Here is a 288,358-nt window from a genome sequence, read left to right on the forward strand (position 1 = left end):
TGAAGCCAAACATAGAAGAAGGTTGTAAACACCAGACAAAACCTGAGTGATCCTCACAAGTGACGACAGATGGACAGTCATTGGAGAAGACCTAACATTTCCTCCCTGGCCCCAACCTCAGGGTCTCCACTTAGAGAAACTAGAGGGGGTACCAACATTCTAAGATCTTTTCCACTCCAGGAAGCCAGAACCACAATAGCTTGAGCCGGGAGAGGTGAGGATAGGTATGAATGCTAAAATTTTATTTTATTTTATTTTTATTTTTTTTATTTTTTAAAATAAATTTTATTTTTATATTCCCCATACAATAGCAACCTCCCCCATTCTGACCCCAGTCCCTCCCCTCCCGCTCCCACTCCCCAAAAAGTGTCTCTGGTTCATAGTTTTTTGTTGATTTTGATTTTCAATTTCTTATAGTTATTCATTTTCCTGGTCCCTTATTTAAGTTTTCTAGATTCCTGCTATGAGTGAGACCATCCGGTATTTTTCTTTTTCTTTTTGGCTTATTTCGCTGAGCATGATCCCTTCAAGCGCCATCCATGTTGCTGCAAATTGCATGTGTTTATCTTTTTTGAATGCTGAGTAATATTCCATGGTGTATATGTACCACATCTTCTTGATCCAGTCATCTATTTTTGGGCATCTGGGCTGTTTCCAAAGCTTAGCTATTGTAAACAGTGCTGCTATAAACATAGGGGTGCAGGTGCTCTTTGGAATTGATGTTTCTGTGTCCTTTGGGTAAATACCTAGGAGTGGAATTGCTGGATCCTATGGAAGCTCTATGTTTAGTAGGTCCAGAAATCTCCACACAGCTCTCCATAGTGGTTGGACCAGTTTGCACTCCCACCAGCAGTGCAGGAGAGTTCCTTTTTCTCCACACCCTTGCCAACATTTGTTGTTGCTAGTTTTTTTAATATGTGCCATTCTCACTGGTGTAAGATGGTATCTCATGGTAGTTTTGATTTGAGAATGCTAAAATTTTAAACCAGATTAGGCAATGTTCTAATAATTTAACATAACCAGAAAGTTATAGAATCTGCAAAATAAAAATTGCTAAGGGATAGAAAATGAATTTAACATGACAGAGTGGAAAATCAGAGACTGAAATCTATAAAACCATTTCTGCCTGCATCTCGTTGACTAGAAACTAGTTCCATGATCTCAGTCTAATTGTATGTGTAGCTTGGAAACCTGCTTCTGTGTGTCTAGGAAGAATGACATGAATGGAGAGCATTGTCTCCGTCGCAGACAGCCATTTTGAAATTTCATACATTGGCCAAGTTAGAAGAGAAGAACCTGGTGGTTTTGTGGTAAAGATCATATTAATAGCAAAAACCTGTGCTGTGGCAGATTCTGTCCAAGAGTTCTACTATGTTTCCTTAAACAACCAACAATGCTTTATAGGTTGGGTCTCTGAGAGGGTGTGCTCTGACCTGTCTGGGATTCCAATGTAAGGTTTAATCCTAGCAAATCTATGATGGAAGCTCTATGACTCTTATTTTCTAGAAGAAACAAAAGAGGCGACAATTTAATGTCACCACAAAATAGGTGGTAGATTTATTGTTAGTATCTGGCTGTGCCCCCTTTCTTATCCTGCTGTTTCTATTTTACCCATATCATTGCTTGTCTTGATGTCTTAAAATTCAAGACCACATTTTCTTTGTTTTGGGTGACTTTCCTGAGCCTCATTTTGATGATTCTGTGATGACCCCCTGTTGAATTTCCACATGACACCCATTTGCTGTGCCAAGGACCATGCTGCCCAGTAGCAGAGTTTATCGTTCCATCTGGCTATTATTATTACACTGGCACATGCCCCTGGTGTGTATGGTCCTTTTTTGGTATAGGGCTGCTATTTTAGTGGTTTGGCGATGCGCTGAACTTCATTTGGTGTATTGGGTATAATCTTTAATTTGACTCTGATGTTTGTGAAGACTGAATATTCACCAGTTCATGCAATTTCGATTTTTGACTCATAAAACCGGGGCAGATGGGCCTGGTGCTCAATAATTCAGCTACTGCTGATCAGTTTCATATCTTTGTTCATTATTAATGGGACTATTGCTAGCAGGTCTTTATACTATTCTTTTAGGCACCTCCAATCATGCTTTGATATTAATATACTGTCTCTTTAATCTCAGATTATGCTTTTTACATTTCATGGAAATGCAATAAAATAATTTAAATTATTTTGTTTAGTTCTATTAAATAAGATATCATAACCATATTATGTCCTATATCCTATATCATAACCATATTATGTCCTAATATCATAACCATATTATGATTAGGTGTTGGGAGGCTTGGGTCCCACAATATGAACAACACGTTAAATATCTTCTTAGCATGGTCTTACTTGCCAGCTGGGTGGTGCCATCAGAAGTAGCATCAGTAGTGGGGGGCACATAGGCATTTGGGTATGGTTCTAGTTACTGGGTTGAAATTGGGAAATTACTAGGAGCGATTTTGTCTTTTCCCTGCTTGTCCTTAAAGAGCGACCATTGGCAAGGCCCCATATAAAGTCATACACCCAACACATATGCATCAATAACATCCTGTGTGTATGCCAATCTCTGTGATAAAAAATTGATGAACTCCTGGACCTTTGGCAGTGCCTTATTGAGATAGGGCATATATATCAACACAGAGTGATAAATGCAGTAATATAATTTATTACATATACAGTGATGACAGGAGAGGGAGCAAAAGAGGGAGCATTAATTCAATCATAAATTGGGTTTCACCCCACTGACTGGGAGAAAATTTTTGCACCCAACACTAATGATAAAGGACTGATAACAAAAATCTACAAAGAGCTGATGAGACTCAACAAAAACAAAGAAAATAATCCAGTCAAAAAATGGGCAGAAGAGCTAAAAAGAAACTTCTCCAAAGAGGAAATACAAATGGCCAACAGGCATATGAAAAAAAGTTCAACATCACTTGCAATCAGGGAAATGCAAATCAAAACTACAATGAGATACCATTTCACACCAGTGCGAATGGCACATATTAAAAAAAACTAGCAACAACAAATGTTGGTGAGGATGTGGAGAAAAAGGATCTCTCCTGCACTGCTGGTGGGAGTGCAAACTGGTACAACCACTATGGAGAGCTGTGTGGAGATTTCTGGACCTACTAAACATAGAGCTTCCATAGGATCCAGCAATTCCACTCCTAGGTATTTACCCAAAGGACACAGAAACATCAATTCCAAAGAACACCTGCACCCCTATGTTTATAGCAGCACTGTTTACAATAACTAAGCTTTGGAAACAGCCCAAATGCCCCAAAATAGATGACTGGATCAAGAAGATGTGGTACATATACACAATGGAATATTACTCAGCAATCAAAAAAGATAAACACATGCAATTTGCAGCAACATGGATGGCGCTGGAGGGGATCATGCTTGGCAAAATAAGCCAGAAAGTAAAAGAAAAATACCTGATGGTCTCACTCATAGCAGGAATCTAGAAAACCTAAATAAGGGACCAGGAAAAAGAATAACTATAAGAAAGAAAAAATCAAAATCAGCAAACAACTATAAACCAGAGACACACTATGGGGGGTGAGGGGCAGAGAAAAGAGGGCTTGGGGTCAAAATAAGGGGATTGCAATTGTATAGGGAATATAAAAATAAAATTTAAAAAAATAAAGAAATTGGGTTTCACAAATGTCGAATTGATATTTAACCTCTCAGAGAACTATTTATATACCTACTCCCTTTGCGTAAATAATGCATCAGGACAATCAATCACTTTCTTTTTTTCATCCCTGAGCCTTTCTCTGTGAGGCTGGACAGCTATTTCTTAAGGCTGAGGTGTGAAACATCATCAGGATATGAGAAACTGGAGTTGGCTGTGCTTTTTCTACTGTGCTCGTTTCTCCCCCTCCCAATGGGTCCTAACCATATGGCTGGAATAACTTCTCTCCCATATAGAAGAGTTCTTTTACTCAGTGTTGCTGCATGTAGATCCCTGAAAATGGCCAGAAGTGGAAAACAGAGTTCCCTTCAGGGTAATTTGCTACTTCACAGGTTGTTTGTCAGTATTTGCAAGTAGATAAGTCCTTGCAAAGAGTGTTTTGATTTTTAATTCCTCTTTTTTTTTAGTAATTAGGATACATATTTTATTAAGAGCTGCTAGAAACCAACATTTTTCCACCCATAAATTTAGCATCTTGTGACACAGTGAGAATTACAATGGTAGGGAGAAAGAGGACTGTGCAAACAAAACAAAGACATAAAATGTAATGAGGAAGAAGCAGCCAGCTTGCTGCAACTGTAAAGAAGAAGAAAACTTCAGGGAGGTCTGATTTATAGGAAATAATTATTATTGGCTGATTTAGAAAACTGGGGCAGAGATAGGAAGCCGCTGAAGTGGCTGTTTTTTGTAAACTGATTTGAAGGATCTTTCTCTTCCATGCCATTGTAAAATCATAATTCTCGGTGAATGTGGCCCCTTTCATTTAAAGATTTGCAAGGACTTGAAAAATACTACTTGAATGAAATTATGATCCTTGAGAAACACGTTCAGATCACTTTTCTAAATGTAAAAGCAAAGACCGAGGGCAGCACAGGAATTTGTGATAAATTGTCTAAGGGATGCAGAGCAAGAGAATAGACTTAATTCCCAACTTCTGATTTCCTAAGTTCAGGAGCAGTTGATTCTCATAGCTAAACTTTAAATTCGAATTACGGAAACTTAGTCTTTACCTTGCTTTCCATCTAAGATTAATTCATTATTCATTTATTTATCAGATGTTATTTGAACATCTATTACATGCCAGGTACAGGTTTATAAGCTGAGAATAAAAGCACAAGTAAGACATGATATCTTGCCTAAAAGAGTTCATGTATTTAAAGGGGTGAGTTTAAGTGACCATCATGAACTGATGAGCAAATAGTAGTTAATGCTGGGTGCCCTCAGATGAATTATCTCCTTGACCTTGGCAGAATTTTAGGGGACTAAATACAGAATTGTATTTAAAAAAATGATGTTTGTAGGTGCAAAGTTTTCCATTCAGAATTTCCGGAGCTTTCCCTTCGTTGTTTTGATAATAGCTATGATCCTTACCATTCCCTTTGGTTTATGGGGCTATCTTGTATAACTTTCTTACTTCTTTCTAGAACACTGAACTTTCTATTTGAACATCCATTTGGATAGGGAAATGTTTCTGGATCATATCTCTGCAGTCTTTCCACTGGTTCCCAAATGCTGATTTGTGAGTCAGTGCCAAATAGACTACGGGAACATTCTTTGAGAGGACTTATTTAAAAAGTACATAATCCCCAGGATTCATCCCTAGATTGTTTGATATTCTATTTGGGGCAAGGGCTGTGCTTCACAGGAGCCTTAGGATATTCTTACATGTATGAGGTTGGGTTGTCACCCTTATATGGGAAAATGGAAACCTTTTGAAATCATGTAAGTTACTCATTGGGGTCCTCAGCTTACACATAAAGCCATTCAATGCTAAATCATGTGCTACCTGAACTATGGTGTGAACACTGGTTCCAAATCTATCTCTAGCAGGGTGACCTTGGATAAGGCACTCAAATATGCAGGAAATCAATTTTTTTTTTCATTTGTAAAATGAGAGTGTTAGATTAGGTAATTTTCTGGTTCTTTTTAAGCTAAAAAATTATGCTTTTTGCATGAAAATGCAATTATCTTTAAAGAAGCATAACAATGAACTAATCTCTAACATATGAAACATTTATACACAATTTGGAGTAATATTCATGGAAATATAAAAACTTACATACAATTTGCCACCTTTCACACTAATCTTCCATTTTATCAACACTTAAAATATACATTTTCTGCTCTAAATATTGAACTGTGATTCTTTCTTTTGCTGTATTGTAGGTATCTAGTCTAGCTGAGCTTATCTACAGCTTAGCTGCTCATGGAATTAAAGTACCTTTTGGCTTTTCTTTTGCCATTTCTAACTGTGCTAGTGAAGAGACCTTCTCAGAACTTTTGTTGTTTTTAAATTTGAATTGAAAGAGAAATCCTAACTGGTTTTGTCCTCTATTGGAGGGTCTATTAGAGGGTCCTGACCCTCTATTGTGGGTCAGAAACAGAATGTAATAATTGTGTTTTTATGCACTAAATTTCTTAGCACAGCTATTTTTTCATTAACCAGCAGAATATTTATTATTATTATTTTTTAAGACCTGACCTACTATTTCTGTGAGACTGTACCCGTGGAAGGTAGGCGCTGGCAAAGCATGGGGACTTATTAAAATTTCCTTATTAACCTCTGTGGACTTCATTGAACTTTAGTTCTAATTTTTTTAAATGTGGCTATCTATACCCTTTCCTAGGATTTAGATTTTCAATGTTATTAGAAAAACATAGTAGTTTATAGGCTTTGCTCACAAATTTCATGTTAAATTTTGTTACATGAGTTATGTAAAATAATAAATACATATTGCATCAAAGAGTTGTGTAGGTGAGCACACTGAAATCATACCTACATATACGCAGATTATATAGGTGTTTATTTACATGTATATATTTTATATAATTTCCTCTTAATATTGTCTAATGATTCTTATTTTCTCATAAGCTCATGGTACAAATTATTCAGGAAAATTCCACTAGAGCAAAAATGTATATTGCTATGCTTTTCTCTCTGTTCCAGGAGACATGCTCATTCTCTGATTCCAGATTTTATGACATGAAATGTTGCAAGACATACAACAGATCATTCTGAGCATTTCATTCCATTCAGTACTTATGAGAAGACAATACAGAGTGCAGACTCAAGGTAACATTTGAAATGTTATTTCTTAAAACAAGCCAAAAAAGCAACAAAACAAACCTCAGTGTGCCAGAGTTAAATGTTACATAGTCAAGTAAGAAAGTCTGGTTTTTGATGATAGAAGGCTTTGTCAATCATTCCTATAAGACACTACTGCATATTGTCATGGACTTTGGAGCTATATTTCAAATCATTGCTCGTTCAGTAGGTCATTGGGAACTATTCAAGTTTATATTTATGTATCACTAGAGAAACTTTGTGAAAATAAGTTTCTCCTCCAACACAGTCAAATAAATTTTCCATCTATCCCATCTGCAAACATTAATGTAACTTTATTTTTTGATCAATTAAATAGAGGACTTGAAGAGACACAATTAGCACTGGAAAGAAGAGCTGACTTAAGACCTGATGTTAGGGGATTGCTGTTTACTTTATTCTTTTACTGCAAATAGGGTTTCACCTACATCAATTTTATTAAGGTTTTGTGTTTAGTGGCATTAGATGAGTTTAAAAGGGAAGCCTTTCCTTACCCCCAAGGAGATTGGAGCTCATATATGTGTAGTGGTCTTGTGTAAACCAGAGACATTCTTCAGGGGTGGAAAAGGGGAGTAGGATCAAAATGGGTGGGAAGAGCACAAGGCACCATGGTGATGGTTCACAGGTTATTGGGTGGTGGGAATTTCACAGGGACTATAACTGAGATGAAAATGCATACATTGTACAAAAATGAAAAATGATGCAAAATATATACAATAAATAATTAAAAATAAAAAATACAGACAGATTTCAAATGGTCTATGCCATATTTCCCATAAAAGATCAAAATATTTTAGAGACATCTATTTTCCACATCCAAACTATTTCTCTGAGACTTTCTTATACAACTGACACAGACTCAGAAATCCTTTGGAAAACCCATTGCAGTCTTGGGTAAAAAAAAATCATGATCAAGGGAAATCTAACTATACAGCAAAGTGTAAAGTTATAAACACTTTAAAGGAAACACAAATGAAATGCTGTTGTTTTTGAGAAATAGCTAATATCTTGCAGGATCTGGGAGGACCTTGTGGAGGCAATGGCATTTGAAGAAGACCTTAAATAGCAGTGATAGTGACAGCTGATGTTTACCTAGCTCCTGCTTTCTGTTTCACTGTTACCAAAATTTGTTTTTCATATCCTCTCAAGTAGTTTCTATTATCACTCCATTTAATAAGTGGTGAAAAGGGACATTAAAAAGATTTGTCATGTATCTACTTGGAGATTGAAGTAAGATTGAACTCAGGTATGTTTGTCTTTAAAGTCAGTGTTTAAATTCACTTGTTTTGACAAATCATCTTGGTGGAACTTACTGTGCAGAGATAAGAGAGGAAGAAAGAATATTTAAGATAATGGGACCAACATAAAGACCCAGAGGCAGGGAAGCACAGGGTAAGTCAGTAGAGAGCAGTGAATTTTGTTGGAGTTTCTGATACACGGGGACTGAAAACAAATGTAGAAACACCATTTGGGGCCAGAAGGTGAAAAGCTCTGAAGGCCAGCTTCAAGATGCTGAATTTTAGGTGATAGAATTATTGGTAATTAGTGCTAAAGAAGACTAAGGATATACACATAAGATGCTGGAGACTGAGCGCTGGTGATTCAGAGGTTAGAGCCCTAATCCCAGAAAGTGCCAATGAGGATCTGAACTGCACGGATGGGGGCAGGAGCTCAGAACATGGACGGGGCCATCGAGGGACAAGGTTGGGGCCGTGGGCCTAGCGAGTAGATACAGACTTGTTAGGAAGAGAATCCAGTTCAAGATAGAACATCATGATTTTGGAAACAGGGGGAATTTTCCAGGAGGCATTTGGACCATTTTCTTGCAGTCTATCGATGACCTATCCTACTAGAAGGAGAAAGCAGTGTCCCAAGTATTATGAGTGAATGAAGATGAGTCAGAAGTAAAATAAACTTAAATTGTCTAGGACAGATGGAGTTTTAGGTCATATTCTTTTCTTGAAAAGCCTATAAGAAATGTGGCATTTAACTCCATTTTAAAGGTAAACAAATGCCTTAAAATATCTTATGATTTTCCCAGAGTCAAAGCATTAGTATCACAGTCAAGGTTCAAATTCATGTCTGCTTGACAGAAGGGCTTGAATTCATTAGTCTTTGAAATTATTATTCATTTATTATATTTTTGGCATTTATTTTGCACGTTTGTACTGCTCAATTTCCAGGAAAAATTATTGTGTGAAAAATTTACGCATATTTTTAAAAAAAAATGCACAAAATCCACAAAATCAAGCTGCATATTTTCTGTGAATACATATGAAAATTGTCTGGGAAAACACACTGTGAATTTGCAACAGTGGTTACATCTAAGGAAGGAATCGTATAGGCAGAGAGGTTAAAGAAAACTTGTGTCTGATGTTTTAATTATTTACATAGAGGATATATGCATGTGTTTTTTGTGTAATTAAAATTTAATTTTAAAATGAATATTTCTGCTTACAAAATGGCTTCCTATACAGACATGATTATGTATAAGGAGTGTGACTTAAGTAAATGAGGGAATACAATGCATTTATAGAAATTATTTAGAACAACTTGTGTTAAATGTGTTTCATAATTTCTTTCTCATGCATAATACTTATCTCCTCTGGAAAAGTCAGGCAATCTATTAACATCTCCATGAAACACAGCCAGCTGGACAAATCTCATTTTTCTGAGGAATGTGTGAAGACTGTGCCAGGTTATAGGTCTGAGAGGGAAGTTCTCCAGTGGTTTGTTAATGGTTCAGAGATGATTTTGGGGCTCTCTTCTATTGAGATTTCCCCCCACTTGAATGACCTTCAGCCCTACTCAGTCACCAGAAAGAATCAAAGCTCCAATCCTAATTAGCTTCTGCCAGATGTATTATTTAGGCCCTACAGATGATCAGATATGCTATTGTCTTTACTGTTCACTCTCAGCTACTTAACCCTCTCATTCTTCAAGTCTCAGCATAAATTCTAGTTTTACTAAAAGTCATCTGCATCCTGACCCCAAAACAAGTTTGGGTGTCCTTCATGTGCCCCCATAGCTTTTACCCCGCACCCCCCTCTCTAAGGCTGGTCCACCTTGGCTGGACATCAAGGCCTTTAAAAATTAGAAACATCTTGGCTCTATCTCAGGCCTGGTGCATCTGAATCTTCAGGATTGTATATAGGTACTTATTTTTGTATATCGTACCTACCCATCATTCAGTTGCAACTAATATTTCTTGATATTAATAAGTGAATTAAGAAGAGGAACTGATTACCTGCAGCTGTCTGTTTTACTAATACTGAAGATCTTTTTTTCTTTTAAGTCTCCCCAGTACTTCTGGCCCTCCTGGAGTCACCAGGGTAATGTCACAAAGACAAAGATCAATTTGGCTCACTTTATGTAATGAAATTTTTTTGATAAATGATTTTTGCTGGTCCCAGAAATAGTGGGACATCTAACATGAGGCTCTGAAAAGAAAATATTCATAGTGGCTTATGCCAAGCAGTCTTTCATTGCAACAGCTTTCACTGTCCATTCTCGTTCAGCCCTTTCTCATCAACACACCAACTTATATCTGATAAGAGCAGTAGGAGGATTGCCTGGACAGGAAAAGGAGTAAAATATTCAGTTTTGTCCTCTGGAGCCTTATTCTTGATTTCATTAGCTCTTAAAGTGAGCACAAGGAGATCAGCATTTGACTAGATGTTCTTGGCCTCATACACTCCTGACACCTCAGTGCTCAGAATACTGCTCAAAATCTTGTTATTCTCCCAGCACTCAGCATCCATAATTCAAAGACAAGCAGAAGAGAGCACAGTGTTTAAGAGCCTAGGTTTTGGAGGCTGATTCTGGGTCCCCAGGCATACTGTCATTTCAACAAGCCGTGTACTGTTTCATCGTTCCCATGTATTAACTGTGAGAAGCATAACATGGTATCTACTCTCTAAAGCATTAGGAAGAATAAAGGAGACCATGTACACAATGGACTTATTCTCCAGCACCTTGTAAATACTTTTAAAATATTGACTATTTTACTCTCAAAGATTAGGCATTCATCTACATTACAGAGGGGGAAGGTAGAAAATAAACTAATCACACATGATAGAAAATCACTAAAGATAAAATGGAGTACAACATGTCTTTGTATGCATTAAAGAAGATTTTAAACATGCAATTTGCTAAAAAGACTATCCACAAGAGCAGAGTCAACATTTTCACGAGATCCTGGGAAGGTCTTAATAATTTTATATTTTGTTTTCTTTTTCTTAAAGAGTCTACCTTAAATTATATAAACCTTAGGATTTGTAAAACCCAGATTATAAATTAAAATGGAAAACACTGTCCAGGAAGATGAAACAGAACAGGAATTCAGGCCAAATTGGCAAGGTGGATATATAAACTATTCATTGAGTGCTGGCTTTTGCCTTTTAAACTGGGGCTTAGAATAACTTACAATATTCCATTTTCATATGCCCTTTTTGGACGCTCTTCTAACAATTTCCTAAAGGAATTGGTTTGCCCCTTGTATGGACATGTTAACTCTTATTTCCCCCTTTAATTGCCTTTATCTTAAGAAATGAGGAAGAATTAATTAACTATCCTGATGGGGGATGAAAAGTTAATAGCAATTTTAATGAGTGTAACCTTAGCAGGATATGTAATAACCCTGGAAAGATGGTGAAGTCACTTCTTTCTCCACTTGACTATCTCACCTTCTGTGAATGGCCATAAGTGCTGATTACAAGTGATTAATTACCCACTGGAAGGCTTGTCTCCAGCTCATGTTCTTATCCCCATACCAACTGTGGTCTGAAGAAGCCTATAGTGAGAATTCTAAATGTATAAGAGATAAAATGGCCTTTTCTACAGTATAAAGAGCTTATACAACAAAATATTATGAAGGACAACTGGTTAGAGTTTTCACACCTGCACAGAGAAAGGCAAATCATTTGCATTAGGCTGGTCTTCAATATTTCATCTAAAACAACTGAGAATGTGGTAACTGTATCGTCAAGTCCTGAAACATTTGTACTACTATTGGGCAGTGAATTTTTGCCTCTCCAAATTGCAGTGCAGGAAGAAAGAGCCCCAATAGAGCTTACAGTGATATTGCTGAGCTAAGTATTCAGAGTTCAGAATTTGGCAAGAATGAGGAAATTGGAATTTGTGAGTTGAAAGGAAAACTGGAAAGAAAGAATTATATGAGAGAAAAAAGGCCAGAGATAGGCATAAGGAAATACTGGATTCTTGGATCAAATACTTGCCTGCATATCTATAGGACGGGATCCCATATATCCCAACGAAAACAGTCATTGGGGAAAGAACAGCTATTGAGAAACTGTGAACTGACCTGAGCTTGTTCAGTGCAGGGAAACATTCAGGTCCCATTCAGTCAGTGTAGAAAGACCTATTGAACTCTATAGGCATTTAGTTGAGGACCTAGACAGGATATGCTCAAAAAGTAGGACTAATTTAGCCATAGAGGAAATGATACTCTCAACCACTCTGACATGTCATAAAACAGGACTTAAAAGGATCAAGCAGGTTATAAGTAAATGTACTCTGTACTGGAACAAACCCCAGTGTCTTATCCAGGAATCCAAAATATCCAGACTAACAACAATGTAGCGTCCTGTCTATAATACAATCAAAATAGATGAGAGACATGAAGATGCAGAAAAAATGTCCCATAGTCCAAAGAATAATCATTTAATAAAAGCCTGTGCCTGTTCCCAAATTATAGATATGATAGAATTATCAGATAAGAATTTTAAAAATAGTAATTAAGCATATAAAGGAAAATGTATATTTCTATACTTAGGAATATGCTATAGTTGCTATAGAGACATGGAAAAATATAATGAAGATGTTAATAGGACATATATAATACATAATATTATATATGTAATATATAAAAAGTAATATATAAATTTTGTAATGTAATATATACAATTAAAAAGAAATGCTAGATAGGATTAACAGCAAATTATTCACTGCAGGATAAAATATATTAAAAATCAGTAGAAAAGGGCAAAATAAACCATACAAACTAAAACTAAGGAATGACTGAACATAAATGAACAGAGGTTCGATGATTTGTCAGATTATACCTACTCACACATAACTGTTCCTATGTGTGTGTAATTTGGAATCACAGTAGGAGTGGAAGGTATTGGGGAAGAAAAAAAAAACTTTGAAGATATCAGGGTTGAAAGATTCCAAACTGACAAAAAAAATACACAGCATTTACTTATGCCTCTCAAAAAAAAAAAAAAAAAAGGCAAGAAAGTTGAACTCAAATGAGACTGTATAAAAGCATTATGACAAAAGTGCTGTTAAAAATTGATAATGGGAAAAAATTAAAGGTAGCCAGGCAAAAATAGCACATTACATACAGGAGAACAGTAATAAGAATGATTCTTTCTACTCATCAGAAAAATGCATACTTGAAGACAATGAAATGACAACTTTAAAGCCCTGAAAAAAAAAATTGTTAGATTTTTTGCATAGAATAAGAATATTCTTTAAATATGAAGGCTAATGAAAGCTAATAAAAGACATTTTCCAAAACACAGCTTAATAATTTGCATCAGCAAATCAGTATTTCATGAAATGTTAAAGATGTTCTTCAGGTTGAAGGTAAATGGAAATTAGTATCTATATAAAGAAAATAAGAGTAATAGAAATGATAAGTAGGTGGATGAAAAATTTTCTCTTATGTAATTTATTTAAATGATACTTGACTATTAAAGAAAAATGATGAAAAGTACTTAGACATGCTTATAATAAGTGAAAGCAAGCCAGAACGAGGGTCCCACCCAAACTCACCAAAATAAGGCATTTCTGATCTTGGAATTCCAGTCTCCAAAACTGTGAGAAAAAAATTTCTGTTATTTAAGACACTCAAGTAAGATTTGTTATTTATTATGCAGTCCTAATTAACTGATGCAGTTGCTGTCACCATATTGTTTTCCTTTTTTTAAGGATCTGCAGTCACTTTACCTGTTGTCAAATATATGAAAACTGTTGTTTCCTGTGTTTTGTCTGTGTTTTTTAGTTGTTTAAGCCAGAAAGCCCTGTATGGACAAAGTAGAAATCTCTTCCAATCAGATTTTGTTGAATAAATGCAGATTCATGGTAATAAAAATTTGTATTGAACTCATACATAGAAAGTTAATTATAAAGAAGCCTAAGACATTAGAAAGCTTTATGTAAGGCACTTTTTTCTTAATTTCTTCCTCAAATATGATTGATTTCATGGCATAAAGTTTTTTCTTTTTTTTTTTTAATATCAGCATACTGAATTAAAATATTATTCTCAAACAAAATTTATTCTTCCTCCTTTTTGGTAAGCAAACTGAAGATTTTTGAAAATTCTTGAAGATCTATTGAGAAATTAGAGGTTAATAAAACAACTTTTGAAAATAAAGAGTAAAGGGCCTCTTCGGTGGCACAGTGGTTGAGCGCTGGGTTGCGAAGCTGCCTGCAGCCTCTGCAGGGCTGGTTCAATCCCTGGCCGCCGGGCGAGGTTCCCACATGGCGCTCAGACCTCTTCTGCCTCCCGCTGCTCCCCTCAGCAGTGTGCTTCATCAGTCTGCCTGTTCTGTTCCCCGCTCTGGCTCTGGTGAATTCTCTCACCCTTCCGCGCTTCTGACTGTACCCAGTGCTTGTATAAATAAATAAATCTTAAAAAAAAAATTGCTAAAAAAAAATAAAGAGTAAAGTTTACTATTTTAATAATTTTATTTTCAGACTGTGGTGTTTCCCCTTCTTCATTATGAATATAGATACAGCAGTGCTCTTGATTTGAATCTTATATGATTCTTGAATTTAGAATCTTCTAAAAGTTGGTGATGAGGAACTTTATAAGTTTTGTCACTCATGAAATCTTTTTGAAATCCTTTTTCTTTCAAACTCGCTTGGTCCAACATATTACTTATCTCCAATGGCACAGAGAGTACTAGGAAGTCCACAAATTGTCTTAACACTTTGACAAGGAGAGTCATTGTTATTTTGTTTCTCATTAAATTCTAGGAAACAGAATTATCATCAGAAAATAATTCCTGGGTAGTTGTAATCTTAATGATAAAATATTTCCAAGTCAAACAACAGTGACTACAGCATTTTCTACAGTTTAAAATTATCCCTACCTCTTTTCTTTTCCCTGATAGTGTAAAGACAAGTATTGTGTTTATCAAACCTTCTTTAAGCAAAGGTTCAACAGCCAAAAATAAAACCTTTAGTACCATCCTTCCACGACAGATTGGAGGAGACAGGAGAATAAAAATGAAGTTTTTCCTGAAATTGCATTTTCATTTTAGACATTGCTTTAGATCCCTGTGAATGATTGTGTATTGGGTCTTGAAATGTGTGTGCTTTTTTTTTTTTAGCTCCCCTAAAGGGATTTAGGTGAGAGTAAGCAATCTGATAGAATTCTCATGCATTTATGTCCCAGACTTTGCCTAACTTTAGAAGTCAGCTGTCTTTCTGACACCTTTCATAGCCCTTAAACAACGGATGATCTGAGAGATGATGAAAAAGCAAATGTGTAGACAAAGACTTTGGGCTCTAGGCATTGACTGGCTGCTTTCAGTGTCCCCTTTCAATTTTGCCATCTTTCAGGGTTTTGTTTGGTATTTGATACAGCTTTTCAGAGACTTAATAGCCTTTCAGTAACCAATGTAAGAAAAGGAACATGATCAGGATTGACTATGTGTGCCGTCTAGACTCAGTGTCACATGAGACCTCCGGCTTTACTTAGTACTTTAGCCCTTTGGAGTAAAGACACTGCAGTCTATTGTCACAAATTATGCTAACGCATATTGCTCGTTCCCCATCCTGTTATAAATAAAGGGGCACAGATGTTTTTGCAGCTGATGGTGACATTGTCATGTTTCTCTGTGAACCTTGATATTTGGTGAAAACTGAGCAAATTGAGAGGAATTAGAAATCACAATGTAGTAAAATCAGAAAAAGCTACCATTTCAGTGCTTTAATTTCGTCCTTTTCTGAGTTCCAGGGTTCTTGATTGAGATCTCATTTTGCCACGGTACTGTTTTATTTTTAAATAAAAATAAATGTCTGGCCCTCTTTCTAAGAGCTCTGCCAACAACCTGCCCCTCCCTCATCCCCATCTCTACCCCCTCCCCATACTAATCTCCCAGAATAAGACAGGATAGCTTATTTTCTCTTTCTTTTCTTCCTTGGGAAATGAAACAGTTGCCTAGGACAATTTTTGCTAGCAGTTCCTCATAAGCCTTTATTTATTCTAGATATTGAGGCTTGATGGTTTATTCTGATGCATCTGCTTGGACAAATCCATGCAGTTACAATATTTGTTGAGTACTATATAACTGTATCATTTATGTTGTGTAACATTCATTTTTTGGTTGATAATTCCATATGGTATCCTGATAATATCGAGCTCACAGACATGAAACGGTATGCAGTCTCTGATTTCTGCAGAAAACCACAAGCATATCTTAAAATGAAGGACAGCCTATACCGTGGTTTGGAAAGAAGGCAAACCATCAGTACAGGGAAGAAATATTATGTGGAAAAAAGGGAGACAAGTCTTTCAGTAATTGTGCTGCTGCAATTCACATTTCATATAAAATAGGTTCTTGGGTTCAATGAATACAGCAATGTAAGGGTAATCGACTTCTTCAAGAATGCAAATTAATAACAATACAGAGTATGGAGAAAACTTATTAAAACTCAAGAACATGAAGGAGATTAAAATACAGCATTAAAACAGGTTAATAATCCTGTTTGAGAAAGTAATCATTGTAGAGGACAGAAGTAAACAATGTGAACTTATGCAAGGACCTCTCAGTGTCCCCAGTAAAAGAGAGCTTGGAGCTTGACTCTTTGTATTCTAAGAAAATCTTGATGAACTGTTAACTGTTTGGCTTAACCAATGTGGGTATATGTCCGTGAATATGCTTTGGGATCAAAAAATCTAATACATTATTGCTTAGATATATGAGGACATTTAATTTTTCTTACTTGTGAACCTTCTCTCACTAGAGAGCAGGGTGCCTGTGTGTTTTTATACTCGTGTGCATGTGCTTAGAGTTTGGAGGGTTATATAATTATTGGGAAGCTGAGGGGAAAGCTGAATTTACCAATTAATGGTATTTCAGTCTCTCCAGTTTTAAGAGTTCCCTTTGGTTGTTGGCTAAAGTCACTCTGATTTCCTTTCATTTTCCCTGCTTCTTTCCAAGTTAATACCTGGAAATTGAAAGAAGTTTCCAAGTTGGTGCTGGAAATTGAAAGGAGATTTATGTGACTCTGTGGTATTAGAAGGAAAGATGGTCTGATATCGATCATTCATCTAGTGGATTCTTACTGACTTTGGCTGATTGGCTGGCATTTTGAGATAGTACAGTGGTACATGAGAATGGAGCCCATGGTTTTGACTGATGCCTCCATTTGCAATGACCCTGCTCAGTGTGGACTCAGTTTTAGTCCCAGGCCTTTAATATTTTGCCAGTCTGTTCAGCACCTTTGTGTTCCCTCAATAGGACACCTGCATAGTGTGCATAAGCTGCAAAATCCAAGGCTGCTTCCTTCTTCAAACTCATATACCCAGTATAATGTATCTCACTCTGGAGAACTACCTTTTGTAGCATGTTAGAGATGGTTGGGGCTTCTCTTGGAACTTATAATCTTTCCTACATGGACTGGTCAATCCTGCCATCATTGCTCCAGTGTTGAGGATATGCCAAAACTACCCTGATACTTCCGTTCCCCCACCCCCTCTCTGGTTTCATTCTCTCTATATAAATTCTATGTAAAGACCTGTGCATGTGATTTCTTTTACTTTCCCTCTGTATCTTTTCCCATATTCCATAGGACCATTGGAGATGGTTGTTGTTCATCTCTCTGTGTGGCAAGGATTTCTATGTATATATTCTACTTCTGCCTCATAACCTAGGCCTTTAATGACAGAGGGATTTTGTAGGGGATGCTGGCTTATTGATAAAGGAGACTCTAAATATAGTAACTGTGTTACTTATGGAGTAAATGGCATAGAGACAATAAAGATCAAAGTTGGGAGTCCTGCCCAAAAATAAGGGAGAAAATAAATAACCAGTCACTACAGGAATCTTTCCCACAGCTGACAGGTGCTCATTCAGGTTTTACCTGTATCTCTTTAGGGACCAAATCTTCCACGATCTGTGACTCAGTGCACTCCACAGTTGGACATTAATATTTTTTCTCGTGTATTCTGAGACCATAATGGACTATAAAGTAATTTAGAGCAGAGACTTTAATTAATTCTTCTTTGCATCATCCACAGGTCCAATATATGCTTTATACATAGAAGACTTCAGTAAGTGTTTACTGGAGGAATGATTGAATCTGTTGGGGTGCATGGTGCCACTATAATTCTTATATCATAGTCCTGGTTCTGTTATCCAATGCTACAGGTAGATAAAGCATTTTTTGGGGCAGGCCAAGTATTTCTATATCCTTTAAATCAGCTCAAGATCATTTCCACAACATTCTGATCACTTTTATTTGTATCCTTAAAAAAGAAAAGCAGAACACATCTCTGTGGTCATACCAACTGGCATGATCTTTTCCAACAAAAATCAGAGCAGGCAGATTAAAAGAGAAGAAAAAGAAAATTGCCATATATTAAAGGAAAAGGTTTTTAAAAATAAGTTTGCTATTAAATAATGAAGGACATGAAATTGTGTTTAGAATATATAGTTGGAGATTAAGAAAGTATTTGACATAACTTCATGAAATTTTACTTGCAAATTTAAATGAAATTGATTTGACTAAAAACAGAATCCCATTGTTTAAAAAAAATTATTTAGACTGTTAACAGAGGGTAATGAGAAATAGCAGGGATTCTGGATTAAGGCAGTATCCTGAAACAACTGGGTAGAGTTTGTGAGGGACTAGAGATAGTCCTTAGCACAGTTAGGTGGGTGGAAATGAGAAGTAAAGAGCATGAAAATGCATCGGATAAGTATTCTTTAAAGGTTCAGAGCTGTTGGCACAAAGACTGAGGGTAAACAGATGGGGTGCTAATAAGACATAATAAAAGTAGATAGCCACAAATTCAAATGCACAAAATGACAATTCAGACTTCTTCAAGATGATACCAAGTGCCAGGATTCAGCACTTCCCTCTCTGATTTGCATGTAGTTTAATGAATTATCTGTTCAATGAGGGGCATATGTATGAGTGTTAGAATTTGGATCAGGCAGATCAGAATGTATGAAATGATTAAAGCCAGACACTTGTATTTGTTTCAATTCACTTATACAATCTGATTTGGTGCATCTAGTAATTGCGTATATATATATATATATATATATATATATATATAATGAGAGCCTAATTGAATCTCAAGTTTGAAAGTCTCCTACCTCCATATATATACATATATATACATATACATACATACATATTAATTATCAGTGATTTTATTTAAATTAGGATATGTTTGAAAGTGGAAAAGGAGACTGTCTTCGATATACTGAAATACTTGGGAAACAGGCATAAATTGACATTGTTCTGAAAAATCGAGACTTAAGGTCAACTAAATTCAACTAATTGAATGGTTTCTTCCAAATGATTTAGAGGTTGTACCAGAAGCTATAGGCTCTTACATTCTGAGGGCAGTTAAATTTTTTTTCAGTCATTTTTTGTGCTTTTCAACCAAAATATATGACAATTATTTTTTTCTATCTTTTGGAGTATTCTTTCCCAGATTTGAGCTCTCAATTTTTTTTTTTTTGCTTGCAACTCAACTTAAATTGCATATTTAACCTGCGTTTCATGGCAGAGTGGAATTCTACCACACTTCCACAGGTAAGGAAACACAGTGTTATGATGATATCTGGCAGATGGATTACTGGGATGAAGAGTTATGGAACAGTGTATGTTTTGGCCAGCAGGACATAAGAAGCATAGTTTAATATCAGGCCAAAACTCAACTGCCTGTATTGTGACACATGGGAGGCTCTTGCCTTAAGAGTGTATATACAGAACTTGATTAGTGTCACAAACTGTTTAATTTGAGTCGTAACACAGAGCCTAAGGATAGCCAATTAAATAAAATAGTTACAATATATTTTCCTTTAATTTAAAATATATATGTATTTTTTAAAATTGGCCTTTACATTGTAGTCCCTTTGAGTGTACCACCAACAATTCCTAGATTTTTGGTCATGTGAATCTTGAAGACAATAAAGCTAAAAACCATGGATTTAATGATATAACTCTCCAGAGTTGAACCAGTCAACAAAGTGAGAGGTTGAAGGCCAAAAAGTATTTGGACTTAGGGCTTACTATGATATTTTGGGCAAAGTTAAGAATATGTGACTTGAGTTTTTGCCCATCAGAGAAATAAACAGGATCTTGAGGGAGACATAAGTCTACCAGATGCCTTAGAGTTCCATAGGGGATGCAGTGATATTTACTAATGTGTAAAGCGTATTGAACATTAATTAAGGGGCCTGCTGTATGTACTCAAGCTGATGCAAAGATCCTTACCCTGAAGAAGGGAACATATGCTGTGTGGGGACTGTGGGGCTGGAGACTGGGCAGATAGTCTCTAAAGAGGCCAAAGGACAGTCAGTCTCTCAGGCAGCTGCCTCCTTCTCAGGCAGTGTAGACATGACTTGGGCTATTATTTAAATTTTGGGGAGTCCAGGCATTGAAGAGAGAAGAACAGAATGTCAAGTTTTAAAGTCTCCTCCCTCCATGTGATGCCTGAAGTCTTCCCAGAACATTGACCTTTCTTCTTACCATAGAGATAAGCTTATTCAAAGAGTTTGTGTCTGCTATTTTTATTTTCTCTTACACTTTTAAATCTGCTTTTTGAGACCAGGTTTCTCAGACCCCACTGAGTCTTTAAAAGGTCTCTTATGGACCTGTTCAGTTTCTTGTTTATATTTGAATTATTTCGTAGTTGGTATGCTCCAGGAGGGCATGCCGTCTCCAGTCATAATGTCTGGCTTATAGTAAACAGTATAAATATTAGTTGAATAGGTGAATAAACAAATAAATGGTCAAAGCCATTGAGTACTGAGTACTCCTTAATCCTTTTCATTAAACATTTTTCTGTCTCTTTGCTTCTTTTCTTTTCTCTTTCACCTGGCTCTTTAAGTGTTGACATCTATGGAGTTTGCTCCTCTCTTTGTCTAGCTATGTACTTTTCTTGGGTGACTGATCCTTGCATAAATATTAGTAGTTGGCTCCAAAACTCTGTGTCCAGACCTTTCTCTACCATGTGTTTGATGATCTAATCAACTGTTCACTGAACATTTCTAACTGAGTAAGTTGTCCTTCAGCTTGTATTTGGAAATATTCTGGGCAGAAAACTCTATATTTTTATGGTTTCTACATATTACAGGGAATAAAATTATGTCTTCTCATACCATCTACTCTTCATGCCAGTTTTCCTTAGGGGTATTATGGATAAGTTTAACCCTTTGTCACTTTTTTCTAACACAGTATTCATCTGTTCTAGTTATTAAATAAACAGGTTTAGATTTATGAAAAATGCAAGAGAGAAAGCTGGAGTATCTTGGAAGACATGGATGCTATAGGCCTAGTGCTTTGGCTAATAATACCTCTAACTGAGCCCCTGATATGTGTGAACAACTATGCTAAACACTTCTACACAAGTAATCTTTAGTCCTCCCATAAGTTCTGTGAAATAATATCATCTATGTTTTACAAACTAAGCAACAGAGACTTAGAAAGATGAAATATATTGTTCCAGCTCATACAGCAAGAATGATGTTCCATTGCTTTATCAGGGCAGATTGGTTCAAGTTCAAGTTCTTACTCCATTCTTTAAACATTTCTTGGGCCTCTCTGTGTTTAGTGAAGTCAGTGGTCTTGGTCTGTTTGTAAGCAATGTTTTTCTCTTTGGTGAGGCCTTTCTGACTCTCACCATCCCTCTCTCCCTGACCATCCCTGCTTATACAGGGTCTCTGCTCTCTCTTGCTTTTTTCTGACTTTCCCTCTTGAAATCCTGGAATGACTGATATAACAATGCTGATTCAGAGCCAGAAAACGTTGTTGTCGTTCAAGGACTTTTCATTCATTATGCGGTGGTAAATGGGAAGACTTGAGCAAGGATGTGAGCTCCTGTGGGTGGGAAGTGGCTGAGCCAGATGTAATCAGGTTGTGCTTTTTCTGTCATGCTGGGCTGGCAGGAAATGGAGAGGATAAGTAGATAGAGAGCTAAGAGATGAAATGCAAGGAGGTGAATATAGGGATAAAAAATGTTCTTGAATTCATGGAAAGACATAGGACTGTCCAGATTTTAGTTCATAGCCTGAGCCACTCTCATGTTGAAAGAGAGTGACACAGGGAAGTCAGAAATGAACTTTAGCACTGAGCTGGAGGTGAAAGGTCATGGGAAGTGATTCAGATGCTTCCAGTTACTGTTCCTTAGAAGCTTCCTGTAGACAAGGAAACAGACTCTTGAGGAAATGGGGGTTAGAAAAAATACCACACCGAACAGCAGAACCTCTCTGCCAACCACCCTCCCTTTATTTTAAATTTACCAATGAAGAGTGAATCTCTGAAACCCTAGGCCCCTACCCATGGTCCTAATAAAAGTAGGACCCTAACCCCTTGCACATTCTTTTCCTCTCTTTCTACCTGTGACCTCACAGGTAGAACTCCTGGATGAAATATGTGACTTCCCCTATTTTAAAGTTGGAGAAACTGATACTTAAAGAGGTAAAATGCCTTGAGCACAGAAGAGCAAGCAAATGGCAGAGTTGTGGAGAGAGAAGGTCTGCTGCGCTGTGCTGTCTTGGGATTTCCCCTGGAATATTCACTGACGTGGTTCCTCACATGCTTCATGAGACCTGGATGGAAGGATCATTTCGATGTTCTGCCTTTCCTGGGTTTCTCAGGAAAAGCTGGGCTCTCAGCAGCACTGAAGGCCAGCGGCAGCCACGCAGGCGGACATTACCGAACTCTCCCCGGCCGATTAATAGTGAGGATACATTATCAGAGCTAATAGGACTCAAATGAAGAAAACCGGTCAAGTGAAACCCGGTAAATTGGTTTGTGTGCTTCCTCTGTCTCTTTTAATACCTGATGCTGGGGATTTTCATCCTTGTCCAGCCAGGCTACAAGGGAAAGGATTAGCATAAATAACTCCCGAGGCAGTGATAAGAGTGCAGCCAGCTGCTTCAATGGCCCATTTATTAGCATGACAGGAATTCAAACCTACAGCAGGGGCATCTTTTCTTTTCTCTGAAAACACTGCTTTGCTTCAGAAAAATGACCAAAAACAACCTCCCTTCCTCTTCGTTTTGTTTTTTTTCCTACTGTTTCTTCTGTCACAGTGAGTTTGCTACCCTCTTCCTAGTCTCACCCTGACAGCCCTTTTGCCTTATGATAAATGAAGTGTGAAGGAAAAGGGAGAAAACTTTCCTAGAATTGTTGTCTCCTCACGCAGCAGCAGCAGCGTGGAGTAATGGGAACCACAGTCTGGGTTCTCAGCCTGGGTCTCCACTTGTCACCTATGTGATCTTGACTCTGTTACTTCACCTCTCTGTGCTTAATTTCTCCCCACGCCTACCCCTCCTACACACACTCTGGTAAATGGGAAAAAGGAACGCGCACACCTCGTTGGTTAATAGAAAAGACTGAGAATGATGTCTGGTGCAGAGTTCAGTGGCTAATTTGTGTTAACTGTTATTATTAATGGAGAGAAGTCCTGTGCACATGGAAGGGGAGGGTGATATGGATGACTGCTGTCTTTCTCTATTCGTTTATCATATATTGTGTGTTTTAGTTTCCCACTGAATTCTGCAGCAGCTCCGCTCTGGCTGAAGGACCAGATTTTGTATTTGAACTGCCCCCAGGGTCCTGGAGGGAACCCCAGCCATCGTCTTCCCTTCAGGCCATCAGTATGTGGCCTGGAATATTTGTGTCTCTTACAGATGTAGTCCAACTGAAGAGGACGCCTCCAAGGGACAGCTGAAAGGGCACAATAGCTCAAGGGCAGTGCAGTGTAATCGCTGACAGTTGGCTGTTCTTTTCATAATGCCGGTGCCTGGTTTAAACTTCGGTGTGGAGGCAGCTACTTCAAATAGGGCTAACTCAAACCCATGGCATATCACACAGCTAGACAAAGAGCCAAGCCTTCTGCGCCATCCCAGTGCTTAAACCTCTGTTTTTTCCAGTTTCCTGATGATGAATGTTAATGGGCATTATGCAGTCATTATAAAACCTCAAGGACCTGTCCAGCTACAACACTGATTATTAATAGGCTGAAATTGGCACAGAACCAGCATTTTTATAAGAGCTATAGTTCCTCTACTTTGGGATTTCAAAATATCTATCCATCTGTCTATCTATCTATCTATCTATCTATCTATCTATCTATCTATCTATCTATCTATCTATGCTATTGCACATATATATGTATAATAGTTGACCAGAGGTCAAGATTTCTTGAATACCTGAATCCAATCCAGACTTAATCATACTCTGGGAAGCTCCCAACAAAAGACAAAGCTTGGTAAATGTATATTTTTCATGCTAGTTCTGAAGATTGTACCTCATCCTCTATGTGGTATCTCTTGATGTTAGATGATAAGCAGTTTTCCTTTGCCTCATCCAGAGGAAAGCTTTCCCTGGCCCCTCATTCACTTATTTCAATGTGAGGGACAGGAAGTCACTCTTGGGGAAAGGCCCTTGTAAAGGAAGATCATGTCAGTGAAAGAAGAATTTTGTCCCCCTGGGCAGAGCAGAACTGTGGTAGGGTATTCACCCCAGGTCTTCTTAAAGGGTGCTGAGTTATGAAAGAGTGGAGTGTAGTCTGTATCAACTAAAATGTTGCAAATGAAAATGAGAGAATTACTCACACACAAACCAAACAGAATCTTAAGAACTACTAGATGCAGTCTATTGAATGTCCTTAGCCTTGACATTATCATCTCCCCATCCCCATTTCATATGTCTAAGACCTAACCCGCAATATACCTGTTTTTAGAGACAGGCTTTTAGGAGATAATTAGGCTTGAATGAAACTTAAGGGTAGATTCCTAATCAGATAGGATTGGTGGTCTTATTAGAGTAGGGAGAAAGAGAGCTATCTCCCCCCACCCATACACACACACACACACACACACACACACACACACACACACACACACACGTGCGCAGTAAGACCATGGGCAGACGCAGGGAAAAGGTGGCCATTTGCAAGCTAGGAAGAGAGTTCTCATCAGAAATAGAGTTGCCTGACACTTTGATCTTAGACTTTCCAGCCTCTAGAACTGTGATAAAGAAATGCCTATTATTTAAGCTGTCCTGTCTATTGCATTTTTTTTTAATCTCGTGGTATTACGTAGATGTTTTAGAGAGGCTGTGGTGAGAAATGGAAGATGGGGAAATATTCACATAAATAATGATTTTCCTATTCGGTTCATGTTCTGATGGCATAGAAAGAATTGACTTGAAATCTGAAATCTGTAGACCAGCTTCTGAGAGTGAATAAATTGTCTCAAGCAAATTGTTAAAATCTCTGTTCAGCCATATTTTTCCCCTTGCTGTTTTTAGAGCCCGGTAAGAATACTCTCAGGTATTTTTCCTAAAATGCACTTATCCCAAGGATTCACTTGATTTATTTGCTTATCTCATCAGGTCTTTACAAGGACTTCATCTTCTCAGCAAGCTTTCCCTCATCTGAGCTACTTAAAATCAGACACTCCACCCCTATGACTATATATGCTCTTCCTTGACTTTCATTTTGAATAGCACCAATCTCTGATACACTGTGTATTTTTATCCCTTATATGATTTTTTTTTGCCTATTTTCCCTCAATAGAATGCATGATCCAAGAAGGTGGGGATTTTTGTCTCTCTAGTCCCAGTACCTAGAACACTGTCTGGTTCATGGTGCTATTTTTCAAATTTCTTGGATGAAGTAGTGTGTTGAATTTCGGCTCATTCCCCTTCTCCCTCCATGGATTATCTCATTAAATTCTCATAATGGCTCTTTGGAGTAGATTTATATTTATGATCCCAATTTTACCAATTAGGAAGCTGAGTCTTAGAGAAATTAACTTATCTAAAGTCCTACTGCTTGCAAAAGTCAGAGTCAGCTTTCAAACTCAGGCAGTCTGTTTCTAGAGAACTGCTTTTTATCCATTCTTCATATATCTGCCAAATTTCATTTTGATAATTTACTGATTTATTGTTTGCTTATTTATTAAATTTAATTAATGTAAATTAAATTTGTCTATAATTATTTTGTTATTTTCTAATAATTAGCTTTTTAAAAATTGGGATTGCTTTGACTATAGAATGAAACTCAATTACAGGGAGTTATCCAAATAGGGGTTTCTTTTCTCCATTCCTCAAGAAAGTTTAGAGAGCGATGTTTCAGGAAAAAATGCAGTTGATCAGGGAAGACATTAAGAATCCAGGTGCCTATCGTTTTAGCCTTTTAATTATACAATCTATGAATATGCACTACACATATCAGGCAGGAAGAAAGAGGAAAAGTGAAAGGCAAAAGACACTGATAGCTATTCTTTCCTTTTGAAATTTATTTGAATAAGACTAACGACAGCTTTCTTATAAACACTAAGTAGTCATATACATTTCATTGTCTAGAATGACTGTATCTGCAATTGGGGCTACCTACATAGAGTGGGAAGTAGTGTTAGTAAGCTAGGGAGGGAGAACAGACATCGGGTGCTTACAGTAATGTCCGTCATGTGTTTGTTGTTCTCTCTCTTTTTTTCAATTTTTAAATTTTTTAAACAATATTTTCTTCCCTCCACCCTCTCAGGTTGAGTCCCCATAGAATTTCCTTCCCCAAGGCACCTGTGCATCACCACCACAGTCTCCTGTTCTCCTCTGGTCCCTCTCCCTCCTTCTCCCCTGCAGGATGTCTCTGATTTGTAAATGTCTGTTTTTGCTTTGTTGTGTTTTGTACTGTTATTATTTTTTTACACTGATGTCTTATTTGGTTCCCCTATATTCCTGTTATAAGTGAAACCATCCGATATTTTTCTTTTTCCTTCTGGCTTATTTCATTGAGCATAATTCCTTCTAGCTCCATCCATGTTGCTGCGAATGGCATGAGTTTATCTTTTTTGATTGCTGAATAATATTCCATTGTGTATATATACACCACATCTTCTTGATCCAGCCATCTATTTTTGGGTTTGTTGTTCTCTTTAGAGTCTTTGTATCGGGGTACTTTGTCCTGAAACAGAAGTGCAACTCAAATACACGTAAAGAATTGGGAAATATATTTATCTCAGACTGAGTAGGTCGGATTTCACAGGTGGTTGATTCAGTGGCTCAAGGAAACCTTCTAGGAATTAAACTCTTCAGCCCCCTCCCTTGCCATCCTTAGCCATGTCTTCATTCTCCTCTTATAAATAAGGTGGCTGTAGCAGTTCCACACATGGCAGCATCTCCAGGGAAAAAAAGGGATTGACCCTCCCTTCCTTCTTTTCAAGAATGCGATTAGTTCTTGTAGAAACCCCTTTAATAGACTTCTATGTCTTGACTGAAGTGGGGTTTGACTTAGACCAAAGAGGGTCATCTTAGCACTTCCAGTGAAGAATAGAGTAGCTGCATTTGAAGCTCATGAGCACAAGGGGCTGCACAGAGGCTGGAATATAATTTTTTTCCTGTTCAAAGGAAAGATAGGAGGATTTAAGTTGGACAAACAACCAATAGTGTCTGCTAAAAATTAATTTGAAAAATTATATTTGGTTCATTGTTTTGTAACTGACTTGAGTTACAACACCATTAAAGATGAATTTATGACAGATAAATTTCTAAAAATGCTAACACTGTTAGATCAGTAAGAACTGAGCCTTGAATGAATTTCAGTTTGCATCTTTGATCACATTTTTTTGCAGCAATGCTGCACTTATGAGGCATATTAGCCCTGAGGGTGATGACTGTGAATGGAGGAAAGGAATTTGGGAAGCTTTCCCAAGAGGGGCAAGTCAGTTTCTTCATGTCATCCTGTCCTCCTTGTAATTCAGGTTTGCTTCTGTGTTAATCCTTTTATAATGCTCTCTTTATGTGAGTGATGTCATAAAACAATTAATCACTGCAGACATCAGATTCCCCAGGACAACGCCATATAACCTGAAATATTTTGCAGGGAAATTGATTTACCAATTTAAACTTCATGGCTGACTGGTTGTGCTGTTTATAAACAAATAGCATGAATAATTTACTTGAAGATTTATTGTGAGTTATAGATATCATTCTTTCTCGTTTTTTAAGAGTTGCCTCAGTATGCTGTTATTAAGGGAAAAGGATCTTCAGAATCAGAGAAGGCACTATTGGAGTCTTGTGCAGACTTTGTGTAGGAGTTTGCTACATTTGGTAGAAATTTATATCAGGCCTAGGTCAATTTGAAATGAAACTAGTACTAATAAGTGTGTTCTACAAGCAGGAAATTGTCTTAATTTCTTTGGCATACATTATCTTATAAACCATCACCCCTCATTTTATATAGATGAAAAAACCAAAGTTCAGAAAGGTTTAAGGTAATTTGGCCCAGGGTAAAGGTAACAAAACTGGAGATTCAAAAGCATTTTCCATACCTGTTTCATCACCTGAGAAATCCCTGCCTGAGCAATCCCTACCTTTTGTGTGGACTCCTTGCTGATGTTGCTTCTGCTTTTATAGTGTTCTCTGTATTTTGGGTTCATAGATATCCTGATGGTTCGACTGACTGAATGCAAAATCTTGGTCCTCCTGTTTTGTTGGCTATTTTAAAGCAATCATCAACCATTCATAATGGGTCTACTGTGTGGATGCTGCATGATAGCAACCAGCATGTTTGTGGTGGGCAGCAATGCTGCTCAGCAAGTAGCTCTGTTTCCTCTCTTTTAGGACACAGATGAGGAGTGCTCTTCTTACCCCTCCTTGTGTTTGAGTGATGAAGTCTTGTCATTAAATTGTGAGCTGGTGTGATGGGTCACTTCCCAGCCAGGTATTTATGGCTGGCATGAGATTCTTTGGAAAGCTGGCAGCATTTGAATTAGCATTTGCTCCACCAACCTGAAGCCCTGAGTGGCAGTGGTGAGCAAAGCACACTTGACCCCTTGGTACAGATATGCAGTGTGATAAAGAAATTATGTAATGATTTTAGGCACTGCGATTTTGGAGGTTGATTATTATAATACCTGAATATAGCTGTCCTTGACTTATATTGATGTTGACTGTTCACTATATACCATGCTCAGTAAGTTAATGTTTTATGTGTTTTATCTTCACAACAACCACTGGAAATGGTATAATTATCTCCATTTTACATATCGGGAAATGGCACTTAGAGGGCTTTAGTAATTTGCATAAGGTCATCCAGATCATGCAAACATAATTCTGAATCCAGCTACTGAACTTACAATGATCTACTGACCTCCGACATTCTTTCCTAATAGTTTATCCTATTTTAATTCACCAAAGTCATTTGGCTTTTTTGACCTTCTCCAACTTTCATCCGAATCTGTACTGTGGTGGATTCCTCTGGCATTAATATTAGGAAATAGCATCACAGTAGTTATGGCAGGATTACCACTGCTTGCAAAATGAGGTCATTTATATCAGGTCTAGGTCAATTCAAAATGAAATGAAACTAGCGTCAACCAGTGTGTTACATGAGCTGGGTATTATCCTAGGAATATTTGTTGACTATTTGTTGACATATTTTCATGTTTCAGGAAAGATCAACCCCTTTTCCTTCCTTATGTACAGCTCACTAATTATGTATAAGAGACTTGGAATTGCAAAAGAACTCTATTTTCAAGTAGCTAATATTCTAATGGGTTAACATTTAGAAACAAATATTAAAAATATTAAAAAAAATCTCTAGGTGATGTATGTTGTCTGGATGGACAAAGATCTTATGACCTTTTGCAGGTGTGAGATACAGATACCCAGATTAAAACAGCAGAAACCAACAAGCTAGATTTAGCTTGACAATATGTTTAAAAATGTGGAAAAATTCATTTAAAATTATGTATTTTAGTAAATATTTACCACATCCTTACCTTTCTAGTATGTCCTAAACACTAGACAGTCTGGAAACATGGACTTGGTGTCCCTGTGGGAACAGTGGGCAAGAACCTAGCAAGAGCTCACCTCCTTCTGTGATATAGAACTTACACTCAATTTGGCAGAGACTCCACCAGACCTTGTTGTCTTGCATCCATTTCTCATCATTCGTTTCTGTCACTGCCTGTCTCATAGAGCATTTGTCTTTGTGATCCTGGTGTCTACTGTCATCTCAGGGCTGGCAAGGAACAGCCCAGGTGCTCAGCAGTCCCATAATCCATCTGCTGATTAAGAAAGCTTCTGAAGTGTATTAAATATAGAAAAAGAAAATGGAAAAATGAATGATCTGGGATTATGGGTCTTCATCTGACAGCCCATTCAGAGGAAGTATATTCATCCTGAATTTTTTCATCAGTTTCATGGAAATGTGATGGTTAAATTCTGTGCCAACCCTTCATTCAGTAAGGCAGGAAATCTACTGTGGGTGGAAACGTGAGTCAAATGTCTGTTCTAATCAAACAGACTGCACAGGTTGATTAGCTATGTTTCCTTTAGGATAGACTTCATTAAATTGCCTGGTACCCAACATGTTTCTCTTATGGATTTAGTTTTTATATTTGCATAATGAAAGAGTCCTAACTGGGAGAACTCAGAGAACCCAGGTCTGAATCCTGGCTTTGCAGTTACATAGTTGGGTGATATTAAGCATGTCACTTTGCATGGCTTTGCTCTTTTAGATAACAAGAAATTTGCATTAGAAAATATCTAAGTTTCTGTCTGTGCCAAAAATATATATAGATATCCCATAACATCTTACAGCATCCGGAGGAAATGTGGTGTAGCAGCCTGACTCTGGTTTCAATCTCATTTCTAACAAGTATTCCCTATGTGTATTTGGGCATAGCCCCAGATACCCTGAACACTCAGTCTGTTGTCCCACCTTACTCAGGAATGGGGGTCATTAGAATGCCTGCTACATGGAGGGAAATGAAGGCCCAGGGCATGGTGTAGTGTTGGTGCCTGGTCTGCTTTTTGAAAACAATTATGTGTTTCCCTCCTCATTATTTGTGATTTTTCTCTGCTTCCCTAATTTTCACATACATGCTTGACTAGATCGCAAACTGGCATATGGAGTCTGGCACAGGAAACAAACATCCTTCCCTCTAAGTCTATTGATTTATGACCAATGAGGTTTAGAATTTAATAGAGTTAATGGTCAGTCTTAGCAGCAATAATTCAAACAACTGAGATTGTTGAAGGTAGGATTTCCCAGCTCAGTGTCTTGCCCAGCTCTGTCTCTGCAGTGTCTAGACTGTGCCTGGTGCGCACTGCCTGGTCAATAGATACTAATGGAACTACACGCTTCAGGGTCTACCAGCGTAACTAACCACTCACAACTAATAGCTACTAAATATGTATCTGTGTTCAACAATCCATGCTAAATGTTTATCTATACTACCTCATTTAATTCTGACAAGTACTGCTATTTCTCCATTTTACATGTGAGGAAATTAAGGCTTAGAGAAGACAAGTAACTTGCCCAAGATCATACAATTGCTCAAGTGGTAGAGATGGAATTCGGTCTCAGGATTGTGGACACATTGCTCTTTGCTTTGATCTCACGAATCGATGGAATGAGGAGAACCAGGAACTGAGCCTCATGGCTCAATTTCTGAACTAGTAGACACTGTCCCCTGAAATTCAGTGTCACTCTTGTAATTGTCAGTGCTATCATTTATTTGGAATTCTCAGTCAGGTAGTCCACAAGATATGGGTATAACTCTTGTGAGCTTGAGCAGGTCTCACAAAACTGTCATTGTCACATTGGTGTTTCTGGTGGTGAGGCTGTAAATGGTGACAGCAAAAGTAGTCTATCAAGCTACATTTGAAAATTAATTAATTCTTTCAAAACTTCAGCAACAGATGAGCGAGGAAGCATTCTCCCCCTCATTTTCTCTCTCTTTCTCTCTTGCTGTTACTCATGCCCTCCTCTCCTCCCTGCTTTAGTCAATAGTCTTTGGCTTTCAAGACAGCTAGTGACTCATCTTGAGATAATCAAACATGTGATGTTTGGAAAATTGAGAGGCAGCAAAGACTCTTCTCATACCATTGTCTAACTTTCTTTTTTTAAATATCCGCGTGGGAAATGACACAATTCCCCTTCACCCCCATTTGCATTAACCAGTGCCACAAAGATTCTCAATATGTCTGGTCTGATTAAGGGCATCCATTAGCTTCAGAGATCACTACCCTTCCCTCTCTTCAACTATATTTAATGAACAAGTATATCTTGTTTGTGTGACATTTAATTTTATACAATGTTAATTTAAGAAATGGATTAGTACAGTGGATATATTAATGACTATGTCTCTTCAATCTATTACTGAACTGTCGGTTTATCCCTGAAAAAATATTACTGGACTAGGACCATTGCTCAATAAGAGTAATTTTGCATTGCCAGTGGCTGTGCCCTGGTTTTGTCAAGGCTACGTTACAGGCATTCGTTATTTTCTTGAAGTCCAAATTGTGTTGTTAGGGGATGCAGCTGATTGAGATTAGATCAACTCTTGCCCTACCTACGATTATATTATGATCATTTTAATTTCTTGGCAATCCTTTGACTAGAAGGCATTTTTTTTTTTTTTCTGGTTGGCTTGTCTCCTATATTCTTCCTTCAGCATCAGTGGATTGAATAATGAATGGCATGTCTCAATTCATGGTACCTGATCTTTATTACTAAATTCCCCTATTATTTCTTCCCTCCCCCCCTTTTACCCTCCCTCACTTCTGTTTTTATACCTACTACCATTTCCTTCCTTTTACTATAGCAACCAGTCTAATTATTTAAATTATTTTTGTTCCTATGCCTTCTAAAATGTGCATTGTTGCTTCACATGCAACTACTATTATGTAAATAACATGTCAAATATTTCACCCTCACTTTTTTTTTTAATCAACATTGTTCCTTTAACATCTACCCATATTACTATGTGGGCATTGAGTCCTTTGCTGCTAGCTGCTCTTGTTCTTCTTCCTAAGGCTTGAGGTGTTTGGCATGCTGATCCAGGTCATTCAGTTGTTCATACTAAGTTGACATGATAGTCAGGTGATGATGTGAGGGTCTCTGAGTAGCTCCTGTGCAGTTAATAGGGCCCTGATATTAGGACAGGAGCTATAGACATTTAAAAACTCTCTGATCTGGGAGTCATTTCACAAGATTAAAAAGTAAAATGTGAAAATTCCAAGTTGGAATATTTTTCTACCAGTGAGTGTCAAATTTTTTTTTTTTTTTTTTTTTTTTTTTTGCAGGGAGGGGATACAAAACCCTAGACTATCAAGGAGGCAGTGGAAGACAAAAAAAACTTATTGAAAGGGCAAACTTAGATTCCTCATTAGTAATATGGAGATGATAATAGTACTTACATCATGAAGTTGCTGAGGTTAATAAGAAATAATTTATGCAATCTGTTTAGCACTGTGTCTGACACATTGATAAATGGCTTGCAATTAATATTCTAAGTCCAGCATTCCATTCACACTCCGATGTGCTGCTTTATAGCAAGAAGATCTTTTCTTTTATTGGTTCAGACATTGTATGGATTATCTGAAAAATGTGAGCAAAAATTCAGAATGGGGACTGATGCTCTTTTAATTGTGAGCAGACACACTTATGCTTCATGTGCAACAAACTGTGAAAGCCGAGAGCATGAACACAGCTCATTGTTGTGATCAAATACTACTTACAACAAAGTTCTTATCTCCTAATCAGTATTCATCATTGTTATGTTGCATCATCATTACCCATAAATGGTAAAGAGCATGTATCTACACACCTACTATTATTACTGCTATCAGCAGATCATGATTTAATTTCTCAGCTGTTCTTCTTATCTTGTTTTGTATTTCTGGTGTCATTAACCTTCATCCACGTGAGCAAAAGGGGTACAGGAAAAAGGGGAGCCAATTGAGTTATATGATAAAAGGTGCGGAGGATATTCTGAAAGAGGAGGCACGAGTAGCAGAGATAGATATGCAGGAACTTCACTGGGCTCTCCTCAATGTGCCTTGCTCTGAGAAGATGAAGAAAGAATACAGACTCATCACTTTCTCTAATTGCCAGGTCTCTGAGCTGTACACACAGCACCTCTAGTACCGCTGTTCTTGTCTGTCAGGGTCTAGTCAAGCAATAGAAAGCATCTAGGTGTTTTGAATAGGAAGCCATTTCATAAAGGAGAGGCGCCACAGAAAAGGCTAGGGGTTGGTCAGCACCCCCTTCCAGACTTTCAGGAATCCTAAAGTGTAAACATTGCTGATAAGCTGTTGTTGTTAGTTATCTGAGTTGACTGCAGGCCCATGCAGGAAGACTGCTGAAAGCCTCCAGCAAAACTCACATCTGACCACCCTCCCAAAACATGTCTGCCTTCATCTACTATCCTCATCTTCTCTCATCTGAATCTCACATGAGGGTCACATATTGACCAAAACATCCTGCAACTCTGGGGCAAGTGATTATGAATAGTGTAGCTTCCAAGCATTTAGCTTTGGTACAGGACAGGTAATGGTATGGAGAATCAGTAAGGAATATCTTATTTAAACTCTATTGAGTTCTAAATATCTTATTTAGAACTCTATTGAGGATTAGTTGAGATCTGAGTCTATGAAAAAATCTGCAGGTCGTCTGCTAAAGAGATAATTTGCAAAAAGAAATACTAGCAATAGGGCCTCCCTGGTGGTGCAGGCAGTTGAGCGCAGTACTGTGAGGCTGTCCACAGCCTCTGCAGTGCCAGTTTGATCCCTGCTGGCCTTGGAGCAACCCACATGGTGAGCAGACCTCTCCTGTCTCGCCCACTGCTCCCCTCAGCAGTGTACTTTGGTCAATTTTCCTGTTCTGTTCCCCGCTCTGTCGCTGGTGAATCCTCTCACCCTCCTGCAGATCTGGCCTGGACTCCAGCTCTTGTATAAAAAAAAAAAAGAATCACACACACGAAAAAGAAATACTAGCAATTTACCAAAAAACCCCACCCAAATAATAATAATATGAAGTAAAAGAGTCTGATTCTAGATTTAACTCTCTACCACCTGGGGCATAAGGGGTACCTCATTTGCTTCTGGTCCAGATCCATTTCTTTCCTCTTTGGGAAGACTGACTATGTCTCTGTCTTGTCTGCCTAAGTCTTTCTCTTTGATAGCTGCTGCTTCTAATCCCATTTCTTCAAGTTGATTGAGTTGGGATGGACATCTGACTGAAGCAGAGACAGGTGCACTTTCTCACCTGGGAATCTGAAAGCAAAATGTAGAGGTTGACATAAGCAGAGACAATTGGTGCCTACACTTAAACATTATTTAGAATTGTAGTTTGAAGGCCTGGCAACCCAAAGTCTCTGTAATCTGGAGTCAGAGGGAAGGAAGAATGGCATTTTATTAAAAAATAACGTCATTACTTGTAAGTCTATCATTCAGAAAGACAGAATTTGCCACCTATACTATGAAATCATAGTTTTTCATCATTTATAATTTTTATGTTTATTGAAAGAACTCTTGGATGTTTTAATCATAGTTTTATTCTCATATACTGTCCTTTTGAATTTTCATAAATAGCAAAATATAAATAAAACTGATTGCTAAGGTGTTTAAAAACTTCACATTCATAGTCCTGCTTTTTAGTATCACTTATTCTGTGTTGTACGGTATCATCTGATGTGCATTGAGAGCAATGGTGATGGAGCATTTCTTAAAAAAAAAAGTCCTACTGTGGTTTCCAAATGTTTCTAGTCCACTGTAGTGATATCTTACTCAAGTCTCAATACCATGGTTTTCTACCTGAGGAAACTAATCACCTCATTGCATCATATGTCATTGGAACTCAAGCAATTGACAAGATATAGAGATGTTAAAGCTGAAAAAATGTGAATTCTGGAATCCATGAAGTATGATTTGTCTTGGAGGTGAGCTTCAGAGGGGTGGGGGGACCAAAGGTATAGAACTTGGTGAAAATGAAAACACAAAGGGCTGAAGAGAGACTGAAGACCTCCCAGTCTCATTGAAGACATCACAGTTCAGTAATACTCGGATTTCCTAGCTCCAATGGAGATCCCTTTACTCTCTTCAGATTTGGGCTGTGGAAGCTACCACAAAGGTAAAATAAATTTACCATTACTTCAGCCAATTTAAGTGGGCTTTTTCCCCTTGACTAAGGAACTTGGAGTTCATGACTAATGGGGAATATGAACATGTGAACAGAGACAATTAAATGGTTATGTAAAAAGCCCTGTGGGAGACCACGGGGTAAGTGTATTTACCTTCCTGTCATTTCTGAGCAGGGAGACCAGCTCGTTCAACTATTTTACAAATGATGCTCATTAAGACGCAGGTTGTTGGGCCTCCCCTGGTGGTGCAGTGGTTGAGCCCTGGGCTGCGAGGCTGCCCACCAGCCTCTGCAGCGCTGATTTGTTCCCCAGCTGCTGGTGAGGGTCCCACAAAAAAAAAAAAAGACACAGGTTGTTGTGGAAGCAAAACAATAGTATTACACCATAGAATCCTAAGTAGGCTGTCAACTAAGGCATATACTGGCTGGTTGTTGCTATTCGAGAACTCAGCCCAGCTCCTTTTTAGTGACCATATTGTTCCTTTTCAAGATCCTACATTTTTCAGTCTCTGTGCTATTTCCTTCTGCTTGAACTCATCCTTGACCCTGCCAACATATTTCTTCAGTGTGTTGGAAATACCTGTGAGCTTTCCATCCTCCTGTCTATACTGCTGCTTTCTACCTGTTCTTGCTCTGTGTTAGAGTTCATCCCTTAAGGCCAATTTATTCCTATTCTTTCAGGAGGACTTCCCTGATTATACCAATTCAATTCTCACCTTCCTTCTCTTAACAATTCTTGTGTTAAGAGCATGCTAATGTAGTTGCTGCTTTGTCTCCCGACTAAGTTGTGTAATCATGGAGATTGGGTCCCTGCCTTAATACTTTTGCTCAGAAAATATTCTGAATTATGTGATCAAGTGCTAGACACAGAGCTCAGTGAAGTGATGAAATAGTCTATAGGTGAGAAAAGCTATTTTATAAAAATACATACATGCAAAATATGGTAGACAATGAAAAAGGTACTCAGAAAAACAGGGATCAAGAGCTGTGAGATTTTGAAGAGAAAGAGCTGATCTACAGTTGGGGTTGTTAGACAAAGCTTTTCTGATGTAGTGGTGATAGTACGGGGCCTCCAAAGATGGTTAGGATACAGGCATACAGAGAATGGGCTGACATAGGAATCCCACTGTACCTCACACGGAGGACATCCAGTGATCATTGTCCCGACCCGCGGGATTCGGAGGCACGGAAAGAGAAGGGCTGAGGATTGAAATAAGGGGCTTGACAAATTGACGCTAGCGTTTGCTTCTTTATTTTTCCTTTTTCCTTTTCCTACTTTTACATGTTTTTTCCTTTCCCTGTCCTACTACCTTCCCTGGCCTTCTCTATGCTCCTCTCTCAGTACGTTTCTCAGTATCCTCTCTCAAAGTCTCTACACAGTATCCTTTCCACAGTCTCGCTCTCGAGGTCTCCTCGCGTCATCCTTTACGCAGTCTCTCCCTTCTCCTCTACGCAGTCTCTCTCCCTATCCTCTACGCAGTCTCCCCAGTCTCTCCCGTGGTTCCCTTCTTATCCCCCCTCGCTCCTCCCCTCGTACCTCCCAGTCCCACGTGATTTTCCGGAAACGCAGTGGTTTCTCTGAAGGCGAAACAGGAATCGAAACCTAACTTGCGAGCATGCGCAACACGGCACATGCGCCATGCGGCTCCGGACATCTCCCCCTTTTTTCTTTTAAATGAGATACCTGGCCTGTCTTAGGTTGGCATATCCCATAACCAGCCTTACCCGTCTTTGCTAATCCGGCGCACTTGGTCTGGACCGCTGTCTTAGGTTGGTCTGGACGGGCTACGCTCTTACCCGTCTTTGGCTCACAGGTTCTCTAGGGCTAAGTTGACCCATCCGGATGCTACTGGGGAGTCCTGGTCAAGTACCATGGTGCCAAGTACTTGCCTGATCGCAATAGCACAATAGTTCTTTGTTTTACTTCCGTAGCCGATGGAGAAACCACAAGCTGAATGCACAAAAAGCCAAGAGCTAAGGCTACCACCCTGCCCCAAGCTTACAACTCTGAGAGGAGTCCTCTAAACCAGGCAATGAGACCCTCACCCGTAACAGGGGTAACACAAATAAAACTGTACAGAGGGTTACAAGGTATGTGAGCAGTTAACAAAATTGTGTCTATCCCTTTTTACATTAGAGCTATCTGCTGACCAAGCACAAAAAGTCCATTCCACAAATGTCCATTCATATCTTACTGTGTTGAGAACGCAGAAGCAACACCGGCAGCTAAATTGTCCATAGTGTCCGTATTTGCAGCAGCTTGAGTGACAGCAACGGCGGCAGCAGCCGCAGCCGCGGCCACCGCTATTGAAACGGCGGCAATAGCTGCAGTGATGCTAAAATCACGTCTCCTCCTAGGTAGAACAGGGGAAAGGTGTGCAGAAACATCCACGGGCATGACTAAAATAGAAGGTACACAATGATCATCGCTCTCTCCGCACTCCGGGCCCAGGAGGCAGAGAGGGGGCAAGTCTCCGCTGAACAGTTCAACCCAGTGGCATCTCCTGCATTATTGGGGAGGACAAAAAAGAAAGGAGGGGACAGACAGACAGCAGCAGACAAACTCTATAATCTATTATTCTGAATACTAACAAATTATTGAATGGTAGAACTAATGTTTACAGAATAAATGCCATTAAATAATTTCACCTCACCCTGGCCCAACGGGGCACTATCCAATGGCTTGGAAGCCAGACCAATAGTAAGATTAGTGGCAAATACTTGCGGAAAAGTGGAATCATGATGATCAATGAGGAGCAAAAATGGCAGCTGATGCACAATCGCCCATTGTACTAACATCTGGGACGCTTGTGTCATCAATGTTAGCAGGGTCAGGTATATTGACAAACTGAACCAATTGAGCAGGAACCCATCGGGGTGCTTCTGCATCCTGTGCGAAAAGACAAATGCTGCCTGGCAGCTGTATTAATACTGGCGCGGGTGGTTGCCACTCATTATTAACTGGGTCCTTCCATCTCGCTTGCAGCATCGTGACCTGCCGAGGGTCTGGCGACCAGTGCCAATCAGCAGCTGACCGCCCCTGGGTATCTAGGGTCAAAAAATTAAGGGTAAAGAGAGCTGTAGTCAAACGGTCCCTGGGGGAGTGTTCTCCCTCTATTTGTTTTAAAAGCATAGTTTTCAGAGAACCATGAGCACGTTCAACTATACCCTGCCCCTGCGGATTGTATGGAATTCCTGTTTTGTGCACAATGCGATGGACCGCACAAAAGGAGGCAAAAGCCTTACTGGTATAACCAGGACCGTTATCTGTCTTAATGACACGTGGGCGGCCCATTACCGCAAACGCATGTAGCAAATGTGAGCGGACATCAGAAGTCTTTTCACCGCAATGTGGGGAGGCGAAAAGAAAACCAGAGAATGTGTCGATGGAGACATGTACTCTAGTAAGCACCCCTTGAGGATCTGTCCCTTCCACGACTGGATAAGCATAATTAGGAGCCTGGGAAACCAGGACTCTTTCCATCATAGAGCACAGTCTTTCCATTAATGGAAGATCAACCCTGTCGAGTGTTCTAGGAGGTGGCTCGGGAGGTGGCTCCCCAGGTGTTTTCCATCTCCTTTTACGCTTCCTTGGCTTATAACAACCGAGGCCTTTCTCATCCTGTTCCTCCCCTCCTCCTGACTCATCGGTAGAATAATCTAGGGGAGGGGCTGTTGGTATTTTTTGAGTAGAGGAAGGGGGACTTACCGATGTAGAACTCACAATGGAACTTCTATCTTCTTCCTCCATTTGTCTCGCTGTCCTGACGGCCTCAGTGGCTAACTGAGTGGCAACAGTGCCACCGGCATTAAGAGCATCTCCCACCACTCTCCAGACCGTCAAAGTAGTGCCAGGAAGAGACTCAAGGCCATATAATTGCTGATGCAAGACAATATCTCCTTTTACCTTATTCCAATTGTCACTATCGACCTGATCCTGCTTCAGAAACCATTTACTAGTAATACTAAGGGTCTCTACAAATCCTTTAAGAATTTTTCTACTGAGAGGAACCCCAAACTCTTTTAGGAGAGCTTCCAGGGAAATAACTAACTGCCCCTTGGACATTGAATTGCCCATGATCCCAGCTACCTTACCTTACTTTACTTTACTTGCCGGCTCACCACAGCTGGTCCTTCAGCGGTTCCTTCGTTCTTTTTCGTGCCGCACGTTGGGCGCCACTTGTCCCGACCCGCGGGATTCGGAGGCACAGAAAGAGAAGGGCTGAGGATTGAAATGAGGGGCTTGACAAATTGACGCTAGCGTTTGCTTCTTTATTTTTCCTTTTTCCTTTTCCTACTTTTACATGTTTTTTCCTTTCCCTGTCCTACTACCTTCCCTGGCCTTCTCTATGCTCCTCTCTCAGTACGTTTCTCAGTATCCTCTCTCAAAGTCTCTACACAGTATCCTTTCCACAGTCTCGCTCTCGAGGTCTCCTCGCGTCATCCTTTACGCAGTCTCCCCAGTCTCTCCCGTGGTTCCCTTCTTATCCCCCCTCGCTCCTCCCCTCGTACCTCCCAGTCCCACGTGATTTTCCGGAAACGCAGTGGTTTCTCCGAAGGCGAAACAGGAATCGAAACCTAACTTGCGAGCATGCGCAACACGGCACATGCTCCATGCGGCTCCGGACAGATCATTGGTTCAGGGCTGGGGTTAAATCTATTTCTGCAAAGGTCTAGATCGAGGGCATTTTTGGTTTTCCAGATCATAGGGCATCTATCTCAACTGTCTAGCTCTGCCTTTGTAGTAACGGAGCAATCTTAGACAATATGTAAATGAATAGGCGTGGCTGTGTTCTAATAAAGCTTTATTTATCAGAACAGACAGTGGTCCAGATTGACCTGCAGGTCATAGTTTGCCAATTCCTTGTTTAAGGTGTTAATGAATATATAATGAAATGTACAGTCATAACTTCACCAATGCTCAAAATAAAAATTTCGAAGAATTTACTGAATTGTTGACAATAGTTGTCTTTGCTTACTCAGACTATGATGAACATTTTTTACTTAGTGTTTGATTTTTAAAATTTTGCAAGAACCACAAGTTCATTTTATAGTGATAAAAGCAAGCTTTCTCTGCAGAATTAAAGTATAGACCACAGGCAGTATCTGTATCACCCAGAACTGGGCCCACAGATGCCCAGGGCATACCTGAGCTTGGCTGATGGGTGCCATTTCTATATACATTGCTTCTTGTGTTGAGGATGAGTCTGTCCTTGGAATGCCAGCTCAGATGCAACAGACAAGCTTGCATCAAAACTGGGCTGTTCCTTCTGTTGCCCTCTGTCATCAGCTCCACAGTGCCATTATGTTGTTCAAGAAACATTATAACAAAAAGCCTGTCCAGATGGAAACTAAATTGATTTTCCGATTCCACCCTTAACCCTCTTTTTTTTTTTGTGGTCTCTAAAGGGAGCCCAGGGTTTTTAAAGCACTCTGTGTGACATGCTGCCAAGTCAGATAGAAGATGGAATAATTGTGGACTTAGCCTTCACCCCAGATCACAGCAATGTCAGTGAAATATGGTCAAACAACAAGAAGTTGTCTGATTATAAGTGAGCTTAGGAAACAGACATTAGACTTTAAGTTCTAAGGTGAAAGTGCTGCTATTGATAAGAGCTGTGGCTTTTTGGATACTTTCACTGTGCTTTTGCTTTTCGTGTTTCCTTGATTTTCAAAACAATGCTTCAAGATTGGGATGGCTACCCCAACTTCACAGGAAAGAAAAGTGAAATTCAGAGACTGACATCAGTTTGTACAAGGTTGTCAAGAGTTTCTGTGGTAAATTTAGGTTTGAACCCAGACCTGTCTGATTTCAAAGGCTAATTTTTCAGTTTGATACTTGGCTTCCTATTAGCACTACTCTTTTCACATAAGAAACATGTGCCAAGGATTGAATCTCCAAGAGGCTTTTAAATGCTAGAGCAGTCTTCCCCAATAGTCTCTAGGGAAGTGGGCAGGTGATAAGCTATACAATTTAACAATAAGCGATGACAGAGTATTAGGTTGGGAGGCAGGATCCAAAGACATTTGATTGGACTTGAGAGGTAAATTCCTTAGAAGAAAGTGATAAAATATCTCTCCCTTGTCCTCCTCCAACTCCCCAACCAATCAAAGGCCAGTTTTCAGAGGTGCTAGAGTCCAGACGCCATAGAGTGTCTAAAGAGAATTTGATGAATTGAACAAAACTTGGCTTTGTAATCAGATTGGCTCAATTTAAATAGAAATTTCCCAGGTAGTTTGCATATTAGTTTGGGCTTCCCAGAGAAGCAGAATTAATAGGATAAATGAATATGTATATATACCTGTACATGCATGAGAGAGAAAGGGTGGCGGGATGGAGAGAGGAAGGAAGGGAGTATCAGAGACATAGAAAGACAGAGAGAGACAGAGACATTGAGAGACAGACACAGAGAGACATGGGGTTAGAGGGGAGGAGGAATTGGCTTATGTGGTGTGGGGCTGGCTGGCAAGTCTAAATTCTGTAGATCAGATTAGCAGTTTGGAGACTCAAGGAATAATTGATATAGCATGAGTCTGAAAGCAGTCAGGAGGCAGAATTCCTTCTTCTTCAGGGGATTTCAATCTTTTTTCTCTTAAGATGAGGCCCAGTCTTATTATAAACCATAATGTGCTTTGCTCCAAGTCTTCTGATTTAAATATTAATGTCATTGAAAAATTACCCTTAGAGCAATGTCTAGTTGGTGCTTGACTAAATATCTGATCACCCATAGCTAAGTGGACACATAAAATGAACCATGACACTGTGTAAATACAAGCAAGCAATTTAACCACCCAAAGCTTGTTTCCTCACCTGTTGAATGGGAATAATGATGGTATCTGCAATATAAGGGGTTGTAAGGCTGAGATGTGAGCTCACGCACATACCTGCAGACTATACACACATGCTAAGCATTCAGTAGATTGCAGATAGCATCGCTATTATTGCAGTGTGATTACAAACTTGTCTAATTTGTCTAGTTGATGTCATAGAAAAAAACATGGAAAATTTTATGCATTGGCATCATTTGCCTTGAAAGTGCCCTCCTCCTATTGTGAAGGGACATTGAAAATTGCCATTTATTAAATCAGAAATCAACAGAGCCTGGAGAGGTCAAGGGTGGCATGATTGGCTCTGGGTCAAAGCACAGGTCCATCAGAAACAGTCCAGGGTCTGCAGCCTCTGGAAGCACTTCCCATTAGGCTGTCATTACTTATCATGTTCCATTCACTTAGAGAGGGAATTTTTTCCTCTGGGGTGCTCTCCAAGAAATTCACGAATAAATCTCAGAAGTGAGGTGGGGCACTTTTCACTAAGATCTGAAATGTGAAAGCTGTTGGAATGTCCAGAGGTCAGACATTCCCAAAGTTCAATGTAATTTTGTTCTCTGTGCTTTAAAGGATACACTGCCAACAGCCCCGTTAACCGACTTGCCATATGAGGAAGAACACTATGGTGGCTTAGAGTCCGGGCTCTGGAGTCGATTGCTTAGGTTCAAATTTAGTTGGTGTGACTTTTTAGCTATGCCCCTAAGGGCAAGTTTCCTCACCTCCCAGCACCTCTATTTCCTCAGCTACATAAAGTGGAGGTGATGTTGTAGTGTCTGCATCTGGGCTGTCCGCAGCAGTCTGAGTTCCACATGGCTCGTTGATCTTCCTCCTCATCTCTGCCATCCCTTCCACCACCATCAGGTCACATTACATTCCACATGTAACGTGTCTTGAACCTAGTTTTGACCTTCCAGAATTTACAATTTAAAACAACAGGAGTTAGCCAGGCTCTGTTGTTTAGAAGTATCAACTTTCCAACTCAATTCAGTTAAAAACTAGCTGAAGGCAAAAGGGGAATTTATAAACTTCTCTGTAATCAGAAACCAAACTCCCTGCAAAACTCTTTTCTTTCTTAATCTTCATTTTGCCTCGTGCACCAGCTTTACATTCTTCTGGATCCTCCCTGGAGTGGAGGGCATGCTCCGCTCTCAGGTGCTCACACTGTCATGTCCAAAGGAGAAAAGAGGCTTCATGTGGACTTCACTTTGAAACTCCTCGGGATGTGCTCTGATTGGCTGGGTCCCTGCCTGCCTCTGGACCTGAGGGGGAAGGGGTGCTGACCCAGGGCAGTTGCCAGTTCCGTGAGAGGGCCCAGGTATTATTTCTACTAAAGAATCATAAAATTTGTCAAAGGGACACGGGCCCTAGAAGTCACACTTTTCCAGCATTGTCCCAAACTAAACTGGATGGAATTGTCCCATTTGGTTAGTTGTTTAGATGTGTAGTGATGTAGTTCTGACCTTATTTTCTATGTCACCCCCATACATGTTCATTACATCCTTCTGGATGTGTGTTGATTTTCTGCTAGGAGTTAGTAGAAAGCTCAGCAGAATTTTTGGAACCCAGCTGTAGATGTATAATTTAAAGAAGAGCTCTCTGAGTTCCTGATTCAAACTTGGGTTGGGGGCTGGGGAGACAGTTGGTGTAGAGATGGGGTGCCCCTACCTTCACCACCCTCAGATTGAGACTCGCTAGCATCAACACTCCTAACAGTGACTTTAGTGCACTGTTTAGTGGAGAAGATAAATGAAATTTAGTGAAAACACTAAATTACAGACTGTATTCTGAGAAATGCCACTTGGACTCATGTATACAGGTATCCTCACTTTTTGAAAGTTTGGGTTAAATCAGTTTGCTTTTACAAAAATCTACATTGTCACTGTTTTCATGAAATGATATATTTGAAGGGGATTTCCAATTTTACCACAAAAGACAGAAAGTGAAAATAGCATTTAGTGTTTGTTTTTTTCAGCCACCAAACTCCTCCAGGAGCTACTTTATACAGGGTGCATATATTATATCATATAGTATGATATATATAATACATCACATACATCATATATCATGATATATATCATATATCCTATAGTAAAAAGGTAAGAACCTTTTACTATATGTTAGTGTTATTTTGGGGTTGCTTTGGTATGATTTTTTAGCTTATTTTTGGGGTCTAGAAATGCTCAAACTTTTTTCATATGAATTAACAATAATTGTTTCTTGGCTTTATGCCACTTTAACTTACAAAAGAATGCTCTGCTTTTGACTAGCAGAAGAAACCTTGTATAATTAAAAAATTAATATTAAGCATAGTGTTTCCAAGTAAACCTTCTGAAGAATCAGCACGATGACCAGCACTATAAACCTTCATAAAGATTCTAAAAGCTGTTTGTAAAGAGTGTTATCAAAGAGGCCCTCCCTGGTGACCCAGGTGGTTGAACGCAGCGCTGTGAAGTTGTCGGCAGCCTCTGCAGTGCCAGTTGGATCCCCACCGACCTCGGAGCAACCCACATGGCGAGCAGACCTCTCCTGTCCCATCCCCTGCTTCCCTCAGTTTGTCTTCCCTCAGTGTGTCCTGCTTCCCTCTCCTGTCTCACCCCCTGCTTCCCTCAGCAGTATATTTCGTCAGTCTGCCTTTTCTGTTCCCTGCTCTGTCTCTGGTGAATCCTCTCACCCTCCCGTGCATCTGGCCTATACCCCTGCTCTTGTATAAATAAAAAAATAAATAAAAAGGAGAGTGTTATCAAATGATTAAAATACATTTTCTGTAGCCAGTTAAATATCTCTCTGAGATTTTGTATAAGCTTGAAATTTGCTGAATAAAAGAATATTGAAGAAAAAGTGCTGAGTGAAGGCATGAGAACCGACAGAATAGAACTCAAGACTTTAGCATTTTTGAAAGTGAGTGAAAGAAGCAGGCCAATGTCCTCATGATTCCATATTCGGAATTTCACTCAAGCCATACATCTTTAGTACTTTTGCCTCCCTATGTGCCAAGTGATCCCAAGTCCAGAGTCTGTGTCAATCAACCTCTCCAGAATATAAAACCCGTTTTCTCCAGATATGGTAGTGTGTTCTAAATATTTTTGAAAGAATATTTATATAACATAACCTCCTGAACTATATGCTCACCTCTTTCAGAGAGAGGTGGTATTTTTTTTTTTAAAGATTTATTTATTTATTTATACAAGCACTGGGTACAGTCAGAAGCGCGGGAGGGTGAGAGAATTCACCAGAGCCAGAGCGGGGAGCAGAGCAGGCAGAAGGACCAAAGTACACTGCTGAGGGGAGCAGCGGGTGGCAGGAGAGGTCTGCGTGCCATGTGGGACCCTGGCCCGGTGGCCAGGGATCGAACCGGCGCTGCAGAGGCTGCGGGCAGCTTTGCAACCCAGCGCTCAACCGCTGTGCCACCGGGGAGGCCCCCGAGAGGTGGTATTTTTTATTTACCCGAGCATTTCTGGGGTTTTATAGCCTGTATCATTTACTTCTATAGCTTTCCAGGGCCATTTGAGTTACAAGAAAGTTAGCACTTGACCATTTACTGCCCGTCAACACAGTTTTGGATCCTTTCCCATTATCTTTGCTGCATGAATATTGGATTAAAAAAATCACCTCATTGTAACTTCAGTGACAATAAAGTAGAATTTATAAATGACTTTCACTTGATATGTTTTGAAAGTTTTCATCTATTTAGGTACTTTAGATAAGGTTTCTGATAGCAGCACAGAATTTCATCATTAGGATAAACTATAATTCATCTGGTTGCTTCATTTCTAGATACATTAAATTGTCCTCATTTTTCACAATTATGAAAGCAACGAGATGAATGTCCTTATGACCACATCTTTGTATATCTGATTATGTCCTTGGGATAAGATCCATCACTTAGAAACACTTAGAAACTTGGTCCTCGTGTGTGGGAGGTATTATATTCATCCATGATCTTGAATCATCCATGGACACTCAGTATTTTTCCCCCTGCTCTTTGAAGAGTTTGGAAGAGTGTGAGAAGCATGGCTCTATGAGACCACGGTGGATTCATTTTAGTATTATCTGTACTTATGTTTGAATAGTAAACCACTTTGGGAGATGTTGGAACTCCCAAGTTTTCATAAAATTAGTCATGCTTCTGAAGTTTAGAGAGGTGGATCCAAAGTCTTTTTTAATGATTTTATTGAGGTATTATTGACATAATAAAAACTACATGTTTAACATAGACAATTTGATGAGTTTGGACGTACACATATATCTGTAATACTATCAGTACCCCAATCAAGGTCATAAACGTATCTGTCACCTCTAAAAGTTTGTGTTCTCCCTCCCTTTCTATGGTAAGAAAGGTTAACATGAGATCTACCCTTTTAACAAGTTTTTAAGTGCATAAAACCATGTTGTTTTCCTGTAGGTACTATGTTGTTTCCTGTAGGTACTATGTGCCCCAAATCTTTTTATCCCAAATTCTCATTCTCATATTGGAGAGCCTTGATTCAGAGGCAAGTTGATGATGGTCATGATAATAAAGTAGGTAAAATCAACAAATAATTGCCCTCTATCTTATTTAAACTTTATTGGTATGATCTCAAAGATATGTGCATTCATCATGCATCCATCATTAATCATCAGTTTCTTACTAAACACTTACTGTGTGACAGGCACTGTCACTGTTCTGGGGGTATGATCTATAAAATTGAATAAAATAAACCTGGTACATTTTCTCTCTGAGAATATGGGAAGTGGAAGAAATTCAAATCACATGGTTCAGATTCCAGCAGGAATTACATTATCATGTTACAGCATTCATTTGTTGAATGCTACTATGAACTAAAGATGGTACAAAGTGTTCCAAATCTAGTATAACCCTAAAAAGAAATCCTTAAAAGAAAGTTTTGAATTAAGCTCTATTATTTACTTTTTGGAAGGGAAAGCAGACTTTGAGAGAGTAAGAAAATTCTCCAAATTCCATAATTGACAAATGTCTTAATCCGGTTCACCCAGTTGGCACCAAGGCTCGGTTTGTATCTGCACAGCTCCTTTTCAGAGCACAGGGTGCAAGACTTCAGAAAGTGTGCGAAAGTCTGAAACCCTCTGGAATAGCTAGTCATGCCGCATGCAAAATTATTATTGCTGGGGCCTGAAGTTACCTCTTGACTGCAATGAAATTTTACAATGTTGACAAAACTTTTCAGATGATACATGAGAAAGGGAAGGACAGTTTTTTTTTTTTTTATTAAGTTTATACTCTGGCAAAGACATCTTGCTTGTCTTTCAACTAATGTTAAAGTCTAGAAGGTTGTGCCTATTTTACAGATGAGGAGATAGATTTTTTTCTCTCCTTTTTTCCCCAAAGCCCCATAGAGTGGCAGAGGTAAGACTGAGCCCCAGGTATGGGTAGCTCCAGACTCAGACTTGCTTCAGCAAATTAGGATTGGCGACTCAGAAACAGCTAAAGATTCAAGGACCTTAGAAACAATAGAAAACAATTGGAAAGATTAGGTATACTCTGATAGAGTTGTTATTTTTTATTTTGTCAGTCAAGGTCAAATGGATGTGTTTCAACCCTTCATTATGCCCCCAGAAGCTTTTAAAATTCAGCCCCATGTGTCCTATTCATAAAGAAAGTGAGAAAATAGGTTTAGCTCATTTTACTGTTAAGTACACAGTTGGCTTAAATTGAAAGTATTTGTCAACGGGTCATTGTGACTTGAAAGTAGGGAGAAAAGCCACTTTGAGAGAAGTTCTGTGGTGCTACTTATAAATGTCATCACTGTCTTGGATAGTGGAATGAGTGTCCTTATTAAATATCCCACTGACAGCAAGTTGGATGTGTTGGCTAATGGCTCGCCAACAGAAATGAAACAGAAAATGACCTTAACAATTGGGAGAACTGGAAAGATAGAAAAAAAAGTGAAATTCAATAGTTAGAAAAATTGATGGTAGAAAGAAACATCAATATGCTCCACTGTATCATTAAACTTACCAAAGGAAGTATATCAAGACTCTTGGCCTATGATGGTATTGCTACTATTGGTGTCAAATATTAAAAGTTACATCCCAAGTTTTCTAGGTGATAACAGTGATAACAGTAAAAATCAATGGAGGAATAATGGATTTTCATGCTAGACTAAGTGATTTAATGTTGCTATATATTTGCTTGAATGGCATCTTGTGACTGTGTCATGTTTAACCAAGTCCTTCCAGCCATCCAGCCATGATACTTAAGGTAAGAAGAATATTCTATTCCCTCTTTCCAGGGAGAGTCATGTTTCTGAAAACCTAGTAGTGAGAGAGTGGATTTTAAGACAAGAATTTACAGAAACCCTAAGGTTGGGGATTCAAGGTCATAAGTAAGCCTCTTTTATCATGTTGGATGGTATATAATCTTAATGTCCAACAATCAAGCAAAAAAATGGTAGCTCACATGGCACAAACATAAGTGACAATGTGTGCCAGGGCATTTCTTACAAACTAAGTACTAATCTCTACTCATGGCATTCTTTTCCCTTTATATGTTTTCATCCTTGCAGAGGTATAAGAGGTTTTGTTTTATAACTGGCCATAATGGAGGAATTTTTGGTTTGGTTCAGGTTGACAAAAGAAGAAGACAGAGTGGTGAATCGTTGTCTTTTTTGGAGGACAACTGGATTGGGTGAATATTTATCATTGGAAAATCAGCATCAGAGTGTGGTCAGATTTTGGAAAACTCTAAACTTAAGTAGAGCTTTATGAAAGCCTAATGACTAAGTTGGGTGTAGACCTAAGAAGGAAACCCCTCTTCCTCAATTCCATGTGAAGTGCAGAAAGGTTTTATATTCCAAAGTTTAGGTAGTATCACTCAGAATGCTTTCAGCCTCAGGTAGCAATAAAAACCAACCCAAACTGATTAAAGCAAAAAGGGCATCTATTTGCTTTCTTTTATAAAAAATATTTTATATAATTTTTACATCATTTTTCATTTTGCACAATGTACACATTTACATTTTGGTTATATTCCCCATACTATTGCACCCCCCTTATTTTGACCTGAATCCTTCCTCTCCTTGCTGCCCCCCTCCATAGTATGTCTCTGGTTTATAGTTGCTTGTTGATTTTGTTTTTTACTTTGTATTAATTAGTCTTTTTCCTGGTCCCTTATTTAGGTTTTCTAAATTCCTGCTATCAGTGAGACCATCCGGTATTTTTCTTTTTCTTTCTGACTTATTTCGCTGAGCATGAGCCCTTCCAGCTCCATCCATGTTGCTGCATATTGCATGAGTTTATCTTTTTGATGGCAGAGTAATATTCCATCATGTATATGTACCACATCTTCTTGATCCAGTCATCTATTTTTGGGCATTTTTGTTGTTTCCATAGCTTAGAAGATGGCTAATTCTAAGCACCCAGGCTTTTCACCATATTGTCTCCAAGAGAGTTTGTGGCAATAAATCTCCTTAGGCTAGAAATGGGTGGGTTTTTCTATTTTGTCTGTTTTCGTGCCTCCCACATTTCCCTTCCCTCCCTCCTTCTAAATTTTCCTTCTCTGATATCATTCATTGGCTTAAAAATTCTGGACAAGTTCCTAAACTGCAGGCATAACTCAACCCTCCCCCACCTCCCCATTTATAAAATAGATTTACTTGCTTGGATACCTACATATTTCAGAATTCTGGATGGGAAATATGAAGGCTCATTCCTATATAAAATTAGAGTGACGTATTAATGTAGCATGAAATGGGATCATCTTGTTCAACTCCTGCCTTTTGAACTCTTGATGTATTTTGCTATTTTTCATTTGAGGTAGTACATGTTTTTCACTGTAACTCATTTTGGGGGGCAGTTCAGGTTTGAAGACTAATGGGCACTTATAGCAGCCTGTCTGTGTGTGTTCCAAACACATGCCTTTGGGAAATTGCTTGTGGGAAAGGGGTTGCTGTACTTAAAAGCTTTAAACTAGGACAGTATGACAAGCTGAAGGGAAACTTGAACCTCTTCAGAGTGTCAAAGTTTCTTGTAAGGCATGAACTGATATCCTTTTACAACTGCTTGGTTGTCTGATATCTGGAGGTATTTCCACTCATTTTCAGGAGTACACAAAACCCATGTTTGCCTTTAGTTGCAAAATGTATGGGGACTATAAGCAAGATGAAAATGCATACATTGTGCAAAAATGAAAAATGATGTAAAAATATATATAAAATAAGAAAAGGGAAAAAAGGGGGGACTTATGAGAGGAATATTGAGAGTGAATTGAGGCTTTCTATTTTTTGAAGGCATAAATGGTGTAGTGATAATAGCAAAGTTGTGGGCACAGAAAATCTGCAGAAGTAGTACTTTCATCTGTCTTTAACCTAGTCTCAGCAATTGTTATTTTCTGCTTTTTCTTCCTCCCTCCCTCTTTTCACCCCTGTCTCCTTCCCTTCTTCTCTCCACATACAGCACGTACATACACCAAACACAGTTATGTGTATGTGTGTGTGTGTGTGCATGTGTACTCTGAACCATTGAGAATAGGTATCAAGACATTTTACCCATAAATGCTTCAGCAGCTATATCCTAAGACAAAGACATTCTCCTATATAATCACAGTTCAGTGCTCACACTAAGGAAATTTACCAGTGATGTAATAGTATTTTTAACACATAATCCATATTAAAATTTCTCCAATTAACTCAATATTTGTTTTTATATTTCTCTTCTGATCCAGGATCTAATCTAGAGTCACATGACATTTACTCATCTTTAATTTGCTTCAATGGAGAGCAGTTCCCTAGTCTTTTATTATCTTTCTCGATTATAACTCTTTAAAAAGCCAGGGTTGGTTGCTGACAGAATGTCTTTCTATTTGAATGTGTCCAATAGTTTCCTTACCAGTTAATCATGGTTAAACGGTTTTGATTGGAATATTCCATGGGTGACATTATCCCCTCTGTGTCTGACATAGTTGACTTACAAGGTCTATTTACCCTGTTATTGGTGATATTAAGTTTGACAACTTGGTCTAGGTGGTATCTGTCAGACTTTTTTTTATAGATGTACCTTTTCTAGGAGCTCAGTTTTGAAGTGACTCACTCTATCATTCACTTACTATAATCATATAGGATTTATCAGCTTATAAATGAGCTCTCAGTTACCCATAAAATGGTCACACCCTCTGTGGGGCTATCATAAGGATTAGGCATTCTGAAGTACTCAATTAAATACAGTGACTGTGATTTTGCTGGGAGTCTTATAGGTACTGAAGTCATTCAGTTCTGACTTTACAGTCTGTGTCTAATTACTATTATGGCAATGGATTCATAATTAATGTCATGGAGATAATAACAGTATCTACTACTGAGGTCAGAAAGATCTCTACAAAGGTCCAGCTTAGTAAATGTTTTAGACTTACAGGCCAGGTGGTCTGTGTTGTGACTGCCCAATTCTGCTATTGTAATGTGAAAGCATATACAGGTCACATGTAAACAAATAAGCATGAACTACTTCAATTAAACTGATTGATGGATACAGGAATCTTAATTTCATATAATTTCCATGCATCATGAGGTGTTATTTTTACATTTTAAAAATGTAAAAGAATATGCTTAGCTCACAGGCTGTATCAAAACAGATACTGATGGCAGTCTGAATTTGGTCCTTAGAGCATAATGTACTAAGCCCTTATCTATTTCATTGGGTAAGAATGAAATGCTATATATTATATAAAGTGTTTAATGCCTGACACTATCATTTAAAAAGTTGTAAATCATTATTTGGTAATTTTTTTTCCTGTTTTTAATTGTGCTGAATGCTTGTGGGATTTTTCTTTTGAAGATTAAAATGTGTAATAAGTTGCAAAAAATACCACTAATTAATCATTTGTGTCTCCTCCCTGAAGGAGGTCAAGTCCATTCCCTCCGACCCCTTGAATCTGGGTTATGCTAGTGATTTCTTTTAACTAATAATAATGTGGCAGAGGGGATGGATGTTGGGTATCTTCCAAGCCTAGACTTTAAAGGCTTTTCCGCATACACTTTTGTTAGAATAGTGTGTGATCCTGTACACAAGCATGGACTGTTGGATAGGAAATATATGGAAAGAGGTTCCAGATTTTCAGCCATTCCAACTTTCCCTCTCTGTCCTTTTAGATGTTTGAATGAGCCCTACTGACATCAGATAGAACAGAGATGTGTTGTCCCAACTGTACCCAGCTTAAATTGCCAACTCAAATTGCCGAGTCTTTTCCTACTTGGTCTAGTTCAGAAAAAGCATCCTGAGAAGCAGAATGGAGATAAGAGGAATATGGAGCAAATGCCCAGTTCATGGCATACAAGTAGGTAGGAGTACATGTTGACTGAAGTAAGCCAGAGAAATAGACTTGTCACAAGTATTTGCAAACTATAGATGTAATTGCAAGGGCAACTCATAATAAAAATAGGGGCAACTAAGAAAGTAAGATAGTTTTATTTATTTTTTATTATTTTTTTTTAAGATTTATTTATTTATTTATTTATTTATACAAGCACTGGGTACAGTCAGAAGCGCAGGAGGGTGAGAGAATTCACCAGAGCCAGAGCGGGGAGCAGAAGAGGCAGAGTGACGAAATATACTGCTGAGGGGAGCAGTGGGCGGCAGGAGAGGTCTGCACGCCATGTGGGACCCTTGCCCAGTGGCCAGGGATCGAACCAGTGCTGCAGAGGCTGCGGGCAGCTTCGCAACCCAGCGCTCAAGCACTGAGCCACCAGGGGAGGCCCAAGTAAGATAGTTTTAAAGCTGAGTTAACATTGGTAATACATTTCAAGGTGTGAAAGACTTTTATAATCTAGATAGCTGTATCTGACTTACATGTGAGTATCCTGTGGATATAGATCTTTATTTGCCCATTGCATTATGATATGTTTTGTTTTAAAGATTTATTTATTGATGCACACAAGAACTGGGGTATAGGCCAGAGGTGTGGGAAGTGACAGGATTCACCAGAGACAGAGTGGGGAACAGAACAGGCAGACTGATGAAATACACTGCTGAGGGGAGCAGCAGTGAGGCAGGAGAGCATGATTTGTTTTTAAATCAACTTGGGTATGCATGGGGACTGTGGATGACAGACGGGGGTCAGGATATGGTGACAGCAAAAGCATGAGACTGAGACTTAGAGGTAATGCCTTGGGAAGTTAAGGAAGCATTTCAACTTTTTCAGAGAGCACAATTCAAAGAACTGAAGTTCCAGACAGTGATTAGGGAACAGTGTCATGGAACCACATCACTAGCCCATGTTTACATGATGTTGGTCAAGGCTGGAAGTTAGGATCCTTGGCTTTTTTTCTAAGCGCTAAAACCAATTACATATGATGATCTCACTTTTACTATTCCTGCTGCCATTTTGTTTATTTACAATGTTGGACCCCAAGGTTGTTTTTCTCTCTATTTTAATGATTTACTATTTGGAATCATCCAAGTTACTTCACTTATTTTTATCTTGAGTTCTTCACTTTGGAATGGTAATAACTATTTGTCAACTTTTAGGATCAGATTCAGGGCTGGAATTGAGTTCACATGGGTACCAGTGAATAGTAAGACAGATTGCTATTTCTATTATTCATTCATGAAATAAAAAACTAGCGCATGCTTACCAAATGTTAGGCTCCCTTCTGGATATGAGATAAAGCAGTGATAACAGGCTTGTTACTCATCATTTAACAAATATTTACTAAATAACTTAGTACTAGGTTTCAGGTTATTAACCAAAATTTCAAAGTAGGTCATGAAGACTTGACAAAAGAGCAGAGTATGTTAAGTTTACTAGAGATTTTTATCTTTCTTCATCAAGACAAGTTGGGATTTTTGCAACCAAAGCCTTATTGAGAATCAGCCACATTGGCAAAACTGCAGAAATTTTCTTCAAAATCTCACTCTTTTTGTTAATTTTGCCCTCTTGTCCTTTATAAGTGCCTCTGAGTAGCTCTCCTCCCGAGGTGGCTGAAATGTAAGAGGAATCACCAGCCTCATTCTATCTATGAAGCCATTTCCCTGCATTCCCCTCAGACATTATGCAGCTGTATAAATCTCAGATAATGTGTCCAGGTTAGCAAAGTTACTTAAAAGAGCGGACAGTCGGTGTGGCACATTTATTAGCATCATATATAACGGGGCTGTAACTGTACAGTAACTTCTATTTAGTCTAAAAGGTGGGAAAAAGTGCTGCTGGGGTTTATGGAGTTGGCTGTGGACTGGCGAGGTGACTTATATACCCAAATAGCTCCTGTGTATCATAAGCTGGAAGCTAATAAACCATCTTTAACTGTACACTGTCTCTCTTTTAGAAGGAATGAATCTATTATTTCCTGCCTTTGGAATGGTGTAATAATGACTCTGCTGGGGAAAAAACAACAACAAACCTCACACACAGTTCTGAGCGGCTTCTTGACTGTACTTAGCAAAAGCTTTTCTGCTTTCTGTGACCTGGGGTACATCCTTTTTTAAAAAAAATTCTTTATTTTATATAATTCTTACATCATTTTTCATTTATGCACAATGTATGCATTTTCATTTAGGTTATATTCCCCATACAATTGCACCCCCTCTTACTTGCTTTGACCCTAGTCCTTCTTCTCCCCGCCCCTCCCCCACATTGTGTGTCTCTGGTTTATAGTTTCTTGTTGATTTTGATTTTTACTTTGTATTAATTAGTCTTTTTCCTGGTCTCTTATATAGGTTTTCTAAATTCCTGCTATGAGTGAGACCATTTGGTATTTTTCTCTTTCTTTCTGACTTATTTTGCTGAGCATGATCCCTTCGAGCTCCATCCATGTTGCTGCAAATGGCATGTGTTTATCTTTTTTGATTGCTGAGAAATATTCCATTGTGTATATGTACCACATCACAAGGACAACACAAAAAAAGAAAACTACAGGCCAATCTCTCTAATGAACACTGATGCAAAAATCCTCAATAAAATTTTAACTATCAGAATCCAACAATGTATCCATAAGATAATTCACCACGACCAAGTAGGATTCATTCCAGGGACACAAGGATGGTTCAACATCCAAAAATCAGTCAATGTTATCCAACACATCAACAGAAAGAAATATAAAAACCATATGATAATATCCATACATGCTGAGAAAGCTTTCGACAAAGGACAACACCCATTTGTGATAAAGGCCCTTGAAATTCTTGGGATACAAGGAAAATACCTCAACATCATAAAGGCCATATATGACAAGCCCATAGCCAGTATCATTCTCAATGGTGAAAACCTGGGGCATGTCCTTTAAGGAAAATGAAGTGCTTTTTAGTCTGGCCAGCAGCTGGTGAGAGGTCAGCACCAAGAAAGTTGTAGACCATGAATTGTCATTCCCATTCTACAACAGGAAGAGGCCTGGGCTGGATAACTTAGGAAATTGAAGCTGTGGTGGAAATGAGTGTGTAACTGCCTATTACAGCACAGCACTGTACCGTAATCACCTCTTGGCATAGCTGCCTCCCTCCCTCTTCTGTGAGTCTTTTGAGGTCACACCTTGTGTCTTATTCATGTTTGTGTTACTCGTTTAAAAAAAAAAATCTTTGCAACTTATTCTAAATGGGCTTATTTTTTTTTTCCACCCTGCGGTGACAGAAACTGTGTCTGTAGTTGTCCTAACTCCAGTGTGCACTGTTTTGCCCAAGGGGGGAAGGGGCATAAATATGTATTGACTCAAATGAAATGTCTGTTTATCGGTAAAACCTTTGCAAAGAGAAGGGTCAGTGTCCTTGACTCTGAGGGCTCCAAGAAAGGAGGAAGCCGGTATTTCTGTAACAACAACAGCAACAGTAAGTACCAGTGGATAAAATTTATGGGCCCACTGAGTTCTAAGTTCTCAGACACATGTACTTGTTCCCAAGTCTTTTCCTTTCTCTCTGGCTACAGGTATTAGACAACCTGATTCCTTCACTGCATTCACTGCTGCCCACAAGCGGTGTGTCGTAAATTCTGATATAAGAAGCAGCAAAGCATATAATGGTAATAAAAAGGGAGGATTAGTCTTGTCAAAGTTGGATTCTTTGTCCCATAAAATATTTCTAAGAAATTCTCGCAATTCCCATAGCATATCACATTGCTTAATTTAACAAAGTTAATTTATGTAGAGTCACCCCCAACTTACTGAATAACTTAGAATATTTTGCACAGTGTAATTCTAAAATAAATTACAACCATTCTCTCAAACAATGACACAATGAAACCACAACCCAGAATCTACTCCAACCAGCCCACTGGTCCGGTCGCATGGCCGTGGCCTCTTGCTGAAGAACCTGCTTCACAGCGATGATTAGCATCACTCCCTGAATGCTTCTGTCTCCATTTTGCTGTGCTTATGCACACAAGTATGATGGTCTGTATGTGTGGTGTTGTGCATATTCTAACATGCCCCCTGACCAGTGCTTTACAGCACAGCAGAGAGAGAGCTTTGCAAACAATTCCCAAAGTACTAGAAGAAAAGTAGTGAGCCAGACAGTGTAAAAGGAGCAACCGCCAGGCAAAGCATCTGTTTTTATAGTCCTCCTGGGGAATGTTTGAGAATGCATTTTAAGGTTAGACTTAGCTAAAGAAAAACGCACTTTAGTAATTTTACTCAGAATATTTATGAGCTGAGATTGTGTTTTTTCACTTGACACTCCTTTGTCACACACCCTGTTTTTCTTTTTTAGATGGGTTAACCAGTGCTGAGAGCTGGCAGGTAGGCGAGTTGTTTTCTAGGAACATCGCAGTCACACATAGGGAGGTTCATGTACTTCAGAATCATTGCAGAGGCTTCTACCTTCCAAGTGCAGAAAGGAGCTCTCATAAACCCGACTGATTCGTAAAGCCATATTTAAAGATTTTCTTGTAAGGGAGGACTAAGGATTTTTTTATTTGGGTAGAGTATTATAAAATGATTCACATTTTGAGGAGAAGGTTTTGCTAAAGTCTCAATTCCTTTTCGTCTTGGATTCCAGCTTCACTCAGACATAGATCCCAGAGGGCAGCTCAACCCTCATATGGACATCTGGGTGGTTCTACCTTGTAAACAGCAAAGTGCACCCAAAACTTACTCTTCACTGGGTTAGGAGAACCTCTGTTTTCTCTAATTTGAGAAGTCATAAATCAACAATAACAGCAGATATGAAAGGGAGAAAGAAAGACTTGAGCTGGTTTAGGGAGGGTCTTCTGAGACCAAGCATAGGATACAAAGAGGCAGGTTTCTGAGAGGTACAGGGTTGGAAAATGACACTCTGCATTGGGAGGCCAGAGCTGCTTTCCTCTAGGGAGCTCTGTGGTAGACTAGGGAGGATGGCATTGGGGCTCTTAACTTCCTGCCTCTGACTATAACTTCTGGGTCCAAGTTTGAACTAATAGTATAGGCATCACTCACTTTCAAGGAATAGATTAGGTATAGACAACTAAGCACTCTGGCAGTGGCTATGGTGGGCTAAAGATCACAAGGTCTTTTCTGTAGAATCTGCATGGTATAAGAGCGTCAACATTCTTATATGTCACTAGTGGGGTAAAGGATTAGCCTAACCCTCCTTGTTCCCCAGGGGAAATAGAAATTGCCTCCAGTGAAGCAAATTTGACTAAGAAATGAATGGCACATTTCTCACCCTAGTATATTACCGAATATAACTCATGCCTACCACAAATATTTGTACAGTAGTCAATATAATGCCCAAAAGATCGGTAATCAATAGATGATCTTTGTTAACTCCTTCCAGAAAGCACCTGTAGCCTGGAATGCCACACCCCTGGACTATTGAGGCTGCTGATTGCTTATTCTTGTAATGTGGCCTGTGAACATCAAAGTTTAGAACTGTTAAGACTGTATGTGAGAAAGGATATAATTGTACCTGACATAGTATAGTAAAATACTTTTTTTTTTTGGGAGTAAAGAATCTAGAATTTTTATTTTATTTTATTTTATTTTTTATATTCCCCACACAATTGCAGCCCCCTTATTTTGACCCCAATTCCTCCTTTCCCCACCTCCCATCCCCCATAGTGTGTCTCTGGTTCATAGTTGTTTGTTGATTTTGATTTTTTCTTTCTTATAGTTATTCTTTTTCCTGGTCCATTATTTAGGTTTTCTAGATTCCTGCTATGAGTGAGACCATCTGGTATTTTTCTTTTTCTTTCTGGCTTATTTAGCTGAGCATGATCCCTTCCAGCTCCATCCATGTTGCTGCAAATTGCATGTGTTTATCTTTTTTGAATGCTGAGTAATATTCCATGGTATATATGTACCACATCTTCTTGATCCAGTCATCTATTTTTGGGCATTTGGGCTGTTTCCAAAGCTTAGCTATTGTAAATAGCGCTGCTATAAACATAGGGGTGCAGGTGCTCTTTGGAATTGATGTTTCTGTGTCCTTTGGGTAAATACCTAGGAGTGGAATTGCTGGATCATATGGAAGCTCTATGTTTAGTAGGTCCAGAAATCTCCACACAGCTCTCCATAGTGGTTGGACCAGTTTGCACTCCCACCAGCAGTGCAGGAGAGTTCCTTTTTGTCCACACCCTCGCCAACATTTGTTGTTGCTAGTTTTTTTAATATGTGCCATTCTCACTGGTGTAAGATGGTATCTCATGGTAGTTTTGATTTGTATTTCCCTGATTACAAGTGATGTTGAACATTTTTTCATATGTCTGTTGGCCATTTGCATGTCCTCTTCGGAGAAGTTTCTATTTAGCTCTTTTGCCCATTTTTTGACTGGATTATTTTCTATTTCTTTATTTTTTAAAGATTTATTTATTTATGCATACAAGAGCTGGGGTATAGGCCAGAGGTGTGGGGGGTAAACTGGTGATTTATGTATTCATTCTGATAAAAATAGTTTCAAGCAACCCAAATAAAAGGAAAGTTCTTTTGGAATATTATCAGAAGTCTCAATCTCCTCCCCTAGGGCAACTATCTTTTTATTTCATATTTTTAAGATATTCTATTCATTTGTGCATGTGTGTGCATGCACACCTGTGTATATAAGGAATATGCCATTTTATTTTCTGAAATTACTTCCTACAAACATGTCATACTTTATTACTTTATTTATAAATTGTAGCTTTACTTAGCTCATTTAAAATTCCTGTACTTTGCAGCACACATATTCGTAGTTCAACTACACCTGTGTTGGCGGTCACTTTGGTCTGTGTAATATTTTATTTTGCTGATATAGGCATCAAGAGGCAGCTCTGCATAGCTGTTGAGAAACACTAATTTGGTATTTGTACACTCCCATATTTGTTGCAGTGTTATTTATAAAAACCAAGTTATGGAGGCAGTAAAAGTGCCCAAGTCAGATGACTGGATTAGGAAAATATGTTATATACATATATACACATGTATAGACACAAATAAATGATGGAATACTATTCAGCTATAAAAAGATAAACCTTTGTCGTTGTGACAACATGGATAGGACTGACTTTTAGTTTTTATAAGCATTTTACTTTGCTGAATAGTCCACTATGTGAATGTCTGATGTTTGTCTTTATCATTCTGACTTTTTTTTATTACACATGATTCTCTTGAACTCCTTCCATTTTGCTGTAAATGGCAACGTTTGCTCTTTTCTTACAGCCAAGCACTGTTCCATAGTGTGGACAGACCACATCTTCATGATTCAGTTTTCTGTTGATGGGCATTTTGGTTGTTTTCTAAATAGTGCATCAATAAACATTGTATAGCTTATAGGGTTTTTTTTGTTGTTTTTTTTTTTTTTTTTTTTTTTTTTAGTTAATGGCTCAAGTTCTTTGGCTAGAAGCCAGCAGTAGGATTGCTGGGTCATAGGATAGGTTTTTTAATTTTTTAAGGTAATACAGATCCAAAATAACTGCACCTCTTTGCATTCCCACCAAGCCTGTGACATGTTTTCTCTTTCTCTACATCCTTTCCAGCATTTTTTTTTTCTTTTTAATATGGATATAAGGTGATCTCTCATTGTGGAAACCAATGTTTTTAAATAACCAGTAGGGAAATGATTCGATAGAACTGAAATGTCCTAACTTCAGCAAGTGACTTCAGGTTTCTCTTGTCAGTGTTATCTCCTCTTTTTTCCAGTTTAGGACAGACGAGGGGCCTGCATTGGGTGGTGGTGGTTTGCTGCGTGGAGGAGATGTGGCTGGGGTGGGTGTGGGTCCATTTATCATCCTGGCAGGTTTTTGGTTCATCTTTCTGTACACCACATTTCCTAAGTTTTCATCCTCGTCATTAATAACTGGTTCTGAAGAAAGACAATATGGGATTTCTTATGCTGTTGTAGAATGAGGGTGACAAATGCCGATAGTTGCCTGTGGATCTCTTTTACTGAGGACTCTGTCCCCTGAAAAAGGAACAGATGATCTAAACAGCTCAATTAGCAACTGTTTTGTGCCTTCATTTTCAGACTCAAGGATGTTTGGCTAATTTTACAGTTGGATTTAGCTGGAGTCATTACTGAATGTCTCCCGAATAAATAATGTCATATTCAAAATGTGAAAATTCTCATCTCAGCAGCAGCAACTCAAGTGGAAAACTGAAAATCCCCAAACAGAAAATTAGCAAACATTTGTTCTGTCATGGCTGAAGCACGTGGTGCTCTTTCCTCCCGCTCAACAGAATTATCCTGGCTTTTTAGCCAGTTCATGTAGCTATTTTACAACATCCCAGGGGATAGGGAGCCTGTGGCTACCAAGGAGCTGATTATTTAATCATGAAAGACAAGGGTTTAAATAGAGATAAAAATGTCTTCAGAAGAGCCATTGGGGACCTCAGACTTAGAGAGCTCAGCGCATAACTCAGCCCCACTCAATATTCTGAGTGTCTGAGGTTCTGAAGTGCTGGCGTGAGGGGTGCACAGTAAACGCAGCCAGTTGAGATGTCACATGAGGGGAGGGTCTTCCCATCTCAGCCTTGAGGCTTTTAGTGAGTTGATGTTATGCAATGCGAACCAGAGGCAACTTTTAAATATCAAAACATTAAAAAAAAAGAACATTTTTGCCCTTTTATACTGCTGATGTTCATTGTATAATTGATTATATTTCAGTGTAATGTTAGCCAGATTCACTCCCTTTTTAAACAACCTTTTTTTTTTTTTAAATAATAAATTTTATTTTTATATTCCCCCATACAATTGCAAACGCCCCATTCTGACCCCAATCCTTCCCCTCCCGTCCCCCACCCCCAAAAAGTGTCTCTGGTTCATAGTTTTTTGTTGATTTTGATTTTCACGTTCTTATAGTTATTCATTTTCCTGGTCCCTTATTTAAGTTTTCTAGATTCCTGCTATGAGTGAGACCATCCGGTATTTTTCTTTTTCTTTTTGGCTTATTTCGCTGAGCATGATCCCTTCCAGCGCCATCCATGTTGCTGCAAATTGCATGTGTTTATCTTTTTTGAATGCTGAGTAATATTCCATGGTATATATGTACCACATCTTCTTGATCCAGTCATCTATTTTTGGGCATTTGGGTTGTTTCCAAAGCTTAGCTATTGTAAACAGTGCTGCTATAAACATAGGGGTGCAGGTGTTCTTTGGAATTGATGTTTCTGTGTCCTTTGGGTAAATACCTAGGAGTGGAATTGCTGGATCATATGGAAGCTCTATGTTTAGTAGGTCCAGAAATCTCCACACAGCTTTCCACAGTGGTTGGACCAGTTTGCACTCCCACCAACAGTGCAGGAGAGTTCCTTTTTCTCCACACCCTCGCCAACATTTGTTGTTGCTAGTTTTTTTAATATGTGCCATTCTCACTGGTGTAAGATGGTATCTCATGGTAGTTTTGATTTGCATTTCCCTGATGACAAGTGATGTTGAACATTTTTTCATATGCCTGTTGGCCATTTGCAATTCCTCTTCAGAGAAGTTTCTTTTTAGCTCTTCTGCCCATTTTTTGACTGGATTATTTTCTTTGTTGTTGTTGAGTCTCATCAGCTCTTTGCAGATTTTTGTGATCAGACCTTTATCATTAGTGTTGGGTGCAAAAATGTTCTCCCAGTTGGTGGGGTTTCTCTTTTTTTTGTTATTGTCTCTTTTGCTGTGCAGAAGCTCTTTAATTTGATGTAGTCCCAGCTGTTTATCTTCGCCTTCACTATCACTGCTTTGGGTGATGTGTCTGTAAAGATGTCTTTGATGTGCAAATCACGTAGTGTTTCGCCTATATTTCCTTCTATATATTTTATGGTTTCAGGTCTTATGTCTAGTTCTTTAATCCATTTTGAGTTGATTTTTGTGTATGGTGTGAGGTAGTGGTCAAGCTTCATTCTTTTGCATGTAGCGACCCAGTTTTCCCAGCACCATTTATTGAACAAACTTTCTTTGCTCCAATGCATAGTCTTTGCTCCTTTGTCAAAGATTAGTTGACCATAAATCTGTGGGTTTATTTCTGGATTTTCTATTCGATTCCATTGGTCTGTATGTCTGTTCTTGTTCCAATACCATGCAGTTTTGATGATTATGGCTTTGTAGTATAGTTTGAAGTCTGGGAGTGTGATGCCTCCATTCCCTTCTTTTTTTTCAGGAGAGCTTTGGCTATTCGGGGTTTTTTGTGATTCCATATGAATTTCATCAATAATTGTTCTATTTCTTTGAAGAATGACATTGAAATTTTGATTGGAATAGCATTGAATCTGTATATTGCTTTTGGAAGGATGGCCATTTTAATAATGTTTATTCTTCCAATCCATGAGCAGGGGATATCTCTCCATTTCTTTGTGTCTTCTTCTATTTCTTTTAACAGTGTTTTATAGTTTTCTTTGTATAGGTCCTTTACCTCTTTTGTTAGATTTATTCTCAAGTATTTGATTTTTTTTGTTTCAATAACGAAAGGGATGGTTTTTTTTATTTCTTCTTCTTCAGATTTATTTTTGTGTATAGAAGGCTACTGACTTTTGCATGTTGATTTTGTATCCTGCCACTTTACTGAACTGATTGATGAGTTGAATTAGCTTTTCTGTGGAGTTTTTGGGGTTCTCTATGTATAATATCATATCGTCTGCAAATAGTGATAGTTTGACTTCTTCTTTTCCTATTTGGATTCCTTGGATGTCTTTCTCTTGTCTTATTGCCCTGGCTAGGACTTCCAGTATTATATTGAAAAGCAGTGGTGAGAGTGGACATCCTTGTCTTGTTCCAGATCTTAATGGAATTGCTTTCAGCTTTTCACCATTGACAATGATACTGGCTGTTGGCTTGTCATAGATGGCCTTTATGATGTTACGGTATGTTCCTTGTATCCCAAGAATTTCAAGGGCTTTTATCATGAATGGGTGTTGCACTTTGTCAAAAGCTTTCTCAGCATCTATTGATATTATCATATGGTTTTTATATTTCTTTTTGTTGATGTGTTGGATAACGTTGATTGATTTTCGGATGTTAAACCATCCTTGTGTCCCTGGAATGAATCCTACTTGGTCGTGGTGAATTATCTTATGGATACATTGTTGGATTCTGATAGCTAAAATTTTATTGAGGATTTTTGCATCAGTGTTCATTAGGGAGATTGGCCTGTAGTTTTCCTTTTTTGTGTTATCCTTGTTCGGTTTTGGTATTAGTATAATGTTGGCTTCATAGAACGTGTTTGGTATTGTCCCTTCCTTCTCAATTTTTTGGAAGAGTTTGTGAAGGATAGGCACTAATTCGTCTCTGAATGTTTGGTAGAATTCATTTGTAAATCCATCAGGTCCTGGGCTTTTGTTTTTGGGGAGGTTTTTGATTACCATTTCAATTTCGCTAATTGTAATTGGTCTGTTTAGGTGTTCTATTTCTTCTTTATCTAGCTTTGGGTGATTGTAGAGTTGTAGGAATTTGTCCATCTCCTCTAGATTGTTAAACTTGTTTTTAAACAACCTTTTAACACCTCTTCTCCCCGCTTTCTCTTGGCCCTGAGTGTGGTCAGTGTAGAGAAGAAACAAGTTCATGTCTGTCTTTGAATTTAAGAAGTGACTTTTGAAACCCAGGACAGAGACAATATAAATGTGTGTGTGTGTGTGTGTGTGTGTGTGTTGTCAAATTGTCTTTAACTGTCCTTTTGTTTATGTTGTATGTTTCATGGAAAACTCCAGCCTTACTCACAGCTGCAAGGGCTACCTCCCCGGTCCACCTGATCCAAAAAAAAAAAAAAAAAAAAAAAAAAAAGGCCTTCTCTTTGACCACAGTGAAAACACAATTTCTTCCTTACACTGAGGTTCTCTGAGATTCGCTTTATTCTTTTTATGGTGCTCATCCCTTTTCTCTCTTTCCTGTTGTTAATTATATATTCTGTAAGTACATTATTTATACATTCTACAATAGGATACTTATTCAGAGAGGATAAATTATTGAAGAATAGTGAACCCCAGTTCATGTCTTCAAGTTTTCATTTTTCTAATACTTTACTTTTGTTGTGTTCTCTCAGGGCTCTCAATTGGAGGCTACAATAGATTTTTACTAAGTAATTAACAAATGCACTGACACCATTGGAACCAAGGAAGATGAAGAAATTCCTCTCTTTATGTCTCTTTTTCTTTTCCCTCCCTTCAATGCTCAATACCCCCCTCCTACCCTAGCCTCTGCCCTCGATGCCTTAGCCAGATGAGAATGACCATCTCACCCCCCACTGCCTGCTATTTCAACTCTGTCCCTTCTTTGTTCCTATGAGAGTGTGTAGTCTAAAGCCTCTTCCATCAGCTTTTTGATAAACCAACAGCAAGATAGCCAGCTAACAATCCAGTTGAGTCATTAGCAATATTATAGGGTCGCATTTGATGGAGGGACTTGTGGGTAATTGATTTTCAAATCTTTGTTTCCTTATTATAGGAGGGAAGGAAAGGTGGAGTAAGAACAATGTTTCTGCATAATGAAGAAAAATATTGGATGGGGGAGTAATTAGGCTGCAAACTCATACTGATTGTTACCCTGGAGGCATCATGGAGGGGGGTTGCTGCTTGTCTATACTGACCCTAGTAGATGTACCAGAGGACTCTATTCCCTCCACATCCTGTCTGGCAGTGGATAATTAATAAAACTAATCATAACAGGATCACTATTTCAGGGATTGTTTTGTCTGTTGCTTGTGTTTCTGGTGAAAGTGTCAAGCACTATATGGCATTGCTGGATCATATGGCACTCCATCTTTAGCAGACTGAGGAAGGGATCATGCTTAGCGAAATAAGCCAGAAAGAAAAAGAAAAATACCGGATGGTCTCACTCATAGCAGGAATTTAGAAAACCTAAATAAGGGACCAGGGAAAAGACTAATTATAATAAAGTAAAAATTAAATTTAACAAGCAACTATAAACCAGAGACACACTACGGGAGGGGTTGGGAAGGAGGGATTAGGGTCAAAATAAGGGGTGGGAATTGTATAGGGACTATAACCAAATGAAAATGCATACATTGTGCAAAAATGAAAAATGATGTGAAAAATATATAAAATAAAGTAAAAATGCTCAAAATAAAGAACTGTATGGCTGGAAATTTGCTGAGTAGGCAGGAAAGTTGTACTGAAATAGCTGGCTCTCTCTGCTCGTCTTCTGTATCTTGGATAGTGCTGCTATCCAAGTGCGTGGGGGCAGTGCCCTGGGGTGTGGCGGGAGTGCTGAGCAGTGAGGGAAGGAGGCAGTAATAGCCTGTGGTCATCTCTGGGTGATGAACTGAAGGTATTTCTTTTGTTCATATGTTTTGATTCCAGCCATCCCCTTCCCCTAACTTCCTTGAGTTTTGCAAATTAGGAACACTAAGCTCATTTGTTACTACTTCATTGACAGTCTCTTTCCTAAACCCTGGGGCCAAGTTTTGCTTTTCTGGTTGTAGGTCAAGGTGTTTTGTTTTATGTCAGGTCTTATGTGCTTAAACATACTGACTGTGTGCTTTTGAACACATCACCTATCTGTGGGTCTCAGTTTCCTCTGTTATAAAGTTGAGATGATAGTCATGGCTCTCTGCTCCCATGACCAGGACCTCTGTCTGATTCACCATGTTCTCATTTCATTGGGCTGGGCGAGGTCCTGGCTGCCATCTGCTCCAGAGTGCCAGGTGTCAAAGCGTCCATGAAGCTTTTTCTTCTTAGAATCATTTAAACATAGTTCTCTGTTTATTTGTGAGCTTTTGTTTCATACTCTTCCACACAGTGTAGAGTGCTTATGTTAATAAAATGTTAATCAAAATAAGGAAGATGTAATCATTTCTGATTTTAAGGGATTTGCATTTAAAATATTTGAAACTATTTTTTTGCTAAGTCAGAATACACCAAAATTATTACTTTCTCTTCTGCTAAAGCCAAGCCATCTATGGATATTCCAAATAGGGTAATTTTATAAATAAACCAAGTTATGTGTTTAATGTGTCTATGCTAGCGAAGTGACCTTAAATTCATAAAGGATATGAACATAAATACTACATAAATTTATCCCAAATATCCATATAAAAGACTTCCTTCTTTTCTATGCCTTCAAAATCTTTGGAAATTATTTCTAAAGACTTGGCATGCTCAGCTATGGGTGCAATTCAAAACAATCCATGTTAACTGAAAACACCAGAATTTCAGGTATAGTGGGCAAGGTGTTTTTGAGTCCTCAAATGGGAGGATGATGGAAATAGAAGCCATTTAGGGGAAGCAACACAGATAGGAGCGCAAACTTTGGAATCACAGAGAATTATTAAATCCTACTCTATCACTAGATTATCGTGTGATCTCAGACAGTTGGCTTGACCTCCTTGAACTTCAAATTTATCAACTAGGGAATTTAATAACAAACTTAATTAAAATGTTGTCATAGTATTAAACACTCCTTTAAAAGCTTGTAAAATATATATTAATAGTATCATGCTCAGCATATGGGGACTGCCCAATTAATGTCAACTCTCCCATTTTATGGGTGAGGATACCAAGAATTAGAGAAGCTACTTACCTGCTGCTGGGATCACACTGCAAATCAATGACATGAAATCCAAACTGCTTCTATTCTACAGGATGCATGCTGAGGCAGTTTCACTATATTTCTTAAGTCAAGCACAGCTCCCAGGCTTTTAAGTCCACACAAGGGTCCCTGGTACTTTTAAGTTGACCTTGAGCCAGTTGGAGTTTCCTTGAAGTTGCCTATTTTCATGTTCATATATGTATGAGTATGTGTCTGTCTGCACTGATACCCGCGGCTCTTGCTCCACCCCTTCAATCTCCCTCAAGGAAGGCAAAATCCTTTGTTCTGTACTGGCCTTTGGATGTAATTTAAATCCCATGTAAGAAAAAAAATAGGTGAGCACATTTACACTTGGAACTTAATCATTTGAATTCAGAAGCTTGATAAATACTTTCTGTCTGGACCTTACTGAAGGATGTTTCAGGATCTTATGGAAAGACTCATATCTATCATTCTACAGATCAGTGATTCTCAAATTTGATCTTCGCACAGAATCATACAAATAACTTGTTAAATCATAGGTCCCTTGGTCCCTCCTCAGGGTTTCTGATTTGACGGATCTGCAGTGGGATCCTAAAATGTGCATTTGCTAGTAAGTTCCAAGGTGATGCCGATGCTGCTTGACTGCTGACCACATGTTTAGAACTGTTGATTAGATCCTCACCAGGGAACACTTCCAATCTGAAGAGTGATGATGATGGGCAAGGAGAGTCCTGCAAATTTAGTGTTTTCAGAATGAGTTCAACTGCCCAGAAAGTGCCAGTAGAAAGGAGAAATACTTCTGTATGTATGGATTCATGTACTAGGATAAATCATAGGGGTGATTTATTATCTGTGACTAGTGACACCTTCATTGAAAACAGAAGAGTTATTTACCAGATATAGGAAATTCAAATTCTATTTTCAAAGGATAGATTTTCTTTAGACAGATGGGAAGAATATGAACTTTAGTCTTCTGGGCTCAAATTGTGCTCTGCAATTTATGTGCTTCAAAACCTTGAGCAATGTAAGTTAATGTTCTAAGTTCAACCGTAAGAGGGAGATATTAATACCTAATCTTGAAAGATAGTTGTGTGGCTTAACATAGTGCTTGGCTAGAAGTAGCTGAATGGAAAATAGATATAGTTTATTATCTTAAAAAAGTCACTTTTTTGTCATTTAACTTTAGAGTGTTAAGTCAGAGAATATGAGTCCATAAATGTCTCTAGGCTAAACCTAGATCTTTACCAAATATAAACCAAATATCTTTTCCCTTCATTCTGTAATTACAACTAAAATTCATGATTCAGTTTAAAAAATCTTCATTGATTTCATGTCAAGTTAAATAGAATGGTGGTTCTATACTTAGTTGAATGTTCACATGTTGTCAGCAAATGGATCTAAAAGAGTAAATTCTATGGAGAAGTATTTTTAATCATTCAAAAATATGTGAAACACTTGTTGGCCAACTGTTAACATTTTTGAGGATTGCATAAAAAAACCCAAAGAACCCACCCAAATATTGACTGAGAAAAAAATGTGGTAAGAATCATTTCATACATGTTGTTATTGATAGTTTATGGAATTTCAGGAGCACCTTTTCTTAGATTTATCACCTACTATGGTGACTTCAGTATCGCCCACATAAGAGGCCACTCTGCCCACCTTCACTGGCCATTTCAGTCATCTGAGCATTTACTCAATCAAGAAAGTTATCTACATACGTTGTTATTTTTTTTAATTTTTTTTATTAGATAATAAATTTATTGTTATATTCCCCATACAATTGCAGCCCCCCCATTCTGACCCCAATCCCTCCCTCCCGCCCCTGCCCCTCTAAAAGTGTCTCTGGTTCATAGTTTTTGTTGATTTTGATTTTCACTTTCTATAGTTATTCATTTTCCTGGTCCCTTATTTAAGTTTCCTAGATTCCTACTATGACTGAGACCATCCGGTATTTTTCTTTTTCTTTTTGGCTTATTTCGCTGAGCATGAGATCCCTTCCAGCGCCATCCATGTTGCTGCAAATTGCATGTGTTTATCTTTTTGAATGCTGAGTAATATTCCATGGTATATATGTACCACATCTTCTTGATCCAGTCATCTATTTTTGGGCATTTGGGTTGTTTCCAAAGCTTAGCTATTGTAAACAGTGCTGCTATAAACATAGGGGTGCAGGTGTTCTTTGGAATTGATGTTTCTGTGTCCTTTGGGTAAATACCTAGGATTGGAATTGCTGGATCATATGGAAGCTCTATGTTTAGTAGGTCCAGAAATCTCCACACAGCTTTCCACAGTGGTTGGACCAGTTTGCACTCCCACCAGCAGTGCAGAAGAGTTCTTTTTCTCCACACCCTCGCCAACATTTGTTGTTGCTAGTTTTTTAATATGTGCCATTCTCACTGGTGTAAGATGGTATCTCATGGTAGTTTTGATTTGCATTTCCCTGATGACAAGTGATGTTGAACATTTTTTCATATGCCTGTTGGCCATTTGCATTTCCTCTTCAGAGAAGTTTCTTTTTAGCTCTTCTGCCCATTTTTTGACTGGATTATTTTTCTTTGTTGTTGTTGAGTCTCATCAGCTCTTTGCAGATTTTTGTGATCAGACCTTTATCATTAGTGTTGGGTGCAAAAATGTTCTCCCAGTTGGTGGGGTTTCTCTTTGTTTTTGTTATTGTCTCTTTTGCTGTGCAGAAGCTCTTTAATTTGATGTAGTCCCAGCTGTTTTATCTTTGCCTTCACTATCACTGCTTTGGGTGATGTGTCTGTAAAGATGTCTTTGATGTGCAAATCACGTAGTGTTTCGCCTATATTTCCTTCTATATATTTTATGGTTTCAGGTCTTATGTCTAATTCTTTAATCCATTTTGAGTTGATTTTTGTGTATGGGTGTGAGGTAGTGGTCAAGCTTCATTCTTTTGCATGTAGCGACCCAGTTTTCCCAGCACCATTTATTGAACAAACTTTCTTTGCTCCAATGCATAGTCTTTGCTCTTTGTCAAGATTAGTTGACCAACTCTGTGGGTTTATTTCTGGATTTTCTATTCGATTCCATTGGTGTATGTCTGTTCTTGTTCCAATACCATGCAGTTTTGATGATTATGGCTTTGTAGTATAGTTTGAAGTCTGGAGTGTGATGCCTCCATTCCCTTCTTTTTTTTTCAGGAGAGCTTTGGCTATTCGGGGTTTTTTGTGATTCCATATGAATTTCATCAATAATTGGTCTATTTCTTTGAAGAATGACATTGAAATTTTGATTGGAATAGCATTGAATCTGTATATTGCTTTCGGAAGGATGGCCATTTTAATAATGTTTATTCTTCCAATCCATGAGCAGGGGATATCTCTCCATTTCTTGTGTCTTCTTCTTTTCTTTTAACAGTGTTTTATAGTTTTCTTTGTATAGGTCCTTTACCTCTTTTGTTAGGTTTATTCCCAAATATTTGATTTTTTTTGTTTCAATAACGAAAGGGATGGTTTTTTTTATTTCTTCTTCAGATTTATTGTTTGTGTATAGGAAGGCTACTGACTTTGCGTGTTGATTTTGTATCCTGCCACTTTACTGAATTGATTGATGAGTTGAATTAGTTTTCTGTGGAGATTTGGGGTTCTCTATGTATATAATATCATATCATCTGCAAATAGTGATAGTTTGACTTCTTCTTTTCCTATTTGGATTCCTTGGATGTCTTTCTCTGTCTTATTGCTCTGGCTAGGACTTCCAGTATTATATTGAAAAGCAGTGGTGAGAGTGGACATCCTTGTCTTGTTCCAGATCTTAATGGAATTGCTTTCAGCTTTTCACCATTGACAATGATACTGGCTGTTGGCTTGTCATAGATGGCCTTTATGATGTTGAGGTATGTTCCTTGTATCCCAAGAATTTCAAGGGCTTTTATCATGAATGGGTGTTGCACTTTGTCGAAGCTTTCTCAGCATCTATTGATATTATCATATGGTTTTTATATTTCTTTTGTTGATGTGTTGGATAACGTTGATTGATTTTCGGATGTTAACATCCTTGTGTCCCTGGAATGAATTCTACTTGGTCGTGGTGAATTATTTTGGATACATTGTTGGATTCTGATGGCTAAAATTTTATTGAGGATTTTTGCATCAGTGTTCATTAGGGAGATTGGCCTGTAGTTTTCCTTTTTTGTGTTGTCCTTGTTCGGTTTTGGTATTAGTGTAATGTTGGCTTCATAGAACGTGTTTGGTATTGTCCCTTCCTTCTCAATTTTTTGGAAGAGTTTGTGAAGGATAGGCACTAATTCGTCTCTGAATGTTTGGTAGAATTCATTTGTAAATCCATCAGGTCCTGGCTTTTGTTTTTGGGGAGGTTTTTGATTACCATTTCAATTTCGCTAATTGTAATTGGTCTGTTTAGGTGTTCTATTTCTTCTTTATCTAGCTTTGGGTGATTGTAGAGTTGTAGGAATTTGTCCATCTCCTCTAGATTGTTAAACTTGTTTCCATATACTGTTCATAGTAGTTACTGATTACTCTTTTGATTTCTGCTGTGTCCGTTGTGATTTCTCCTCTTTCATTGATGATCCTATTTATTTGTGCTTTCTCCCTTTTTTCCTTTGTGAGCCTGGCTAGGGTTTGTCTATTTTATTGATTTTTTCAAAGAACCAGGTCTTGGTTTCATTGATCTTTTGGATTGTTTTTTAGTTTCAATTTCATTTATTTCTGCTTTTGTTTTATTATTTCTTTTTTCTACTGGTTTTGGGGTTTTTTTGTGTTCTTTTTCTAGATCTTTGAGCTTCGAGATTAGGTTGTTTCTTTGAGTTCTTTCTTGTTTCTTGATGTGAGCTTCTATTGCTATATATTTTCCTCTTATTACTGCTTTTGCTGCATCCCATACATTTAGGATATTGGTGTCCTACTTGTCGTTCAATTCAAAAAATTTTTTAATTTCTTCTTTCATCTCCTCATTAGTCCAGGAGTCTTCCAGTAGTGTGGTTTTTAATCTCCATGAGGTAGGAAAGTTCCTTGCCTTCTTTTTATGGTTTATTTCTAGTTTGACGCCTTCATGGTCAGAAAAGATGGTTGATATGATTTCAATCTTGGTGTATCTGTTGATGTTTGTCTTGTGCCCCAGTATGTGATCGATCCTGGAGAATGATCCGTGTGCGCTTGAGAAAAATGTGTACTCCGTTTTTTGGGGTTTAGTGTTCTATAGATGTCTGTTAAGCCCAATTGCTCTAGGTCCTTATTTAGAGCTTTAGTTTCTTTACTTATTTTTTGTCTTGTTGATCTATCCATTGTTGATAGTGGTGTGTTGAAGTCTCCCACTACGTATGTGTTTTCTCTGATGTCTGTTTTCAGAGAGGACAACAGTTGTCTGATATATTTTGGTGCTCCTTCGTTTGGTGAGTATATGTTAATGAGTGTTATTTCTTCTTGAAGTATTGTCCCCTTGATCATAATGTAGTGACCATTGGGGTCTCTTTTTATCTTTTTGAGTTTGAAATCTGTTTTATCTGATATAAGTATAGCTGTTCCTGCTTTCTTTTTTGGTCCATTTGCTTGTAGGATTGTTTTCCATCCTTTAACTTTGAGCCTATTTTTATCTTTTGTAGCTAAATGTGTTTCCTGGAGACAGCAAAAGGTTGGGTTTTGGTTCTTAATCCAGGCTGCAACTCTGTGTCTTTTTATTGAAGAGTTTAGTCCATTTACATTTGGAGTTAATATTGATATGTTAACATCTGTATTTGCCATTGTGTTTGTCTTTTCTTTGATTTTATTTATTTATTCTTTTAATAACTTTTTTTTTTTTGGCCTTCTTTCATTGTTATTCGTCCCTCTGAGGTTCTGGCTTTAGGACTCCTTGTAGTATTTTTTGGAGTGGGGGTTTATTTGCAATGAAATTCCGGAGTTTCTGTTTGTCTGGGAAAGTCCATATTCTTTCTTCAAAGAGGAAGGAGAGCTTTGCGGGATAGAGTATTCTTGGTTGGCATCTGTTTTCTTGGAGTCTGTTGACTATGTCCCTCCACTCTCTCCTTGCCCCTAGTGTTTCTTCGGAGAAGTCTGATGTCAGCCTGATTGGCTTTCCTTTGAATGTTATCTGTTTCTTCCCTCTTGCCAGCTTCATTATTTTTTCCTTGTCCTGGATTCTTGGGAGCTTTACTATTATGTGTCTTGCTGTATTTTCCTTTCATCGTGGAAGTTTGGTGTTCTTCTTGCTTCTTGTATATCAATTTTCAGCTCCTCCTTCACATTTGGGAAGTTCTCTTCTATTATCTCTTTGAATATTTTCTCTGTTCCTACTTCTCTCTCCTCTCCTTCTGGTATTCCTATAACTCTTATATTTCCTTTCCTCATGGAGTCAGATAGTTCCCGAAGTCTTTCTTCATTCTTTTTCCTTCGTACTTCTCTTTCCTTTTCTGTTTTGGTTCTTTTTATTTCTGTGTCTTCAAGAGTACTTATTCGTTCTTCCATTTCATCAATTCTGCTTTCATTGCTTTTCCCAGAATTCTTTAGTTCTTCCATTAATTCTTTGATCTCCTGCATTTCTTTTACTTCCCTCTTTAGGGACTCAATTTCATTCTTCTGATCGTTGATTATTTTTCCCTTATCAGTTTTTTAATCACGGCAATTTTAAATTCTCTTTCTGGAAGGCTCAGAAGTTCTTCCAAGTTACTGTCGTTGCAATCTGGGGGCTGGTTTTCTTTTTGTGGTGTGCTTTTTCTCTGGAGAGTTGCTAGGTTGCGTGTGGTTCTTCTCCTCCCTACTGTCTGTTTTCTAATTTGCCGTATGCGTTGGGACACTGTGTAGTTGGGACTGGCCGGCATCTTGGGTGGGCTTCTCTGCTCCCTCTGGTTCCTCCAGGAGTCATCTGTCAGTTTCAAGCAGTCTTTACTGGAGAAAGGTCCCTGTTCTAAAATGCCGATGTGGGGACACACTCCCCTGTGTGCCTGGTCTGCCCGGCGGTGGGTTCCTGCTCCCCCTCTGGGCTTGGACTGCAGGCCAGAGGGGTTCTGGCGTGGGCGAACTTCCCCCGCTCACCTCTGGCTCCTGAGGAAGCCTTCTGCAGGTAGTCTTTACTGAAAAATGTCCCTATTCTATAATGGTGATGTGGACACACTCCCTGTGCGTCTGGTCTCAGGCACACTCTTCTGCGCGCTTGGTCTGCCCCCGCTGTGGGTGCTCGCTCTCCCTGTGGGCCCAGACTACTTGTTCGGAAGGGGCCCGGCGTGGGCTAACTCCCCAGCTGGCCACTAGCTCCTTCAGGAGCCTGTGCTGGCTTCAAGTCGCTAGGTGGCGCCAGAGATCTCTCCTAGAGCCCTTGGGGAGCTGATTTTCCACCCCGTGGTATAGGGAGCAGAGCGGGGATGGTAGGGTACACCTCAACAACTTTGGGGTGCTGTGTCTGCCTTGTGCCCCACCGTCGTGGGGAACCCACGCCCCTAATTTCGTGCCCCGGGTCTCAGTTCCAAAGCCCTCAGTTCCAGGACGCAGGCTGTAGCCCAGATCAGTGGCGCGGGAATGGCGCCTTTTGAATCCCGCTCCCCTGCCTGGGCGCCTGGTTCCTGCTCACTCAGGGAGGGCCTCCGCGCGTCTCCCGCAAGCCTAGGTCGCAGGTGCGGGGACCTGGGCAGCTGCGATCCGATCTGGATCCGCGTTTGCTTTTCAACCGCACTGCTTTTCAGCGAGATCCGCGCCACTTTCCCGCGCAATCCCGCTCTGTGTCTGCTTTTCGAGCGCACCGCTTTCCGCGCAGGCTTACCGGGCGGCCGGGGCTGTGTGCTGGTGCTGGTCTCCTCCTGGGCGGGGTCTCTCTTCAATGGCGCCTGGAGCTCACCTCCGCGGCGGATCCTGCAGGGTTCGTCTCAGCTCCCGTTCACGGGGTGTGGTGGCTGCCATAGTTCCTTTCCACTCACAGTCCGCTTGCTGCGTCTTTGTTCTTGTTGGTCGTTCAGTGTGTTGTTTCACTCCTCTCTCCGGGTCGGAGAGTGCCGCCTCTGTGGGCGGGGGAGGGGAGCAGGGTTCTGCGCTTCCCTCCCTTCTGGTCCTCTTTTATGGCCACTTTCTTCTTCGGGCAGTTTGCTGGAGTCGTCCGTTTATCTTCCGTGTCCCAGTTCTCACTGGGACCTGCCGCTTTTCCTCCCTATTAACTTTTTTTAATGGGAGATCTTACTCGCAGCGTCTCCTCGCTGCCATGTTGCTCCGCCCCCTCCCATACGTTGTTATTTAAATGAATAGCAGTTTCATAGATTGAGTAAATGATCACATGACTTCACAAGCCAGTCCTGTCTTTGATTTTTAACACTTTATTATTCTTGAAGTAATGTTAGGGTCAATGCCAAGGAATAGCATCAAACTTCTTACTCTTAATTAAAACTAAAATTCATGATTCAGTTTAAAAAATCTTCATTGATTTCATGTCAGATTAAATAGGATGGTGGTTCTATACTTAGTTGAATGTTCACATGTTGTGAACTTGTGTGTGTAACTTCTTACTCCTAATAAGGTGGTCTCTGTGGATGGCTCTGTCTTCATTGGTTGATTTATTCTATTTGACAGCCAGACAGTGTGACCCTACTTTCAAGCAAGTTATCTGTGGACTGAATGGGTTGCAGCAACAGTCATGCCTTCAAATTTGGAAAAGATTGGAACACTAAGTTACCATGCTGCCTAATGTCTAGAGGGGGCTGAGGACACCAATTCCCTGGTTACCCCTTCCTTTCAAGGATGAACAAGCTGCCAGTAAAGGATTTAAATGGTGTTCTCAAGGACACGGGATTGAACGTGAGGTTCATGACAAGAGCTTTAAGTAGAGGAGCAAATGAATTTTATCTAAAACACTTTCATATGTTTGCTATGGTTGTATAGTTAACATTTACTTTTCTAGGACAATGTAGGGAATGGGTTTCTTAGGCCCATTTATTACAGGGTGTTACCTGATTTTCTTATTTAGTTTCATTTTGTGTGCTTTTGCTAGTGTCTAAGTGCTGAGATCCAGGAAGGCTGAACTAGTGTGTGACTCTAGAGGAGAAAGGCCAAGGAGAAGTTGGCTTGGTTTTCATAGAATATATAACATGGGACACAATTTGTGATAAGTTAAATAGACTAGCTGGTGACATGGGGCCAAGGCTGCTGTAATAATACTGGGCATTTATTTGGACATAAACCGCTTGAGAAGATTCTGTGATCACTGTTAGCACAGTAGGGATTCCATAGCCCAGTAGTATTCTCCAATCTTTGCCTTATCAGAAGTAGAGCTCATCAATAAATATATTGCTTCACTGCTGCATGGTGCATTTGCTGACATTAAAAATTTCCTTAAAATACATTTAAATGAGATAATATATATGAATTTATAGCTAATGCATATACTTGCATAGTAAATTTCTGGAAGACAAAACAAAATCTGTTGATATTTGTTGCTATTCAATCACTTAGGTTGTGGTTACCCCTGGATTCTGAGGAAAATAAAGGCTTATTGTTCATTGTGTGTGTGTGTGTGTGTGCACTGTGAGCTTCTCCTATTTCTCTTTAATAAATGTTTGTCACTGAAATGATTCTAGGTTGTGGGATTATAAATGATTTATTTCTCTATCTCTCTTTATATCTTTCTGTTTTCTGGGGTTTTTTGGGGGGTAGTAATCATGTATTACTTTAAAACCAAGGAAATATAATTGGAAGACATTCATCATTTAATAGCTAAAACAACCCTATACTATGAAAGATATTAATTGCTCTGTATTTCAGTTTCTAAAGGATTAAATAGTTTGTCTAAGATCTTATCTGGCAAAAATGGGATTCAAACCTGCTTTCTGACTTATTGCAAATTGCCAAACAGACCTAACTGTGATAAGGAGAGCAAATGCTAAGTCTTTCCCATGCACCCCATCCCCAGGAGCCCCAGCACTCAACGCATCATTCCATGATGTTTTCTTGTAGTGCTCATTGAGATGAATCCAACTGAACTTTGAGAATGCCTATGAGCCAAAGACTAAGGTGGAAAGTCTGGAAAGCAGGGGGAGCAGGAATATCAAAGGACCGATCTTCTCTCATCTGTCTTATTCAAGGGGTTGCATTCTTTATGCTTCAAAGCTATACTTCTCTGGGTGCATTCATAGGGATTGGAAAGACTTATTAGAATTCAGTCCCTACTGTCTGCAGAAAGACTATTTACATGTGGCACCAGCTCAGACTGGCTTCTTCTAATTCATTTGAAGGACAGTGAAGGAGAGGAACAGAGTTTAATATTCACCTGCTGCTTCAAGGTACTTGCTAGGTTGACTTTATCATCTCATTTTGACCTGGCTACTTTCCAGAAGGATTTACCAGAGTTCTTTGGAAGATGCCATTGTTTGGCTGAAGTAAGTCCAAAGTCTAGAGTTAATATTTTTTTTGCTGGTCAAAGGATGAAGCTGATCAGAGAGGAATGGCCAACCACTCTGGCTCCCAGGACTGTGGCAGTCACAGCTAATTGATTTCTTAGCTGAATTTACATAGAGTGTCAGCAGCCTGGTCACACCACTGTAGAAAGTTGCAACCAACTTGTCATGTAACAAATTGGAACTTTATTGCCTCCCCTTGATATAAAGTGGATCTACATAAGGAAAGTCCTTAGTGGAGACATTCTGCATGTACATGTTTAGAAAACCAGCACCTCCATATTGCCCTCTATCTTATAGTTTCAGGTTTATACAACCTTTCCTTTTTCTTTTGACTGTGCTCCAATTTCTCTTGATCTCTTCTGGTTGTCTTGTGAAGACTGAACACAACACACCACTCCATGAATGATCTGATCAGTGGAGGACAAGAAATGAGATGTTCATCTTCCTCATCTCAGAAGGGTCTCCATTGACGCAGCAACATTTGTCACCTTCTAGAACATATGTTAATGTTAATCATCTTCTAGAATTAGTCTACCCCATCCTGTGGAAAAGTGTTTAGATTTGTATTCAACTTTGAACCCATGTGTAGTTTTATGCATTTATCCCCATTAAATTTTATTATAAGGGGCCTCCCTGGTGGTGCAAGGGTTAAAGACAGAGTGCTATCAAGCTATCACCAGCCACTGCAGCACAAGTTCAATCCCCTCTGTCAGCCAGGGAGCTAACCCACATGGTGCAGCAGACATCTGTCTCACTCACTGTCCCCCTGAGCAGTGTATTTCAGTAGATCTGCCTATTGTGCTCCCCACTCTGTCTCTGATGAATCCTCTTACCCCCCTGCACCTCTGGCCTACACCCCAGTTCTTGTGCATATTAATAAGTAAATCTTAAAAAATATATTATTTTAAGATTTGATTCTTGCTCAACCTTTGGTGGAGCATTCTGGTGTAAAATGTTTCTGTTTGTCCAAAGCTTTTCTTGCCCATGAGTTTGATGTACAATGTCCTCGAACTTCACTTATGATCTGTTTGATATTTAGTCTCTACTAGAATACGGACAACAAGAAGAGCCCGATAAGACCTCTTCTCTGATTAATTTCCATCTATTCTTCAGTTCTCAGCTGTCATTTTTGCCCTGGGATGACTTTCTTCAGCCCCAACTCTGTTACTTTCCCTAGAAGTGTGACCACTGTAGGTCAGCTAACTCCTCTGTGAATTGAAGGATTAAGTATTAGATTCTATCTCAAGTCTCAGGATGTTACCATGGGGTTATTTGTAAACATCTTGGGCACAGTTATTACCCTGTATGTTTAATTTAATGTGTCATTTTGGATTTTCAAAAACTCTTCCTTTCAAATTACTAAAGAAAGCCTAGCCCTACTCTGAGCTTACAAAACAAAACAAAAATTTGAAAGTAAATAAGTACAAGATTCTTCATTGTTGAGGTCTACAGCAAATTAATAATAGCTAAGACGGAGTTATTTGTATAGGCAAATTATTTGCCACTTATGGTAAATTGAGTCCCAGTTGTTCCTTCCCATCCTCCTTCTTGCCTTCATTGATTTTAGTTACTGCTACATAATTATATATGTATATGAATTATAAATATATATGAATTGTGACTGTATATATATATCTATATATAGGAATAGATATAAATAATATAATCTCTGCTACTAAATCAAGATAGAGGAGATCAGTATTTTCCTTCCTATGCAATGTGTCAACTGTCATTAAAGATGCAGAAAGCAAAACAGCAATTTGAATCTCAGAGAGCAGGTTGGAAAAGAATAATTTACAGTTGTGTTTTTGTGGCTCACATTACACTAAATCACACTACATCCCTTTGTTAGGCATGTTTTCAGTCTGAGATCAGAATATGTCTGTAAAAGTACATTCCCCCTTTAGGGGACAAATAACATTTTATTTTTAAAAAATCCAGGGCTATGAAAAAAAAAAAAGAGCATTGCCTCCTCAGATACAAATGCCGTATCTGTACTTGGACCACAGACAGAGGAAACCTGCAAGGTCGCAGTGAAAGCAGGACTTATAGCTGTTAGGAGGGAGAAAAAAAGTTCTTTTCCCCACTTTCGTTTCCAGAAACCTCAATCAATACCCCACTTGTAATTGCACCAGGAGGCACAGGCACAGCGAATCCAATACAAATGCATTAAAACCTTTTAAACTTGACACCGTGCAAAGGAAAAATGTATTCTTGACACTGAACTTGCATCAGGACAATCGTTTCAAATCACCTAGACAGGAAAACTTCTAGAACAGAAGGTTTACAGCAATTTAGCATAATCCTTTGTCTTAGAATTTTAAGATTTTTTTTTTAAATTGATACCTTATGATTTGGCTGAATTATCAAGAGTGGTAATATTGCTGTGGAAGTTCTATGAGCCTTTGACCTAGAATTTGAAATTTAAGTAGGTTAAGTTTAGTTAATTAATATTACCAGATTTTCTGATGAGATTACTATTAACTATTTTAGAAATAAGAATTTTGAGACAGGAAAACACCTTGCCAGTTTTTGTCAGAGCTAGGACTAGCAAAGTTCTTCTGGGTTTCTATCCAGCCTGAGCCTCAGGGTAAGGCCTTTTTCCTGAGACCAGGTTCATAGGAGGTCATCAGCTGTCACAGGTACTTCACAGTTAGAGGGGAAGTAGCCCTGGAAGGTCAGGTAAACCACCCTCCACAGGAAGTGGCGGCTCTCAAGGGACTCACATCTGCTAGATTCCTAGGTCTTTCGTGAACTGAACAGTTTTTACACAAAAAGCCTCATGACTTCAGAAAGTCCAAAAGGAAAGATAAAAACAGCATTGGAAAGAATAACATCGAACAATGGCTGAGCATTTTGCTTTGATGATATCAAGGTCACTTTCGAGTGTTTAGATAAAGTTCATTTATTATGAACAATCATGTGCTTTTTTTTTCCTTTTGTCATTCATGCTAATCTTGTCTCTCCTTTTTTTTTTTTTTTTTTTTTTTTGGTAATTTGATGGTTAATATCTGAGCCAGTGCACTGTATGTCTATTTTCAAAAGAAGTGAAGTTTTTCAGTGATCAGATCCCTTCAATTCATTTTTCTCTCTCTCCTTCACACTGTGACTCTGTGCCAGACTCCAAGATGCACCATGTTGCGTTCCTTGTATAGTCCTGATTTGGATAATCATTTGGCCTGATTAGGAAATCACACCCACAACTTGAGTGTTAGCAGTACTCCCTCCAAACCAACAGTCATCCACTTGACTTCTTTTCTGTTTTTAGTTTTGAATGGCCAATCTCTTTATTTATTTATATTTTATTTATCTATTTTTTACATTATTGTTCAGTTTTAAACAGTGTTTGCCTCCCCACTCCCCTCGTGTCGACCCCATAGAATTCCCTTCACCAATTCCTCCTGCAGGATGTCTCTGGTTTATAATTATTTGTTTTTGTTTTGTTGTGTTGTGTTTTGTTGTCATTATTATTCCCGCCCCCCCACCATGTCTTATTTGGTTCCCCTATATTCCTCCTATAAGTGAAACCATTCGATATTTTTCTTTTTCCTTCTGACTTATTTCACTGGCCATCCTTGATTCTGGTTACCAATCGGGAAGAACAGCTGAAGTGCCAGGACAGACAGAACAAACCCAAAGAGATTCTCAGCTGCTGCCTGCTTGAGTCCCAACTTCTGAGATAAAAGCGAAGGCTGCCAGCTGTTGACTGCTCCCTGCATGGACCAGCGCTCTGCAGACCCGTGAACTATTCCTCTATTGCCGCAGCCTCACGTCCCCTGCTTTGCTCCCCCGCAGACTCCAGTGCTGTGAAACAAAGTTCTCCTAACACCAGGGAACTGACTCTCTCCCTCTGAAGCTGGAATCCAAAGGCAGCAAAGGCTCAAACTGAGTTCCACAGACACTTTCACAGTAGCACCAGCCCCTCTGTGCTGCCCTCTTTTGTTATTCAAAGTGTCAGTGTCACTGCTGAAATCCAGGCAGCTGCTAAGTCCCTTTCTGCCAAACTCCTTTTTTAGGGTTCTGTGGATTCCAGAGCAGAACTGAGCCGATCTCTCTCAAGGCACAGTCAGGTCCTCTTAGAGGCTTGGAAAATCATGCCACGGTCTTTCTAATTCTTCCATCAGTCCTCCTCATGCCTGTAATCCAAATTGTAGCTAATGAATATCTTGTTGATGTGAAAGGCACAATATGAAAGCTTAGTCCTTCTGGAGTTGTTTTAGGAGTTCTAGCTCTAAAAGATAGCAGCTTCCCATAGAAAACCAGATACTTTTTTTAAAAAAGATGTATTTATTTATGCATATAAGAGCTGGGGTGCAGGCTAGAGATGCAGGTGTGTGTGTGAGAGGATTCACCAGACAGAATGGGGAACAGAACAGGCAGATCTACTGAAGTACACTGCTGAGGGGAGCAGTGGATGAAGCAGGAGAGGTCTATTGCACCATGTGGGTCACCTCCCTGGCCAGGGATCAAACTCATGCCGCAGCGGCTTCGGATTGCTTCATAGTGCTGCAACTTAACCCGTTGTGCCACCAGGGAGACCCCCCCCCCCATTTTTTTTAACTGTATGTGAAATTACTTTGTAAATTCTTCCTGGCAATTTTTATGAGAAGAGATTCATTTTGTGGGAAAGTGAGTTAAAGTTCTTGTGCAAAGGTATCTTTGTTAAAGTTAAATGTCAAGGTTTTAAAAATATCAAAGATAAATATGTAGTTGGAGGGAAGGAAAACTTGTTATATACACAGGACATGCAGAATGTTGTGATGCAACATTGCAAGTTAGTATTTTGTTTCCCTAAATCTTGTGGTGAGTCAGCCTTTGAATGTAAGGATTGCTGTCATTGACAAACAAATTAGGATGTCTGATATTTACTGAAACTCATTTTATCTTTATCTGTACCCTTATGAACAAAAACTGCAATTGTTTTAGCTTATATTTGGAAATAGATCAACTTTTTAATCCCGACTTATTCTTCATCCACTCACACGTACTCTGCCCATTCCAAACAAGCATTTGAAGGAAAATGCTTCAAAATGACCTTGAAAATAAAAAGCAAAATATACAAATCACAAATGTAATATTGAATCTAGAAAAAAAAAAAACAAGACCAGGCAGTAGACAGTGTTCCTTAGAATATGTTATTATCAGTTAATTCTCTTCTGTGATTATTTCATTTTTCTACTGAAAAAAAAATCACCTGCAGTGTCATCTCAACATTGAACAAATCTAATGAAATCTTTTCATAGAGAAGCACAATGATCCACAGTAACTGCTGTTCCCATATTTAGCAACTATAACCTTATTTAGTATTTGTTAAACACCATAATAACAGAGTGCGATAAAAAGTACACTTTCATCTACGTCCTTTTTTTGAAGTTGCTGTTAAATGACAGAAGAAAATGAAAGTAGAAAGAAAGAAAAAAGGCAAATAAATACCTTTGGGAGACTGCTAAAACAGTTTTGCAAGATTCAATAATACATGATATAGTGCATTTGATTCTGGCCATGTTGGAAGTATCTTGAGGATAAAGTATCTTGATGGGAACAATACAATTCTAGGAAATGAGTCTTAAGTCTGTATAATGAAGCAAAAACAGACCGCAAAGTCAGTCACACACCAGGGATTTGAATGTATTGACTCATAACTTCGAGGGCTCCATAAGTGCAGAATAACCAGAATTATTGATATTGCAGAAGTTTTGAGCAAGTTTTATTCACCAGTTAGTTTGACACAGTCATCAAGAGGTTCTCAGCTCTTGCCTCAATGCACAGGCCAGTGCCATCTCAAATTTGCCCATGAATACTTCATGCCTGGGCCAGCACACTGTACTACCCAAGCTCCCTAAACACGTCTCAGATTCCTCTCCTGTTTTCAACTCAGAATCATAGTTCAGTCTTGGTCAGGATTTTTCTGTTTCAGGACCTTGTGGTAAATATATCTAGTCCTGACTTGCTATTTCCTCAAATGTTTTTTTTTTTTTTTTTTTAATTTGTTCCAGGTCCCAGAGTTTCCTTTTTCTAAGATAGAATTCTGGTTTCTTTCTTCCTAGACATGTAATCTCAATTTCTTTAAAATTCTAAAGTCTCATTTGAGAAATGCATCATCACAATTGTATGTATAAAATGACCATTGTACGTGGCAGAGAATATATACTGAATAAGTGCAAATCTTCACTTTATTTTTCCCACCCTCTGATCCTGAATTACATCATGGGAATACTGGAGGGTTTATAAGAGAAAAGATACAAGAGACCTTCTGTTAGTCAGTCCCAGGAATATTCCTTCTCAGAATGTTGCCATAATTTAGAATCACAGATCCTTTTAAATGGATACTGATAAATTTATTTAAATTATTTGTATCATTATATAAATAAAACAATAGGCTTAGGGCTATGAAGAATAGCATTTTGTGCCCTCATATTACACAGTCTGGTATAACACAAATAATTATAAATAGCTATAATATAAGAAAGAATAAATTAAAACTGCAACATTAGACTAAAAATTCCACACAAAACTGTTAGAACAAATACTAAAGGTTAAACGTAAACAGGGAGACAAAATTCTTGTGTAACAAAAACTACAAAATGTTGCAAAGGAAATTAGACTCATTATTTGAAAGATGACTGTATTCACAGAATAGAAAAGGTAATATTGTTTAGATGTCAGTTCAGCCAAAGCAACCAACAGATTTAATGCAAACCCTAACAAAATCTTTACCCCACCTTTTTACAGAGATAGACAAATCTGTTCTAAAATTCATATAGAATCTCAAGGAATGTTAAATAAAAATAATTTTGTCAAAACAATCTTGAAAAAGAACGAAGTTGGAAGACTCACAGTTCCTGATTCCAAAATGAACTACAACACTACTGCAATGAAAACAGTGTGATATGGGCATGAATACAGGCCTGTAAATCAATGGAATAGAATAATGAGTTCAAAAATAAGCCCTCAGAGATATGGTCCAGTGATTTTTGATAAAGGTGCCAACACCTTTCAATGGAGAAATAGGTCTTTTGAACAAATGGTGCTAGAAAAATGAATATCCACATAAAAAAGAATGAAGTTGAACCCCTTGTGCCATATACAAAAATAAACTGAAAATGAATCAGAGATCTAAATGTTAGAGACAAAACTATGAAACTCTTAGGAAAAAACACAGGTGAAACCTTCATGACATTGGATTTGGTAATGAGTTCTTGGATATGACACCAAAAACATAGGCAGCAGCAACAACAAACCAGACAAATTGAACTTCATCAAATTAAAATTTTTGTGTCTCAAGGGTACCATCAGTGGAGTGAACAGGCAACCCACAGAATGGGAAAAATATTTGCAAACAATATATCTAATAAGGGATTAATGTCTAAAATAGATGAAGAAGTCTTATAATTTAGCAGTAGGAAAACAACCCAATTAATAAATGGACAAAGGACTTCAATATTTATCCAAGTACTACATGCAAATGACCAATGAAGCATTAATGGAATAAAAAACAATGAAAAGAGTTTCAATACCATTAATTTTTAGAAAAATGCAAATCAAAACCATAATGGGCTACCACTTATACCCATTAAGATGGCTATTATCAAAACAAATGAATGACCAAACAAAAGCAGTAAATAACAAATGTAGATGAGGATGTAGAGAAATTGGAACCAATGTATATTGCTGGTAGGAATGTAATATGGTGCAGCTGGTATGGAAAACAGTATGGTGGTTCCTCAAAAACTGAGTATAGAATTGCCATATGATCTTGGAATTCTATTTGTGGATCAAAAGATTTGAAAGCAGAATTCAAACAAATAGCTGTACACCCATGTTCATAGCAGCACTGTTGGTGATGACAAAAAGGTGGAAATAATCTAAATGTTCATTGGCAAATAGGTGGGTAAAGAAAATGTGGGATACACATGCACACGCACCCATGTGCATGCATGTGCAAGTGTGTACGCACGCGTGCACACACACCCACACAGAGGAATATTATTCAGCTTTAAAAAGGAATGAAATTCTGATACCTGTTGCGACATGAATGAACTTGCAGGTATTGTGCTAGTAAAATAAGCCAGATAACGAGGCCAAATAATGTATTACTCACTGATGTGAACTAATTAGAGTAGTCAGTCATAGACACAGAAAGTGCAATGGTAGTTTCTAGGGGCTCAGGAGAGGGGGTAATGGGAAATTATTTAACCATCGTCTTAGTTTGGGACGATGAAAAGTTCTGAGATGATAATTATGATTGTTTCACAACAATGTGAAATGCCTAATTCCACTGAACTATATACTTAAAAAGGGAAATTTTGTGTTTCGTATATTTGATCACATTAAAACAAGTGCAATATTAAAGAAACAAGCCAAGATCCTATTGGAACAAATGAGACATTGTTTTTTTTTGCTGTCTTTTTATATTATTTTTTAATTTTTTACATCATTGTTCATTTTTAAACAATATTTGCTTCCCCCCAAGCCCTTAGGTGTGGTCCCCATAGAGTTTCCTTCCCCAATGCACCCGTGCACCATCACCTCAGTCCCCTGATCCCTCTGATCTCTCCCTCTGATCCCTCTCCCTCCTCTGATCCCTCTCCCTCCTCCTCCCCTGCAGTATGAGGAGACATTGATTTTGATGAGGGATCAACAATACTTTGCAGAGGAGGCATTGCTTGAAGAGAAGTGTGGTAGATTGCTGGGATTTTTAGATCAGTGTAATTGAAGTCCAGAGTTGTCAAAGCTGAGTGTAGCTGTGCCATAACTTGTTCAGTATAAGGTGAGACTAGACCAGATTCATTGTTATGGTCAATGAATATTTATTGAGCATCTATTAAGTACAAGATATTTCTAGACAAGAAAACTTAAATAAGGGACCAGGAAAATGAATAACTATAAGAAAGTGAAAATCAAAATCAACAAAAAACTATGAACCAGAGACACTCTATGGGGGGTAGGGGGCACGAGGGGAGGGATTGGGGTCAAAATAAGGGGGTTGCAATTGTATGGGGAATATAAAAATAAAATTTATTATAAAAAAGATATTTCTAGACATTGGAGATTCTGTAGAGAATAAAACAGCACTAATTCTCAACCATATAACATATGTCTATTCTGTTGGATTCAGTAGGGAGGACAGTTGTGGAAGGGGAAAAATAGGAGATGGCTTTGAATTCAAGCCTAAAGAATTTAAACTTCAGGGGCATTTATTATTCATAATTTATGAATTGAGAAGGTGATGTGAGAAAGAGGAAAACCAATTAGAAATAAATGAGTTACATGAAGTTGTAAGTGATGAAGCCTTAAACTAAGGAAATGGCAATTTCCTTAAGGGGATTGAAACTTGGAATCCATCAGGAAGGACAAATGGATAGAGTGGATTAGAAGAAAATTCACCTGGTTTTTTTTTTTTTTTCATGGATGCCTGGGAAGAATCAGGAGTCTACCCTTTAACTATAACATCCTCTTTGGATGACCAACAGGCCCTGAAAGAGAGCTCAGACATTTATAATAATTGGCTGAGAGAAAGAAACATGAAATCCTTTCTGGAAAGTTAGTCATAGTACAGTGAAAATGCCCTTTGGAATTTTGTTTATGGGGTTCTATCATTTAACTACCATTAATTGTGGTGAGACATTGTTTCCTTGACTTTCCACATTTCTTGTTACTTCTCTCATTACATTGTTAAAATCTCATAGCAGCACTATTTACAATAGCTAAGCTTTGAAAAAACCCAAATGCCCAAAAATAGATGACTGGATCAAGAAGATGTGGCACATATACACCATGGAATATTACTCAGCAATCAAAAAAGATAAACACATGCAATTTGCAGCAACATGGATGGCGCTGGAAGGGATCATGCTCAGCGAAATAAGCCAGAAAGAAAAAGAAAAATACCGGATGGTCTCACTCATAGCAGTAATCTAGAAAACTTAAATAAGGGACCAGGAAAAAAAATAACTATAAGAAAGAAAAAATCAAAATCAACAAGCAACTATGAACCAGAGACACTCTATTGGGTTTGGGGGTGGGAAAAGGAGGGCTTGGGGTCAAAATAAGGGGGTTTTAATTGGGGAATATAAAAAATACAATTTAAATAAAATGTGGAAAAAAAATAAAAATAAAATCTCCTGAGAGTTTAAAATAAATGTGTTTGATGAAAACAATTTTATTTTATTTGAGGTATTTGATGACTGATTCACCCAGTGTAGTGAGATCATATTCTCATCAAGATGACAGCTCAGTCAGGGAATAGTGTCTGAGTCTTATATGATAATTAGGTAATTTCTTTGGTCCAACTCTGAGAACATAGTTTAGATAAGAAAGTAGTACATTCACATCATCTCTGTTTATGATATCACATAGTAAGCTTGCTTAATGATTTAACAGCCATGCTAGACAACTGTGCCCTTAAAGAAGCCGTGTAAGATGAATGTTCATATAGTCTTATAATTGCCTTTCAAATGTTAGGGAAAATGCTGATTAAAGTTTACATTATGGTTCCTGGTAGAGATGGGTAGAAATTAAACATATATTTATAAATATTTTAATATAATAAACCACATTCCAGCAATCAATTTGAGCAGCAGAATAAACATGTTCTCCATTACTCTACAGCCTCATTGTTTATTTAAAAATGTCCTTGGAATGTCACCTGCTCAAATCCATTTCTCCTGCTTTTATACAGTAACTGTCCATGGTAAGTGGATAACAGGTGCCACCTGCTCTGTGGGTACAAGGTGTAAATGTTAATTGCTGGGAGTTGTTACTTATGTAAGTTCTGATTCAGTAAAAGTGAGCTGTGAAGTAGGAGCCAATGGAGAAGATTCTAGTCTTGGTGTTGGCTCTATTTCTGCTGTAAATTTCTGCTGGGACTCAGTTTTCCTATTGCAAATGGGAGAGTAGTGACCGCTATTCCACAGTAGCCTGCCTGTACTGTGGCTGGAACTAAAAAACAGACAGGGGTGACATGGGTGAGAATGAGATCATGATTACAATTAAAATTAACCCATTAGGATGAACTTCCATATAACACACTTGGCTTCAGGGTTATGCTTCCAGGCCACTGAGACTTGCAATTACTCTGATTTCAGAGATTGACTTTCTTTCTAATTTTAGTATTCCTAGTGCCTGCCTCTTAATATCTACCCATCGAATATTTGCTCAACAGTAATTTATTGAATATCCTCTTCATGCTCAATAGTTTAACCAATGATTAAAAGTCTTGGCTGTGGAATAAAAGTGTTTAAATTTAGTTGCCTGAAGTCAAATGCTCACTTATCTCTTACTAAGATGTGTGATACTGACAAGTTAACTTCTCAGTCTCCTCATCAGTGAAATGGAAATAATAAAATACTCATTAGATGTTTGTTAGGAGGTTTAAATGGCACTATTCATTGACATGTATGTGGCACCAGATAATTGCATGGAGATGACTGCATGGTGATGATGAGGAAAAGTAAGGGATGGGAGAAAGGGAGGAGAAAGACAGGAGGCGACCCTCAGGGGCACGTAATGTCCATGAAATCATTATTAGTTGTCGATATTTCTCTCCCACTAATACTCCAAATTTGCTTTCGTGTTATCTTGACTGTCACTTGAACCAACAAACACTCTTCTAGGTTCATGCTTTCTTGATTAGTACATGGACAGGCCTCTCCCATCCTGGTCTCTTTTATCTCCCTTGGTTGTTATTTCTATTTGATTAAAAATAAATCAAAATTATACTTGCACATGATTTTAAAAAGGAAATAATCTTACAATTCTTGTTATGAAAACCATTTTTGAAATCCTTCTTGCGTCTCCTATTCTACAGGGATAGACAATCTCAACTCTTTCAGCTGATGATTTTGAGATCTACCTCTATAGCTTTTAGTAACATGCTTTTATTGCAAGTTCTTGATATCCCACTCTTTTTAAAGTTTTTTATTTTATGTATCTTTTACATCATTTTTCATTTTTGCACAATGTATGCATTTTCATCTTGGTTATAGTCCCCATACAATCCCCATCCCCCTTGTTTTGATCCTACTCCCTTCTCCACCCTCTGTCTCTAGTTTATTGTTGCTTGTTGATTTTGATTTTTACTTTATTATAATTAGACTTTTTTCTGGTCCCTTATTTAGCTTTTCTAAATTCTTGGTATGAGTGAGACCATCAGGTATTTTTCTTTTTCTTTCTGGCTTATTTCACTGAGTATGATCCCTTCCAGCTCCATCCATGTTGCTGCAAATGGCATGAGTTTATCTTTTTTGATTGCTGAGTAATATTCCATGGTGTATATGTACCACATCTTCTTGATCCAGTCATCTATTTTTGGGCATTTGGGTTGCTTCCATAGCTTAGCTATTGTAAATAGTGCTGCTATAAACATAGGGGTGCAGATGCCCTTTTGAATTAATGTTTCTGTGTCCTTTGGGTAAATACCTAGGAGTGGAATTGCTGATCACATGGAAGCTCCATCTTTAGCAAAGAGGAAATGCAAATGGCCAACACACATATGAAAAAATGTTCAACATCACTTGTAATCAGGGAAATGCAAATCAAAACTATAATGAGATACCATCTCACACCAGTGAGAATGACACATATTAAAAAAAACTAGCAACAGCAAATGTTGGCGAGGATGTGGAGAAAAAGGAACTCTTCTGCACGGCTGGAGGGAATGCAAACTTGTCCAGCCACTATGGAGAGCTGTGTAGAGATTCCTCAATCTGATATCCCACTCTTAAGAATATCTGCTTACCACAATGGAAAACAAGGATCCAGCTCCTTTGGCCACTGCCCCCCCGAATGCTTGCACACACATCATAGCACTGCACCTTCCATGGCTATCCTAGAATTGTGCTTGTGTCACTATTCAGTGTTTACACTGCTGAGTGTGTAAATACTATTCATAGCTAACCTGTGTATTATACATGATTGCTTTGCTTTGATAACCAACTTCTTATTTTTTGTCTTGGTTGGACTTAGCAATTGACATATTTGGTTTATGTTGTTTTATGGTTTGCATATTTTTCTATGATTCTGGGCAACTCATCCTTCTATTAAAGAGCAATTGTACATTCACAACATTGAGAGATTTAGGGTAGTTCTGATGTCAGTCTTGATTTGGTTCAGGGGCTGAGATGATATCAGAATGTATTTCTCTTTAAATTTTCTTGAATGGGTTTTGAAGTAATTGATTCCTAAGATAGAAATTCATGAATAAATAATAAATACTATGTTAAAAGTAGTAAAAATATATATTATGTATTGATGTATTTTTAAAGTATAATGAGTAACACATGTACTCAAAAGTTATTGTTCTACTATTATTAATACTAGCTATTCTGTTACTGCATTTAATCTTGGAAATAACTCTGTCATATTGCTACTTTATATGCATTTTATATTGAAAAATAAAACAAGATACAAGGAAGTTACTAAACTTGTCCATGGCCACAGAGCAATAAAGTAACAAAACTGAGCTTGGAACTGAGGCAAATGATTGTCAGGGATGAATAGAGTTAGTGTCAGTGTACTTCTTACTTTAAGAATGGGAGATTTTTTCATTGATATTCATTCCACCTTAGAAACAGCTCACTTCGTTTCATTTGACTTTCTGTAGGCAGACTGGTAGTGTTGTCTTGCTATTGAGATAAAAAGAATGAGTTTTACAGTATTTAAATTATTTTCTCAAGTTATCCAGCTATATATGACAGACTTAGGAGTTGGGCCCAATTTGTAATTTTTCCTTTCCTACACTGTGCTGCCTTTATGCTGGGACATTTCTATCTTCCTGTGTCCCTCTAGTTGGCATAGTATTGGAATATTTAAAATCCTAATTGATAGATGAATTCTGGACGGATGTATTATATTTTTATCTGCTTGGCAAAACAAAGCAAATGAGAAACTAACAAGAGATCACAGAATGAGCAATGACTTTCCAGTGAGGTCTTATTTCACCTGGTTTCTGCAGAAGACCATAGTTAGGAAGAGACAGGACCAATGGCTTGGGGTCGGGATCAGGCACTGAGAATCTGCAGAGCATCATTGTTAATCAAATGAGATCCAAAGAAGCCCAGAGTGGAGGGGCGAAATGAATGAGATTATATATTAGATAATCTTGGGTTTGAATCCTAATTTTTCTATTAATAACTGTGTGCCCTTGAGCTTATTCCTTAATCAGTCTGAGCTTCATTTTTCTCATTATGAAATGGAGGTAAAAAGGTGTGCTGAGCTCAGAGGTATGGGGTGGATTAAATATGACGATGGAGTTGGGCACTCAAGATTGTGCCTGGCATTTCAAAGGGATCAATAAATATTGCCTATTATTAATAATATTCAGATACAAATGATAAGGAGCTTGCTGAGTCTTGGAATCTAATACAAAATAACTTTTCTGGGAAACAGATCCCAGTCTCCAAATTGAAGAAGGGCTAATTCCTTTCCCCTCCTGTTAATTCATTTCCTATTTCTCACCTCCCCACTTTCACCCCTATCCTCAGCCATATCTTAGCCCCAAGTTCTCTAGCTTTGACCTTTTCTTAATAAGATAATTTTATTCTTTGACATTAGCCTTGGGTATATGCTGAAACTTTGTCTGAAATGAACATTTGATTGCAACCATTATCAATATCTCAGGTCCGAAATCACCTTTGAGCAATTACCCAGAAACTGCATTGATTTCTTTTCAGCTTTTTTGAGGTTTATCAAAAGGCTAAGAGCTGGGCAGAAACTACTCTGGTTTTATGGGCCATGATGTCAAATGAGAAGGAGTGAGTGGAATCTCAGTTAAAGGATATTTTTATTCCCATGCTCCAGGCCACAGTCTATTTTTTTCTGCAAAAAGAAACGGTATATTTCTCTGCAGCATTAGGATTAGATTCCCTTGTGGTGAATGACAGACATGGGGCTAACTCCTGGAAATACAGGGACACATTCAAGGTGGCGTAGATTTTTGTAAAGCGTTGGCTCTTGCAGGTAGTGGTGACCTTGTCTGACCTCTCTGAATGGTAAGAGGTTGCCTGTCAACATAAGAGCATCTTTCTGGCCATCCTTCTTGCCACCTTTCTTAAGAATATTGATTAGATTTGATAAGATCAAAGACTAACCAGGTTTTCCGGTGTTTGTCTATTCTTGTCCTGTATCTCTACTCCAGCTTCTCAGGGAATGGGTTGGTGAGGAGCAGTGGAGCTAATAGTTGAAAGGGTTTTGGTGGGCGTCAGAAATTTGATTTAAAAATTTGATAGCATGAGGTGATTTAGCAGAATGGAAGCAACATTGTGGAAAAAAGATTAAGGTTAAGGTAACCTCAACCTAGGGAAGATTTTCATACCTGGCAAAATTATACTTAATGATATTACATCAAAGAACTATTTAAAGTTAACTTAAGTGGGCCTCCCTGGTGGTGCAAGGGGTTAAGCACCACACTATGAAGCAATCCACAGCCTCTGCAGCATGAGTTCAATCCCTGGCTGGCCAGGGAGCAACCCACATGGCACAGCAGACCTCTCCTGACTCACCCACTGCTCCCCTCAGCAGTGTATTTCAGTCAGTCTGCCTGTTCTGTTCCCCACTCTGTCTCTGGTGGAGCCTCTCACCCCCCGCATCTCTGGCCTGTACCCCCAGCTTTTGTATGCATAAATAAATAAATTAAAAAAAATAAAGTTAACTTAAGTACCAATAGGAACACCTCGGTAGTTACTCCATAATCATAAATATGATTTTGCATTCAACTAGATTTGTTAGAGTTTTGATGGAATCCTCAGCCAGATATAGATAAGGAGGAAATCCTTGTCCTACTTCTAATACAAATTCTTTCCTCTCATCATCCCAATCCTGGGAGTTCTCTTTCAGTCCCTGTTCTGTATCTCCTCATATTAGTGAAAACCTTCAATGGGTCCTATCATTTCGTTTTCAATAGTGTAGTTGATTCAGTACAGAGGTTATTCAGTCTCTCTTTGTAGGTATTCAAAGTTTGGACTTTAAAAATATGACACTTTGTGAACTGACCCTATCTGCCTTTTGCTCACATCCTAGGTGATGTCAGATCCCATAGGATGCAGCCCTACTCCAGTTCAGTGGGCATTCTTTGCTGGAGCTGCTTTGGAAGGTCTGCGGCTAGAAGAGCAACTGGTGAGTAGGGAGAGGAAGAGAAATTAAAATCTGGTCACTCCAGACCATCTTGACTTTAGGCCACCAAAAAAGAGGCCTGAGAATTTCCAAAGTGTCTTCTTTTTATTACTAATAACTCTACAACAATACTCTGCGTTGCATTCTTGGGATCCACTCTGAGATGTCATCCCTGTGTGAAGTGTCTGGGAATCTGTGGTTTGACCATTGCACATCCACTAATGTGTGTACCACAGAAAGAGAATTTAGATTTAAAAAAAAGATGAAGGTTTAACTAGGGCTTGCTTCATTCACAGTCAGAAAACTCTCCTTTCCCTACTATTAGATCCCAGACAAAAATCTAAGCAGCCAGAAGACTCGTCACTTAATATATACCATTTGAGGCTGCATGCTATCATAGTCTTGTCTTTTTCAGATGTATTTGACCTTCATTTATACAAAGGAAAAAGTCACAATGACAGCTGAACATTAAAACAATTTCAAGACGTTGTGATGTGGAGAGAGTCCAGAGGAGAGATATTGGAGTCAGAATTTGTGGGTGACTGATAATAACACCAGGTCCCTGGGACTGACTTTGCAAAGTAATTCTACAGTTGTAAGGATTCTTATATCTGTTCAGCAAAGTATTAACTGCTTTGACTCACATAAATCAGACAAAAGTCGACAACACTTTAATTGCTCAGGTTCAGAGGGACAGGAAATGGGTGCAGCTACTTCTTTTCTTTATTGAAAGGGCATGTTTTTGTCCTATTTTTCTTTCTTAATACTTGATAAGTTTATTTTATTTCTGCTTTATCCATTATACCAAAGTTGAATTAATAAATCGTGTTCAAAATGGAAGAATCTAAGAGAGCTGAAATTTATATTCATTTATATTTATAAAATTCTTTAGCTTCTGTATATATTATCAATGCGTGTACATATTTATATATATGTTTATGTAGAAAATAATATATATATATACATACACACAAATCTTTAGATCTTCTGTATGTCAGTTTCAGTATCTATACCTAGACCCAAAACACAAGACATTAACAAAGAAGAAATTAGATCATCCAGACTGATCAATTCAGCTGGGACTTTCAATCCTTGCCAGTTTAGAGGCTGAGCAGGAATTAAGTGATCTTTTGCTACAGAAAGTCTTGATCATTGAGTTGAAAGTCTTCCATTGCTTAAAGAAGTAATAGATTTTTCATCTTGTGTTGGGAGGCAGTGTGGTGCAGTCAAATAGGACCTCATCTTTAGGGTAACCTATGTTTCAGCTTGTACCTTACATATTTCCCTGACTGACTATACAACCTTGGGAGAACTACTTTTTTGAGTCTCAGATTTCTCATGTGTAAAGCACGGATGTCACCAGCATCGTAAGGTTGTTGTAAACCTTCCAAGGAAGTCAGAATGTTCCTAAGATAGTAAGATCCTTAGAGAGCTGGTGCCCCAAGGCTGGTGTTCACATAAAAGGCTCAGGTGTCACTTTCTGGTATTTTATCCAAATTGGTTTTCCTAATCTTTGCTATTGATGGCCTTCCAGCCACCTGCCAGCATCACCACTGCACTGCTGTTCACAGTGGCTTTGCATTTTAGAACATGCTGTCTTTTCTCAGATGGTTGGAGTTAATTTAGGACAAAATAGGTTCAACAGCTCAGCAAATAACAGGCTTTCAAAGCAGACAGGATATAGTTAGAAAAGCAAACATTAAAAGACAAGAAAACAGACCACTAGACGCCTTCAGTCTGAAACAAAGTTAGGGAGTGTAACAGTGAAGCTATGTCAGAAAATAGCAGAATGCAAAGATTGCTGGAGTTTCTGGTCAAAATATTTTATGTATCTCTCTAGAAGTTTAATGAAATGAGAGGCAAGACTGTCCTCCGTGTCAACATTGAAAATTTAAAATCTGCTTCCACCTTTATTTTGGAACAATGCCTACACATTCTATTTCTGTTAATTAAATCATTATTAAAATGCTGTCCCTTCTGGGACAAATCTATTGCTCTGATAGACCAAGAGTGAGACGTTATCAGGAAAATGGTCTTCATTTGAAAAAGGGCAGTGATATGCTTTTCTTTTCAGAGAGACAAGACCAAGCTGTTCTTAACCTGCGAAAGCAAATTAATATTCAGAACAATTCTTTTAAGAGGGGAGGTCAAGTAAGAATTTAACTTCTTTCATTCTATCCAGTGGAGATATACTGGCAGTTTGCCTGTAAAGGTAATGTCTTTCACATAGCTCTCCGTTGGTGATTTTACCTATTTTCCCATGTAGAAGGGAATTGTGTGTCTTTAAGAGTAGACCATTCCTTTCCAAAATACTTGTGCCTGCTGTAGTTTCTTCAAGGAGAACCAAATAACAAAAGAGACACTACTATGACACTGAGTCATTGTCTCTGTCAAATAACATTCTTTTCATACCCTAACTCCCTATTATCATCATTGTCCTGTGAGCAGATTCATTATAAACTATTTTTGATTCCTTTTTACTGTGTCAAAATCTGGAGATGACAGAGACACAGAGAACAGATTGGTGGTTGCCGGGGGTGGGGGTGGGGTGCATGAAATCAGTGAAGGGGGTCGAATGAATAAACTTCGAGTTATGAAATAAGTCATGAGGATGTCCTTTATAGCATGGTGACTGTAGTTAGCAATGCTTCACTGCATTTTTGAAAGTTACTATGAGGGTAGATTGTAAAGGTTTTATCATGAGGGATTTTTTTTTTTGAAAAGAGATTGTACAATGAGCATAAGAATTAAACTATCAATAGGAGCCAGTGAAAGCAAGGACTTCCATGACAACCGTGATGATAAGATAATTTAAGAAGAGGTTAGGGCTCAGCCCTGGTGCACAAGCTCATATGAGTGGCATTTGAGGGTGCCTGGGAGCATTATCATTGGGGAAGAAGGGTAATAATATAGAGTAGAGCGGGCACCTGTAAGTCTTCTCATGGATGGAACTCATCAATTATGTGCCAGTTTCTAGGACTAGCCTCTGCTCTTGGGCATGAAAATTAATAGTGATTGGTTTCCTTTCAGAGGTAATGTTGTATATGGAAATAATGTAAGCTGATCTGATTTGGACAACCAGTTCTGACTTAACCAGTTTGATCCTCAGTTTCCTTATCTGTAGAGTGAAGATAATAATAATAGCACTTCCTTGATAGACTTATTTTGAGAAGACCTAAATTATGAAGGTAAAGCATCTGGGAAAGTATGAGACTCACAATATGCATTTACACGGTACACTTTGCTTTGAATCTTTTATCCTGTTTTCCCCATTGTAAATTAGGTAATAATTGCTTTTCACGGTCATTGTAAAGATTAGTAATAATGACTGCAGAGGACTGAGTCCTGACTCCTAATGGATTAGTAAGTTTGGGTATTAGCTTCTCATTGGGTACAAAGTAGCCTTAGAAATCTTTAGAGGATGTTTATGTGTAGCTCCCATTATCAGCTAGTTGACCATCTTTACCATCTAGCAACACGGTTGGTCAAAGCCCCCCATTATGAATAGGCCCCCATAATGAAGCTCCCATGGGCAATTCTTGATTCTGGACTGGCTTCTGTGCTTTACTCTGTTTTATCTTTATTATAGGACGTCAACAATCATTGTAACTCCCATATTACTGACTGTCCGCCTTGGTCTTTTCTTCTGCAAGTTTGACTGCCCATAGATTCATTTCCACAGGTCCCCTGAGCATAAACACACAAGCCCTTCCTTTTAAATGCTGTACCTCTGAGCCTTGGGAGAAGGCAAGGATAACACATGTGGCAAAATAACACAGATTTAGGGATATTTCTCAGTAGTACAGAGTCCTGTTTTCTGGTTAGTAGTCATTAAATCCCTCCTTTATTGTCTGAAGACTTGTTGACCTCTGCTCTTTTGTTTTACTTTTGCTACTGGAATTTAGCTTCTAAATTTGCATCTTTTGATGGTAGGTCTGGAGTTGTACTCTAGGTCCCATAAATGATTTCATGTCCTCTTAGGGGACACTTGTGCCCTACAGATCATTTGAATTTCTGAGACCTGGTAATATTCAACAGTGATTTCCCCTTAAGTCTCTTATATTTTATATCAAACCAATTATACTGTCCTATATGCTTGCCTTTTTCCACTTGGGGAATTCCTTTTTCCTGTTCTTCTATTTGGAGGTAAAGCATCCTTCAAGGTTCAACTGGACACATATTATAAAATATGATATACTTCAGGCATTGTGCCTGTGTGTGTGTGTGTGTGTGTGTGTGTGTATGTAGAATGAATAAATAAATGACTTGGGTAATATTCCATAGCTAATCTGAGGTTAAGCTGGGACCGAACTATAAGGCTCCTCTTCTCCAAATCTATCCTTTACCCATGAGATCATCCTGCCTTCTCATACCCTCCTGGCCCTGTGTTTTCATCTGTGACTATGATTAGTTCCCAAACCCCTCGCCCCATGCTCCCACACACCTGGTGGCAAAAGGTCTTATCAGCGCTCTTTTAACTCATTGTAATTAATGTAAAAGCTGTTGTGCTTTATTAATGAAAAGCATGTTCAGTATTAAACTGTCATGTCAGTGGCAATTATGCATAATTATGTCCATAAACATGAGGTTTGTCGTTGCACTTACAAAATGTAAACTTTCCTGAAGGAGAGGGGGCTCGTCTGAGCTGCAGTAGGGCCTCTTGCTTCCTGACCAGGTGACTAGAGGCTGCAAATCAGGGCCCATAGGTTGAAGCCTCCTATGGCCAGAAGCTGCATCTTGCTCTGTTTTTTGGAGATAAAACGCAAAATTTTTGGTTGAAACATAGTCTTTCAATGTGAGAGCAAAGGAAATTTAGAGTCCTTGGTCAAAGACTGACACTAAGAACATCAGCCTGAAGGAAAAGGACCCCCCTTCTGTTGTGAGAGCTTCTCCAGGCTCCTCCCTTCTTTTGCTCAAAGAGCAGGAAGGGTTATTTATGTCATAATGGCAAATGCAAGTTAAAAATTCTCCCTCTTGGGGCCTCCCCTGGTGGCGCAGTGGTTGAGCACTGGGCTGTGAAGCTGCCCGCAGCCTCTGCAGTGCAGATTCGATCCCCGGCTGCCAGCGAGGGTCCCACATGGTGCGACAGACCTCTCCTGCCGCGCCCACTGCTCCCCTCAGCAGTGTATTTCGTCAGTCTGACTATTCTGTTCCCTGCTCTGGCTCTGGTGAATTCTCTCACCCTCCTGCACTTCTGATTGTACCCAGTGCTTGCATAAATAAATAAAAAAATAAATCTTAAAAAAAAATTCTCCCTCTTGAATGTGGTGGCTATTTTATAGTGTATGCATATATAAAATCATCAAATTGTACATTATAAATTATATAAGTTTAAATTGTCAGTTATAGCTCAAAAGGGGGCCTTAATAAGGGAGGTACTAGCTCCCTTCCCCAACATCCCTGCTCCTAGGATGATTACTGTAAGAACTTTGTAATTCTAAGTTTATTCTCTCCTTGAAAAATATATGTAAATCTTTTTAAAAGTTAAATAAACTTCTTGTCAGCATCACAACCCATTCTCAAGGACCTGGAATCTATCACTTTGAAACATATTCATCAAGAAAAATGATTTCTATGCTAGTGTGGAAACCTGACATGAGCATATGTTTCAACCCAAGTTGCAAAACTGTCCATGTCATAAACATATGGGAGGGCTGCACTTCCTTTCAATAATACCAGTTAACTAATAGAGATGGTCACTCAATTACCAAGGAAATTTAGGATAAACTATATGTGACAAAGGGCACCAACAAGTTCTCTTATCTAAGAATCTAATTTTTGTTTGTCTCGAGAGCATCTATGTAACGGGATGTATTGCTTCGCTATGTGCATGGGTAGGATTTTTTCCCGTCATTGCATTCTCAGCAAAATTCTGCTTTAAGGTTGTTCAAAAATAACATTGTTTTCTTTCCCCTAGTTTGTGGGAAGGCTTTCTGGCATGGCAAGATAGTTATATTTTTTTTTTTCCAAAAATGCTCATACCTTGCACCTTGCATTATCAAAATCTTGTTTGGAAAATATTTGTCTGGCACAGCTCCAACCAAAGTATTAGTTCTTGAAGAGCTATTTCATGCCTTCTTTTTCTCTGCCACAAAGAATTGAAAATAAGATGTGGAATCGTTAGTTAAATCTTGTGTGGTTTCCTCTGTGGTGTGATCTCCAGAAGGTGCTGGAAAAATATTTCACCTAATTTGTTATGTGATCAACTTAATATATAACAGAATTATGCAACAAGAATTCTGATTAATAGTGAGCATAACCTAACAGAATTGAACTTGTTGCTGGCATTTAGAGCTGATGCTGGACTGCTCTTTGTGGCTGCAAAATTGTGGCATTATGTCCAAAACTCACTACTTCAACCTGTGTTGACACAAATTGAAGAAGACTCACCAAGGTTCAATAATCAGTGTTTGGAGGCCTGTTCTGTTCACTGACATATCTTCAGTTATAAATTGATTTCTCTCAAGGGAAAAGACAAATCAACCAACCAATCAACATTAGTTTTCTTTCCCCCAGTGTTTCCATCTTGCCTCCTCGCCCCCCCACCCCATGCATCGGTGCTGCTTCTGAGAAATTTTCTTGGTAGAGTTACCTTTGATATTCCCTGAAATCTTTATCTCCTTACTGGACCTACTGATCCATCCTCCCTCTCTTAGTACCAAAATAGTAGCAGATAAAGGTTAGGCTGTGAATTTTTTAATTTTTTTCTAATGAGTAGCAGAAAAAAAAATGTCCAGATGAGGTTATAGCCATATCCTTTCCTGAGAGTCACCAATAATGTCCCCAGAGTCTACAAGGATATAGTGCTTGCATAGTCTGAATTGGGGAAATGAGTCCTTGGTAGGGTGGGAAGGAGTAAAAAAGGCGGTCTATAGTAGTTGCTCTAACTGACTTAGTGGAAATAGTAAGCAAGGACTTTGAAAATCCTCAAACTTCCACTCTCTACTTTATCCAGCCCATAAAATATGGGCATTTCACAACTAAGGAAATATGAAATCAAACATAATAGAACACAGGCAGGTCAACACACTGCCTTCAGGACAACTGGACTAACCCTGTGGAGGATTTACAAATGGATCACACTGGTGGCATTTAGACACAATAATACTTTGATTAGTGAGCACAACTACCCAGCAACCAGAATCCTTCTGTGTCAGTCTTCATTTCCCAAGCTTATTGTTGCCTTCCTAGAGTTTGGTTTCTCATTACTGGGCTCCTCAGTCCTGTTCAAAAGTAGCAAAGTGGCAAATCTACCAAACATACATCCTCAAATCATCAGCTCAAATTCGAGGAGTTTTCGTTGAAAGGCTTAAACAACAGCTCATCAGTTTTCTGATTGTATTGATTTTTCTTCTCTGCCTCTGTTGCTTTCTCGAAGATATTGTAAGCATTAAAATACATTCATAAGAGAGCATCTCTACCCATGTTTGTTTCTCAGAAATACAGAGACAGCAGAAATATACCAGACTGCATTCGAGTTAGACAGGTGTGACTCCAGTCCTTAACAGTGGAAACTTGGGCAAGTTACTGAAGCTTTCTCTGCCAGTTCCCTCAACTAGTGATGAAGGATTAATGGTGATTATGTTCTGGCCCACAGGAGTCACAATACAAGTCAGAGTTAGAAAAAGCAAGCAGAATAAGCTCAAGGAATGGAAATTTGTGTAATTAATACATTAACAGACATGAACAAGGAAATAAGGTAAATAAGGTATAATAGAATAAGTCATGGTAAAAAGTTGGTTACTTGAAAAGTATAATAAAATAGATATATATTTTGGCAAGGCTGGTGAAGAATAAAAGGGATGATAATCACAACAAAAATATTAGAAATGAAAATATTAGAAATGAAAACTACCACAAGTATAGCAGAAGTTTAGAAATTGTGTAATTATGAAGACTATAACAATAAAGTAAAGGGGAGGGAATGAGAAGATGGGCCCCTTGGTTGGTGGGGATGTGGCGATATATATATATATATATATATATATATATATATATATAGATGCTGAGGTAAGAAAATGTACTCTGGAACATACACAGAGTTGTAAAAAGATGTTGTCACAATAAAGAGAAAAAAATAAAAAATAAAAAGGCAAATTATTATTGCCTGGATAACTTTTTACAAGTGAGTGATATAAAACATTCAGAAACAACCAATTCCAAGTCTATGAAAACTACTCTAGAGAATAGAAAAAGACAGAATGCTTCCCAGCTCCTTTTAAGGGTCACATATAACTTTGACACTGGAATCAGATGCGAGAAAGAAAAATCAGAGAAATATCAATAATAAATCAAGTTTAAATAAATCTAAATTGAAAAAAGCACACCATGTCAAGATACATTTAAGTAAAGGATGCATTATGAGCCATTGGAGTTTGTCATAAGAATGTATAAAAAACTTTAGCAATGAGACTTACCACATTATTAGATAAAAGGAGACAAAGAATATTAGATGTAGAAGAACAAATCCAACAACAGTGCCCCAAATTGTTTTTTTTACCAAACTAGCAATGCTTGTTATAATTGTGTGAATGTATGTAACAAAAACAGAGAACACATGGTATTTGATGGGAAACTATTTGGTGTATATCTTATATTAGATGTATATCTTCTAAAGACTAGGGTAAACCAATGATAGATCTGTTGCAACTTCTATATATTAGAAGTTGTGTGGTAGGTTCTCACCTATGTAATAAGATGCAAAAGTGAAGTAAAAGACATAATGATTGAAAAAGAGGAAATGAAACCATCATTTTCAGATTCTATTATTGTCCAAGAGAAGCTACAGATGAGCTAGTAGAATTAATAAATTCAATGCAGAAACTCGGCATAAAACCAATATGGACATTTTTCATGATTCTTTACAGAAGCTACAAAGAGCAAATGTATTTTAAGGGAAGAAAATTACAACATCAAGATTAAAAATGTAAAATATTGTTATGGAGAAAACCTGAACTTTGTTGAGAGATGTGAAATAAGTGGAAAGATGTGATATAATTATAGATGGAAAATCTCAAATTATAGTGTCTCATTCTCTAAAAATTAATCTATAAACTTAATTTTCACTCAAAGTTCTGATGGGGTTTCTCATGGACTTAAAGTTCATTCTAATTTTTTTATATGAATGAAACAAAGGATCAAGAATGTTCAGGATGATTTTGAAGATCAGAAAAGGGATCTCAGCTACCAAAATCCTTATAATCTTTTATTAATTATAACAATGTGCTGTGTACACAGAGATAGAAATATGGAACACAGCACAAAACCTATACAGAGACAGAGACATATGGAAACTTGATATATTAGAGAAGTAATATTGGAGATCAGGGAGTAATGGGAGATTACTTAAGAAACAATTCTAGGACAATGAGCTATCCTTATAAAAAAGTGAAATTGGATCCATTCTTTACAACATATTTTAAAATCAATTACATTTGGATTAAAAATCTGTGTGAACAATTGAAGTCTTTAGAAGACAGGATTGCAAAATAGCATTAAGACTGTTAAATAGAAGGAATTCCTTAGAAAACAAAAAGCAAAACTATAAAGGCAAAGCCTGGTAAAATATTTAAACCTCTCTTTATCAAAAGACACTCAAAAATCGAGTGAAAAGTATATGTCACAAAATGGGAAATTTAAAAAAAAAACAACAGATATGGGATTATTGTACAGCATACTTAGAGGACTCCTAGGAAATTAGAAGATAGGAACAAAGTATACAATTTAATAATAGTAAAAAAATACCACCAGATAAATCAACAAATAGGAAACTCAAATGGCCAAAAGTATGAAAAATTCATAATATCAGCGGTATTCAGGAAAATGTAAATTAGAACTACAATAAGACATAATTTCATACCAATGAGAATGACAGGATTAAAACAATGAACAATTTCAGTTGTTGCAAGGAAGTGGAACCTGGGGCTCTTACACTGTTGGGTGAAGTGTAAATTGATCCAGTGACTTGGGAGAGCAATTGACAATAGCTGGTAAAGGAGTGTGTACCCTATGACCTATGTATTAGAATGTTCATTGAAGCATTGCTTGTAATGGTGAAAAAATTGGAGACAACATAAATGTCCATTAAAAGGAGAAAGGATAAATCAATTCTACTATATTCATACAACAGAATCCTTTACAGTGGTTAAAATTAATGAACTGGAGATAAATGTTTCCATATAAATAAATCACAAAAATGTAATGTTAGGTGAAGAAATCAAATTGGCAAAAAGATACTGAATTAGTGCAGGTCCTCTGAAGGGCAGGCACCAAGAGAAAACTAGATGTGCAAGTAATTTATTGGGGGAATCACCTCAAAAGGAGAAAGGAGGGGGCTGGAGAAGGTAAGGCGTGCTTTCAGACCATGATATAGGTCTAAGTCCTTTGGAAGAGTCGGATTGATAGTTTGGGAACCCAAATTGTGCATTGAAGTGACCCTGCCTCTTGCAGGAATGGACCTGCATTAGCAACTCACTTGTGCTCAGTTAAGAACTGAATACTTTAGGGGTAACCTGTGGGAAGCATAGCATGGGACTGGGTGGACTTAGCAGGCAGCAGCTGTAACAATCAGGTAGTGATGTCTATGAAAGCAGGAAATCTGGGAGGCACATTTTCAAGGTCACCACAAAGACATACACTATGATTCCAGTTATATTAAGTTAAAATATGCAACACAATTCTTTTTTTTTTTTTTTTTTTTCAAAGATTTATTCATTATTTATACAAGCACTGTGTACAGTCAGAAGTGCGGGAGGGTGAGAGAACTCACCAGAGCCAGAGCGGGGAGCAGAGCAGGCGGAAGGACCGAAGTACACTGCCGAGGGGAGCAGCGGGCGGCAGGAGAGGTCTGCGCGCCATGTGGGACCCTCCTCCGGTGGCCGGGGAGCAGCCAGGGATCGAACCGGCGCAGCAGAGGCTGCGGGCAGCCTCGCAACCCAGCGCTCAACCGCTGCGCCACCAGGGAGGCCCCACAATTCTTTATTGTTAGTGGACGCTTAACTAGACAGGAAAAATTTCAGAGTATGCCTTGGAATTCAGGATAATGGATGACTTTAGGGACCAAGCGAAGGGGAAATGGGACCCGGCAGGGCACACAGGGGATTTTATTTAAAAAAGATTTAATTAAAAAAATCTAGGTGATAATTACATTTATTTACCATATTAAGCTATATTGTTTTGATGATCCTTATATATTTTGTAATAATACAGTAAAATTAATTATTTAAAAAGCAGTGTAGTTGGTATAGGTTATAGAAATTGGTTGGGAAATCTTGTTTCATTGTAAAAGCAGAAATTAGGGAGATGTGGGCAAAATTCAAAGTTTTCATTTAAGATCACTTGTGGGAATCAAGTTACATGGGAGTCAAAGTAATCGCCAAATGAAGAGCAGTTTTATCACTGCTCCTTTCCTTTTTTATTTTGCGGCACTACAGAGGAGGGTCTTTTTTTTTTTTTTAAAGAAAATAGAGTCATGGATTAGTGTGACTGTGACAATTATTGCAAATGCCCCAAAGCAATTGCAAATGCCCTTGTTCTGAGAAGAGAAGAGGGTAAGACATTGCCATTGATGATATTTTCCTGTCATTGTTTCATTGTTAATATTTAGTCACTGGTTTTAGCATTTTACAGAGAAAAGCTGAGTTTAAATAAATCCCACTGAGAATTAAAGAACAGAGTTTAATTTGTAAATCCTATTGTTGAGGCAGCTACATTCCAGTCCATGATTTCATAGTGGCTACAGGGTACTATATATTGCCATAGAAATAATAGAGCAAATGCTTTATAGCCCTTCCTGTGTGTTAGAGACTGCTGTAAAAATTGCATATTTCTTAACTCATTACCTTATGTGTTAAATAATACCCTGATTTTACATTTTTGAAAAATACAGAATTTAGGAATGTTGCCCAAGTTTGTACAGTTAGCAAACTCCCTACAGTGGCTTCAAGGTTCTTTTTGATCCTGTTCCCTGTCTTTCTCAAACTCATGAGGTTACCTGCCTCCTATATAATGCTTTATTGACACACATCTTTTTTTCAGTTCCATAAAGTCCTTTTTTTGCCTAAGGGTGTTCATACATAATGATTCCTACCTAGAATGTTTTTCTAACTATTTCTTTGGTAAGTGTTTCAAGTTTTTGCCCTACTTTTATTTTTTGTTCTGTTACTACTGAGTTGTAAGAATTTTTTTATATATTTCATATACCAGTCCCTTTCATTTTTGAAACAGTGTCTTGAAGAGCTAAGTTTTTAATACCCATAAACATATATCTGATGAATAACTTGTATCTCAATTCACAAAAGAAGCTGCCAAATAAGAAAAGATGCTCAATACTACATCAAGCAAAGCTCCTGCACAGCAAAAGGAGCTTCCATCAGAGCAAACAGGCATCCTACTGAACAGGAGAAGAACTTTGCCCATCATATATCCAACAAGGTATTAATTTCCAAAATACACAAAGAGCTCATAAAACTTAACAATGAATAAACAACCTGATTTAAAACTGGGCAGAAGATCTGAGTAGACATGTCTCCAGAGAGGATGTACAGATGGCTAATAGGCCAATAAGAAAGATGTTCATCATCTTTCCTTATTAGTAAAATGCAAATCAAGACAATGAAATATCAACTCACATGCATGACAAGAAACAAGACAGACAAGAAACAACAAGTATTGGAGAGATGCGGAGAGGAGAGAATGCTCATACACTGTTGGTGGGAAAGTAAAATGGTGCAGCCATTTTGGAAAAGAATGTGAAGTTTCCTTGAAAAATTTAAAAATAGAAACTCCATATAATCTACTTTCTCACTTCTGGGTATTTATCTAAAAATATAAAAGTAGTAATTTAAAGAGATATAAACACCCGCATGTTTATTACAACATTACATACAATAGCCAAGGACTGGAAACAACCCATGTAATGTACCCATCAACTGACAAATAGATAAAGATGTGGTATATATAGACAATGGAATACTATTCAGTTATGAAAAAGATGAAACCTTGCCACTTGCAACCTAGAGGGAACTATGCTTAGTGAAATAAGCCAATCAGAAAAAGATAGATATCGGGCCTCCCCTGGTGGCGCAGTGGTTGAGCTCTGGGCTGCGAGGCTGCCCGCAGCCTCTGCAGTGCCGGTTCGTTCCCCTGCCACTGGCGAGGGTCCCACAAAAATAAAAAAAAAAAAAAGAAAAAAAGAAAAAGATAACTATCATGTGATTTCACACATGTAGTATACAGAGAAAACAAATATGGATATAGTAAAACAAAAATAAACTTTCGCACAATAAGACCAGTCAGTGGTTGCCAGAGGGAAGGAGAAGAAAGTGGGTTAGATTTGGTCACTAATTTTAGTGGTGGCCTTAATGTAGTACATATGCATGTTGATTCTCAGTGAAACCTATGTAATGTTATATTGCAATATTCAATAAAATAACAAGATGTTCTATATATTCAGTCATCAGAGAAATACAAAATAAGACCACTTTTAGTTACTACTATGATCCCACAAGAAGAGATAAGATAAAATTGATTAAACATGTCAACTCTAGAGATTTGTTAATTTTATTAGTCTTAAATACCTAACTTTCATATTCATTAACTTTCTCAATTTTTCTATTTACCATATATCATTGTTTTCAATTTCTTTATATCACTTCCATCCACATGCTTACTTTAAGTATAATTTGCTGTTCATTTTCTAGATTCTTAAGGTGGAAGCTGAGATGATTGTTTTGAAATCATTTTCTGATATGTATGTTTACCCTAAGGATTGGCTATGCTGTGTTTTCATTTTAATTTATTTTAAAATATTTTCTCATTTCCCTTTTCATTTCTTCTTTGACTCATGGATTATTTAGAAGTCTGCTTCTCTGTTTATAAAGATAGAGAGGTCTCCAAAAGTATTTTTGCTTTTGACATTTACTTTTTTTATATTTTAGTCCAAGAATATACTTGCATGATTTGAATCATTTCAAATTTACTTACATTTTTTTTTATGGTCAGAATGTAGTCTATCACAGTAAATGTTTTGTGTGCAGTTGACTATTGTATATTCTGTCATTACTGGATGGAATGTATTATAAATGTATGTTGGGTCCAGTTGTTTGACAGTGTAGTCATGTCTCTTATATCCTCCCTGATTTGACCCATTTGTTCTATCAATTACAGAGAGAAGGGTGTTGAAATTGCTCACAATTATTATAGATTTGTTTATTTTACTTTTAGTCCTGTCAGCTTTTGCTTCATATAATTTGAAGCTCTATTATTAGGGGCTTAAACATTAAAGATTGTGACTTCCTCTTGCTGAATGATCACTTTAACATTACAAAATGACTTTTTATCTTATCATCTTCTTTGCTCCAAAATATATTTTTCCTGAAAGAACTGTAGCCCCTCCAGCTCTCCTTTTATTAGTGTTAGCGTGGTGCATTTCCATCCTTCTTAGTTCTAATATATTTGTTTCTTGTCAGATATACATAATCTATTCTGTTTTTATTTAAATATTTAATTTTATATAATTCTTACATCTTTTTTCATCTTTGCACAATGTATGAATTTTCGTTTTGGTTATATTCCCCATAAAATTGCACCTCTCCCTTATTTTGGCTCTAGTCCTTCCTTTCCCTGCCCCCAACCCCCCTGTAGTGTGTCTCTGGTTTATAGTTGCTTGTTGATTTTGATTTTTACTTTGTATTGATTAGTCTTTTTCCTGGTCTCTTATTTAGGTTTTCTAAATTCCTGCTATGAGTGAGACCATCTGATATTTTTCTTTTTCTTTCTGGCTTATTTCACTGAGCATGATCCCTTCCAGCTCCATCCATGTTGCTGCAAATGGCATGAGTTTATCTTTTTTGATTGCTGAGTAATATTCCATTGTGTATGTGTACCACATCTTCTTGATCCAGTCATCTATTTTTGGGCATTTGGGTTGCTTCCATAGCTTAGCTATTGTAAATAGTGCTGCTATAAACATAGGGGTGCAGGTGCTCTTTGGAATTACTCTTTCTGTGTCATTTGGGTAAATACCTAGGAGTGGAATTGCTGGATCATATGGAAGTTCTATGTTTAATAGTTCAGGAAATCTCCACACAGCTCTCCATAGCGGTTGGACCAGTTTGCACTCCCACCAGCAGTGCAGTTAAAGCCATGCTGCAACTCTGGTTTTCATTTGGGCTGTTTTGGAGCACATGTGTCCAAGTGTGATTATCGTTATGGTTGAGTTTAAGTCAACATCTCACAGTGTGCTTCTGTTTTGTTTTTTTGGCTTGTTGTCGTTTTCCTTTTTTCTGCCTTCTTTTGGATTAATTAATTGTTTTTGTCTATTATCTGCTCTTATCCTTTGTTGGTTTCCTTAGGGAATGCTTTCAGGTATATGTTTTGAAATTATAGCACTGTTTTTGAGTGGTGATCCCACCTTATGTTGGTGTAAGAACTCAGAGCACTATCCTGCTCCATCTTTGTATCATTTGGTCACATTTTTTACAGCTACATATGTCATAACTCCCTGAATACACTGTTATTATTTTGCTCTAATGAGTTAAAGGGATTTTTAAAATAAAAGTCTTTTATTTTTAACAATTCCCGGTGTGCCCAATGCCTTTGTGTTGATACAGATGTCTATCTAATATATTTTCCTTCTGTTCCAAGGACTTTTACAAAAACATTTCTGGGTACAGGTGTACTGCTGATGAATCCTTCCTTTGATATATCTAAGCTTTGATTTATCTAAACATCTTTGTTTTTCTTTGTTTATGAAAGGATTTTTTTTTTTGGTGCGAACAGAATTCGCATTTGACAGTTTTTCTTTCTTCCAATCATTTAAAGGTGGTGTTTCACTGTCTGATTATAGGTTTTATTCTCCTGTTCCTTTGTTTATCTGCTAATTTTTTTGATTGGATGATTGGCATTGTCAATTTTACCTTGTCAAGTGTTGGATATTTTTGTTTTCCCATAAATATTCTTGCATTTCCTTTGGAGGTGAATTTAATTGACCTTAAAATAGTTTGGTCCCTTCAAGACGTTCTGTTAAACTTCATTAGGCATGACCAGAGCAGCCTTTATTCTAGAACTAATTTTGTTCCATTATGAGCCAATACCCTTCTGAATACACTGCCCCATGCCTGGTTAATGACAACGTTTCTTCTTTCTGGCTTGTGGAAATAGAAATATTTCCGACTCTGTTTTTTCTACGATTGGTTCCCTCTCTTCCCCTTGGGTGATTACTGTATCTGACCTCGAGTTGTTTACTCCCTGTTTATTCTAGTGAGGGCTCAGATGAAGGCTTGAGGGGGACCTCCTACAAAGCTCTGAGGTTCCCTATTTCCGCAGCGCTGCTCTGCTCAATGAACTCTAGCCTTGACTTCTTCAAAGTCTCAATTACCTCTTCTGATTTCAATAGGATTACTAGGCTCCACTTGTGTCCTCTTCCCTTGCTGAGGACTGAAAACCTCTCAAGACAGTAAGCTAGGGCAGTCATAGGGCACACCTCATTTTTCCCCTTTCTCAGGGATCAATTTCTCATGCTGCCTTATGTTCAGTGTCTAAAAATAATGTCTGGTTTCTTAATTATTTCAGGTCGGAGGTAGAATTGGTCCTTGTTACTTCATCTTTTTCAGAATAAGAAGTAATTACCTGGTTAATTCTTAGTCATAATTTTAGCTCCTGGTTTAATCTATCGCTTCTAGATATGCCTTCTCTGATTGCCCTAGGAAGGTAGTTACCCCTGTTCTCACACAGTTTGAAAGTTTACAGTCATTTGTGGGTTTGTTTACTTATAATCTATGTCCACTACTAAGTATTAGGCCTTGAGCCGAGGCTACAACTGTGATAATCTTGTATCCGTAATGCCCAACATAGTGCTGGGCATGTTATTATAATTCCAAATATTTGTTGAACAAATAAATGGTTGTAGGACAGGGATAGTGACCTTCTTTGTGTCACCTCTGTGCCAGTGTATTCTTATTTGCACTTTCTTTTTTTTAATTTAAGTTTTTTAAATATTTATGCAAGCACTGGGTACAGGCCAGAGGTGCAGGAGAGCGAGAGAATTCACCAGAGACAGAACAGGGAGCAGAACAGGCAGAATGACCAAAATACACTGCTGAGAGTAGCAGCGGGTGAGACAGGAGAGGTCTGCTGCACCATGTGGGACTCTCCCTGGCCAGCCTGGAAACAAACCGGTGCTGCAGAGGCTGCGGACAGTTCCACAGTGCTGCGCTCAACCCGCTGCGCCACCGTAGAGGCCCTCTTATTTGCACTTTCCTTGAAGTTATTTTCTTGGAATATTGCTGGACTGAAAGTAATAGTGGAAATATGGGTTGCTTATCTCAGGGTATTTTTAGCTACTTATAGAACTGTTGTCAGAATTAATGAAGTAAATAATTTATAACAGTGTAAATGTTTATAAGAGAAGTAAAATATTTATAACAGTGCCATGAACATTCTAGGTACTCCACGAATATTAACAATAATTCCTACCACTTAAGAATCTGATGTTGGGGACATGGAGAGTAAATGCTGAGTATGTGGAATATATTCTAATACCTGAGATGAGTTTGTACTAATTCATTTCTCAGGATGTCCTTATGAGTGGGGGTGCATGCTCCTTTGTGTCAGCATATACACCCATACTATAGCCATGGCTCATTGGAAGACATGGCCTAATATGTTGGAAGTATGAAGGAATGTGACTCCAGACATTTCAAGTTCTGCATGTAGGATTGGAAAAGTCAGCTTAGCATGTGGAGTCTCTGTTTCCTTTCTTCCTGCAAGAATGTTAATCTTTGTTCTTCCTCTCTTACAGAGTTGTCATAAGGTAGAATACTTTATAAATTATGAAGTGCTATAGCTGTCTCACATCCTTTTTTGGAACAGCTGTGTATAAATTATAAATAAAAAATACTATGCAAATGTATGGAATTATTATTGTGTATTCTGGCTGTGCCATTCTGATGTATGCATTCACTTAATATGGGGGGGGTGAGAGTCTGCATGCACATGTACATGTGTGTTTTCCAATGTAGGAAGGCACATGGTTCTAAATGACTGCATGTGTGAGAGTAAACAGAATTCATATATGTTGGAAAATATGATAGCTTATGACAAGCTGATTGTCTTCTAAAAGGAAAAGAAAAAGAAACTCTTAACTTGCCCCCCAAATCAAATCATCTGACAGTCACTTTCCACCAGAATGCCCAAAGACAGCTGGGTGAAAGCATAACAGTCATTCATAAGTCAGTCCTGGGAGATAGTGACCAATGTAAATGTGCGGGATGCTTGGAAGAGCAGTTCTTTATACACAAAATGATCTGGGAAAATCTTTTTGGTTTTATGTGTCGTTATCACTTAAACTGAAATGTTGTTTTCAGATAAACTAAGGGCAACCTTGTCATGGCGCACTGATTCTGACTGTTTTGGGAGTGTATTCTAGTTGTCTTCTGTTCTCACATTTGGTTTGATTTGATGAGAGATGGTCTTGTGAGGTCTCCATATTTTAATAATGAAGCCCATAATTGTAGATTTGAAGAAAAACAGCCTGTATTGTTCAGTCGTTCCTTATTTCTCCAAAATCATCTCTTCCTCTTCAGTGTTATCAATTTGCACTCCAACCATTCTGAACATTTTGCATCTCCCTGGAACAATTATATTCTTTCCATCTTTAATTATGCTCTTCCTCTACCTGCAACATTCATACATTATTTGTAGAGGTACCCATAATCTCCTGCTTTGGTTTGATTAATTTGCTAGAGCACCTCACAAAACTCAGGAAAACATTCATATTTAACAGTGCATTAGAGAATTTGATGAAGGCTACAGATGACCAGCCAGATGGAGTTGCATGGGGGTGAGGTCTGAGAGGGTCCTGAGTACAGGAATGTCTTCATGGAGTGGCTTATATCACTCTCCCAGTGTGGATGAGGTCACCCACCTGGAAGTTGTCTGAACCCCATATTACTGGGATTTTTGTGTAGGATTCATCATATAGGCATGATAGACCCATTTTTAGTCATCCACTCTTCTCAAGAGAATGAGTGGGGAATAGGGCTGAACATTCAAAGCTTCTAATCATGGCTTATTCTTTCTGGCAACCAGTCCCCATCCAAGAGTCCACTGACCAAAGTCCCCTCATTAGAACAAAAGATTCTCTTGTCACCCAGGAGATCACTAGGGTTTCAGGAGACCTGTGTAATGGAGAGGGGTCAAAGACCACATGCTGGAACAGAAGTTGCTCCTAGTACTCTTACCACTTAGGAAATAACAAGAGTTTCAGAGCTCTGGGCCAACAACCTGAGGCACAAACTAGAATGTATTTTCTCTATTATATCAGCTTAAAGGAAAACCTCCTGTGTCATTACTTAAATGTTTTATGCTTCAAAGTTTTTAGGTACTATGTTTGACTACCCCTTAGCAATAAAGGCATAAAGTGGCAAAATAGAAAAAAATAGGATTTGGAATCAAATCTGCATTTGAATCATGGTATTTTACTTACCAACTGACTTATCTTGAAAGGCTCAGTTTCCTAATTTGTGAAGTGAGAATTCTAACATGTATTCTTGGCTGTGTCTCTGGAGTACTAATGATTCATCTGGCAGCACAGAGTACTAACATTTATTGAGCCACCATCTTTGTGAGTACATTGAAGGATATAGCTTAATATTCATAACAAGGTGGCTAGAGTTTGACTACACATACTAAAATTTAAACTGTAGTGCATATTCAGGCCTTTTCTCCCTCATCTCTTTTTACCTGAAAAGGTGAGGGAGAGTTCCAATATGGATCAAAGGTGGAATAGATTTCAAGAAGAGTCAGAATTCATAAATTTTAATCTACTTTACCATCTATCACGATTGTTGCTATTGTCACTCACCTCCTTAAAGAAGATGAACTGGGAGGAAATTCCAGGGAAATAAATATTAATAATTCCTAGTTATAAATTTGACTTCAAATCTCTATGTAATCTTCTGCAGTGTTGAATATGAATACAAATATAAAAAGGTATAGACACTAAGACTCCGTTTGCTTTTGTGATGCAAAGTCCAGAATCAAAATAGCCTGGTGTACTTGAATCTCTCATGGGAAGAGAGCCTAGTCAGGGAGGAAGTCATCAGAGGAAAACACAGTTTGAGAAACATGACACAGAGGAGAGAGAGAAAGACTTAATCCTAATGAAATGATCCAACTCCCGAATCCAAGTATGGCTGAAAACATAATTTCTCCTGAGTTTTCAGTTAATGAGCCAGTAAGTTCTTTTTATTGCTTAAGCCAGATTGAACTAGTCTCTGCCACTTTCATCCAAAGATTTCTGCCCCCTGCAGTCATGAACAAAGACAGTGGACATGCTTATCAGGAGATAGACATGACAGAAATGGCAGACAGAAAGTTCACATAGTTCATAGCTGAGTTGAAATAGAGATTTGGAAAGGAAAAGTAGGATATAGCTTTGAGGCTATCCTGAGTGGCAGGATAAACCACAACAGAGTTTGTTCTCTAATGGTGCTAGATTTTTGTCTTGTCCCTCCATGTACATACACTCTGCTCCCTTTTCCACCTTGCTCTTTTCCCTACTATCCTGACCTCTTTGGTTTAATTATATAAAAGCTCCTAGGTTTCCTGGTGCTGGTAAAGTGTAGCCGATGGACAATCCAGACTACATCTCTCTGGTTCCTTTATTACGAGGTCACGTATGGCTGGCTCTGTCTGTGAAGCTGATCACTTCTCTTTTCGGCTTAATTTGATCTTCATGATTAGGTAATCCTTGGTTTCTCTAGGCAACCTCCATCTTCCTTCTATCCTTTCAGGTTTAGGCTAATCACACTCAAGATGTTGCTAGCCTCTCATCCCTGAACTATCTCTCCTTGTCCCTGTACTCTCTTCACCTTTGCAATTAGTCCCTTAGCTCCCTTGGAATGATCTTTATTTGTTTGTTCTATCCGTTTCTGCTTGGAATGTCAAACTTCTACACCTATCCTGATAATTCATGAAAGAACATGTTTATGCTGAGCGGCTACTTTATCTATATAATGCTTTACAGTTTTCAAATTTTCATAATTTTCTTGAGGTAGGTAAGCCAGGCTATATTATCTACATTTTGTAAAGGAAACCAAAATTGAATAAGAAATAGATTTCCAAGGTCTCTCAACCAATAGAGAGACCTGTGTCTTGAATCTGTGTCTCTGATTCTAATTGCTATGTATTTATTCTGTCACATCCACCTGATTTATCTGAAATGAATTAATTTTATTAAAGCGATTGCATTTTACTCTTTCTCTTTTATCTGTAAACCAATAGCTAGGCCTTATAGGAATAAACATAAACAATTGTAGTTCTCCATTAGGTAGCTGCAATAGACATGTGGTAATATCTACACACCCAGAGAAAAATTATAAGTGGGCAATTAATGAATCTAGATTTTGCATATGAAGAGTTACCTTAGATTACACAAATGGGGGCAAAAATGATTATGGATATGTTTTTTCATCTTAGAACAACAAATGTTTCAACATGATTTATGTAGTTGAGATAGGCTAAAACCTCACTCGTATAATAGCTGAGTCATTTGTCTTAGCAAGTATCTTGTTATTGGCAATCAATAATGCAGCGGAGATGACTGATGGCTTTGTTTTCTTCTGGTGCCTCAGCTCGTGTAAATTATTTATTTGACATATTGCCTCTTGGCAGATGTAAGGAAACCAATGATAATATGTTTGCATTGCTTGAATGTACATCTGAAATTGTATTTGCTTCCAGTCTGTGATCTTTGGTTATATTATATAGGTAAGGATATGCTTTGTAGAATTGTCATGTTGTCAGCTACATGTTTTGGGAAGAAAGAGGCTGTGAGGTTTTTAAACTGCTATTCCTGGAAGTTCTAAAATGGAATAAACTTCATTACTGTCAAGAGCATGATTCATTGGCAGACATCTGACTTCTTCCCAGTCACAGTGAATATATGTGGACCCAGGGCCCGTGGCTCTATGTACTACACTTTATTGTGATTTATATGCTAAAATGTCTTTCTTTCCCAATAGACAGGGAGGTCCTTGAGGACAGGAACTGTGTCTTATTTATCTTGGTAATACCAGTGCCTGACACAGAGTCTGATGCACAGTAGTCACTTAATAAATGTTGGTTGATGAATGAAATACAGGAATGGATGAATCAGTCAAGAATTTATAACCTTTGCCTTAGGTCTAGAAGTTATTAACCTTATTCAACAGAGTACTGCTTTGGAAAGGGGCATAAACTGTAAGTCAGGTTTTTTTCCTTTTAATCTCAGCAATAATAAACACGCTATTTAACCATTTTAAGGGTCAGTTTTCATTATGTGAGATGAAGAAAACAAAATTTTACAGTGTTATGGGAATTCAGATATTACACTGAGAGCTTCTTTGTAAGTTCTAAATGGCTATATTAATAAGAATTTTATATGAGGGTAGTGATTTACAGATAAACTGACTTTACTAAAAAAAAAAAAAGCTCTGTTTTTGTTAATCTGTGTTTGTTAATTTCTGTGGCATAAATATCCCTTGTGTGACTGATTTCAAACTAACAAAGGATTGAAAACAAAATCACAGAATTCTTGAATATTTACCAGCCAGCTTTTGTGAGCTTGCTCTAAGACACCAGTGGGTAAGTTTGGCTTAGACAATCAAGAAATGAGTTGTCTTCAGTATTTGGTTGGCATGTGGAGGAGAGTTCTATATTTTGAGAGGGTAAAGACAACAAAAAAATTTCTGGCAGAGATATAGTGAGACTTCAGAGCTATCCTAAGTTGAGCAGTATGACACTGTTATATCCATTATCTTAGTGACAGAGAGGTACCCAGAAATTCTCTTGAGGCAGACCAGGGAAGAATAATTTGAGAATATGAATTGCTCCAAATTCTGTTTAAATAGCTGGATTAAATCATGGATGCATAAGCCCTGACCCCAACACCCTGTCCAAACAGTTTGGCCCTCCCGACTGACCAAAGGTTCCATGATGCAAGTGTTAGATCCTGAATAATCATTGTCTTACAATCTCCTACTGAGGGAAGGCAGAGAATCCCACATGTACAGTTGAAATGTAGCCAGTTTGTACATGCCCTGGCACAAGCTATACCTTTGCTCCCCTCTGCTCTGCCATGTGGACCTCTGTCTTTGAGTATCTCCTCCTTACTCCTTCATGGGGTCAGGTAAATTCCCCTGGCTCTGGTTCCTCATGCACAAACCTCTAATAAAGCCTGGTCCGATTCAGTCACACCAAGTGTCCTCTGGTGAATTCCTTCTTTAGAGGGTCAAGGACCCACTATTTTGGGTCAAGATCTGTAACACTTTCAATCTTAATGGAAAATTTGGGGGTACCAAAATTGAGTGATTCATTCTACAAATATATACTTATCTTGGTTGCGCAGAGTCACTGTTGAAAACATACTAAAATTGGGGAATGTTCTAATGAGCTGATATAAGTTTCAAAGGATGGGTTTACACTGTCCATCTCTGGGAAAAAAGGGGAGTGGTTTTAATGGGAGAGTATCTTGGACTTGACCAGGAGCATCAGAATCTGGGATGACTGTAAGCTTTCTTTTCTTCTTCATGATCGCTCATGGTGTTTTTGTTTCTCTCTAGTAATATGCTTCAACTTTTCCATGCTTCTGGAAATACAGCAGATGTGGTTATGTGTTATAATTCACACTTCTCTCTGTGAGCTTATCTTGTCTTAATTCATATTCATAGGGACCTATCAAAAGTTCAGTGTGACTTACTTAATGTGAAATTCAAAGAAGTAGTTCTAAACTTTTAGCATGAATTAGAATTACCTTGGAGAGTTAGTGACAATCTGGAATGAGGCTAGAGTTGTTAGAGGGCAGAGTGAGGGGTACCTGGGACACCCCAAACCTTGCACACTTTAAATGGGTTCTTCTATCCACCACATAAAGACAAAATATACTCTAGTGCATAAGATTGTCAATGGGGAGCTTTAATGCAATTAGGTGTGATCGAGAGAAGGGAAAGAATATTGTTTAAAATAATTATTGAATTAAACACCTGAAGTTACCCATCTCCTCATGGCTAAATGCCCACCCAAATATGGCTGACCCAAAGTGGGGTCATTGAGGCCCAAAAACTTGCCAAAAGTCTAAGGCGCCTTAGGGTGGGGAATCATAGGAAAGGAACAGAAAGGGACAGGCAAGTTAGCAAGTGAAAGAGCAAAATAAAAGTACAAGTCAAGATAAAAACTGCCCTTGTCAGCCTCCCCTTAGATCTTCTCTCACTCACATCTCTTTCAAGGGCCTCCTCCCATGTCCCTGGTACAAATCCAAGAATGAGAAGAAAGCACGGCTCTTCCCTGCATGTCTTTGCTCCACATGCCTCTGCCAGGTCCTCTCGCTGTCTTTTGTCGCTTCCCCTGGGCCTCAGCTCTACCCTTCCTTGGGTGGGACAGGCAACATGGAACCTCCCCGTTTTAGATTACACTGTTATGGAATCACTATAATTCAATTCAATATTTTGTGTAAGGGGCAATATTTTGTGTAAGGAAAATAAGGGGCATTGGTGACTCAGAGGATGGTAGCTGGAATCAGACATTTGGAAAAAAACCTGCCAACTTTTGCAGTAACTTCCCTTTCTTGGTTGAACTTGATCCTCTAGGACAGTAGTTCTCAACCTTGGCTGCACATTGAGCAGCTTGGGGGCTTTAAACATATTCTGATGCCTGTCATCCCCCAAATTCATCTTTAATTGATTTGGGATATGTTCTGGCATTGGGATTTTTTAAAAGCTCCTCAAATGACTGTAATGTGCAGCCACTGTGGAAAACCATTGTGCTATGGGGAACCTGTGAAGGGTAAGCTATTTAAGAATGAGATAGTTAAATTTGCATTTGAATTACTCTAATAACTGAGTGGACAAGGGAACTGAGAGCTACTGCACTGGTAGTCTTAACAAGGAAGGAAAGGATCGGAGGTTGGGGCCAAATAGTAGGACATTCAAACTTAAGATTTCACAGACAGAACACAGCTTCCAGGTAAATACAAGAATTAGCATATGGATGTGGGATTGAATGGTTGACCTAGAACATAAGTGAAGGTCATTGGACCTTAAGATGGTCATAACACAGAGAAGTTGGGTATAGATGGTAGCGATGAGGAAGCATAGAAGGGTTATAGTCTTAAAGAAGAACTTCAGAGAAAGATGTGCCTTACGCAAGCATGGGAGAGTAGTGACCTGGAGGCAGGGTATTATGAAATGAGAATTATTCTGACCCTACATGTTGACTCTGAGAAGTAGGTGACTGTGTGTATTAGAAATGAAAGAAGAAAGAAGTTTTGGGAAGGGGTAAAGGGTATGGTTTTCTAAGGGAGAGACAGATAGCTGTTAAGGCAGGAGATGGAGAGAGTATTCTAGAATTAGATATACCTTTTAACAACTGAAAACACTTTGGATCATGCATTAGGAATATCAGGATGGAACTTGAGTTTGGGGTTGGGCTAGCGCAGAGTTGGGAGTCAATGGCACTGTCCACAAATATTATTGTTCCTTCTTTGTCTAGGCTCCATGGCATGATTGCACTTTCCTGCCTCCCTCCCACAGCTAGAGGTGGCCTTGTGGCTTGCATGGACCAATGTGACAAGTAGTAAAAATGATATGTGTTCCTCCTAGATGTTGGCTCTAAGAGCTAGTGTAGGATACACCCTATCCATTTTCCTTTGCCTTGGAAACCACTATATTTTAAGCAGTGAAGCCTGTTTCACTCTGAGGTCCTGGTGCAGTGCCCTCATGCTGACCACATGACACAGGGATAGGAATTGAAATTGTGTTATTTAAGCCACTGAAATTTGTTACCTGTTTGTAATCTGTTTGTTTGTAATCTGTTTGTTACCTCAGCATAACCTAGTTTGTCCTGACTAACATCGAAAATAGTGCCTTGACACGGTATGTGCCTTAAAGAAACTAAGTATTTGGCACTTGCTTAGAGATTGAGAGGTAAGACACAAGGAATTGCATCAAGGCTAGAGAAATGATGATCCATCTTGTTCTGTGCTCAAACATTGGGTACAACTGTCCATTAAGGTGACTTGGGAGGCAGATCAATGGTACTTGGGTACCATTGAGGGTAAAAAGTTCAGAGAATGAAGCGTTATTTGAGAAAAAAAAAAAACCACAACAGATTTACAATAAAAAAAGAAAGGAAATAAAATATATACTCAAAAAGTACCTCATGGTTAGAAAAATACACTATCACACCCCCCTCCCCCAATTCTAAGCAGAAAATGTTATAATTGAGAAGACTGGAATGGTGGGGCGGCCTGGGGTAGGGGTGTGGAGGGCGGGGGGCTGAGGCAATGAAAACACAGCATGGGGACAAGTATCAAATGAAGAGTTTGGCCATCACACTCATTGTAGATTGGGTTACCTCCCAAGCAAGTTCCAACTCAGCCTCTGCTGCCCTGTGATGTGGTACCACATGGACCAAGCTCCCATGGGACAGGGTGGCCAACTGTCCCAGTTTGCTGGCCACTCTAGCACGGAAACTGTGAAAGCCCAAGGTCACCTGTGAAGAGTAAGTCACCCTTGGCCTGAATGACTAATAAGCCGTGTTTTATTATATGCTATTGAACGTCTTGGCCTGGATTGTCACAGCAATGTAACCTGACCCATTTTGACTACTGTAGATGGATGGCGATCCTTTCGGTTACATAGGAGGAGGAGATAAATGTGGGCAGCTGGCCAGCGTGCTCTGTTTGACTCCTTATGCAGTAGGAGTTAGTGAGGTCAATGGAAGTCACTAAACTCAGAGTTCCAAAGGGGGAGTCTTGCTTAAAGTCCTGGCCATGGATGCTGGGGGTCTGCGAAGGCAGTGCGTGTATTTGATAGTTTCAGTTTGTTTCTCAGGTGAATTCTCTCAGGAACCTTAAAAGCATTTACTGTACCTCCTAAATTCGCACTCTAACTTTTGGAGGCACATTTACTGCATGATATGTGGTATTCTTTCCCTGTGAAACTTTTTTTTTTTTGTCTCTGGGCAGGTAGAGGTTTCTAGATCATTTTGGACTGATCTGGGAAAACATTAGCTGCTGCATTGCTCTCCTCCCTTAGGAGGATAACCTTAGGCTCAGAATTATAGTGATTGAATGTGAATGAGATCTGGGACTTTTTATTTTTATTTACTTTTCCTGTTCAAATGAAATGAATATGCATTGTACTGGGAAGGCAGTCAGTGCTATTACCAGTGCAGCTGAGAATAATTAGTTCTTATTTGCTTAACACCGTTCCTTAATGTGCAATTGTAAAACTTTTCACAGGATGTTTTAAATGTAATCAATTTTTCATTGCTGTTCCTAATAATTCAAAGAGCCTGACATTTGCAATCAAGCCAACTGTGATCGATACCCATTTTCTCTTAGCTAAATAGGAATTTAACTCAGTGACACGAATGGTGGCTTCTGGAACTGATTCTGTGTATTTATTCTTTTGTGAGGGCTACACCCAGATTCACGGCTTGAAAGGGAAGCCTGCCAAGTGTCACAGAACCAGTGGCATTTGTTGTAGAACGGGGATATCAGCCCTGTCTGAACTCAGGATGTGACACTACGATTTAGAAGTGTGCACTTTGACAACTTGCTTGTCTACATTTCAGCGTCCTCACTTATAAAATGGGAGTTTCTTTCATAGAGTTATGTTGGGATTAAATTAAATAATGCACTGCTCATTAGGATATATTACTCACTGTTAGCTACAAGTGGTAAAAATCTAACCCAAACTATTAAAGCCAGAAAGGGAATTTAGGAGCTTGACTGATTTCAGGAATCCCAAAAAGACTACTCCAAAGAATTTGGCAAGAAATACAGGCTGCAGAAGGACCCCACATAGAGCTGTGTGATCCCCCCCCCCCCACCACCAATGCCAGCTCTGGTTCTTACTGCCAACCATGCCCTCCTTTGTGGGTATTTTTCAGGGCAGGGAAGGGAATATTCAGATTGCTTTTATATTTCACCCTTTTGCTGATACTTGTGAAGATGTTTATGGCACAGAATTTGCTAAAATGTTATGTTCCTGAGGAGGACTTTGGTAATTGTTTTCACCCATTTAAGGTATTTTCTTACTTTGCCAAATTGTCAACTGGAGCCACTTTGGGGAATTTTAGTTTTCTTGGCTGTATGTTGCTCTTACCTCCTCGCCAGCTATTGAGACACTAGTCATAGGTCTCAGTATCTTCAGGAGAGGGAACGAATCTAGTAAAAGTGAAGTGAGGGACACCTCTAGAATGTTCAGAAATTTTAACATCGGGTAGGAAAAGCCTTCCAAGAGCTTCTACAGTATCTGCTGTTTGAGCAAATGTATATTAATGTTATATTTATTAAATACAGAGATGTGTTCATTAAGGATATACACTTATTTATAACACATAGTATTTCTATACTTAATATATTAAATATAGATAATACAAAGACATTAATGTAAACATATGAACATGTATATTTTATATATGTATCTTTCTATCTATAGCTATCTGTTTGTATGCATCTCTATCTATCTATGTATCTATCCATCTCCCTCCCTATACCTGTCATCTATCTATATAGAGAGAAGTTAAAATTTTCTCCTAAACGTTTTCTTTTTTTAAAGATTTAATTATTTATGCATACAAGAGCTGGGGTGCAGGCCAGAGATGTCGGGGGTGAGAGGATTCACCAGAGACAGAGTGGGGAACAGAACAGGCAGACTGACTTAAACACACTGCTGAGGGGAGCAGCGGGCAAGACAGGAGAGGTCTGCTGTGCCATGTGGGTCACCTCCCTGGCCGGGGATCGAACTCATACTGCAGCAGCTGTGGATAGCTGCATGGTGCGATGAATTAAACCATTGTGCCACCAGGGCGGCCCCTCTTAAGCATTTTCTATTAAACATTTCACTATCTTTATCTCCACTCTCCTCCCTCCCCAGTTGGCTATATGTTATCTGACCCTCATGTAGCCAATGTCTCTCACCCTTGCATGATGAGGATGGTGTGCTAAATTGATATGTTCATTTAGTGGTAGATTTAAACTAATAAAAACACAGCAGAAGGAAGAGGCAGACTGGGGCTACTGATTATTGGAGCACATTGTAGAAGCGCCAAAAGAGTAAGCAATCAGATCTGTCTTATTCTGAGTTTTTTTTTTTTTTTTTGAGAAGTTGGAATTCCTACTAATTTTTTATATAAATTTTATTTTTATATTCCCCATATAATTGCAACCCCCTTATTTTGACCCCAATCCCTCCCCTACCCGCCCCCCTACCCTCCATAGAGTGTCTCTGGTTCATAGTTGTTTGTTGATTTTGATTTTCACTTTCCTTATTCTGAGTTTTAAAAGAAGATGGTATTTCTCTTCATTTATGTCATCTGGGATTTGAACAAATACAGGATTTCTGGCAGCAATTATTGATTTTTCAGTATTTATAGAAAATGGCCCATCTTCTGTCCAATGTGATATTTAGGAAGTGAGGTGCATTCTATAAATCCAAAGGAATGGAGATTATGCTACTAACATACCGCTTAGGCTTTTGACTTTATAAGGTACAGGTTCTGAAAAAACAATTTTTTTTGCATATTTCTTCTTTTCCCTTCTGAACTTGAGGTCAGAATCAGTAAAAGATGGCAAATTTCCCCTTCGTACACCTTCCTCATTTAAACATTCCCACCTAGCATTAAGAACATAATAGATGATTAGCAGATACTGAATGATTACATGAACAACACATCTCAATTCAAATTTATGTCAGCTGCTCTGCTTCAAACCAGACTAGATACATACAATGAGGATATTTTTATACATATAATGAAGACATATTAGATCAAATATCCATGTACTCATTAAAAGTAACAATAAGTCTATAGGCAGAACCAAAACAATACCCCTTTATTGATAATGATTAATTACATTATGAATTGTCTCAGTATCAACATGAGGAGTTGGTGCTGGTGTGTATATACATATGTGTGTGTGTATGTGTGTATATATGTATATGTATGTGTTTTGGTGCAGAGCTGAAGAGAGGCTAGATGGTGGAGAATTGGGTGGATGGAAGAAGACAAATTTATGGTTATCAGCATTTCTCCTTGAGTAGCTATGATGCTGATGTAAAATTTAAATATAAAGTAAGGTTCTTTGAAAATATCTTGTATGAGAATAATTCAGAATTTCAATTACATACACAATGACATAATTCCTACTTCTGTGAGATCATACTGTCATGTTCTGGAGAACAAATATATGTCTGTTCCTATCCTCCCAAAATATATTTTTCTTGGACAAAATGTGCCGCTGTGGACAAAATCAAATTAAAATATCATCCAAAAATAAAGTAAATGTAATATTTAGGGGAGTTTTCTAAAAATAATAATTCTTTAGGCAATGTTTTTCTGCTTTATTTCCAAGTTTTCATCATTTTTAGTCTATGTGAGCAACATATCCCTGGCAGTTTGCTGTGTTTCTGGCTCTTATAGCCTTAAGACTAGACTTAACTTCATATCACCTCTTTCTCCCTTTAAGTCTCTTCTACCTTCACCTTCAGGATCTTACTCTCAGGAGACTTTCTTATTTCCTAATCTGGGCAGAGAGCTGAAACCCTGTGCCATTGTAGCTCAACTAACCACTTAAGTTTGCTGTTACCTAAGGTGGCTCTTGCCCATTTCTTACTATCTTAATCACTCTACCTACCTGTCAGTGTTCTTCCAGGCAATCTTCATTCATCCTGCACCATTAACATGGTCACTCTGGAATTTAAGATTTTTCCAGTGGGCTTACACTTTCTAGTCAAATATTCTATACTGTAATTACTTTCCTGAGAGACCACCAGGACAACACATCATGACTGTCTTCAGAAAATGAAGATTTTCAGATACTGTGTCACCTGTGTAACTGGAATTGAGGCTATGACTTGAGAGAGTTCTTAGAGAAATGGAAAAAAAATTGGATTTTAATATGGTGTTAAGAGTATGCATTTTCAACCCCATGATACAGATAGCCAGTTGTCAGTTGACTTTTCTTGGATATCTCACTTGAAATGTCCAGAGTCCATGGTCTCTTCTCAAAAACTGGTCCTATACTGCCATTTGGTAAATTCCATCTATCCAGCTACTCAATCCAGAATAATGAGTCATGACCTTTCCCCTTCTCCTCTAGAATAGCACCACGTCATGTTGACTTTAACTTGTAAATGTGTCTTGAATCATCATCATCTCTTCATCTTGTCCACTACCGCTCTTTTTAACCCATTATCTGGATCTTCCTATGTGTGAAAGGAATGATTATTTCCCTTTCCCACTGTTGCAATGTTTCTCTAAAATTTTACTCTTTATTTTGCCCCTCCTGTAATCCATTCATTAATATTTACTCAGAGTCTTTAAAATGTGTAAATCTGATCATGGAAGCATCCTTCCTAAGTATGTTCAGTGACTTTCCACTGTCTTTAAGTTTTGAAAAAAGGCTGACCTGCCTTACTCTGACCTGTGTGGTCTGGTCACTTCCTGTCTCATGTGGTCCGTATCCCTGCTCTCCTAAAAAGGAAAATTCAGCCCTGAGACCTAGCCTAGAATTTGATTTTTTTTTTGAGGTCTTGTGGTTGTAGGTGAAAATTGAAATAAATTTCAATGGACAAAAGATTAATCTTTAGGTGGAATTTATGTTTTTTCATGTATGGGGATGGTTTTCAAAAGAGCAAGTGATAAATGTTTCCTGTGGTTACAAAGGGTCTTTAGATACTATATAAGCCTCACTGGTTTTGAAATTTTAGGCAGCCATTTCTCTGCTTTTATCTGGTGCTTGCCTAACCTGAAATAAATGAAATCCCTTCCCTTGTGGTACTATAATAATAGTGTTTGTTTATGGAATGCTACTTATTTATCATGTTCAGTGATTTATGTGCATTAGCTGTGATCTATGCAATCACTCAGGGAGAATGAGGATACAGAAATAGTAACACATCTTTGGGTTGTTGTGAGGTTTAGATGAAATATCTATAATGCACCAAGTGTATTGCCTGAGATAGAATTGGTGCTCAAGTGACCTGTCCTACAGTGTAGTTAATGGAAGTGTAGATACTCAATACTCTGTTCAGCATACATATTTCTTTAAAAAGATACAGTATTATATAATCCTTATAAATAAGAGCAATTAATTGTAAACAAAGAACATTAAAAGTGCTTTACCTAGTCTTTTCATTCTGATCTGTACTCAATTTATCACCTATCACTGACATTTTTTAAAAAAAAATATTTATTTATTTATACAAGCATTTGGTATAGTCAGAAGTGCAGGAGGGTGAGAGAATTCACCAGAGCCAGAGTGGGGAACAGAACAGACAGACTGACGAAATACACTGCTGAGGGGAGCAGCGGGCGCGGCAGAAGTCTGCGCGCCATGTGGGACCCTCTCCAGTGGCCAGGGATTGAACTGGCGCTGCAGTGGTTACAGGCAGCTTCACAGCCCAGTGCTCAACCACTGTGCCACCCAGGAGGCCCTGTCACTGACTTTTCTATGCACAGGTCAGGGATGAATAATAATAGCATCCTCCCCTAATCTTTGAGGTTAATTTTCATTTTCAAATCACTTTCACGTGTATAATCTCATTATATTCCCTTAAGAGCCTTTTAAGATAGGTTAGCCAATAATTATTATCTTTATTTTATAGATGAAAACTAAAACTCTTGGCTGGTTAATGAAGAAAAATGAAATATTTACTGGGTTCTTGTAATCTGCTAGAATTATGTGTTTCCCCTTTACTAATACAAATGGAGGTGCATAATTTAAATAACTTAAATAAGGTTCTTACTTGGTGAAGACATTCCAGCCTGATAATTCAAACCCAGAGCTGTCAGAATTCAAAGCTGTTATTCTTTATGGTGACTGAAGTCTTATAATCATTCTTGGATGCAACCTAAACTAAGATCTTGGAATCCTAACCCTTTTCCAAACCAGTAATGTAATGAATAATACATTTTTAAACCAAATATTCTAGTAAATATTATGAAATTAACCATTAGTAAAAGAGTTGTGACTGTATTTTACTGGTATTTTATTCAATGCAGTATTATAGAAAGGATAGCATTCATATATTCAGTCATTTATCTTTTCCTTCAGTGACAATATTATATAATTATAGCAACTTTATGTTTTTCTAAATTTATTTACTTTTTGTTTTCTTCTTAACAGGGTTCTATTGAATTGTTTCAGTTTGTGTGCTTCACAAACACAGGTACTACACACACACACTCACACACACGCACACACGTAACTAATTGAGCTCTATCTAAACAAAACTTTATATTTTGTAGGTTGAGGGATTTTGCAACAGTAGATTACAGGGGATTAAGATGGTAATTACCTCTGCTATCTATGTGGGAAATGAGACCATTTAAAACAAATTCTTGGAATGGATCCTGTGCAATTTCTTCTTATCTGAAAGATTACTCATTCCTACCTTCGAACTTGCTGAGCAATTTACCTCAGTAACATCTCTTGATTGAGAGCTACATAGATTAATTTCACATTATGCAAAGATCACTTTCCTTTGATCTAAACACTGTCGTAGTCTTGTATTATGGGACAAGGTTAATCAGATCGCACCACTACTTTTTTTTAATGTCAGTCTCACTGTTTCCTACCACTTTATCTCATCTCTTTTTATTATTATGCTTTTCAGTCCCTTAAATCATATGCTGCAGGCAGAATGTATTTTAAAAGTTCCTTAAAAGCTAAATTGCTCTGAGTTTAGTAATTGCCATAAACTAAAACAACTACACCATACTATAAAGAAGTTTACCTTAAGTAGGGGCCACACAAAATGAATAGTGTTGAAAGTGATTCTTTTACCTTTGTATTAGTCCTTTTGGAAATACTTTGAGACTATGTGAAATATTTCACCTGCATCCAAATTTTAACTGTAAGTCATAGTTTCTATTGGTGTTTCAGCAAAATTATTACAAGATTCCAATGCTGATTTTTAAATTATCGTTCCTTCATGTTATTAGTTGGTATTCCACTGTAAAGGAATACACCTTTATTTTTTTTTTTTTTTTTAAATATTAAATTTTATTTTTATATTCCCCCATACAATTGCAAACGCCCCATTCTGACCCCAATCCTTCCCCTCCCGCCCCCCACCCCCCAAAAAGTGTCTCTGGTTCATAGTTTTTTTGTTGATTTTGATTTTCACTTTCTTATATTCATTTTCCTGGTCCCTTATTTAAGTTTTCTAGATTCCTGCTATGAGTGAGACCATCCGGTATTTTTCTTTTTCTTTTTGGCTTATTTCGCTGAGCATGATCCCTTCCAGTGCCATCCATGTTGCTGCAAATTGCATGTGTTTATCTTTTTTGAATGCTGAGTAATATTCCATGGTATATATGTACCACATCTTCTTGATCCAGTCATCTATTTTTGGGCATTTGGGTTGTTTCCAAAGCTTAGCTATTGTAAACAGTGCTGCTATAAACATAGGAGTGCAGGTGCTCTTTGGAATTGATGTTTCTGTGTCCTTTGGGTAAATACCTAGGAGTGGAATTGCTGGATCATATATGATCCATACACCTTTATTTTTAATTTGTTATGTTTACCTTTTTGTTCAATTTGTTTATTTATATCAGCTTTGACTCGTGGATTTGCACTTTATTTAAATGGTTATCATCTGCTACTGTTGTCATTTCTTTTGATGCTCAAATTGTCCCAAGTTTGAATGGCTGCTGCTTCTTGCTGACTTCTGTGTCCTTTTGACATATACCCATAACTCTTCGGTATATCCTTACTATCTGGTGTTTTCAAGTCTTACCACGTTATTTTCTGCTGCTGTCCTAAATCAGCTATATCTCTATGGAATTGTGTTTCTAGTAAGGAAAGTTATTTAGAAGCCGAGGATCTAAACACTATCTGTTGTTCTTGCTCTTGGATTAGCACTGTTTCCAGTGGACAAAACTATAAATATAAACACACATATATTTATATACAGCTACATATACAGATATGTACATGTACACAGATACATGTAATGTAGATATACATTTATAGTAGATATACGTGTTTGTATATGTGCTTTATTTATTTTTTTTCCAAAGATTGATTTATTTATTTATACAAGCACTGGGTATATTCAGAAACAGGGGAGGTGAGAGAATTCACCGGAGCCAGAGCGGGGAACAGAACAGACAGACTGACAAAATACACTGCTGAGGGGAGCAGCAGGCGTGGCAGGAGAGGTCTGCATGCCATGTGGGACTCTCGCCAGTGGCTGGGGATCAAACCGGTGCTTCAGAGGTTGCGGGCAGCTTCGCAGCCCAGCGCTCAACTGCTGCGCCACTGGGGAGGCCCATATGTGCTTTCTTTTTTTTAAAGATTTATTTATTTATTTATATAAGAACTGGGGTACAGGTCAGAGGCGCAGGAGGGTAAGACTTCCCCAGAGACAGAACGGGGAGCAGAACAGGCAGATGGGCCAAAGACACTGCTGAGGGGAGCAGCGAGCGAGGCAGGAGACATCTGCTGCGCCATGTGGGTTTCTCCCTGGCTGGCCAGGAATCGAACCTGCACTGCATAGGCTGCAGACAGCATCACTGTGTGGCGCTCAACCCACTGTGCCACCAGGGAGGCCCTGTGTATGTGTATGTGCTTTTACACATATGCATTTATATCTGTATTTATTTCTTTGTCTTTCTATATTGCAATCATGAGTTCATACCGTTACCTCCAGTTCTAAATCAGTAGCATAAGGTCCATTGTAGTTTTCTTCTTTCCTCACTCTGTAAGAAACTTGACTTACATTAACCTTGTTATATATACATATTGCATCAGTCCGCCGTATGCAATCAACGTCTCATCATTCTCTCCCCACCTTTTCAGATATCCTTCCCACATTACTCAGACTCTTATACCTGGGGTCATTGTTTACTCCCATGTAGAAGTCTTTTATCCTCTGCTTGTATCTTGCTCAGAATTCAATACCAGGCCTGGCTGCCATCCTCTGCTACTCTTACTCAACTGGATGGTCTCCCTATTTGGTCTCTGTCCAAGGCTATCTCTGCCAGCACCACCACTACTGTCTTCTGTCCCCCTGAATGGATACCTGCTTAACGAGGAAGAGAGGAAGGAAAGAGAGAGGGAATTCAACTTGAACATCAGTGGAGCCCTTATAGTTCCAGTTTTTCAAGTCAAAGTGTTGGTATTATTCTTCAACTTTTCTTTTTCATTTTAAAAAATGTATTGTTGGGCCTCCCTGTGGCGCAAAGGGTTAAATACTGCACTGTGAAGAAATCCACAGCCCCTGCAGCACTAGTTCGATCCCCAGCCAGCCAGGAAGCTACCCACATGGCACAGCAGACCTCTCCTGTCTCGCCTGCTGCTCCCCTCAGCAGTGTATTTCAGTCAGTCTGCCTGTTTTGTTCCCCACTCTGTCTCTGGTGAATCTTCTCATCCCCTGTACCTCTCGCCAGTATCCCAGTTCTTGTATGCATAAATAAATCTTAAAAAAAAAGTATTGTTTTCTATTGCTGTAACATTAATTTGTAATACTTTTTATAATTAGGAATATAAGTTCATAGCTTTTCAGATGTGTGTTGCCAGACACCATACCCACCAATGAAACAACCATAACTATGGAGTCCATAGTTCACTGGACTCCATCCCTACCTTGTTCCTTATCCACCCACCCTTCTCCTCTAATAATATCATTTTTCTAGGGCTTGTTTTATCTGTTCATTTGTTTTTCAAAGTTCCACACAAATTAAGTCATCCTATTTTTGTCTTTTTACTTCTGATTTATTTCACTGAGCGTAAGTCTACATGTTGTTGCAAATAGCTAGAGTTCATCTTTTTACTAACTGTTGAGATATCTTATTTCTATTCCCATCTTTTGGGGAGATTTTTAAAAATCACAAAGGGATCTTGAATATTGTAAAATGCATTCTGTCATTTATTGAGATGATCATATGATTTTTATGTTTCCTTTGGTTGATGTGGGTGAATGACATCAGCAATGACATTTGTGGATGTTAAACCATCCTTATATCCCTGGAATAAATCACACTTAGTCTTTATATGTATTATTGAATTTTGTTTGCTAAGATATGGTTGAGGATTTTTGCACCTATGTTCATCAGGGATATTTGCCTGTAGTTTTCTTTTTTTTGGTGATATCCTCATTGAAACAATAATGGCCACATAAAATATCTGGAAGCAGTCCCTCTTTATAGATTTTTTTTAAGAATTTGAGTAGAATAGGTATTAATTTGTCTTTTAAATTTTGGTAGTGCTCACTATTAAAACCATCGGGTCCTGAACTTTTTGATTCTTTTGATTACTGTTTTAATCTTCTCCCTTGTAATCGGTCTGACCAGGTTTTCTATATTTTGCTGACTCAATCTTGAAAGATTGTATGCTTCTAAAAATTTAGTCATACAATCTCTTAAAGATTCTCTGTATTGCTCAGTTGTCTTTTATAGCCTAGCTAAAGTTTTATCTATTTTGCTTATCTTTTCAAAGGACTAACTTTAGGTTTCATTGGTCTTTTGGCTGCCATTTTGATTTCTATTTCATCTACTCTTCTAACTTCTATTATTTCTTTCCTTCTGTTTACATCTTTCATTTTTGCTATTGTCAATATAGCTTAAAAAATCTTTTTTTTTCTGATTTATTTTGGTGGCCTCTTGTCTAGTCTTCTTGCCTCATTCTCCTTGCTCTGCTACAGTTTTTAACACAAAAGCTTAGGGAACTCTCCAAAAAGCAAAACACACCATCTCATTTGTGTCCCTGCTTAAAATCCCCTACTGAGTGTTGTCTTTGGAATAAAATCCAAATTTGCTGAGAACAATTCTATGGGAGCTGATCTTGCCTACCTCTCTGGCATCATTTCATTTTTTATCCTTTGCTTATCATGCTGTAGCTATTTATGGTATTGAACTTTCTGATATATGTCTGATATATGTCCAATTTATCACTTCCCTAGACTTTGGACTTGCTGATCTCATTTCTTTATATGATTTCCTTATTTTTCCTTTCAGGCAGCAGTTTAAACCCTATACATCAGAAAGGTCTGCCTGACAACCCAGATTAAAATAGCTCTTCTGCTAGATTGTGACATACTGTAGGTTTTTTTTTTTTTTTTTGTATCTCCTGTTGCTGTATCCCCTAGCAAAGTCCCTGGCACAAAACTGATGTATAAATAGATTTTTTTTAAATATTGGCTTTTACCACTACATTACCTTCCTCAGTTATTCTGCTTCTATAAATATAAAGCAAATATGAATATAAATTGAAACTAGTATCTGTTTTCTTCAGTATTTTTAAAAGGCTCAGGGTTTTGAAAGCTGTATACAAAGATAACAGGATGATCCTATTATCAATGATGTCAAAATAAGCCAATCAGAGAAAGGCTATTACCGTATAATTTCATCCATACGTTGAAAATAGAGAAAATTAAAAAAAAATGAACTAAATAAAACAAAAAATGAACATATGGACTTTAAGACCAATCAGTGGTTATCAGAAAGAAAAGGGGTAGTGTGGGAGGATGAAACAGAAAAAAGGGCAGTGGTATGGTGAAGAATGCAATTAAACTTTCAGCAATGAACCTAATTAGTTGTATGCATGTTGCTTTACAATGATGCATACATGGAGCAATATAATGTTATAATGAACATTTAAATTTAAGACAGATTGGCTGTTGAGTGAAGAATGGATTGTAGAGGGGCAAGAGAAGAGGCTCGCTGAGCATGATCCCTTCAACTCCATCCATGTTGCTGCAAATTGCATGAGTTTATCTTTTTTGATTGCTCAGTAATATTCCATTGTGTATATGTACCACATCTTCTTGATCCAGTCATCTATTTTTGGGCATTTGGGTTGTTTCCATAGCGTAGCTATTGTAAATAGTGCTGCTATAAATATAGAGGTCCTGGAAGGCATCATGCTCAGCAAAATAAGCCAGAAAGAAAAAGAAAAATACCAGATGGTCTCACTCATAGCGGGAATTTAGAAAACCTAAATAAGGGATCAGGAAAAAGACTAATTAAAATAAAGTAAAAATCAAAATCAACAAGCAACTATAGACCAGAGACACACTACAGGGGAGGAGGAGGGAGTATGATCAAAACAAGTGTGGGCTGTTGGTGGGAGTGCAAAGTGGTCCAACCACTATGGAGAGCTGTGTGGAGATTTCTGGACCTACTAAACATAGAGCTTCCATATGATCCAGCAATTCCACTCCTAGGTATTTACCCAAAGGACACAGAAACATCAATTCCAAAGAGCACCTGCACTCCTATGTTTATAGCAGCACTGTTTACAATAGCTAAGCTTTGGAAACAACCCAAATGCCCAAAAATAGATGACTGGATCAAGAAGATGTGGTACATATATACCATGGAATATTACTCAGCATTCAAAAAAGATAAACACATGCAATTTGCAGCAACATGGATGGCGCTGGAAGGGATCATGCTCAGCGAAATAAGCCAAAAAGAAAAAGAAAAATACCGGATGGTCTCACTCATAGCAGGAATCTAGAAAACTTAAATAAGGGACCAGGAAAATGAATATAAGAAAGTGAAAATCAAAATCAACAAAAAACTATGAACCAGAGACACTTTTTGGGGGGTGGGGGGCGGGAGGGGAAGGATTGGGGTCAGAATGGGGCATTTGCAATTGTATGGGGGAATATAAAAATAAAATTTAATATTTTTAAAAAAAAAAAAAGAAAAACAAACCATAAAAAACAAAACAAAAAAAAAAAAAATGTCTAAAAAAAAACAAGTGTGGGGGTGAGAACTGTATGGGGACTATAACCAAGATGAAAATGCATACATTGTGCAAAAATGAAAAATGATGTAAATATATATAAAATTTAAAAAAATAATGAAAATAAATTTAAAAAGTAAAATGCTAACCTTTATGAAAGTTAAAAAAAAAAAAAAAAAAAAAAAGAGAAGCAGCTCGGAGGCCAGTCAGGAGACCATTGCAGTTATCCTGGTAACAGATGATGGTGGCTTGAACTTGGAGGGTTGGTAGAGAGTTGTGAATAGTTTCTAAATATGTATTCTGGGTGCTACCAATAGCACTTGCTCCTCAGTTGATTGTGGGTGCTGAGGGAATGTAAAAATATGCTTAAAGAAAATTGTTGAAAATCATTTGCAAAATAAAACTGATCCACTTTTTTCTTCTCTGCATGTTACTTTACATTGAACTGCTAGTTTGTTCAGGCATTTTATTTAGACATATGATAAAGCAAATATTTTTTAAAAACAGATCTCTTTGGGTAATTTAGGTATCAATGAATTCTCAGAATCTGCTTGTAAATTTTCAAATTTACTCATATACTTTTACAAGAAAGATAGTCCGTGACTTTCATCATATGCAGGGAAATGTTTCCAAAGAAAATCAGGTTAAGAAGCTTCTATTGGTCCATTATTCTGCAAATGCTACCTAACAAATTACTCCAAAATGGATAGCTTGAACCACCATCATTTATTCTCACTTTCATGCTTGTGTGCCAACCAGGGTCACTCTGCTGATCTTGGCTGGGGCTGGCTGAACTCTGCTTCAGGTCATGCATCTGGGTCAGATCTGATCCTGCGTTACTCATCCTTCTGGGTCTAGTAAACCTGTTGGGATATGTTTTCATGATGGTGGTAGAAGTAGAAGAAGTAAAGCCCACAAGCTCTTTTCAAGACTCTGTGTAGCCCCTGCTAACATTCCACTGGTCAAAGCAAATGACTTGACAAATCCCAAAGACCAGGGATGAGGAAGTTCACCCTAAATGGGTGGGACTGTAAGTTATATGGATGCAAAAGTCACAAGCAGCCATTATCTTGCTTATCTCTGATTTTTTCATTACCTTTTCTAAATTCGTATGACCAAAAAAGTCAAACTGACATTTGATAGAGAATAAATATACCAGTTTTCCCCACTATTGCATCATCTACCTGGGCTTAGTACTTGAGATTGTCCTCAACTACCCTGATCTTTGGATGTGCTTTACTGGGGATTAATGTGAAATCCTGAAGGTTTATTGTTCTAAATATGCTTAACTCAATATCCAACCCTAGGACTTGCTAAGATGAAAGGTTTTTGTCCTTATTGGCTTTATGCTTCATTCTGACAGCTTGCAATTAGATCTCAAATAAGCAAAAATCCAATAAAACAACACACATACACTATCTGTTAAGAGGCATTCCTATTCCTTGTAATACCATTTCAGTTTTCCAGCAATTAAATATCCTTAGAGCTATTAACAAAACGAGGATATCGTCTCTTTGTCTCTAACTGCAACTCATTTCAAGAAGGAAATACCTTATCCAGCATCTTTTATATATAAGAAAATATAAGAAGTGAGATGATCTATGTACAAAAATCAGTTAATGAATGTATGTTTCTGTTCCCATCCGGCAACAGGATTAAAACTCATCTGTGGAACCAGGCACTCCCTGTAATCACATCCAACTAAACTTCAATCAGAGCTGCAGCATATGAATGTCTCTTAGTTTCAGATGTATTTATAAAACATGCCCTTTCATTCTCTAGACATTCCTTAAGAAATAAATTTTGCATTTTCTTGAAAGCATCTCATGTGGGTTTTAATCTTTTCCTCTCACCAGGACAAAAATTGAAGTGATCTGTAATTAATGTCTTGAAAAATATTTAGCTGAATTTAAAGAAAGACATCTAAAGAATAAAAAGCTCCACATAACTACATGTCTCCTTTATTGAAGAAATGCTAGAGAATTCTGCAAAAATTGCTAAGGTTCTCAGGCAGTTCCACATTGACCCACAAAAGGCATATGGAGACCTGTGTATGGTATTTTAGTGGCTCCCCTGACACTGATTACAGAGTCAAGATGATCAATAATAAATCTTGGGTGTTTAAAGTATATTTTTATTTGATGGCAGGGGACTCACCTAGATGACCTCTTTGCATCTCTTCCAATTTAGACCAAACCAAGTTGACTTCATTAAATAGATTTCTCTTTCTCCTTCAAAGTTATCTGTGTTTAGGGAAAAAAGATGTAAGTCTGTCTCAGTCTATTGATTTCTTTCCTTGTAGAATGTGTGAAGGAGAAACATCTTGCAAGCACTTTCTTTGGCACAAGAATAAGTAGGCAGTCTTGTTTAAAAGGCATCAAAACATGGGGATAAATATGAGGCCCTGTAGTTAGAACATCTACATTTGTACCTTGACTTCATGGCTGGTTTGTTCTGTTGCCTTGGTGTAGCAGGCAAATAGGTTTAACCTCAGTTTCCTTCAATGTTTTTTTTTTTTTGTGGAGATCATGGGAAATAGTGCATGCATGGTCCTCAATCCAATTCCTAATACAAAGGAAACATTTTAAAGCATCATTTAATAATAAACTGCTATATCTACTGGCTTTATTTAAATCTTCAGAAGTAAGTGGTGGTATAGGTTCTGAAAATAAGCTAAGTATTAATTTAATTTGTTGATCAAAAACAGCTTTTGCATGTACTATTCACAAAGATTCATTCCCTCTTCTAGATGATATGCAGCATTCTCAATTAATGACTTCATAGGGAAATGACATTTTAAAGCAACTTATCAATAAATGCTTGTCACCAAGGTCTAAACAATGTATGAGAAGAGGGTGATTTGTCCAGGCTAGTGTTAAAAGAGGAAGAAAAAACTTAAAGCCGGATTTTAATTGGCTGGAAAGGAACAAGGAGGTATTTCTTCTCCTTATTGTCTTTTATGTTCCAGGCCCTGTACTGGGCATGAAAGAGGAACTACAGGTGAGAAGACAAAGTTCCTGAACAATAGGGGGTCTGACCTAATGCATGCCTGTGCCAGAAATTTGTGCTTTGCAGAGAATGTCTGAAATGCATTATTTTCCTGATAGTGGGAGGTTTATGTGGGTGAATAAGAAATGATTTGTGTGATCTGGGTGGAAACATTTAGGGAAATATTGCAGAGGATATCATGAGAAATTTGAAAAAAAGATTAGTAGGGGGCCTCCCCCAGTGGCGCAGCAGTTGAGCACTGGGTTGTGAAGCTGCCCGCAGGCTCTGCAGCGCCGGTTTGATCCCAGGCTGGCTGGCAAGTGTCCCACATGGCATGCAGACCTCTCCTGCCACGCCCGCTGCTCCCCTCAGCAGTGTACTTCGTCAGTCTGCCTGCTCTGTTCCCCGCTCTGGCTCTGGTGAATTCTCTCACCCTCAGTGCTTCTGAGTGTACCCAGTGCTTGTATAAATAAATAAATAAATCTTTAAAAAAAAAAGATTAGTAGGGAAGATAAAAAGGAACCCTAATAAGGTCTTGTATTATTATTATTATAATTGTTATTATTATTTATAGGAATGGAATGATATATATGGTATTAGAGAATGTTACTTCAGCAGCTGTAAGAGAAGAGAATGGGTAGTGTCTCTATATGTATTGCTTTATCTAAGTGTAAAATATCACAGTTTTGTTATCAGTTATTCTTTCTTGCCTAAGTTCAAATAGCTGGGAAGTTGCAAAGTGGGGATATGATCCCAAGTCTCGGTTTACAAGTGTAATTATTTGTCCATCATTTTTTAAACTAAAGCAGACTCCATTAAATGGAATCTAAGACTCACTGCATTTTCATTTATCACATTATTATGTGGTTTCTGGAAATAGAATAATCACACTGTCCTTTTAATTTTCTTTCTTGAATTCAGACATTGAGCTACTACTACTCCATTGCCACATTGATCAACCAAAAACAGAGTATCTGGTTTTGCTGCGGGCAACAAGCACATCACTTTCCATGAACACACGTATTATGAACGCATGGTTAGGAAAACCTCGCATTGTGTTTCAATTTAATGGATATTACTTCTTGTTCAAAGGTCTTGCTGTGTGTTTCGTTTTCCTTCCAAATGTCAGAGGGGAATGGGAAATTGAAGTGTCATAAAACACTTGGAGCCTTCATTTATTGCAGATTAATTACAGCATCAAAGGAAAGGAAGGAGCACGTCTTCTGTTTTCAAACCCTGGGGAGCCAGAGTGTAGCAGAATGAACCAATAAACCATATATTGAGTGTGTGTGTGTGTGTGTGTGTGTGTGTGTGTGTGTGCGCACAGAAGATAAGGCCTATAGGAATAGGACTAGTGGGTGTGAAAGTGTTATGAATGATGTAGATTAGGATAATGTAAAGGCAGATTTTTTCATTAAATCCTGGGCCTCTAGAATGAGGATTTAAGAAACTCTACAGATGATATTCTATGGAGTTCGGGAGTAGAAAAATTAGTGAAATGGTCTCATTTTAATTACTCAATATTTTTGTCCTTCCAGGTGACTGACATCCCACTTGACCTGGTCCTTGATTACAAGGGTGTGGCAGTCCTTTTAATAATGTCCCAGCTCTACCCACCCTTGTCTTCCCTTTTCACTCCCTTCTTTTTTTGTTTGAAACAATAATGGTAGGTCTCTGTAAGGAGATGACTGAAAAGATTGCAAAACCACCAAAACATAGATTTAGGAAGCTCAGATAGCAATAATTAGAATAAATACCAGAACAAGACTACACCTAGCATATTGTGTTCAAATTTTAGGAAACAAAAGAAGAAGAAAAATTTAAAGAAGTTGGAGGGGGAGAAAACAAGGATAAGGATCATAGCATACTTTTCATGAGAAATTATATAAGCAAGAAGAGACTATACCAAGAATGAACTATTAAAGTATTGAACATAAAACCCACCAATCTAGAATTCTATATTTAGTGAATTAATTCTTTGGAAGTGAAGGAGAAGCAAACAAACAGTTGAATGCTGGGAGAATTCATCAGCATTAATTAATGCTTTTCAGGGAGAAGGAAATTTACATATGTAAGAAACATGGATCTACATGAGGAAAAGAGAAGCAGAAAAGTAATAAATAATGAGTTAAAATATTTATAGCTTCTTTATTTTTAATTGGTTTAAAAGATAACTGTTTAAAGTAATAATAGTAACAATGAATTGGGTGATGATAGCATATGAACTTGTGAAATAAATTACAGCATTGTCATAAAGAATAAGAGGGAAAATTAGTAATATTCTGAGATATCTGCACTACACACAAAGTGGCGTATTGTTATTTCAAAGTGGGAGAGATTAGTTTAACGTGTATTGGAAATGCTTTAGCAACTACTAAAAACTTTAAAAGTATAAATGCTGTGTGAAGAGAAGAGAGAAAAATGGAATCATATAAAGTGCCTTATTAAGATCAGAGAAGGCAAAAGAGAATGGCGACATAAAGACAAATACAGTCAATAGAAAACAGTCAACATGGTGGGTATTAAACCAACTATATCAGTAATCACTTTAAATATGGTCTAAATATTCCATTAAAAAATTAGAGGCTGTAGAGTGGATAAAATGAACTAATTCTAGGACTTGGAAAGAAAATTTGTGAGACTGGAGCAGTTTTAGCACCAGAAATTAAGGACCTGCTTCAAAAAACCAAAAAAAGTCCCATCCACAATGATGTTCTGCATCAAAGGGACATACAGGAGCCAACTGAGGAGGTTCCAGATGACCACAACTTGAACAATTTCAGCAACAGAATAAAGGAGTATTGGATTATACCCTAAAGTATGAAATAAATATCCATGAACCCCTAGTGTTACAAATAAATTGCTCAAATAAATAAATAAACTATGGATAATAGACACATCCCTCAAGCAGAATTTGAAACAGTTGGCATAGGTACTCTGTCCTGAAGAAGCCAGGGCCATGACAACCCATACTTCAAAGCGAAGGCTGCTGACAGTATGTCCTTGCAGAGAGCACTAAGTGGAAGGACGGGACAGAAAGGATATCTTCACTGTGGAGAAACCAGAATGGAGTCATAAGTTATGGTGATAAAATGTACCCGTGAGCTGACGTGATAAACATGGCACTTTACTCAAACAAGTATCTTTAGTGTAATCATGAGAAAAGACAAGAAAACCTGCCCCTGGAGGGCATTCTGTGAAGTTCTGGATGCTGCACACGACTTAAAGCTCATCAGTGACAAGGGAAGTCTACGCTGTCACACCTGAGAGTGTGACTAGTAAATGTGACTAGTAAGTGTCATGGGATATCCTAGGTGGAACAGAGAACAGAGAAAATACCTAGAACAGAGAAAATACCCCTATGTTAAGGGTCTCCCTGTTGGCACAGGGGTTAAAGTCAGTGCTGTCAAGCTATCGCCAGCCACTGCAGCAGGAGTTCGATTCCCAGCCAGGGAGCAACCTGCAGGGTGGAGCAGACCTCTCCTGTCTCACCTGCTGCACCCCTCAGCAGTGTCTCTCAGTAGATCTGTCTGTTCTGCTCCCCACTCTGTCTCTGGTGAATTCTCTCACACCCATACCTCTGGCCTATATCCCAGTTCTTTATGCATAAATAAATGAAAATAAATCTTAAAAAACAAAAGACCCTTAGGTTAAAACTGAAGACATCTGTTTCAGGTAGAACTGCAGTGACTGAAAAAGGTAATGCATAAAATTATTTAAAATGTATAGAAAACACCAAAAGTGTTTTCACTTTGGTGAAAACACCAATTTTTTTCCACAAAATGAACATGTTGGTGTATTTCATTTCCAATCTTTTATATGTATGCATATGTACACACTTAAATGCATACCATAAATTGTATCTTTTCCCTGAAATAATGTCAAATGAGTGTTGGACAAATTCAATGAATAAGTCAATAAATATATATGCAAACTCATACTTTTCAAAAGTTGCATATGCTGCCTTTTCACTTATTTGCTATCAGCCTTTCCCCAGGTCATTAGGTATTTCTAGAAGGGATGGTTTTACGTTCTCCACAGTACTTGACTGTCATCCTTTATTTGCTGAGATCTCTCTCTTTTACCTGCTCATCCTCTGTGTGTTTCAGGTGCCAGGTGGAGCACTGTGCCAGGTAGAGCCACTGTGCCAGGTGGAGCATCTTCTGACATTGGGAGGGCTGCATGGATTGTGCTAGATGACCCTGGAGTCTATGAGATCTGGGTTCTCATACGCATGACTTCTCTGTTGTGTGCTCTTAGGCAAGCCCTTTTCCCAGCAGCAATTATCTCTTCCACAGCGTTGTAAGAATGAGTTAAAGAGCATGGAGTCCTTATTATAGTGTCTGATGCATGGAAGTCACCAGTGAACACAAGTTCTTAAATAGAAAAGACCTCTGCTGTGTCTCCATGGGGCAACTTCAGCAGTCTCCTGCTCCCTGGCAACTTTGGTTTAGGCAGAAGATTGGGGTTTATGCATCCTCAACATAGTCCCTTTGCTTGGAAAGTCATTAACAAGGTGCTGAGAGATACCAACTCCTGAGTATATGCCAGTCACCATGCTAAGCCCTCAAATTCAATATATATATATTGAATCTGCCCCCAGACTGTCCACTGTATCCTGATGCATTGCCTGAGCTGACATTGCTCCTGGATTAGTGTGTTCAGGCTGCCATGACAAGAGTCTGCAGACTGGGTGGCTTAAAAACAGGACTTTTGTTTTCTTACAGTTCTGGAAGCTGAAAGTGTAAGATTAAGGTTCCAGCAGGGTTGATTTGTGTAGGCCTTGACTCCTGGCTTGCCGAGGGCCATCATCTCTCTGTGTCTTCACATGGCCCCTCCTTTCTGTGCATGCAGAGAGGGGACATGTTCAATGCATCTTCCTTTTCTTAGAATGACACCAGTGCTTCATATTAGGCCCCTACTCTCTTGACCTCATTTAACCTTAAATACCTTCTAGAAGACCCTGTCTCTTCAGTACAGTCACATTGGGGGTTAGGCCTGCAATATACAGATTTTGAGGGGAACGCAGTTCAGTGGATGATAGCTCCTAAGTGGCAGAGTCAGGATCAGAAATTTCAGGTGCAACTTGAAATCCACATGTGCTGAGTGCCACTGGTCAGCATCATGGGCTATTTTATCATCCTCTTCATCATTTCAAAAACCATGGATGCTCTGTATCTGCAACTGTCATGCTTTCCAAAGTATCTTTTCTTCGGGCTATGGTTAGATCCCTTTCCTGAAATGATGTCAAATGAATGTCAGAAGGAGCTAATGAATTGTGACAACAGCCGGAGAGGGGCTGCCTGTGGGTGGGGGGGATTTGCCGGCACCAGCTGTGCACATTTCTCCTAATGACAGCAAACCTTTGATCTCAGGAACTTCCATACTGTCCCTTAGGACCCACAATTCAATCTCGTGAATGGTGGGGTCATTTGGGGTTGTTCTGAAGGCTAAGGTTTCTTTCTCCTTCTCCATGGATGGCCTCTTGTCAGCCCACGCTTCTGTCTGCTCTTCCCTTGGTTTTACATCATAATCCTCTCCTTGTCTTTTTTGGTATCGGGTGCAATTTGTAGTCTTGTCTGAAGTCACCAACTCGCTTCACAGATGGCGAATTGCAGTTGAGAGTAATGGGCCTATTCGGTTCAGCCCAGAGAGTATATTAGTGTCTGATAGCCTATAACTGCCGAGCATTAGACATCGTTCACACTGCTCCAAGGTCATCTGTAGGGCCGCATCTCCCTCCCCTCTCTCATGCGCCTCCATTCCTCTCTCTACCCCCATCGGGTATGAATTACACAAAAGTCACGAGGCCATTAGGAGTCAGTTCTGGGACTGTGGAACAATCAGTCTTTGTTACTGGTCTGGTTTAGTTTTGTTTCAACTGAGAAGAATGGCTGAACTCTTAACAAAAAACTCAACAGAACAGTCAAGCCAAAGGTAAATGGGTTTTCTCTTAGAAGTACCAGCCGCGTGCTCTAGGAGCACCATTCCAAATAGGAAATCAGGAATGAAGAGGCTGATGGACTTGTTCACGGACATTTGACATACTAGTTACTGTATGTGCAGCATGGTCCTGGCAATTATAATGCTACATTCTGGGCTTAATCTTAATTAAAGAAGTAAAGGTATGTACCTATGCCTAGCTGGATGTTTGGCCCCTCAAGGCATAAATGTGTTGTCTTTCTTTCCTGCCTCTCTTTTTTCCCTCCTCATTTTTTTCCTCCCTTCCCCCTTCACTTTCTCTTTGAGGATTCTGCCATGTAATGTGTGTATGCTTCATCATCCCGGAGAGATTAACTTCACCCCACAGGACTTCAAAAATACCATTCAGCTTGTAAATACAAAATCTGGTGGCCTTTTGTTTTCTACTGCAGGGTTGTGGTCTATAGTGTGCTCTACTCTTCACTGTGAAGAGCTGTAACCATAAAATACATAGAAGAAAACATGGACTGTACATGCTTGGACATCAACTTCAGAGATGTGCTTGGTCATTCATTTCTGATGGCAAAGGAAACAAAAGCAAAACTAAACCAATAGGACTATGTGAAACTAAAAAGGTTTTTTACAGCAAAGAAAACCATGACAAAAGCCAAAAGGCAACCTACACACTAGGAGAAGATATTTGTACCTCACATATTTGACAAGGGGTTAATTTCCGAAATACATAAATAACTCCTAAAATTCAACAACAACAACAATCTAACAACCCAAAGAAGAAATACAGATGACTCACCAGCATGTGATAAAAAATTCTTTTTTGATAAGGGGAATGCACTTTTGATAAGGGGAATGCAGATCACAGCCCCAATAGATATCAGATATCATCTCACCCTGTGAGAATAGCCCATGTCAAGAAGATGGGTTTTTGCAAGGCTGTGGAGAGAAAGGAACTAGTGTTCCCTGTTGGTGAGAATGTAAATTGGTGCAGCTTCTATGGAAAAGGGTATGGAATGGAGGGCCTCCCCTGGTGGTGCAGCGGTTGAGTGCTGGGTTGCGAAGCCGCCCGCAGCCTCTGCAGCACTGGTTCGATCCCCGGCTACCGGCGAGGGTCCCACATGGCACGCAGACCTCTCCTGCCACCTGCTGCTCCCCTCAGCAGTGTACTTCGTCAGTCTGCCTGTTCTGCTCCCCGCTCTGGCTCTGGTGAATTCTCTCACCCTCCTGTGCTTCTGACTGCACCCAGTGCTTATATAAATAAATAAATAAATCTTTAAAAAAAAAAAAAAAGAAACCATTAAAAAAAAAAAGGGTATGGAGTGGAAATTCCATATGATCTAGCAACAGGACTCTGAGGTATTTAACTATAGAATATGAAAACACTAATACAAAAAGATTTATGCACCCCTGTGTTCATAGTAGCATTATTCACAACAGAGACCTCAGTTTGCTGGAGCTCCAAACTGCCTGAAATTGATAAAGACATTTAAACAATAGCAGGATCTGTAAAGAATTTGCCTCCTAACACTGCCAGTCAGCTGAGTAAGGTCTAGCAGGTAGCCATGTAAAACTCCTCTCTGCAAAAGAGAGTAGGGGAGTTTCATTATCTCCTCATTAAGGTTTTGCCTGATCAGCTTCCATTAAGTTGAAGCTGGAACAAGTTTATTTCATTTGTCTAACTTTTGCTGGAATAACAGAGTGGAAACAGGAGGCCAAGGCCCGTCACAGAGTTCAGGTCTCTGTGTAGAGTCGATGTTAAAGGGGTTGGCACAGGAAGGGCTGCTGTTTGTGTGTTGTGATCCTTAATGATATTTGAGCAAAAAGCCCTGCATTTTCAGTTCACATTAGGTTCTGCAACTGGTCCTGCTTCAGTGACCTGAATCATTCACTCAATCTTGGATTCAGAGCTTTTTTCTTATACTTTCAAATATTATGGACATCACTCTCTCCTTGAAAATAGGATAGTTTTTTTCCAGTTTTTTTGAGGTTCAACTGACATAAAATGTTGTGTATATTTATGATATAAATGTGATGATTTGATGCGTGTGTGTGTGTTTGTGTGTATCAGTGTGAAAGCTCTTCAATACAATTAGTGAGGAAGGAGAGAGAGAAAAGAAAGGGTATTGTAAATAAAATTCTGAAAATCATCCATCCCATTGTGGGTAAATGTTTAGTCAAAAAGGCTTGGCCTAAAGGGCATGATTGGGGTCTGAAAGCTTGTGCTAGGTCTAAGGCACCCTCTATTGAGAAATCTAAAGGGAAGCTTGATCAGCCACTTGCTTTTGGGTAGAGCAAAGGAGTATATCACAGGAAACATCCTATATTCCTAAGGCTTGGGGGAAAAATGAGTATTTTCCAGGGACCAGATGCAGGATAGAGAGCTGGAATTTGGTTAACATTGGGGCTGCACTGAGGGCTGTGTTAGCACAGAGTAAACTCCTGAGAGTGAGAACCTTCTTGAAATTTGCATCCTAGGTCCTTTGATTGCCTGACTTTAGTCCCGGTCCTTACTGAGCTCCTTCCCAGGGAATGTCTTGTGTCCATGAGCATATTGATACAACTGCCTGGCTCCCTTCCCTTGAAGTGAGAAAAATGTGGGGAACATTCATGCTTCAGGATCACTCTGAAGCCAGATATCATACAAAACCATTTCTTTCTGCTCTATTCTTGTCTACATCTACTTACATGTTTCTCCTGACATGACCCCTGTCAGTAAATCACCTGCCATTTAATACAAATTTCGTATTCTGCAGCTAATGAATGTGCCATATGACCTTCTAGATTGGGAAAGCATCAGCAGTTTTCTGGAACAAAATAAAGAAGGATTCCTTAGGAAGGTGATCGGCCTTGAGTGATATGTATATATATCTGTCAGTTTTTGTTTTGAAAAACAGATTTTGTAATATCTTCTTTATAAGAAGGATATATATGTATATTTCATCAGACCTAATGCTAGTGTAGATATATCTCTGTGTTCATATCTATTTCTATCCCTATCTCTGTGTTCATCTTTATCTCTATTTTTATCCCACCTATATATCTTAGCACTGATTCTGGCACATAATAAGAATTCAATAAATGATAGATAGTTTCATTAGTATAATTAGTCAATGCTCAGCATTTCCCTAAACTTCTCTGTGTTTGTTCAATTCCATTCATTTCATTATCTCCTTGATCTCATCGTGTCTGTCTAGAAGTCATCTGTAATATGTCTTCTATTTCTGCTTTTAAGATTTTCTTTTGTGATTTTAGTTTTCAGAAATTTGATGTATCCAGGGATGATTTTATTTATATTTATCCTGCTTGGATTTTTAGTATTTCTGTAGTGTTTCTCACATTCTGTGTGAGTTGGTTTTTCATGGATTTTACAAGATTCTTGGCCATCATCTCTCCAAAACTTATTTCTTGCCCTGACAACCCACTCATCAAACAGCAAATACACGTAAGTTAAAGGCTATTTTTTAAAAAAAATTATGAATCCCATATGTCTTTCTCCTTTCTTTGCTTGTTTCTCTAAGTTTTAATCTGGAAATTTTCTATGGAGTGCTAAAATTTTAATAAATCCACACTTCTACCAAGGTGTTCTTAGTGCCTAATCTAAATTATAGGGTTTTTTTTTCATCTCTATGAACTCTAAATTTTTTTAAAATTAATTTTCATTTCCCTGGCAAAATTCTCTATTCTTTCCTTAAATATATTTAAAAAATAAAATTAGTATCTTATTAGCTCCAATATTAGGTAAGTAAGAGTATGTTTACACTGTGTCCTTTTCTCTAGATCCTGTTTCTTGGCATGAATGAGGGGCTGTCACAAGATTTCATAAAAATTATCAAAATAATCATACTGAGTAAAAGAAATATGATTGCTAAAAGAGCATCTATTGTTCAAATTCATCTATGTTAAATTCTTCAATATGAACTTAAGCTATAGTAGCAGAAAGAAAACCTTTGGTTGCCTGGCAATGGTGCAGAAATAAGTCTGTAGATATTTGAAATATCATAGCAGTGAAACCTAACACATAATATTATACAGAAAGGAAAGTTAGGGTAAGATCAGCAAAGGATTATTTAGAGAAGTTACATTTAATCTAAAACTAAATAAAAGACGTTGTTAAACATGAAAAGAAGGATAGAATGAAGGAAACATAGTCAAAGACTATAACCCTGGATCAAATAATATGAAGTAGTAATAGTAAGAGATGAGGTGGTAGTCAATCACGGGCAAGATCAAAGAAATTGGAATGAGAACTAAGGCCCTTGGAAGTCCCCAAAGAATATTAAGTATTTGGGTGTGGGAGACATGATTAGTTTTCCTTCTCAGAAATTAGGGTGCTGTGTAGATATAGTTGAAAGACTTAAATCTCCTACTGTGGTATGAACTTTATCATCATCTTGGGTTCAGCCAGTGGAACAGATGTCAGGAAGAACTCTAACTTACTTGGTGATGGGTTGAATGTGATGCGTGAAGGAGAGAAAGCAGTCAAGAAGGATGCTGAGGTTTCCTTTTGGGTTCACTATAAGGGTGATGGTGCCATTTACTGAGGTAAATCAGGAAGGAGCAGGGTTTTTGAACAGAAAAGTTGAAGCTAGTTTTAAATCTTTGATGTTTAAGGTATTGCTGTTACATTCAAGTGAATATTTCCATTAGAGGGTTGTATTTATTAATTTGCAGCTCATGCCAGTCTACAGAGAAAGAACGGAGGGCTGAGGACAGAGTTCTTAGGAATACCAACAGCTAAGCAGAGAAAAAGAATATTAATGTGGTACAAAATATGGTGCTTTGAAAACCAAAAACACGGTGCCTGTCAATAAGGTAGGGTGTCATCCGAGGTCAAGAAAAGGGATAAGCTTTATGAAGTTTCTCAAGTACCCTTTCCCATTTATTTGATATTCCCTCTGCCTCCTGTGCTCTTCCCCATTTAATCCCTTGTAAATCTCCTTCAAATCAACTCAAGGACCACTTCTTTTGGGAATTTGCCCCTGAATCCCACAGGCATACTTTTTTATATTTCCTTGTTTTTTTTTTTTTTATTCTACTCATCACATTGCATTTAATTACCAGTCTATAAGATTCTTTGCCAAACTGTGATTTTTGATTTTATATTCCCATCATCACTGCATTTCAACCTTGACTGAATCACTAGTGCCTAGAGTAGAAATTTTGTAGAAGACACTAAAAAAATTTATTTGTTAAATAAGAAAGCTATTGGGGGAAAAAAGAGGGAGTCTGAATTGCTAATGATGAGAAAGTCAAATGCTGTTTCAGGACATACCTCCTTTAGGAATTATGCCACACTGGCTCAGATAAGTCACTGCATTCTCTAGTGGATCAACTTCCTTACGAAAAATCTAGATGTTGATTAACACTGATATTCTATGTTCTGTGATGAGTTCGATTTCAGCAATTATTTTTATTTCTATATCAAAATAAATATTTTGATTAGAAAGCATCTTTCTCTTTGATATGCAAATCATGTAGTGTTTCGCCTATATTTCCTTCTATGTAATTTATGGTTTCAGGTCTTATGTCTAGTTCTTTAATCCATTTTGAGTTGATTTTTGTATATGGTGTGAGGTAGTGGTCAAGCTTCATTCTTTTGCATGTAGCGACCCAGTTTTCCCAGCACCATTTATTGAACAAACTTTCTTTGCTCCAATGCATAGTCTTTGCTCCTTTGTCAAAGATTAGTTGACCATAAATCTGTGGGTTTATTTCTGGATTTTCTATTCGATTCCATTGGTCTGTATGTCTGTTCTTGTTCCAATACCATGCAGTTTTGATGATTATGGCATCTTTACAGACACATCACCCAAAGCAGTGATAGTGAAGGCAAAGATCAACAGCTGGGACTACATCAAATTAAAGAGCTTCTGCACAGCAAAAGAGACAATAACAAAAACAAAGAGAAACCCCACCAACTGGGAGAAAATTTTTGCACCCAACACTAATGATAAAGGACTGATCACAAAAATCTGCAAAGAGCTGATGAGACTCAACAACAACAAAGAAAATAATCCAGTCAAAAAATGGACAGAGGAACTAAAAAGAAACTTCTCTGAAGAGGAAATGCGAATGGCCAACAGGCATATGAAAAAATGTTCAACATCACTTGCAATCAGGGAAATGCAAATCAAAACTACCATGAGATACCATCTTACACCAGTGAGAATGGCACATATTAAAAAAACTAGCAACAACAAATGTTGGCGAGGTTGTGGAGAAAAAGGAACTCTTCTGCACTGTTGGTGGGAGTGCAAACTAGTCCAACCACTATGGAGAGCAGTGTGGAGATTTCTGGACCTACTAAACATAGAGCTTCCAAGGATCCAGCAATTCCACTCCTAGGTATTTACCCAAAGAACACAGAAACATCAATTCCAAAGAGCACCTGCACCCCTATGTTTATAGCAGCACTGTTTACAATAGCTAAGCTTTGGAAACAGCCCAAATGCCCAAAAATAGATGACTGGATCAAGAAGATGTGGTACATATATACCATGGAATATTACTCAGCATTCAAAAAAGATAAACACATGCAATTTGCAGCAACATGGATGGCGCTGGAAGGGATCATGCTCAGTGAAATAAGCCAAAAAGAAAAAGAAAAATACCGGATGGTCTCACTCATAGCAGGGATCTAGAAAACTTAAATAAGGGACCAGGAAAATGAATAACTATAAGAAAGTGAAAATCAAAATCAACAAAAACTATGAACCAGAGACACTTTTTGGGGGTGGGGGGCGGGAGGGGAGGGATTGGGGTCAGAATGGGGGGATTGCAATTGTATGGGGAATATAAAAATAAAATTTATTAATTAAAAAAAAATAAAATGGTAAACAGAGAGAAAAAAAATAATGTTCAAAAAAAAAAAAAAGAAAGCATCTTTCTCTTCCTGTCTCATTTCTGTCTCTGGTTTTTAAATGGCTGTTGTCTGACTTTAGATAGCATTTGATTTCAGTCTCCTCTATGGCTCTATACTTTTATTTTCCATGAGGATTTCTGAGCACAGTGTGTTTAAGACTCACAAACCCAGCAATATCCTAAATACATGTCAGCAGGTGTTGAAAGGATGGATGAGAAAGTGCCATCACTTCCTTGGTAATTGAAACAAGGAAGAAGACACAGCACACGGGGATTTGACAAAGGATTAACCTGTCTCCTCTACTGCAAAGCAGTAATGGGCTCATTTGTTACTCATGACGCTGCTTGTCACCACATGCTAGGGTGACACAGCATCTAGCTCACGTTCCCAGGATCTCTGAGCAAAAACTGAAAATGGAGAAGTGAGGACAGGACCTAGAAATTGGTGTACTCAAAGCACACACTTCAGAGTTCCTGGGGTGTTTAGCTAGAGTCATAGATATAACTCATGTGTCTAAAAATAGTTGTAAAATGAGATGCGTGACTTTCAGTTCCTGTCATTTAATCCCCTTTACCTACTCATAGTTTAATGAGTCACTAGTTCCATTTCATTTTTTTCTTTGAGCACTGCTTCTAGGGTACCATGGCTTCCTGATTTATTCTCAGTGTGGTCTTAGATTTACCGCTTAGTTCTTTTCCTAGGACTTCCCATCACTCCCAACCAAGGATAGTCCTGCTGTTTTGAGGCTCCACGTTCATGATTTACAACCTCATCTTGGTGGAGCAAGTACCTGGGGATCTTCCTGTGGAAAAGTACATGAGGGTAAATTTTGTGCTCTGTGGCTATCATTTAGGAATTGTGTTATGTGTACCAACAGATTCTGTACACTTCTTTCCAAGTACCATTTAGTGACATAACATTTGTAACTTGAAATTGACCACAGAAAGACACTACAAATCAGTGCTTTTATTTGTTTTTATAGAAGAACCAGTTGTTTAATATTTACTAGGTTGCTACTGTTGCCCCTGTTACCCAGGGGCCTTTCAGGGGATTTACAGTGCCAATTGCTGAATCCATTGGCTTCATAGAAAGAAGTATCAGTACATGTTATTGTACTGATGAACAATAAGCATTGTGCACTAGTAAGAGCAAAGGCAACACTAAATATGAGACCTGGATTTGGCAATCTTGAGAATATTGTTGAGGTCTAGATATTTGTAATTCTTTTACCGATCCATAGAACCTGTGACTATTTCTCTGATCACTTATGGTTGCAGCAAGCATCTTCTGAATTCATCCTAAGTACCTTGTGAATACTGAAATCTTGTTAAGAGATGCCAGGAGTCACTCTGCCACTGGTCTTCCTGACTCAATGGATAGAAGAAATGGGCTGTTTTCTAAGATCCCCTCAGTACACAGTTCACTATTCTGTTCTTCTATTTTGATTCCAGTGTCCTCTTAGAATTTTCCTGTTCCCCTGATGTGTATGAACAGAAATTCATTAAAAAAATTAATCTAGTGATTTTACATTTTTTCGTCATCGGAATCTTTATCTGTTACAAAATATGTACACACCAAACCTAAAACAGATAAGAGAAAACCAGCTGTGATTCAATGATGGGATGAGGTCTTGAAGCTCTGACAAATTGGCTTCCTTTCCATCATCTCCATGATATCTAAGGCTTCCAGGACACGATCTGTGAATCAGCACTTCAACTTTTGTTTTGGTTTTGGCATAGGCAATACATTTTCATTCTTGCATCAATTAAGAAATTTAAACCATGTAGCTTTAAGTCTATTTGTGAATGCACTCCCTACTTCACACACAGGAAGACTGAGGCTCAAAGAAGTGATGTGATTTGTCTTAGGTCATTTCGGTAATGTTATAGCTGAACCTGGAACTCTAGTTTCTTAATATCTAAATTGATACATTTTTCACTACAGTGACCTACAGAAGATGCTTGGGGAGGGGGTACTTGCTTAGAAGATCTGTTCTTTGAGATCACACAGAGGAAGCTATGTTTATACTCTGGGAAGCTATGTTTAAAGCTTAGAAGAGGCATAATTGTACCAGATTATCTCTTCACTAGCACTGACACATTGTTCCTTTAATTTGCTCAGTCTACTACTCCATTACCCTTATCCTATGTGGGGCTGGCCCGTTTATCCCTGCTTAAAATTTAATCAGACATTTCACTGCTCATCAACACTTTAACAGGACCATTTAAAGCTGTGAAACTACACACATCTCTGCTTAATTACTGCTGGCTGACAGATGTCACTTTCACTGTCCTCTCCTCCCCGTCTCTTCCAATCGCACAGACCTGGAACAGAAGCTTATTCTTTTAACCTTAAAGTGAAAACACAATCATTGATGAACTGAGAGATGCCAACCCCATGTTTCTGCCTGATTGGATTCTAGTTATTTGGGGAAGTTAGAGGCTGTATCTGGAATCTCATCAGGACTTGAAGCCCATTCTTAATTTTTGTTGTTGTACAAAGCGAAAGGGTCATAGAAAGGAGGAGGGATGCAGAATAAATGACTAGACTCCCATCTGCCATGCTTATCCTGCCTTTCTCAGGCCACTCTTTGCTCATGCTTGTTCTTTATTCAACTGTGAAATTGGAATTGCACGAGGAATGTTGCATTTCCTTTGCCAATACTCCTCTCATGATGGAGCACAAGCAAGGGGACTGCTTTTGTAACTGGAGAAAGGAATGTGGCAGGTGACAAGCACTCTTGGCAGGTCACAATAGGCCTAAATTATTTGGTATTATCAAATCCTGGTTCTTTCCAGGCATGCACCCTCCCACCCAACACACACATATAAATGCTGTTTTCAAGGACACTGTAAATATTATTATAGGAAGCCTCTGAATATGAAAAATTCATTTAAACTGAGATGTTAATAGCTCAGGCCCTTTTATGTGAAACAGTTGCAGAAAGAACATGGCCAGGTTTGATGGCTTTGAGAATATGGAAGCATTTCAGATGACTAATATTCTTGGATTAAATAAAATGAGATTTACATAGGTTGATTCTAATCTACTAAACCAGTTATCCAGTGCCACAATAATGCTGTGTAATAAACAATCATAAAATTTCAGTGGCATAGAGCAATAAATGTTTTTTCAAGCTTCAGTTTCTCTGACCTGATTCAGGTGATCGCAGATGGTCTTGCTCATTAACCTGCAGTCAGCTGTAGCTTACCTGGGTAGTAAGGCTGTTTTTGATGGTGCCGGCTTATATGTTTGGAAGTCACTGGGTGATGAGGTTGATCGCTAATGGACTAGGCTGAGATGACTGAGTCAACTTGACTCTGTTCCACATGTTTTTAGTTTTCCAGGAGACTAGCTCAGACAGGGTTTTATGGGAACAAGAGAGTGCAAGAAAACAAATAAAAATGTGTGCACACTTTTCCCAATCTTTTCTTGAATCTTTTCTATTCAAATCGTTGGCCAAGGTAAATCACAGGTAGGTCACGAGTCACAGAGGTAGGGTACCTTCAGATTATTCAGAGAGATTGTAGAGAGATGGAAGGGTGAAGAGTTGGACAAAGACTGTGATCAATTTACTATGTCTAAGGCTGAAAGACTGAATAAAAATATCAACAGAATGTGAAATAGAGTTGAGAATTCGAAAATAGACCTAGACTCATGAGATTAATTGATTTCTGGCAAAATGTTTTATAGTCACAGAACCAGAGGTGGATATGAACTACCTCCCAGTTAGTAGCTGGGATGACATTTCAAATGCCAAGAAGTTTTGGGAGAAATTGTTCTAGTTATACAAGGATCTCCAGGGGAAAGCAGGTTTCAGGCATAAGCAGATTCAAGCCAGCTTGAGGAAGGTAGAGAGAAAGGGCTGGGACATTATAGTGGCTGCCCGTGGCCCAAGGGAAAAGTTCTAGTTGCTGGTGGGGGCTTTGCAAAGTCTGAAGTTTTGCTGGAACCTGTCCAGATGAGGGACAAACTGAGAAGTGGGAGATGGGGCTTGAAAGCCGTCAGCAGCTAGACATCAAAGATGGAGTCAAGTTCTTAATTAGAGATACAAAACTAATTTAGTGTGAAAGGATCTTTGTAATAAATAGGTCTGGAATAGTTTGGTACCCACATGGAAAAAATGAACCTTAATCTTTTCATCTTATCTTCAAGAAAAATTAATTAAAATGGATCATAGATTTAACATGAGTTAAAACCATAAAAATTCTGGAAGTAAATAAAATAAACCCTTTGTTACCTAGAGTTAGCTAAAGTTTTCTTAGTTTGGACATAAGAAAGACAAACTGTAAAAGAAAATAAAAGATGAAACAGGCTTCATTATAACTAAAACTTATTGAATGCTATTGTTACTAAAATGAAAAAAAAATCAAAAAATATATCTCACCAAAAAATTCTATCATGTATATACAAAGAAATCCTATGGCTCAAAAATGTCATATAATACCATTTTTAAAACTCAAAAAAGATTTATATAGGCACTTTGAGTGTGTGTGCAGGCACACACACACAATAAAAATAGCAAGTAGCACATGAAAAGATGCTTAAATTTTGATTCTTTGGTCATTAGGGAAATTCACACTAAAACCACAATGAGATACTTTTACCCATACACTTGAAACACTGAAATTAAGAAGGTTGAAAATTGTAAGTATTGTCAAGAATTTGTAACAATTGAAATTTTCATATATTGCTGATGAGAATGAAAACATTATGACCACTCTGGAAGGCAATTTGGCAATTTCTTACAAAGGTAAATGTACATTTACCAAATAACCCGGCCACACTCTTTTGATCTCTACCCATGAAAAATGAAAACATATGTCCATATAAAGACTTTTGGAAGATTGCTTATAGCACCATTATTCATAAGAGCCCCAAATTAGAAATAAACCAAATATCCATCAATTTGCAAATGGATAAATAAATCTTGGCATAGCTATACTATGGAATTTTGTGTAGTAATAAAGCTAAAGATATTAATACTCATAATATAAATTAATCTCAAAAATATGTGACATGAAAGAAGATTGATATAAAATTAAATACTACATGATGACTCCATTTATAGGGATTTCTAGAAAGGGCAAAACCATAGTAACATAGGTCATTGGTTTTTCTGGGGGTGGAGTGTGAGAATTAGCTACAAAGGGAGATAAGGAAACTTTTGAGGTGATGGAAATGTTCCCAACTTGACTGTGGTGGTGAACTGTATTACAGTACATATTTGTTAATATTTATTTTATTTTTTTTTTATAGAGGCATGCTTTATTTATTTGTTTGTTTGTTTGTTTGTTTTATACATGCACTGGGTATAGTCAGAAGCATGGGAGGGTGAGAGAATTCACCAGAGCCAGAGCGGGGAGCAGAGCAGGCAGAAGGACCGAAGTACACTGCTGAGGGGAGCAGCGGGCGGCAGGAGAGGTCTGCGTGCCATGTGGGACCCTCCTCCAGTGGCCGGGGAGCAGCCGGGGATCGAACCGGCTCCTCGGGCGCGGGCAGCTTCGCAACCCAGCGCTCAACCGCTGCGCCACCGGGGAGGCCCTATTTGTTAATATTTATTAAGCTGTATACTTATAATCTACCTATTATATCACTTGTACGTTATGCTTCAATATAATATTTTTATTTTTTTGAAGCTTTATTTATTTATGCATAGGGGAACTGGGGTGTAAGCCAGAGGTACAGGGGGTGAGAGGATTCACCAGAGAGAGTAGGGAGCAGAACAGGAGGATCTACTGAAATATACTACAGAGGGAAGCAGTCGGCGAGACTGGAGAGGTCTGCTGAGCCATGTAGGTTGCTCCCTGGCCGGCTGGCAATCTAACTCTGTGCTGCAGTGCCTGGCAAGAGCTTGGTAGTACTGTCTTTAAGCCCTGCACCACCAGGGAGGCCCAAAATAATATTTTTAAATTGATAATTTCTTTCTGCCTTGGAATCAGAAAATCCAAAGTCTTCTTACAGATCCCAGTTTAACAAGAAATATTGCTTTTATAGTATTGTTGTTCTTAAACCTATGATGGGGCCTCACATGGATAAAGGATGTTCCACATGGTCACATAGACATACAAGCTGCCCCTTCTCCAGAGAGGTCTATAATTATCAGGCTATTCTCTTTCCTCAAATCTTGTGTTTGTACCATATCTGTGTTATTGCAGGAATAGCCCATCAAAGTGGACTACAATCCTCTTCTGCTTGGTGCTAAACAAAGTCATATTGTTCCAGGGCATGGAATTCTCAGACAACCAAAAGGACCAGCATTATGTAGGCAAGAACAGTAGAAAAAAAAAGTTGTATTCTCTTTCCTTGCTTTACCTTACCTTGCCACTCCTGGCCCTTCTCTCTCTCTCTCTCTCTCTCTCTCTCTTTCTTCTGAATCAAGGATAAGATTTTTTTGTCTATTGATGGGCTGTCTCTGTTGATTATTTTGGCACAAAATCAACTCGCTACTTGAGTCTGTTTACCTGGGATTTGGCAGTGCTGACTACATTCAAGTCTGTACTTTCAGATTCAGGATAGTGGCTGCATATTAGTATTTATACTGTGAATGCAAAGAAAGGAAACCTCTGTTGATTTTGGTCAAAGTTCTGCTAATTAATTTTAGCCAGCAATTGGAGAATAACCTATTACTTATTGCATGTTTGATTGAATTTAAAAGGCTATTTGTAAAGCCATATTTTGTCACAAGTAAAACTTTGTTTTCAAGTAAGTGTTGTTGGATCAATGTATCTTGTTTGAGGAATACTCAGGAAAGTACCTGAGCAGGCAATGCCCAATCATCTGCTCATTGTGGATGTGGTGTTGATAAGGCAAGCTGATACCTCCAGGCTGTAGTGGTTGGTAAGTACAGACTCAGTTACTGTACAGCCAAAGCAGAAGGATCTTGAAAGTCATTTATTCTAAACTCTAACTAGCTACATTATGAAAACGAGGCACAGAAAAGTTAAATGACTTGTCCAAGCTAACAGTCTGCTAGTAAGGGACTTGGGCCTGTACTGCAGGTTTCCTCACTTTCCCCCTAATATCCTCGCCAGTATACCATTTGCCTTATACTTTCAGGCTAATAAAAATTCAAATATCCCATTCAGTAGAGGGAACTGTCCCTAAACGAGTGGTGCTGTCAAGTGTTGATTTTCATGAATACCTCTGTAGAGTTCAAAGGAACTTGTATTTGCAGGCTTACAGCATTATTTCACTTGGTGAGAGGCAGAAACTAACTGGGAGGGTATTTTAATAGCTCCTGGTAGTAAAACAGAGTGACGGCCTCATAGAATTTGATTCTGTTTTCAATATTTTATAACAAGTTCACTTTACTTAAAATGAATGGTGGTTCATGTGTTTCCAGGATGAATTTCTTTTATAAAGGTTCTTACTCTTTAAGAAATATAGACATGGTCATAAAAACAATTCAGTCTTTTACCTCATTGCCTCCTTTTTCAACTGGTAATAAATTGCTGGCTAAGGTTAGATAGGTACATAATAGGCAGTGGGAAAACCTCCATCAGCCAAGAGATTTACCTCTGAATAGTCTGAGAAACATTCCTTTATGCGATAAATACTAGGGAAGGGAGATACAGACCAAGAAGGAATGCATAGACTATAAGAAGGCATTTATCAGGGTAATGGTAAATATCAACCTTCAAAAAAGGGGAATTCTATAACACACAGTCAACACCTAAATTCGTTTATGTGCTGCTTTTGACAGTATCTGCCTTAAGCATAGCTCCTTAAACAAATTTGTTCTAGATTTCCAACAGAGATTTTGCCTATGACACTTCTTTATGTCTTCTGTTGAAGTCTTATTGCTATGTAACATTAGCTATTTTTTTTTTGTAATTTAATTTGGTATAATTATTTAGCAGAGTTTAGTTTATTCTATTTCTTATCCCCCAAACTTGTTCAGATCATTCCCACATGATATTTCTATTTCCCATAAAGATTGTCCACAGTTATTCTGGGATAATCTTTTGGAATATGCTGAATGCACAAAAGATATTCAATAATTAGTAACTGATTGTTGGAGCTAGCTCTTCTCCTCCCTCAAGACTCGCCTTATTTTTTCAAATGATTGTTTTTAAAATGTCACTAGTTTCTAGTGAATTCTTCATTGTGGATATTTATTTTTCTCCTTTCTCCTGGAGTTATCATTATTTCAGAGTTCTCTGAATCATGAAGGAAACCTGGTGATCAAGCACTTTAATATTTTGTGTTAGACCTCCAATGGTTTGCTGATTTTACTTTAAGGGCAAGGACGAAAGTTGAATCTGGATATTGGAAGATACAATTGGATTCACCAAGAACTATGTTCAGATTCATTCTCTGTTGTATTTCTTTAATCAGTAATTAGAATTGCGGAGAATCAGTGGATTTGCAGACTGCTTATTGCTCATTATTTTGACTTTATTTTACTAGAAATAGTTTGATGTTGGTGTGAATGTGAGAAGTTTGGACTGTCATGTACCTGTTATGATTATACACTCATCTCCCCACCCAACTACCCTCAATGACTTTTAAACTCTCTGATGTAAGTTGGGCAATCCTCAATTTCATGTCTGATGGTGCATCAAATGATTGCATTGAGAGTAGAATATTTAAATTGCTAAGTCAACAAATATTTATTGAGAAGCTATCTTTTTAGTCTAGTAGGTTAATGTAAATAAGGCATAATCAATATATATCTAGAGCTAACATTTATCAAGCACTTATGTATCTTACACTGACTAGCACTTTACCTAAAATATTTCAATTAATATTCACAAAAATCTTGGGGCGTATACTGTTCATGCCCACATTTTGCAGATGAGAGAATTGAGACTCAGATGGTCCACATAATTTGCCTGAGGTCACTCACCTGATAACAAAATTGGTACTTGAATTCACATGTGTGTGAACCTAGAGCCCCTGGTTCCAACCTGATGGTTTGCATCTCACAATGAAAGACTTTGATGGGTGCTCCTTCTCTCTGCAATTTCATGGAGCTTTAGCATGAAAGAACTTGGATTTTGTTTTCTCTTTATTTCCAGTAATTGATAACCTACTTGGCCTTTTGTTTGTGTGCAATAAATGTTCACAGAATGAATATGTGCAGAAGAAGGGATGCTTCCCACAGTTTTTGCACTGACCTTGGATATCTTCTCATTTCATTTGTTAAAATGCAGATAATAATGCAGAAGCACTAAGAAGGACAAAGAGAATCAAAGAACCAAGTTAAGATGATTTATTCTAAACACTAATAACACAACATTGGAATAAAAGCGCTGAACATAACAGATTTTTTTTCTTCTCTCCAAAGAGCACAATTATTCATGAAGTAAAGGACAAAACATTTTCTTGTGTTTTTATGAAAGAGAAACATCTATCAGAGGGCATAATGAAATTTTTGATAATAGAATTTTGCCTTTCTTCACCAAGCCTATCTTGCCACGTACATTCTTAATGAAGGAAAAGATCAACAACCCACAAATCAGATCTTTTTTTTTTTTTTTGTGAGAGATAAAGCAATTAGGAAATATAAAAGAAAGGAAAGAGAAAAGCTCCAACAAACTGGAACAATTACAAGCATTATAACAAAATCAATAAAATCAAACCTACTCTTAAGGCAACAAATCTATTCAAGCATTGTTGCAGACTATCTGATCATTACAAAGAAATCTCAACTTGGAAGATTTCCATGGGATTAAAGAAAACCAAAAATATTGGGACTCAAAGGAAGCATGTAAGAGAGAACTTTTTTGCTTTGTAAGGCAGCCGCCTTTTGAAATATTCATCAGTAATATTGAGTAATAATTGAAAAAATAGGGCTGTGAAGATAATGTTGGAATAAGCTGATTTTTAAGAGATCTTGGTTTTAAAAACTCCTTAACTCATCCCTTAAAAGTCCTATCAATTGTTACGTCCTCTGGAATACTCACTGTCCCTGATTCTTGATTTCCCTATGGCTATGCCCTCAGATTCAGAACTTTCTTTTTGTCAAAATCAGTCAGCTTAGAAGCAGGTAGGCACAGAGTATTTCTTGAGGGATGAATCCAGAAAATAGACTAGTTGCTTTAATCTGTGGCATTTTTCAGCCTCTGTGTATGAAGTGAGTTTTATCTCATTCATTCATCCACAAATCTTTGCTATGAACTCATCATATTTCAGGTACCTTGTTAGGAGTGAAAGATACTTTAATAAGATATGACATTTCAAATGAAGAAGATTTCAGTTTAGGAAATAGATAAATATATTAAAAATATTTTTCCATAAGGTAAATTCAGTGTTACATGGTTTTTACCCAATGTAAATATTGATACATTGTTGACCTGTTATCTTCAAAAGTGTCAAAGACAAAGAAAGGCTGATGAACCATTTCAGATAGAAGGACACAAAAGTGCCTTCATGACAAAACACTGGAGTGCCAGATTCTGCAGCTGCATCCTTTGCTATAAAGGATTTGATTGGGGCTACTGGCTTGAACCAGGTCTGAGGATTAAGAGGGTAGTAGTGCATCAATGGTGATATTCTGATTCTGGTGATTGTTCTGAGGTTCTGTAAGAGAACACTCTTTCAGGAAGCCCTAGGACAGAAGGAAAATATTGCCATACAGAAATCTGGATCTATAGAAAGAAATAAAGAGCATTAGAAATGGTGTGTATTGAAGCACACACACACACAACCATGCACACCACTTTTCTGTGGACTCTCACGGAGACATTTTTAATTTCAGTTGTGAGAAGAGGGAAGATTTGTTTTTTCCTTTCTTAGAGAACTTTGTACTCCTTCAAAATCCAACTGAACAATTGTGTGTTCTGGAACAGACCCCTGCTTCTATCTTTGAAAACTCTTTAAGAGCCAGGATGGTTGTCTGAGTGCCACTCTTTCTAGTTCCTCAGGGGCCAGAACCAGACAGAGTTTGACTTTGTTCCAAAGGATAAATTATCTGCCAAGTCATGGCTAGGGATAAGGGCATTTTGTACTTTTATTTTTAAAAATAACTTTAAATATATGAAAATTATTAGAAAAATATTGAATATTACTTGTAACAACATGATACAGAGATACCAGCTTGAATGTTTTAATATAGTCCTCTTTTATCATGTGTATGTAATATGTATGGATTTTGCCCAACAACTACATTAGCAAGAAGTATGACACATTTTTATTTTTTATTATTTTTTTAAAGATTTGTTTATTTATTTATACAAGCACTGGGTACAGTCAGAAGCACAGGAGGGTGAGAGAATTCACCAGAGCCAGAGCAGAGAGCAGAGCAGGCAGACAGGCGAAGTACACTGCTGAGGGGAGCAGTGGGCACAGCAGAAGAGGTCTGTCGCATCATGTGTGACCCTCACCGGCAGATGGGGATCGAACTGATGCTGCAGAGGTTGTGGGCAGCTTCACAGCCCAGCGCTCAACTGCTGTGCCACCAGGGGTGGCATCAATGGTGTGCATTGATGGTGATATTCTGATATCACCCAACACATTTTTGGGAGGCCCAACACATTTTTGTTTTTATGATTCAAATTCAATGTTTTTTTTCTTCCTTTTTTCTATCCTTTCCTAGTAGGAACCCTCAAGAAATCTAGGGATTTACATAGCATCCCGAGATGAAGGGCCACTAGTCTTTAATCCATCACAGTTCCAAGTGAGATGTCACTGACCAGACTCTCTGATCTATCTTTTCTGTTCCACCGTACTGGGGAGCTTTAGCTACAGTCTTGGAAGCCACCACTAATAATACCTTGACTTTTAGTGTTGAGCATTTCCAAAATCTACAAGTCACCTCATCCAAAGTCTTCTCTCCTAGGCATTCATAAATCTCCACCAAATTCCCATGCCCTCCATTCACCTTATGGCCATTCTGTTTAACTGCTTCTTCCTTTTGTGTACACCTTTTAACTGTATCCTCCACTCTGTGCAGAGACTTTACTTCTTCACCTCTGTAAGCCTTGTTTTTTAACAGTTCTCTTCAATCTCTTGTAGAGATATCTGGATCCCATCATACAAAGACATCTTTTTTTCCCTGGGGGTGAATAGTATCTATCTACTTGTTTTGATTCTTCTGTAGTAGGGCAAGTATATCATACATTAATAAGATTTCCTGCTGCACACTTTGTAGTTTTATATTTTATGATATTCAATGCTTTTAGCTCAGCTGATATTTGATATTTGTTGAGCATCTATTATATGGGGCAGTTCTGATACTACATGTCAGAACTCCTAGTTTGGTAGGAGCATGGGTCCAGTGACTGGCTCTTCTACAAATTTGAGCGATGGTCTCAGTGACTGCTTCTAAGAATGGGTCTCTCTTTTTCCATTGATATTACTGCTTCTCTACCCTTTTTTTTCTCTCCTTGTTCACGTGTAAGCACAGGTGCAATTTACTTGCATTAGTAATGCACTCGGTAAGAATCCAGCTATTCTAGATGAAGCATGTAGCCAATCTAGGCTGAGTAACATGAAGAACCATGGAATGTTTCTTTCTTTTTTTTTTTTTTAAAGATTTATTTGCTTATACAAGCTCTGGGTACAGTCAGAAGCGCGGAAGGGTGAGAGAATTCACCAGAGCCAGAGTGGGGAACAGAACAGGCAGACTGATGAAGTACACTGCTGAGGGGAGCAGTGGGCGCGGCAGGAGAGGTCTGCGTGCCATGTGGGACCCTCCCCAGCAGCCGGGGATCGAACCGGCACTGCAGAGGCTGCGGGCAGCTTAGCAACTCAGCGCTCAACCGCTGCATTACCAGGGAGGCCCATGGGATGTTTCTTGTACCTGCCTTTTCAGTTGATGGGCCACATCCAGCCTACTGACTGTTTTATTTTATTTTTTTGTAGTTAATAATACTGTATTACACATGGGGAAGTTGCTAAGTAGATCTTTTTTTAGATATATTTTTTATATCCTTTTTCATTTTTGCACAATGTATGCACTTTTATCTTGGTTATATTCCCCATACAATTCCTACCCCTGATTTCAACTCCTCTTTTATCATTGTAGAAGGGAGAGTCACTGGTGTCCACAGACACCCCAGGCTGCACAGATTAGCTCCAGATGTTGTGATTACATGTCGTTTAACCAGGCAGAAATACCCCTCATTAAGACAAAATTCTGCCAACAGAGATGCAGAATTTTCTGCTTCTGCATCCTACTGTGTGCCACCTGACTATCAGCTGTGATCCTTCCCTTGGGCACACCCAGTTCTAACACTGTAATACGCTGGGGACAATTGTTTAATTGGGCCTTTATGAAAACAACAACACTTATTATATGCAGGTATTGTGCAAATTACGTAAAATTAAGCCATTTAATTTTCATCAGTCACAAGGTTGATGCTATTATCTTTCATTTTATTTATAAGCAAACACAAGCTTTGAGTGTTTATGCCCAAGGTCACCAGAACAAACAATCTACAGAGCTAAATATTCTGGTCTCAGCACCCACGCTCTTAAACATGAGATTTTATTGCTTCAGAATATGTGCAAAACCTGTAAATGGTATTCATTGTGGTTCTGATTTGAAACTATTGGTGCTTCTCCAGAGAAAGTGCCCATATTCTTGTTTCTACATGGTCTGCATTAGAATTACTGATATATTTCGTAGAGTACGTTCACAGACAATTTTACTTGTTGCTCATACTTTTGCTCCCAGCTACCTATGGGCACACGTAACACTTCCTCTGTTACCCTAATGCATTTTCCCCACTGCTAGAGCTACTAGGGGTTGTTCTTATTTCACTGTTACCCACCTGATATGACATGGGCAAAGGTATTCATGATTCTGAGAGGGTTTAACTAGACAGAGGTTAGGGGCTATCGGATTGAAAACTTCAATTTTCCATGGCTATAAACCCATTCTTGCAAAAGCTTTATTCATAATCATTGCTATTCTTCATTATGGAACTTCGGAGAATCTGGCCCAAAACCCCTCTCCTTGTATAGATAAAAAAACCAAATTCCAGAAAGATGAAATGACTTTTTCAAGGCTGTATGTCCAATCCATTACAGGGCTGGAGCTGGAATTCAAATCACTACTTTTCCATTTATCCATATTTCCATCCATTAAGTAGTGATCTTCTTCCACCAGCTTCTATGTATTTAGTGACTTGCTGAGGCCCACAAACCTCTAAACTGCAGAAGAATATAGTCTTCTTGTTTTCAGTATTCTAGAGTGTGGTTTTCTCAGAGATGTGTTCCAACTCTGGGTGAGCTGTTTTGTGCACATTTGGGGGATAATGAGGTGTGACAATTCTAAAGGCAAGGGGGCAAGAATGGTCAATGACTAGGGTCTTAAGTTAGAACAGCTGCTATTTTTGAGCACTTCCTTTACACCGAGCCTGGCATGCACTTCACTGACCATGTATTGGCATTTCGTCACATAATCCTCACAACAGGCCTGTGTGTCTTTGTGGTGAATGTCACTGAGATTTGTCAATATCTTATTACCTATTTTTTTTCCAGGCACAAAGAAAACTGTATTTTCAGCCCCACTTTGGGAAGAGGTCTCGAGGTCACGACCCCATTAGTTCACAGGAATATGACAAGAGTAGAAGGAACATACTTAATTTCCAGGATGAGGCGGGTGAAGCCCTGGATGGTCTTTCAGGCTCTCCCCCTGCCGCAGTGACAGAGCTGTCCTCCTGGAAACTGGAAAGGGTGTGATTGTGGAGGGTACTGCCTCCTGCTGACTAGTGTGGGACTTAAGCCTTAGGGATTGTTGGCTACCTCGCCCATGCTAATGTAAATTGGGATTATTATCTCCACTTTAGAGACAGGGGTAGACTAGTCGAGTGGATTGGTAATTGATAGTAGGAATGCAGCGCATCCCTGCTCACGTGACTTGAGAGGCTGCACCTTGAATTGACATCACCATCCCTACCTTCACCTTGTAGAAGATCCGCAAAGGGCAAGGTGTCAGCGAGAAGGATGAGCTGCTTCTGAGGAAAGTCTCCACATTTTACATCAAGTGTGCTATGTTCGGGTTTTGTTTTCACTCTGAGTCTTCAGAACTGCTTTTCCTTTACTTCCTTGGTCCTTGCTTTATTCAATATCTATGGCCTCAAATAACTTCAACCTTTATAAAAATGAAGCACAGTTCTAGTTTTCCCTTCCTACTTCAGGGCATGTTCCACGTTTTCTGGAATGATTTTCAACTTTTAATACACCCTCCATCTCTTGCCCTCTCTGCAGTCTCTGTGAGTGTGTCTGCGTCCATGTCCATCTTTCACATGGAAGACAGCACATTATTTTAAACAAGCAGCAAACCCAAAAGACTAGAATTCACTGTGGCCCATAGTTTGTGGCTCACTTTACGGAGTGAGCCAGTGTGAGGAAGCTGGGGAACAAAGAGAGGAGCTCTGGGAAGGAGGCAGGGAGCCAGGGCAATGCCTCAGCTAAGCTGGAGTGGAGACAAGAGGCAGGAAGGATGGGGCGCCTGAGAGCCCCCTCATTTCAGACTTGCTTTCCCAAAGGTGTCCACTTGAACTACTTTTTACCCCTCAGGCTGGCAAGCTGTGGGAGGAAGGAAGCCACTCTGCCTTTGACTTTGTCCCAGAGAATGAGGGAGGCTGAGAAAGCTAATTGTTGGAAAATAGGCTTGGCTGTGTTCCTGTGCAGCCGGGCCCTTCTGGTTTCAGAACCAGACCCAGCTGCTTTGCATAAGGCCATGGCCCGGAGCCACGAGACAGCAAGAAGCGCTTAGTCAATATTTTATTTATTTATTTTTTATTTTTAGTAGGAAAAAGGGCTTTGGCCACAGGTGAGAGAAGTCACAAAGGGAGAGAAATGAGTGAGAGATGAGCAACAGGAGTTTTCAATTTTCATTCTCCCTTGGAAAGAAGAGTCTTGGAAAAAGTCACAAAAGCTCAAAAGACATTGGGAGCAAATCTTCTGTATGACCCAGGAAAACAGAAGTCACTTCTGTGGGGGAGCTACAGGGGTCAGTTTGGGGGAAAATATAAAAGACTAATAGACTTTATATATAAATATAAAATATAAAATACTACTAGATTTGCAATAAAGGAAAAGTATTACAATGGTATTAAGCTTCTCCCAAGTAGATGAGTTTAAACAATAGAGAGGGAATGGCATCAGAGAAATGAATCAGCTGAGTGGCAGAACCTTATAATCGTGGGCCTCCCCTGGTGGTGCAGCGGTTGAGCGCTGGGTTGCGAAGCTGCCTGCAGCCTCTGCGGCACCAGTTCAATCCCTGGCCGCCGGCGAGGGTCCCACATGGCGCGCAGACCTCTCCTGCCTCCTGCTGCTCCCCTCAGCTGTGTATTTCAGTATATCTGCCTGTTCTGCTCCCCGCTCTGGCTCTGGTGAATTCTCTCACCCTCCCACGCTTCTGACTGTACCCAGTGCTTGTATAAATAAATAAATAAATCTTTAAAAAAAAGAACTTTATAATCGCAGTAAAAGGGTTGTTGAAAATGAGTATTTCTGGACCTCAACTCAGATACAGCACTTGAGAATATAGGTGGGGCTAGATTCTGAATTCCCTCAGAAAATCTTTTATATGCTAAGATCCGCTTTCAGATAGAGGGTTATGCTAGAATGAATTCCTAATATACTTTGAATTCTGAAAGTCTCTGAATTTGTGTCTTTGGTTCTAGAGCTGCTTTTGCTGTTGTCAGGTTGAGCATTTTTCAACAAATCATTTCATCCCTTCACTTACTCATCTGCCTGAATGATCTCAGATGTACTTGAGGACAAAAAATTAATATTCATTCCTGGCTCATGCCCCTGAAAATTCTGATTCAGTGAGTCTAGGGTAATTTGTATGGTCAGCCAGATTTGGGAACCAATGAACTAAATTATCTCAAGGATTTTCTGGCATCAAAATTTCATGAGTCCACATTATTTAAAGTTATCAAAAATGTGTTTAGCTTCATTTTATTTGTATTTTCTCCAGCAAGGATATTTTAGGAACTGGCTTCCTTTTCTGGACCACATTTTGAAAATTTGTTTATTGATTTTCTCAAAATCACAATGAGATAGACATTATCCAGGAATGCGCTTGCTCTCTCTCTCTCTTTCTCTCTCTCCAAATCTAACTGTACTTTCAAACTGTGTGAAAGTTGGGTTCCAGAACTCAGATGGCCCCATGGTCACAGGGGTGATGGTAGAATATTGCTTGCTTTTTGAGCCAAACTCTGTGATTGCACAAAAGGATTGTTGTAGAATGGTGGGGGGGGTGAGGGGTTCTTTTGACTCCTTTTTTTTGTCTCTGAGAGCAAAACTGTGGGCCACAGTGAATTCTAGTCATGACACAGCCTACCTTACTTGCAATACCATGAGGTGAAATTTCCCTCATCTTTGATAGAAACACACATATCAGGTATATGTGATTCTTCACACAGGGAAACTTTAAGTGAAGATATTTTTAGATCATGTGCATTTTTATAAGTGTTGCAGATATGTAGTCTATATCTTAAAAGGGGATCAGAGAATACAGTATGTGTTATTTAAAAATTTAACTGCAGTTATTCAACATATCATTTCCTGAAAGAAAGATCATTACCTGATATTTTCAGAGGTCTTGGTTCCTATAAACAAAAATTTCCCAAGGGCTTGAGGGGAAAAGTGTGAGGGTTTCTGACAAGTTTGTGCCACCAACAGTCACATAAATTATTAAATATAAGCCTGTATATTGGGGGCTCTGTCCTAAACAAAGAGGGGATATATGTCCAGATATAATCCCCGGGCCTATATTTGAAACTAAGGTTCCTTTATTCTGAAAATTATTTTGGAAGAGCTTTCAAATCAGGATTTTAGGAGACCAACCAGCTTAGGTTTCCAAGTTTATCAGCTCTAGTGTAGACTTTGTAATGTTTTTAATTGTCCCAAATAATCTTGCTTGTTTATTTTCTCCTCTAGGGGAAGAAGGTGCTTAATAACTATGAACTTTATCTCAGCCTCCACTACTGCCATAATGAGTCCTCTAAAATTGGAATGAAGCGTTTTCCTCTGTCCCTCAAGTCAAAGCAATTCACAGTGATCCATCTCCTTTTCAGAGAGGAAGAGAGTTGCTCTGGGATGTGGCTAAGGAGTCAGCATTATTTTAAGAGACCCTCTGCATGTTTGATTCAGTTGGAAGAGGTAATCCTCATTTTCTCATAGTTCTACCATCACTATAGCACCCTTAACCCTTCCCTATAGTCCCCTGTGCTATTCCCTCCCCTGTTTTGACCCCCCTCTTTTCCCGTCCCCTGCTGTTGGAGAGGCTTTTCCTCACATTACCAGAAAATATCATAGGGAGGGAGGTAGCAATCCAACCTCAGCCAACAACTGTGATATAAGTGATTGGTTTTGTTTTGCCTCCTAGAGCTGGTGGGTGATAGAAATACAAAGACCTGCTGGGCAGGCTAAAAATCATTACATGGTCCCTATACCTTGCCCTTTAGATTAAAATAGAAGGTATAATTTCATAAAAACACTAATAGCTTTTATTGCTCTATATCTTCAGTCTACTTTAAAAACTGTACATTAAAAAGCATTTTATAAATATATGTCTGGCTGCATACAATTTTCCCCAAATAAAACACTACAGTGCTCTAAAATGCCACCATAAAGATAGAGAATGATTACTGATTTTGTCAAATTAATAGAAGAGATCTTTACTTAAACACACAAATTCCCATGATTATTAGGGCAAATGTTTGCCTCCTTATTTCTTTACATTAAAACAAACCACCTTAGCTCTATTACCCAATGTAAAACTGGCACATGTTGCCTTTTTACCATGATTTATCACTAACAATGATTATTTACTACATGGAAAAGTGAAATGCTATCAAGAGGATCCTGTAATAATTAGTTTCAGAGGTGTATGTGCACACATGAATGGGGAAGGAAATCAAAAGTATATTCACAGGTTGTCATCCAAGAAATTTGCTTCAGGGTAAATGTATTTATTTTTCAATTGCCATTGGAAACACAACAAGGCTATGTTTTCTTCTGTGATGGAATTAACCAAACATGACCAAGGGAGTATTTATAGGATCTGCTCATAATACAGTGACTTTCAGGGTAATATATTATTTGGAAATTAGGCCAAAGTCCAAAATTGAGATAGTCAATTTAGAAAAAAGAGAGGGCATTGAAAGAGAATCAATAATCTGGTAGATTAAGAATAACTGAAGATACTCAATATTCATTTCTTTGGTTCCTAATGGGATCACCTTCAGCTTTCTTTTGTGAATGATACAGAAAATATGAGAAAGAATTGTAGTTTTTGGTTTAGGCTGGTGTGGACTCAAATCTTACTTCTACCACTAACTAGCCAGATGTCTATAAGAGACTCTTAGTTTTCATCCATATATTTAAAAATGCTGAATTACTCTTTCATCATCTCAAGTTTTCTTTCCATGGAGGCAGCTGCTTTTTCTTATTGTAGTTACTCCTTTTAATATTTACTTCTGTACTTCTGATTAATTTGCTTATATTGGCATTTGTTAATTTTTAAATTTTGTGCATAGCTTGTTGAACTTCCACCAGGAAATATGAGATTGAAATATCTTTTACACTCCTCCTGCCCCTGCACTAAACATGCATCTCTGCATCATCCTAATAGAGTCTTGCAAGTCTATAATCCATTAAATATAACTTTGTCTTTCTTTGAAAAGGTGGTTGTGGCTATAAGTAGTATTTAAACATTTCTTGTTCCTCTGATGAAATATTATCATCATAGAATCTTAATGACACATCAGTTTCATTATCTTCTGATATGTATGGACATATTTAAAGCTATTACATATTGGGAGATAAATCAGCTTTTTATGGTCTTGTATAACCTCAGGCTTTTTAATTGGCTTTCTGGAGAAAAGATATAGTAGATTCAGATAAGGGTTGTCATTTCTATGCCTCATTATTGAAAAAATGTGTTTCAGTCAGCAAAACAGAACCATCAACAGATTTATATGTGTGTATGTTATGTATTTATACAAGCACACATAGATAAAACATATGTATATGTATGTATGTATGATGGTTAATTTTATTAGTCCTCTTGACCATAGGGTGTCCAGATATTTGGTTAAACATTACTGTGTGTGTGCCCATGGAAGTGTTTCTGCATGTGATTAACAATTGAATCATGGGTAGACAGAGTAAAGTAGATGGACCTACCTAATGTGGGTGGGTATCATCCTATCAGTAAAAAGACCTGAATAGAACAGAAAGCTCCTCCTTTGAATAGAGGAAGGTGCTCTCTCTGTACTGTCTGATCTGTGACATTGGTCTTTTGCCTTTGGACTCAGAGTTGAGACGCCATTGGCTTCATAGTTCTTAGGGTTTTGGACTTAAATTTTACTACCTGTCCCTGTATACTGTGGGACTATTCAGTCTTTATGTTTACCAGTTCCTCACAATAAACAACATATACAGTTGACCCATGAACAGGAGGGGTTTATCGCTGAACCCCATGCAATGGAAAATCTCATTAGCCATCCCATGTATTCAACCAACTGGCATCAGAAGTTGGTTGAGTCCATGAATGCAGAATCCCTAGATGGAAAAAAAATCCATATGCAAATAGACCCTTGTAGTCCAAGGGTCAGCTCTGTCTTTCTGTCTGTCTCTCTCAATGTATTAGGGATTTGATCTTACGCATTTGTGAAGTTAGTAGAGCTGTTGTTTTGTGTCTGATCCTATGATTTCAAATTTATAGGATAAGCAGTTGGAAAGGGAAAATGTATGTAAAGTGGGGGGAGCAAGAACAAGCTGGAATATACAGGCATGAGCTAGAACCAATAAAGGCAGATTGAAACCCATATAGTTCTAGTACCTTCTCTTGAAAGTATGGTATTCTGTAGAACCTGGAGACTTTTCCAGGGACATACACACCTGACTCAGGAGACACAAGCTGAAGGAAGATCCTGGTGAAAGCGGGACAATTGTAGGCTTAGTGGTGAGTCTGCCTAACACTATACATAGCCTTCTTGTCTGTAGAGGGAGAGGCATTGATTTGGATGGTTTTGACTGCCATTCATGCTATAGTTGTTTGATACTCAGTCATTATATAAACATTTCATGCTTTTGAATATGAAGGGGCTATGTGTAGAAGACCCTTACCCATTCATTCAAAAAATATTTATTGAATGCCTATTCCCTATCTGACACACATTGTTTTAGGAACTGGAGCACTGGAATCTTGAATTTTAAAAGTCTTTGTTTTTTTTTTTTAATTTATTTATTTATTTATACAAGCACTGGGTACAGTAGGAAGTGTGGGAGGGTGAGAGAATTCACCAGGGCCAGAGCGGGGAGCAGAGCAGGCAGAGGACCGAAGTACACTGCTGAGGGGAGCAACGGGCGGCAGGGGAGGTCTGCGCGCCATGTGGCCAAGGAGCAGCTGGGGATCGAACCGGCACTGCAGAGGCTGCGGGGAAGCTTTGCAACCCAGCGCTTAACCTCTGCACCACTGGGGAGGCCCTAAAAAGTCTTGATAAAAACTTTTGTTTGACTTTACAGTATTTGCATACTTGGGAGGAAATAGGTATTTCAACAAGGATAAAATATATGGTATGCCAGATAATGATAAATGTTAGGAAAAAAAGCGAAAACCACAGCTTAGAAGGGTTATTGGAAATTCTGGGAGAGTGTTGCCATTTAAAATAGGTTGGTCACATGGCTCAGCAGACCTCTCCTATTTTGCCCACTGCTCCCCTCAGCAGTATGTTTTGGGCAGTCTACTTGTTCTGCTCCCTACTCTGTGTCTGGTGAATCCTCTCATCCCCCCATACCTCAAGGCTGCATCCCAGTTCTTGTATGCATCAGTAAATAAATCTAAAAAAAAAAAGAAACAGCTTTGTAACAATAAAAAAAATAAAATAGGTTGGTCAGAGAAGATCTCACAGAGCTGACATTTTAACCAAAGAATGAAAGAAGTAAGGAATTCAGAAAGAACATCTGGACAGAGGAATGAGCAAGTGCTAGAATGGAATGAGACAGAGAGAGAATCACAGAGGATGAGCTCAAACATGTGGATTGGGAGGAAGTACATTATTTAAAGACTTCTAAGCCATTGTGAGAACTTTGACTTCTAATATGAGTGGGATAGAAGACCACTATCAGGTTTTGAATAATTCAGTTTACTTTGGAAGGTATCACTCTAGGAATTGTACTAAGAATAGAATATAGGGGAACAAAGCTAAATATAGGGAGATGTAATAAGTTAATACAGGTAAGCCAGTTAGTTGCTTATTTCTCATCGTTGTGGCAGATGTTGTAAAAAGTGATAGGTTTATGGATGTAATTTAGGGAACTGTCCATCAAGATATTTTGCTTGTTTGGATTTGGTGTGTAAGAGAAAGAGAAAGTGATAAAAGTTTTTTTGCAGTGAGCTACTGAATATGGGCTGCCTTTTACTGTTTTGGGACTATAAGGAGGAAAATTTTATGAGTGGAAGATCATACACTTAAAAGTAGATATACAGATACATAGATAGATTGATAATTTCTCTATATATATAAATGTGTCATCTTCCACTTTTAATATATACGCCCTACTCAACATCTTCATTTGGATGGCATCTGAAATTTAATCTATCTATAATTTACATCTATCTATTTATCTATCTATCTATCTATCTACCTATCTATCTATCTATCTATCTATCTATCTATCTATCTATCTATCTATCTATGTGTCTTCAGAGAATTTTTTTCCTACCCCCTGCTCTTGGTGCATACTGCAGTTGTCTGCTTTCTCTCAAGGGTTATTGACTTTGTTGGCATTTATATATAAATGCCATCCAAGGGAAGATGTAGTTGGTAAATGTTGAATAGGTAGTAGTATAATGGAATCTGGAGTTCAGGAAATAGATCAGCACTGGAGAAATACAATTGTGAATATATTTAAATGACACTTAAACAGCATGAAATTAGATGAAATAGGAAGGGAGTAATGTAGTTAGGAGTCTGAACAGGGAATACCTAAAATACTCCAATTTTCAGATGTCAGGTTGATGAAGAAGAATCAGTAAAGAATTCTGAAAACCAGAGACATAGAAGGAAAATCAAGGAATTTGGAATCTGGGACCTCAAGTGGAAAATATTTTAAGGACCAGGAGCTGCCCATTGGATTTCCAAACATGAAGGTCATTGGTGGTCATGTCATTAAAGGAATAGAAAGCTGGTTTGATTCGAAAATTAATCTGAGTTTGTCCCTGTTCAATAATAGATGTCCAGGTGGATACACTGAATTAAGTGCTTAGACATAGACCGAAATAGGACATGGCAGAAGAAGTACCCAGCCATACTGGTAAAAGTAATGAGAAATTTGCCCAGAGGAGCTCACTGATGAATAGGAGCTAAGAGAACTACAGCACTCATGTTGCATTCCATATCACATTCCGAAGAGGCAATGACAGCTAAAAGTAAACTCACTTCTCACTTGGCTAAGGCATTTTTAAAAATTAACTATACACATTATTTTATTTAAAGGTATAAGCTATATGTGTAATTCTATACAGGTTGCTTTTGAATCTCATTTAAGGTCTCAAGATAGTGCCCTTATATCTTCACAAAGCAGTTCCTTTTAACTCATAGCATCAAACCACTAACTTTGTCATTAGGTTTATCGAATGAATTAGTGAGTATAAAAAAATGTAGACATTTATTTTTCCCCTGGGGCATTCTTTAATGTTAGTTTATTGAGCATTTTCAACTTTTTTCAACCTTACAACTTTGGATTTTTCCACTAAGCTGATTTGGTCATTTAATGCTTCCTGTAATGCTGCCCAAATTGCTGAGGGGTGCCATTAAAAATGAAGGGTCAGTCTTCTTACCGTCTGGATTATATCTGAGGTCCAGCCTCTTCCATTTCCTATCATGGCAAAATGTCTGTGCTCAATAATTACCTAAGACCATTAAAATATCTCTTCTTAGCCTACCCTAGGGTCCCTGGCAATTTGCCACTGTGATATATGACTTTATTATTAGTGAAACTATGTAGAATTTCACCTTGGGTATTCTCTAGAATTGGGCTATCCATGGAGGTGTTGCTGAGATCAAACACCAAACGGAAGGGTATAATCATGTGAGTAGCTAAGGGGTGGGGATTCCAGGTTATTAGAATCAAAAGACTTCTGATTGCAATATTCTGGTTGATCAGAAGTTTCCCAAACAGCTTTGTGTCTCTTCCTTCAGTTGATATAATTATATATCAATAAAAAATAAAATGATTTTACTAAAAATATGCTTTGCACCTACTGTGAGCAATAGTGCCCTGCTATCTACAAAGACACCGCCTTGATCTTTTTCCTAACGATGCTTCTGCTCATTTACTCTTCAGAAGAAATGCACCAACTAAGTAAAAATAAGATCCCACTGTGGACAGTAGCTGCAGTCCCATCTGGTTGACTGTCAAGGACACTAAGTAGTACTGGGCGCTACAATGGGACCTGTCTTGAGCACCCACTGACATATAATTTCTTCTTGGATTACGTTTTCACCTCTGATCTCCTGGGATTTTTTCCTCTACTGCCTGTCTCCTTAAGCTCTCTCAGCTTCCCACCTTTACTTTCCTTATCCCTCCACACCAAAACACCTCTTCCTCTACCTTCCCCAATCTCTTTTATATAAACAGACTCTCTCTTTCCTTTCTCAGTAGCTCTCAGTGACCAACCAGGAAGTCTATGAGCACTTGAAATCATGACCAAGTTGCAAATGTCAACCCCCAAATAAATGGTTCTCTTTTCTGCAGGGTCAGTTTTGAAATAAGTACAATGACTACCTGACTACCTTCCTATTTTCTTAGAGCAGAGAGTATTTTCATTTTATCCCAGATAAGGTGGCCTTCTTCAACAAATTGTATCTAATAATTTCTCGTAATGTATCATAGACAAGCATCACCTTGAAGTTTTCATGTCAGGAAATAGGTTGAATTTCATACCCTGCTGCATTTACTGTGATTTAGTGCCTGCAACAGGGAAAAAAAATCTTCTGCAGAATAAAATAACTCTTGTGTATTATTGCTGCCTCCTCCATCTTCTGTAGCAAACTGCTTGATTCAGCATATTCTTTAGCCTCAGTCTTATCTGAAGAAAAAGACAATTATGAATATTGTTTCTATATTGGGTGAATTATTTCTGGAAGGGATAGATTTCCTCACAATGAAATATCATTTGTGTCTTCAGATGTCTAAAACAAATGTTAGAATATAATGTGGGTAAAATTGGCCCATTGTCTTGTCCTGAATGTTCGTAAGTCAACGAATTATTTTTTCTCCATAACTTTATTCAGATATAATTCACGTACCGTATAGTTCAGTGGTTTCATCATTCATGGGGTTGTGCAATCATTGCTACATTTAATTTTAGAATATTTTCTCTACCCTCCCCCCAACGAAACCCCTTATCCATTATCATCACTTCTAATTTCTACCCTTTCCTAAACCCTTGGCAACCATGAATCTCCTCTCTGTCTCTATAGATTTACCTATTTTGACATTTCATGTGAATGAAACATACATTATTTATGTGATCATTCACTTTGAATACAGTAAGTCCTCATAATGTCATAGATTCTGAAATCTGCAACTTTCAGTGAAACAGCTAATGATGACAGCAGGTCCTTGAGTAATATTTAGTTCAATATTGAGTGGTATTTTTTTCTCATCAATGTTGCAATGAAAACAACATTAAATGGAACAGTATTACTTGAGGAGTTGCAGTGCTGATTTCAGTGTTTATCTGTTTTCTAGAATGTACTAGTAAATTGTTTCTTTTTACTATTGATTAGCATATTATATGGATATGCCTGTTTTATTTATGCTTTTATCAGTTTACAAATATTAGATTGTTTCTAACTTGGTTATTGTGCCTAATACTGCTACGGACATTTTTGTGCAAGTTTTTGTGTGGGCATATGTTTTCATTTATGTTAGATATATATCTAAGAGTGGAGTTGACAGATTACATTGTAACTCTGTATTTAATCTTTTGAGGAGCTGCTAGTCTATTTTTCAAAGTGGCTATGCCATTGCATAGTATCACCACCACCATCACCCTTACTGCCGACACCAGCACCACCAACACCATGGTATAATCATTCAGATTTCACTTAACCAACATTCTTGTTACTGCTTTTTATTTTCTTGTAGGAATGGTTGTGAACAGTATCTCGTTGTGAGTTTTATTTATATTTCCTTGACAAATAATGATAAATCATAATGTGAGCATGTTTTTATATGCTTACTTGCAACTTATATATGTATATATATACATATACATGCACACACATACACATATACCTATGCATATATATATCATTGCATATATATCATTGCATATATATAAATGTATATATATTTATTGGATAGATGTCTGTTCAGATATTTTTCCATTTTTAGGTTATTTGTCTTTTACTGTTGCATTGTGGAGAGGTCCATATGTAATCTAGCTACCAGGTCCTTAGCAGATATGATTTACAAATATTTTCTCCTATTCTGTGTTTTTTTTTTGACTTCTAAAAAATAACTTTTATGCATTTATTGGAGGACAAAATTATTTTCATTTTGTTAGAGTCCAATTTATTTTTTCCTTTTGTCACTTCTTGGCATAATGGCCGTGGGCTCAGACACTATTATTGTCATAGAGTCAAACATTAACCATATTGAAAATTTTGCTAAAACTCTGGCATAATAAATCATTCCTAATCTATGATAGAGTTATGTGATTACACTGTTTCCTACCCATAAAATCAAATGCTGAAATAACCTTCTAAACCAAGCCTGAAGTCTTCCATAGCTTTGATTCCTCTCTTTAGTAACTACAGGTCAGGCTTATACTTTTTGATCAACACTATCTTTTCAAATCCTCCACAACATGATTTTATATCTTATGAAATGAAATGTTTTATCCCCATTTTATAGATGATGAAATAGAAATGTAGTGTGCATTTGCCCAGAACCATTTAGCCAATACTTCAAGCATGAGCCAATCTGACTCTGGTAGTAGAGCTCTTATCACTCTCCTGTCAGAGATTTGATTCCTTTGTGCCAGGAAGCATCATATGAAAAATAGCTGATGTTTGGATAAGTCAAAGAAGCTAATTTAGCTGTGGAGAGATGAGAGGACAGTGATGATCTGTCTTCTCAAAGCAGGCCAAGTTTCATCTTGAACCCACGAATCAGGGAGGAGAAAATGATGTTTCAATCTCTGCTTTATAATATCCACCATGGAAATAAGCCTCTTATATCTTGGATGGCACTCTTCCATCCTCCAGTGGAATTTAGTTATATTTCCCCTTTGATTTATCATGTATCATGGTGAAGGGTGCTGTGTGGGGAGCAGAAATACTCTCATTTCAGCCTGCACAAAATCCAGCATCAAAGACTTAGACTTCAAGTTGGTGTTATGTTATAGAGATGGTGGAGGAGTAGAGAATACAATTCACCTTTTAGAATAATTTGTTCTGTTGTTGAGACAGCTGGAGAACTTGGTTTAGAGGCCCGCACATTCAAGTTTAATATCTGTCACATCACCTTGCAATCACTGTTTGTTCATCGTTTATTACCGGAGAACCTAGAACCAAATCACACAGTCATATCTTTTTGGAAAATGGTCTGAGTCCCACACTGGCTAATGTTTGTATTTGCAGTGGCTCAGGTTTGATCCCCTCTCCCACCTCACTTTATCCAACATAACAAGTGAGCCAAAATGAAGTAGCAAAGTGTTTTTCTACGACCAGTTGGGAGTGTGTATTTAAAAATCTCTGGTGTGGTAGTGCTTTGTTGTTTAAATATTAAGTGGGGTTAGTCATGATTGTAAGCAAGGCCACACAGCATGGTGGAAATGACTCTGGAACTGAAGCCAGGGGGTTAAGAGGCACAGTGTCATATCCAGACTAGGTTTTGAGAGATGATAGAACATGACTGTGGGTCAAGGAGGGAGGGACATGATTCCTTGGAATAGAAGGCCTACACTGATCATAGGACTTGCCTCCAAAGGGGGACCCAAAAGTTCAAATAATAATTAATTAATTTATTTTTTAATTAATATTTTGTTTTATATAAGTCTTACATCATTTTTCATTTTTGCACAATGTATGCATTTTTGTTTTGGTTATATTCCCCATACAATTGTACCCCCCCTTATTTTGACCCTAGTCCTTCCTCTCCCCACCCCTCACCCCCCCGTAGTGTGTCTCTGGTTTATAGGTGCTTGTTGATTTTGATTTTTACTCAAATAATTTAAAAGCATGGAAAATTCACAGCAAAACTAAAATTAATACTATTTTGTACCAATAAGTGTTTATGGCAATGGACACTCATGTAGCACTGATGTAAACAATTAATATTTTCCTGGAGCATAATTTTTAAATGTTTATCAAGAATTGTTCACTTCACTAAATTTTCATTAGTATATTCATAGATCACCTTATTTGGTAAAATATTATTTCTAGTAACTGCATTATAATTTCTTATATACCATATTTTTTAAATCAGATATCCTATTATTATACCATTAGGTTGTTCCAGCTTTCAATTACCATAAATAAACCATTAGTAAGTGATGATAAAACATAATTTTTAATGTGTGTAAAATATGTCCACACATATAAAAAGAATAAAATGAAATGAAGCAACTATTACAGTTAATCTCTGAAAGGTGGAGTAAGGATCATTTAAATACCTTTTCCTCATTATTTTTAGTTTCCCAGTTTTCAAAAAATGAGCATTATTGTAAATAATTTTTTAAATTGTTAAAATGCATTTTCTATTTTAGCAATTTCAAGCATATAGTACAATAACATTGTTGACTATATCACAAAGTCATGCATTAGAATCCCAGAACCTGCTCAACTTCAGGTGCACCAAACTTTTTACCAACCTTTCCCTAATTCCCCATATTCGAGCCTCTGTATTTATATAGCAATATAGCGTTGTGTCAAATCAACATATTATATGCCTCAGATTTATACAATATTTTGTCATTTATATTTCCATAAAAATTTAAATTAAATTAAAATGCATCTTGTCATACAGAAAAAAGAAAACTATTGAAGACCTCTAGGGTACATGAAAAGGAATCAGGAAGCAACTTGTAGAGGTTCCATTTGCAAAGTTTAAGATAACTTGAATATTACTAAGAGTCGTAGAAATAGACAGTACAAGTACATTTAAATCTGTGACTTTATAATGATACTATAAATGAAAATCTTATTGATCATCATTGGAGACTAACCACATAATTATTTTGAAAACAGATAGACTGGAGGAAAGAATCAAGAATTTATTTTCATTTTCCTTTTGTAACCATGCATGAAAGTAGTCAAATAGTTACTGATTAGTGATTTATATAAAAGCATTCTAGCTAATAAATGAAAAGGAGATTGTAAATTAGAATATTACCATTTTGCAACCCCAGATAAATAATAGATATATGTAATGATCATCAATGGCTACTAGAAGTAGAAAAAGGAAGGCAATCTTCATGTCTTCTGGTAGAAGTATACATACATGACATGTGAAATATTCCTTTTTTTAATTATTTTTCATTATTTTTTGTGGGACCCTCGCTGGCATCTGGGGAACGAACCAGCGCTGCAGAGGCTGCAGGCAGCCTCGCAGCCCAGCGCTCAACCATGGCGCCACCAGGGGAGGCCCACCTATGAAATATTCTTGACAGAATATCGGCTCTGATTCTGCTTGAATCTCTAATTCTAATGATCAATTTAGAAAGAAGGCAGGGGGAAAGAAAAGCATTGATAATACATTGATTTATTCAGAAATGGAAAGCAATGATCTCTCTACCCTAGCTTCTTCACAAATGAAAGCAAATGATAAGCTAAAAATGACTGAGAGAACATATCAACAATTCAGATTTTATTTGAATCCTGGTTTGAAAAAAACAACTACAGATTTACTCTATGGGTCAAGTAAATCTGAGCATAGACTGGATATTTGATAATATTAAGAAATTATTTTTCAATTTTATTAGGCAGTAGGAACGAAAGAAATGAAAATTCTACTTCTTACTCTGCTGGAAAATACCTACTTCTGCCCTGTCAGGGCCACCTCCAAGGATGGAGTCAGCAGAACAATGCCATGGTCCTTATTTGCTGTAAAGAGTCCTGTGGCAAGAAACAAAGTAAACACGAAAAGTTTGGGCCCCTGTTATGATTGTGAGTTCCAAAAAGAAGGGACATGAGGTAACCGGCCCTGACTATACCTCACATCTGTAGGGGTGCTTTTAGAATAATGGATTTAAATAACCCTTGATACTTACATCTTCCCAGATTGATAGTTCTGCTTAAATTGATTCTGTGAGATCAAGGGATTACTTTAAAGTTATGGACAGTGTCTGCCCTTTATTAATTAACTAGTCTATTAGAAAACAACCTCCTTTAATTAATTAAATGTTAGAAATTTGTGCCTCCCTCGTGGCGCAGGGGTTAAGATGCAACCTATGAAACTCACCACAGCCACTGCAGCATGAGTTTGATCTCTCTCCAGGGAGCTACCCAGATGATGCAGCAGACCTCTCCTGACTCACCCAGTGCTCCCCTCAGCAGTGTATTTCAGTCGATCTGCCTGTTCTGTTCCCCGCTCTGTCTCTGGTAAATCCTCTCACCCCCCACACCTCTGGCCTGTACCCCAGTTCTTATATGTATAAATAAATAATCTTTAAAAAAAGTTAGAAATCAACTAAATGTCTTTTTTCCTTTGTTAAGAAAAAAATAATTGCATATTTCCCTGTGCAGGTAACTTACTTATATAAACCCAGCCCCAAAGCTGAGGACAGGGACCAGTTGCTCAGAGAAATCTGATGTTGGCCTCTCAGATTCAGGTCCTCAGTTTGGCTCTCAGTAACCTGTTCAATAAATTTCTTTTTTTTATTACTTTGAATTTACTCCATAGTGTCAACAGTATGATAACACTATTATAATTAATTTCTGAGAGAGGGTAAGATTGGTCAGGAGATAATAGTAAACACAGAAGTTATATACATTGAGATTTATCGTATGATTTCTACCTTTTTGTATGTTTGAAATTTTGTTGCAGTAAGTTTTAAATAATCTGCCTTGGTTGTGGCTTACTGAGGGAGGGGTAAACTCTGGTTGTGGGACTCAGAATTAAAAGCTCAGTGGGCTATAGAAATACTCAAAGTTAGCTGATGCTGGTACCATGTGATGGGAGAACAACTGGTCTTCATCGCTTATATTAGCTTTGAGAATTAGCCTCTTAGCACCCAGAACTTAGCAGAAATTGACGTGTAGGTCTTAGACTCATATTCCTTGAATCAAATATCATTCACTTCATGCAGTCAGTGGGTGTGTGGCTTACAGTTAATTTCTCTGTGTCTAGGTTTGGGAATAATTATAACACCTTTCATTGTTTTGAGAATTAAAGGAATTAACACATTAAGGACACCATAAAATACTGCTGGTAATGGGAGATGCTCCATCAATGGACGCTGGCAATAGGTAATAGCAGATAAAGAAGCTAAAAATCAGAGCATGGCAGAACTATTTGAATCGGGTCATCTGGCCTCCATCCCTCTCTTTCTTGTGACTATAGCAAACTGATTTTCCAGCTGCCTAGCCCAACTTTACGAGCAGATCTATCTGTGAGGGATGAGATCATTTCATTTAGGAATGTCCTAATACAGTTTGAAAACCCTTGCTGTTAGTTCCATTTCAAATGCTTTTTCCAAATAAGCAGCCCTCTGAAAAGACAACCTCTTTCCTCACCTACTCTTCCCCAGCAGAGAAAGTCCCCTGTTATATTTTTGTTTTTTTCCTTAAAACTGGACTTCAATTTTTATTTTTTTTTTAGTGGGACCCTCTCTGGCGGCTGGGGAACGAACTGGCGCTGCAGAGCCTCACAGCCCAGTGCTCAACCGCTGCGCCACCAGGAGAGGCCCATGAACTTTAATTTTTTTTAAACAACTTTATGTAAATAGCAAATTTAGGTACTGCAAATCCATTCTTCACCTGGTTTAACTACACAATTCAATGGATGTTAGTATATTTACAGAGATGTACAGCCTTTACCACACTCTAATTTTAGAACATTTCCATCAACCTGAAATGAAATGTTTTGCAAGAGAGTGTTGAACAATTTGTAGACTTTCTTCTTCCATTAATTTAAAGTCACTTAAGGAGTGAGTGTCTTAGTCAGGTATTAAGAACAATGAAAATAAGCTTATAGTCACTGCTCATTTCCACCTCCAGCCCTAGACAATGCCTATTTCTGTCTTTATAGATTTTTCATTTCTGGGCATTTTATGTAAAAACATCATAAGATATGTGTTCTTTTATGTCTTGCTTTTTCCACTGAGCAAAATGTACTTGAAAGCCATGATGTTTTAGTGTGTATCTATATTTCCATTCCTTTTTACTGTTGAATGGTATTCCATTGAGTGGAGATATATGCATTTTGTTTATTTATTTGCCAACTGATGGACATTCAGGTTGTTTGCACTTTTTAGCTACTGTGAGTAATGCTGCTATGAACAGGTCTTTATATGGACATATGCTTTTATTACTCCTGGGTAGATATTTAGGAATTGAATTTTTGCATCATTGGGTAACTCAGTATTTGATTTTTAAGGAACTGCCAAGCAGTTTTGGAAAATGGCAGCACCATTTTACATTCCCACTAACAGTATATGAGACTTCAGTTTTTCTTTGTCATCACCAGCCGTGGTATTGGCTGATCATAGCTATTTCAGTAGCTGAGAAATGGTGGTAGATGGACAGTTTTACAGAGATTTTGATCTAAATCAGTATATACATGGGTCCAGGCATCCTTCCATCTTCATTTTAATCTTTTTCCTGTTTTAAGGCACTTAATAGGATTCAAGACCAATCTGGAGGAATTAATCCTGCTTTTAAGCAGGATTCCAATAATGAGCTTGTAAGTGTGCCCACACATGCATCTATAGTAACTGCTTTTCCAATTGAGAAAGTGTTTTTCCTTTATGTTATTTTTGTAGAATATTTAATAAAAGACTTGAATAAATTCAAGTAAAGTTTTAATTTTAGTTTATGGAACTTATTTTCATAATTCTTAATACCTCACCTAGATGCTCAGTAATAAAGAGCCTTGGGATTAATGGAAGAATTAAAGTTCATGACATATTGCGCAATACTCACTTTTAAGAATTGAGAGCAGGAATAGCATTTTCAGACTCTGAAAATCATTTCATCTTTCTCTAACATGTATTTATCAAATGACATTAGAATTACCCACATAAGCTTTTCCCTCAGCAAGAATTACAAATTTAAGGCCTCCCTGGTGGTGCAAGGGGTTAAGACACAACCTATGAGGCTATCCGCAGCCACTGCAGCATGAGTTCGATCCCTGGCCAGGGAGCAACCCCATGGTGCAGGAGACCTCTCCTGACTTGCCTGCTGCTCCCCTCAACTGTGTATTTCCATCGATCTGCCTGTTTTGTTCCCTACTCGGTCTCTGGTGAATCCTCTCACCCTCCTGCATCTCTGGCCTATACCCCAGTTCTTGTATGCATAAATAAATAAATCTTTAAAAATAAAGATTTACAAATTTATGGCCTGACCATTATAAATCTGTCCTCTACACCATTGAGGAAGCTCCTAACTCCACTGTCAAGTGGTTAAAGCTTGCTCGATGCTGGGTATGAGGACACAGAACCGAAGTAAAATTTGTAGCTCTAACCTTAATGCATGAACATGTAGTCTGGGATACATGGGTTAAAGCAGTAAATCACAGTGATTTAAGATCAATTACCAAACTAAGTACATTCTAGGAATACACGGGTAAGCTGTAGGAAGTGATGATTAAAATTTTAAGTGCCAGCTTCATAGTCTAAATAAGAAATAATGCAGACTTTAAATATTTCTTGAATTCCTATTAATGTAGAATTGAGAGGTGTCTAAGATAGCTCAATATTTGACTGGGCAGCCATTGTATATTCTGCCATGGGTTTAAAAAGAACAAACCTTATCAGCAGGTGGAAAGGACCTTTTTCCCCTTAAATTAAGGTAACATTGATATAAAGCACTATTTGCTTCAGAAATACAGTGTCCCACCTACCACCCCAAACCTACCACCAAGTTACTCATAGTCCACCATAGTCTATGGTACCTACTCCCCCTTTTTTCTTTACCTTCCCCATCCCCCTCTAGCAGCCTGGGGTTTGTTTTTGGTTTAGTTTTGACTGACCCTTTCTTTTGGTTCTTTTTTATTCCACACATAGTGTAAAACCATGTGGGAGATTTTCTTTCTCCTTCTGACTTGTTTTGCTTAGTATTATCCCCTCCGGTTCCATCCATGATGTCACATGTGGCAAGAGTTCATCTTTCTTTATTGCTGAAGAAGGAATTTTGGATGGAGGGAGAGAGGTGGGCATTATTATCACTGTCTTTCTTATTTATATCCTATTACCTCTGTGCCTGACTTAGAGAGGAGAAAGAGAAGGGAAGAAGGCACTTCATTCTAGAACCACTTTAGTGATGAGCTTCTCTCTATGGCTGAACATTGTCCCTTATATGGGTTGTTTAACATACTTCCCTAATTACCCTCATCCCAACCTCTAAGTCATTTAAGCCAGAGGAATATTTTTGGGGGGGTCTATGACATGGGTTAGAAAAATCCTGACAATGATATCAGTCTCATTTCTGCTGCTTCTCTTTGCCAGCCAGAGAAAGTTAAGTTTCTAAGTCTTCAAGTGATAAAATTGGATTTATCCAGATAATCCAAGATAATCTGTATTTAAGGTCCGTGTCCTTAGTTACATCTGTAAAGGTCCTGTTGCCATATTTGTAACATATTCACATGTTCTGGGTATTAGGATGTGGGCCTGATTGAGGGGCTATTATTCTGCCTACTACTGGATATAATGAATTCATGTAAAGTGCTTAAAACAAACAAAGATAAGATTTAAGAAAAGCAACCAAGAAGTAAACATGAAAATTCAACTTCTCACTCCTGTTAGTTGAATCCGTTGCATGATGAAAAACTCACACAAATATTCTTAATGCTTTGTTAAAACTTTTGGTTACTGGAAAGTGTGTTTTAGATGATGACAAGTTCTTCATTAGTGAAATTAACACGCTCTATACGGTCACCCTGTCTCTCGTATACAGTTGTATAAAATACACTTATTTTTCTTATTAACTCCTTAGGTCAAACCAGATGCTAGAAAATTCTATCTACAGAATTGTCATAAAGTCACTTTAAAATTTGAGTTAGGTTTTTAATTATTTCATAAAATAGAAAAAAACTCCATGTTGTTTCAGACACTGATAATAACTAAGTCATCTATAACACCTTAACTAAATTCGAAGCTGATAAACTGAACTGTAGAGGGAAATAACTTCTCCCAAGATCACACAGCCCATTAGAAGCTGCTGAGATCCGTCTTCTCCAAATCATAACATTGTGTCTCATTTACTTCTTTCCTTCACTCCTTGAATTTTTATTTTATTTTTATTTTTTTAAAGATTTATTTTTATTTATTTGTACAAGAATGGGGGTACAGACCAGATTCAGGGGAAGGTGAGAGGATTCACCAGAGACAGAATGGGGAGCAGAACAGGCAGAAGGACCGAAGTACACTGCTGAGGGGAGCAGCGGGCACAACAGGAGAGGTCTACTGTGCCATATGGGACCCTCGCTGGTGGCCGTGATTGAACCAGCGCAGAGGCTATGGACAGCTTCACAGCATGGCGCTCAACCGCCCGCACCACCAGGGGAGGCCCAACTCCTTGAATTTTTACCCATTACCTTCTCTTATCCCCTGTCCCTTTCTCCTTCCTTTCTCCTCTTCAGGAAGGTGAGTAATATTGTTTGGAAACACTCTGATGAGTAGTTTGGATTTACTCCAATGGGTGCCCAGAACCAGGTCTCTCCCCTATCCTATTTTGGCATGCAGAATGTTCTAGAAACTTCTGTGATGTGGAAATGTGTACCTAGATGAGTCCTGACTTCTGTGCCTGCTTTCTTAACTACCAATTGTTTTGGAAAATGAGAAAAAAAAGATGAAGAAAATAAGTGGTTAGTTTTCCTGTCTTCAAGCCAGCATTTTTCTTTCACAGTGAGTGAATGGCTGCCTGAGCCGGCAGGCCTCCAACCCCTGCCTTCCTAATTGTGTTCTTTGAGAGCTCTCACTGTCTTTTCACTAGAGGCATAAGAGCAAGCCCCAGATGGTTCCTTTAAAACTAACCTTTGTGCTGCAGGCCTTGGACAGTCCATCTGGCCTTTCATGCCTATTAATAGATTGCTCACCTGAGCCCTAGTAATCAGGAGAGAAAATTGTTTCATTGGTTCTTGTGTTGCTGAGATAAATCATTGAAGACTATTGGAAAGATTTAAACCAGTGTCTTTCCCCAAAGGTAGCAGTTCCTGGTTGCTGAGGAATGTGCTGACTCCTTTGTCTTCAGTGTTGAGCAGGACTCTGAAAGAGTGTCATCAGATCATATTTTAAATTCCTTTATAATTGTTTTCTATTGAACTTATTGTAATTTTCCTTTACTACCTTCTCCTTTCCTAACCTTTAAAAATATTAATTAATCAATTTACATGTATATTTAAATGTAAATGTAAATATACATGTAAATATTAATTAATCAATTTACATGTATATTTTACATCATCGTTCATTTTCATACAATGTATTCAGGTATATTCCCTATAAAATTCCCATAGTCTCTTGAGCTCTTCTCTCCCCTGTTTTGATCCCTCTCCCTTCCCTTCCCTTGCTCAATGTTTCTGATTTAGAATTGCCTGCTAATTTTGATTATTTATAGACTATTAACTTTATTTTTTTCCTGATCCCTTAATTGGTTCTCCTACATTTCTCCTATAAGTGAAACCATCTGATATTTCACCATGAGAATGCTAAATCTTTTGAGTATTGCTCTTAAGTGGACAAATGTTACAGAAAATAAATATGCATAAATATAGTTTCCATTTAAGGAGAACCACCATCCTGTAAAAATAATGGTAAAGTGTGTCCATTTTAGAGATGATTATACTGTGTCTAAGGGAGTGGAACGGACTTGTTCATTTTACATACAGCTATATAGATGGCATATCCAGAATATGAACTCAGTTCCATTATTAAACCCATGTTTTAAAAAATATATATGCAAAATTAACAGCAGAGAATTTGCATATTCATAGCCATAGCTATTGCTCTAGCCATACATATGACTCTTAGTATTTTTTTATTTTATTTGAACCTGACTGTTTTACAGCAAGGAGAATCACCCAGCATACAGGAAAGAGCGAGATAAGGGAACATTTTGGACATATACTTTAGAGATAACTATTAAGATGCCAGTGGAATAAAAACTATAAGAAAAAAATGTATCAATGTGGCAATCACAGAAGGATTACATTCAAAGCACAACCAAATAAGCAAAAGTTAACTAACTAAACACAGAACACATGTTCTAACCAAATAAAATTATTTGGAAATTCGCCATATTTCCCATAGTCTTAAACATGTTAATTAAGAATTATACATTTCCTGAAAAAATAGGCTTTTTCTTGTAGCATTATATAAAGAGTTTTTTACTATTAACTCAGCAATCTCTAAACGTTTTGATTGCATTCTTATAGCAAAGAAGCTTGGAACATTTATCCTAAATGGCCTGAATAATAATTTGCGATTGGGTAGCAATAAATTAGGCAAATATTGGAAAGCAGTGAATTATAGAGATCATAATTAACAAAGGAGACAGTTGGAGGATTTACAGAGAAAACTGATCCACTATAGGTTCCCTGGGAGAGAACATTGTTAAAATATGTAGATTTTGGATTGAGTCTTTTCCTCCATTGACCTATTAATGATAGATGCATTCTCCTCAAGCATATATATTAAATATTCATCAACTGTATTTTCTTCCTTGATATTTTACATACAAATAAACATGAGTTATAATATTTTCTTTCATCAGCCTATTGATTTTCCATGTACACCTTTATGTTGTTTGCATATTAACACAATACTTAGGGATAGGTTGTTTGAGTCTTTTTTCCACTACAGTTTATCATATACCTTACCTGATCACCACTTTGTTGTAGCAAAACCCATGCCAGATCAAGGAAGTTGAATAATCCCATCCACAGAGGATGTGATGTAGGAAAATAGTTTGTGTAGAGTAACATTAACCTCTTCCCAATACGTAGGGATTCCCAACTAACTTCCAAAGAGCAGTCATTAGAAAGCAAAGGTTTTTCTCTCTGAGTTTCATAAGAATCTCCTTTCTCTCTGCTTTTCAGAGACCACTGATTTGAAGACTAATCATATAGTTTCCTAGTTTGTCTCAGGAATTTGTTATAAACGATGCAATGAATAAACACACTAAAGAAAGCATGTTTTTTTTTTTTTGTAGGTTCATATAGCAGACCATAAAAAATATATATACTTGGCTAGCAGTAAAATCTATCAAAGTTTTTCAACAACCCCATATTTTTTACATTCCTTCACTGCCACCAGCAGCTGCCTCTACATATGTTCCTTGATTTTATGGGTGCATTACAGCAGCAGCAAAGCTGTTGTAACATTGCAGGCACGTTTTTATGGGGAGCAATTTCAGCACCATGCCATCCGGCTGGCCCACCCTAGCCTTCTGTTGCTGGAATGAATGGCAAAGGCATTTAATGAAGGAGATAAAGAGCAAGATAGAGCATGGGTGGCCCAGGGTGAATATTGCTTTTCCTCTATGCCAGGGGAAAAACCTCTGACGATGCTTCCTTTAGCAGCTCATCAGTTTCCCTAGAGATGGCCAGAGGACAAAATACTGGAGCATCCTCATTTCTGGGAGGAAATTGCCCATGAAGAGGCAATTTATAACTTCCTAATGACAGCATGATGTGTGTATGTGGCTAACTGGGGGTGCTTATGTTTCAGTAGAATGATCAGAATGATTATGTCATTATTATCCTTGCATGTAATAATGGAATAATTATGTCATTAATATTGAACATTTAAGTTGTATCTGTAAGTGGGAGGTATGTCTAAAAAGAATGCATCTGGGGCCCCCATTTTTCTTTCTTCCTTAAATCTGGATAACACAGGAGCAGATGACATGTGGGTGGCTTTGTATTCATGTCCTTAAGGCCCCCAGGCATCATCTCCTTCCTCCAGACTTGTCTCTGCACAAGATTTTGAATGTCTAGCCTGTGCCTCATGATAAAGAAGTGCCCGGCACTGAGACTAAGGAGGAAGGATGCAGGGATGTGTGTGAAACAGGAGATGGAGACTTCCTTCTTGGCTTACCACCTTTAAGACTCTGACCAAGAATTCTTGTAAAAAAGAAAGTGAGGAGGAATCTCATGTTCTTGGAGAAGTTACACTGTAACCCAAGAGTTTCTGGATCTGGGATTCACTCTGAAATGATTTCAGCATAGTGAAAGAGAGAGGTCTCCGAGTGATCTTAATTTTCAATTAACCAGATGTTCACTAACCACTTTGAGCATTAAGTACACATTTTGATTCCGTTTATTTGCTTTATCATAGTTGCTTTAGCTGTGCAGAAGATTTTTAGGTTGTTTTAGTCCCACTTGTCTATTTTTTATTTTATCGTGCTTGAGGGGTCTCATCCAAAAATATTATTGCCAAGACCCACATCCAGGGATATTTTTGCTATGTTTTCCTAGAAATTTTATGGTTTCTGGTCTTATATTTGTTTTTAATCCATTTCAAATCAATTTTTTGGATGGTATAAGGTAGAAATCTAGTTTCATTCTTTTACTTGTAAATGCCCATTTTTTTCCAGCATCATTTATTGAAAAGACTGTCTTTTCCTCATTGAGTATTCTTGGCTTTCATGTCAAATATTAGTTCACTGTATAAACATTGGTTTATTTCTGGCTCTCAGTTCTGTTCCTTTATTTTGTGTGTCTGTTATGCCTTTACCATACTGTTTTTATTACTATTGCTCTGTAATATACCCTGAAATTAGGAAGCATAATGCCTCTTACTTTGTTCTTCTTTCTTAAAATTGCTTTGGCTTTTACATTAGGAGTAATCTTGGACTCAGTGAAAGAATGTGATGGTTACCAGAGTGAATAGGGTTTAGGGGAGGGAGTAAAGAATGGAGGAGGGAGACAGATGGGGCATAGACATGGGTGATTTGTGGAAGGTGAGTGGAACATGTGCACATGAGAAGATCAAAAATTTAATCCCCAAAATTAAAATAAAAATGAAAAACTTTGAATAAAATTAAATATGAATTTTAAGATTTTTTTTTCTATTTTACTAAAAAATGCCATTGGAATCTTGTTAGGAGTGCATTAAGTCTAAAGATGACTTTGGGTAATATGAACATTTCTTTTAATTAATTAATTAATTAATACAAGCACTGGGTACAGTCAGAAGTGCGGGAGGGTGAGAGAATTCACCAGAGCCAGAGCGGGGAACAGAGCAGGCAGAAGGACCGAAGTACACTGCTGAGGGGAGCAGCGGGCAGCAGGAGAGGTCTGCGCACCATGTGGGACCCTCCTCCAGTGGCCGGGGAGCAGCCGGGGATTGAACCGGCACTGTAGAGGCTGCGGGCAGCTTCGCAATCCAGCGCTCAACTGTTGTGCCACCGGGTAGGCCCAATATGAACATTTTAACGGTATTAATTCTTCCATTCTAAGAACATGAGATACCTTTCTGTTTATTTGTGTTTTTAATTTCTTTTATCAATGTCTTGTAGTTTTCAACGTACAGATCTTATATGTTCTTGGTTAAAATTATTCTGAATTTTTTTTATTATTTCAATGCTTTTGTGAATAGGATCATTTTAGATTCCTTCCTGTTAATTTTGAAACTGTGCACTTGCAGGCGTATTTTCTTATTTAATGTTTTAGTGTTCCAGACTCTATGCTAGGAACTTCCTGGCAATTACAGACTTTGGTACTAACCAATCTTAAATACCTATGACAAAAAATAAGTACAACATTGGTTACTGTTGAAAGGGACATCGAACATTAGTTAGTGCACTCCAATCAATTTTGCAGATGTGAAAAATAACATGTAACAGAGAAGTGACTTGTTCAGGGTACAAAGCAAAGTGGGAAACAGGTCAGAAATGAAATGTCTTGGTAACTTTTCCATGGAATGGTTGCTGAGTTGCTTTTATCTTCAGCCTTGGAAACCATCGTGTCTTCTTTATATAGGTTCTCACTTCTTATAGCCTTTCTTATAGCCAGACAATCCTTCTTATAAGGATGTGTGTTCTGGGCATAATATCCAGGACCAATGATGAATTGGCACTGAGTCAACTGGTCATATTCCCATTACATCTGTTGAACAGGCCTGCACCTCTTGAAAGGTGTGCCCTGGATGAGTCTCCATGTGCTGTTTCTATCTTTTCTTTCAACCATTCAAAATATCGGACATTCTTCCCAATGCCAAACACTATCTGGCTCCATCCCTGTGAATTTCTTTGTTGATATTTTAAACTAATAAAAAAAAAATCACAGAAATCTCTGATATTCTATTTGATCACCAGTATGTAAAGAAATCAGAATGTGTCTAGTTTTGGCATTTTTGTTTTAATATTTTTTTTGTAAATGTTTTGCTTTACAGGGAATTACCTGAATTTTCCCCTATATTCCATAAAGTCATGCTAATATTGAGTCCTCTCTCAACCATTTCAGACTACAGACTATACAGGTTTGTATTTTTAAATGAGGTTGCATGGAAGCTGAAAAGAGATTTTTTGTTTGTTTGTTTGTAAAAATAAGCCTAACTCCAGAAACAGGCTCCATGCTAGCCACTTGATAAATAATTCTAATCTTCGCAATCAAGTTTTTGAATCCAGTCATATTTGGCATTTGGCAAATGAGGCCTCAGGGCCCCTGAGTTATTTGCACAAACCTTCATAGTTAAGCAGTAGTGCCGCTGGGATTCAAACCCCTCCATCTAGCATTACAACTCATGTCCTCTCTGCTGCACCACGTGGCTGGGATGTATGCTGAGAACATTCATGTCATCTTTCTCATTTTATCTTCACCAAAGCCCTCTGGGACAGGTGTTTTAAGTACATTGTATGGAGGAAGAAACGGACTGAGAGCGGTTACTCTGTCACAGGCCACTCAACAAGTTAGTGGTAGAGCTGAGGTTCAACTTCAAGCTGGTCTGACTCCAGTGTCCCTGTTCATCCTGCCTGAACACCTGTCTTTTAAGCGATATGTATTTATAGTCTGCCTCGATTGTATCGTACTGCTGACTCTTAATTATTTGTTTAGGAATTAAACTGTACTTTTTTTTTCAAGGGAAGGTACCTATTCATATTCTTTCAAAAGTTATTTCTTAAATCTTGTGATGGTGGGAAATGAGTGAGGAACCAAGGAAGGCTTTGAAGTAGTCTAGCCAAAGAAGTAACAACCCAAAGAAGATGGGGCTGTGGTGTATGCAGTTTTTCAAGGATTGCCATATGGAGAAGGGATTAACTTTGGTTCTAAGTAATTTAGTAGATTAAAATGATGACAAATGATGAATGGAAGCAGGGGAAATATTTTGGAGGAGAATTAAAAAAAATCTTTCTGAAAATCAGATTTGTCTAAATATGAAATAAGCTGCCTGAGAAAGTGGTGCTGCTCGGGAGAAGCGACCACTTGGCAAAGTTGCTGGAGTAGTGATCTGATGACATTTAAGGTCCTTGCGATTGGATGGTTTCTGCCATAGCTTTGCATCCCTGTGTACTCATCACTGGATGCTTGCCTGGTAAATTCTGCAGAATCTGGGATATGTTCCCGAGCATTTGGCATGGGTAGCTTAGAAAAACACACTGTCAGGGAGGGTGGATCTCGGCTACAGTCTTCATCAACCCTGGGAATGTGTGCCCACATCCCAAAGGAATGAAATCAGTGTCTCTTCTCATCAATGTGTTTCTGTTAAAGTTACAGGCAGAGAAAGAAAGGGGCTACAGTTTGTAACATTGTGTCTTTCCTTGAGTCTTAGTGTCATGATAATCAGAAAATAAGAAAAATAAATTCCCTGGGTATTTTTTTGGAAGGGCATAGAGTTGCAAAAAGTTTTTGAGTAGGGCTACCATTTATACATTGATAGTTTTCTTTTTTGTTTGAATGACAATCACATTATCATATCTAACAATGATTACAGTGACATGATTATAATGATAATTTACTGGGGGTTACTGTATTTTAAGTATCATTTTTCCTTATATCTTATAGATAAGCAAAGTAAGGTATAGATACAAGGTCCTATGCAACAAGATTGCATGGCAGAAATAAGGTTCATCTCCAGTCCCTTTTTTAAAAAAAGATTTATTTTTATTTATTTATGCATACAAGAACTAGGGTCTAGGCCAGAGGTGCGGGGGTAACGGGAGTCACCAGAGACAAAATGGGGAGCAGAACAGGCAGATCTACTGAAATACACTGTTCAGGGGAGCAGTGGATGGGACAGGAGAGGTCTGCTGTGCCATGTGGGTCAGCTCCCTGGCTGGGTATCTAACTCATGCTGCAGTGGCTGGAGACAACTTGATAGCCCTGAGACTTTAACCTCTGCACCCCTAGGGGTGTTCTTATTTTTGCCTTCATTGCTGACAATTACTATCACCTATGACTTTTCCTGCCCTGTACATTATGGGGCTTGTTAAAAATGTTGCTATTGCTGGATTATATCTTTTTGTATGAGACCCTAAGAAGGAACCACAAATAGTAGGTCTCTTCTTGGTATACTTTGCATCCATGTAGCCTGTCCATCTATAAACAGGGCTGTGGGAAGAGTACTTCTCTTGGTCTAGTTACATTGTTTTCCACTCACCTTAATTTCTTCCTCTCTAAACCAAATGGGTGTCTTAGTTTGTATTCTCTGAAAGCCAAGCCTGGGACAAGTACTTGGGTGGAAGGAATTTTTTTTTTAATGTGATGAGATTCAGAGAATGATTTGATGAAGGAGCAAGGAAGGGGAGATGAAAAGTTAATGGAACATTATTGAGGCGACAGCTATAGGCAACAGTGTTCACCTGTTGAGGCACCCCTGAGCACTGTACCAAATGGAGTCTAGAATCATCCCCAGTAAGGTGGAGATGGGAGACTGCAGCACTTACTCACCCACTCTGTCTCCTATTTGTTGAGCGTTGCACCATGGGATCTGCTTGCATGATGCTTGGTGAACTGGCTCTGGAGCAGCATATGGGAAGGCAGTCACATATTTATGGTGGCAAATTGGCAGTGCAAAGGAAGCATATACTTGCACAGAAATTTGCAGCTGAAATCAGAGAATGTGATGTCTGCCACAAAGAACTGGAATAGATATCTTTAAAATGACCATCAGTATAAAATTTATCAATCCATACAATTTTTTTTAAAGATTTATTTATTGATTGATTGATTGATTTATTGATTTATACATACATACATACAAGCACTGGGTACAGTCAGAAGCGTGGGAGGGTGAGAGAATTCACCAGAGCCAGAGCGGGGAGCAGAGCAGGCAGAAGGACCGAAGTACACTGCTGAGGGGAGCAGCGGGCGGCAGGAGAGGTCTGCGCGCCATGTGGGACCCTCCTCCAGTGGCCGGGGAGCAGCCGGGGATCGAACCGGCCCTGCAGAGGCTGCGGGCAGCTTCGCAACCCAGCGCTCAACCGCTGTGCCACCAGGGAGGCCCCAATCCATACAATTTTTGAGCTGGAGTTATATGCAAGCTCTTCACCAAACTCTTTTTCAGCAATGGAAGTCAAGGTCAAAAACCAGGAACTATTTAACCAAATCTCACAATGAGTGAGTGAATGAATGGAACCTCGAGTTCACATCCCCTGAACTCTGGCCACTTTACTTCTTGACACACTTTCTAGCTGATGCTAATTAATGATTAATTGATGGCTGCTTCCTCTTGTAGTCTTGAGTGTAGCCTTTTTGGAAGCTATCCCAACAGTATGGACTTATCCATGTTGGCTAATTCCCCCTGAGACTCCAAGGTAAGAGGGATCAGGATGATAATTAGGGAGAAGCAGGCAGCTCCTTCTCCAGAACTATGCACTTCAAGTATATCTCATCTCTACCCCTTGTAATCCTCTCAGACTGCCACCTCCAGTTGCATTTCCATCCATCTATTGTGCACTGCAAAGGCTTGAGAGTGATGAGAAGGGATTGCCAGAACATGAAATCCAATAAGGATACTGAGTTCCATCTTCTGAACTAAAGAGCATGATAATTAAAGGAGTATTTACAATGCAATAAAGGCAAGCTAATTACTGGCAAATGAGACTGAGACAATGCTCTCTCCCATTGAAACTAGACTGGGATCAGCCTTCTCTATAAATCCTCCAACTGTCTGTTTTGTTAATTATGATCTTTGCAATTCACTTGTTGGCAATATTTGCTTAATTTATTGCTACTCAATAGCAAAAAGTTAGTAGAACCTGAGCTAGGAGTGATAGAGAGAGCTCAGGACTCAGGACAAAAGCTTGTGTCCATGGATCACTAAGAAAGAAATGAAGACCTAGAGGGGAAGGGACCATTGGAAATAGTCTTATGGCAAAACACACTCATTCTACCATAGAAGCAGCAAGATTTTGTCCTTTTCTAAAGTGCATGGGGCTTTATAGCTGATAATTGCTTCCAGACCACATGTAAGTAGGGCACATCAGGAGCTGTCTATTTTGTGCTGGTCCCATGAGCCCCCAGTTATCCTTCGCGAATGACTCCAGGGTAAGTGCTGTGAATTAAGGATGGTCTTCCTGATTCAACACTAGTCAGAGTTCCAGACTTGAAAGTGCTGCAGCATGATGTATTGATAAAATGTGTGTTGCTGAGTTAGATAGTTGTGTATTTCAGTCCCTTAACTACAACTACTTGCTAGCACAAGAACCCTAGTTACTCAACTCTGAATCTTGGGCTTGATAATGCCTGCCTTGCAGGACATAGAATAAAATGATTCATTCTAAATGAAGTGTCCAGCACAAGGTCTGGGCTATAGTAGTTGTTCAATGTTCCATTGCCATAATACAATAACAATAAATAAAATCAACTTATGTACAACAGTATAGCTTTTTGACTAGTCACAGTGGCCTGTTGCTAACCTGTGAGTTAGGTGAGTGTTCAGTAGGTAACTAGGTGAGTAAAGTGATGGTTATTCTTTTTTTCCAGACCTGTAGCCTTTTGCATGTGTCTGTAAGCACAGAGCTGTGTGAACTGGTATGGCATTGCATGTGGAAGAAACCTCACTCAGTCTAATCTTAGGCCTGCTTCTCCTATTTCAATGTCTTCGAAGAAGCAGATTTCTAGTCCATAGTATGCCTTTCTTTCTTCTCTGTACAACAGAGGTTTCTAAACAGATCTCTTTGAGTAATTGTGAGGATTAAATGTGACAACAAATCATCCACCACAGGAGCCAATACGTACTATTTGCTCAGTACAAGCAGATTTTCTTTATCTTTCCTTTCACTGTTTGTCCTTGGCAAGATTTGCAACAGACAGCATTTGTTTTTGCCTTGATTTCCTTTGCTTCCCTGCACTTTTTGCTTTTGGTGTATTGAGTTTTCCCGTCCCGGAGGCATCCAACAATAGTTCATTCACATTAAGGCAAAGGTAATTTCTTACTTTGCTGTCTCTTTCCATTTTCCACACAGACAGTGAATCTTGCCCTCCATTACTATTAGAGAGGTATTACACAGTTTGTGATCACAAAAATGATGACAGTTTATCAGGGTCAAGTATGAGAGGTATATTTGACCATTAGGAGCCAATAGGGATGCTCTGGATAGGTTAGCCCCAGGAGGGGTTTGGATTGGAGTTGAGCCCATTTATGGAGTGGCAATAATCCAGGACAGAGAAAGACAGCACACCAACCTGTGCTGAGTTTGGCATAAGACAAACCCTGAGCAATAAGCAAGAAGTTAAAGAAGCCAACGTTGCTACGATTTGTTAATTACATCAAACTTATTGTAATGTTTTACTGGCAGGCAATATTTTATCTAAAATTCTTAGGGGAACATGTGGTTTGGAATTCAAAAATTTTCAGGTCTGAATTAAAATTAAAATACATTTTAAAATACTCATTAAAATGAAAATACATCTTACTGAATGAGAGCAAATATTTGTACTTCATATATCCACAAAGGGCTTATATCCAAGATATTCAAAGAACTCATACAACACAAAAGCAAATAACTAAGTCAAAAGATAGCCAAAAGGTCTAAATAAACACTTCTCCAGAGAAGATATGCAAATAGCCAACAGCCATGTGAAAAAGTGCTCATCATCACTTATTAGTGGGGAGTACAAATCAAAACCACAGGGAGATACCATCACAGTGAGATAATGATTGTGAGAAAGGCCGATATCAAGAAGATCAGAAAACAAGTGTTGATGAGGACACATTGTAGAGAATAAATTGGTGCAACCTCTGTAGAAAAGCGTATTGAAGCTTCTCAGAAAATTAAAAATAGATCTACCATATGATCGAGCAGTTCCATTTCTAGGTATTAGTCTGAAGAATGCAAAAACACTAGGGTGTGTTGAAAGGATGTGCTATACTATTTACAGTAGTCAAGAATGGAAATAGCCTAAGTGCCCATCCGGATATGATTGGGTAAAGATGTGGTCTACACATATGCATATATACGCATATATACACAATGGAATATAACTCAGCTATTTTAAAAAGATTTATTTTATTCATTTATGCATGTAAGAACTGGGGTGCAGGACAGAGGTGTGGGGGTGAGAAGATTCATCAGAGACAGAGTGGGAAGAACAGGCAAATCTACTGAAATACACTGCCGAGGGGAGCAGCAGGAGTGACAGAAGAGGTCTGCTGCACCATGTGGATCAGCTTCCTGGCCTGGGGTATGAACTCATGTGGCAGTGGCTGGTGATAGTTTGATAGCGCTGATACTTGACCTCTGTACCATCAGGGAGGCCCCAAAAAGATGAATTCTTGCCATTTGCAACAATATGAATGGGGCTAGAGGGAATTATGCTCAATAAAATAAGTCAAAAAAACAAAGATGAGTACTGAAGGATCTCATTCATGTGTAGAAGAAAAAAGCAAAGCAAGGAACAGACAAAACCAAACCAAAATAAACCCTTGGATTCTGACTGCAGAGCTGAAGTTACTGGAGGAGCAAAAGGTGAACAGATTTCGGTAGTGGTGTGGAACATACCCTTAACAAGATGTGAACATTTTCTCCTAAAACATATACCGTATCATAATCAATGGTACTTCACAAAAATTTTTAAAGTGGTTTTTGGCAAGGAGATGTGGGGTTTATAAGAGTCACCTTCCTATATGTTCTTAGTTCAGGTATAAATATCAACTAGTATGATGTTCTGAAAAAATTTAGCAATTGACCTATGTAGCATTTCCTTTTTAGAAATTTGTTATAAAGGAAATTATGTTAATGTGAACAAAGGCATCTATAAAAGACTAACTTTAGTATAGAAAAGATAAGAAATAGGCAGCAAAGAGTTGTTTCTTGCTAGACTAAGAGAAAGGAAATGGGTCTCCTGCCTCTCGAGTTCTTGCCAATTAGCATACTTTTGCCTTATTGAAATACTCTTGGAAGGTCTATATAGGCACAGCAAAAGGTTGAATAAGATGAGTAGAGACTGATAGAGTGTCTGTTACAGATGTTCTGCGTGTTCATTCTTCTCCAACACACTCTATGCCCAGGAAGATTTCCTGTGTTTATCAGCGGGATCGTCTAACTTGTAGGTTCAACTGAGGTCATGTAACAGAGTCCAAAGGTTGATAAGAGACTGGGTTAAGAATTTATTTCATGGCCTCCCTGGTGGTGCAGAGGTTAAGACTCAGCACTATCAAACTATTGCCAGCCACTGAGGCATGAGTTGATCTTCAGCTAGGGAGCTGAGCCATGTGGCTCAGAAGACCTCTCCTATCTCAACCTCTGCTTCCCTCAGCACTGTATTTCAGTAGAATCGCCTGTTGTGCTCCCCACTCTATCTCTGGTGAATCCTCTCAACCTTCACCCCTCTAGCCTATACCCCAGTTCTTGTATGCATAAATAAATAAAATAAATCTTTAAAACAAAGAATTTATTGCACTGATTCCCTCTTATAAGATCAGCCTGTGCAAGCAGAGGACCTCACCCAAGGTACAGGTGAACTCTCTTATATAGCTCATTTCTTCTAGGTTGTTGGTAGACAGTTCTTGGGTCATGCCTTGCAAGCAAGGTAGTGATCCTCCTGCATTGTTGTTTCAAAAATATTTGTACAGTTCACAACTTTGGAAGGTAGAGAAATTTCCCTCTGGAGGAGAGGATAGATCTTTTTTGTTTGATAGATTTTTGCTGTCTAGTATAGGAAGAGTATCTCCCTCCAGAGGGATACTCCAGAGAGAGATTGGGAAATGTTACTAGTATTGTTTTATAAGAACAAGCATTTCTGATGCTTATTTTGTAACCTGTAACACAAACTCACTGTGTTGTGTCTACCTGGACCTGGTCCTTCCTGAGTCCTGTGGAGGCAGGATTGCGTGAGGTAGAGAGTAACCAGCTACTGCAAGCAAATGTTTTTTGTCTCAGAAGAAAATATTTTTTCCCAGATTTTAGAAAGGTGTACAGTACATATGGTACATATTATGCAATACCTCCAATGAGGTCCAGGGCAGCACCCCATTATCAAACACACTATTACTTTCTCAGCGGATTGGATACAAATTTGCACTAATTAGAGTAAATAAAGATTAAAAATAGCTTTATGTCAGGACAGGTCAGCTCTTTCCATTGAATGAGATCAAGTCAGGTTATGTTTTGACACCAAATGAATTAGGAAAAGTACTTTGGTTTTCAGAAGTTTTTGCATTTTGGCATTGTTAATAATAAACTGTGAACCTGGATCAGAAAGCAGGCAGATGAAAATTATGGAAGCAAGGTAACCCGAGTCAAGATTACAAAACTACAGCATTCTGGTATATTTGCATCATCTAGCTGTCCAGTAAGTATTGAGAACATGCTAGACAGGGTTATCACAGTGACAAGACAGACAAAATCCCAGGATTTGTGCATTTTCTACCACAGGCCCACGCACATTCACATTTACTGCCCCTTTTTCTCGTTCCTTTCTTTTTCAGGTCGAGGAACTCATATTCTTGAACAGCTTTCACATTTTCTGTGTGATTTCCTGGGTTTGTCCAGGGCGAAAAATGTAGTTCCCCCTTGTTTGAGCCAAGGATGCTTAGAACACATGTCTATTTCAGCATATAACAGAGTGAGCCATTATTTTCCCATATGACTTCCCAGTTAAATTTTGTGAAATTTAAATTAAATTGTGGAAAGGAAGGTTTAGGGCTAACGTGCCTAATCCAGGAAACTGCTCTTAGTAGGAGATCAGCAAATGTTTTGTGAACACGTATCTTTTCCTTTGGATGATTGAAGCACATTCAGATCTCAACTTTATTGAACTATAAAGGAAAAAACAGGAGAGATTTTAGCCACTCCCCATTTTTGGGGTCCTCAGATTGATTGGCTACTCTCCTTAGAATTTTTGTTAGAATCACTAATAAAGCATAATTTTAGCATCACCCACTAACAGTAAATCACCAATAGTGATGACAATTTTACCTTTTCCTCTTGTCTTAGCTCTACCCTTTTTATTATTACCCTCTTGCACTATTGGATATTAAAATCATATTAATAATAAGGAACCGTATTAAGCTGTCTAAAAGCTAAATAATTTAGTAGTACACTGGAAGGTTAGTGTCACCCATTGTGTGTAATTCACCAAGAAGAAACTTAGCCCCTTGCTTCTCCAGAGATACAACAGACTGTATTGTTTTCTACGTGATTAATTGTCATTATGACATCTTGGAATATGCACTAAAATCAATGTCACTTGGCTGACTTAGCTTCACAAATTGGAAGCTAAGATGATGGAATCACTCATCAGAGGCAGTGCTGCACCTCCCCCTGCAGTGACCTTTAGGGCTAACCGGCCCTAGGTCCGGCTGGGCAACCAGCGCGCAGGGGAAGAACAGCAAAACCCTACCTGCTGCACCTCCCCCCGCAGTGATCTTTAGGGCTAACCGGCCCTAGATCCGGCTGGGCAACCAGAGCGTGGCGTGGCGGGAGAACAGCCTGAAGCAGAGGAAGTTCAGTGGAAGTTCCCTGAAAAGGCAGAAGCTTATCAAAAGATAACGACCACCAAGAACCACTACAAGAATGCTAAAAATCTTTTCCTGTCTTTCTAGAACTACAAACTTTAATCCCTTATCTGTCTTTCTAAACTTCCTCCTTTCTTCTATAATGGTCATTGTTTGTTATGTAGATCACCTCCCTGATGGTGATAGACTGAGCCCATGAGCAAGCTAATTTCTTTGATATTCATTCCTGTGCTTTTGGAAAACATATATACTGGTCACAAACTCAAAGAAAATTACACTCAGATTTTCACTCTTGAAGTGTGTCTGTTTGTCATTTCTTTCGCCGAAGCCCTGACCACCCTGCACGCTTCTCTCAACCCTGAGGTGGCCTCATCGTCTACTGCTGTGCTGGTCCGCGGCAAGGCAGGGTTTGAAGGACTGCTAACTTTGGAGGAAAATGTCTTATTGCTTTCCACACTTCCCTCTTATTTTCTTGGTAAGATTAAGAATAAGGGAGAGTCTGAGAAGTACCTCAGATGTAAAGTTCTGGGGTGCTCTTTTCAGTATCTGACTGGTACTTAACTTCGTAAAACTTGTTTTTTCTATTTTTATGGAAGAGAAGAGAAATATCTCCCCCTGTTCACTCTACCAATAATATTGTGAATTTGAATGTGCTATTTCCCAGGAATTTCTCTTCAACTCTTGAATGGCTCAGTATGTGCACTCAGGTATGGAGTGAAGAGCATCTAGGACTCTGCTCTGATACTCATTGGCTGTGCAGTCATAGGAAGAGACTTGACTTCTCTTTCCCCATTCAACTTATATTAATAAAAGAATCATATATTTTACCTTCTTTACCTTGAAGGATTGTCATAAAGCAGTGCTGTTTATAGAAACACTTTGTCAAATAGTTGCTCAGCAAATGTCATGTTATGTTTCTAACTGATGAGCCCTATGTGGGAGGCTAAAAAATGGCTCCCCAAAGATGTACCACCTTCTATTCCCTGGAACCTATGGAGGCTACTATACTGGTGAGGGGTTCTTTCAAATGTGATTAACTGGAGGATCTTGAAATAATATTATGCGTTAATAATAATAATAACGCATATTATTATTGCAATTCTTATTGAATTGAATAATGCAACCATTGAACTGAATAATTCAACCTGCATTGTGCCTTTACATATCATTTCTCTATCCTTATAAAAGAGAGGCTGAATGAGGTCAGACCCTCTCATTGAAGAAAAGGAAGCAATGTGAACAGAGAAACAGACAATGGAGAGACACAGAGATAAGCCAAAGAATGCCCATGACCATGAGAATATGGAAGAGGCAAGGGACAGAGTTTAGTCTAGAAATGCAAAGGGAGCATGGCCTGCTGATACCTTGATTTTAGTTTAGATTTCCAACTTCTAGCTCCAGAGTTGTGATCCGTGAGAAAATAAATTTATGCTGTTGTAAGGTACCAATTTGCAATAATATGTTTCAACAGCCATAAGAAATGCTACTACTTGAGTGTTGTTTTCTGTGAGGAGCTCATTCTGCTCCCCCTGGCTCCTCACATATACAGTTCTTCTTCCGGGAGGACTATTTCCTCCAAACATGTCCATTTATATAAGTTCTTTTTTTTTTCCCCTTAAAAAATCAGCTGAGACTTTACTATCTCAGCAAACTCTTCACTGAATCTTGATTTGGCTTAGTATGTCTCCTTTGCCTTGCAAGGCCAACCATATTTCTCCATTAGAGCCCTTGTCATGCATACTGAAATAAGGTTGACTGTTCTGTCACCCCCACAGAAAACCCTTGAAGGTAAAAACCATGTTATCTGTAGTGCTTGCATCTAGCATTGAGCCTGGAGAATATTTAAAAAAACAAAATGAATTTTCATCGAATAAAAGAATAAATGAAACTGAGTAGAGTGAAGAAAATAACTCATATTGGATTTTTTTGGTACTTATAAATTGCTTCAGTAAGAAGATTTGCTAGAGAGGTGTATACCGCAAAGCAGAGGGATTGTCTCAAGATTACAATTATCTCTGCTAACCATATCTTTCATTCACATGGATTATGAAAGGTGAGGAATGAGTTTGCAGCGAGTATTGATTCACTCTTCGCGGTATTATTCCTCTCACCAAATATACAACATTCATTGGCATGAAAGACACTGCTGGAGAAAGGTGAATGAAAAATGATTTTTGTGATCAAGGAGTTTATACAGTAAAGGAATACAGTTTATTCTTAGACAACTATAATAAAATGCTAATGTTACTAGTGATATAGTGTTTTTTTGAAAAGATGGCGAATTCCCGGTAATAAGAGAGCCGAGGAGATTTTTGTAAAGGAGATACTTTTATAGCTGGGGTTTGAATAATGGACTAACAGAGAGGTAGAAACCAACTAGTAGGGCAAGCATATGTGGAAGGGCATGCAATAAATAAAGCAAGGCATTTTCTGGGAATGAAAATTAGCACAAGCTTCTCAATTATAAAATTCAGAGTAGGTGATTATGGGGGGTAATGTTGGGAAGATGAACTGTGTCCAGATTATGGAAGACATCAAAAGCAAATTCAGGTATTTGGCTCTTGTTCTATAGGATTATGGGAATTATCAAAAGCATTTGATGAAATTTCCAGCATCATTTTTAAGGGTCTTGCATGTCACTGAAGGAGAATACACACATCAACATGGCAGAGAAGGAAGACAAGGACGTCTCAAGGAGATCTTAACATAAGATGAGGCAAAGGAGGATAAATCAACAAAGTGGACGAAGTAAAAGAATGGAGAGAAGGAATAAGACTTGGTGCTAGGACATTGCAAAAGGAGGAGACATTGAAGCAGAGATGATCCTGGTATTTTGATTGTATGAGACTGATGAATGTTTCAATCAGAAGAAATAAGGAAGCAAGATAAACATAAGCATAACGGATAGGATTGCATACATGATTCATGAAAGATCAGTGAAACCCCAGAAGCTTAGTATAGTCAGTTAGAAGTGACAGGACACATGTTTGGAAACATACATTGCTCACCCTTCTTTGCTACTTTCCAGAGGATCCTGGTTGAACTCTGAACTGGCAGCAGAAGAGTAGCGCTCTGCCAAAGCACTTTCTTACCTTGACTGGGAAGCCTAAAACCCATGCTCTGCATCTTTCCAGGCTGTTCTGTAAAGACTGAAGTAGCCAACCAAGGATTATGAAACATTTGTTGTAGCCATTCTGCTAAGTTTTACAGTGGTCCTCCACTGGGCAGGACACAATTTTAAAAATCAGGATGGATCTAATTATGGAGGGCATCCTCATGCCCACTCACCTTGGTTTTGCCTTGGAAATCTTTGTCTCATCCTGGTAAGCCTTAGTCTGTGCAGTTTTATCTCTTTATTCTTATCATGAACTGGAGCAACACCCCATCTCTTTCTCTGACTCACAGGTACACTTTAATTATATCCATGATTTGATTTATTATACACTATCATTTGGAGTCCTTAGTCCTTAGTGGTGTCACTGTTGGATTTTCATAATTCCATTATTTCTTTTCTTGCATTCATCTCTGACCAAAGTCTCATTTTCAATGATTCTTGCATATTTAATATATGGCTCCCATTTGTGACAATCAGCAGGAAAATATAACCTAAAAGTACAGGTGACGAAATTGTTCAGGAAGGGAGAGTCAATACGTTTTATTTCGTATGTTAGCTGTAATAAAATGGAAGTGGCATTTTGGAGCCTGGGATTGAGAAATATTTCTGTACTCAGTAGAAAAGAGTGTTATAACTGATTTATATGTGTTCCTTCTGTCTGTGAAGAAAGAGAGATGACATTCATGCAGAAATATGCCACTTTGTCCTACAGAACCTAGGCTGGGAGTTTGAAATCAGAACCTTGGAAGGTTCTTTTGTGTGATGGTTAAATTTTATATCAATTTGATTAGGCTATCAATCATCTCTAGTTGTTTGATCAAACACTAGTTTGGATGTTGCCGTGAAGGTATTTAATAAGTCTAAGTCCCACTATCCTTATAATGCTAGAAGTTGTTATATCTGCTACTGTTTGAACAACACAAAAAGATTAGAATTTACTAGCTAAGAAGTAGCTTTATTCTGGGGTCAAAGTTCTCCCTCATAACCCTTGAATCAAGGTGATGCCATGTAGTTGGGGAAATAGAATTTATAGAGCCAGAGTGGATTCCTCATTCTGCAGGTCCTTCTTGATATTGCCCATAACGTAGGTGATCAAGTTCAGAGATATTGAGTAGGTGAAATATGACAGAAGGATAGTTTCCTTTCCCACCACATAATGCATTCCTAAAGACTAAAATGCTACTTAGGTTTCCTAGAAAATTTGCCACTTTCTGTCACTCAGTCATAATTTTTCCATGTGACCTGCAACAGCTGTTCTTTCACCAATTACACCATTTCTCCCTGATAACTTAAAAACAGTTCTAATTAAATGGTATAATGAAAACATCAATCTATGTTACTGAGGCATAACTATCACGTAATTAGTTATTGATATCACAGAGTGGGCTTTGGTAGGATAAGAGGAGGGTGAGTGGCTGGCTCCAGAATTCTCACAGGCTCTTGCTCATTGTTGGAGACATATAAATGATCCATCTAGCTGTTTTCCCAAAGGACATTTGTTATGTTAATATGGCCCATGGGAGGAATATAATAATACTGTTTTTAAATATAACAGTCTTTCTCAATACTAGCAGTAAGGCCTGATACCTGTGGTTCCTGGCCTACCAGTGAGGAACAGAACATGTTACCTTCCTGGATGGCCTTAGTAATAATTTCCAGGGAAAGAACAATGCACTTGAGGAATGAAAAGAAATTGGGGAAGTCTATTGAGAATTTTTTAGCTTGGACACTGTTTTTCCAAGGAAACTACACTAGTGAGAGCTACTTAAAAACAGACTATCTTCTATTATTAATTTTGTACATTCCACCTTTTCTGCGTGCTGCACACAGGGCTCAGTGTAGAATGAGTGCTTGGTGTTTAGAGTAATTGTATCAGGCAGTCAGTCCAGTTTCATCTTCCAGGGAACTTATTAAAATGAATCACTAGTAATAAAAATTATAACTGTAAACATTTACTCATTTTAATGGCTCAAAAATACATACACTTAAATACAAATATGAGAAAAAAACATTTAGTGTATGAAGATTTTGTCGGCATATCCCTGGACTATATAACTATATCCCTGGACTATATAACAAATACCTAGTGTTTTAAATATTTGGCTTCACTCTCCTTAGAATCCCTTATCAGTGTTACCATGCCAACATGATTGAGATTGGCATTTTTTACATACAGTGGTAATACTGTACAATTAATTCTTTCCCAGTAACTGTAAAAGTTTGGGTTCCATTGAAAACAGCATGTAGTTTAATCAGAAAAGGAATTTATAAAATATTACTTGTATTTAGCACTCTCTTAGAAGACATGAGAATGAGATTCTTTTTTGTTTTTTTCTACAGCTTTATTGAGGTTTGCATGTCATATAATTCACCCATTTGAAGTGTACAATTCAATGTTTTTTAGTACATATATATATATATATTATTGAGGTAAAGTTCTTGAGCCACAAATTCAGAAACAATTCATAGTCCCAGTAAGGGGCCCTCTGCAGGGAAAATGGCTGCCCCCCCCCCGCCCCCACCATTCACTGCGTGGCCAGTGACATCCCAAACTTAAGTCTGGGTGTCAGAAGCTCTGCCACAGCTACTTGCAAGAAACTGGGTGCCTCTTTTACCCCAGTGTCAGACCTTCAATTCCCACATGCTCAGCTGTGTCTGTCACCGCCTTCAGAATCCCTGTATGCCCAGGCACATGTGAGTGACAGAGTCCATGTCACCACCCTTACCCCAAAACAGAGGTGCTGGTGATGCAAATTCCCTGACCCTACCTTGGCTTGGCAAGATCCCTAAATGTAGAAAATGACAAAAGCAGAAGGAGGGTGCTCGAGGGATGATGTGGAACCTCAAATGATGCATTTTTACTACCCAGAGGCAGCCCAGGTGGACCATTTGTGCTCAGGTTTAGAGACTAATAGGCTCTTAAAATGTTTGAGCAATGTTCAAATAAAAGAGAACTTTGCTAAGCTATAAAGTCTAGCTTTGTCAAGCTATGTATAGTCTTTCCGATTAGTTCAAGTTTGGATCTCTTACTGTATTGATCTGATCAGTAAGAAATTTCAGGATTGTGCAACACAAGAGATAAACCGACTTTTAGTGATTTGTTCTTTGTGAAGGAATTTATAAACTCTAAAGGAAAATAGTTGGATAGATTGCATTGGTTTTGAAAGGATTAATTTATTAAGAAGTTTGAAAAGAACTTTATCTGCATGAATTAGAAAGGCATCCAAGGGCAAGGGCAGGATGACCAGTTATTGGTGTTGGATATAATTCATAGAGGGGAAAGTTCAACTTCTAATATTGAGGTTTATTAAGGAAAACAGTGATTTACACCTCAGAGATGTTTCAGGGTTACCACAAAGTCTGTTAAGAAAAGAATGCCTTTGTGGCAAGAAAGAGACTCAAAGTTCAGTTCTGTGGGGTTATTTGGAGGCAAAGAGATCAGCAAAATTAGAGCATTCTATGCTCATTTATGCTTGTTTCTTCTACCTCACCTCAAGTTATGCTCATTTTCCTCCTGATAACGTCACAGATAATTTTCCTATTTCCTGGAAAGTTTTGAAACATTAATCAATGTACATGAGGCTTAAAAAATATTTCACCCCCTTCTGTTGCCCCTCCCCCCAGTAATTCCATCCTTCTGAACTTTCTTATTCGAGCAGCTAGGACATCCTAACCACTGTTTTAGAGAAAATTGTGACAAGCAAGCAAGAAAAAAATAGCCTGCCAATCTCTTCCTGGTTTTGGTTTACAGCCTGAAGCACTTAAGAGAATTGAGAGAGTTCCAAGCTCAGACAAAATGTTTGGAGAAACATAATAGACAGAGGAAAAGTGTTCATCTCCCCTGCTGAGGCTGCACATTCCACAGTACCACCCCCTCTGTTACTGTGCCCATCTTTTCTAGAATAGATTCACCTAAGCTGAACTTTAGGAAGCAGCAGTATCCCCAGAAATGACTGCTTACCAGGTCCAACCCAAAGCCTCAGTGTGTCCCAGAATGACCTAGAAGCTGAAAGGCTCTAACATCAGGCATGTCACAAAAGCAGCAGAGACTTTGTACCTGCAGGGCTCGAGTGAAATGGGAATGAGTCATATCTCTGGACCAAGGACTAAAGACAAAACAGCATGGTGGACCTATAATCAAGGCCAACATGAAGAAATGACCTCAAGAAGAAGAATCCCCACTTGGCTCATGCAGCCTACACAAAACCTATCAGGAATTTGGAAGTTTCCCCAGGAGCAGTGAGAGGAAACATCAAATTGAGGTTTCAAGATATCATCCAGATCTGTTTGGAAAAAAAAAAGATTCTTTGTATGCCTGTGGGATTGGTATACCACCTACGCAGAGACTTGGAAGAAAAACTTTTGTTGTTTGTTATCTACTAATCTACCAGGATTCATTCAATGCTGTTATTTTGTTGAACACAAATGTATTTATATGACATTTATGGAATTAAGGATTCTACTCAGATACTGTTTTTTAATTTAGCCTTTATACTTTACCAGAGGGTATGTGATTTTTAATATTTTTATGAATCAGAACAAACTCAAAAGAAAGCATCTTCTTTTGTATTTGCATGGTAATTAGTCATGTGCTACATACTGTTTTACTACATTAATTTATTTACTTATATTTGATTTCTTCCCTCAGATGTACTCCTCATAGTTCTCCCACCTCCCACCTGTGATCCAGCTCTGATTTTCCCTCCCCTGTTTTGACCCCTCACCTCTCCCTCTACTGATATGTGCCTCCAATCTATAGTCAGTTTGCTAGTTTTATATCCCCCTTAATACTTTGTTTGGTTTCTTTATATTCTGCATGTAAGTGAAACAATCCAATATTTGTCTTTTTTCTTCTGACTTATTTCACTTAGCATAATCCCTTTCAGCTCCATACATGTTGCCCCATATGGTATAAGTTTATCTTTTTTAAGCACTGAATAGTATTCCATTGTGTATGTGTACTTGTGAGAATGGCCCATATTCAAAAAACAGAAATAAGTTCCGGTGAGGGTATAGTGAAAAGGAACTTTATTGCTGGTAGGAATGCAAACTGATCCATCCACTATGGAAAGCTGTGTGAAGGTTCCTCAAAACACTAAAAATGGATGTATCACATGAGCCAGCAATTCCAATCCTAGGAATCTACCCAAAGAACACAAAAGCATGAATTCAAAAGGAAACCTGCACTCCTAGGCTTACTGTAACTCTATTTATGATAACCAAGATGGGGCAACAATCTAAATGCTCCCGAACATGTAACATTATGGTCTACAATGGGATTGCTGTGCAATAGAGGTCTCTATACATGTGTGGTCAGCTATGCTATCTAGTTTGTGTGAGTGCACTCTCTAGCATTTACACAGAGCACCTCACAAGGCATTTCTCAGAACACATCCCCTATCCTTAAGGGATTCATGACCCTATATTGGTAAAACCCTTAATAGCTTTACATATTTTTTTCAGCTTTATTAGGCATAATTGACAGGAAAATGTTCTTTATGACAATAGTAATTGCTAGTCGACTGATATTTTATTATATCTTATTTGTCTATCACCATTATTAGTCTCTTATTTTATACTCTTATAATAATTCCATTATACCTGTGCCTAATAATTTCTTTTTGGATGTGAACAAAAAGTAAATACTACCACAGTTGCCTTTAAAGGATGTAAACTTTGAAGATACCAATCTATTAAACTGTTGATGTATTTTAGAGCTAGATTTGAAATCAGTGAGCAAGGTATAAATTGCTACTCACATCTCACTAATTTTTGTTCTTAATCCAAATTTTCTTGTGTTTAAACTGTAAGACTTAAAAGGAATGCTTCTTTTGCCAATATGGTATCTTTTCAACCCAGCTCAGAATCTTTCCAGGACTCATGCATAATTCTCATAATTCTGTCTGTTGTTCTTTGGAAATTTAGAGAAATTTTACATAATGTTTCTCTCCTCTACATTTGCATTTCCTCACCACAAAAACAACAACTAAGAAACCCTTTAATTTTCCTTTTACAATTTACTAGCATAGCAAGGGAATACTGTTTTTCATGTCAAAATCCTCTGCTCTTCTTCTACCTTTCTCTCATATCTTAATTAACCAAGAAAAGTGATAACAAAATTAATTCCAGATCATTGAATACATAAATTACCGAAATCTGAAAACATGTAATACTTTCCATCTTTCCATAGAACTAACTTACTCCGATTCTATTTCTGTTCTTAAGTCTGTTAATGGATTTTGTGGATATTAGTTCAGCTGGTGAGTTTTGAGGAAGAACCAATTTATTGACTGAAATTTGAGCTACAAGTCTTCATCAACTTTTACACATTTCTTCTATCTCAATATCCTTTAATAAGCAAAAACAAAACAAAACAAAAAAACTGAAAACCACAATTCTGTTTCCATCCAGGTTTATTCTGTTTTTTAAAAAATTACACTTAAGCATTTTTTCATTTTTCTAATATTAATGGAAGGCCCAATACCTATCAGCTACTCTGTTATGTCATGGCTGAGATACAAAGGTAGACAAGATCCCTCCCCTCAAGGAGACCACATTCGCACAGAAAAGATAAGACTTACATACAGATAATGATTATAAAAGTACCAAATGATAAATTCCACAGGAGAGGTGCAGATAAACTGCTATGGGTATGACAGGTTAGGGAGATTACAAAAGAAAACAAGGTTTTAAAATATATATAAAATGTCCCCTTCAAAATGTAAATACTATAAAACCGTGTGTGTTTGTTAGTATGCCTCTTGAATATATCTGATACATTATTATTCTCTTTGCTCTATTTTTCAAAGATGGTCGACTGATGCCTTTCTTTGATTAAATGTTTGTCTTTTCCCTTGGGAAAGGCCCTGCCATATTGGCCTATGGCAATGATGCCTGCAGATATTATTTCTCTCTGCCTGTGGGGCACCATTTTGAAGTGCTAGGGGAATCTGATCCCTTATCAGCACATGGAGTGCAGTAACAAAAGTAGTTTTATGTGTAAGATCTTCATGCAGCTTGATGAGGACAGGTGGGGAAATGACTTTTTGTTACACTGAATCACAAATGGCTATTTTAAGTGCAACTACCTCATAAGGGAACTTTTATAATCTGGTTGTAAGATTTTCTTTCCTGATTGATGTGCATCAAAATTTTACGGCTTCTCTTTGCCTGTTGCTCTTGAGGAATTAGAATAACTTTTGGCATTTAGAGACCCGTGACACAGAAAGAGATTTGAAACACACAGAAAGAAAGGCCTTTCTAGCAGCAGACAGATGGGATGATTTGTTCTAATGGGCCATGTGTTCTTGGCTGGCCTAGGCCTGGGTATGCTGGTTCCCATAGCCCATTTGGCTTTTAAGGAGTTTCTGTTCAAGTAGAAGGGACATAGGGCAGACATTGGGACTAAAACTCAAGTTTGGCTTCTATGATTTGTGCTTGTAACAGTTAAGTTTATTTCTATTGCCCATAAACAAAACTTTGCTCAAATCAGCTAAATTAAGAAGAGGAATTTGTTTATATAATTGAGGAAACCAGATTTCACACTTACTCAGATACTGATTTAGGGGCTGAAAAATTGCCATCAGTTCTTGGGATTTTCAGTATCTCTCATCAAAATTGGCCCTGTGTAATTTTATGTGTAGGCTCCATCGGGTGACCTCAAGTCTCTGGGAAAGAGGGAACTGCTGCAGTGGGCCTGGGATGCACTCTTATTGGGCTGATGTGGGTCATATGGCCAGTGTTGCTGAAGGTAATTCCTTTACAGATTGGCTGTGAGTGGTGCTTGTTTGCCTCTGGAAACAGGAGAGATTCCCCACCTGAGGTTTTTGAGTAAGAATGGGGAAAGGCTAGGGGATGGTCAAAAAATAAATGTCCACTGCAGTCTTCTAGCAATGACCTAGCACGTTTGACAATAGGTAGGAAATACAATGATAAATCTACATACACAAATAGAGTTACAAAAACTATAAAAACATGTAACTCTAAAAATAGGATATATGGATACCCTGCTTTGCCTGATCTGTCCTGTTTTTCTCCATGAGTTGCCTTAAACTGTCCTCTTTTTTTCTCCTTCTATTCAGACCATTTCAGCCTTTCTTCTCACCCTGGAACAAGTTAATTGCTTGTATTCTTGGGGCCTCTTCCCTGCATTCAGTCAGGACTTGGGATACCATTTTCTGCAATATTTGTTCTTGACATTCAGATCTCAAAGAAGCTATCCTACCTCCCACCCTCCACCAACGTAAAGTGGCTACACAGTTGTTTCCTCACAGATCACTGATATTTGCCTACTTTGAAGAACTCCATTTCATCATGTGATGCCTTTTGTGAGTCACTGAATAATTTCTTCATTTATTTTCAATTTGATTCAAACTGGAACAGTGGTTCTGGAGATGGTTCTCGCCTTTGCCCAGGATTTAGCAATATCTGGAGATATTTTTGGCTACTATAATAAGAGGCTAAACATCCTGCAGTAGATTAGGCAAGCTTCCCACAACAAATAATTAACTACTCTAAAATGTCTGTAATGGCTGTGGTTGTGAAAGTTTGCACCAGAAAAAAGCACTAAAGGAGCAGAGACTATACAAATATTAATTTCTGCTGCCTAGAAAAGGACCAGAAATATATTGAATATTCAGTAAATATATTGAATAAATAAGTGTATGAAGATAAGGATTTCTAAGACCTTACTAGTACCAATACTCCTTCTGACATATATTTAAGCAATTTTTTATCTCAGAAGCTTGATAATTGTAATGACCTCAGAAAAATCCAAATGGATGGTACATGTCATTAATGGGATAAAAATTGCATGACTGAGGAAATGATGTTTGTCGGATCCTTTACCTCTACAGCACTTTGTCTGTAAAGATCTATGTGAACAATATCACTCTAGGTCAAAATGTTCTCCTTTGAAAGAACTTTCCTCTGAAAGCAGTTTTATGGTGGTTATGAGTAAGCACTTCAAAACCACACTCGCTTGCTCAAATTCCCCTCCGCTATTTCATAAGTATGTCATCTTGTACTATCTGAACCTCTTCATGCCTCAGTTTCTTATTTATAAAATGGAGGCAATATATAATCTAAAAAAAATTTTGGTGAAGTTGTTCTGAGAATTATGTAAGTTAACATTTATGTAAAACACCTAGAATAGGGCTTGGCACTTAATAAATAATACTTCATGGGCCTCCCTGGTGACACAGCAGGTTGAGTGCAGCGCCATGAAGCTGTCCGTAGCCTCTGCAGCATGGGTTTGATTCCTGGCCAGCCAGGAAGATTCCCACATGGCATGGCAGACCTCTTCTGTCACGCTCCCTTCTCCCCTCAGCAGTATATTTCGATCCATCTGCCTGTTCTGTTCCCCACTCTATCTCTGGAGAATCCTCTCACCCTCCTGCGCCTCTGACCTGTACCCTAGATCTTGTATAAAAATAACTAAATCTTTAAAAAAAAAAGTTGACCTATTATCTTTAAAAAATAATAATAATACTTCATGTGTTAAATCTCTTCATACATGAAAAGAACCTGCTTCTGTCTCTTTTTGATATGCAGAGGATTCACTGGGAATCTTGGCTAGTCAGGGGAAAGCTCGCTGCAGATGGAGGTAAATGTTAGCCATGAAAATTCTTCACTGGAAAGCATAGCGAGCTGGGAATGTGATGATATTTATATCTGTGCTAATCATAATCAGTAAGATGTGTATGATGAGGGTGATGATGCTGATGCTGATGGAATTCTCAATCTATTAATAACTCAGGTGAGCAAATGGAATTTTAGTTCTCACTGGGTCAGGTGGAGTCAGAGAAGTGAATGCACAGAAATGTGAGCCAGAAGTTGAAAGCTCTGCATGTGGATCCTAACACATCCACAGAGCTGTGCAGTGGGCCTCACGCCTTTGCCCGCTCTGGTCTTACCATCTCTAGTTATAAATCCTCTTCCTGCTCAGCCTGATGGCAAATGGTGAAAATCAATAGGATATAATAGGTGGAAAATGACTGTGTTCCTTGAAGGAATTTCTGAGATAAGCAGGAGGCCATGTAGCTATTATATAACTAATGAATGGCGCTTTCCCTCACTGCACTAGAATGTGGGCAGTATTATTGAGCCTGGCCTTGGTCAACTGTGGTATTGATTTCCTTTTATGATTTCAGATTCTCTCCTCCAGTTACCTTAACTAAAGACTTGAAATAGGAAAAAACAATTCAAATTAGACAAAGTGTGTTCTGAACTTCAGATCTGGGCTTTCATTGGTGGTTTTTGATGACGTCTTAGGTTGATTGCTCTTATCTGCTTATTTATTTACTAATTTTTTATTGTTTCTACTAAAAAAGGGTTCTTTATTGCTACCTTATTAACATGTGGCAAATCCTCTTTAAATAACTTTATCCAGATATAATTTACACATCATACCATTCACCGATCGTACAGTTTGATATTTGGGGTATATTTAAAGAGTGATGCAGCCATCACCACAATCGATTTGCAATATTTTGGCATTCTGAAATAGAAAACTTGTGCCCGTAAGAACTGACTCCTTATCCCCCAACCACGTCCTTAGTAACCTCTAGTTTATTTTCTGTCTCTGTAGATTTGCTTCTCTTGGATATTTCCTATAAGTGGAATCAAACAATATATGATCTCTTGTGTCTGGATTCTTCTACATAGCATGTCATTAACTAGCTTTGTTAAGGTCTCAGCTTTTTGTGGGGCTGTGACAAAACCCTGACATTATGACTAACTTTCCATTCAGTTTGGCTTACCAGCACCTTGAATTGCTGTTTTGAAGTCACTTCTGAGGCCTCCTGGCGAATGTTGGAAAGAGCTACTATCTGTTGATATTATTTCCCCTACATTTTGCCTCAGAGGTTAATGGAGGTTTGCAAGTATTCAGAATCATTATGAGGAGTTATTTGCATCCCAAGGACTCTTGGTAACAGATGTAGTAGTTATCACAAACAGTCTTCAGCTTGCTCTCTCCAGTCCTTCATCTGCTCCAGAATGTTCATAGGTGCTTGTGAGCCTCTCAATGCCTCTGTGCAGGGAGGATCATCTTCCTTGAGCATTCTGGAATCTGTCTAAAGATACAGGGTCTCTATTTCTGAGGACTTCCAAGTCTGATAGTGTGGAGAAGAGGATTCACATCACAACGATATGGTTTACTGCTAAAAGAGGCAACCCACTGGTTTGGCATTATTTTGCCTCCATAGAGGATGTGTGGACAATAGCTGACAACTTTCTGTACCTTATACAGGTGGACGAACATTCTCATGATCTCTGAGCAATCCATATCCTGAAAAAGGAGCTAGACCATACAGCAGAACGGAAGGGATACAGACTCAGGGAAGAGTCAGCCCAGGACTGAATCCTGGCTCGGCCACTTTTCAGCTCATTGATTCTTGGCAAGCTTTCTTAGCCTCATTTTGCACATGAAAAAAGCAGGCAATAATAAATGCCATGGGATTTCTGCAAACATCTGTTAGGTAATATATGTAAAGAACTTTGCACTTAGTAGGGGTTGTTTTAAAAAGCAGTATGGTGGAGGAGAAAGAGCAGAAGTGGGGAGCCAAATGACTGTTTATACATCTGTAGGTGGAAGACAGTATCTTTCTTGAAGAGTTGATAAAATAATTAAAAGCAATATTGACAAGCTATTGATTCCTGGGCCTGCCATTTTGGCAAGGGGTCAATCACTAATATCCATGACTGTTTTTTTTTTTTTATTATCAAATTTGCCATAGCCAGTGAGGATCTTTCTAAGCCAGAGATATAAAATATCTACAATAGTAAGGTGGCACAGGTCACAATGATGCTTAGGAAGGGTTCCCAGGCACATTCATACTTTAGCATTGGGGTGCTACTCGGTCTCCACTCCTCTGGCATCCTGACGGAACATACACACGAGATGTCACTGAGTTAGCAAAGTAGCAAAAAATATACAAATCTAACTGCAGTGTGGGACTTTCTGGCACAGGATGCTGAAATCTCCCATTTGTATGGACACCCAGCCCAGGAAAAGAGGAAGAGCATGGCCAAGAAAGGACTGGAGACTAAGATGGGACCGAGTTAGAGAAGGGTGACTGGATGAAAGCTTCAAGTGCCCCCGGTGAGCGCTGTCTCATCAGTTTAGGAAGAGCCATAACAAGTTAAAAGTGGCAGGGGGTTATCTTTTTTGAATGCTGAGTAATATTCCATGGTGTATATGTACCACATGTTCTTGATCCAGTCATCTATTTTTGGGCATTTGGGTTGTTTCCAAAGCTCAGGTATTGTAAATAGTGCTGCTATAAATATAGGGGTGCAGATGCCCTTTGGAATTAATGTTTCTCTGTCCTTTGGGTAAATACCTAGGAGTGGAATTGCTGGATCATATGGGAGCCCCATCTTTTTTTTTTTTAAAGATTTATTTATTTATATAAGCACTGGGTACAGTCAGAAGCGCAGGAGGGTGAGAGAATTCACCAGAGCCAGAGCAGGGAGCAGAACAGACAGACTGATGAAGTACACTGCTGAGGGGAGCAGTGGGCGGCAGGAGAGGTCTGCGCGCCATGTGGGACCCACTCCCTGCGGCTGGGGATGGAACTGGTGCTGCAGAGGCTACAGGCAGCTTCGCAACCCAGCGCTGAACCACTGCACCACTAGGGAGGCCCTGGAAGCCCCATGTTTAGCAGGTTGAGGAATCTCCACACAGCTTTCCATAGTGGTTGGACCAGTTTACACTCCCACCAGCAGTGCAGGAGAGTTCCTTTTTCTCCACATCCTTGACAACATTTGTTGTTGCTAGTTTTTTTAATATGTGCCATTCTCACTGGTGTTAAGATGGTATCTCATTATAGTTTTGACTCTTGCAATTTGCAGCAACGTGGATGGAGCTGGAAGGGATCATGCTCAGTGAAATAGGTCAGAAAGAAAAAGAAAAATACCGGATGGTCTCGCTCATAGCAGGAATTTAGAAAACCCAAATAAGGGACCAGGAAAAGACTAATTATAATAAAGAAAAAGTCAAAATCAACAAGCAACTATAAACCAGAGACACACGACAGGGCAAGGCGGCGGAGAGGAGGGATTAGGGTCAAAATAAGGAGGAGGTACAATTGTATGGGGAATATAACCAAAATGAAAATGCACACATTGTGCAAAAAATGAAAAATGATGTAAGAATTATATAAAATAAAATATATTAAACATTAAAAAAATGGCAGGGGGAGTCCCAGCCTTGTGTGTTCACTGCACATGAGCAACATATACAGGAGGATTGGCCATGCTAAAGTCTAGAAAGCGAAAGGAGGGAGGGGTCCGTGGGACCCAGCATCTTTGCCCTTTGGTCATCATGTACATTGACAGGCAGATGTGGACAGTAACATTAGAACGTCCCATTGGTGTGCATCCCATCAAGGCCTGGCACACTTGTCATTTGGAACAACTCTGAAAGGCCACGCCAGGGCTGAGCTCCCCAGGTGTCTACTGAAACCTTTTGTCCTGACTGCACATTGGCTCAACATCCCCTCCTCCCAGTATTGCTTCTTTCACTCCCCCATGGGTGGTAGCCTGCGAGCATCCATAATTAACCAGCTGCCTGCAAACCTCCATCTCAGCATTCAGAGAATGGGACCTAAGAAACCTTCCCAAAGTCCTTCCTGACTCATTGCCACTGGTCACAGGTTTTCCTTTCTCTGAAATCCTCTGGTTCTTTTAGATACACCTCTTATGGTGTCAATGCTTTTCTACCTTGAGATTTTCTGTTCAGGTTTGGTCTTTGTTACTAGACAAGCATCTTTCCAATGATAGGATCTGTATCTGAGCCATTTTCTTAAATTCTTTTGCCTTGCATGTGTAATAAATATTTGTTGTGTAGTTAAGTCCAGATTGTAATATGAATTAGCCCTGGGTTGTCCCAAACACCAGGTTTCAAAGTGCAGTTATGAAGCATCTGGAGAAAAGCAACTGATTAGAGGATGGTAGTATATCTGCACAGATCAAAACTAAGGTTTCAACTTGATTACCTACAGGGGTGAACAGCTAAAGTAAATGGGAGGTGTAGAAAATTAGGAAGAGGTCCCTGGTGAATTGCATCATGAGCCTTGTCAAGAGGAGAGAGCTGCTATCCAGAAATAGCCAGTTACTACTTTGCAGGTGTGGGTTCATTGCTGCCTGATCCTTTAATGTTTTCAAGAGAAGATGAAAAGCCAGATCTCATGTGAAATTTTCTAATCTTACAAACTTGTGCAGATCCAGAAAACAATGTCTATTAATTGGACTCAGCTCTGGGGGATCTGAGAGCTTGAAACTCCTAGGAAGCACCTCCTAGGTGTATGCACCTTTGATGTTCTGAATTGTATTTATCTTTCTGAAGTAGTTGTAGTTCAGGATAGAATGATGGACTACATTTATTTGGAGGGTCTTTTTTGTCCACTGTTATGTACTTGTAACTTTCTCTGAAAGGACCAGAGGATGATGATGATAGGCTAAGCACAGTATTTAGACCACAATTTCCAGAATGTTTTAAGTCTCAAAGGAAAGGAGTAGTACAACTGTAAAATAATTACTGTTGTGTGTTTTTAATGCCTCTTTTTTTCCCCTTTAAGATAAGCTTTGTGAAATGGACTGAATAACAACAGTCTTACCTCTCACTGAAAAAGGCAGCCAGGTTATTTTGTGGCAGCATTATTGCATTTGTATTTCAAGGATATATAAATAGAAAATGCACATCCAAACCCATATCCTCTCATCTACGATTCAGAGAAATATAGCTCCTTTTTCTTCCATCTGATCACTCCTGACATCTGTGCAGTAAATATGGATTAGATAAAGGCACAAGCACTAAATTTCTTTTGTTGCTTCTAACTATAAAATAAGATTATTAGTGTGGGTAAGAAAAGAACCTTGTCTGTGAACACAGGGCTACAAAGGGTGATACTGCAAATAATGGAGGGGGGTGTGTGTGTGTGTGTGCGTGTGTGTGTGTGTGAGAGTGTGAGTGACTTATACAAATCCAGAATATGGGGGTAGGAGGTGCAGCACTTTTTGGTACAAATAATGGGAAATTCAATGAGTTATTGTGAAAAATAATAGAAACTCTTAGTATCTTGCTGGTGGGGAATTAGCTAAAAATTTATTAGATTAGAATCTAATTTACTAAATTTGGAACACTGAAGTAGGGCTAAGCAAAGAACTAAGAACAAAATCAAGATTTATGATTTACTGTGCTAAAATTGTCCATGGAAAAAGCAAAGTCCTAATTTAAGATGTGCTCTTGTTTTGTGCAAAAGGAAAGAAATCACACATATAATGAGCTGCTACTATATATATGTAGAGTCTGGCTTATGACATTAGGCTTCAATAAAGACAGAGGATCAGAGGTAGAGGACAATATGTCTTTTAAAATTAGACTAATCAAATGTCTAATTGGATTAAAATATCTTCCTTTCAATAGAGCAAAAGTCAATAAATACAGCAAACTTCATATATTATTACCCAATGGTGTTCTTAAGCCTTGTATCTAGATTTTAACATGGATACTATATTTGGTTTCAGTCAATACTCTTTAAAAGCTATTCTTTATAGATAGTTTAAAGGCAGTAAATCTCTTAACAGATTTTTAACTTCTATGATAAAGCTGTTGACTAGTTTCCATGCTGAGTATTTTCACTTGTTTCATAAACAATTTAATTGATGTTGAAAAGATAGATAAGTATCTATGCATAAATCTATAAATACTATTTTTAAATCATCTGAGATAAAATAATTTTATCTCAGTAGGTTTCTTGTGAGTCATGTCCTCCATTTTAGTAAGTAGAGTAGTGGGTGTGTAAAAAGAATGAAAGTATTTAGAGTTGGGGAGAAATAGAGCCCTTTTCTTCACACTGATCACATCCCTTTTCCTCAATGGTGTTTTCAAACAGCATTTTTACCAGAATAGTTTCTCATGAAAGTTGATGCTCATTTATCCCTTGAGTAGTTTTCAATGAATAGGAGACGGAGAATAGACTGGAACTCTATCAGATCATCTCTTATCTGAGTCCTTGTCATGTTCCCAGAGCTCATAGCTGCTACAATGGGGAAATTGAGGCACTTGGTCTCAGCTTTCCATGTCCCTTGCATATTCCTGACTAGCCTACTGTCTCAAATAGGTGGCTTAGTATGAAGACAGTATGTGCGCTAGCTGGAACCCAACAGAAGCTTCCTAACTTCTGAAGGGCGAGTCCATTTATGCCTGAGCATCCTGTGGTAAATGTCAACAGGAGCACTCACGTAGCAATTACAGCCTGAATTCAAATATCTTTGAAGCACAACTACGTCTTCCTATCCTCATGGCATCCTTAAACAGCATGGACGTCTTTTCAGGTCTTCACTTGAGGAGCTAGAGCTCTTCACTGTAACCTAGAAGACCTTGTTTGGCTCCCCCTAAGAAATCAAAATCACAGTGCTGAAGTATTTTAAAGGCCAGTGCCTGTAACCTAACACTTCTTGAAAGTTGCCCACCACAGTATCCTTGAATAAAGAGAATAGTGAACATATATCTTTAAATAAGATGGGGGAAGAAAAGCAAGAAACTAGGCACCAACATAAAAGGTGATGCTAAATGATACCTATAGGAATATCTCAAAGCCCAGGGATTTTTTTTGTTTTTTGTATGTTATGATTTATCCTATAAAATCCTGCCAAAATTTAATATTTTATCTTTTAATACATAACACCAAACTATGTGTTACAGTATATAATTTTAACAGTTGGCAATGTTTACTAATTTACCACTATTGAATACATTCCTATTAAGAATACTGATTCTTTCTGATTCCAGAGGAAATAATGCCCCAAAATATTTGAATAAAAATGACTGTTTGGCCGGAGGTATTAGCATCATTTATTGTCTTCTCCTATATTTACTGTAGATTTCTGACCTCTTACACCCACGGCTGCCCAGATGTGAAAGGGATCCAGTGTCACCAGAAGAATGATCATAACAGGTATGCTCAGTCTTGTCTTAAGTATTAACACAGAGGCCTGGAACTTTACATAATTCATGAAAATTTTACTGTTAATGTAGCACATATATTTTATTCCTTCCTTCTTTAAAAAATGTGTATAGAGAACAGCAAAGTCAAGTCACAAGAAGTTTCTCAAACATAATTTGCGCAGAATTGGCAGCCAGGAAAAGCACATGGAAGGAGGACCTTAGGAAGGATTTTTGGAATGAGCTACTTTATCTTTTTATAAACTATATGGAGGTTAGAATTTCATGCAAAATAGGAAAATAAATCTAAGAAATAATAGGATATAGTTAAATCAATATTGATTATTTAGAGTGAAAATGCTTTATGGAAGGCAGTAAAATCTTTTAGGATCCTGAGGGAAAAATATGGTATAAACGTGGAATAAATTACTACAGTTTAATCACTTGGTAAATAACTAAAATACTATTGCAGGATTTATGGTGTCAGAGAGCAACCGCCTATTAAATACAGAACAGGTTAGTGATTCAGTTGTGATAGATTTTAGAGAAATTGTGCAAGAGCCATTGCTGTCTTTCCAGCTTACCTTTAGTATTTCTCTTCATTATTCTCCCGTACATGTGGGTCCATTTTAAAATGTCCTGTGTTTGTAAAGCCATAAATTCTCATTTAAAGGGGAGCTGGCAGATTCTGAAACATCCATTGAGACCTTTACTTACCTGTGCTGCTCACTCACTGATCATTTCCACTGGAATCACTTATGACTCTAGTTTACTTTTCTCCATTACAGCCAGGTTGGCCTTTGGCTTCAATCCCATGGCTGGATTAAACTCCAGAGTGTTTTGTGGTGGTGGTTATCATTGTAATTTTGTGCAAGGTAGCAAAAATATGGATATTCTGGGCTTCAATGTTGTCTGGCTTCCATTGGCATTATGATGGTAAAGCATTGATCTGAAGAAATAGAATGTCTAGGCTAGTAATGGGACTCTTGCCAAAAAATACACATTTGGTAAAATTAGACACTACCTCCAACAACACGGAAAGCAACACATTTCCAGGATAACTCCCAGCAAACTGTTTTGCTGAGATCTCTCTTTCCCAGCAATTCTGAAATTTGGAAAGTTTTTTCTTAACCTTCTTATCAAAATTTATATTCCTTTGTTCTGTGTTTTATTAATCGACAAAAAAAATAGTGACATAGACTAAGCTTTACTTGACAGTAAATAATAATAAAACAATGTTTTGGTTACATTTTTTATTTACTGGTTGTATCCCTCTATATTAAAATAACAAATGTATACTAAAATAACACATACAGGGAAATACCAAATGTTAAGGAAATAATGTACACAAAAGGTAATATTCAAGAACAGCAGAGGTGTGTTCTCATACTCATTTTAAGATCATTCTCTCATTTCCAGTAAACTTTACATTTTTCTCATGCATGATATTTTCTTTGCCAAATGACCTTATACTGCATTGAATCACATGAGACTGCCAGAGTGTTCCAGCCAGGTTCAACCTAGAGAAAGAATCTGTAGGAGATGTAAATTAAGAGATCTACTGCATACAAATCAGCTTAGCTGTTTGCTGGAGGCTGGTCAGGAAGTTCCCAAATCAGAGAGCAAATAGTTAAAAGACAGACTGGAACTCTCAGCCTGGGCCTCTCAGCCTGTGCTGGAGCTGCATAGACAGGAGGAATTTCCTCCTCAGGGAAGACTCAACTCCTTATTTTCCTCCCTCCAACCCTAGTCCCTCTATATTTTTTGTTTATTGCTTTTATTTTGTTTTTTCAGTATATAAAAAACAGGTGTTTTTAAATCAAGGTAACATTGGCTTACAGCACTGCATGTTATTCAAAGGAATCATATCCCAGATACATGTCTCCAGGACACACCCTCCACTAAGGCACCCAGAGTCCTCCCCTATGGTCCACTAGGCCCCCTCCCTGCTTTGCTTTTCCTTTCCCTCTGGTAGCCTCAATTCTACAGTGAGATTTCTAGCACTTTTTATTGGTTCTGATGTGTCTGACCTTTGTTTTGTTTCTTTATATCCCACAGATAAGTGAAACCACCCTGTATTTATCTTTCTCCTTCTGACTTATTTCACTTTATCCCTCCTAGTTCCATCCATGTCGCTACAAATGGCAAAAGTTCATCATTTTTTCTTATTCCATTGTGTAAATATAACCGCATCGTCCTAATGCACTCATCTGTTCTTGGGCACTCAAGTTGCTTCTATAAATTGGTTATTTTAAATAGCGCTGCAATGAACACAGAGTGCACATGTACTTTTGAATTAGTGGTTTTACATTCTTCAGGTAGATACCTAAGAATGAAATTGCTGGATTACACGTCAGGCCCATTTTTTCATATTTTGAGAAGCCTCCATACTGTTTTCCATAGGAACTCGACTAGTCTACATTCCCACCAACAGTATAAGAGGATCCCTTTTTCTCTACATCCTCGCCAACACTTGTTGTTTCTAGTCTTTTTGATATTGACCACCCTCATAGGTGTGAGATGGTATCTCATTGTGGTTTGATTTGCATTTTCATGATGATACATGACAATGAGCATTTTCTCATGTGCCTGTTGGCCATCTGTATGTAACTCTTTTGCCCATTTCAAATGGTTGAATGAGGTCCACCCTGATTATCTGGGATAATCTCACTTACTTAAAGACAATTGATTTTAGACTTTATTCACATATACCCAATATCTTCACAGCAACACCTACACTAATGTTTGGTTGAATGATGGGGGGTTGTAGTCTTGCCAAGTTGACATAGCAAAGCAGCACCACGTGGGACTTTTGGCTACTAAAAAAGGCAACTAAATGTGGTTTGACCTAATAAGGAAGCACAGCTTCCCAGATCCTTCCTCTACTTATATCACATACCCTATATTAGGACTTCATAATTTGGTCTGAGTTTATGTTGCACTCACTAGTTGGAATACATTTGATACTTTCTTAGATTCCTGTAAGACCTCTGAATCATATGAGAATGTTATTACTGTTATTCTACATAAAACACTACTTGAAGGCCTGTCTTTAAATTTCTTTTCATCCAGAAATAGCCGACTTTATTAGTTGGGCTCTCATTTTTTTCTATTTCATTCACAATGAAACAACAATGTGGTATCCGCTAAATGCATTATAGAAAGTCCATATAGTACTATGAAATGCTACAGAAATTCTTTGCCCTTCAGCCTAGGAGCACAACAAACAAAGCAATAGTTTCAATTATTTTCTAATCTTGTACCAACCAGATCTCAATCTCTGCTAGCACGCCATATGCTGAGTTGGCAGTACTCACAAAAAGAAATTGCAAAGCAAATTCTCAACCCAGGTTCTAAGAGTCAGTCTTCCACAATGAGGGCTGCTACCCACACCGCTTCTTAAGCAGGGTGGCAGATGGAGTGTTGTACCTTGTTCTCTGCACCATCCGCAGAGACTTTGAAGAGTTTGCTGTGCCTTTTAGATTAAAGAGGCCACATACCAGTCTAGCTAAGGAGAGCTTGGTAATAATATCAGTATGGTCAATGAAAAATAGCAGTTTTAAACTTCAAAATCTTAAAACAAATGTTAGAAAGTGTCAATCCTGTAAACAATTGATTGCCAGGATGCCTTACACACTTGAGTCAGTATGTTTTCAATATCACTGAAGTTATGAAATTTCTAGAAAGTAAATCTGCATTATTTATGGCAGAGGGTATGCCTCTATTATTTTTTTTTTCTTGAAATACTTTGGAATAAATCATGTCTCCTTGTAGTCTGAGTCAATAGAAGCCTTATTGGCTCTCAATCATCAATTCTTACTGCAGCAACTGGGGGTGGGGGGAAAGAAGTGGCATCTGTGGCTAGAAAAACAAAGACGAGTCATGTTTTCTTTGCTTTCTTTCCTTTGTAGTTTGGGGCACATAAGACCACTCTGATATGAGGAACCAGTGTAGACCCCACTGTAGATCATTGAGGTTGAGGTGCAAGTTCTAGCAGTGGGGTGAAGGAGAAAGGTTTACTGACTCCCGTGCATATGGAGATTCCCAATAACTTTTTCAGACCCAGGGGTGATTCAAGGGGGTGTTATACATATTAATGACTGGACCATCCTTTGGCTCAAGATAATGTGATCAATTTGCTACCCTACTGTCTCTGTGATAGTCAATAGTGTACTTTACCTTCCTTAAGTTATAGTCAATTTCTCTCTAGAAGTGAGACAGTAGGAAAACTATTTTTCTTGAAGAGTCAAACCAAAAACCATGGGCCAACATATTCCAATAATAGTAATACTGTCAAATAATATTTAATGCTGAATTTATTGATTTTTGAATCTATTGTGTGCCAGCAACCTAAAAGGGAGATGCTATCATTATCTGTTTTCTCCACATAAAGGACACTAAGGCCCACAGAAATTCAGTAATTTGGCCAAAGTTATTAGCTTTTAGGAGAGGTACTCAGAATTTGGACCCAAATGTAACTCTGTTGCATAAAGTAAAGTGACAGTGATTTCTCTAAAACACCCCATCAACACCTTTACTCCAGCTATGACAATTATTATAGTCTTCTCAATGAACCTCATTCTGTTTTATATATTTCACCATCTCTATCTGTCTCCTGTTTTGTTGAAATGACTAAATTCCAATGATTCCTTGGAAACCTTCTCTTTGCCCACACTCTTGGTCAGTTTTCCTTTCTGTGGGCACTTACAGAATCCCAATAATTTCTAGTATAACATCGACTTCTCATTGATATTCTCCACAAGATTTAGTACTTCTTATTGGCATAGAATTCCGTCTTTTATATCAAGTATCCAGGGCCTAACAATAAACCAGAAATAGTCAATATAACTACTGGTGTTAGTCAAGTGACAGGAATCAGCAAAAGCAGGACCAAATCCTTCATCTGATATGGGCTTCCTTTACAACCTTAGAAACATTACATACATATCTCCTCAGTGTTTCATTCTCTATTTGTTTTTGTCTTTTAGTTATTTTTGCTGACTGTGTAAGAGGGAGTTAGATAAACATACAAATTATGTTTTTAATGATGCTGAGCCACAAGTCAAAGAATTTACCAAAAAATTCTCTTTCCTTTTCCATTTCAACTCCTGTAAAAGTCTTTCATGTTCGCTTCTTGGCTGCTGTATATTCTTATGTCTGACATTTCCCCTCTCCAGAATCTGCCATTGCTAATCCAGCATGGAGGCACAACCCTGACAAAGTGGTGTATCAAATCAGTCATTACACTGTATAAATTTGGTTACCATTTATTAATCAACTCATCATCCCAATTAAAGACACTGATGCTGCTATCCTTGTTGCCACTCCTGGTGAATGGGTGGAGTCCTGGCCAGGCCTCTGTAGAACCTTGGGATATTTGCTAATGAGGTTCTTTCTCCAGAAACCCTCAGTGGGTTCATGCTACACCTGGAAATATCAGAGAGCAATAAATTCTATCTTATCCCCTTCCTCTTAACATAATAGCTGTTTTACATTTGTATTTCCATTGACCCACTAGGCAGTTGTTCTTGGAGCAGAAGATGCTCGTCATGGAATATAAGGTAAATATGAAAATACGTATTTTATAAATACAAAAAATATATGAATAATCAAATATATAACATAGATGTGTCAAATTAACTTCATACCTTCATTGATTCAACGAAGTTTAGGAATTGCCTCTAAGGTATTTTTCTTATTGATTGACAAAACATTTTCATGCGATCTGATATTCTTTTGCAATGTTCAAGAAAGGTTCAGGTTTTAGATGTGCAATCACTGTACTGAAAAGTAAGACACAGCATCTGGTGTAAGGAAAGGGAAGGGCAATGTTCACAAAGAGAAGCAAATTATTTCCAAGCTGGATGGTGGAAAAAGGCAAGGACAGCATTGGTAACTGAATGTGTCAATCAGGGTCTATTCCATTCCATTCAAAATGCTGGCAGTCCTATTATTAAGCTCTTGTGAATGTATAAGACACCAACTCTGCTAGAGGCTTTTGGTGTTACTGTGGCAGTTGTATGATAGAAGAACCAGTATCTAGGACAGGTAAAACTTGAGTACAAAGAGGTGCTTTTATTTATTTATTTATTTATTTTTATTTTATTTAAGATTTATTTATTTATGCATACAAGAGCTGGGTACAGGCCAGAGATGCAGGGGCGGGGGTGAGAGGATTCACCAGAGACAAAGCAAGGAGCAGAAGAGACAGATGGACTGAAATACACTGCTGAGGGGAGCAGCGGGTGCAACAGGAGAAATTTGCTGCACCATATGGGTTTCTCTCTGGCCGGCCGGGGATCGAACTCATGCTGCAGAGGCTGTGGATTGCTTCATAGTGCAATGCTTAACCCCTTGCGCCACCAGGAAGGCCCCAATGAGGTGCTTTTAATAGGATTTTACTATTTATGTTTTGAGTTAGCTAATAAAATACAATTTCTTATCATCCAATCATTGTTTTCGCTGCTGACAGTAACTTCTTTCTTGGGAAACACGTTGCTAGAATCCACTACCAACCTTGTGTTAAGGGACTGGTGATTGAATTGGGCTTGTAATACAGGTAACTGTAATTTACAAGAAACTAGATGAAAGTGTAAGTAATGCTATCCATTTGGGACATGCATTGATAAAAGTTGGAGACCTCTTCCAGGAAAAGAAACTGCCAAGTTGTTTGGTTTTATTAAAAAGGAGCTGTCAAATCCTGAAGGACATCTTTCCTTCCTTTTGTCAAAATAAGGGTGGATTTTTTTCCTGATCAATGCTCTACTTATGTCTCAAGAGCTGACTGTTGTTTAATTATGTATTGCCTAAATATTATCTTGACAGCATAAATAATATATAGACAATTGGTCTGGGATATTTGTAAAGTCTGGAAAGGTAATATTGATCAGCACTTTCTAGACATGATGGAGTCATTATGGATGGTCCAGAGCAGGGACACATAGCATCAATTTCAATACTTGATGAATTCCAGAATAGAAATTGGCTTTCTTCTCCCTGCTTTCTTGATAGACTCTGGACTAAAACAAACATGAAAATATAGAAAGCCACACAAAGAAATTAAAATCACCCATAGACACTCTGCCCAAATACAAACATTTTATGTCTGTCTCTCAACATCCATTCATCCATTCATTAAATATTTACTAAACCTCTACTGTACACTGGCAGTCTTCCAGGTACTGGGTATACATCAGTGGCCAAAATAGACAAAAACTCCTGTTCTCTTAGAAATTACATTTTTTAACAGGATGAGTCAATATACAAATAATTAAGTAAACTTTGCTGTGTTGGATACGTTCCATTTGGATATTTCCACATTCCTCTGTAGGAGAATGAACCGTAAGGATCACATCGGGCAGTTTCTTAGTCCTCTGCATTCTGGTTGGGTTTCGAAAGTAGGAGGCACTGGCAGGAGATCAGAAGGTAGAAGGCAAGGGAGGCCAGAATATTTATTCCTGCTGGGCTGTGGGTTCTCAGTAGGTTGACTCCTTCACACAGGCCACAACTCTGTCCTGCTGGCTCTCTTTCCATTACTTTTTTCTCTCTAGATTCTCATACCTGTCCTCTGCTCTTACCCCTTCATTCCCGGGGATGGTATCAGTTCCCGCATTGTTGCCCATTCTGTGATGCATTGCAGTGTCTTACTGCTTTCCCTCAACTCTGCCCATACCCTTGTAAATAGGTCCTGCATTAAATTCTTTTTAATTACTATATGCTGAGCACCATCTGTTTCTTTACAGAGCCTTGACTGATACATTTAGTATACTATGGTGTTATGAAAACTAAAGTGGAAAAATAAACAAGGGTATGGGATTTAATGTATTTGGGGCAAACTTGGGATTTTAGATGGAGTGTCCAGGGAGACTTCAATGAGAAAATGAGTTTTGAATGAGATTTGTGTAGTGGGGAGGAGCAGGAGAAGGAAAGGAAGAAGAAGAGGGCAGTAAGAAGAGAGAGAGAGAGAGAGAGACAGAGAAAGAGAGAGAGAGAGAGAGAGAGAGAGGAATTATTCCAGGCATATGCATATTATACACTGCAGGAAGGGAGTCTGAGCTTGTACCCAAGCTCTGTAATGAGCTCTGTAACATAACACTCAGGAGCATTTCCCCACGACATCCATCAAATCTGCCTTTATTATTCGATTGTAACGACTGTATGGAACTTCATTTTAAGGTTAAAGCATATTTTACTGAATTGATCCCCTGCTTTTAGACAATAAGGCTGATTTTACAACTCCATTATTATAAATGAACCCTGTTGACAGCCCTTAGTTTCTGAAAGCATTCTACCAGCTTCCGGGGACTCCTGGGACTTCTTCAGGAATCATTGTTTTTTTCCTTTCATAAAGTGACAGAATCGACTCAGTCGGGGGCTGTTAGTGTCAATCTTTGGGACAGATTCATCATTGGTGTGCAACAAGGTAATTTTGCACGTAGATGTAAGATGTGTAATTACCTTATTGAACATGAAGTAACATCTGGAATAAGGGAAAAGATAACAAAGGAGTGCATCTTTTTTTTTTTCCCCCAAACTGAAAACTCATGCAAGCAAATGGAAGTGCCGTTTCATAACTGCTGCCCTTTTTAATCTGATGGTTTTTCTCACACAGAAGATTCCTTTTTCTCTCACTGAACAAGAAATGAAGAACTCCTGGAAGAGCTAAAAAGGTCTTTTTGTTGGCTCAGTTTCTCTCTTTGGACAAGTTCAGGGCACATAGAGATTGTATTGGCAATGATTTGACTGAATTTGAAGACAGAGGGGTTTTACTGCTGGTGTTTGGAGTCTTTAGTGGTAGATAAAATGTCGCTGAAGTGTGCCAGGTTACACTCTCCTGGCTTGCTCCCCTTTTCCTAGCCAAATTCATCCACAGACTCAGGTTCTCAAAGAAACATTGTCTGTCAAGACCCTAAGTTTCCTATTTCTAGTTTTATCATTGGACAAATTGTACTCTATTTTGATCTACTTCTGAAAAGTAAGAAGCTAATATTTTAAGAAAATAACCCTTTGCACATAGATCTTCCATAAATATCAGTTAAAATTATACCTGGTACACTTTGCATCATTTACATGTTTTTTTCTCTCTCTCTCCAGGATTCCTCTCTTTAGCGAATTTATGCAGAAAGACACCTCAAAAAGTTATTTAGAAGTCAACCCAAAGTGAGAAGACAAACTGGCACTTGTTCTGGCTTTTAAAAACTTCTGTTTTCTCTTGTCTTTTTTTATATCTCAGTCACACCTCCTGAGACTCCAAATGCCAGCATAAATATAAACACAAGTCACCAAGTTTCTCAGACACTGACACAAAATGAATCAACAATGGCAGCCCTCACTACTCAGGCGGAAGGTGCCTTCATTGTGAAGCCAAGTTTGGATCAGAGGTTCTAATCTCTGAGGAGTTTGCTCTCACTTCTAAACTTTGGAGTTAGTTATGACAGCAACTCTGGGGCATGAAACACAGGCAGAGTTCATGTAATCAAAGAAACCCCCTATTCTCATAAGTGATATCTGCAAATATTATCATTGCCCTTCACAAATGAAGAAGCGGGCTCAACGAAATTCCAAATTAATGAGCATTTACATGTTGGAGTGAAAACATAAACCTGAATGTGCAGAGCCTTCACGCTGTCAACTGCATATGCAGATGCTCCATGTTATGCTGTGGTGACTCCAAAGAGCAAATCGAGACCTATTTTGATGTCAATCATTTTACAAGTCACAAAGGAGATCCAGTAGGGATGCATGAGGACTCCTGATTAATAGCGAGGAGTTTCCAGCTTCTTTTTTTTAAAGGTTTATTTATTTATACAAGAGCTGAGGTATAGGCCAGAGGCGTGGGAGGGTGAGAGAACTCACCAGAGACAGAGTGAGGAGCAGAACAGGCAGACGGACCTAAAGCATTGCTGAGGGGAGCAGCGGGTGAGGCAGGGGAGTTATGCCACACCATGAGGGTATCTCCCTGGCTGCCTGGGAATCAAACTCGCACTGCAGAGGCTGTGGACAGCTTCACAGCACTGCGCTCAACCCGCCGCGCCACCTGGGAGGCCCCAGTTTTCAGCTTCTAATTCAGTGTCTTCAGGTCTGCCTTTTGTATTCTAGAAAACTGAAAAAACTCACCTTTGTCAATGTGAAGTTTACTGACTCTGGTCATTGCACTGGGGACTGTCAGTTTTCCATGTGTTTTTTTTTGGAGCAGCTCTTCAGAGTCTGAAATAACAGACACGTTCTGTCATCACGCTAAATTATTGAAATGCTTTGAGTTTCCTGAATATTCTAAATCTCTCTCTGCTGCTGGACATTTTCGCATGCTTTTTCTCCTTGGACCATTCCTCATGCTTCCATGTATGAACATAGGGTGTTGGATTTCATGAATACTACTCTATCCCTGGAATCTCACGTAAGCCTGGTATACAACAGGTGCTCAATAAATCCTTGCAAAATGATTAGGTGGAGGAAATCATGAATGAGTGGACAGAATAAGTAGATTAATGCTTCCAGTCATGAACAAGTTCAATTTAAACCCTTTGTACTTAGAACTGCTAAGTTTGGGTCACCAACTGCTTGGAATATTTGCTTGATACAGTTAAAGTGTAATCTCTTAGAAAGTTTCAGTTCTGTGTCCATATTACTAATAACCATGCATTGGTATTCTAACTTGTGGGTATCTGCCAATTTCTGTCCTTGAGATGTCACACAGTTGCAGCCACCACACAGAGTAGGTTGGACCTCCATTCAAGATTTGGTTCAGATGTCAAAACTGATGATGCCACACTCATCCTAAGAGAGTATGAAGATGTTGCTCACATAATGAGGTTTTCTGGGAGGCTAAAGTGGTTTCCAAGAATATCTGAAATGGCTTGAGTTTTTTAGGGTGTTTAGAGGGTGAAGGTGGCATGAGGGGTCCTGTGTATGACCATAGGTTTGCATGGTTTGAACTTCCTGCTGGTACCAAACAAGATAGCATCAGGCTTTATTATCACTTTTTCTTAGATATTAGGAAGAAGAGGAAGAAAGAGGGGTGAGACTTAAAACTGTCATCAGTTAAATATTCAGTAATAGAGTCAGACTCCTAACTTCACACACCCTGTATAATACCATCCCCTAGAGGGCAGGTGGGGTTTATGTCTTGTTTCCAATCAGTGGAATATCACAAAGATTATGGGTGGTCTTTAAAATCACTCCTGTGAAAATGTTGCATCTTATTGCATTTCATCAGGGGACTTGATGAAATAAGTGATAGGTTGAGGAAGCCCACATGGCAAAATAACTGTGGGGCCCTTAGGAACTTCTGGTGATCCCCCAAATCAGATGGGGGACTCTAGTCAATAGCCAACAAAAAACCTGAATCCTCTGGCCGCAGGGAGTGAATTTGACCAACAATATGACTTAATGTAAAGGCTCTTCAGCCGAGCCTTCTGATGTGAGCACAACCCAAAGGACCCCTTGATTGCAACCTTGAAACACCTAGCAGAGGACTCAACTAAGCCATGCCCAGGCTCGTGACCCACAAAGGCTGTGGGAGAATGAATCTGTGTTGTTCTAAGCTGCCGCATGTGTGGTACTTTGTTTCACAGCAATAGAAAAACAATAATCCATTCATCCATCCATTGATTCATCCATTCATCACATACTTCCTCCAGATTTGCCTTTCCAACTGATGTCTTACCACCACCATGAATCCTTTCTAGCTAGTTTACTTTTAAGATCACTCAATGACTCCACTGCTAAGAGGATCTGATCCACCAAGTGAATTGTTAGGCTTTTCTGCATTTTCCAGGCTGACCCAGCCTCATAAAAGAAGGGAAATGACCCCTTCATAATGCCTCACAGTTATTAAAAGCCTTTTGTGGCCATTGCTTTCCAGAATCGTTCATGAATTACCCCATTAATCTTCACAATAACACTTGAAAATGCATAACATCATTTCTCCAACTGCTCAAATAAGGAAATAGAGATTCACACACTTTGAGAAACTTGTGAGAAATAGCCCAGCTAGTTAACTTCAGATTTGGGATTCAAAGCTACATTTATACTTACTACAAACACTATCTCTCTCCTGTGGGAGGGTTTTGGCAGCTGATATCTCATGAATTTGCAACTTTAAAATATGAATTTCCTTTTTATTTTTTCCCTCAGTTATATTTGTAATCAATCTAGTCTTCCCACATTCAAAAGAATCCGCTGCTATGATGACAGAACCAAAAATTAAGGACATGGATTTTTGTTTCCTTAAGCCAGGGTTAGATTTGTTTTTGTCAGATATACAAGAACTTCTGAGCTTTTCCCTTGGAAAAATCTGCCTGTGTCCACTTGTTTTCCTTTTACCCAATAACCTGTCCTCATGGCTTTAGGATATAGCATGTCCCACTCAAAAATGTGAAGCAGGACCCTCCGTGTTGATCTAGGGGTTAAACCTCAGAGCTGTCACCATGCTAGCTTGAGTTTGTTCCCTGGCCAGGGATTCCTGGCCTCTCATGTCTCACCTGCTGCTCCCCTCAGGAGTGTATTTCAGTAGATGTGCCTGTTCTGCTTCCCACTCTGTCTGTTGAATCCTCTCATCCCCTGCACCTCTGGCCTATACTCCAGTTCTTCTATGCAAAACTAAAAAAATAAAAATAATAAATAAATAAATGATGTGAAGTAGAAGTGAGCAGGACAAAAATGTAAGAATTAGTAAGAGTTATTAAAGGAAACCAGCTGGAACCAGAAAATTTGGAGACAGATTATTATTATTATTATTATTTTGTCACTGATGCCTAATGTTAACTTATGCCTGGCCTGGAGGTCTATCAGTTGAGCAGCATTGATGCAGGAAGATAATCTAGATCTCTTTTTATTTCAATCTCTAGGAAATAATACACTTTGTTGTTTATCCCTTGTATGATTAATCTAGGCCTTAATTGTATTAGGTAAGGGGTGGTAAGTTAAAATTAAGAAAGATTTCAATGATTCTGGGAACATGCATTTATTACCATGATTAAAAAAAAAAAATACCATCTCTTCCAATCTCTGTTTTCTACATTGTTTCAGTGATTCTCATTTCCAGTAGGTCACAACAACTAGGATCTAATCCCTTGACTAAGAACAGTGCCTGTAATAAATTCTGTATGTTGACTAATAAAACTTTCAACTTACTGCTTCCATTTTTGACCACCATCTGGAATGCATGTCTTCCTGTGAACTAATATTCTTTATCTCACCAAGGAGAATACATGATTTTTCCCAGTATTCCTTGATATGAGGCAAATAGTAGAAGTATATCATTCTGCTCCTTTCAAAAAAGTAATGGTAATAAGAATGATGCTGTTGTTGATGGTGACGATACTGATGAAGAAGAAGAAGATGGCGATGTAGACACTGGCCATTCCTCCCAGGTCTCCTATGTATTCATATAATTCATCCCTTCCAGATCATACCCCTCACCTCCTGCTCCTGTTATTCTTCAGTGCACCCCGCCTGTTTTGCCTGCAGATGGATAGAGCCAGAAAATCCTGTGATTTTACATCCTCTCTTTCCTCACCATCTCTAGAAAAGGCTTTTATTCAATGTCTTAGTGGTGCAGGAGTACAAAAGCCCTTTCTCCTTGCAAATGAAGGTGAGGAGCATGGCAAACTCCGAGGTGCAATTTTATATTTTTATTTTCACCTGCAGGATCAGGCTGTAACTGCGTCTTTCCTGAAAGTGCCTCTTCGCTTGGCTACTTTCCTTTCCCCATCCTGCTTCTCCAGCTCTTGGTCTTTTCTTGGAAGCTCACAACCTATTCTCATGTTCTACTTCTGCTGAGCCCCCCGCTAAATTAACCACCAAGTTTTCACTAAGCATTTACCACTGATCAGTCACACAGAATTATTTAATTCTTATAAAACCCTTTTGCAGCGTCATCACTTATTTCCTGCGCTATAGAAAAACACAACCAATTTTCCCAGATACCTATTAAATGCTGCAACCAGATTTGAACACAGATGCAAGAAATTCTAGGACCTGTTCTCTGAAGCTGTGATAGATGCTTCTCAGAAAAAGGCAAGAGATTTGTGACAAATTGTAGCTGGGGAATTGATTTACAAATCAGAACGTTTGGATCCATACCATCCTTTTACTTGGTATGCAAATTTAGGAGCTTTCTCCATTTTCCTAAACATCAGTTTCTTCCTGTGTAAAAAGAGAGACTAGTACTGACCCAAGACGACATTGCTAGTTAGTTGTTAATTTAAGCATCAAATCCAGATCCGAAGATGATAGTCTTCCTTCTAATACTTTACAATTCCAAAATGATCTTCACTTTCATGTTTTTCTATTCTAGTTTCTAAAATGTCAGAATATGCAGGGTCAATAGAAGTCTCTGTTTTTGTAGAAGAGAGAAACTGTTGCTTAAAAAAATGAAGAAACGTCTAAATATCCACCCCCCAGGAGCAATGTCAGCTTCTATAAAATGGAGGTGATTGTGCTTTCTTCAAAAAGGTGCTAAGATTAGATGGGGTGAGAGAGAGAGAGAACACAAACACGTGTTTTGATAAAACTATTTCTTTGCTTTTATTAGCTGACACACTTTCATTTTTACTGTCTTTTTTTTAAAGATTTATTTATTTATTTATACAAGCAGTGGGTACAGTCAGAAGCATGGAAGGGTAAGAGAATTCACCAGAGCCAGAGCAGGGAGCAGAACAGGCAGAAGGACTGAAGTACACTGCTGAGGGGAGCAGCGGGCGGCAGGAGAGGTCTGCGCACCATGCGGGACCATCATCGGCGGCCAGGGATCGAACCAGTGCTGCAGAGGCTTCAGGCAGCTTCGCAGCCCAGAGCTCAACCGCTGTGCCACCGGGGAGGCCCATTTTTACTGTCTTTTCATCTATATTTTATTACCAGTCAATGTCAGAAACCTCATGCAAATGCCTTATTTCTATATATTTTTTAATCTACCCAATTCCTGGTTCTGCACTTTTGTGAAGCTTACTTTTCTCTCATTGATTTCTTTTTATCTTCATGTGTTTTAAATGGAGCACTAAGAAGATAAAATAGGTTTTCAGTGTGTGTGTGTGTGTGTTTGTGTGCTGTATGTGTGGTTCTGAGGAACAGGGTTCCTAGCCTTGCTCAGGGTAGAGTACTGCACATCTGGGCTACAGGCACCAGGCCCTTGTGATGGGCTCCTGGGAAACACAAACATCCAGATAGTGACCCAAAGGGTCACATTCTGTTTTCTTAGTTACAAATAGAAAATTTGACAGAAGGCTTCTTCAATACTTGAACACAAAAATCTTTATTTCTGATCCAAAGCTTTTTCACCAGCTTTCCACTGAGACATGTGAGAGATAAAATACCAATAGGAAGAACTTCACAAAATAATAAATGGTGGTTGTTATGCAGAATCTGTTTAGGTTGATGCCTAGAATTCCAGTGGGTTCTCTCAGAATCATTCTATGTTCACTGCCCATCAGGTAAGGAGCCTGACATCCAAAAGTGAAGAAAGAACCAAAAGCAAAACTCAGAGCAAGAAGAATCTGGATGTGGTCAACACCTCTCAGGAAAGCCACACTCCATTGGCTTTAAAAATATAGCTAAATAATCCTCAATTTCGGCATACGGGAAAATGATGCAGCAATATGAACTCATAGGATAAATTGCACACATGTAAACACTCCCTCTGCAAATTGTTATTGTTCTAAGTTGCTCTCATCTGACAGGAACGAGTAGTCCATTCTGTCTGTCACCCAGGGGACACATGAAGCAGTCACAGAGTAAGCTCATCTCTGCTGTCTCTGCCATCAAGGAAGAAAAAGGTTTTTTTCTGTAGTCGAGTGCACACGCCAGCTCTCAGCACACCTGTAATAAAGCACAGCATCGTGATGGGAAGAGCCCAGCCATTTATACCTCATCAACATGATTTTGTCAGCCAAGAAGGGTAGGAGAAAAGATCTTGGAATTAAAAACTAGAGCACCTAGTTCTGTGTTCATGTTGGGTGTTGGGCAATTGTAGAGGGAACAACGTTGGACCTGGAGTCAGACAACCAGCATTAAAATTCTAGCTCTTGCAGTGATCAGCTGGGCAGACCTGGGAAAGTCATCCATGTTCCTGCTTTTTTTTCTTAAGCATATTACTAGACTGCCTTTCTCAGGAACTTGCAGTTAGTTTGACCATGTGACTGAGTTCTGGTTAATGGAATGGAGGGTGAATGGAAGACCTGGACTTCATTCTCTCTACTTTTCCTCACCTGTTGGCCAAATGGTGGATATTTCCAGGGGCCCATAACTCTTGGGTTTAATGAAGGAAACTGGATTCCTGACTGGATTGAAGCCCAGTCCTATTTCTGTGTGTTTCTTACCACCCTTAACCAGGTGGTAGTCCTTAAACAGGACTTCAGATAAAGTGGGTTAAATCACTAAGGTTACCAGATTTATCTATCAGTGTTAACATCATTTTTTTTTTTTTTGTGGGATCCTCGCCAGTGGCCAGGATCGAACTGGCGCTGCAGAGGCTGCAGGCAGCCTCACAACCCAGCGCTCAACCGCTGCACCACCAGGGGAAGCCCTCAGTGTTAACATCTTAATATCAGCCTTGATAAAAACAGCTGATATATTTGAGACCTTTCGTAAAGAGAGACATTAGACCCCATGAATTATCTCATATGCTCTTTAATGCAGTAGCTTCATAAGTTTATTGATGCTCTTATTTCAATATTGAATGGAGACACACAGAGGTAAGATATTTTGTCTAATATCACACAGTTTATATGTGTTGGAGCTGTGTCTTGCTTGAAACCTCAGTTTCTTATTTGCATAATAATGATGGTAATATATATGCCGTGTAAATGCTTGGTATTACTATTATTATTATCGACCTTACTGAGCCTCAGTTTTTATAGCTATAACATTTATTCTAATTAATAGCTAATTTTAACTCACAAGCATGAAACTTTTATGTGTTCCAGGGAGGCAGGTGATACTGACAATCTAACATTCCTTAGATGTGAAAGACATTTAGTAGTAATAAGTGCAAGACAGAATGGGGAGAAAGAGGGAGGCTGAAAGAGACCCACAAATTTTCTTGTCTCGGGCCTGCCTGGTGGCGCAGGCGGTTGAATGCTGCACTATGAAGCTGTCCGCAGCCTCTGCAGTGTGGGTTTGATCCCAGCCGGCCAGCGAGAATCCCACATGGCACAGCAGACCTCTCCTGTCTTGCCCGCTTCTCCCCTCAGCAGTGTATTTCATCAGTCTGCCTGTTCTGTTCCCCGCTCTGTCTCTGGTGAATCCTTTCACCTTCCTGCATATCTGGCCTATACCCCAGTTCTTGTATAAATAAATAAATCCTTAAAAATTTCTTTTGTCTCATCCTCTTTGCTATTCCTTCCAACTAAATATTTTTTCTGGCCTCTAAGTGGGCTTGTCACTAAACAACAATGCTAAGCAACATTCCAAATGATCCTAAGTGACCTCAACAGTTCTCCAGTAACTGATAGGATTTTCATGGTAGACCAGGCCTTAGTATCTAAGGAAATGAGAAAAATCAGCTTTTAGGGATTTATCTTTAAAGAAATAATAGAAAATCTTTGAATTGTTATAGCATATGCTAGGTAATACTAATATTCAATTCTGATGTCATTCTCTGTCCAGGTCAGATATTAGGATGTAAAGATATGAGCAAATCAGGCTTTATGGCTTTTCCTTTAGAAAAAAGGATGTTACTATACCATATACCAATTGATTCTGAAGGTTTTTTTTTTAAAGATTTATTTATTTATGTATATAAGAACTGGGGTATAGGGCAGAGGTGTGAGAGGTGAGAGGATCTACCAGAGACAGAGTAGGGAACAAAACAGGCAGACTGACTGAAATACACTGCTGAGAGGAGCAGTGGTTGAGACAGGAGAGGTCTGCTGCACCATGTGTGTAGCTCCCTGGCTGGGGATCGAACTCATGCTGCAGAGGCTGCAGACAGCTTCACAGCTCTGAGCTTAACCCTTGTGCCACCAGGGAGGCCCTGATTCTGAAATTTAATTCAAACTTGAACAGAAAAAATGCATGGCAGATTATTGAACTACATTTTTTAGCATGTCTGACATCTAAGTTTTAATTCAAATATCACAAAATATAGGTTTCTGACTTGCAGAAAAGTTTTGTTTTAACTCAAAGAGTGACACCCTATAGAATGTAAATTGGTATCAGGAAATTTCTTACATATATACACACACAGTGTGACTCTGTTTGTCAGTAAGAAAGCTTTGGAAACTTTAAGGTCATAATCGTACATGACAACAATTATTTGGAACTGAAGAATGCTGCACATCTAGATCGTTCCCATAATCTCTGCTTTGCTACAGTATTCACCACTCCCTATTATTGTCAACATGGTTAGCCAAGTGTCAATTCCCATTTAATTATTTCCATTTTGACTGTTCATCTCATTTAGAATACATTGATTTTCTGTTCCCTGTACTGAATCTGCTACCTCTGCTTTAGAATATAGCTGCCCTTGGATGACACCATTTCTTTCTTTTTATTAGGCTAACATTGGTTCATAATGCTGTGTATGATTCAGAAATATAGTATGCTATCATACTAACCCACCAATAAGATACCCATAGTCCTCTACCATGGTCCACTGTGACCACTCTCCCTCAACCTCTGGTGAACTCAGTTTTACAGTCAGATTTCTAGGGTTTACTTTTGGCTCAGTGTTGTCTGACTATTTTTTTGTTTCTCTATATTCTGTATATGAGGAAGACAAAAATTAATGTTGTGAATACAGTTAGAACCCTTTCCTTTCTTGCTTCTGAGTAGAGAGAATATGCCACTCACTCTGTTAATTAAGTCAAGCTGTCAACATTTGTTCAGTCTTGTGCATTTTTGCATAAAAATCCTCCCTTACCATCCCCTTCTCTGTTTTTATATCTTCTATTTATTTTTCAAATATACCTATAGTATCACCTCCTCCATGGAGTCTTCTATTATCTCAACTACCTCAAAATGCCGGGTTGGTTTTCCTTTATCTGTTTTTACACAGCACTATATATGTACTTATCTTTGCTATTATTGATTTGCTTGTTTATCTAACCCACTAAAACATAAACTTGAAAGAGACATCATCCTTTCTGGATATGTCATGCTCTATCCATGTTAACATGTATGCTGTTTCCTACTCCTGGAATGCCCTCCCTTACCTTCAACACTCTCTTCAATACAAAATAAATGCTCTTCATTTTTAATTATGCAATGCCCTTTCTTTTCTTTTCTTTTTAATTTTTTCAAATTTATTTTTGCATAGAAGAACTGGGGTATAGACCAGAGGTGTCGGGGTGAGAGTATTCACCAGAGACCGGGTGGGGAGCAGAACAGGTGGATTTACTGAAATACACTGCTCAGGGAAGCAGCGGGCAAGACAGGAGAGGTCTGCTGCACTATGTGGGTTAGCTACCTGGCTGGGATCAAACTCAGGCTGTGGTGGTGATAGCACTGAGACTTAATGCCTAGGCCACCAGGGAGGCCCCTTTCATTGCCTTTTCATTGAAGCTCCATGAATTCTGCACACTGGCTTGGTTCCCCTAACAACATTCTCACTGTGCAACTATAAACCATAGTACTCTATTGCTTACACCAGACTGTCATTTCCTTTATGTAAGAAACATCCTTGAGAGAAAGAGAGTCTTTATTCTCCTTAACTTTAGCATTAAGTAGTATGTCTGGGACATAATAGACTGAACATACACGCAGAAAAAAGAAAGAAGGAAGGTCAAATTTTCTTTGTGACACAGTGGGGTCTTACCCTACCTTAATGTTGTCCTCTAGTCCTCTTCTCTTCTATTCTAAATCCAGCTGGGCTGCTGCTCATTGCTCACTGGATACTGTTGAAAACTTGACGTGATTTCCTTTCTCTATTGTCTAGTAATTTCTTATGAAATTATTATGCAATATCTTATTTGGTGAGACAGCCTCAATGGTTTTCCTCATTGTTTGAGTATTTCTGTCTTGTCTTTGCAAAAGGCCTAGGTAAATATTGTGTGCCATAGTTCTATTTAGTTTTATTTATTTTTTATTGTGCATGCTTATCACTCATCTATGTCATTTATCAGAATGATCTCTGTAATCATTAAGGCTATTTTGGAAGCATCTTGAACATATTTGAGCATAAAGAAAAATATATTAGATGTTGATCAAGATGTCATGTTGCACAACTATGGTGTGAAAAATTAAGATTTGCACCTGAGCCTGTGGAACAATCTCACTAAAAAACTTTGGAGTCATTATGATTCTGTCTTCACTTTAATTTCTTCATCTAATAGTTCTAGCTAATCAACTCAATTTACAGTGCCCCAAGTCCAAACATCCTGGGGAAGAACTATGGTGAGAAGTTTGATTATGGCTTCTTTCCTTAGATCTGCCAGCTACAGCTGGGAGAAAGTTGCCCATTTTATAAAAGAGACTACTTCTGTGGTTGCCATGTGGGAAGTGGAGAGAAGGGAAAGAAAGCAAGGAAAGGTCAGGAAAAGGCGTGTTCATTACATTCCCTCACTAGATATTTTGAATGGGTATCCATTTAACTGACAGGCACTTACTAAATATCTCCCATGTGCAGCAATGAGTGAACTAGACCACTCCTATCATGCAATTGATCATTTTTCCATTCATCAGCAAATATTTACTGGAAACCTACTGTATCCAATGACTGTGCTGGCAACTATGGGGAACTAAAGTAAAAGATACAAATGTACGTATGTATGTATGTATGTATGTATGTATGCATGGTCTCAGTTCTCACAAAGCTCACACACTAAATGTGAGAGAGGATGTTTGAACAAGTAATGTTGCACAAGACTGGCTAGTCCATTCATTTCAGCAGCTATTCACTGAGTATCCAGCATGTGCCACTGAATTAAACACTAAAGATATAAAGATGAATGAGAAACCATTGTGATTACTGAGATGTTCATAGACTAGAACGGCAGTCTGACATAGAAACAGTTAGAATAATTCAATATTTTCTGACTAATCTGTATTAAAAAGAAGGTACCTATATGGAACAAAATGTTGCAGATGACTCCAAGAAAGAGAGTTTAGTTAGCAGAAAAGCATAAAGAGAAAGAATAAATTTAATCCCAGTGGAAGTAGCTGGGGAAGAGATGCAGAAATAGGGCACAGGAGAAATTTAGAAAATGGCAACAACCCACCGGGGATTTTAAAAGAGATGGAAAAGATAACCTGGAATACTAGGTGAGGGCAGCTTACAGTGTTAATAAGTTCAGAGAGTTTTGCTTAATAATGAGAAGTCACTGGATATTTCTGAATAGGCAAACATTGGCCAAAATACACTGTAAGTGATTAAGTACAAAATGAGCTACTTCTTCATCTTCCTGCTGGTGCATGGCGTGGGTTGCCGGGGGGTGGGCTGGAATGAAATTAAATGGATCTGCTTAAAAATAATGGTGACTATTTTCTCCTTTAATTTCTATTTCATTTCCTAGCTCTTGAGGAACCTAACTTATATTTCATCTCTCTGCATTCTCATAATTCCAATTAAATTGCAGACCCCTTGAAAATAAGGGATATAATTCATTTGTGCATCCCTGGAGCCTCACGCAGACCTCTGTTTAAAGTAGGTTCTAAATAAATACTCATGGAGTGGATGCAAAAATCAATGGATGAATGACTGAGTCACAAAATGAAAGACTCCTCAGAGAGAAATTTCAATATCCTATATGTAAGTGTCTCTACCGTTTGTCCAAAGCTTGAGCATCATAGGGAGACAGCATACCAGGGTGCAAATCTTAACCATTAATTTCTAAATGTGACAACTTATGAAGTGTCTCCATTTCTGAGCCTCTAATTATTTTTTTCCCTGCTGAAATGGAGCTAATAATTCTTACTGTCGCACAGTAGTGTGAAGATGAGAAGGAACGCTGTATGTAAAGCACTTAGCTTGTTAGTAGCACAGAGTGAGAACTCATTAAATGGTATGGCTTGATATGTTTTCAATAGCCTAGTGATAGACAGGGCTGAAAATGGTCTCTTGACTTTTCTCATTCTTGTATTTATTCATTTGTGCATGTAGTATTCAGTCAAAAATATTAATAAATGTCTATTGTTAGACACTGAAGACACAAGTGTGGAAAAGATCCTGTATGCAGTATTTAAAGATCTCACCTGGTTAGGGAGAGTAAGCAGACACTTGCAATGCAATGGGATAAGTGCAGTCTTGGCGCCAACCTGTAGGGTGGGTGAGGGAAGGCAGTACTTAATTGGCACTTTAAGGGGGAGGGCGTATAATCTTGAGGCCGCAGAGATGATCGACCTCAAATCATTCTAAACTTATCAGTAAGTCACAGCTTTGAGAAAAGGAGCCCTAAATTCCCCACTGCTTATCTGCTTCAACCCCCAATGTCTTTTTACTCAGTTCTAACTCTTTAGTTCCTTCCTGACTCTGCAGAGTAACTAACCCATGTCGTAAGAAGCACATGAGATTTTCAGGAAGCTGTGACTGCAGTGGAGGGAGATTGGTCTTTGCTGGAATCCAGGCTGTCTTTTTGGGTTGCCTTTCAGTTGGAGAAGGGACCCAGCTGGGGCTGCTTTGAGTCAACTAGCAAAAGTCATTTGGTACCTGTGTTCTCTGAGAGCCCATGAAGAAGTCCTGTGCTGCTGGCCTGAAAGTCAGTATTTGTCAGTCTGTTTGCGTATGGCAGGTCTGGTGCTGCCTGTGCAAGGGGAATCTGAACAAATAGAATCAGAGGCATTAACTGGCTTCCACTATACACTGAGCGACTCTTTTTTTTTTTTTTCCAAAGATCCATTTATTTATGCATACAAGAACTGGGGTACAGGCCAAAAGCATGGAGGTGGTGGTGAGAGGATTCACCAGAGACAGATTGGGGAACAGAACAGGCAGATTGACTGAAAATCACTGCTGAGGGGAGCAGTGGGTGAGTCAGGAGAAGTCTGTTGTGCCATGTGTGTAGCTCCCTGGCCGGGATCGAACTCATGCTGCAGAGGGTGTGGATAGCTTCATAGGTTGCATCTTAACCCCTTGCACCACCAGGGAAGCCCCGAGACTTTTTTTTTTTTTTTGCTCAATTTTTGGATGCGCACACACGTATATATTTCAGAATAAATGGAACTGACCAATAATATTATACCAGAATATACTAGGTTTTGAGACTCTCATAGAACACTTTTAGAGCACTTTTATCAATTTATATATATGTGCTGAGAGTCTTTAAAAATTGAAATTGTGGGGGGTTTTTGCCCCCTACCCCCAGGGTTTTATTTTAGTTCCCTGAACAAAACCATCCTTCTCTGTTACTGAAGACAGGAAGGCCAGGGTTATGTGGCTGTGTCTCACAGTCTAAACTCTAAAAGGTCATAGTGCAATGATGAAACTACAGGTCTCTTCCATTCCTTGTGTGTTTCCTTTCGAGTGCTAGCTGGGAAAGTGATTTTTTTCAGAGTCTGTTATGTAAGCAATACATGATGGTCTGGAAAGGGCCAGGGGAAGGAATGACTTTATCATATTCACCTTCCACTTCTGCTAGAAAGAAGTGAAAGAGATGGGGGCCTCCCTGGTAGTGCAAGGGGTTAAGTTTCAGCACTATGATGCTATCTGCAGCCACTGCAGCATGAGTTCGATACCTAGCCAGGGAGCTACCCACATGGCACAGCAGACCTCTCCTGGCTCACCCGCTGCTCACTGCACCCCAGCTCTTGTCTGTATAAATAAATAGATCTTTTAAAAAAAAAGAAGTGAAAGAGATGAAAAATGAAGCCCAACTAGGACATATCCAGTCAGATACATTTCCTGAGAAATAGATAGCATCCTCTGGTCAGCCACACTGATTCTGCTGTAGCCACATCAGAGATCTTTAGAAATTGACAATTATGTTCAGAATAAGTGCTATTATAATCTGTGACTTCCCAGCTTCAGTATCTCAGAATAAGCTGGAAATAGGGTTAGGTAAACAAATGTTCAGGTTTTCATTTTTGATCATCTCAAGTCAATAACACAACTTTTCTTGGTAACTCATGATCTGCTGAGATGTGGGAAAAGTCAATTGTGTCTTCCAAGGCAGTAACTAGCGGAGGTGGTAAGATCTACTAATATTTTGGGAGGTACAATGGTTAGAGCTTTGCCTACTCTGCCAACTTGAGGCTGTTTTAAACCGTACTGCCATTCACTGAAACATGTGAAATTATTTCTCTTTTATCTGATGATGAATATGACTCAGAGAGGACAACGATCTGTCCATGCTCACAAGTCAGCCAAAGGGGATTCAAATCTGCATTCCTTTGTTTCCCAAACTTGTTTTTATTCTACTGAACCTTCAAGGGCAAGAGGTAGAGAGTTTGGTTTGTAGCTTCACAGTTTGAACCTTTCCTTTTTGTGTCTGTCTGTGGGAGGGTTCTAGTCTTTGAGAAGAATGGCTGAATGCTGATAACTACTGAGGGAGCCCACTGCTGTGCAGAGAACTCAAGGATGCCCTATTTATATTTCCCCTAGTCCTCAGGGACATTTCTGGAAAGAGCCCCAGATCAAATAAATAAACCAGCACTCACACGCACAATAGGAAGGCCCTGGAATCAAACAGCAACTTGGGAGAATTGAAAGGTGGATTTTGATGACAAGAATGGCCTGTGGGGCACAGATTTAGGGTCCATCTTAGGATAAGCCTTTTCCTGGCAATGTTTTCCTGGCAAGTTGCTGACCTCTTTGAGACTCTGAGTCCTTGCCTATAAGATGGCAACCTAAGATTACTTTCCTCTCAGTTATTTTGATGCTTTAATGTGGTAATTAATGTAGTTCCTTGGCACACTATAAGTTGTTCATAAATGGTAACGATTATCATTACCTTGAAATCAGAACATCTGGGATCTGATTCTGATCCTGGTTCTTCTATTTGCTCATTCAAATCTTTGACTAGTTACTGGATATTGATGGGTCTAATCTAAAGCACATCAATGCAAAAAAAGAAAACACCCCCAAAGATAAAATAAAACAGTCCCATAAATAAGTGGTTTGAAAGAGTTCCCATCATTTTCGCTTCTAAGTATTACTTCTTTTAATTTCTGTTTACTGCTTGAACTGCATTTATTAATAGTTAATTTGTGTTCCTATTTTTACTTTATATATATATATATAAAGAGGTCATTATGTATATATAATGGTTATATACATATAATGGCTATATATATATAGTTATATGGTTATATATATGGCTATATGGTTATACATGGTTTTATATTATATGGTTATACATATATGGTTATATATTGTTATGTGGTTATATATATAATGGTTATATATATAATGGTTATATATATAATGGTTATATATATAATGGTTATATATATAATGGTTATACACACACACACACACACACACACACACATATATATATATATAAAACACCACACAATGGAATACTATTCAGCCATAATGAAAGATGAAATGTTACCAGTCACAGCAGAATGGAAGAAGTACATGGGATTAATTGTGATAAAGCAAATCAGAATGACAGACAAATATTGGACAGTCACATAAACAATAATTCAACAAGTAAAATAGTCATAAAAACTAGCAGACTTTAGTAAACCAAATGAGGTTTCTGAGGTAAAGAGGGCGGGGAGGAAGAAGGGGCAGCTTGAGAAAATTGAAAATGCCTCTGAGGGGGAGGTTCTTGATGAAACCAGGGTACATCAGGGCTGGTGGTGCAGAAAGAGAGAGGGAGAGACAGAGGGAGAGCAGGGGCTTTGGGGGAAGAGAGGAAGGAGGGAAGAAGGAGAGAAAAAGTTCAAAGTTCAAAACTTAAAAAATGAAGCACCTGCTTTTCTCATCTCCAGGTTTTGTGGTGGGTCTTCAGAAAACAATAAACTATTTCATAAGTGTGTTCACTGGTCTACAGGCTCAAAGTGCATATCGTTTCATAATTATCACATAACATTCTTTTTCCTAAGAACCAGAGTGAAGAACACACAAAACGTTCCTCTTAAAATTCAGAAAACTTCAGAATCCCACCCCCGTCCCCTTGCATTTTCCTTGGAGAGTGTGACTGTCTCTCGGCTCTGTCAAAATGGATTTAGAGTTATCTGATTACCTATCAACCTCCCCTTGAGATTTATTGTTAATTCCTGAGAAAACATTGCTACGGAGCCTGTATTTAACTCATCTCTGCTTTCTCTCCTCCCTACGCTGTGCTTCTCCACCTCCTCTGAGTGCTCGGACAGAGCTGGGCCTCCATAGGTGCTTGTTGAGTGAACAGACAGATCCAATTCTTACTCAACACCATCTCTCTGAAAAACAAAATGCATCAGTGCCGTGGGTACCTGTTCCACCTGTTTAATAGGGTTGTTAAGGGAGCCAAATGAGACAGGGCATGCGGTGGCCCTCTGCGAGATGTGAAACACTAGCTAGAATGACAGAGTATTATTAGGCATATGTGGTCTGGCAGGGTCTTACAGATGGCAGTCACCTGTCGTTACAAAAACTGTCCTTAGCCAAAGCTGAAACGGTAGTGATTTCCGAGGCTCTCGAGGCAGTGAATTATAAGCTGTTGCCTGTGCTCCATCCTTAGCCAGAGCTTTCCTGAGCTGTGTGTCTGCTGTTGTGCCGGGCTGGTGCAGTCACCATGTTATGCTGTGTGCTCAACCGCTGTCAGCAGTGATGGGTGGCCTCTGGGCTGCTGTGTTTGCCTGGCACAGGCCCTTGTCCTGTGCCATGTGCTGGCTGCATTTACACGCTGTGTTGACTCATAAGGGAGACTCGCTCGGATTGTTTCGCTGAAAAACAATAAGCCCCGCACTGGGATAGAACAGAGTTGAATAGACATTTGTCTTTTTACAGGGCAAATCAATGAGTAATTTTCTGGTTTGAATGCCATATTTAACACTCTGTCTGGGGAAATGCTGTCAGCCATGTCCTATTCCAAGGTGGCTTTATTAAAGAGATCATAAAAAAAATTAAAAAAAAACATTTATTTACAACTCCTAGACTATACATTTTCTTTGCTTAAATGTTGCCAGGGAGTGGTTGCGGGTTAGCTTTCTTTGACTGCCAGTCAAGTAGGAAGGCAGCCAGCCATCAACATTAAAACCCAAGCTCTCTGCTCTACAGTATGTCAAAGGCAAAGATGGAAAGACATTTTCACCTATCAAGGATTGGCCTACTGCCCAAAGCAAAAAAGAGACATGGTTTGGGGGTCCATAGATGGCCAGGTTCTGGTGTTGTCATAAACTGAATAGTCTGGTGGCTTGAGTCCCTTTCAGCAATGGTGTCATTCCCAGTCTTTGAGTTAAGAGGCCTCAAGCTTGAGTGGTCTTTAAATTTTCTACTTCTATTCCAGGATCCGAAAGGTAGAGTTTGTCACCTAAACTTATTAGTGCACAGACCAAAAAAAAAAAGAAAAAGGTAGGGGAAACTCAGAGATGTCACATGACTTGTTTGAAGTCACACAGCTAATATCTGAGCTGGAATGCATGACATCCTCTGCTCGCATTAAACTCCATTGTCCTCATAGGGAATAGTTAGAATCAAAATTTGGAGCTAATTTATGACTGTGGGACCTTAGAACCATTTACATCGTTTTTGAAGACTTCTCACCTAAATTATTCTCATCTAGAAAATGTGCCTATTGTAGTTTTTTATTACTATTTTATTGCCACCACTATGACCTGCTACAGGTATGTATTAAATGAGATAATGTTTGCAAACTTTTGGAAAATTGCAGGAAGATTGTAGAGGTATACAAATTCCAAGTAGACCCCTCCATTTCTGGCACATTAGAATTTTGAGGTGTACAAACATGGGATAATTATTGCTCGTGTATTAGAAAGCATCCAGATGTTATCTGTCATGTATTAGAAAGCAACTTGGAGAATATGACTACATGACATTTGTGAACGGAGATTTCCTTTCATTGAGCATAGCGATATAGAACCATTTTAGCACTGATTTTAGAAACACGTTAAGACTGTGTTCAAAGTTTTGCAGCCCTTACTAACTGGGTAAACTGTGAATAGTGAATACCAGGACAACCTGTTGTTGTTTTTTCCCCTGGAGACAAAAGATTATTCTTGCGATTTCATGGGAATCCATTCTTAGGGACATATTCACATTGTTAATAGCTTAACCTTGTGCGAGACCACACGCTGTAGGCCCAAGTATCAGGAAAGGCAGCCCTGTGCGATGGAAACCAATATTGTCCTGCTACTATGGCCAGGGCACTGAGTTGCTAAAGCCACTGGATTTGCAAGTGAGCTGATTTCTGGGCAGTTTCTGCGGCTCAGCAACTCCCTCGGAGCAGTTCTCACAGTCAGCTGTAGATGGCGATGTTGCACTAAGAACCTTCTCTGCAGAGGCCGTGGCAGGCGGTGTAGCATCCAGCTGTGGCCTGCTGAGGCTCAACTCTGTGAATCCTGCTTTAAGTTCCTCTGGTTGGTCATAACCCAGCAGTTCCCCTCCTGGGCCCCCTGTTTACCCATCATTCTCCCCCGTTACCAGCCAAGGAGAAGAGCTGTGTCTTCCCAACCTCCTTCCTACTCTTCTTTTCTTTACGCAAGTCTGTGATTAATGACAGCTCCAGCGAACAATATTGAAAGAGAAGGTACGTGCGTAATGGAAAGCAGATAGATTAAATGCAACCGGGTGCCCAAACCTCTTTAGCGAGAGCATCCTTGCAAATTTGTTTTCCCTTCCCTCTAACAGTGGCCCCCTCCTCAGAGCAAAGGCAGGTACAGTGACTTCATTAATCACGGTGCTTTGCAGGGACCGATGAATTTTAACAGCAAATTGTCACTTACCATCCTTTGCTGTCTCATGTATCCCTGAGCACTGGTTATTTTATCCTCACCAATTAATCAAGGCAGCCACAAAAGCCACCCTGAAGTTTATTAGCCGAAAACAGGTTGCCTCTTCCCTAGAGATAGGGCTTTTTCTGTTATTTCAAATATGAAAACTGTATTTCTGCTTTAGTTTTCTGGTTGGTGGACACACTCAGGTCATTTCTGATTGTCCTATCTAAGATGATATTTTATAAGATTTTCCCAAATCTTACTATATTTCTTTGCTGGAAGGGACTAGAACACCCGAATAGAAGGTTGGCAGAAACAAGTCCAAGACAATATACCTTTTTACCTACAGTGGACCTCAAACTGGCTACATATTAGAATCATTTAGAGAACTTAAAAAAAACAAACAAACATCTGTTTATCCTATATCAAAGGAAAATCATAACAAAAGTTATGAAGCTGTGGTCTGGGCATGGATATTTTAAAACATTCTCATGTAATTTGTAGTCTGGATTGCCAAGCACTGCAAAAGTTCCTTGCTCACCTGGACTCGGTATGTGCATTTATAAAATGAGGAATTTATATTAGATCAGCAATTTTCAGAGTTAGCAGCATAATCCTTTTTAAATTCCAAAATAGATATTTTAAGGAACTGCACACTGGCTGAAGTTGTGTGTGTGTGTGTGTTTAGTGCTGCCCTAGAGAGATGTTGCCACTCCCTTTCCTCATTACCTCTCCCCAAACAGAACAGTCTTAGCAGCCAAATATTTACCACAAATGCATTTCTTCTGTTCATTCATTCATTTATTTCAACAAACATTTATTTCACATTTTGCTTTAAGCTAGATTAAGTCTCTGCTATCATGGATCTTAAAGTTCAACAAATACACAAATTACATTTTATTACAGCTGCAATAAATGCAATGAAGGAAAAATACAAGGTGCCTTGAGAGCACTTGATGGAGAAACAGAATCTAGCCTGTGAGTCAGAGAAGGCTCTCACAGGGAGTTATATTTTTGGGGAGACCTGAGGGTGGTAGGAATAAGACTGGTAGGGGGTTGCATGGGGAAAGGAATAAGTTTATAGGTGAAGGAATAATCTCTGCTAAAGGTCAGTGGGATGGTAGTTTATTCCAGATATTGAGAGGCAGGCAGCCTGGGGGAGAATGCTGGAGTTTGCAACTAAGAGGGAAGGATCAGATTACCTAGGGTTTACTAGGTCATTTTTTGTGACTTCATCTGAGAATTAAAGGGAAACTATTGCATAATTTTAAGAAGTGGTATTAAATGCTTTGACTCATTCACTGCTGTTAAAAATACTAATTATAATAAGAATATCTGGAATGGCAAAGTAATAACCTTAAGAAATTCAGTTCTTCATAAAATCATTAGTGGCAAGCATTATTAAAATCAACTTTTCAGAACGCTGGAAATCAATGAAAGCTTTGCAAAGTTTTTGACTATTTAAGAAAAAAAAGCAAGCAGGAGCTCAGTAAGGACAGTGAGTTGGTAGTGTTTTAACTTGACCTACCCTAGGCTCCTCCCCAAGTCTCTGATAAAAACTGGCAGCCTTCAAACACGGGTAATGAATCCAACAGCCTAATAAACACCGAAGGGTACACAGAAGGTCTGTAGCCTCTCAAACATCCCTGTCCCAAAAGAATTGCCATTATTTGATCTTAGCAACTCCTTGGGGAGAAAATCATTCATAGGACTAGTCTTTATTTGACCTGACTCAGTGGGTAAAGCTCATTTCGAGGGCACTTTCTGTCAATCCACTGGCAATTGTTTAACATCATAACTGCCTTTGGCACAAATAGCCTGGATATAACAAAATAGAAAAAATGTCATCGCAGTAACCAAAAGAGAGCTAAATGGCAATAAAAATATTAGGCAAAATAGACATTATGATAAAAATGGCTACTGGAGAAAAAAACAGGACTTTTTGTTCTGATAGAAGTGTCAATCATCAGAAGAACATAAATATTATAAACATATATGCCCCTAATAAGAGGGACCCCAAATATATGGAACAAAAATTAAACTGGAAAGAAAAACAAAAGCTGTTTTTATAAAAATCAACAAAGTTGACAGAATTTTAAACTGATCATGAAAAAAAAAAAACCAGGAAAATCATATCTCCAATAATAATATTGGAAAGTTAAATACTGTACTTTCTCACACTTTTGATTACGGACATAACAAGCAGGAAAAAAATCAAAAGGAAATACAAGATTTGTAAAACACAGTGAGCTACCTAGAACTAACAGAATTATACAACACCTCACCCAACAGCATTACGATGCACATTCTCTTCAGATGTATAAGGATAATTTTCCAGAATAGACTATGTGCTAGGTCATGGATTTAATGGATTTAAAGTATCAATGGATTTAAAAGGATCATAATCATGTAAAATATGTTCCAAATCAACGAAGTAATAGTATAATAGGACATTTAGAAAATTCTCAATAATGTGGAAATTAAAAGTTTTCTCAATAACAAATGGGAGAAGAAATTAAAAGGAAAATGAGACAGAATTTTGACATGACTGAAAATGAAGCTACAACATATCAAAATTTATAGGTCTTAGCAAAAATAGTATAGAGTACAACTTATATCTATAGATGATAATGTAGAAAAGGAAGATCTTGAATCACCTTCTACCCTCAGTAAATGGAAAAAGAAGACAAACTGCGCCCAAACCGCAGAAGAAGAACGTGATAAAAATACAAAACTTCAACAAAATTGACCATCTTTTTGCTAGACCAACCATGACAAAAGAGAGAAGACTAAATTACTAAAATCAGTGAGAGGCAGCTATTGCTACCATCAATTAGTGATAAAAGAAGGAACATAGGAAAATGTGACTTAGAATGAACAATGACATAGTTACAAATTAAGTAATTTAGATTAAATAGACATATTTCTAGAATGAAACATGCTATCAAATTTGAATAGATCTGTAACAAATTTATTTAATAATAAATTTATTACAGATTTATTTATTTAATAATTTATTTAATAATTTTATTTACAAATTTATTTAATAATCAAAAACTTTCTATAAAGAGCTTCATCTGAAATGACTACACTCGTGAATCCTACCCGATTTTATTTTATTTTTTTTTAAAGATTTATTTATTTATGGGGTACAGGCCAGAGGTGCGGGAGACAGAGACAGAGTAGGGAGCAGAAAAGGCAGACTGACCGAAACACACTGCTGAGGGGAGCAGCGAGTGCGAAAGGAGAGGTCTGCTGCTCCATATGGGAATCTCCCTGGGCCGGGTGGGAATCGAACCGGCCCTGTGGAGGCTGTGGAGAGCTTCACAATGCTGTGCTCAACCCTCTGCGCCACGGGGGAGACCCCTACTCAATTTTAAAGAGAAATTAACACTGAGTTTTTAAACACTCTTCCCCATAAGCCTACGAATCTTCGGGAATTCATGGCTCATCATCAGAAGAAACCCCCTTTTTTCCTTCCTTTTCTTATGTAAGCATTTTCTTTTCCTTCTTGCTCTGAATGAAACCTTGTTTCTTGTAGGGGAGAAAAAAAATTTCCCACCTCAACCCCTTATCTTTTTTCAGTGGAGTACTTAGAACAAATCAGCATAAAGGTTTACCCTGCTTTCCTTAGTAAACTCCTGGACTGATCCTTCCCTTTCACTCCCCAAACCTCTCTTGTAATACTTAAACTATTTAAAATGGCATCTGAAGTCTGGGAAGGTCCTTATTCTTTCTTCATAGAGTCAGGTGGGTAGTTACTCAGTCATACTGAGTAATCGCCCATGTATCTAGGATGAATCTATGTTGTTACTGCTAAACTGCTTTTGGCTTTTTTCTATTATCAATCTGTCTGATACTTGTTGAATATTTGTCAACTTAGAAGAAAAAAGAGGAGTACAAGATTATTTCATTTGTGTTACAACATTTTTTTTTTTTCTACACTGTTTAATAATTTCACCCAGGCTCCTTCCTGTTCACGACCCCCATCATATATTTATACAAGAATTTTCTTCCCAAGTCTAGATGTCTTTATATCTGTATCTGTTTTTGTCTCTCTTTTTTCTTTGCTTTTTCTTTGTCTCCTTCTCATCTGCTTCCAACATGCTCTGAAACATTATCACTTCCTTCCAAACTGGTTTCATTATATCTTTGCTAAGTTCCCTGCCGTCTGTTCATGTGCCGGCCAAAAATTCCTTAGACCAAAAACAAGCAAACAAACAAACAAAAAACCCAAAAAAACTTAAGTCAATTATGTTGTCACTCTTCCTTTTTGTCCGTCTGTAAAATTCTCAAGTGTAAGTCTGTCCCAGCACACATACTGCGTGGAATTGTTTTCCATTAAATATCTGTATTGCCCATTAGTTCCTATTCTTCAATTTTAGTATATGTGCTGCCGAAGCGAGCACTAGTTCCTATTCTTCAGAGCCTTCCTCAAGTGCCATCTTCTCAATGAGATCTAGTCTAACTACCTTATTTAAAATTGGACCTTTCTTGGCCTCCTGCCTCCTGTCTCCTTCCTCCTGCCAAATAAGAAGAATCAGGAGAGATTCTCCTGATTCAATATTTTCCTTTTTTCAAATATGCTTATAATCATTGAGCACGCTGCCCACATCAATCATTTACTATGTTTTATTGCTTCTTATTCATCTCCATCTGCTAAAAGAAAAGCTCTCTTAGTGAAGAAATTTTTATTTGGTTGGGTTTGTTCTCTAGTATATTGCCAAGTCATTACTAGAACAGAATCTGGCACAGAGTAGGTGCTTAATATTTGTTGAATGGATATATAAATAATTCTGTGCTCAAGTGTGAGAATTTACTGGAGAATGCAATGCAATCTTCTCAATTCCATTAGAAATATAACGCTGAACCTAACCCCACTCATTGTAGATAAAGGAGCAGGAAAATATTGGACTTTGTTCTTTTTAACAGACAGCAAATAGCATCAATAAAATCAGCCAGGTACACTCTGGGATAGACTGTATCAAAACAACTTTAATTAACTCTCCAAGATCTTTGCCTTCTTCCTAAGTTTTTATGCCGTATTAAATTAGGTCACCTTCCTGGGAAGTTTTAGGGTTATGCAACCAAATTTTTAACATTTTTCATTTTGGTTATATATAGAATATCAGGTCTCCTTATTATAATTTTCTTTTTTGCATCATAGATTCTCTTCGTCTTTTATTTAACAGCCCTCTTTGTTTTAACTTCATATTGAACTATCTGCTCACTGCTTAGGACCCTTCCTCTGCTGATATTAGGTCTTCTGTACTCTTCCTTTCTTCCTGCCCATCTCAGATTAATCCAGGTTAATGAATTATATACCTATGGCTTAGAAATCTTCTGTGCATTACACTTTATCTTCATTCGTGAGGACATTAGAACATGTAATTCATATTTGTTAGGGCTTTCTTAATCGCGAGTGATGGTAACCCAATTTGTGTTGGTCATCAAACCCAGAAGGAGGTTGAATAATCAGTGTATTGGATATGGTGGTGCTGGGCCTCAGAAACATCTTAATCAGGGCTGAAATGCCTGGCCCTTAATCAAGGTCCTCTCTCTGTCTTTCACTTTTAACTTTCTTGAGAATTTTGATTTTTTTAATCTTTTCTTGTGATTATACTTCATTTACATGATTGGAAATCTAGTTTTTGACAACTAACAAATTTTATATTTCATGGTTTTATCACTTAAAGGAGACTATTCTGATACTTATTCTGGTCCAAATATTATATAGGGTTCATCATCCTCACCAGGGTCTGCAACCTACCTCTGTGGAAACTGTGTTAGGATGACATTGTACAACAATTGGAACCCAAGTGAATGGATGCTTGAATTTCCCATAAAAACAAATGTTGTTTGGATGAATCAATATATCCTCTACCTGAAACCTGTGATCTTAGCATTTGTGTTTGCAGAGGGAGTCCAAATAATAATTGAAAGGAGTATGCACTTAGAAGAAAGTTTGTATTCAATCAAAATGCATAGATGGATTAGTAAAAAATGAAGTAACTATGGGTTTCTGACATCAATCAGAAGAGTTTGCCTCGTCAGTCTAAGATATTATTAAACCAGTACTATATATTTTAGAAAGAGGAACGGTCACAGGATTATCTAGGCTAGTGATTTCCATACCAGGATGTCTAGGTTCTTCAGAATCCTATAGATTTAGAAAACTATAAACTATTTTCTTTTCCCCATTAAACATTTTTTTTTCTAGCTAAGGAACTTACCTTTATTTAAAGCATTTCAGTTTCTTTTTTTTTATAATAAATTTTATTTTTATATTCCCCATACAATTGCAACCCCCTTATTTTGACCCCAATCCCTCCCCTCCCGCCCCCTACCCCCCATAGAGTGTCTCTGGTTCATAGTTTTTTGTTGATTTTGATTTTCACTTTCTTATAGTTATTCATTTTCCTGGTCCCTTAATGAGTGAGACCATCTGAAATTTTTCTTTTTCTTTCTGGCTTATTTCGCTGAGCATGATCCCTTCCAGCGCCATCCATGTTCCTGCAAATTGCATGTTTATCTTTTTTGAATGCTGAGTAATATTCCATGGTGTATATGTACCACATCTTTTTGATCCAGTCATCTATTTTTGGGCATTTGGGTTGTTTCCAAAGCTTAGCTATTGTAAACAGTGCTGCTATAAACATAGGGGTGCAGGTGCTCTTTGGAATTGATGTTTCTTTATCCTTTGGGTAAATACCTAGGAGTGGAATTGCTGGATCATATGGAAGCTCTATGTCATTAAACATATTTTTTATACTATTAAATTTCTCTTCCACAAATAATAGCATCAAATACAAGCCCCCATTTATTGAAACTAATTATATAACACGAAGTTGTAAATAAACAAGATACAGTCTTCCCCTAAACATTTTCAATGTCTGCCCTGATTATAGAAATGTGTAAATATAGAAAGAAACAGGGGGTTTATTCCTTTTCACAAAACAGCATCATAATTTGGATATTACTCTGAAATTTGATTTTCTTTATTAGTAATAAGTCATGACCATCCCTCCCAGTCAGTGCCTATAGCTCTGAGAACTTTATTTCAAGGAGTTGCATATTTTCTCATAGCAGTCACAATTTGTTCAACAATTCTTTTATTGATGTTTTTCAGATTCCTTCCAGTTTTTCACTTTCTGAGAAATGATCCGATAACATTTCCCTTAATACTTTGGCTTAGGCAACTTGTATTTCTATTCAGTAGGATAGAATCCTAAAACAGTTATTTCTCTATCAAAGTTTACATTTATTTAAAATTGTAATGGATATCACTAGGTACTTCACAAAGAGGCTATGGAAATTCATTTTCATACCAGAAAGGAATATACATGTGTATATCTATAATAGGAAAATATTTATGATTATATATATGTTTGCTTGCATATATATATATATGCAAAGTAACTTTTATGTACAGAATAATAACAGAAAGTCATATGTACATATAGGCTAGAAAATAATTGCCACATATATGACAGAGACATAATCATCACTCCATAATAAACACAGCAAACTTCCGAACTGATCAGAAAAAGGAGACAAACCAATAAACAGACAGTTGAAAAAAATAATGTGAGTTTGAAATTTACAGAAGAAAAAGTTTCATTTGGCAATAAACCTATAAGGATATAATCAACTGCAATAGTCATCAGAGAAAGGAACGTTATAATGAAATCACATTTCCACACTTAAAATGAAAAACAATAACATTCCTTTAAGGATAGAGAGAAATGGCTCTCTCTCTCTCTCTCTATATATATATATATATATATATAAATTTATTTATTTATTTATTTATTTATTTATTTATTTTCTGAAAACACAGGCAGGATTTCTGGCAACATGAGTCCATGTCACAGGGATGGTCTAGAACAGAAGAAGGAAAGGCAATTTAAGAAACATACTTGTCAAGAGGGAGAGACAAATCTGTGGGTTGTCACAGTCCAAGGACTGTGACACTCAGTTATAAGGTCATATATTAACAGCATAACACTACAAATAAATAGGCTGTTTTTGAATCTTTATTGCTCCTGCCACTTTTCACAAGGCACATCACTATGAGAAAATCAGTAGGGCCCAGGTCTCTTGCCAGCATCCTGATTATTTAAATCAAACTTCTAAATGTTCCTTTTCTATTAGCTGTAACTGTAGGGGCAACTCTGTATGTCCCAGGGGGACAATCGTAGACTGAAGGGAAAGTGGAAGCAGAGTTTGAGATAAGATCTAAGCAAATATCACATGTCAAATATCTCAGATGTCAGTCCAGCACTCATGGCCAATTTCAAAATTATCTGGAACCTGTTAAAGGTTTCACTTGAATCATATTATTTCACTGTAACACCTCTTTCATGGCATCATCTACCTCACATACCTCACATCATCTACCTCACATAGATTCTTCAGAGACTCCCTATTCAGAAGTGGCCCATGGAGTCTCTGTTTTCCAAAACGAGGGGCCACTTCATCTGAAGCTACTTTCAATAGCTGCTGAAAATCATTGAACTTGCTATGGTGGTTTTCTAAGAATCCAAACTAATTATGATGTCGAGAAAATATAGTCCGGTAATACATTTCTTCCCCTTTAGCATAATATGTCTCTCACATTTGTCTCGATCTCTCTACCCTATCTTTTCATGGCCTCCAAGAATCTCTATTTTGGAGCTTCCGTGATTCCTCACTTAGGTTACCACAACAACCTCCTAAATGGCCCCTTCATTTCCTGCCTCCTCTTCCCCTTACTTTCTTCAAAGTGCAACCAGATCATTATTTCTAAAATATAAACCTTATCTTGCTTAAAACCCTTCAAGAATGCCCCAGGAATAACTTTTATACAGTTTGAATACTTTACTCCATAATAAAGTTTGATGCCAATTTTTGATGTTTGTCTGTCAGCAGGTTTTTAAGTCTTATCCCCCAGTTCTCCCCTTCTGCCAATCTGAGCAACCCTGGCTGCACCCTCCTTTGGTAATGTGAGACTTAATCCACATACGCCCCACCTACACACATAAATCCTTGCCCTAGCCCCACATTCTATCCAGAATAAAAACCCCAAGCAAGTATTTTTTTAGTCTCTTAAGGTATTACTATATCAGCTTGTGAAACCCTTCATATTCTCTCTCAAAAGTCTCATTTTATAATTAATAAACACTGTATACCCACATTGTGTGTGTGTGTATGTATGTGTTTGTGTGTGTATCAGGATTTTCTATCCAGTGCTTATCTATTTCTACATTCTCAAATATTATAGCAAATACTTATTGAAGACCCGATCTATACCATGTACTTTCTAGGCATTTGGGGAATGATTGAAAACAACAAAAATAAAGTCCTTGTACTCAGAGATTATATGCTATTTCCATGAAACAAATAATGAATAAATAAATGGTGACAATTCCTTTCTCTAGTTAAAGAAAAACAGGGTGACCTGACATAATCTGGGCATTAGGATTAGATTGGGTCATTAGGAAAGATTTATTAAGGGACCTGTGACTTGAATATTATAAGCAAGATGTTCTCACCCATGTTATTCTTTAGAATAAAGTCATCTAGGCTAGGAAATTAACAAGTATACTATTCCAATGGTGATGAATAAAGCAAAGACTAATGGTACTGATTGTGGAGAACAAGGGAGACAAAAACAAGAGGTACAGACTAAGGGATAGACAAAGGTTAGCTCATAGGACCAGTAAATCATGTCAAAAAATATGAATTTTATAAGTTCAGTGGGAAGCCAATGAAAGATTTAAGCATGATCGGATTTGTTTTTTAATCAATAATTGTGGCTGCTAGATGGAGAATAAATTGTGGTGAGCAAGAGTAGAAACAAAGAAAACAATTGGTGAGTTGAGGGAATTAATTCAGGTAGATGTGATGGAGACGTGGGTAACAGCAGTAGCATTGGGGAAGTGGATGGACTTTGAGTATATTTTTGTCCTCTTTTAGATACTTTTCTATTCTGCTTCCTATATATTTAAGAAGTAGAATAAGGAGAGTTTGCTATTTTATTGGTTGTACTCTTTCTCTGGGCACATGGAACAGCATACTGTTTCTAAGACTTCTACTTCACAAGCCCTGTAAATGTCACTCTCCTTTCTTGCCTGGGTCAATGCTATTGGGCATACACAGGATTCTGTGTCTACCTTTATCACAGCGCTCATCAGAACATACTGTGATTGTGGTTTCTCCCCCTAAATAGAAAGTTAACCCAGTGATGAGCGTAGTGCTTATTGGTGTCAGTATTTAATGAATCTCTGTTGAATGAGTTAGAGTGCCTTGTGTACATGTCAATAGATGGATATAAACAAGGCCTGTGAACCTTGCCACAATCCTAGCATTTGATGAGGACTGCCAAAGGTCAGAGACCTATCTGGAGGATTCCTCTTAATTACTTCAGGAACTCTCAAGAAGAATGATCAGAATATCTGAAATGGTAATGATCTGGAAAATGGAAAGGGGCTCACAAATTGGAAATGAAAATAGTAACCTCAGAAGCTACAAAATTAGCTTAAAAGGCAAAGTAACTGGAGGGAGAAAGCGAATCATCCCAAAAGAAAAGATTAAATTCACCTGAGTACAGGTCAAGTCCTATTATCTAATGCATTTATCTTGTAGGGCTTTTTTTGTTTTTTAAACATTTCCAAAAATTCTCTTTAAGGCATTGATTGATGTCCTGTTATTTCAAGGTATATTCATACTATAAGAGCAGATTTTTTAGTATGGTAGTGGACAGTTACATAAAACTTGGATTTATCATTCAGGTCTTGTTTTTGCTCTGTTGAGTAGGTGGGTCTTTGGGACTCAATTCCCTCATATGCTAGAGAAAAATAACCATGAAAAAGTAGTACTCTGTGTCTTTCCAACTCTTATAGTTCATAAGTTCATTGGCGTTCACTGTCTTACAATTTGTCTTCTTGACTTGGTGATGATGTGATAAGGAGCAGAGAGCCATTACCCCACCCCCCATTATGTAAAGTATTGGTGTATATATAGGAAGTCTAAAGGAAAGTATTAACTAAGAATTCTGGTGAGAACATAGACATTGAAATTTGTGTCAGCTGACCAGTTGCAATGCTTTACAGAATTGTTACCTTGAATTTATGGTTAACGTCTTTACAGTTTTTTTAAAAAAGATTTATTTATTTATGCATACAAGAATTAGGGTACAGGTCAGAAAACAATTAGTGAGTTGAGGGAAATAATTCAGGTAGATGTGATGGAGGCTTGGGTACCAGCAGTAGGATTGGGGAAGTAGATGGACTTTGAATATATTTTTGTCCTCTTTCCTTTTAGATACTTTTCTATTCTGTTTCCTATATATTTAAGAAGCAGAATAAGGAGAGTTTGCTATTTTATTGGCTGTACTCTTTTTCTGGGCACATGGAGCATCATACTGTTTCTAAGATTTCTAATTCACATGCCCCATAAATGTCACTCTCCTTTCTTGCATGGGTCAATGCTATTGGCCAGAGGTATATGGGATGAGAGGATTCACCAGAGACAGAGTGGGGAACAGAACAGGCAGATCAACTAAAATAAACTGCGAGTCAGGAGAGGTCTGCTGTGCCATGTGGGTAGATCCCTGTACGGGGATCAAACTCGTGCTGCAGTGGCTGAAGATAGCTTCTTAGATTTCATCTTAACCCCTTGCTCCATCAAGGAGGCCCCACCTTTAAGTTTTTAAAGCATGTCAACATCCATCATAAGGGCACTATCCCAACCACTGACTACTGTGGAAAGTTGGTGTCATGAATTCCATCTTAGTGATGAGTGTCTGAGGCTGACATGTTACATCATGAAGCTCAGTAACTTGCATGAAACAAAACCAAGACCCGAACTCAGACCTGGCTCCAAATCTAGAGCTCTTTCCCTAATTCCAGAAAATCATTATGGCTGATTTTACAAAATTTTATAAAATTCCAGAGTAGTCCTATGAAATCGGTCTTAATAGCTCCTGTTGTCACATGAGAAGACCAGAAATACAAGAAATTAATTTGTCCAAGATCTTCAAGATAATGAAGTGACTGAGTTGAGATTCCATCAATGATTTAATTCTAAAGACCACCATAAAGGACAGTCTTCCCAGTTACTGGGAAAAGTGCCAATCCCTTTTAAGGGGTTTTAGAAAATAAAAAATGAGTTGGCCAGGTAGGGACAGAAGAATGTAGAAAACCATAAGGTAAATGGTGAGCTCAGATTTCCTCATGGAGTGCTTTGGATGAGAACGTTTTGAACCTGCATTTGATATGGGGTCCTGTCTATTTATCTCTGCACATCTACAGAGCAGAGATATCTAAGCCTAATTTAGTGATACATAAAAGTAATGGCCGTGACATAAGGATCCATAATATTTTATATTTAGAGACTGCATCATTCCTCATAGGGAAAATCTGTAGGTACCATGACTATGAAATATGATGATGTTCCTGAGTCCAATGTTTTTATATCCTACTGCTTCACTGCTGATAACCTATCATATTCTTGTGAATAGTCTATGAACTATACCCCTTCACTATGTAGGCTTTTGTGTTGTATCTCATTTACCCCTTTTGCTGTGTCAAGATACCTTTTTAAAATCAATTGCTAGTGATTTGCTAAGTTCATTAATTAAGTTCTAAAAAACTCAGAATCTTCTCTTCCTTACTGAGTGCCTTCTAAATGCTCTGCAATTTAGTGTTGACATGCACAAGCCCAGTTTTTGCCAGTACTAGCACTTTTGTTTGAAGGTTTATTATCCTAAAATGTCTGTACCATTTTTCTTTTCCTGTTGAGAATGTGCCTTTGAAGAAACAGTTTAGAAACAGCTTTCATCTGTTAATAACCCTTTCTTTTTGAGGGTGGCAGAGGACTCCTTTGCCTTTTTATGTTTTAATTTCTTCTTCAGCCTTTCCAATCACCCTGCCTCTTTTTGTTGCTTTCCTAGACCTTTTGTCTTCTCCTTTTACTCTCTAATGGATTCAGGTCATTTTCCTGTATACTTACTAACCTCTCTCACCACATCTCAGAATATGCTAGAACAAAAAATCAAAAATCTAAAAAACAAACAAAAAAAAGCATTTCTTAGCAGGAAAAACAAATTTCTATTTTTTCTTTTAGATTTACACATGTATTTTTGTACCTGAAGAGATCATGATGGCTTTGCTTAAGCAAAGAGTATCCTGAACCTTAATCAGGAGGATCATTACAGAATGGCTTCCTCCTGCTTCCTGGGAATGAAAAATCGAAAGGGAACTATAAGCAACATACATAAACTTAAAAAAATACGTATCTCTCTCTGAAATTTGGTCAAAATTATAGGCTTTGGAGTTACAGTTATCTGAATGCAGATCATCATGAATTGATAAAGTGATATCTCTGTAACCTTGAAGAAGTTCATTCTTTGCAACTCAGTGTCCTTAGCATCTTGATCACAAGGGTTGCTGTGGGGGTAAAGTGAAATATGTATGTGAAAATGCTAGCTAGCATCATCCTTATGAAGAACTTTTGATTTTCCCTCTTTGCCTGTTCAGCATCTAATCCTAGGGCTCCCTGATCTCCCTTTTGCGGTACTTTCGCTTAAAGTGCTGCGTTAGGGAAAAAAAATTATCCTAACCCCTGCCTCTGGTGACTTCCTCTGTGGAAATGTTAGGAAGTTTGATCTTTCTTCCATACTTTCTATCTATGGAGTGGGTAAGGGACTGAAGCTTGGCTTAACATACTCTTATCTATAGGACATCAAACATTGAGCCAGTGAACTCAATGGAGAAAATGTTTGGAGTTTAAACTGATTACAGAGATAGCAGTGCTCTATCAAGGTCCTTCACAAAGCAACTATAGAGTATATTATTCTAAAAAAAATCAATAATGGGGAAATTTCCCAATAGATGGAAGTTAAGCATCTTCCAATAACTTGAACTAAAAGTTTGATTTATAATTTGCCCAAGGACTTGTATAACAAGCAATAGCTCTGATAAATTGGGAAGTCCTATCTTCTATTTCCTGTTTGAAAGAGTAAAATAATAATGCATGCTGTGTTGATGTTGTGAAATTCAAATTAGAGGGATGAATATGTTCTGTATAAGCCTAACAAAATGAGACATAATGCTATTTCAGTGGTATGGAAATGGTGTGTGGAAGTTAAGAGGGGTACGGTGTTTGCCCCAGGCAGTTGTAGGAGGTTTATTGAATATGGCGAACCTATAAGTAAGATTCTGACATAAAATAATGGAAATAAGAAGTTGATTTTTATCCTTGGATATGAGAAATATAAGTATAAAGAGTAGAAACATGAAAGGAAAGGTAGACTTTGAATGTTGATGACACCAGTTAATACTACATGGCTGGTATGTTAAAGTCAATATTCCTGGGATGAAAGAACCACTTTCCAATGTCTTCATCTACTCTGCAAACCTTCCTTAGTGCTTTTTTCCTTAAGGGATTCCTCAATCACTGTGTTTTTGCACACCAATTATTGCCGTACTCTCTTCTTGTTCATCAGTAAATTTGCCAGTGAAATACCACATTCATGCAAAATTAGAAAGAAAAAAAACTCAGCAGAAAGATTTTCACTTGGTTTTCTTCCCAGTAATTAGGAACAATGTTAATGAGATATTTTCCGATGGTCACAATGAACTGACAAAAAATGGACTGTATCTTTGTAGGCACAGTGCACATCCTTAGAAAAACGACAGTTGCGTATAGATGGTAGAGTCTGTAATCACAACTGTTGGAAATCTCCGGGAAATTAGAAACCTCTGAACAGATTTTCCTTTTCAGTCATCAAAAGTAAACTTGACCTAAATAAGGGACCAGGAAAAAGACTAATTAATACAAAGTAAAAATCAAAATCAACGAGCAACTATAAACCAGAGACACACTATGGAGGGGGAGGGTGGGAGAGGAAGGATTAGGGTCAAAATAAGGGGGTGTGCAATTGTATGAGGAATAAAAAAAAGGAAACTTGATGGGAGATGGTGAGTTAAGTCTCTCACAGTGACAAAATTGTGGGGAAATTAGTGATTTGTACCTATTTAGAAGAAATCACTTTCATTTACAGCATCACATGCAAATGCAAAATTTAACTTGCATCCCAGTGGTAGTCAGTGTTAGCACTCATAAATACAACCTACTCCTGTGGATGTCTCTGAAAAGTCAACTGCATGTGCGTGAGTGTGCATGGGCACTTGTGCACACACAGACACAAATTAAGCACAAGAATATGTGTGCCCTTACTTTTCATGAGAAGATTCATAGCTCCTATTAGATCCTTAAAAAGCTTTCACCCATATAAAGTCAAGAGCTGTTCTTGCTTTTCTCCTACATAATAAGACATGTGAAAACCCACGTAAATGATAGTTGACATAATGAGTGGGATAGCCTTGAACACAATCTGAATATTTTACTCATGAGATGCTTTGTCTATGACTAATAAAACCTGAATGTTGATTGTTAAGCCCCAGGTCTGAGAACCATGCTCTGGGTAGGTTCCACAGAGTGAGAGCAGCATGGACTTTGAGCTGGTTCTCATGGTTCATTTAGAACAAGGAATTTCCAAGTTTAGTTTCTGTCAAACACACAGTGCAACCCTTTTCTCCAATAAACTATCATGCAAGAATTCTGTAGGGGGCCAGACCTGAACATCCGGGTTCTTGCCTGAAGCAGATACTGAATATTAGCCCAAGTTAAGTTTCAAGTTTCCTATTGTGACGATTAAACCCTGCCCCCTGCTTGCTCGTTGTGGCTAGTTTGTATTGGTGGTCTCTCCTTGTTCGAGATAACAAAAGACCTCCTCTTCTGAACCTATATAACACTGTACACATTCCTGAATAAATGAGACTAGCAATGATCCTGGCTTTGTCTCCACTCCTTGCGTACCCCTGTCCTACCTAGCCCCTGCTTCCTCCCCCGCGTACCACGTTGATTTGTCCTGCGCTGGCCCGGACAGAATGCCATATATAAAACACACAAAAGAAAGACTGTTTTGATTAAAGTTGTCTGAGCTATCACTTCTCCTGCTTCATTTCTCTCTCCCTCTCTCCATAGATACAGAACCAAAGATTTATCTCCTTTATAGTGACTGTTTGTGTTATCTGTTGTGATTATTTCAATGTTTTGCTAGTAACTTTTAAAGTGTGATTTTGTCACGTCGCTTCTTAGAAGAGAAAGGGAAAAGGTTGTGCTGATTCCCTTTTAAGTTTTACCCACATTGATCTGAATGCTCTCCGTATTAATTTGAGGTCAGATAAATTTAAGATGGAATTGTGGCTCTGTGATTTATTAGCTGTGTGATCTTAGGCAAGTCCCAGAACTGTGTTTTGCTTCAGTTTCTTTATCTGGGAATTAGGATAAAGATTAAAGTAATTATGTTGATAATGATAATAATACCAATGATGGTGATAATAATAATAGTAATACATGCTTGCAGGGTTGCTGTGAGGTTTAAATGAAAGAGTGCTCGTGGTAGGTCATTTTGTTAATGACCTGAATTCATTTCTGATAACCCTGTCTCTCATTGAAAAGCTATTAAATAGAAATACAGTTCTATTAATTTTAATGGGAAAATTATGATGCTTTTGATCTAGATGTAAGGCAGACAATTTTCAAAGATCAAAAAAAAGGTCCATTGCATAGTGAAAAGAAGCTCATGTAAGTAATAAACAACTACATAATGGTAAATTAATATGAATTGTATATAAAATTTAATGTATAAGGATTATTTATTTGCTGAAAGAGTATGGGAAAGGTGAATAACAAACATTTGTAAGAGAGGTTGCACACTTATTCTTTAGAAGAGCACTATTTTATTCATTAGTTAGTTCTGTTTTTCTTTTCTCTCTGTAAGAATTAATTGAAAGCTCCATTTTTTCTAGACACTGGAGTCATACTAAATTTCACCTTAATACACCATTTTAGAAATTATTTATTTATTTATATTTCAGCTTTACTGAGTTATAAATGATGTATAATATTTTCGATATTTAAAGCAATCATTGTTTTAATGACTTGATTGGCCAGGCAGGCATTATTAAAATACCCCCCTACTTAGTTAACACATCCAACACCTGATTTTTCTTTTGGTGAGAACATTTAACTTCTAGTCTCTTAACAAATTTCAATTATACAACAATGTTATCAACTATAGTACCCTGTCTCACATCCAATCCTCAGACATCGTTTTACATCTGAAAGTTTATGCTAGTTTACCAGCCTGTCCTTATTTTCCTCAAACTCAATGCCACTATTCTAATCTCTGTTTATATGAATTTGACTTTTCTTTTGTTTTTCAATTTCCATGTATATTGAGTGATATCATACAGTATTTGTCTTTCTCTGTCTGGCTTATTTCACTTACCAGAATGCCCTTCAAGTTCCATCCTTGTTACAAATGCCAGGATTTCTTTCTTTCTGACCATTGAGTAATATACCATTGTACACTGTATATGTATATACATACTATATATGTGTGTGTATATATATACACACATTGTGCATATTCTTTATCCATTCATCCATTAATGGCACTTGGGTTGTTTCCCTATCCTAGCCATTATTGTAATGCTGCAATAAACATACGGGTGCAGTTATCTCTTCAATATCCTCTTTATTTCATTGTATTTCCTTTTCCAAGTGCATTCTTTTAAAATTATTTTCTTCAATAAATTTTCAAATGTCTGGGCTTATGGCTATCTTGTCCTCAAATTACACTTGATACTATAACACAGAGGAAAAAAAAAAACCTTCGTGCATTTGTGCATACCAAAAGCATCACCATGATGCTTTGAAATACATAGGAACAACAAACATGCCAAGCAAACTGAGGCATCTTACTCCCTTCTTTTCATCACACTTGCTTGGCATCTATATGCAAAGCGAGACCATTTACGTTCATTCAAAATGTAACTCATTCAAATTTATTCTAGATGATAGTCTCTAACTAGAAACTTTGGTGTCAAGTAAATTGGTGACTGTCTTTGCCCAAAGCCATAATATTGAAATATTACCTTCCATGCTGTATTTATTTAATGTGTTTGGGAAAGAAAAATATCATCATACTGAAAACAAGAAAGTCAATGTCCAAAAGGCCATCTCACTTTTCAAAATGGTGCTTATTCTTCAACTGAGCAGTCATTATGTGCGGTTAAGTCTGTACTCTGCAATAGTTCCAGACACCAGGGCAGGAAATTAACATCTAATTGTCTCCTATCTTTCCACACCCTTTCTGTTCTGCTCCTCCCCCAGATCCCTCCATCTTTAAATACTACATTGAAAGCTTCAAAGTCACAGAATAACTCATCAAGGGCTACATTTCTATTAAGCACAAAAGCAGTGCCTCAAATCCATGCCAGTGTCTCTCTATCTCTGTGAGAACTCAGACTTCAAATCTGCTTCTTGGCTGTGTCTTTCTTTCCTAAGAATATTGAATGAGCTCATAGGCATGTCACATTTGTTTCCCATCATCCCTGTGAGGGGCAGTGATAAACATGTACTATTTTTCAGATGAAGAAACTCAACGCGGAAAATGAGCTGTCCAGATCTACAAAAGCTGGATTCCAGCAATGTCACTGCCTGTCTGTATTACCTCGTTTTCTCATTCATGTTTTTCTCACAGTGAGCTCATTGAATAGAGACATCAGAGGTCTAAACAAACATCCCTTCCCCATTGGTGTTCCCACCCCTTACTAGAAGCACCTGTTTTATCTTCACCCATTAGAATCTCACAATTTATTGTTCATTCTACATTCTAGTCAGCTTATTCACAGATTTTTGTATGTAAATATGCACACCTGAGGTCCTAACTTTTTACCAGCCCAAGATATTTGACAGTATGCTTGTCTCCAGGAGTGGCTCACTGTGGGTATTGTGGATGGGAGAGTCACAAGGTGCTGGGGAATAATAGTCTGAAACATACTGTAGCAGTCATGAGCATGTACTTTGTAGACTTCAACTTCAGAGAGTATAATTGACTTGTAAGAACCCCAGCTGTGCACTCTGAAATCCATTAAGTTGTTTGAACATGCTTCCCATGGGCTACTCCCTGCTGATGATTGAACACAGTGTGATTCCTACAGCAGGTTTGTTCCTGGGAGACATAGCCTCCTCTGATGGCAGAGTTATCTTGGACTGTAGAGAAGTCTAAGATGCTTATCCTCTTCCTCCCTTCCCTCTCATCTTCACTTAGGGACAGGCTTCCATGCTGGACTGATAGCTTTCCTAGACTGACTGTGTCAAATAAGAAGTAAATACCGACTTAGATAAGAAGAGACTGTTGCAGTAGGTGAAGGAAATATACCCCTCTACTTGAAAAAAAAATATTCAAATTTCCATTGATATTAGAACTCTTTGGCCAGGAGTGTTGCAAGGTCTGGCAGAAACAGACTTTTCTTTCACAGAGAGGAATAAACAAGGCTAGGAGGAACCAAATGGGTGGAGATCAGACACTTAATCAAGGAGTATGTTCTCCTTAGATCAGCAGATATTTGGAGGGATTGTTCTAGAAAGGATTGTTTGCAGTGTTCAGGGATCTGGGAGAAGTAACTGAAACCCGACTCAAGTTTGGTCAAAGCATGTTAGCAGACATTTTATCCAGTTGTAGAGTGGTGACAAATAGCCAGTCACTAATTTTATGAGACGGAAATGCTAATCACTCTGTCAGGCACTATGCCAAGTAATTTGCATGAACTGACTCTTTTATTTTTCTCACTATGTTGTAGGACAGAATTATGGTCCTGGAACTGAGACTTTTCCATCAAGATGCTTCTATCTTCCTTCCCTCCTAGTAATGCTTGTTATCATGTATTTTATTTGTTTGTATATGTATCTATCTCCCCCACCAGCAGTGAAGTTAAGAAGCCAACAAAGGTTTTCAGAAGAAGCCTCCCCAAGATCTGAAGAACAGTTTCCCCCAGGCCATTCCATTTTGGAATGCAGGTTATTTTGAGTTAAGGTCAAATGAGGCTGTACAGACTCAGGAGAAACTATTACCTTAATTACCTAGAAAATTGATGATTAGAGGTGTTATACAGATATAAAATTATCTCTAGAAATGACCTTTTCTATTGGTGAAACCTATTATATTGCTGGGAGTACATGCTCTTTTTTTTTTTTTTAAGATTTTATTTATTTATTTTTAGAAGCACTGGGTACAGTCAGAAGCGCGGGAGGGTGAGAGAATTCACCAGAGCCAGAGCAGGGAACAGAACAGGCAGACGTACGAAATACACAGCTGAGGGGAGCTGCGGGCGCAGCAGGAGAGGTCTGCGCGCCATGTGGGACCCTCGCCGGCAGCTAGGAATCGAACTGGCACTGCAGAGGCTTTGGGACGCTTCTCAACCCAGTGCTCAACCACTGCACCACCAGGGGAGGCCGGGAGTACATGTTCTTATACAGTGTTTGGTGTTATAAGTTACTGTCACCCGATCATGTGAATCCCCTTCTCTCTCTTCTTGATGTCCTAAACTCTACCCAATTCCTTAGTTCAGGGTGCATACATGTTTCTATCCAATTTAAAATAGAACCATCATAATCTATGTAGAGTCCCCCAAAACTCACACATTATTAAATTGATCTCCTGCTAACCAATTTCATGCTATTATGATTATTTGACCAGTTTGAGAAGAATATAGATAGGTAGTGGTAAATTTATCATTTGCCCCAACACCAGGAAGTAGACCAAATTTATTGTTGTCTCCACACACCAGTCTATTTCATTCCATTCAAAATTTGATTTCACAAATTGATGAAAACTTTCATGGCTGAACAATGTGGAAAACTTAAAGAGTGTTCAATGGATGATGTTATTTATTTGCCATCTCTACTATTTCCAGATCTCAGATGCTGAGGACGCCACGTGTGAGTCTGTCTTTCTCTGCACCTTCTCCTGCTACATATTCAACATTTCTCCTCTTATGTCTGCTAAAAGAGAATTTCTGTTTTATAGGACACTACCTTACTTTGGATTTATATCTCCAAGATACAATTGTCTTTTCAAAAGAATGCCAGGGCTATGTGGGGGCACTCTAGTTACATTCTCTATGGTACTTAAGGAAGGCACCTGAAGACAAAACCAACTGTATTTAGGAGTTTTCAACTTTTCCACTTTTATCAGTTCATGTTATATAAAAGCGAATAAATGGCACTTTAATTATGCTCTCAGATGATGCTAAATTGGGAATGTTGCAAACTACAGGAAAGAGAGAGGAATGACACTACAGGGACTAAAGAGGTTTGGCTGTGTGGGTGGGTAAAACCAAGAGAACAAAAATCACCCTAGAAAAAGTTCCAAGTAATTTAAAACTATCCTGTGCTCATGTGCATAGGCTTATATATGGGTTTCTGTATGCACCTGTTCTGTTACCCTATTTAAGCTTAAATAGATATAATTCCATGGATGGAATGCAAATTTTGTAACTGGATCTAAGGTGGGCCCTTGGCTAGTGGCACACACACTCCAATTCAGTGGTTCTGGTAGCAGGGGAAAAGCTTATGCGATCGGTCAAGTCAGCTCCAGAAAGGAGCTGGCTTAAATCTGTCTCCCAGTTGCTAACAGGGCTAGAGGTCTTACAAGGTGAGTGGAGGGCAGGCAATCGGTGTCTGGATTAGTCAGGGAGAAGGGAGCAGGAAAATTCCCAATGAGCACTAGGAGATGCTGCCTCTGCCTCTTCATGGGCCACATGTTCATAATCAGGGGTGCAGGGGTGTTAGCATGTGCTCTGTGGGGGACTTGAAGGGTTTGATGTCATAGGGCTACTCCTGGTGGCTTCTTATGGGGACCACATGTGTTCCCTGAAATAGATCCACCTGATCACCTCCTAGAACTGCTTCAGCTGGTTTCTACTGGTCAGGCTCTTCAGACATTGCAAAAACAAGTCTGTAATTTTATGAGAAAGGCAGGGTAAGGGGAGATACATGGGAAGAAGAGAACATGAGGATGTTTTGAACCATTCCTTGAGAAATGGGTGGAACATAGCAAAATAGTTTCTAGGATGGGCCAGAATAATCTGGGGCATCCACTGCTTCCCTTCTCCCATAGTTTGGTCTATGTCAAACAAGAAGTTCTGTTTTGTAATGTATAAAATGAGGGGCATGCTTAAAATGTATGAGCCCCTCATCATTTAAAAGCACATGAATAAATATTTGAGTCATGGTCTTTATAGCAACTAGAGTTTAGAGTACTAGCCATTTGAAAATAAGTAGAAAAGTAATTGAATTTTCTCCCTGCTGATACTTATATTTGAATGAGTGTCTCTTGTATTTTTCTAAATTTCCCACTTTTCATCAGAAATTCACTTTATATTGACCCAAACCACTGTGATGACTTTACCCAAAAGGGTCACATGTATTTTGACCTCATTTTGACCTTTATATATATATATATATATATAAAGTAGAGGGCATTCTGGGGCATTTGGGGGAGGGATGTGGTAACTAAAGTCAATGTCCAAAATTGACCTATGATTGATCTGCCCAATGGTAGAAAATTTAATTGAACCTGGGGCCAATTTGATCAGTAAACATATAGGAAGCAGGAAGTATCAACAGGCCAATTACTTGAAACAGATGAGAGCCAAGTGCCTAGAAACAAGTAGAGCTTCTAAGACAGTAAGTTTGCTAACAGACTGATTCACCTGCCCCAAGAGGGTGCCACCCACGATATACTCTGTATTTACTTCTTCCTGACTCACAGTATGATGAGTTTTAAACAGATTAGATTAGGAATCAAGAGACTAAAGTTCTAGTCACAAACCTACAATTATAAACAATGATATCATAGACAGAGCATTCTTTCCATTGTTTCACTTCACCCAAGTTTCCCCTTCCCTAGCTATAAAAAGAAAGGAGTTAGTTAGAGAAGTAACGAGCTCTAGCCTCCTGGGGCCAGTGGCATTATAGGAAGGGCTCCTTGAATTTTTATGTGCATGACGATGCTTGAAGTTTTACCATCAGGCTAGTAGGACAATGGCAATGCCTTTCAGAGACACAGCAGTAAAGAGGAGGAATGAATCTCAGGGTTAAGAGTGGTAGTGGAAACAGTACTCAATCAGGAAAGAACTCTTGAATTTTCATGCTTATTCAGTCATTTATCACTTATTAGCACTATGGAGTACTTAAACTATTTATGCAACTGTTCTGCTACATGATAATTTCACTATTTTTTTTTAAATAATGATGGAATTGAAAATAAGTCATCAAATAGCCAGGTGTTAGATCCAGCTAGTTTGAAAATAGGCTAGCAATAGCTAATAATATAACAATATAGAAGTAAAGGAAGGAAATCCCTAAGATTATCAAATACACAGTCACCAGAGTATCGTGAGCGATTTTCAAGTACACAGTTGTGGTCTTTCTTATGCCTCAGAATTTCAGCTGATTTTAAGGGAATGTTGTACATGATAGCATTCTTTTTATTCCCAATCAGGTGGTGTGAGTTCCAAGATTTGGACACACATAATCAATTCCTGGATTCAGTTAACTATTCTGATCAGACCTTGTGCTAGTTGATTAGCGGAACTCATTTAATTCACCTAATAACTCCTAGGAGAAAATATTATCAGCCCATGTTATAGGTAAATTGAAGCAAGGTAAAGTGAACAAACCAGAAACTTAAGACTATTTGGCTTGACTTTCTCATTCTTTTCACCCAGCCACGAACATACTAAGCATCAACTGGGGTTTGAATATTCTCAGAGACTAAAGATGTGGTATATTCCACTCATTCATGTTTAAAGTCCATGTTGCATCCTATCCCTATTAAAATTCATTGCTTGAAGTTAAATACATGCCCGACTCTGCCTCATTGGCCCGGAGGGGTACAATTCACCACAGTGGGGTAAGAGCAGTGAAAGGCCCCAAGGAAGAAATTTGAAGAATCAAAAGTGAAGGTTCTCAGTTCAGACTTGTGTTATGTGTTGTTTTTCTGGAACCCAACTTATTGGAAAAGCATGGCCAACCCCTAAGCCTAGAAACACCATGGTTCAAGTCAAATATAGGAGATATTATTAGTGGAATTAAGATATAGTGGCAAACCTTCAAATAGCAATATTTCCACCAGTTTTTGAAACTTGGCTGTAATATCTTTACATATTGCTATCTGGCATGTATATGATAATCACAATACTCTTTTGTGTATTCTGGGAGGCAACACATTAAGTTTGGGGCAATATTTTAAGCTAAAATTGAAGGAAAGATACAACTCTAGAGAAAAATGATTGTGACCACTGAAGGCAAGGAAGCTAAACGCAACTGTTTGTTGAGGTGTGAAATAATAACTACCAAAGTCTTTTTATTCTAACATCAGTTCAGGATACTGGAGCTTCATAGATAAATTCTGTTCCACTGGTTTTATTCATGACTAATAGTTTAAATTCACTCCATTTAAACATTCTCTCTGTTCATGAAGGACTCACCCTGATTTTCCTCCCAGCAATACCCCATTGATTTGCAGAAGTGATGCTGCTATTTGTGTTCAAGAAAAGACAATGTTGTTCTGATGATTGAAACTTCAGGCACTATTATTAAAGGGAAAGAATTTCAGGTGGTAGAATTGAAATTGATGAGTTAGTTTCATTATCAAGGATGAGAAAAGTTGAATATACATTCAATTATTTGTCCTGTAAGAAGTAAATATTTCAGTGTACCTAGTATGGCTATAGGAACTATGGAAGAGAGAATAGAGACAAAATAGGAGGTATGATTTCTAAGCATATTGTAAAGTAAGCTCAAAAGACAGGTCACCTGCTCTAGAAATCAGAAATCCTGGATTTTACCATTTAACATGCTTTTGGACCTTGAAGGAATAATAAGCCCTGCTAGGAGTGTTATTTCCTAAGATTTATCTAGATTTATCTAGGTTTATTCCAGTGATTATTCTTATTTAATGTTAAGGGACATTAAGGAGTTTGGTACCTAATCAATAGGGCATAAAATATGGGACACTTCCTATGTTCAATAATAATGTGTTGAATGCTTACAACTTTGTGGTGGGTTTTGACCTTAGCACTAAATACAGTCTTAAAAGAGAAAATGTCCCTGAACCTAGAGAGTTTACAGTCTGGTAAGGGCGTAGTCAATAAATAAACAAATAATTATGTGATTTAATTAAAAGTGTTAATGCTGTGAAATATTTAAAACTGATTAAAGAGATAGAAAGGACGGGTAAGGAAAATTTGTTTTTGATAATTAGGAAAGTTCCATTGAGATAGCACTGGAGACTTGAATTAAATCATTGTGTTAAATGTTCTATTATTTGAAAAAAAAATCCTTTTAACAAATGAAAGAAACCTGAAGTTGGAAGGTGTTTGGTATATTTAAGGAATAGTAAAAACAGTAGCTTAGTTATAGAGCAGCATCTATATTGAAAAAAATATATATTATTGATGTTTCCCTATCAACTTCAGAAAAAGAAGTAAAAATATTTTATGTAGCATAGAGGACTTTGTGATTTTTCCCTACTGACATCTCTGTCTTTTACTATGTCTAGAGTTCCCCCTTACCCTGATTTGACAGTCACCCAAATTTCTGTTTTCCAGAATGCCATTTTTCCCTTGTCCCTATCTTAATCTACGACCCCTGCCCTTTTGCCTAATTTCCTTCATGTGTTTTAAGAAACAGGATGTATCCTACCAGTAATTTCCCCTTAACATCAACGACTATTTGTATAGCACTTAGTATACTGTGGTGAAATTATCTTCTTTACCTCTTTCCCCCACTGTATTGTAAATTCTGTGAGGGTCTGGACAGTATTATTAATCTTTCTATTTCTGGCATCCAATTCAATGCCTGGCACCAGATTCAATAAATGTTTCTAAAAGTAATGAATGTGGGACATAATATATGGATTATTTAATTTGAAGAGCAAAGCTATATCTTTAAACCAGTCAATTATTTTGCCCCATTTGTTTCTCTTCCCTCCCTTCTGCCATCCATATCTAACTTCATGTTTATACATAAATCCAATTGATCATTCTAAAATTTGATGTCTTGTGCTAAAGGGAGAAGACAATAGAAGCATGTGAGAGAGTGGTCTTCACTAAGGACAAACTGAAAAGATCCTTTTATATTTAAACTCTGATCTTGGATGTCCAATCCATAGTTATTATTGTTGCTTGAGTAATTTGTTTATTTATTCCCATCCCATTTGCTTCCAACAACTATAAACATTTTGAGTTAGCATTTTTGTTTATAGTCTGGCTCATGAAATGTAGCAGGATTATTTCTCACTAACATAAACAATTTTAGATTAAATTAGATTAAAGAAAACCTCATTACTTACCAATAATCATTTGTTTCCTCTTTTCTTTAATCAATATTATTTTATTCTTTTCAAAAAATTGAGAAAGAAGGGAGGGACAGATTATGGGTCTTTTCTACTGCTCTTCACAAGCATCCAGGTGGGTCATAGAAAAAATGAAAAAAAGATGAAAAAAATGAGATTGGGGGTTAATTCTAGACAGTTAATTGATAGAAGAGGAAAAAGTGAAGCCCTGTCTAATAGGCACTAAAGACATTCTTATTACTCTAATACCTTATTGGGAAATACCTTATTGGGAGACTCTGGAAATCAGTTAAGTAGACTTTCTGGTATTGGGGTATTGCTTAGGACACTGAGAACTTCTCCTTAGACACCTAGAATTCCTCTAACCCAAGGACAAACTCATATTTACAACAGAAAGCAGATTTAGGAACATGAGGCCAGCCATAGCTACAGCTAGAAAAAATAATGGAATTAAAAATTTATTTTCCAATGACCTTTTCTGATTCACTGCACATAATAAGAAAAACACAAGGCAATTCTTGTTCTTGGCTGATGCACAGTGGCCAGTGGCATCATCATTGTCAAAATTTCACTCTTGAATGAGGTTTATAACGACTCTTCTATTATGTAATATTTATTGAGGTTGTCTTATAATGTTAGGTAGTGTGTTAAGATCTTTTTTTTTTTTCCTGTTTATTATCAGAATATTCTTAGGATAGGTGCCATTTTATAACAAAATAACTGAGGTTAAAAAAGTTACCTAGTCCAAGGTTGTACCTACTTTAAAAAGGCAAAGCAAGATTTGAATCTAGTTTAACTGATCATGAAAGCTGTGTTCGTTGTGTTAATTCTTGAGAATACATTTGGTCAGGAATCAGGCAGCCTAGTTTTTGTTCCAGGATTGGGACTGACAAGGTGTGTGAGTTTGGGCAAATCAGTGTCCTTCTCTGAGCCTATTTTGTTATTTGTTAAGAAAAATGGATGATGAGATCAGTGACTTCTGATGTGTCTTACAACTGTGAAATTAAAGGATTGGAATGCAAGAAATGGAATCTCATTAACTCACAGCAGGATATAGTAATTTTGTAAGATCACCCTGGCATAAATATCAGTACTGGCTGCAACACATACTTTTTAAACTAAATTTTTACTTAACATTTAGAACTGTTCTCCTTATTATCATATCCTATAGAATTCCATCAGAGTGTTGATCATACTTTATTAACTCCAAATTAGGATGCATAACATGGAGTATGAAATATATTTATGGAAACTGCAGGACAAGATGTTTGAAATGAGAACTAACCTTGTGAAGCACACTTTCTATACCACACTCTGCCAGTAGAGAAACTACAAATTAAAAACCTCAAAGGATGACATAGGAAATCTATAAATGGATACTTGTGCTACTTACTTTGTTTCTCCAATGTCTGGGTCACTTGAGCCATAGTGGTAGAGGGATTTATTTTGGGTGACTCTATAGGCATGGATCATGTAACTGACCTTAGTAACTCAGTCTTCAGACCCTGAGGATGTCACACTTTGGTAGCATTACCCAAAAACTCTACTCAAAATTGTATTTTTAGCACAAACTACTAGGCTTGGGTCAAGAAGCTGGATATACAAAGGTACTCTAAAAAGGTAGAATATCCCAAGAACTTAGAGATTACTTCCCAAGAGCCAGACCTTTCTATTGGATGTGCAGGGCTTGAACACTGCACATGTCCCAATTTAACTGTCTCCTGCACAGTGAGTAACCCAGGCCTACTGTGCTAACCCTTCATTGAACACCAAGTCTCCTAACAATGATTTTTCTCAGTTTTTGTTTATTTGAAAAAGTCCTGCTTTACCTTTATATTGAAAGATAGTTTCACTGGATATAGAATTCTGGGCTGACAGTGTTTTCATTTCTAAATATATCACTCCCTTGTCTTCTGGCTTACATAGTTTTTAATGAGAGATTTTCTGTAATTTTTATCATTGTCCTTCTACTTAATGTTTTATTTTTCATTAAATGCCTTCTGGATTAAAAAACAAACAAACAAAAATAAATCCTTAGTTCTCAGCAATATGAGGACTAAGGAAGGGTGTGTGCTATTTATTTTGTATGAAATTTTCTGAAATTATTAATGTTTCCATTGACAACATCTCCATCTCTCTGGTTGCTTTTAATATTTTCTCTCCATTTTTTGTTTTTCAGTCATTTCACTATAATATATCTCAATGATCCTTTGTTATGTGTATGTACTCTTCTGATTCACAACATGTTGAGTTTGCTTTTATTATTTTCTTTTCATTTTTTTAGAGGTTTCCTCACACTGTGCCTTATTCTCTTCTTAGTGTGTATTGTGACTGTAATTTGCTAGCTTCTTGAAATAATAGCCCTGTAAATTTTGAAAGTTTTAATCCTTTAGTATTAAATGTGACTTGGTTTCACCTTTTCTCTCTTCTACTTCCTGTATTCTCATATTCGAGACCACTTTATACTGTCCACTGTTGAGACAGTTCATTTCTTTCGTTCTTTTAACTTTAATCCTTCATTTTCAATATAACTGCCATTACCTTGTTTTCAAGACTATCTTTTATTCTACAGGACTTAAACTGCCATTGAGGCAGTCTGATAAATTTTCAGTTTTACATGTAATGCGTTTTAGTGTTGCACATGCATTTTTCTGCATTTTTCTGTATGTAAAGTTAAATCTTTAAACATATTGCCAATAGCTTTTTGAAAGTCCTTATCTGCTTTTTTCTTCATTTCTGTCCTTTTGGTGTCTCTCTCTATGGGCTGACTTCTCTTTTGTTTATTGGTTATGTTTTCCTGATTCTGGCATGTTATTATTTTTTTACTAAATGCTTGACATTATGCACACAATATTAAAAATTGGGATATTTTTGGCTTCCTTATAGATTGTAGGAGTTTGTTTTGACAAGCAACTTAATTTAATTGCATCTCAACTTCATACTTTCAAATGCTCCTTTTGGAGCTCTCTGAATTTGTGTATAAAGTAGGTCTACCACGTCCTGTAAGAACTTTCATGATCTGGTTTATAACTATGTCTTTCCCTTCGTATCTTATATTCATTTGCTTTTGCTCCATCTGTTTCAGGCACATTTGTCTTTTTGCTATTCTTAAAACATGCCAAGTTTGCTTTAGACTTGTGCCTTTATTCTTGTTTCTCTTCTGCCTAGAATGTTCTTGTTCAATTTGTTTATAAAACTTATATCCTCACTTCCAAATTTGCTTGATTGTCATCTCTTCAGAAAGTATTTTTCTGATGGCCATTCTTAAAGTACCTTTTCATTTCCCCACCTAATCACACTTTATTTACTCCACTATGTCTTTCATAGTGAATGTTACTATCTGATATGTTGAAGTAATTTTCCTAAAGCACCCCTGCCATAAAATATAGTCTTGGATATAATCTTTTTCACAAGTACTCTAATGACTAACAGTATGCCTGGAACTTTTAAAAAAAATGTTAAATGAGTTAATCAATGATGCCTAGTTTTTAATGCATCAGACAGTTGTGATAATGCCTTCCCTGGCAATCTCATGTTTATTTTTTCTGAGTGTCAAGTGAAATATGATCTGTGTTGTACATGTTTGTCATTTAAAAATATGTTCTATTTATATTTGGGGAAATATTTTATTTATATATCCCAGGGAGTATACAAGGACCCAGTTACTGTTCTTGAAAGGAAAAGAATCAGATGATTCATCTTTCCAGTTCCCTTTGATTAGGCAACCACTGTTCTGATTTGATTGGGACCAAAGATTTCCCTGAGTTGTGTTGTTTCTCATATGTGTTTCCTATATTTGGCCAATCATATGAGATTAAAGGCCTGGTGAATGATGCAAAGAAGTCAGCAGAGAATTCATTCTAGTCACAGAATAAATGCCTGGGTCCACATGTGCTGGCAACTAGCAGTTGCATCAGGTGTACATGACAGTGGCAGGCTGACCAAACTCACACTCTACCACATACTTTTCTGTGAATTAAGGCTTCCAACTCCTTCATGTTCCTTCCCAAAACGTCATTGTTTGCTTAAATTAGTAAAGTGAAGGTTCTGTTGCTTATAGGGAGGAACCCTGGCTGATACATTCTTGAGATAATTGTAAAATGGATAACTTGTTTTAAAAATATAAAAGCATTCATTATCATTCTTTATTAGAGTAGAACAGAACTCACCTGAACATCTAGACAGCCAGTGGGAAAAACTACAAATATAAAAGGCTTTTCTGAAATAAGCATTTTATATTTCTTAAGGAGTTTGAATTATAGAAAACCTCAGACTGTGTGGGAAAATTACTTTATAGTCTAGTTGTTACACCTGGTATGTTCTCTTTAATATGTTTCCATGGTATAAAAGGTAGGGATGAATTTTGTTCTCTTAAAACACGAAGGCTGTTAGTTTCCTTAAAACTAACAGGGGTAGCCTCCCATGCATGAGCTCATTAAGAAGAAAATCAAATATATTTTAAATGGCAAGGGAGCTAGGAATATAACCGTTAGTGTTGACTAATAAGGCAGCTTTCTCTATAGAGGGAAAAATCTGATCATAGAATTTCCTGGAGACTGAGGGAACTTCCTGTTATGCTACTGAGTTTGTGAACCAAGCTATAGCCTTTATCCATCCTTAATAAGAGAAATTTATGTCTTCCCAGTGGTAGCATGTTATACAAATAGAGCAGTAAGGTCTTACCAATTATGTTGTACCTCCCATATTCCTCTGATTTATATTTATGTGTGGGGTTTTTAGTTGTAATTAGCAGGAAGAAGAGGGGAAGGTACATCCAGTCAATCTTACCAGAAGTGGAAATTACAGTAATTATATTTTAAAAACAATTTTTAATCGGTACTTAGCATCCCAATATTATATGATTTGCTGCAATTAAGTAAGTCATTTCTCATTTGCTCTATATTCTGGATGTTTCTCTTTCTCCCCTATTCATGATGACCTTCCTTTTTTAGAGCTTTATTGGCAACTCATGTTTCTGGTGGCCATCATTACCCCTCTCTGATGAATAACTGTGTGTTTCCCTTGACTTAGTAAGCAATTTCCAAGATGGTGCAACTTATGGAATCCTAGAAAGTTCATAAAATATTTTACTCACAATGCTATGGAATGTCTAGAATTAATTTCATTGAGTTTCATGGTGGCAAGTTTTTTTTTTTTAAAGCACATAATTTCTGGAAAGGTAAACGTCAGAACTTTAATAGCATTTGTGTTTTTGTTAAAAGTGGTTTTGATATGTCTAGATCAGCACTATCCAGTTGAATTTTTTTCATAAAACAATGTCTTATTCTGCTTGGACTGATACACTATCCATTGGCAATACATGCCTATCGGTTACTAGAAATTGACTAGTGAAAATTGAGGAGATTCATTTTGCAATGTATGTATGTACAATATATGTATTTTTAATTCATTTAAATAAAAATGAGTACAGGTAGCCAAATGGGATGGCAGAACCATTGTATTTGAGGACATAAGACATCTCAGAAGCAGAAAGATTGGGAAGGAGAGAAACCTGCTACCCTTTGTCACATCTTCCTTTGGTCCATCTAAACTACTTTTCTTTCTGAAAATAGCTTTGTCTTTAAACAGTATTTAAAACAACAGAGGCATTAAGAAATTATCCTTTTAAGATGCTATTTTGAAAGAAGTCTGAATTTAAATCCTCAGTCTAAATTTCAGGCCTCAAAACCACTGCCTCTGCATTAGAGACATCCAATCCTTCCATCACAGACCCCAAGCTCTGCAGAATCTTAATAAGAATTTCTTCATCATCACCATATTAATAACAACAACAATAACATGAGTAATTATAGCAGCTAGCATTTGTTTAGTGAGAGCCATGTGCTACCATTTCTATATATATTATCTTGTTTAATATAAGACTCCTCTGAGGCTGGTATAATTATTACTTGAGAGAACATAAAATGAAGGAGCAAAATAATTAATCTACTTAACCAAATACATGTAGCCATTAAAAATGAGGGGATGCAATCACACCCAGGCAGTTGTGTTCCTTGCCTTACTCACACACCCTCCTGCTTCTGTGGTCCTCCCCCTCAGGGAGAGGGTGAGTAGGTATCATTCTCATCATTCAAACTGTGTAAAGAGTAAAAATCAAGGAGAAAGACGGGGGTGCTCTGAACAAGTCTGCACCTTAAAATCAGGCAGATATCAGACTTCCCCGGTGATTCTATTACTAGCTAATTTTGCTGCATTAACCTTTACTTTCTCTGGGCTTCAAATTTATAATTTCTAAACTAGGCATAATAACCCTGACCTAGCAATATGTTGTGGAAGGCTAAATAAGACATTGGATAAGACCACATAACTAAAAATGATTTGTGAAATATAAAAAAAAATGCATGTTTTGTTTTGCTATTACTGTAGCAATTTTATTATATAGCTATTTTAGTACATAACCAGATGCACAGATTATACAGGGGTCTACGCAGCCATTGACCAACACAATAGCTTTGTTTTGTTGGTTTTCATTTTCATCTGTCCACGTTACTCACTGCATACAGTGCTGACAATCTAGTTTGTTTTCTCCAGTGTCTCAACCGTCAGGTGTTACACTAGTCTCTTGTGCAATTTCCACCTCATGGTTCATGGTAACTTCCACTGACTTATCATCTGGAGGTAAAAGCAGGTGGGCAAACAGGGGTATGTAATGATGAGACAGGAGTGTTTTTACTTGGGGTGGTTTAAGTCAGTTACACAGAGGGTTTGAAGTCATAAGCAGCCTTGAAGATGTACAAGGTGCAAAGAGTAAAAAGGCAGGGAATGTGATGACTAAGGACACAGGAGAATCTGTAGCAGGAGAGACAGTGAGGTCCTAATGAGGTGCCAGCATCCTAGGCAGTGAGAGGTGAAGGCAACAGCAACAGGAACTACTGTCCCCTTTTCAGTGACTGGTATCTGGCATGAGGAGAAAGGATTATCTTTAGGGTGATATTAAATGAACTTTGTTGGGCTTGGCTGATTTCTGAAAGCAGCCTAACAGGAGGCTATATTAATCTTAAGAGAAAACAAGCCTCAAGGTAAAACAATGAAAAGTGAGGGTTTCACTTCAGCAACAGGGAGGGCACAGCACCAGAGCCTTGTCTTCCCAGCAGGTCTGTAGTGCCTGGGTGCCCTGGTGGTCAGCTGCCTGCCTGTGGGTGCCACTGAAAGAATAGAGGGGCTCTCTGAACTTCCAAGTAAACAGTGAATGTGCCCGTACACTCAAGCAGAAAATTGAAATACCTTTGGGTCCAGTTAGAATCCTTCCTACTTTTCAGCTGCCTAACTTTTGCTGAAACAAACACAGGATCTTACCGTTTGCCCATCTGCTCAGCAATATTCAAACTAAAGACCTTTGAATCTGATTCCTAACCAAGTGAACTCATCCTCCCAAATCAGCTAGAATGTGAGAGCCAAGAGCATCCCAGAATGTAAATGGCTTCTTCGCTTTTATTATGTTCATTAGAAAGTTCTATCAGTCACTGGGGCATCCAAATTAGTTTTTAATGATGAACTCCAAAAACAAAACCTAAAACAGTGGGCAGAAGGGGAATGGAATGAAACCATGGGATTTCTGCCTGACATCTGCATAGCCAATCATTTACTGGTGCTTGAAGAGAGGAGAGATCTGTGTGGGAACAAAACCGTGGGTGGGTAGGTATAGACTCGGAGTACATAGGCCAAAAGCAGAAAGATTCAGTTTTTGTCCAAGTGCACAGTCTCTGGCCCTGAGCTAGTACTTAACTTTCTTTGAGTCCATTTCTTTTTTTTTTAAGATTTTTTTTAAAAAACATTTATTTATTTATGCATATAAGAGCTGGGGTATAGGCCAGAGAAGCGGGCGTTGAGAGGATTCACCAGAGACAGAGTGGGGAACAGAACAGGCAGACTGACTGAAACACACTGCTGAGGGGAGCAGCAAGCAAACACTGCTGAGAGATAGCAGCCATTCAAACAACAGGAGAGGTCTGCTTTGCCATGTGGGTTGCTCCCTGGTGGGCCGGGGATCGATCTCATGCTGCAGAGGCCGCTTATTGCCTAATAGTGCGGTGCTTAACCCCTTGTGCCACCAGGGAGGCCCCCTGAGTCCATTTCTTTACACTTAAAATGGGAATTAAAACATGATAGCATCTTTGAAACCATTAATTGTGCTAAATGTATATTAAGTTTTAAGCACATTTTCAGGCACTTAATACATTGACTATTTTTTGTAGATTTTTTTTTTTGAAATTTATACCCATTCAGCTTTATTCCCCTTCCTCTCCCCTTCTTCACCCCTCTACCATGTCAGATTAAGTTGTATCAAATGGAAACGTGATCCTTCCCCATCATAAGTTACATGTCAGTCCCGACAGACAAATCAGAATATTTTAAGATATGATGGAGATCTTTTGTAAGTCCTCCATCTGACTGAGACTCTTATTTGGGTCTATATTTTTAGGGTTGCAAGTCTGATCTACATCTGTGAAAGGTGAATCATGGCTCCCAGCAGTGGAAGGGATTTGGGTAATCCACGCCAGGAACTAGACTCCTCATTGCTGAACTACCTACTAAGCCACTTTCTTCTCTCTAGCATGCTCTTCTCTGGTAAATTGAATGAGAACACGTTTTAAAACATATTTTTTCTTTCTTTGCAACAACAACTGTATTTTCTGGTTATCATCTTAAATCTGCATGTTGGTAAACATGAAAAAATTGTCACAAAGCTGGAAATAATTTTAACCTTTTCCAAGGTAGTCCACAAAAGGCCTGAGAGAGAGCAGCCATTCAAACATATCCACCCTCCTTTCTTCTCTTTGGGTAATGTCTTATGCATGGATGTCATGGTGAACCCAGATTATCAAGACTGTTATATACAGTGACATGGTAATGACCCTGACTGATTGAAAGGTGGCGGCAATCGAAAACAATTAAAAAACAACCACTTGTTGAAAAAATGCCAAGACACTGACATTTGAAAGGCAAGGGCAGATGAAATCCTGGCTGTGCTGAGAGGCCCTGCCTGAATCAGGGTTAACAGGTGGTCGTGATACTATCTCTGACAAGGGATATAAATATGGGTACCAGATTTCTTTGAGAAGCTTATGAACTCCACGCATGTAATCCTGACACATTCTCGGGATTTTGGCAAAAGCCACCAGGGACTCTTACTGAGAAGTGGCCCTGCCCTCTATGTGGATGGACAGGTGCCAGGAGCTCTGGGGACCCAATCCCACCCACTCTGCTGCCAGTCTCCAAAACTTTACCAAGACGTAAGTTTCCTTCCTCCTTTTTGCTGCCTCTTAAACCATATGCCTTTATTATTACAGTGTAGATTTCCACCCCCCATAAATTCATACCCTAGTTATATGCATTTGCCTTGAGTTGAAAGTGAGAGAAGGGGGTTTCACATAATGAATAAGGGATGACTTCAGGTAACAGAAGCTTTCCCCTAGATATTTGTCCTTCCTTAAGCTAAGATTCTCTGGTGAAAAGGTTATTTCTGAGAAATCCCTAAATCTTAGTGATCTGACTTCTTTAAATAATGGTAATAGTTTCTTCGATGGCCCTTAGGCCCTTGATTGACCTTAGTTTCACATACCAAGGAGACATGTACTGGAAGAGGCTTGCTCTGGACATCTTGGATAAAAGCCTGTTTGATTCTTTTGGGGGAGATGGATCCCATTCCACCTTGCTGAAGTGATACTACAGCCTAAGCTTGCTTCTTGCAAGCTTGGATATCAATCACTTATATGCAGCCTGCTCTCTAGGTCAGATGGGGAAGGTATTCTTTACAGGTTTGCATGGGATCTCTTAAACCTAAAACAACATGGCCCAGTGTGTGGGTGTGTGTGTGTGTGTGTGTGTGTGTGTGTGTGTAAATCATAAATCATGGTTACTTGACCATATGGGAAGAAGTGCTCATTCAGTGAAACTCTTCCCCTGTGGCCTGAAGTTATGGTATAAACTATGCAGAGCACGCATGCCACAATTTCACTTCAATCATTCTCCACCCACAATGGTTTTGTTGAGCTCTGTCACCTGTCATATTAAAATTCCTAAATGAAATGTGCAATTGGAGAGCTTGATATGGATGGAGGAGAAATGAACAGAATCGAGTTTCTGAAAGGAAGTTTGAGAGATCTTGGCAGCAGGCAGAGTGGATCAAAGGGAGAGTCAAAATTGAGAAGTGTCCAGGAATGTCAAAGAAACAAGCAGGGGGTTCCAAGAGATGGAAATGACTTTAACAGAGTGACTGCAAACTGTGCTTCTTGAGAGGAAATTTCCTTTTCATGCCCAATAATGATATGGAAATGGAACTGTTTAGTGAGGCTCTTGCTGGGAAAGAGAAACAAAATGGGGAACTTTCTGAAAGATTGCAAGTCCTTCAGCTTATAGTCCTCCCAAAGGTGCTCCCCAAACTCATTTCAATGCAGCAATCTTGCCCTTTAAGGTATTTTTCAGTGCTGGTGGCTAAACTTGGCCTTTCATGTAAGTGCATTTGAAACTGCCAGGACTCTGATGTTGTTGACTAAAGGAATGACAAAGATGGGATTAAAAAAAATAGATGTACCTTTAATCATTTTGCATTTTACAAGCACACACAATAAAAACTGTGATCAATCTTCAGAGAAAGCACAGCCTGGAAAACAGGATTGCATTAGGGAGTAAATATCACTGGTTTTATTGGACTCCAACTCTTGTTACAACCTGGTTCTAGAATCAGCCTCAAAGACGAGACTTGGCAAAGTGCCAATAAGTAGTATCTGCAAAAGAAATGCAACTGCAGTGGTGGAATTCACATGCTGTGGAACTGTTTGGAGGGATTTTCTTTTCTTTCATAGGAAGGATTTACTACTCTGAGATATTTAAATAGGCCTACCTAAGATGTTCAGGAAAGGCCTTCCTAAGAATTTCACTTTGAGACATGGATTATTTCAGGCTAAGGTCAAGACCTTGTAGGCTCAAGAGAAATTTTTTTTTTTTTACCATTCCCTTAACTACCTAAAAAATGAAGATTGGGAGTATTAATCAGAATTAGAATTTATATCAGGAATATCCTTTTCATTGGAGAAACATATTTTTATGGCAGGATAAATATAGTTACAAAGCATCTGATTTTTGTCATATGAGTCTTCCTTCACTCTCCTTGAAGCTCCAGGCTCCTACCCCATTCCTTTATTCAGGATAGACACTTTTGGTTTGTTCCATTAACTCTAGGATTTCAGCCATAGAGATAATCCATCATATGTATATCATTATGCTGTTCTTTTCTCCTACTAATATGTCTGATGCAAATTTGATTGTGTGACCAGCCCCAGTAGAGCTCAGAGGAATAGGGGGAAATTTCCTCTCTGCCCCTTCACATACCAACTCAGCCAAATTGGGAGGGAAAGGTAGTCTTATAGCATTTACAAAAAAAGTTCAAAGACATAGCAACTGCCTCTTCTGATTTGACCCTAGATCCATCTCTCTTACCATTTAATGAATGGGTTTGTCAAAGCTCACTGCCATATAGAAAGGTTATGAAATTGAGAAGGGTGTTTGAGATCACTGAGTACTTTCAGTACTGCAAATGACTATCTTGGAACATGAGATAAAGAAAAAAAAATCAACTTAGAAATAATAGAAAGTTTCATATGATAGTTAACAATAATGATAACTGTCATTTATTGAACACTGTCTATAGACCAAGAACTAAACCAAACACTTTCTATCCATTATTTAGATTGATGCCTCTGTGAGCTTATATAGTAAATCATCTTTTGTCAGCTTTGAAATCCAAGGTCATGAGCAGGGACTGGTAAGCTGGTTGGTATAACCAAGAAATTAGGTATAAACCTGAAGTAGAGTGAAAATATAATTCAAAACCTGAAGATTTGAGTTCAAAGAAGCTCTAACTCTTCCATAAATCACATTTTTTCCTGGTTTGATCTGGTTTATTTTAGAGAGGTAAGGAAAGCATCATTTGAATGAGCACATGTAAAAATGCTTTGAAAGTTTGAAAGGCTAAAGAACTATTAAATGATTAGATCTTCATGTAACTAATCTGCATTCTGACTTATTCTTTTCTCTTTGTATGATGATTATTGCTAAAGTATAGATCTCTATGATCATAGATTCATTATCTTCTTCTTGAATTTCTATCAGTCTGATTACTAGACCTTGAAGTTATATCATGGATGTCTAATGATTCCTGCCTGTTGAGTCCCTGTACTCATTGTGTTTGCATTCTAAAGTTTATTGGTAACCCCATGAATTATACCAATTTCTTTATGTTAGAGTGTTTGAAGTTTAAGAAATAGAAAACTCTGGCTATTTTAAGCAGCAACAGCAGCAACAACAACAACAAATGAAAGGTTAGAAGGCAGCTTACAGAATCAAGGAAAAACTAAAGGATATTTTTGGGAAAAATTTAGAATAAAGAAGATTTTGTATCAGATTGGGAAGATTTACATTTCAGAAGTTGTGGCACACCAGCAACAGGAGGTGTCAGGGCCAAATAATGTCTTTATCATTTACATTCTAGGAAGAAAGCATTTTACTGACCCAAATCAGATAATTTGTCTACTTCTTGACCAAAAAAGGGATGTATGGTTGGCAGACCCAAAATCCTTCATCCAAAGGGAGGAGGGTGAATTCTTAAAGTCAATTTATGATTAAGAGATGGACAAATGGGTACTGAAGTG

Source organism: Talpa occidentalis, unplaced genomic scaffold, assembly GCF_014898055.3.
Source record: "Talpa occidentalis isolate TD23 unplaced genomic scaffold, MPIMG_talOcc4v2.1 talOcc4.3, whole genome shotgun sequence".
Taxonomy (NCBI): domain Eukaryota; kingdom Metazoa; phylum Chordata; class Mammalia; order Eulipotyphla; family Talpidae; genus Talpa; species Talpa occidentalis.